This window comes from Chanodichthys erythropterus, chromosome 24 (genome assembly GCF_024489055.1).
Source record: "Chanodichthys erythropterus isolate Z2021 chromosome 24, ASM2448905v1, whole genome shotgun sequence".
Classification (NCBI taxonomy): domain Eukaryota; kingdom Metazoa; phylum Chordata; class Actinopteri; order Cypriniformes; family Xenocyprididae; genus Chanodichthys; species Chanodichthys erythropterus.
The window spans coordinates 7,238,583-7,518,689 of record NC_090244.1 but is presented as its reverse complement, the minus strand read 5'-3'; the positions used below and the strand labels follow the sequence as shown (position 1 = coordinate 7,518,689).

At 39.1% G+C, this 280,107-nt stretch overlaps 5 protein-coding genes across 6 annotated transcripts; all 5 read right to left on the bottom strand.

The window, feature by feature from the left end:
- Window positions 1-16,919: 16,919 nt before the first annotated feature.
- On the bottom strand, window positions 16,920-54,274 carry LOC137015603 (mucin-2-like). Its single transcript, XM_067380651.1, has 46 exons — window positions 53,992-54,274; window positions 53,107-53,211; window positions 51,438-51,699; window positions 51,226-51,340; window positions 47,871-47,961; window positions 47,585-47,706; window positions 47,243-47,462; window positions 46,600-46,725; window positions 46,049-46,163; window positions 45,435-45,573; window positions 45,187-45,300; window positions 44,958-45,024; window positions 44,721-44,858; window positions 44,460-44,624; window positions 43,621-43,715; window positions 43,384-43,510; window positions 42,357-42,612; window positions 42,218-42,270; window positions 41,999-42,099; window positions 41,761-41,912; window positions 40,825-40,963; window positions 40,608-40,712; window positions 40,050-40,223; window positions 39,687-39,926; window positions 39,432-39,588; window positions 39,025-39,183; window positions 34,767-38,251; window positions 33,200-34,665; window positions 31,869-33,116; window positions 31,005-31,744; window positions 30,790-30,935; window positions 30,368-30,542; window positions 29,563-29,810; window positions 29,281-29,464; window positions 28,954-29,164; window positions 28,693-28,868; window positions 28,462-28,531; window positions 28,124-28,224; window positions 27,975-28,006; window positions 26,308-26,485; window positions 26,112-26,216; window positions 21,281-21,321; window positions 21,057-21,179; window positions 20,875-20,973; window positions 17,117-17,378; window positions 16,920-17,024 (listed from the first exon to the last, which is right to left on the bottom strand). The coding sequence occupies exons 1-45, from the start codon at window positions 54,272-54,274 to the stop codon at window positions 17,202-17,204; spliced, it is 12,825 nt and encodes a 4,274-aa protein (XP_067236752.1). The 3' UTR covers window positions 16,920-17,024; window positions 17,117-17,201.
- Window positions 54,275-58,185: 3,911 nt separating this feature from the next.
- LOC137015346 (uncharacterized) lies at window positions 58,186-64,352 on the bottom strand. 2 transcript variants are annotated; one of them, XM_067380248.1, is made up of 4 exons: window positions 63,965-64,352; window positions 63,808-63,885; window positions 60,733-60,859; window positions 58,186-59,143 (listed from the first exon to the last, which is right to left on the bottom strand). In XM_067380248.1, the coding sequence occupies exons 1-4, from the start codon at window positions 64,073-64,075 to the stop codon at window positions 58,941-58,943; spliced, it is 519 nt and encodes a 172-aa protein (XP_067236349.1). In that variant the 5' UTR covers window positions 64,076-64,352; the 3' UTR covers window positions 58,186-58,940. The 2 variants fall into 2 exon arrangements, with proteins under 2 accessions (XP_067236349.1, XP_067236348.1); XM_067380247.1 differs by having other exon boundaries at window positions 60,733-64,352.
- A 23,336-nt stretch (window positions 64,353-87,688) lies between these two features.
- On the bottom strand, window positions 87,689-159,300 carry LOC137015602 (uncharacterized). The gene is made up of 58 exons (XM_067380650.1): window positions 159,207-159,300; window positions 159,030-159,116; window positions 158,271-158,532; window positions 158,059-158,173; window positions 150,135-150,219; window positions 149,840-149,964; window positions 147,349-147,568; window positions 146,985-147,104; window positions 144,233-144,350; window positions 143,937-144,075; window positions 143,649-143,759; window positions 143,495-143,561; window positions 143,234-143,371; window positions 140,746-140,910; window positions 140,523-140,617; window positions 140,302-140,428; window positions 137,512-137,767; window positions 137,344-137,396; window positions 136,901-137,001; window positions 135,257-135,408; window positions 117,802-117,940; window positions 117,500-117,604; window positions 116,843-117,022; window positions 116,442-116,681; window positions 115,633-115,789; window positions 115,288-115,413; window positions 114,962-115,094; window positions 114,340-114,694; window positions 113,593-114,084; window positions 112,651-113,337; window positions 111,598-112,395; window positions 110,647-111,342; window positions 109,543-110,391; window positions 108,694-108,868; window positions 106,510-106,757; window positions 106,220-106,403; window positions 105,021-105,234; window positions 104,735-104,910; window positions 104,501-104,570; window positions 101,565-101,665; window positions 100,619-100,650; window positions 100,328-100,514; window positions 100,149-100,237; window positions 99,830-99,949; window positions 99,566-99,664; window positions 99,366-99,485; window positions 98,129-98,227; window positions 97,923-98,042; window positions 96,681-96,779; window positions 96,461-96,580; window positions 95,874-95,972; window positions 95,664-95,783; window positions 95,357-95,455; window positions 95,132-95,251; window positions 94,162-94,201; window positions 93,891-94,008; window positions 92,146-92,323; window positions 87,689-87,838 (listed from the first exon to the last, which is right to left on the bottom strand). The coding sequence occupies exons 1-58, from the start codon at window positions 159,298-159,300 to the stop codon at window positions 87,689-87,691; spliced, it is 10,764 nt and encodes a 3,587-aa protein (XP_067236751.1).
- A 7,439-nt stretch (window positions 159,301-166,739) lies between these two features.
- LOC137015601 (mucin-5AC-like) lies at window positions 166,740-235,898 on the bottom strand. The gene is made up of 44 exons (XM_067380648.1): window positions 235,803-235,898; window positions 234,023-234,284; window positions 233,818-233,932; window positions 229,755-229,845; window positions 229,468-229,589; window positions 229,101-229,320; window positions 228,550-228,675; window positions 227,966-228,080; window positions 227,103-227,241; window positions 226,855-226,968; window positions 226,624-226,690; window positions 226,387-226,524; window positions 226,126-226,290; window positions 224,915-225,009; window positions 224,678-224,804; window positions 220,056-220,311; window positions 219,915-219,967; window positions 219,628-219,728; window positions 219,390-219,541; window positions 217,148-217,286; window positions 216,935-217,039; window positions 216,450-216,629; window positions 216,104-216,343; window positions 215,849-216,005; window positions 215,470-215,595; window positions 182,533-192,883; window positions 176,623-182,419; window positions 176,312-176,486; window positions 175,612-175,859; window positions 175,336-175,519; window positions 175,009-175,219; window positions 174,647-174,822; window positions 170,799-170,868; window positions 170,449-170,549; window positions 170,325-170,356; window positions 168,840-169,023; window positions 168,626-168,730; window positions 168,474-168,499; window positions 168,262-168,342; window positions 168,078-168,176; window positions 167,550-167,678; window positions 167,404-167,443; window positions 167,188-167,311; window positions 166,740-167,067 (listed from the first exon to the last, which is right to left on the bottom strand). The coding sequence occupies exons 1-44, from the start codon at window positions 235,873-235,875 to the stop codon at window positions 166,914-166,916; spliced, it is 21,765 nt and encodes a 7,254-aa protein (XP_067236749.1). The 5' UTR covers window positions 235,876-235,898; the 3' UTR covers window positions 166,740-166,913.
- A 16,660-nt stretch (window positions 235,899-252,558) lies between these two features.
- On the bottom strand, window positions 252,559-276,933 carry LOC137015345 (mucin-2-like). The gene is made up of 43 exons (XM_067380246.1): window positions 276,836-276,933; window positions 275,693-275,954; window positions 275,486-275,600; window positions 274,575-274,665; window positions 274,288-274,409; window positions 273,921-274,140; window positions 273,266-273,391; window positions 271,730-271,844; window positions 271,097-271,235; window positions 270,849-270,962; window positions 270,618-270,684; window positions 270,381-270,518; window positions 270,120-270,284; window positions 269,695-269,789; window positions 269,458-269,584; window positions 268,134-268,389; window positions 267,995-268,047; window positions 267,780-267,880; window positions 267,538-267,689; window positions 266,936-267,074; window positions 266,719-266,823; window positions 266,168-266,347; window positions 265,796-266,035; window positions 265,539-265,695; window positions 265,169-265,297; window positions 258,126-262,711; window positions 257,793-257,967; window positions 257,024-257,271; window positions 256,751-256,934; window positions 256,430-256,640; window positions 256,166-256,341; window positions 255,935-256,004; window positions 255,593-255,693; window positions 255,444-255,475; window positions 254,637-254,814; window positions 254,417-254,521; window positions 254,250-254,290; window positions 254,026-254,148; window positions 253,842-253,940; window positions 253,470-253,598; window positions 253,324-253,363; window positions 253,108-253,231; window positions 252,559-252,981 (listed from the first exon to the last, which is right to left on the bottom strand). The coding sequence occupies exons 1-43, from the start codon at window positions 276,906-276,908 to the stop codon at window positions 252,765-252,767; spliced, it is 10,320 nt and encodes a 3,439-aa protein (XP_067236347.1). The 5' UTR covers window positions 276,909-276,933; the 3' UTR covers window positions 252,559-252,764.
- Window positions 276,934-280,107: the final 3,174 nt, after the last annotated feature.

The window sequence follows — 280,107 nt, the reverse complement described above, 5'->3', positions numbered from 1 at the left end:
TTTATTACTCTCCCTCATGTCGTTCCACACCCGTAAGACCTTCGTTAATCTTCAGAACACAAATTAAGATATTTTTTGATGAAATCTGGGAGGTATATTATATACAGAAATTTAATTTTTGGGTAAACTAACCCTTTAAATTCAAATGAGTCATGATTTATAATTAAAATAATTAGGTCATGTTAAATATAGGCCTGCTTTTAAATCCTAAACATTAAGATATTTGGTTAAGGAATACATTTGATTGTAAAAAAAAAATTTTAACTTTTTTTTTTTTTTTTTTTTTTTTGTCTCCATAATCAGCATGTAATTCATTAACGTTTAAATGTTTCCAGAATGCCCAGTCCTCGATTCTTCTTGTAGCTTCCACCCTGACACACTATCAATGTCCTCTGAGACTGATGAAGGTGCTGGACCAAGCTCCAAGAAACCTCGTTTTGATGAAGCTTTTGAGGCAAAACAGGTGATTGTTAAAATTTTTAATTAACTTGCCAAATCATTTAGCAGTTATTTACATTTTTATATAATAAGAGCTTTATAGCACTTTAAAAATATTACAATATTTTTTTATATGTATATATTATAGTTTGTCAATAGCATTTTGGAGGACAAGGCAGGTGGACACGTGATTTTGGCTGAATATAAAGAACATGGGAAACATACAGACTCAATGCGGCGACTCTTGGTCAATATTGTAGTTGCATACATAACTGATAAAGAAGGGTAAGGCACAGTTTAATCTTCATAATTTATTACGTTTTTGTAATCGGACCATTTTTAGTGAGTAAATAATGTTTTAACTTCTCCCATACCTTTTTTTTTTTATTATTATTATTTTTATTATAAAGCCGTGTCCCTTCCAAAGAAACCAAAACCCGCTGTGCCTTGGGAATTGTAACACTCTTTCCAGCACTCAAGGATCCATACTCAAAAACTGAATATGTAAGTATTGAAACCTTTTGTCATTCTGCAAAAGTACCTAATAGAAGGTTTAAAGGGTTAGTTCACCCAAAAATTAAAATTATGTCATTAATGACTCACCCTCATGTCGTTCCAAACCTGTAAGACCTCTGTTCATCTTCGGAACACAGTTTAAGATATTTTAGATTTAGTCTGAGAGCTTTCTGTCCCTCCATTGAAAGTGTATGTACGGTATACTGTCCATGTCCAGAAAGGTAATAAAATCATCATCAAAGTAGTCCATGTGACATCAGTGGGTTGGTTAGAAGTTTTTGAAACATCGAAAATACATTTTCGTCCAAAAATAACAAAAACTGCGACTTTCAGCATTGTATTCTCTTCCGGGTCTGTTGTCAATCCGCGTTGTTCATGACTCCGCAGTGACGCTGCTGACATCAGCTGACGTGTTATCTGGTGCGCCCGAGCTTCGTTTACAGTCTGAGGGAGACGCACACTGTATTCAAGCTATTCTACATTGTTTATATTTTGGTATTGCTATATTTTTTAAAATGATGCGTAACTGTGCATGTTGCGGATGTCCTAATCACCAAAAACAACCACGGCGACGTAAAAGTGCATTACCAACGGCGACAGATGAAACGATTCAATGGAATCAATTCAGTGGAATCAATTCAATGGAAAGGATTCTGGAAGAGAATACAATGCTGAATAAAGTCGTAGTTTTTGTTATTTTTGGACCAAAATGTATTTTCGATGTTTCGATGATCTTAATCCCCTGCTATATATATAATATATATATATATATATATATATATACACACACACGCATGTGTTGGCTTGTATTTTTTAAACTCTGTATCATTAAAGTTATTTCATTTAAAAAGTGTAATGTTAATACAATTATACACAAATAAGCTAATTTAAAATAAGAAATGATTTTTAAAGCATTTTTGGCTTTGGTTTTTGGCCAAGAGCATCCAGAATTTTCATTTTGGTGTATCCATAATTATATTAAGTGCCATCATTATATTGTATTCTGTATCAATGAGTATTTGCTCATTGATGCCAAGTATAGATATTGCCTAATTTAGAAGTTCAGACTTTTAAAATGTTTGCATTCATTTTGTTTTAATCTAAAGGAACATTTCTATGATCCCAAGAGCAATCAAGGATACATATCCTGGCAACTAAAAACAGTTTCACGTCATAGCAAACCTCACAGCACAAGGAATGCCAGGTCAAGTGCAACATCTGATGATGAGGGCAGTGGAGGACCAACAGCTCATAGAGCCAACTGGAACCACTTGGAAAAGCAGCTGGAGGGTGACCAGTGCAAGGAAGCTATATCTTTTATGAATCATTGTACTGAAAAGGACCAGATTTTTGAGAAGATGAAATTAACGTTCAAGCACAGGCAGCAGCTTATTCATGATGCCATCAAGTCCAATACAGTGTTTTCGTTTTTTCCAAGATTTCTCGACACTAAAGGATTGGTAAGATACAGAAGATAGTATAATGTGAAGAGAAAATTATATCATGTGGGAAAGCATGGTGTCCTGGACTTGTATTGTTGTGTCATGTTTATTAATATTTTTTACAGGTACTTTAAGACTTTGACATCAAATTTGGAACTGAAACAGCTTCCAGACTTCTAGAACAATGGGACAGCCTAAAGCCCAAGGTCATTGCAGAGGCGAAAACACTTACTTCCAACTTGCATCTCAACAGCCTGCTTGCAGCTGCTCAGGCCAATAGACAAAACCAAGAATATGAATGGCAAGGTAAAGAATTTTGTTACTTGTGAAGATATATAATTTGGTCTGTTACATATAATTTACTTTGTTTATCTGCATGCCCTCTTTGTTCATTGCAGGGTGGGACAGTGACATGTGCTCTCTTTTACTCTTGGCTTTCCTTTTGCCACCTTCAGCTGGTAGTAGAAACAAATCCACAAAGATCAGCATCAGAGAGGCAATGAACTATATTGTGCAGTTTCACAAGGTTTGTGCTGAAACACTAGTGAGATGTTAATCTTGGGTTACTTGTTTCTAATTGTTCTTCCTTTATTGTTTCAGTCTTGCCGCAGTCTAACTGAACATGTTGAGAAGACTGAAGGCCTTCAGCCACATCTCCTTGCAGTTGGCTCAGCGAAGAACACCATCCATGATTTCTACATTGTGCTTGATGGACAACTCCTACCATGTCAGGCAAAGTCTTCCCTTGCTGCTTTTGACGAGCTTTTTAAGGCATATTTTGTCTTTAGCGTATCATACCCCCAGTGCTTAAATGCGATGTTTACATTCATTCAGACAACGATCTACAAGATTGGCTTTGGGACAGTTCGTGAAACCCCTAGGGTTAAGGACTTAAGAGCCAAACTTCTGAATTAGCTTAACTGTCTAGGATTAAAATGTTCCGCTGTTTTGTTTGCAAAGTGGTACATTTAACTGTAAATGACCTTGTTCGTCATTTGAAACTTATCCATGCTTACTATCCTGGGAAAAAATTGAATTTGAAATGTGCACAAAATTATTGTAAATATAGCTTCATGACTTATGCCGGATTTCGAAAACACTTCAGTGTTCATAGAAATGACTTTCTAGACCTAACAGAGACTGAAAATCAAATTCATGGAGATAATGAACTATCACATTTAAATGATCACAATGAACTGTTAGAGACATCACTCAGTGATAAATTTTGAGGATTTACCATACCGTGATACTATTCTTGAAAGGTACCCAAATGTGTCTGATGGTAAGATCACCGTGACTTCATGGTTAAAACATTCTGGAACCGAGTATCATCCTGACCTAATGGTTTGTTCTAGAATGGAAAATGACCTGCCTGTGTTCAGTAAAATTACTGAAATTATCCTGATGGATGACCAAAATGTTTTGGTCACTAAAAACTTTAAAATTGATGGATTTGTGGAGCATCTTCATGCCTACCGTTTGAGAGAACTGAATGTTTTTTGTCTGTCAAGAGTTGAGGACCTTCCTTTTATGTTTAACAATTTTTATTGGTTTTTTTCTTAAAACAAGTAGGATTTCAACAGCACATAGTGGATCATATATATACAAAAATGTAATGGCTGTATAATACAAGTATTAACCAAGATAACATAAACCCCACCACCCCAACCCACCCATCCCACCCAACCATCCCTATTGTCCCTACAGATCCAGATCTTCTCAAGAATGATTGTCCGTTGAAGTTATAGTCCAACTAATAATTATAAGAGGAGAATTTACAGGATAGCATAAGTTTGCAAAGTAAGTGGTCGCCTGACCAGCAATGGAAAGGGTGGAAGACATTAAATCATACTAATAAAAATAAAATATTACTAAGAGTAAGCATTCAATGTAAAAAAAAAAAAAAAAAGGGGGGGGGGTGCTGCCGCAAAACTATGATGATAATACATTAATCATTCTTATTTAATGGAGTTTGCAAGCTCTCATAGTACTCCAGAAAGGGGGTCCAGATCTTTCTGAATGTTTGGATAGAGCCTTTAAGGGTATATCTGATCTTCTCAAGTTTTAGAAAATGCATTACATCACAAACCCATCTTCCGAAGCTAGGGGGTGCTTGTTCCTTCCAAGAGAGTAGGATGAGACGCCTAGCAATCAAGGAAGTGAATGCTATAATTGGGCTGTTTTGGGGGAGAATTTCAGGGATAAACCCAAAGAGGGCAGTTACAGGGTTGGGGATAATGTTTTTTTGAAGCATAATATTGTAGGCGCCAAAAATATTGGTCCAGAACGCATTTAGTCTAGGGCAAGACCAGAACATATGTATACAATCTGCTGGCTGGCCTTTACAGCGAGGGCATGAGGGATCGACATTAGGAAAGATTTTCACCAACCTTGTCTTAGTCAAGTGTACTCTTAAAACTATTTTAAGTTGAATCACGTTGTGCCTGGCACAAGGAGAGGAGGTATGAATTGAGTCAAGCACAGCCTTCCAATGATCATTTGTAAATTCCTCCCCGAAATCGTTCTCCCACGAACTCCTGACATCTTGCAAAGAATGTGGGGAGACATTGCTGATACAGTTATAGAGAGTAGAGATTAGGCCTTTACGTGAAGGGGTAATGAGAGAATATGATCGATTGTATTGCTCGCTGGAAAGTCTGGAAAGGAGGATATATTTTTCTGGACAAAGTGTTTAATTTGGAGAAATCTAAAGAAGTGGAAAGGAGGTAAGTCAAATAATTGAGAGAGTTGGGCAAAAGACACAAACTTGCCATCTACATAGAGACTAGAGATAGAATTTATGCCCTTCGAGGCCCAAGTTCTAAAGGTCGAGTCTGTGAGAGAGGGGGGGAAACTATAATTATTCTTTATGGGGGAATACACCGACATTGTCTGCAACTTGAAGTGTCTTCTGAATTGAGACCAAATTCTAGAATGACAGACCACCGGGTTAGCACAAAATTGGCTTCGAGGTGGGGGGCGTGGGGCACAAAGCACGGCGCCCGGATCAAATGGGCTTGAGGCAATCTCCATCCGTATCCAGGCCCCATTCCCACTGTACCCCCCCGCTCCCAACCAATGCAGCATTGTCTTTATATTGCATGCCCAATAATAGTAAATAAAATTGGGTAAAGCTAGACCGGCCAACTTTTTAGGTTTTTGGAGGGCGCTTCTTTTGATTCTAGGCGGTTTGCCATTCCAAATAAAGGAGGATACATTACTCTCCAATAAACTGAAGAATGATTTTTTAATCAGAATGGGGATATTTTGGAAGAGGTACATAAATTTAGGGAATATAATCATTTTAATAAGATTAATTCGTCCTGCTAGGGACAGCGGGAGATTCATCCATCTAGCCATATCTTTTTTACATTTTTCAAACAAGATATTAAAATTTTTAGTGAAGAGGGAAGGAAAAGTTTGAGTAATCTCTACCCTGAGATACTTAAAGCCCTTGTTAACAATTCTAAATGGGAAATGTGATGCCGGTATTAAAGTGGCTGCATTGTTGAGAGGGAACATTTCACTTTTTTCAAAATTGATTTTATAGCCGGAGAGGTTTCCGAATTGAGTCAGAATGTTGAGAATGGAAGGAACAGAGCCCAGTGGGTCTGAGACATATAAGAGGATGTCATCTGCATAAAGGGATGTTTTGTGTAGAAGGCCCCAACGCTCTATGCCCCGGAAGTCCTCAGATTGTCTAAGAGCAATGGCCAGTGGCTCGATGGCAATGGCAAAAAGTAAAGGAGATAAACTGCAACCTTGACGTGTGCCTCTGCCTAGAGAGAAGTACTCTGATTGCTGTCCATTAGTAATTACTGTGGCAGAAGGGTGAAAGTAGAGGAGTTTTATCCAGGAGATAAAGAAGTCTCCAAATCCGAATTTCCTTAAAGTTGCAAACAAATATTGCCATTCAACCCGATCGAACGCTTTTTCAGCGTCAAGAGATATAACAAATTCCGGAGAGCGGGATGGGGGGGAATAAACAATATTTAGGAGTCTTCTGAAATTTGAACTAGAGTGCCTATTTAGAATGAAGCCAGTTTGGTCTTCTGTGGAATTACTGTTTACAATCTAGCCGCCAAAACCTTAGATAGAATTTTATAATCCACGTTCAACAGGGAGATTGGGCGATAGGAGGAGCATTGAAGTGGATCTTTTCCCCCTTTGGGTAGCAATGTAATTGCGGCTTGTCGCAGGGTAGGTGGGAGCTGCCCGGATGATAGAGATTCATTAAACATAGTCTGGAGCAGAGGGCATAGCATAGGTGCAAATTTTTTTATAAAATTCGGAGGAATACCCATCCGGACCAGGTGCTTTGTTGCTTTTAAGAGAGTTGATAGCTTTTAGAATCTCTATATTGGAGATTGCTCCTTCCAGTAGTGGTTTTTGTTCAGATGAAATAGAGGGAAAGTGAAGGTTTTCAAGGAACTGATTGAGCTGAGAAGGGTTACCCTCACATTCGGAGCTATATAACTTACTGTAATATTGTTTAAAAATATTATTAATTTCCAGGTAGTCTGTTCTGGTCTCCCCCGTTTGATCATAAATCTTGGGAATAAGGCGAGATGATTGGGCCTGGCGAGCTTGTTGGGCAAGTAGCCTGCCAGCCTTATCCCCGGATTCATAAAGTTTAGATCTCACTTTAGTAAGTAAATAAGATGCCTTATCTGTGGAGAGTAAATCATATTCTGTCTGTAATCGGAGTCTCTCTTTGAAAAGTGTTGGGGATGGAGAGGAGGAGTATTGATTATCAATCTCTGCAATAGCTCGTGAGATATCCTTGAATTTTGAGTCTCTTGTTTTTTTTGTCCTAGAAGAGTATTCAATTATTTGTCCTCGTAAATAGGCCTTGAGAGTTTCCCAAAAGGTAGAATGGGAGATGTCTGGGGAGGTATTAGTTTCAATAAAAAAGTTAATTTGGGAGGAAACATGATTTACAAATTGTTTATCAGCAATGAGGAGGGGGTTAAGCCTCCAATTACGGGATGGTCTAAGACAGTTAGGTAAGCCTATGTGAAATGAGACAGCACCATGGTCTGAGATGGTGATGCTATGATAAGAGACAGAGCTAACATATCCCAGCAGTCTATCATCTACAAGAAAGTAGTCAATACGAGTATAGGTGTGATGGACATTAGAGAAGAAGGAAAAGACTTTTTGATTATTAAATTTAAATCTCCAAATGTCCGAGACACCATTATGAGCTACAAAATCATTGATAATTTTCGTGGATTTAGTGAGGGGTTGAGCCTTGTTTGATGATCTGTCTAGTACAGTGTTGAGTACACAGTTAAAGTCACCCCCTATTATTAACTTATAGTTATTGTCACAGGGGATAGCGGAGAATAATTTGTTAAAAAAGTTGTAATCATCATAGTTAGGAGCGTACACATTAATCAAAATAACAAGATTGGTGAATAGTCTGCCTTTTACAATGACGAATCTTCCATTTTTATCAGCAATCACTTCTTCAGCTTGAAAGGGAATGTCCTTATGAACAAGGATTGCTGTCCCTCTGGCCTTAAAATTAAATTTGGAGTGGAACACTTGCCCAACCCAGCCCCTTTTAAGATAGTTGATATGGTCATTCTTAAGGTGGGTTTCCTGTAAAAAGGCTATGTCTGATTTTAGTTGTTGTAGGTAGGATGTTATTTTTTGCCTTTTCAACCAGGTATTCATCCCCTTGGTGTTTAGAGAAACAAAATGAATGGGCCGATTTTGGTTGGAACTAGTTTTGGATGTCCTCATTCACTAAATTATGGGGGTGTAAATAAAATGCGGCCGCATAAGCAGGGAAGGGGAACGAAAAAAAAAAGAAAAAAAAAAAAAAAAAAACATCTGGAAGGGGACAGGGAACACGAAAAGAACTCAAAGCTACCAGCTTAAAGAACACCAAACTTACACTAGAACTCTGTTTTACAAAGAAACAATGCAATTAAGACTATTACATATTCTAACATGTTTGTGCAAAGACGCTATGTGACAAATATAAACAATTAGAACAACTGACAGCAGTAGCCCTCAACATAAGTGAATATTTATGTGAGGTAGACAGAACAGCTATAGCATTTGGAGGAAAATGCAACGGGAGAACAGGGAACTGTCCAGGGACCTTCATTTCCGTATGCCAATGCTAGAGTTTGTGTCTGAGTGTGCGTGCAAACGCGCAGAAATGGGGCATATACGAACGCGAGCGCGGTTGTAGAGAAGCGCGTCCACCTCAGTAATCCATCATGTAAATCAGGGAATGGTTGATTTCCTGATTAGACAACGCAGAGTGATGAAAACACAAAGCTCTCCAGCATCAGGAAGTCCACCTTTAACTCAGAGTAATTCTAACGGCGTCAAAATGAGTGTTTCACAAAGTGGAGGAAGTAGAAGGAATACCTGGCCGATTATTTTGCAGAAAGGCTGAAACTTCTTCAGGGGAGGCGAAAGTTACTTTCTGACCGTTTTTGTCAGTGACTTGAAGTTTGGCAGGAAAAAACATCCGATATGCTAATCCAGCGTTTCTCAGCTGCGCTTTCACTGTATAGTACGCTGTTCTTTTCTTGGAAACCTCCGCGCTGTAGTCAGGGTAGATGTGTACCTCAGAGCCGCGAAAGGAGAGGGGCCCAGTCTCTCTAGCCAGTTTCAGGATGCGCTCTTTGTCCTGGTAACGATGAATCCGTGCAATGAAAGGGCGCGGTGGGTCATCCTGTTTCCTGCGAGAAAAGGCTACTCTGTGCGCCCTGTCAACGGATGGAGGTGAGGAAAAAGCTTCCTCGCCAAAAATTTCAGCCAGAAATACCTCCATGAAAGCTGTAGGCTGCGATCCCTCAACTTTTTCAGGTAAGCCGGTTACCCGGATATTATTGCGCCTCGATCTATTTTCAAGATCGTCTGTCTTAAGTTTGAGGGCCTCGTTATCTTTGGACAGAGTCGCGCAGGTCGCTTCCAGGGTCAGCAGTCTGGATTCCATGTCGTTAAGTGACGTTTCCATCTGTTGGATGGTCTGGTCATGCCTATCAATCGTTGCTCGGTCAGCAGAAAGTTGAACAGACAATTTGGATATAATGCGGTCCTCCATTGAGTTGAGGAGTTTTTCCATGTCAGCCAGGGTTAGCGGCGTGTTATTAGCAGCATGCGGTTCATTTTGATTAGCCTGCGAACCGGCAGCGTGATTATCATCAGATGAGCCCTCTGCGGGTTGGTTTTGCTTTTTGGTCGGTTTCCCCATGATTAATATGCATTCACACAGGCTTGCTCAAGTTAACTGTAATAATAATGCGTGTAATAGTCGAATTTAGAAAGGATTTCAACAGAGCTCTCCCAGCTTGCGACCTACCACAACATCGCCCAAACCGGAAGCCCGAGGACCTTCCTTTTTACAGACAATTTGACTTACAGGTATCATATGGTTTTGAGGAACCATATTTAGGGGCCAAGCCCCGAAGGGGCTGTAGCCCCTATTGTAATTGTACGTTTTCCCTTTTATAATTATTATTCTTCCTCCCGAATGGGAGTCTATGGCAGCCCTATCAACGGAACATGAGAAAATGATGAAATTTGGCACAGTTGTAGAGATGCTCATGAATAGTGATTGGACCAAATTTGGAGTCTCTAGAACCAACTCTATAGCGCCACCACCAGTTCAAAATTTCAACATTCTAACGGTTTTAACATTTGAACTGTTTGTCATAGAAAAATTAAATTTAGTTCATCTGATTCGTCTCTTCATGCTGATGCTATTCAACTTCTTACATTAAGTCTCCACCCATTACAGTAGCGGCCGTTTTTTTCGCTTCTCCTCCTTCAAAATTTGTCCAATTTTGTCCAATCTTTGATCAGATTATCTTTGGACTGAGCCGCACAGAAATGACTGAACAGATTTTTTTTATTCATCTTTGTTCAAAGGTTATGATGTCACGAAGTTAACGAGGTCGACCCGAAATTAGTATAGAGGCTGTATCTCGGCCAAACTTTGAGCAATCGAAACAAAAATTGGTACGCTTCATCAGAACCATGGTCTGAGGGTCTATGCCAAACTTGGGAACAGCGCCACCTACAGGTCATGAGATATGAAAAATGGCTATTTTGGCCAATAACTTTTGAACAGTTTGTCAGAAAATCAAGATCTTGGTGTCTATGGATTCCTTGGATCATGCCGAATCCGACGATACCGTCAATATTGGATGTATCACGTGTCCGCCATTTTGAATTTTGTCATAAATTGCGATATCTTTTAAACAATTTGACATATCTTCACAAAAATTGGTATGTATGACCTTTAGAAGGTCGTGAAGGTACCTGAGAAGTTTCAGCACAGCGCCACCTACTGTTCCACAGATGTAATGATTATTTCAAAAACGCTTATAACTTTTGAAAACACTTTCCAAAATGTGTATGCTTCATGTCATTTTATTCCCTGGCTTATGCCAATTCCGACAATGTATCATTTGCCATTTTCCTTAAATGTACCTGTCTGCCATATTGAAGTAAATGAAAAACAGTTTTTTCGCTACTCCTCCTACAAATTTTGGTCAATTTTGTCCAAAATCAGCTCAGATGATCTTTGGACCGAGCCGCACAGAAATGACTGAACAGATTTTTGATATTCACTACCATTTCCGAGATATTCATCTCTGAATGTGACCTTGCTTGTGTTTGTTGTCTTATGCTAGTTAGCTTAGCACAGTAATTGCTTAGCATGCTAAACTATTGCTATTCTTTCTAATGTGGTCTTCAGTCAACAGGTTAACCAAAACTTAGTTGGCATTAAATAACTTTGCATACTAATATGGTTAACATGCTATGAAGCTTTTTTTTTGTGAACTCTTTCTCACACTGAAACCTCTGCTTAGCATACTGATGAACTTGCATGGCTGGTTAGCTCAATGTGTTACGCCACGGATCCCGAATGCTCTGCATCGTGGGTTCGAAACTCAGTGTGACACATGCCCAGACCGCATGAGGTACTGTGGCAGGAAAAGATGCAGAACTTGTGTCTGTTCTAGGCATTCTGCCTAAAACTGGTCTAATCTGAAGCTATCACATGCAATTCCTTTATGTCCAAATTCGTAGTTATTCTTCTTCCCCCTGTATGGTAATCAATGAACCATAAGAAGGAAAATTATCAAATTTGGCATGCTTGTAGTGATAGTAATTAAAAGTAATTTGACCAACTTTGGAGTATCTAGGACTAAGTCTATAGCGCCACCACCAGTTCAAATATTCACTTTTGTAAAGGTTATAACTTTTGAACCCATTGTTCCAGAAAAATGAATGTCAATACAACTGATTCCTCTCTTCATACTGATCACATTCAATATCTTACATTAAGTCTCCACCCAGTACAGTAGTGGCCATTTTGAAAAGTACAGTATTCCGTTTTTTCGCTACTCCTCCTTCAAAATTTGTCCAATTTTGTCCAAACTTTGATCAAGTGATCTTTGGTCTGAGCCGCACAGAAATGACTGAACAGATTTTTTTATTCATCTTTGTTCAAAAGTTATGATGTCACGAAGTTAACAAGGTTGACCCAAAATTGCTATAGAGGCTGTATCTCGGCCAAACTTTGAGCAATCAAAACTAAAATTGGTACACTTGATCAAGACCATGATCTGAGGTTCCATGCCAAATTTGGGAACAGCGCCACCTACAGGTCATGAGATCTGAAAAATGGCTATTTTGGCCAATAACTTTTGAACACTTTATTAGATAATCAAGATCTTGGTGTCTATGGATTCCCTGTGCCATGCCGAATCCGAGGATATCGAATTCGTCAACATCGGATGAACCACGTGTCCGCCATTTTGAATTTTGTCATAAATTGCAATAACTTTTAAACAATTTGACATATCATCACAAAATTTGGTACATATGACCATCAAAGTGTCCTGAAGGTACATGAGAAGTTTCAGCACAGCGCCACCTAGTGTTCCACAGATATAATGATTTTTGCAAAATTGCTTATAACTTTTGAAAACATTATCCAAAATTTGTCTGCTTTATGTAATTTTATTCCCTGGCTTATGCCGATTCCGACAATGTGTCATTTGTCATTTTCCTTAAATGTACCTGTCTGCCATATTGAATTAAATCAAAAACAGTTTTTTCGCTACTCCTCCCACAAATTTTGGTCAATTTTGTCCAAAATCAGCTCAGATGATCTTTGGACCGAGCCGCACAGAAATGACTGAACGGATTTTTGATATTCGCTACCATTCCCAAGATATTCATCTCTGAATGTGACCTTGCTTGTGTTTGTTGTCTTATACTAGTTAGCTTAGCACAGTAATTGCTTAGCATGCTAAACTATTGCTATTCTTTCTAATGTGGTCTTCAGTCAACAGGTTAACCAAAACTTAGTTGGCATTAAATAACTTTGCATACTAATATGGTTAACATGCTATGAAGCTTTTTTTTTTGTGAACTCTTTCTCACACTGAAACCTCTGCTTAGCATACTGATGAACTTGCATGGCTGATTAGCTCAATGTGTTATGTCACGGATCCCGAATGCTCTGCATCGTGGGTTCGAAACTCAGTGTGACACATGCCCAGACCGCATGAGGTACTGTGGCAGGAAAAGATGCAGAACTTGTGTCTGTTCTAGGCATTCTGCCTAAAACTGGTCTAATCTGAAGCTATCACATGCAATTCCTTTATGTCCAAATTCGTAGTTATTCTTCTTCCCCCTGTATGGTAATCAATGAACCATAAGAAGGAAAATTATCAAATTTGGCATGCTTGTAGTGATAGTAATTAAAAGTAATTTGACCAACTTTGGAGTATCTAGGACTAAGTCTATAGCGCCACCACCAGTTCAAATATTCACTTTTGTAAAGGTTATAACTTTTGAACCCTTTGTTCCAGAAAAATGAATGTCAATACAACTGATTCCTCTCTTCATACTGATCACATTCAATATCTTACATTAAGACTCCACCCAGTACAGTAGTGGCCATTTTGAAAAGTACAGTATTCCATTTTTTCACTACTCCTCCTACAATTTTTGTCCAATTTTGTCCAAAATCAGCTCAGGTGATCTTTGGACCGAGCCGCACAGAAATGACTGAATGGATTTTTGATATTCGCTACCATTCCCAAGATATTCATCTCTGAATGTGACCTTGCTTGTGTTTGTTGTCTTATGCTAGTTAGCTTAGCATGCTAATTGCTTAGCATGCTAACCAGTTGTCATTCTCTTTAATGTGGCTCTTCAGCTATCAAGTTAACCATGAGCTTCATTAGCATTAAGTTAGCTTAGCATGCTAATATGGTTAGCATGCTAAGTAATGCTTTTTTGTAAATTCTTTCTTACACTAAAAGTTCTCTTCCACAGATTGTTGAATGTGCATCTTCAAGTAGCTCAATGTGTAAAGCCAGTTACCTGATGAGCTCTGCACCCCAAGATAGTGGGTTCGAATCCCAGGTGGAGCGGTTTTATGAAATAGTGTGTTTTGATTCCTTTACTGCCTCTTGGATTAGAAATAAATGCTTTTTGTTTCATGCTGTGTTCATTTTCATCTAAGCTTATGTACATAAGTTCTGAGTTCATTTTCGCCCGTAATTCTGAACCAGCTGTTTCATGTTTGTTCATTTTCTGCTGTTTTTCCTCTTCCTGCTCTGTATTGCGCTACAGCATGATGAGCTGCAGAATGATCTAAAGTAGTTATTAAATATAACATTCAGTGCAGTTTTATAAAAATTCTTCATTTTGAGTTCATTTTCACATGAACTAATGAACTTCGGCAGGCGTGCCAACATTCACCTGCACAGTGGCGCAATGAGTTGAGAAATGGACATTGGACCTGGAGGTTGTGGGTTCGAATCCCGTGTGGGGTGCCTTTATACAATTGTGTGTAATGAGTCATTTTGATACCTTTTTTATCCAAATAAGCATTGTACTAATCTTTATTCCTCTTGAATGAGATACAAGTGTTTTTAGTTCATTCCGTGTTCATTCTCTGAACTTCTATTAATATTCATTTCATTTCCACCTGTCCTTCTGAACGAGCTGTTTAGCATGTACATTCAATTTCTGCTGTTTTTGCTCTTCCTGCTCCGTATTGCGCTACTGCCCCTTCTGGGGCTTGGCCCCGAATTGCTGCTTGCAGCTATATTTGTACATTGTTCCAGTGCATTGTTTTGTGCATGAAGATCTGTAATCATCTTGAACTTTGTTGTGGAGCACAAAAGCTATAATTATTCGGTCAGTTGAACCGATACTTGACTGCTTATTGCTTTTCGGTATGTTCAAGCTTAGTGTATGAAAGAAAGTTTAAAGGATTAGTCCACTTTTAAATACACTTTTCCTGATTAAATTTACTCACCCCCATTTCATCCAAGATGTTCATGTCTTTCTCTCTTCAGTCGAAAAGAAATTAAGGTTTTTGAGGAAAACATTCCAGGATTTTTCTCCTTACAGTGGATTTCAATGGCTACCACCAGTTTGAAGTTCAAAATTACAGTTTCAGTGCAGCTTCAAGGGCTTTAAACGATACCACATGAGGAATAAGGGTCTTATCTAGCGAATCGATCGGTCATTTTAGAAAAAAATACAACTGTTTATGCTTTTTAAACAAAATATCGCCTTGAACGTACTTTCCGCTTCCACATTCTTCATAATGCTTACGCTGAATGTCCTACGCCTTCCCTATTCAAGTTACGGAAAAAAACGAAACTGGCGCCGCGTTCGTTCCGTAAGTAGAATAGGGAAGACGTAGGACATTCAGCGTAAGCGTTATGAAGAATGCGGAAGCGGAAAGTACGTTCAAGGTGATATTTTGTTTATAAATCGAAAATGACTGATCGATTCGCTAGATAAGACCCTTATTTCTCATCTGGTATCATTTAAAGCCCTTGAAGCTGCACTGAAAGTAATTTTGACCTTCAATCTGTTGGTAGCCATTGAAATCCACTGTAAGGAGAATAATCCTGGAATGTTTTCCTCAAAAACCTTAATTTCTTTTTGACTGACGAAAGAAAGACATGAACATCTTGGATGACATGGGGGTGAGTAAATTTATTAGGACAAGTGTATTTAAAAGTGGACTAATCCTTTAAGAATGTTTGTCAGGTAACCAAGTTTATGAGTTACATACATAATTTGTCAAGTCATTGTTTTTATATTGGATATTTTACAGTTTTATACAGTTTTATATGCACTTGTTTCTGATTTGTCAGAATAGCAAATTTTAAGAATGTTTGTCAGGTAACCAAGTTTATGATTTACATACATAATTTGCCATAAGTCATTGTTTTTATATTGGATATTTTACAGTTTTATACTGTTTTATATGCACTTGTTTCTGATTTGTCAGAATGGCAAAGTTTATGAAGTTATAAAAGATTTTATGAAATTATTTTTTTTGAATAAAAAAAGTTTCATGAATAAAAAAAGTTTTACAAGTTAATTTCATCATTGTTACTTGTATCACACACATTAATAATACAAAAAAAGTATTACTTAAAAAAATGACTCCCTCCATTTGGGAGTTAAAATAACACTTTTAAAAGTGTGAAATATGTACATTACTCCCAGAGTACATTTTAACACTCATGTAAGAGTTGTGACACTTCTGTTGGATTTACAAATAAACTCCTACAGTGTTAAAATGTACTCTGGGAGTAATGTACATATTTCACACTTTTAAAAGTGTTATTTTAACTCCCAAATGGAGGGAGTCATATATACATTTAAGGAGTGTTAAATTTGACTCAAATTGAGTGAAATGTACACTGGCTTTTTTGCTGCACTTTTTCTTGCAACTGTATATACTGTATACACACATTTATAAACATATTGGTATTTACACTTCTGATTAGATGCTAACTGCATTTCATTGTGACTTGTGCACTGTACAGTTATGCTACATCATGAAATGAACATTAAATGCTGTAAATGTAAATGTACAGTATCTGTCCAGCAATTAATAGGAATACATAAATATTCTCAGTGCAAGACTCAGTACGCATGAAATTATTTTTTAGATGCCTTTTTAATTTGAATGAATTTTAATTTTTTTATTTCAAGCAAGCAAAAGAGTTCACATTTAGCAAAGGAAAATTAAAAGCTCTATAGATAAAGAAATATTAAACAAAGCATGTGCAATTTAAATTAATTTCTGATCAAAGATACATGAGAGTAGTTTTTCAGAGAGTTCGGGTCAGTGATTCACTGCTGCTGCTCACGGAAGTCCGAAGCTGCGTTTTCTTTCGTCGTTTTCAGTGAGTGTTAGGCTCGCTCCCATTTCATGACAGTTAGTTCTGCTACAGGAGCACTCTTCAACATGGATGTATGTGTGGGTTATTATATCTCCATTTACGCAACCAAGATCCACTGTGCGATTACTTGAGCGTTTGGCCTGGCAACAGGTACATGATGACAACCCAGGTTCTGTGTACCTGTGTATGCGAGAAAACACATGTAAAGCATTTGAAATTGGTCTCTTATAAGGGTGTTTCAAGTAGTATACTGCCTATGTAGGTTTCGTAACAGAGTCTGCATGTACTCACTTGCTAAAACTGGTACAATCTCCACCACAAAATGTCAGGTCCATTTTCCTCTCTGATTGACAGTCATTGTGTTTTATGTAATCGTTAACGGTCTGTAATTGACATCCCTTGATTTGGTCCACACCTAAAAACACAGGCAATTGAACACATATGGGCACATTAATAGTCAACTCAAATCAACAAAAATATGCATTGTTTTCTTTTAAAAATACTCACAAACATAGCAGCAGCCATCAGCTGTCACCTGAACGGTGCCCTGGAGAGAGAATCACAAAAGCAGAATGGCATCAATGTGATTTAATCAGTAGAACATGTAAATGTGTGTTTGTGTGATATTTGAAATACTGTCAGGCTGGCAGTTGGAAATGTTGAAAGGAAGACACTGGACTGTGTGTTTGTCTGCAATGAACTGTCCATTAACTTTAGTGCATGTGACTTTGTCACAGCCCTGGTCTGGAATGGGGAAAGTGGCTCCTTCCTACGAACAAAAAGAGGTCAAACTCTGTTAAAGGACATTGCAAAAATTATAGATTTAGATTTTTACGGAATGGCGATATAAAACTTGCATTATAGTGCACAACTAATTAGGGCCCGAGCACCGATGGTGTGAGGACCCTATTGGAATTGCTCCGTTTATTAGGGCCCAGGCCAATGTAATGGCAAAGGCCCCTTTTGTTTTTTTAAGGAGAATTATTTTTTTTCGTCACCCGGGGATTTTTGGGAGTCTTAACGTGCTCAAAATCTCTTAAAATTCGGCACACACATTGGAATCTGCGGCCATTAGGAGGCCACAAAGGATGGGACCCGGGCATGGCAGGGGGGCTCGACAGCGCCTCCTTGAATGGTGTCCGAAAACTTGGTCCATATATCAAACACGTTTGCATGTATTAGTATGAAACTCGGTACACATATAGACCTCATCGGGCCGAACAACTTTCATGCTCTAAGTTAAACACCACCCCAACAGGAAGTCAGCTATTAAGGGTTGTTTGAAAAACGCATGCTCTGGAATTTGATATACTACTCCTAGACGATTATTCTGATCACCACCAAACTCGGTCAGCATGAAGTCAAGACACTGATGATTAAAAATTGCCAGCAGATTTTTGATATCTCAAACGGTTTGGCTGTGGCGAGGCAATGAATTTATGGCGAGAAAAGGGAAACAGGAAATGTGTTATAATGTCTGCATACATTGATTGACTTTTATGAAACTTCAGCTGTGTTTTAGTTGTAGGAGTTATAGCGCCACCAACTGGCAGCAAGAAGTGTGTTACTTTCAAAATGCATGTTATGTTTACCTGATTTGCTTCAAACCTCATCAGTGTAATGCCAATACACAGCAGATGTAGACATGTGACAGTATTTTTTATATTTTAAATATTGTTTCCATGGCAACATGTCAAACTTTAATAATATTCTTGAGTGTTTTTGAGGCTCTTAACATGCTTCAAATTGCATAAAACTCGACACACACATCAATATTGTCATCCAGTAGACATGGACAAAGCCATAGAAATGGGCGTGGTGGAGGGGCTCAGTAGCGCCACCTTTTGACAAAAGTGGGGGGGTTAGTTTTTCCTACAGTCACCAAACTCGGTACACATATTATTCTCATCAAGCTGGGCAATTTTCTAATTTACATTCATTAGCTCAAACAATGTTGCCTTGGCAACACATCAAACATTAATATTCATTTTGGATGCTTTTGAAACTCTTAGCATGCTTCAAATTGTTTGAAACTCCACACACACATCAGGATTGTTATCCAGTAGACATGGGCAAAGCTTTAGAAATGGGCAGGGAGGAGGGGCTCTATAGCGCTACCTTGTAGTGCAGTGAATTTGACATAGTCCTTTGATGTTTAACCGTTTAAATGCCTATTGCCCGCTGTGCACAGTTGACAAACAATGACTGCTCTGCCCCAAACTTCACATGTTTTATTAGAGTCCTGAGGGCTGTTTCATAAAAGATGCTAAGAAAAGCGAGGATTAAACTCCAAAACCTGACTTGAATTAACCGAACAAATGAGTTTGGGCTAAAACGGTTTCATAAAAGGTAATTGAAGTTCACGCAGTCCTGCTAATTCGATCCAGGTTCACCTAGTCAAGATAATTTTGCGTGCACGCTTTTCTTAAGCAGCCCTAGAGGTCGATAATGGATCAAATCGATCCACCTTAGGAAACGGCATACATTTTGTGCTATTTTATGCATTTGAGACATGGTGTTTTCCTCAGTGCATAACTTACTTTTCACAAATTTATTCTCCATCTGTAAATGTTAGAAAGTAATGCAAATATTTCCATTTTGCGGCTAAACTTCACAGTGAATGAGCGCTGTCGCGCACATGCGCGCTAAACAGACAGAACGCAATAGAAGTGCAATAATTCTGAAATATACATTTCGCTAAAATATTTGATGTTGGACATTAAATGTGCCTTATGTACACTTTTAAACCTACAAGTAAGTGTATTTTTATGATCGTAACTGTAATGGACTAATGTAATGGGGTAAATCAATATACTTTGGGTCAATTACTGAGTTTAGATTCATCTTACCAATTAAAATTTAGTCTGTGCATATTTATTTGAATTTTTTATTTTATGATTTTAATTTCTGCTCTTCTAATAATAAAGGTACTACAGCTGCCAAACAAAACCAGAGAGAAATGTATTCATATCTAATTAAATATTGGGTAGGCCTACAAAACATTTAGCCAGTAAGAAAAGAAAACCTGTAGGTTTTATATATATATATATATATATATATATATATATATATATATATATATATATATATATATATATATATATATATATATTATTATTATTATTATTATCAGTTACAGCACATTAATTCATCAATTTCTCCCGAAATTCATGTAAGTGGCTGGTGATCTGGGAGAAAATAGTACACTTTATAGTTACTTACACATTGTGTATCTGATATGAATAAAATATGTCGGCAAATTATATTTGAATTGATTATTATTGCTGCTTCCATAGACGTGTGTACTTTACAAATTCTAAATGTATCCCATATGTGAGACCGTTTAAAATTTTAATAGAGATGGGCACAAAAATGACCAAATTTCCTCTTGTTTGTCGCGCCCCACTTGTCATGTCTCTATTCCCCACACTTTGAGAAACACTGCTGTAAACGAAGCTCGGGCGCACCAGATAACACGTCAGCAACGTCTTACGTCAACAGCGTCTTACGTCAGCGGATTGACAACAGACCCGGAAGAGATGGAGGGACAGAAAGCTCTTGGACTAAATCTAAAATATCTTAAAGTGTGTTTCAAAGATGAATGGAGGTCTTACGGGTTTGGAACGACATGAGGGCGAGTCATTAATGACATAATTTTCATTTTTTGGGGTGAACTAACCCTTTAACGCCACGAAAGAAACAGGAAGTTGCTGTAACTCAGGCATACACTGTCCGATCTGCTCCAAACTTCACATGTTTGGATAGTCCTGGCCTGAAGACATCAACATGGCAATATTCAGTTACGGTCAAAGCGCCACCTGTTGGCTGCAGGAAGTGAGGCATTTCGAAATGACTTTGCCATAAATCTCCTTTATTCATTCGCTTACATGCATGTTGCCCACTGTTCACTGTTTTCCTAAGGCCAACAGGAGGCAGTGAGTCCGGGTGCGAGGGCCCTTTCATCGCTGCTTGCAGCTTTAATTTTATAATGCTTTTTGTCCAGCTTTGAGTTTTTTTTAACACTGATGATGACAATTAACTTCTGATGTATGGAAAAAAAGCAGCATTAACAGTTTCATTTTCTGTCCGAAGAAAAAAAAGAAAAAGGTTTTACATAAATGTTACATATTTTTTTTTACATTTATAATAGTTTTAAATTCTAATAATTATTCCTTTAATTTCCATTTAACTTGAATGTTTATTTAGGCCTTTTGTCCTTTTCACTCACATCTCAAGGCGAATGAGCTTTTGACATTTGAACTTACCGGCAGTATTTGATTGAAGCCATTGATGTTGACAAAGCAGTGAGTTTGCACACACTTTCCACAGCATTCAGTTAAGTTTGTATCAACATATTCATAACCCTGAGGAAAACCAACATCAAATGAAGTCAACAAAATTGTACTCATTCCTGAGACAAGCCAATCAAAAGCTTCAAACAACTTACAGGATCACATTCCTCATTGCACTGCACATGTCCACAGTTGATCTTGAACAGCTGCGTTTTAGGATCCATGTCCCATGTACAGTTACATTCCTGACAGTCAACGATGGGAATGTCGGTACCAGGCTGAAGGAAGTGAGGGGAGAGAAAATTGAGCGTGTACAACTTTCATTAATCATTATTTAATTAAAAAAAATATGTATTTCATTTTTTCATTTTAGTTTTACCTCATACTCAATGTTTTTGTGGACACACACTTTCTTTGGCTCTAAGGAGGCAAACAACAAAAGAACACAAAATTATATAGAATGATATTTAAGGTGATACATGTTGTGTTTGTTCGAATAACACAAATAAAAGTCAGGACAACGATGGGCAGTTCTTCTTTTAGATTTTTACTGTGCAATCACTGAATCACGAACTTTGTTAACACAGGTGTCTCTTTGGACAATTCACTGGCCAACCAAATGTCTAACCCCGAGTGGCCAACAGTGCTTATTCCTGGGTTTATGTATTTAACTCAATATACTACACTTCCTCCCCCCTTAGATAAGAAAATCTAAAAAAAAACATTTTCACCTGTAACAGAACATTCCACATACAAAAGAAATAAACTTATGCTACTTATGACTATAATGTCCCATTCAAAGTTTTTTCCCTTTTTTTCTTTTTCTTTTTCCACTCTGTCTCTTCTATAAATCAAGACGGGTTGGTGGCTTCCGTATACGGGTAGGGTAACGTTTCTCTTCACAGGTCGGAATTGGTGTTTGTGGTGCTTCACTGGAAGATACAGTGCCATCTTGAGGTGTTGTTGCATCACTTTCACTAGTAACATTATCAGTAGAGCTGAATGGAACACTGACAGAACCACTATCCAGAGAAACATTTGATCTTCTCAACTGATCAATGTGCCGTCTCCAGATGGTATCTGGTGCAATCTCAACTGTATATGAGAGTGGTCCTGTTCGTTCCTTGACCTTTGCAGGTGTCCATTTGTGATCTCCTCTGTAGTTCCTAGCTAGCACACTCTCACCAACTTCTAACTCTCTTCTTTCTCCTCCCCCTTGTGATTGTTTTATCTGTCTGTCATGTACGGTTCTCCTCAAATTGGGTTTCAGCAAGTCTAGCCTTGAACGTAAGGGTCTACCAAGGAACAACATGGCAGGTGTTCGATTTGTGGTGACATGAGTTGCATTTCGATATGCAAACAAGAAATTGTGAAGCTTCTGGCTTAGTGTGAGCTTCTCATGTGTCATGGCTCGCAGTGAATTCTTCAAGCTTTGCACAAATCTCTCAGCTAAGCCATTAGTAGCTGGGTGGTAGGGCGCTGAGGTCACATGCTTGATACCATTGTTCCTTAGGAAGATCTGGAACTCCTCAGATATAAACTGAGGACCATTGTCACTCACCAGCTGTTCTGGTACACCAGTCCTTGCGAAAAGTTCTCTCAGAACCATCACAGTTTGGGCGGCAGTTGTGGAGGTCATGCTGAACACTTCTGGCCACTTTGAACATGCATCAACAACAACCAGAAATGTAGTGCCCATGAAAGGACCCGCAAAATCAACATGGATCCTTTGCCACGGTAATGCAGGCCATTCCCAAGGATGTAGCAGGGCAGGTCTTGGCATCTTTTGCACATATTGACATCCTGAGCAGTGCATGGCGAGCTGCTCGATCTGCTGATCTATACCGGGCCACCATACAAAACTTCTTGCAAGTGACTTCATCTTTACCACTCCAAGATGTCCAACGTGGAGCTCCTCCAAGACTCGAGTTCGCAACTTAGGTGGTACAACAACCCTTAAACCCCACATGATGCAACCACCATCTAGAGTGAGTTCATCACGGCGCTGATAGAACTGTGTGAATCGAAGCTTCTGCTCTGCATTCCAGCCAGACAGTATAGCTGAATATACCTGGGACAATGCAGGATCTCTCCTGGTTTCTCTCCGAATCATTTCGTCTGTAACAGGAGAACTCTCAAGCTGAGCAATTGTAAAAACATCCAAAGGTGTGCTTACATTTTCTGTCTTTGAATCACACCCATCCAATGGTAGGCGTGATAGCCCGTCAGCGTTAGCATGTTTGTGCGTTCTTTTGAATTCAATCTGGTATCTATGTCCTCCCAGAAACAATGCCCACCTTTGCATCCGTGCTGCTGCTGTCAATGGAACTCCTTTCTGAGGACTGAAGATGGAAACCAGCGGCTGATGGTCTGTAACCAAGGTAAACTTGTTTCCATACAGATACTGATTGAATCGTTTCACACCCCATACCAGGCTCAAAGCTTCCCTGTCGATCTGTGCGTAGTTCTTCTCTGCAGCAGTAAGGGAGCGTGACGCAAAAGCTATGGGGCGCTCCGTTCCATCAGCCATCACATGTGACAACACCGCTCTGATTCCGTATGGTGAGGCATCACAGGCTAACCTTAATGGTTTGTGAGGGTCAAAATGAGTCAGAACTGTATCTGACATCACCAGTTTCTTTGCTTCCTGAAATGCTTGCATGCATTGCTTTGACCACATCCATTTTTTTCCTGCTTGCAACAAGGCATTTAAAGGATGGAAAACTGGCTAGATTTGGCAAAAATCTGTTGTAGTAATTGATAAATCCAAGAAATGACCTTAATTGCGAGACATCTTTCGGTTGTGGAGCTTCTGCAACAGCTTTTAGCTTGTCATGACACTTGTGCAGACCATTTGCATCGATTTTGTGCCCACAATATGTGATTGTTTCCTTGAAAAACTCACACTTATCACGTCTTGCACGCAGTCCATACTCTTCCAATCTCTTCAAGACTCGTGCTAAGTTCTCCAAGTGACTACTGTCACTATCACCTGTGACAATGATGTCATCGAGGTAGCATTGGGTACCAGGGCAACCCTGAAGTACCTGATCCATAGCCTTTTGCCATAAGGCCGGTGCTGAGGCGACACCGAAAACAAGCCTTTTATCGCGGTACAAGCCCTTGTGAGTATTAATAGTCAAGAACACTTTTGAGTCCTCCTCCATTTCCATTTGTAAATATGCTTCCGCCAAGTCTATTTTGCTAAAAAGCTGACCTCCTGAGAGTGTAGCAAAAATATCCTCTATTCTCGGTAATGGATATTGTTCTGCCTGCAATACAGGGTTGACAGAGACTTTAAAATCCCCGCACAATCTTACAGTTCCGTCTTTCTTCGCGACAGGAACAACAGGAGTGGCCCAGGGACTCCAGTCAACTTTTGAAAGTACAGCTTCCAACCGATCCAGTTCAGTTTCCAATTTCTGGCGAATAGCATAGGGAACAGGTGCTTTGTAAAACTTTGGAACAGCGTTCTCATCCAAGGTTATATTCCCCTTGATATTTTTCAGAGTTCCTATTCCCAATTGAAACACTGCTGAAGCCCCATCCAGCACTTTTTCCAGTTTCTCTTGCGTGCTAGGTGACGCAGGGACTGTGATTTGCAGACTTTTTATGGATTTCCAGTCCAACTGCAACTTTCTCAACCAGTCACGTCCCCAAAGTGCTGGTCCTTCTGTTCGTACTATGTACAGATCCAACTCTCTCTGTTGATTATTGTACTTTACAGTCACAGGCATCACTCCTAGGGGAATTATGGGCTCACCAGTATATGTTTTCAGTTTGACAGGCGATGGCTTTAACTTAGCCATCTTGAAATGTTTTTCAAACTCGCACTGTGACATCACTGAAACGGCGGAACCTGTGTCCAATTCCATTCTAACTGGCTGTCCATTCAATTGAGGTGTAAGCCAGATTGCTTGTTTCAAGTCACTTTTCAGGCTGTAGATTTCTAAATTCGCCAACCCTTTATCACTTTCTTCATCTGAGTTTTCAGCGACAACATGCACATTCCTACTTTTCTTTTTCGGAGTCTTGTACCGTCTCTCCTTATCACTGTATTGTACATCAGATCGACATGCTCTTTGTATGTGACCCATTTTATTGCACTTTCTGCATATTTCAGTTTTGAACCTGCACTGATTTGCTTTGTGTCTACCCCGATCACAACGGTAACACAGTTCAACTTTCTGCACTGTCTTAGGTTTACCTGCAGTGGCCAGCTTATTTACAGACACTTTTACTCCTGATCGCAGCTCGACTGCGTCTCTGGCAGCCGTTTCCATGGCGACAGCAATTTCAACGGCACGTTTGAATGTTAGATCTGCCTCAGAGAGCAATCTCTTCTGTATACTCTCTTGTGAAATGCCACAGACTAGACGATCTCTCAGCGCGTCATTCAGTCCATCCCCAAACTGACAGTGTTCTGACAACTTCTTTAATTCGGCGACATAAACCGCGATTGACTCTCCGTCGTTCTGATTCCGTTTATGAAATCTGAATCGTTCTGCAATGAGCAGCGGTTTTGGCGCTAGATGCTCTTGCATTACTTTCACAATGTTGTCAAAACTAAGATCGGCAGGCTTTGTGGGAGCAGTGAGGCTTCTTAGTAGTGCATAAGCTTTCCCTCCTATCGCACTCAACAACACTGACACCCTCTTGTCATTATCAATGTCATTAGCTTTGAAATACTGCTCGATTCGTTCACAGTACAAAGTCCAATCGTCCGTAGCATTGTCAAATGCATCAATCTTTCCAATATATCCTGCCATCTTTCTGCTTTCACTTACTATTTCGCGCTGAATCTACCCCTCAGTCTTCGTGAGTCTGGGTTCCTCTCTCTTTTTCGCTTTTCCCCCCGGGAAAAAAAACGCCCATCCGTAAAAAAAAACTAGGAGAAAACGCTTCCAAACGATCCGTAAAATCCTCGTCGCCAACTGTTGTGTTTGTTCGAATAACACAAATAAAAGTCAGGACAACGATGGGCAGTTCTTCTTTTAGATTTTTACTGTGCAATCACTGAATCACGAACTTTGTTAACACAGGTGTCTCTTTGGACAATTCACTGGCCAACCAAATGTCTAACCCCGAGTGGCCAACAGTGCTTATTCCTGGGTTTATGTATTTAACTCAATATACTACAATACAGACAGTATATGAAACGAAAACAGGCATACAAATGACACAAAATGAAGTGTGAACAATAGTGATACCGCATTTGATTTCTGGACAGCATTTTCCGTTAGGCACTTGCAGGACTGGCTCATATCCGACAGCACACTTTTTATCCAAAGGTGGGCACATGTTGACATCACAATCTACATCAAACAAAACAGAGTAGAGGAGACTTAGGTGATGCAAACCTAAAGCAAACCCCCTTTAAAAATACTGTAAATAAGCTTGTCTTACTGCAAACTTGTTTGCTGCAGCATGGGTCTGAAGGATTGGTGACATTGATGAGCACGAAGCCGGGCTCAGTGCAGCTCTCAGGAGTCACATCAGAACACTTCTTGGGCTTACAGATCACTGATTTCCTGGCCTTATCACAGATACACTCTTCACAGTTGTACTCGAAAACCTCATCGAACTGCCAAAACAAACAAAAGAAACTATAGAAACTATTGTAGCGTCTGGATCAATCAGCCACACAATTATTCGTTGTATTTAATGAATTACCCATAAACTCACTCTCACTATCAAAATTCTGTGAACCCATTCCCCTAAAACTGCAACCAGCATCCCAAATGTAGCTAACACACAAGCAGAACTAGGTGTCCTGTTACAGATACAGGGTACTTTTATGATCAGAAAGAATGTTAGTGACTAGTGACTCCTTCTTCCTGAGAAGGACAACTCTCTTAATCCTATGTATTCTCTAGGGAAAACTCCTTATTGGCTCAGACACCTCAAGAGGGTGTGACATTTTCACCCCTTATATTCACTGATCACAAGATCAAACCCTCTTCTCTTCTCTTCCTGCTCTTCTTCTTCTCTTTTACTGACAAATGCTGATGTTAAGATGATGCTGTAAGAAGCTAGAAGCTTCTGTGAAACCCCAAGCTTGTGCCAGGCTTCGGCCTAGAAACTTCCATTCACCAAAGATCCTCTGAATCCAACTGGTTCTTTCATCAAGACAATATCAGCAAAGACTCAACGGAAGCCTCCACAAATTGCATCAGGACAGTTTTAATTCAACTTGGAGAGACATGCAAGTATCAAACTTAGTCTCATTATCGGATACATTGAGTATCCTTACCCCTTTTAAAGAAGGGCCTGTTACTAAACTGATGGTTTGCTAAAGGTTGTTGATCTGCTGAAGGTCCAACAATGCTGTAACTTCTTGCTTCCTGTACTCTGCTTTAGCTCTCTCTCTCTCTCTTGGTAAACTGTATGCATGTATGTGTGTGAATGTTAGAGTAGTTAAGTGTTTAGTCTAGTTAATAAAGTCTTGTTCATGTCACGCGTAAAGTTGTTCGTGTTTTGCGCTCATATACCGGAGTCCCTATTCATGTCGATCCTGACTTACAGGCTCTTAGTAGTACTGTACAATAAAAAATGATATTTCCCATAACCTGGAAATGAACATTTCTTAGAATTAATAAACAATTAACGCTGTGTGTTCATTGGACAACAGGTTAATTGGTTGTAATATTAATTTTATTACATTAAGTTAATTATATTAACTTATCCAAATATTAATAATTAATTATAACAAGTTATGATTCATTATTCATATTTATTTTGAGCTAATTTGCTACACTATACATACAGTAAGCAGCAATTACATATAGCACAATTCACATAAAAAGCTTGACAGTAGTATATTGCTTTGTTTGTCTTTGGAACACAAATCAAGTTATTTTTTAAGAAATCCAAGGGTATCTGATCCACACATAGGCAGCAACGTCATTGCACCTTTTGAGGTACCCGTGGATTTCATCAAAAATATCTTAATTTGTGTTCCAAAGACAGACAAAGGTCTTAAAGGTTTGAGACAACATGAGAGAGAGTAATTAATGACAGAAATTTCATTTTTGGGCGAACTAACCCTTTAACAGTTTTAAATACTGCCGTACCTCGTGTGGTGTCCCAGAGGAGTCCAGGCATCCTTAAAACAAAACAGGAAAAATAAAACCAGAAAGATACAAAAAGGGGCTAAGACTTGCAGGATAATGCAGAAAGGCACACTCAATATGAATGCTTAAAGCACGCACACACTTCTTACCACATTTGTTCACACAGACTCCTGACTCCTTGTTGAAGAGCAACGTGCCCTCTGGACAGAAGCAGCCCTCTGTGGGCACTGTTATGTTTTTAAGTTCAGGTCTGCAATTAGAAGAGTATTTAAACTTTTTTTTTATTACACACATATCACCTGAGATTTATTCCAATGAACAGGAACAAATCCACATAACAGGCTTTATTAACTCTTAAACTGCATAATATAGCAGATTATTTTGAAGTACATATCTGCCATTATCCCATCACCTAATTTACAATACTGAACCAGAACTAAACATTCCACAATTATCTAAATTTAAAAATGTGGATAAATGGGCATACATATCATCACAGCTTGGTGGCTCAGCTGGACCACAAGGATTGAAAACTTTATCTGCTGGGCATTCAATATCTGTGGAAAAATAAACACAAATGCTACACTTAAATAGCTTCCAATAATATGGGGTCCAGAGATCAGAAAGAAAAAGAAATTTAAACCTGGAAATGTACAACAGAAAGTTTCAATAAAGAAACATTATGATATAAAATTAATAAAATGGTTATATAACTTACTGCAAAGGTTAGTGTAGTTCCTCCAGTGTATGCAGATCCCTAATTGAGAACAAGCCCTTGCGTAGCTCTGCAGACTGGTACACACCACGGCAGGGTTGCTCATATGACAACTATCATATTGACATCCTAAAAAGAAGTTTCCAGGGGACACATGGGAATGGCATGCTTCGAACAGCCTGAGGAAGATAGAAGTAGCAAATATCACTTTTAAAGCCTAGTGTATTCAAATTTTATAGTAAAAAAAAAAAAAAATCAACTCACTCGCTGCTGAGGAGGTTGCACTCAGGATGGGCCTGGCATGGCTCAGTTGTAGGTTTGATATCACCACCAATGGTAGGTAATGCAGTTGGTGGAGTGCACATTTCACCGTTCACACCACTGGCTGGCCAGTAATCCGCCATCACTGCACCGTCGTCCACCAAGATCCCTCCAGGAAGCATGCAGTCATCAGCCTGGTTGTTGTTGCATGTTCCTTAGTGAGAATTATTAGGAACAATTCAAATGGATAATGCACAAATACAAATCCGTCATATATCATCCACATTGTGATGTCACTATCCATACAAAAATGGGGGGTGGCTGACTTACCACAGTGACCTTGTGTGTTGTTTCTAAAATGCTGGAATGGCAGGTTGATGCTAAAGCCAGTGGCTCCAAATGTTATATCAACACCCAGCTGTGGAATACTCAGGAACAAGTCTAGGCCTGAGCTTATAACCCTCACACCATTGAAAGCATATGGCAGATTTAACTTAACATCATCCTTAATAACCTGTTAGGACAGGAGACAATGACAAAAAACACTTAGGATACTTACACTGTAATGCAGACAAAGCACACATGAATCATTCCAAAGCTAGAAAGTCTCACCTCTAGGTCTGCACCTCCGATGAAATTGTTATTCTTAAGTGTTATGACTTGTTTGTTGAAAGACACAATAATGGGTCTGGGACAGGATACATGCTCAATAGGGTCACAGTAGACATTGTCAATGTAGATCTTTAAATGGTACTGAGGCCTTATTTCTTCCATTAATATGTAAGTGCAGTTTCCTTGATAACTGTAGAAGAGTCCATCAAATGTGATGTAATGCGAGTCACCCCAGCCTTCACAAAAGCCTACAAAAAATAAAATGTATTATTATTATTATTTTACAAAAATATCTAAAACAAACAAACAAAAACATTCAATTATTTGAACTGAACAAGCTACTTGAATTTGGTTAATACTGTGTGTATTAACTGTTGAAAATATCACTTGATATTTTAAGAAGTAATAATGTCATTACAACCACTTTATCATTTAACCTGTGAAAGTGTGCCAATTTATTACAATTTATGTTATTGTACCGCGTCAAAGCAAATAAACTTAATGTGAACCAAGTAAATTACACAACTGCATTGTTTACACTTAAAATATTATTTTAAAAAGTTCTCTTTTAAAAGCATCGCCCTAATACTGGTTTCACAAACAAGGCTCAAACCTAGTCCCAGACTAAAATGCATGTTTGAACTGTTTTCAACTTAAACTTTTCCTAGATGTCCTAGGGGGAAAAAACACAATTTTCAAGGATACCATGGAAGCATAACAGTTTAAATCAATCACATTGGGCTTGATCATTGCTAATAATTTAAATGATTACAGAATCATAGATTGTGAAGACCAATTTACTCACAGTCACATGTGTAATATTGGCAGCAGTAGTGCTCATCATAAACAAGCACAGGTTTCTTGCCATTTTCACAGGTGATGTTCTGCAGTGGAGGACATTCAAATGGGATAATTTCAATGAAGTTGTCTTTAATGCACCTCGCCTTGGTACAGTTACACAAGATGCAGGTCTCGTTGGTCTGGTGATAATGAAAAATGTGCTAGAATTAGAAAGACTGATAATGCATAGAGTCTGTTTTCTATGTAGTCTACCTTTGTTTTCTTGGAATATTTAAATGACATATTATATATATATATATATATATATATATATATATATATATATATATATATATATATATATATATATATATATACTTTATTTATATACTTTATTTATATACATATTTTTAAACAGAAACTAAAATAAAGTATATTAAATTTTACATTTTTGTCCCATTCAGGACAGTCGTAGGGTGGAGTTGGTGTAGGAGTAGTTGGTGTAGGAGTAGTAGTTGGTGTAGGAGAAGTAGTTGGTGTAGGAGTAGTTGTTGGTGTGGTAGTTGTTGTTACAGATATTTGTGGTTTAGGCACTGATTTTGTTGTTGTTCCAGTTTAAGGAGTTATTTTTTCAGTTGTTGTTGTAGTAGTAGACGTTGTGCTAGTTGTCGGTGTAGTGGTAGGTGGCGGGGGAGGCACTGGTGTTGTCGTGGTAGACGTTGTGCTAGTTTTCGGTGTAGTGGTAGGTGGTGTGGGAGGCACTGGTGTTGTCGTAGTAGACGTTGTGCTAGTTGTTGGTGTAGTGGTAGGCACTGGTGTTGTCATGGTAACCGTTGTGCTAGTAGTCGGTGTAGTGGTAGGTGGCGGGGGAGGCACTGGTGTTGTCGTGGTAGACGTTGTGCTAGTTGTCGGTGTAGTGGTAGGTGGTGGGGGAGGTACTGGTGTTGTCGTGGTAGACGTTGTGCTAGTTGTCGGTGTAGTGGTAGGTGGTGGGGGAGGCACTGGTGTTGTCATGGTAGACGTTGTGCTAGTTGTCGGTGTAGTGGTAGGCACTGGTGTTGTCATGGTAACCGTTGTGCTAGTAGTCGGTGTAGTGGTAGGTGGTGGGGGAGGCACTGGTGTTGTCGTGGTAGATGTTGTGCTAGTTGTCGGTGTAGTGGTAGGTGGCGGTGGAGGCACTGGTGTTGTCGTGGTAGACGTTGTGCTAGTTGTCGGTGTAGTCGGTGTAGTGGTAGGTGGCGGGGGAGGTACTGGTGTTGTCGTGGTAGACGTTGTGCTAGTTGTCGGTGTAGTGGTAGGTGGCAGGGGAGGCACTGGTGTTGTCGTGGTAGACGTTGAGCTAGTAGTCGGTGTAGTGGTAGGTGGCGGGGGAGCTACTGGTGTTGTCGTGGTAGACGTTGTGCTAGTTGTCGGTGTAGTGGTAGGTGGCGGGAGTTGTTGTTACAGATATTTGTGGTTTAGGCACTGATTTTGTTGTTGTTCCAGTTTTAGGAGTTATTTTTTCAGTTGTTGTTGTAGTAGTAGACGTTGTGCTAGTTGTCGGTGTAGTGGTAGGTGGCGGGGGAGGCACTGGTGTTGTCGTGGTAGACGTTGTGCTAGTTTTCGGTGTAGTGGTAGGTGGTGTGGGAGGCACTGGTGTTGTCGTAGTAGACGTTGTGCTAGTTGTTGGTGTAGTGGTAGGCACTGGTGTTGTCATGGTAACCGTTGTGCTAGTAGTCGGTGTAGTGGTAGGTGGCGAGGGAGGCACTGGTGTTGTCGTGGTAGACGTTGTGCTAGTTGTCGGTGTAGTGGTAGGTGGTGGGGGAGGTACTGGTGTTGTCGTGGTAGACGTTGTGCTAGTTGTCAGTGTAGTGGTAGGTGGTGGGGGAGGCACTGGTGTTGTCATGGTAGACGTTGTGCTAGTTGTCGGTGTAGTGGTAGGCACTGGTGTTGTCATGGTAACCGTTGTGCTAGTAGTCGGTGTAGTGGTAGGTGGTGGGGGAGGCACTGGTGTTGTCGTGGTAGATGTTGTGCTAGTTGTCGGTGTAGTGGTAGGTGGCGGTGGAGGCACTGGTGTTGTCGTGGTAGACGTTGTGCTAGTTGTCGGTGTAGTGGTAGGTGGCGGTGGAGGCACTGGTGTTGTCGTGGTAGACGTGCTAGTTGTCGGTGTAGTGGTAGGTTGCGGGGGAGGCACTGGTGTTGTGGTAGACGTTGTGATAGTTGTCGGTGTAGTGGTAGGTGGCGGGGGAGGCACTGGTGTTGTCGTGGTAGACGTTGTGCTAGTTGTCGGTGTAGTGGTAGGTGGCAGCGGAGGCACTGGTGTTGTCGTGGTAGACGTTGAGCTAGTTGTCGGTGTAGTCGGTGTAGTGGTAGGTGGCAGGGGAGGCACTGGTGTTGTCGTGGTAGACGTTGTGCTAGTTGTCGGTGTAGTCTGTGTAGTGGTAGGTGGCGGGGGAGGTACTGGTGTTGTCGTGGTAGACGTTGTGCTAGTTGTCGGTGTAGTGGTAGGTGGCAGGGGAGGCACTGGTGTTGTCGTGGTAGACGTTGAGCTAGTAGTCGGTGTAGTGGTAGGTGGCGGGGGAGCTACTGGTGTTGTCGTGGTAGACGTTGTGCTAGTTGTCGGTGTAGTGGTAGGTGGCAGGGGAGGCACTGGTGTTGTCGTGGTAGACGTTGAGCTAGTAGTCGGTGTAGTGGTAGGTGGCAGGGGAGGCACTGGTGTTGTCGTGGTAGACGTTGTGCTAGTTGTCGTGTAGTCGGTGTAGTTGTCGGTGTAGTGGTAGGTGGCATGGGAGGCACTGGTGTTGTCGTGGTAGACATTATGCTAGTTGTCGGTGTAGTGGTAGGTGGTGGGGGAGGCACTGGTGTTGTCGTGGTAGACATTGTGCTAGTTGTCGGTGTAGTGGTAGGTGGTGTGGGAGGCACTGGTGTTGTCATGGTAGACGTTGTGCTAGTTGTCGGTGTAGTGGTAGGTGGTGTGGGAGGCACTGGTGTTGTCGTGGTAGACGTTGTGCTAGTTGTCGGTGTAGTGGTAGGTGGTGGGGGAGGCACTGGTGTTGTTGTGGTAGACGTTGTGCTAGTTGTTGGTGTAGTGGTAGGCACTGGTGTTGTCATGGTAGCCGTTGTGCTTGTAGTCGGTGTAGTGGTAGGTGGCGGGGGAGGCACTGGTGTTGTCGTGGTAGACGTTGTGCTAGTTGTCGATGTAGTGGTAGGTGGTGGGGGAGGCACTGGTGTTGTCGTGGTAGACGTTGTGCTAGTTGTCGGTGTAGTGGTAGGTGGTGGGGGAGGCACTGGTGTTGTCGTTGTGCTAGTAGTCGGTGTAGTGGTAGGTGGCGGGGGAGGCACTGGTGTTGTCGTGGTAGACGTTGTGCTAGTTGTCGGTGTAGTGGTAGGTGGCGGGGGAGGCACTGGTGTTGTCGTGGTAGACGTTGTGCTAGTTGTCGGTGTAGTGGTAGGTGGCGGGGGAGGCACTGGTGTTGTCGTGGTAGACGTTGTGCTAGTTGTCGGTAAAGTGGTAGGTGGCGGGGGAGGCACTGGTGTTGTCGTGGTAGACGTTGTGCTAGTTGTTGGTGTAGTGGTAGGTGGTGGGGGAGGCACTGGTGTTGTTGTGGTAGACGTTGTGCTAGTTGTCGGTGTAGTGGTAGGCACTGGTGTTGTCATGGTAGCCGTTGTGCTTGTAGTCGGTGTAGTGGTAGGTGGCGGGGGAGGCACTGGTGTTGTCGTGGTAGACGTTGTGCTAGTTGTCGATGTAGTGGTAGGTGGTGGGGGAGGCACTGGTGTTGTCGTGGTAGACGTTGTGCTAGTTGTCGGTGTAGTGGTAGGTGGTGGGGGAGGCACTGGTGTCGTTGTGCTAGTAGTCGGTGTAGTGGTAGGTGGCGGGGGAGGCACTGGTGTTGTCGTGGTAGACGTTGTGCTAGTTGTCGGTGTAGTGGTAGGTGGCGGGGGAGGCACTGGTGTTGTCGTGGTAGACGTTGTGCTAGTTGTCGGTGTAGTGGTAGGTGGCGGTGGAGGCACTGGTGTTGTCGTGGTAGACGTTGAGCTAGTAGTCGGTGTAGTGGTAGGTGGCGGGGGAGGTACTGGTGTTGTCGTGGTAGACGTTGTGCTAGTTGTCGGTGTAGTGGTAGGTGACAGGGGAGGCACTGGTGTTGTCGTGGTAGACGTTGTGCTAGTTGTCTGTGTAGTGGTAGGTGGTGTGGGAGGCACTGGTGTTGTCGTGGTAGACGTGCTAGTTGTCGGTGTAGTGGTAGGTTGCGGGGGAGGCACTGGTGTTGTGGTAGACGTTGTGATAGTTGTCGGTGTAGTGGTAGGTGGCGGGGGGGCACTGGTGTTGTCGTGGTAGACGTTGAGCTAGTAGTCGGTGTAGTGGTAGGTGGCGGGGGAGGTACTGGTGTTGTCGTGGTAGACGTTGTGCTAGTTGTCGGTGTAGTGGTAGGTGGCAGGGGAGGCACTGGTGTTGTCGTGGTAGACGTTGAGCTAGTAGTCGGTGTAGTGGTAGGTGGCAGGGGAGGCACTGGTGTTGTCGTGGTAGACGTTGTGCTAGTTGTCGGTGTAGTCGGTGTAGTGGTAGGTGGCGGGGGAGGTACTGGTGTTGTCGTGGTAGACGTTGTGCTAGTTGTCGGTGTAGTGGTAGGTGGCAGGGGAGGCACTGGTGTTGTCGTGGTAGACGTTGAGCTAGTAGTCGGTGTAGTGGTAGGTGGCGGGGGAGCTACTGGTGTTGTCGTGGTAGACGTTGTGCTAGTTGTCGGTGTAGTGGTAGGTGGCAGGGGAGGCACTGGTGTTGTCGTGGTAGACGTTGAGCTAGTAGTCGGTGTAGTGGTAGGTGGCAGGGGAGGCACTGGTGTTGTCGTGGTAGACGTTGTGCTAGTTGTCGGTGTAGTCGGTGTAGTTGTCGGTGTAGTGGTAGGTGGCATGGGAGGCACTGGTGTTGTCGTGGTAGACATTATGCTAGTTGTCGGTGTAGTGGTAGGTGGTGGGGGAGGCACTGGTGTTGTCGTGGTAGACATTGTGCTAGTTGTCGGTGTAGTGGTAGGTGGTGTGGGAGGCACTGGTGTTGTCATGGTAGACGTTGTGCTAGCTGTCGGTGTAATGGTAGGTGGTGTGGGAGGCACTGGTGTTGTCGTGGTAGACGTTGTGCTAGTTGTCGGTGTAGTGGTAGGTGGTGGGGGAGGCACTGGTGCTGTTGTGGTAGACGTTGTGCTAGTTGTCGGTGTAGTGATAGGCACTGGTGTTGTCATGGTAGCCGTTGTGCTTGTAGTCGGTGTAGTGGTAGGTGGCGGGGGAGGCACTGGTGTTGTCGTGGTAGACGTTGTGCTAGTTGTCGATGTAGTGGTAGGTGGTGGGGGAGGCACTGGTGTTGTCGTGGTAGACGTTGTGCTAGTTGTCGGTGTAGTGGTAGGTGGTGGGGGAGGCACTGGTGTTGTCGTTGTGCTAGTAGTCGGTGTAGTGGTAGGTGGCGGGGGAGGCACTGGTGTTGTCGTGGTAGACGGTGTGCTAGTTGTCGGTGTAGTGGTAGGTGGCGGGGGAGGCACTGGTGTTGTCGTGGTAGACGTTGTGCTAGTTGTCGGTGTAGTGGTAGGTGGCGGGGGAGGCACTGGTGTTGTCGTGGTAGACGTTGTGCTAGTTGTCGGTAAAGTGGTAGGTGGCGGGGGAGGCACTGGTGTTGTCGTGGTAAACGTTGAGCTAGTTGTCGGTGTAGTGGTAGGTGGCGGGGGAGGCACTGGTGTTGTCGTGGTAGACGTTGTGCTAGTTGTCGGTGTAGTGGTAGGTGGTGGGGGAGGCACTGGTGTTGTTGTGGTAGACGTTGTGCTAGTTGTCGGTGTAGTGGTAGGCACTGGTGTTGTCATGGTAGCCGTTGTGCTTGTAGTCGGTGTAGTGGTAGGTGGCGGGGGAGGCACTGGTGTTGTCGTGGTAGACGTTGTGCTAGTTGTCGATGTAGTGGTAGGTGGTGGGGGAGGCACTGGTGTTGTCGTGGTAGACGTTGTGCTAGTTGTCGATGTAGTGGTAGGTGGTGGGGGAGGCACTGGTGTTGTCGTGGTAGACGTTGTGCTAGTTGTCGGTGTAGTGGTAGGTGGTGGGGGAGGCACTGGTGTCGTTGTGCTAGTAGTCGGTGTAGTGGTAGGTGGCGGGGGAGGCACTGGTGTTGTCGTGGTAGACGTTGTGCTAGTTGTCGGTGTAGTGGTAGGTGGCGGGGGAGGCACTGGTGTTGTCGTGGTAGACGTTGTGCTAGTTGTCGGTAAAGTGGTAGGTGGCGGGGGAGGCACTGGTGTTGTCGTGGTAAACGTTGAGCTAGTTGTCAGTGTAGTGGTAGGTGGCGGGGGAGGCACTGGTGTTGTCGTGGTAGATGTTGAGCTAGTAGTCGGTGTAGTGGTAGGTGGCGGTGGAGGCACTGGTGTTGTCGTGGTAGACGTTGTGCTATTTGTCGGTGTAGTGGTAGGTGGCGGGGGAGGCACTGGTGTTGTCGTGGTAGACGTTGTGCTAGTTGTCGGTGTAGTGGTAGGTGGCGGGGGAGGCACTGGTGTTGTCGTGGTAGACGTTGTGCTAGTTGTCAGTGTAGTGGTAGGTGGCGGTGGAGGCACTGGTGTTGTCGTGGTAGACGTTGTGCTAGTTGTCGGTGTAGTGGTAGGTGGTGTGGGAGGCACTGGTGTTGTCGTGGTAGACGTTGTGCTAGTTGTCGGTGTAGTGGTAGGTGACGGGGGAGGAACTGGTGTTGTTGTGGTAGACGTTGTGCTAGTTGTTGGTGTAGTGGTAGGTGGTATGGGAGGCACTGGTGTTGTCGTGGTAGACGTTGTGCTAGTTGTCGGTGTAGTGGTAGGTGACGGGGGAGGAACTGGTGTTGTTGTGGTAGACGTTGTGCTAGTTGTTGGTGTAGTGGTAGGTGGTGGGGGAGGCACTGGTGTTGTAGTGGTAGACGTTGTGCTAGTTGTCGGTGTAGTGGTAGACACTGGTGTTGTCATGGTAGCCGTTGTGCTAGTAGTCGATGTAGTGGTAGGTGGTGGGGGAGGCACTGGTGTTGTCATGGTAGACGTTGTGCTAGTTGTCGGTGTAGTGGTAGGTGGCGGGGGAGGCACTGGTGTTGTCGTGGTAGACGTTGTAGGTGGCGGGGGAGGCACTGGCTGCGGGGGAGGCACTGGTGGCAGGGGAGGCACTGGTGGCCGGGGAGGAACTGGTGTTGTTGTGATAGACGTTGTGCTAGTTGTCGGTGTAGTGGTAGGTGGCGGAGGAGGCACTGGTGTTGTCGTTGTAGACGTTGTGCTAGTTGTCGGTGTAGTGGTAGGTGGCGGGGGAGGCACTGTTGTTGCCTTGGTAGACGTATTGCTAGTAGGCGGTGTAGTGGTAGGTGGCGGGGGAGGCACTGGTGTTGTCGTGGTAGACGTAGTGCTAGTTGTCGGTGTAGTGGTAGGTGGCGGGGGAGGCACTGGTGTTGTCGTGGTAGACGTTGTGCTAGTTGTCGGTGTAGTGGTAGGTGGCGGGGGAGGCACTGGTGTTGTCGTGGTAGACGTTGTGCTAGTTGTCGGTGTAGTGGTAGGTGGCGGGGGAGGCACTGGTGTTGTCGTGGTAGACGTTGTGCTAGTTGTCGGTGTAGTGGTAGGTGGCGGGGGAGGCACTGGTGTTGTCGTGGTAGACGTTGTGCTAGTTGTCGGTGTAGTGGTAGGTGGCGGGGGAGGCACTGGTGTTGTCGTGGTAGACGTTGTGCTAGTTGTCGGTGTAGTGGTAGGTGGCGGGGGAGGCACTGGTGTTGTCGTGGTAGACGTTGTGCTAGTTGTCGGTGTAGTAGTAGGTGGCGGGGGAGGCACTGGTGTTGTCGTGGTAGATGTTGTGCTAGTTGTCGGTGTAGTAGTAGGTGGCGGGGGAGGCACTGGTGTACATTTCGCCACACAGATCTGATTTTTCTCATCATAAATAGGCTTATCCTTTGGACATTCTGGATAACATCCTGTGAAAAAAAAAAAAAAGAAGTGTACTCCAGGATTAGACACTAATCATTCCACTGCCATTATCCTTAATGTATCTAACTAGAGAAAATCAGGTGAACTCTTTATCATGTAAGAGTACAGAGACAGGCACATTCTAAAACAATCACGATACACTGGGCCAGCTACCAACCTGCTAACCAATCTGATCACACTGCATATGTCGGAGGGAGTGGCTTCATAGAACTAGGAAGTCAAAAGAGCTGGTCATATGACAGTGGAAACAGAGGTGTAGAATAAAGGTAAAATATATGAAAAATACAGCGTTTTAAAAAAAACAAAGCATTAAGAGATGTTAAACTGTGCCCCCAAAACACAATCAAGCCTAGAAAAAAACACTGAACCACCCCTTTAAAATGAAAAATGCTGAATTTGGCTTACTGCACTAAAAATATGATAAAAAAGAACCAAATTTCCCTCAAACTCTTATTATAAACATTGCCTACTACCAAATTGTCCATAGAGAAATGCAATATTTGTCATTTTAATGCAATTAAGGAAACATCATACTATTTCTTAATATAAAACTTGCACTTCACATTTACAATCTGGGCTCATACATCTGTCTGCAGCTGTTCATTGATTAGATGTCGTCCAGTGAATTAAGTCTGTAGTGCCTTTTCTGTAAAATGCACTTTTTTTAGAGCTTCAAACAGGTGGTTTCCATTCACTGCCATTATAAATTATAAATCCAGGAACACTTAGTCTTCAGAAATGCAAAACAGTGTGTACTCACCTTCCAGGTTGGGTAAAGTGTTATTGCAGATACCATCAGGGTTGAGACAAGTTTTGTAGCAAGGTGTATGACAAGGACTGTAGTGCCATGTGAATGTGCATGGGCATGTGTCATGTTCTCCATGTTCTCCATGTTTATTGTAAAAGTCACAGTACACAGCTGACAGAGAAACATGAATGTAAGTATAAATTTGTACAAACAAACTAAATGAAATGCAATGTAACTACAGAATATTATTGCAAGAAAGCAAACACTTTAAGCATTGATGAAATTAAACAATCAGGTCATTTATCTCTTTTTTCCAGCACAATGGCTGAAGATACTGAATACACAGATTCAGAATCAGCATAAAAATCAAATTCAAATGTTACAGATTTAAAATGTGCAATAGAATTAAAGATGCTTACGGCAGATCTCAGGTGTTCTCCAAGCGACACAAACACCCGCGTCATTGCAGGCTTGAGCGTAAGCTGCCACAGCAGTACAGAAGCACTCACAATCTCCACCTGTGTCACATGAGCATGAATCCTTCACACAGTTTTCATAATATGGGTTTGGATCCATCTGTGGAAACATACATTTCCCACCTTAAATGATGGATTCTTGTATACCACATTACAGGAAACTTTAATTTACTGACTCAAAATGCTTTCCATCTGTACCTTGTTATGGCACTCTTTGAATGTAACGTCTTTTATGATGCTACATTGTATTTTTGCCCATGTCTCTCGATTGGGGGTCTCAAGGCATGGGTTAAAGCCTGGTTTTGCATCAGGGCAGGTGCTTTCCACTTTCCAGCTGTCCACAAACTCCAATACATTTGAAGTTGGCAAATTTCCCTGAGTCGTGAAGTCATCTTTTCCATTTCCATTGAAATTTCCACACAAGCCACAAACTTCTCCCTGTGAAAATATAACGAAGCAAAGAGATTGGGCTACAAATAAATTAGATTGAGGGACTGGATTGAAATGTCAGCGCAAAACATGAAAAACTGCAGAAGATCATGATTCATGACTTCAACTTACCATGTGCTGAGGTTGCAGAATGATGCGGACGGTGGTTTTGCAATCCCACAAAATTGTCAGTCCGATGTCAGCATCAATGACAAGGTACATCCCGATGTTTCTCTCATTGTACTTTGGACCACTTTCAGTATCATTGGCTTTTACAGTCCCATCAGAAAGCAGCAGCCAAGTCCTCTGTGTGTGAGTGTGCGAGAGAAGTTGTTAGAAAGAAAAAAACTAGAGTTGAAAACTAAAAGAAAAAACTAAAATGATACTGCATGACAAATAATATTAAAGAGTAATGAAACCCAAACCCAATTTCAGCACAGGTCAGTTCTCAATGCAAATATTGCATCCAGTGACTGATAATCATTCGATATTTCTTTCAAATGTTGAAGAAAATAGGGAAAAAATGGCCTTTATTGGCCTTTTAAATGAAAAAATGATGAGCACTATCATTGTGTTATACCATATGTAGCAGTGTTTACATGCTATTTCACATATTTTCACAAGTATTTCATGACCCTTTAGAAACATTTTTATTTTACTGTGAATGAGTTTGAGACCTTCAAAACTTACCCCCAAAAGTATCCTTACAGCCTTTGAACATGTAGTTCCTGTTGTTCCACAAGGCATATTCTCGGTGATCACGTGAAAATTGCCAGTTTTATTTCCACAATTGTTCTGTAAAATAAGAGAGCATGACATTTTTCCTCTGGAAGGAAGAGGTTTATTTGTAACTTAATTTTCATGAAATATCTAATCAAATGCTGTTGTGTCCACCCACAGCTCATACCTGAGCAGCAATATAACTGCAGTCTCCCCTGAAGCCAAATCTTTGCTGATCAAAAGTTATATAATGTCCACTGCCGTATATGGTGCATATGCCTGGACACTTATAATCTGTACATTTCCATTTTCCCCATCTGCAAGTGCTGTAAATATACAGGTAGACTTAAATTTTAAAAACTGTCATTCTACAGTATAAAAATACATATATATTATAAAAAGCTAATTAGTGTATTTACTCATTGTTCAGATTTTTTTTATAGCAATTTAACTTCAATGTGGCAATGGTAATAGCTGTTTTTTTTACACAGGGTTATTATTGGTAAAGCTGCAGTCCGTGATTTTTGGCCCACTAGCGGTTAATAAACAGAACTGCACACGTCTTGCAGAAGAACATTGTAGCCGGAGCTACTTTTCTTTGTGTATGTCTATGGCGAGTCACGCAGTTACTGTGATACTCTGCAGCAGGTCCTACCAGTCTGGTCTGAAATAGTCCGAATATAAACACTTATTATAAGTGTACCATAATGATTCAGGGTAAGACAAAAACAGGGTTTGGAAAATGGATTTATGTTGTACATTTTCATTATATAATTTTTGTAAATTTTGAACACAAAAAAAAAGTTGCGGACAGCAGCTTTAACTAAAAAAATAAATATAAATAGAAAATATATATGAAAAAATTATTTCAGCTAGTTGCAACATTTCTAATTTTGAATAGTTTAAATTAGGGCTAACTTAATAGTACTAAAATAATTAAAATTGAAATAAAATTGAATAAAAACTATATAGATAAATGAAAACTACTAAAATGCAAAAAACACAACCCCAAATATGACTTAATTATTGAAAATTGAAAATATATAAAAAGAAAACTAATTCAAAATATTATTAAAATACAATAGTATATCAATGATATTAAAATAACACTGGCTTTGCTCACCATTTATTGCAATCTATGGTTATGTTAGATCCTGGTGCATAAAACTGTCCATCATGTTTACATGAGCAGTTATCCGGTTTAACGCAGTGTCCTGTGCCATCATCCAATAGACCTAAAGGACACTGGCAGCCGGATTGACAGTCCACTGAGAACTGGGAAGAAGGGAAGAAAACACAAAAATTAGACCACCGGCAAAATCAAGCTATAGACTTTGGGAAAGAAAAAACTATGGACTCACACAGTCAACTTCCTGTTGCAAACAAGTCTGTGCACACTCCAATCCATGTTCATCTGGGCCTGCTGTACTGCAGTTGAAGAAAACCTTTGGAGAAGAACATCCTGCAAAAGATATCAGACGCAGATGCTCCACCATTCATATACTTTTTATACAGCCATATTTAAAAACCAAAAGCATTCTGATTTAACCTATGCAGTAGATGAAAGTAATTTTTCATACCCAGAATTTGGGGTTTCCAGGAACGACAGTGGAACTTTCCATTCATGCAAACGCTGGAGAGAGAAATAAGATCAAACTGTCTAATAAATTCATAGTTTGTATAACTAATGCACTATTATTAATATTATCGTCCACTTACCAGTGTTCATCCCTAATGGTGAGAGACTTGCCGGGATGGATTTTCTGTCCGTTGTGGTAACATGGACATTTTTCCATAGGTACACACAGTTCATTCTCATCCTGGTAGAGTCCTTCTGGACATGCGCATCCATCAACGGGCACAAAGTCAACGCTGCAGCTTTGGCGCTCAGAGGCGAGAGAAAGACAGGTACGCTGGCAGCTCTGCAGCTGATAGGAGTAGTTCTGCGAGGCCGGGCAGTTCTCTGTATACTTCTCTGTGGGGATAAGTTTGAAAAGAATGTGTTGTAAAAGTGCATGGAGAAAAATGACAAGCATTCTTCTAATCTTCTAGCCTAAATAGGGGGTTATAATTAGGGGTTTTCAATCTTTTTGATGCCAAGGATGCCCTTCCTAAACTAAAGTTTATATATTGTGAGAAAAATGGTGAGCATTATAGTATTAAGCCATGTTGTTTTTAAAATTAAATAATCAGCTTTCATATTATCATTGTATTAAAACTAAACCAAATAAATTATTATGAAAATAGTATCTGGAATATATTTACTTTACTTTTAATGTTAGATGTAAAAATAATATATTAATTTTATCCTAATTTCATATGCTTTAAAGCAGTTTTACAGAGAATAGTGCCAAAATTATTTGCATTTCTTTGCTAGTGTGGAAAACTAGTGTTGTCAATGAAAGGGCAGTTAACACTGCACCGACAGAAACTGAACCAACGGCGTCATAACGATTCGATTGGCGAAAACAAGAGCCGACAAACGGCAAATACATCTGACAAAACTCGGTGAAAGTGTCTGTTGCCGTCTGTTGCTGCATTTCAATGTGAATTGGCCTTAATTAAATTACAATAATCACACTGTCTTTAGAAAGCAGAATGACAGCAATATAAAATGTTTTTACTTTTTAAATACACTTTTGACTTTTTTATACTGTTTTCCACAAACCCCCCTTGTGATGACCTGGTTTGAAAACTCTTTGCCAATCCATCTGTCTGCCAAATTAACAGCTTTCATCCTTCTTACCACACACAATTTCTCTCCAGCCTTGGAGGAATATTCCTTTAGCCGCACAGGCCCGGGCGTATGAGGAGAACACCGTACACAGACAGTCCTCGCTCTTCTCACAGGTACAGCTGGAGTATTTGCATCTCTGAAAGCACATAAACTTGTTGTGTCACTGCTTATTGTGGGAGGTTGAGTAACATTCATTACAATATGGAAAATTTTACAGTTCTCAAGGTTTCCTGTTTCAGATCTTACTTTGTAGTAGCTGTCTGGATTGACAGTGGTGTGACATTTAGCAAAGAGGCTCTCCTTGTCCTTCATCCTGGAACACCAGTGCTCGGCAAAGTGCTCTAAAGGCATAATAAAATATGGTATTTTATACAAAACTTTTACTTAAAGGTTTACTACAGAGGATCTTTTTGTCGACTGAGAAACCAAAGACTGTTAGTGAGTTTTTGAAATGAGCGCATGTGTAAGAACAACCCCCCTCCTTCACAGCTCATTTCGAGGGAACGCCTCCCAAAACTCGTGCACGAGTATTGGAACACGAGTGTTTGTTTACCACTGCCATTCGCTGTGTCGTGTTAGTGGATACATTATGTCGGATTGCATGCGGCACCTGTGGAGTGTGGAAAGTTACTGGAGTGCGCAGCCGCGCTTGTCTCACAAGGAACGTAATGACAGTGATTGAAAATCCAGAGGGCCAATCCGTGCAGATCTCTCACAAGGAACGTCATGGCAGTAATTGACAAGCCAGAAGGCCAATCGTTTCCACAATGATCAAAACATCATGAAACAAAACATCCTCTTTAGCACCTTTAACAAAATGCATATATATTATCTGAAAAAAGTTGCACCTTTGTTATGTAGCAATACTTGCAGATACAACAGTTTTGGAAGTGTGTACATTACATATATATATATATATATATATATATATATAGTATACTCATATACAGTATGTATAAGTAAATGAACAGTGGTGCTCCTTTGCACCTTCAAACCCTTCCATACATGTATAAAACATTACAAACATTAAATTGAAAACTGTCCAATCTGACTTCATACTGATTTTGGATGTTGAAGTCTCTCACCGCTGTCACTGCTGTAGGAACAGGGGTCATCCATCCTCTCAGTGCGGTCGGGACAGTTGGAAAGGGCCTTCCAGGCATTAGCGAAGGAAGCCGCTGTACCCTCCACCACTCCCTGAGGAGTCTTCAGGTGATCAGACAGCACTTTATTAAAATTTCCACAGAGACCTGTACAAGCACACAAATGGCACATCATTGGCCATCATGATGGATTCACTTCTTAATTCAGATGTTTTTTCTTGCTTTTAAAGACAGAGGTCTCACCACAAGTCTTGCCCTGGAAGCTTTGGTCCACAGTGATGTACACCTGCATAAGAGGCACCAGCTGTACCTGCACCTGCAGCCCAAAGGAGGTCTGAAGCATGATGTGAAACGATGACAGCATGAACACTGTGAAGTCAGCTGGAGAAAAGAGTCAAAGAGTTTGAAAAACATTTCATATATCTCTAGCACACAAGGTTTAAAGCACAGAAACAAAATAAAGAGCTTCTTCTTCCTCACCTGTCATGTAAGGAAGTGAAACTTCTGCATTGTGTTGTACCGTCCCATCAGCTTTAATAATCAGAGGCTGAAGAAGAAAGCACAGCATCATAGTTTTATTTTGCAAAAGCTACATTTCTGTTTAAATTAATAATTCAATATTCAACTAAAATGACCTGTTTGCTATAAAAGCCAAATATATGTCTTTTGTGTTGTTGTAGTTGTTGAGGAAGTAGAGCATTATACACACATTTTTCTTGTCCTTGTCAAACAGCACCACAACAGATTTCAAACAGGTGTCCGTTTCATGAGTAAAACAAGGAACAATCTGACCCAATATGATGAACTTGGACTCAGCACAGTCCTACAAAAACACAAATGCAAAAGTTAACATTTATAAGGATTTCACATATTTCTAATGGATACAAGTAAAACAAATCCAAGCTCATATGTCTTAGCAACTACTAAAGATCTAATTAGTAACTAAAACATGCTTACTTTTGAGAGCTCATAGATGCACTCTCCATGGAAAGTGAAATCTTTCCCATCGTAGGTGGTGAAGTGAGATCCTTCCTCTACTGCGCACAGGCCAGGGCCGGGGATACTCACACAGATCCACTTTCCCTCCTCACATATACTGAATTACACAATACAATTACAAACAAACACAGTAAACAACAGGTTAGTCAGGCATATGCATTTAATATTATTAATAACAAATGTATATTTTTTTTCAGTAACACTTTTTTCACTATTAACTAGTTGCTTATTAGCATGCATGTTACTAGGATATTGGCTGTTCATTAGTACTTATAAAGCACATATTAATGCCTTATTCTGCATGGCCATATTCTACATCCCTTAATCCTACCCAATACCTAAACATAACAACTACCTTACTAACTATTAATAAGCAGTAATTAGGAGTTTATTGAGGCAAAGGTCATAGTTACTAGTTAGTTAATAGTGACAACTGGACCCTAATCTAAAGGGTGGCCTGTTTTTCTTCTATAGGAGTAGTAAAATTCATGAGATACAGTATATAAAAGATCCCAGAATGGACTGAACAAAAAACAGTAGTGTTACACACATTTTACTATTATGTTAATTACCATTCTTCCTCATCTTTGCGAAGAACCTCTCCTGTGTTGTAGACACGGTCATGCTTGCACTGACACTTTTCTGCTGGGATGCAGCCCGTGTTTGAGATGTCATCAAACACAGTTCCTGTAACAAAGACATTGCATTAATATCAAATTTATTAAGAAAAAACACATAAATTACCAATCAAAAGTTTCAGGTTCAGGAAGATTTTTTAAATTTTTCTAAAAGAAGTTTCTTGTGCTTACCAACTTTATTTAATCAAAAATACAGTAAAAACAGTAGTATTATGAAATTACTCCAGTCTTCAGTGTCACATGCTGATTTGTTGCTCAAGAAACATTTCTTATTATAAATGCTTAAAACAGTTGTGATGCATTATTTTCAGGATTCTTTGATAAATAGAAAGTTCAAAAGAACAGCATTTAATCTAAAAAGAAATATATTTTATATAATTGAAGGCATCTTTGTTGAATAAAAGTAAAAAAATCTCCACAAATTGACCCCAAACTTTTGAACGGCATTAATAAATACTGTGTATTTTTATTATATAAGTACTGACCTGGTGGGCAGAAGCAGCCATCGATGTTGTGTTCCTCACACAGTGTGTTTGTGTTTCTGTGTAAGCATGTGTCCATACAGGGGGAGCCGCTTTCAGAATGTACCATATTGTAGGGGCATGTGACAGCTGCATGGGAATACATGTCATACAGAGACTTACTCCCAGTTTCACAGACAAGACTAAGGTGAAAAACTTGCACTGACATATCTTAAAATATGTTAGAGCCTTTGTTTTGTCTCAAGATGCACATCAGTGATGTTTTTTTTCTAAGGCACATTTATAAAAGCTACTTAAATGTCCTAATAGGATAAATCCTATTTTAATCTAAGCCCTGTCTGGGAAACTGGGCCTAAGATTTATATATATAAAAAAAAAAAAAAAAAAAAAAAAAAACACTTTAGAAAGAAGCCAAAAAACATTTTTATTTATAACGAAAAAAATCAGAACTTTTATTCTATTTTTTCCATCTTTGGATGTGTATGTATTCTTTTTTAAATATTAATGTGAAGAGGAAAATTGCCTGGATCTCTCTTACTGTAGCTGTGTAAACATAATTAATGAATTATATACAAATGGATACAAAGCAAAGAAAAAGCTCAAGATAGAACAATCCTGTAATTTCTACCACTATAGTATTTCTTACCACAGAATTTTGCTGTTCTCCAGGTCGGTGGAGTTCCTCCAGCATGCCAACACTGACGTGAATATTCAGACAAAGTCGCACAGAGTGCGGTGGTGTCTTCGTCTTCAGGTTCACGTGAACAGATATCAGTTGTACAGGCCTTGATATATGGCTTGGTGTTCAAAACCAAGTTACAAGAAGACCACTTTTCATCCTCTAAAAGGTCTGCACAATCTGCCCGCTATTGTGAAAAGGACATGGGACATCTTGAACCTCAAAAACCCATATTAACAATACTGGAAATCTGAGTTATTGTTGTGATTAATAGTTTAATTTGGAATGAACAACTTTTCTGTAACTTACATATTTTTCACATTTGTCCACCACATTTTGCTCATCAATGTTTTCAAAAGGATCTTCGCAGTCATGTGTTGGGTTGGGAACTCTGTGCTTATTTCCAAACTCAGTATAGCCAACCTTCCGTCCTGTATTAAATAAGATACAGACACACTTGATCTTCTCTGATATTCTTAAACCTCTTGGATATTTATCAGATTACAAAAACATGAGGATTAATCATTACTGTCCATAACTGACAATAATGACTAAATTCAGTAAAGTAAGAAATTAGTATGTAAAAGTAACTTACCGGATTCAATGAACTCACTATAAACTGGAACTCCATTAAAATCACCACATAGTCCACAAGTGCGATTGGAATATTTGGAGTCCAGTTCCACCTAACACAGAACCAAACAAAACTTCTTTGTTAGATCATTTGACTTTGTATTTTTGGCCGTTTGACATTAAGTCAGTTCTTATTATAATTGATCAAAACAAGGACAAAAATGGAATATAGAATAGACATCACTTGTATTCAGTCTTGTGGGAAAAGGCCAGTGGAGGCTATTGGAACCAGTAACATGGTATAATGATGGCCTTTGGTAATAATATGGTACTAAATTATTACCATATACATATACCAATGGTATTTTCACAGTACTCCTTTTTGTCAGTAAACACCAGTGAATATCACCTGCAGATTGAAATTCACTGTTTTGAATAACCATTGCATGTTCATAAGAATACAATTGCAGATATTTCAATGTGTATCAGAAAATTGCTATTTCACTTCATGTTGCACTGTTTGCACAATATGCTAAATCATTACTGGTTATTTTCTTGAAAGGTGTGCTACTGGTTTCCTGCGGCATAAACTAGTTTCACCTCAGTTAAACACTGTCATGTTGTGTAATAAATTATTGGCTATTTTTATTTATTAGAATGGTATATTCTGCTCTAATTCAATCGACCCTTCGCAAAAACCTGCCCCCCTTAGTTACTGTTGCTTTGTCTGACAAGCCATGGCAGTAGCCCTTCACTGCAGAACACTCGAGATCCAAGGGGCGGAGTCGGGTAGGTTAAGGTGTATGGAAAGTGGGAAGAGTTGGATGTAGAACCAGGGGGTGGAGATGGGTAGGTTAAGAGCCAGGGGACGGAGTCGGGTAGGTTTAGGCCTATGAAAGTGGGAGTAGTTGGATCTAGCCACACACAGTGAAAAAAGACACTGACAACACGTCAACAAACAAGACAGAGCAGGTTACTTGTGATATTAAACAAAGTCCCAGCTTTCAAACTGTGTAGTTTGCGAAGTAAGAAATTCGAACAATAAAAAACGTTTTGTGGCTCTTTAATGTGTCGTGACAGATTGTAGCGCCTCAGCTCAAGAGGGTCATGAACCGATCATCTCTTCCTACAAGTTAATTTATAGCATCAAATAAACATGAATGAACATGAGAATGAATGTTGTTTCAAACACGGAAAGACATCAGTAGGCTACACACCATTTTTCAAGTTCAAGTCCACCAAGGTTATGCTGCATTCATGCCACCTCGTATTTACTGGAATCTTGAAATGTCAACATGTGACGTTATATTCGGAGCTGTCCTTTTGGTCCTTGGACTGGGAATTGTGCGTTTCCATGGCACCACTATCAAAGCCGAATCTACAGCGGCCATGTGGTACATCTGGGAGCTTTCAGAAAACTCCCAGCTTACAAGCTGTAATTATGAGTTCTACAAGGATGTGAATGCTTTTTACAAGCTAGAATCTCATAACTACAGGAATTACGAGGCCCCGTGAATGCACCTTTAATCTTCTAACTCCTGACTGCTTTAGGTGCATTCACTCGGCCTCGTAATTCCTGTAGTTAGGAGATTCTAGCTTGTAAAAAACGTTCACGTCCTCGTAGAGGTCATAATTATAGCTTGTAAGCTGTGAGTTTTCTGAAAGCTCCCAGATGTACCACATGGCCGCTGTACCACCTGACTGCTGTAGATTCATTTAGGCATGGATAGTGGTGCCATGGAAACGCACAATTCCCAGTCCAAGGACCAAAAGGACGTGAACAGCTCCGAATATAACATCACGTGTTGTCATTTCAATATTCCGGTAAATAGAGGGTATGCACGTGACGTCACCGTCGACCGTTATGGCTGCGGTCACGTCCACTGAGTGGCACAAAGACTGAGTGGCAGCATTGGTTTTTAGCGTGAATGCCGCGAAAAACACACAAAACACTTCCAAAACGGGAAAGAGCTTTGTGATTGACTGTACAAATAGCTTTTACACAAAACCGAGGTATATTTTTAAAGGCTGCTGAAAGCTAAAGAAAAAAGAAGCACATGGATCACTGCAATTCACAGAAACAACTGGACTCCAGGCAGAGAAACATGGATTTGCAGTTATCATTTTGTGTCAAATTGTTGGATTTTGGGGTAAAATCATACCCTATATATTGTATTGTTATATATTGTGTTGACAACTCATCAATTAAATAATTACTATCTTATATTCTGCATAATCTGGAGTTTTTAAATAAACACTGACAAAAACTATACAAATTTCAGGGCTGGACAATATGACGATAGGCTATATATAACATTGATAAGTGATTACTCAGATTTAAACCTTATTTAAAATGTTATTCTGCATAATTGTGTGTTTTTAAATAAACAACATTGCCAAAAACTATACTATAAAACTATATATGTTTTAGGGCTAGACAATATGATGATATAACATTGATATAAGTGATTACGTGGATTTAAACCTACCTATATTGTAGTTATATAAAATTTTCACAGGCAGATTTACTTTGTATTTCCCCGCCATCAAAATCAGAAACGCGGAAACACGACTCCAGGCTGCATGTCAATATCCATAGATTAGGTTTATTTGACAAGTTGTAAGGAACACATTCAATTCCAACCTTTAGTGTAATTCGTTTGTTTGACTCGCGTTTTCGCAGTTTCCTCTATTAAATCCAGTCATGCAGCAGGTTTTGCCACTCAGTCCAGCTGAGGGAGCGCATTTTCGGCGAGAAAGTGACCTCGATCATGGTGACATCAAACCAAACTTATTTTCAACAAATCATCAACATCTAAACCTCCAGTAATTCTCAATAACAACTTCTGCAGATGTATGTCAGAAATAAAGTCAATCTGGTTAGTAATAAGTGAAGCTGGTAATGCTCTTTGTTGAGATGTTTAATCAGATCTTCATAGATTTAATGTATTTTATCTTCAGTTGCTTTCATCGAAGGCTGTGGCTGAAGTTGATCCTTCGGTGATTCTGCTCGTTATCACCTAATTATCTCATTAACTCCAGCATGTTTCTGTGTTACATTTAACAGTCTGTAGTGTGCACACTGAGCAGTGTTCATTTCATATGGGCTAACCCATGTGGGGCCTCCATGAAAACTGTGGACAAAAATGTCTGGGCCCCAGTTAAACAGCCCAGGTGACACCCATCTGGGCCCCACCATGCTGTGCTAACTGGGGTGGAGTCTGAAGTACATGTCTGGTCATTTGCATGTAGTGGATCTGCAGAAGCTACCATGTCTACATTTATTGTTCTGCACAATGGGCAACTGCCGTAATTATTAAATATTGATACTAGTCCGTGCATTTAAAAAAAAAAATCACAGGAATAAAATGACTCACCATGACTGCATCTTCTTTGTTCCACGAGACAGTGATGCCCGTTTTGGAACTGACCCTGGTGTAGATTGTGTTCTCTTCCACAAGGATCCCTCCTATATACACGGGCAGCGTTTTACTAAATAAAAGAAATAATTCAAATCATGTTTGCACCTATTTTGTGTTTGCTTTGGGAGGAAAAAAGAAGCACAAAAAGCAGTTCCACAGAATCTTACTTTTCTTTAATGACCACGACATGTTTCTCGGTCAACTCAACAGTGATGTCATTGATACTAACTGACACCCTGCTGATATTTGGGCCATTGTCGAATCCTGTTCTCTTCACATGAACCGAGAACTGGGGAATGAGGCTTTGGCAGTCAGACACCAGGTTATACTCGCACATGCCTGGGAACTGATAAATGTCCCCATCGAATGTCTTGAAGTGGAAGTTTCCCCACATGCTGCAGATGTTGTTGACATGGTTACTGGGGGAGACTGGTAAAAATAAAGAGAGAGAGAGAGAGAGAGAAAGAGAGAGAGAGAGAGAGAGAGAGAGAGAGAGAGAGAGAGAGAGAGAGAGAGAGAGAGAGAGAGAGAGAGAGAGAGAGAGAGAGAGAGAGAGAGAGAGAGAGAGAGAGAGAGAGAGAGAGAGAGAGAGAGAGAGAGAGAGAGAGAGAGAGAGAGAGAAATTGCAAAGACTTACTCCTGGATTCACCTACGGTGATGTTATGTGTCCAGCATGGTTTTGCTTAATCTTTTGTTTAATCCTTTGATATGCTTTATCAAGTTTATATAATGTCCACTTCAAGTGTGATTTTGATCAAAACAAAGACAGAGTTTGTGAAATTTTAAAGTTTGAAATGAGAAGACTTTTTTTAGGCTTTTGATGTTAATGATATTTACATAACTGTCTGTGGTGCAACTAATCCCCACCACTTTTAAAAACAAAATGTTTTCTATTAATTTAACATGTAGGTTCATTTAGAAATACATAAAGGACCAATTCATCTGTGAATAATTTTGTTTCTTTGTGAATCAACGTGATTAGTACATCTCATATCATCTATAAACACAATGCCATATTCACCTGCTGTAGTTGTTGGCCATGCTGCTGTTGTTGTAAAGTCCATAGGATCTTCTGTACCGCCATAATCTTCCATAAAGTCTTTAAGCAAAGAAAAACAGATACAGTCATATTGTGTAGCTAATATTATGAGCATTTCTTGCGGTAACAGATCAATTTTATTTTTTCTAACCTGCTTGTATGGACTGCAGCCCCATCAGCAGGACGACCCATCTCAGCATCCACATCTGGGACATCCTCACAGACCCCATGGAGACAACAAGCATCCTCAAGAGCTAATGTGAGCTGTCTTTCAGAACTTGTCCTTTTATAGTAAATTGTAGTTTACTTTGGAAGAATGTAATTGATGATATAAGGTGGAACCCGGCACACGCACTAAACTATCTCAAATAAACAAGGAAATGTTGATATTGGGGATGCAGCTATTTTCTAGAGAAGTTACACAGTATAATGTACAGTAAACTTTACGCTTATCTAAGATCTATACTTTTTTTTAACATGAACTATTGCTGGGTCTGTTAGCACGATACGTCTATTTGCATGTAATGTACATTTAAGACATTATTTATTATGAAAGCATTATTATTTAAGGTGTTATTTTGTTTATTTTTGTTCCACCAGTGAAAATAGTACAGAACAAAGTCAAAGCAGGACAAATCATTGTGCGTTTTCAACACTGTAAGCTCAGACAAGTGTGATATAAACAGTGAAAAGTTCTAATGCTGTTAGACTGTTGGAATGCCAAATGATCAAAACTAGCAGATAAATAATTTCAGCATACCTCCATGCTTACCGTAAGGACTCCCATTGCTACTTACCTGTCTCCTGTGTCTCTGACCTCCCTCCTGTGTTCCAAGGCTGTGTGTGAGTGTCGTCCGCCATCCTTGTCCACGAACTGCTACCGCTATTCTCCAGCATCCAACCTGCAAACCACAAAGGACAGTATTACCATTCATTCCAGCATCATTCACTTATACAACCACTGCCTACTCACCTGTTGTCACTGTTACCTTTGCTTGTGTCCAATAAACATCCTAAACTGTGATCTTCTGTCTCCGTCTGGTACATATTATAACAACATGTCACTCAGCAAAAGTATTTAAGTTGTCAGTTGTTAGTTAATTTAACTTAAACTAATTTGTTAATACAGTAGGTTGCCTTGTTTTTTAAAGTTATATCATTTTTTAAATTCTTTTTTTTTTTACAGTATACAACAACAACCTTGTATGACCCCAAAACAGTTTGTAAACTTTTCCATTGGTGCACAAATAAATGAATATCATTTTCTGCCTTAAGAAATATCATTTGGTTCCACTTTAACACAGGATTAATTCCATTCTCCACTTACTGCAGGCCTTCCATGGTTGTTAGATTATTTGATAAGCTTCCACCGAAAGTCAATATTCAAGATATTTCAACAGATTGCAACTTAAGATGTAAGCCTGGAACAACCAGCTGATCCACTATTGCTTATTGATGCAACGTATTTTAGTTAATCATAGGTAAAGTCCATATCCTGTTTCATGCCTTGTTAAGGCATTACATTTCTCACGAAACAAGATCTGACCTTCACCAATCAGTCAGGGTCCGTCAACAAATATCAACATGATCTTTCATGTCTTATTAAACACACACATAAAGATAAAGAGAAAAAGTGATGGTGGAAAAAGTAAGTGAAACAGTGCTTTAATAACTGCTTGAACCTTTGGCAGCAATAACCTCAAGCAAGTGCTTCCTGTAGCTGTGAATTAGACCTGCACAATGTCCAGGAGTAATTTTGGACCATTCTTCCTTACAGAACTGCTTCAGCTCTCCCATATTCTTAGGATGTCTGGTCTGAATGGCTCTCTTTAGGTCATTCCACAGCATCTCTATTGGGTTGAGGTCCAGGCTTTGACTGGGCCACTCCAAAAGGTGGATTTTATGTCTCCGCTGCCATTCTGTAGTAGATTTACTTCGATGTTTAGGGTCATTATCCTGCTGCATCAACCAGCTTCATGAGCTTTAGCTTGCAGACAACCACCTTGAGATTATCCTGTAGGATATCCTTATAAACTTGGGAATTCATTTTCCCCTCCACAATGGCAAGCAGTCCAGGTCCAGAGGCAGCAAAGCAGCCCCAAATCATGATGCTCCCTCCAACATACTTCACTGTTGGGATGATGTTTTCATGTTGGTACAAAGTTTTCTTTTTATGCCATACATAGCACTGTCTGTTCTGCCCAAACAATTCTATTTTTGTTTCACCTGTCCACAAGACATTTTCCCAGTAGTGTTGTCCCAGCCAGCACAGCATGGTGGGGCCCAGATGGGTGTCACCTGGGCTGTTTAACTGGGGCCCAGACATTTTTGTCCACGGTTTCCATGGAGGCCCCACATGGGTTAGCCCAGATGAAATGAACACTGCTCAGTGTGCACACTACAGGCTGTTAAATGTAACACAGAAACATGCTGGAGTTAATGAGATAATTAGGTGATAACAAGCAGAATCACCGAAGGACAGAGAAACAAACAAGCAAAAAAGTTTTTTGAAAGTTGTCCTTATCACAAAAAAATATATATTTTAGACACATACAGACATCAAGAATCAGCATATGAATCTCAACAACTGTGACAAGCAACATATTCTAATAAACAGATCAACTCTGAACATTAGAAAACAAGCTACTAAAAGAAACTACTAAAGAAAATTACTAAGACAATTCAGCTCATAATTTATTCATGCAGCAATGCATGATGGGAGGCATGGATGAATTTTGATTGGTGGCACCCAGAATGCATTGCAACATGCTTTATTATTCTCACCACTGTCGAAATTCCCAGACTGATTCTTGATGTCTGTGTGTTTAAATGCAACTTTTTTTTTAAATCAGAATTTAAAAAAAATATTTTTGTATTGTAAAAGTTGATCTTCTGCTGTAGGATCACAATGCTGCTGTAAGCAATAATGTAACTAAGATTGGGCTCTAAATGAGTTCAGTGATTCAGATCAAATAATGATTATGTGAACACATAACCAACACCACCTGATCATCTTTTAACTGTGCTTTAGTGATGTGTCGTTCTTGAACGATTCGTTCATTTTGAACAAATCTTTAATGTGACTCGGGAAGAACGAGTCGTCTCGGGGGGTGATTCGTTCAGTCGCGCATGTGCAATATTCTACAGGTGATTCAATTGATTAGTTCATTTCATGAGTCTTTCAGGTTTTGAGTCGTTCCTTAATCACGTGACAGACCCATACGCTACCAATGCATTCTGAGCCGGAAAGAGAATTGATTAGTTCTTTTTATGAGTCTTTCGGGTTTTTGAGTCGTTCCTTAATCACGTGACAGACCCATACACTATACTGTGTGACCCAAGCACATTATATTTATTAGTAAATAACGTTAACTATCCAGTTTTGTTTGAGTTTGTGTTACAACTGTTAAAGCTAAAGTTATCATAACCTTGATGTTTTAAACTTACATTAATAATTCAAATTCAAAATGTTATTTGCTTTTAATTTATGTTATTATGTCCTTTTTGAGCAATCTTCTTATACATATATTAGACCAATATGTCAAGTCTGACTAGGAAAAGCAATTATTATAACAGCAAACTCAAAATTGGAGTAAAAATAAACCAACTAGGCTATAAATACTTAGGCCTGGATTATTATATTATTATATAGCCTAGTGTTTATTTACAGATAGACAGTCAAAAAGATAAATTAATCAATATTTTATTTATAACAGGGCTTTATTTATTTATAATAACACACCACAGATCCTCAGTAACAAAAACAGTGACAGAAATGTCAGAAATAGCGTATGGGTCTGTCACGTGTTTAAGGAACGACTCAAAACCCGAATGACTCATGAAATGAACTAATCAATTCTCTTTCCGGCTCAGAATGCATTGGCTTAGCATGGGACTGCCTGTCACGTCATTAAGGAATGACTTAAACCCGAAGACTTGTCAGACAAGAGGTGAGGTGAGCTTAATCAGCTTGTCATAAACTGAAGACCCAGGTAAAGAATGAATTAATCATTTCTGAATCTTGTAGTTTTGTATTGTTTGTAGTGGGATCAACGTTTGCATAAGTAGTAGATGTGTTGGGGAAGTAACACGTAACATTTTAATTACACTTTGCTAAAATTAACAAAATTACTTGAAAAAAGATTCGTTCATTTTGTTGAACGAGACTCAAAAGTCTGAGTCAGTAAAATGATCCGAACTTCCCATCACTACAAAATGATGACAATTATATTCTTATTATCAAACAGCTGACAACAGCTAAACACATTTTCTCTTGCCTTTATGGCAAATAGTAAGAGCAGCCAGAGAAACACTAACACTAAAACAGTCAACAAACTTATTTTCAACAACTCATCAACATCTAAACCTCTGGTAATTCTCAATAACAACTTTTGTAGATGTATGTCAGAAATAAAGTCAGTCTGGTTAGTAATAAGTGAAGCTGGTAATGCTGTTTGTGGAGATGTTTAATGAGATCTTGAGAGATTGAACCTCTTAACTGTCATGATCCCACTGGCGGGACGCCTCTCAGCCAGCACACCCATGTAGGGCCCACATGGTTTAGCCCAGATCAAATGAACATTGTTCAGAGTGCACACAACAGGCTGTTAAATGTAACATTGAATCAGTGTTGGATTTAATGAGATAATTAAGTAATTAATTGAGTGATGATTGAGAATTAATGAAGATAGCTGCTGTTAACAAGAAGAATGAATGAAAGAAAGAAACAACAAGAACAAAAAAAATCGAAACACTAGAACTACAACTGACTTCAGCCGCAGCCTTAGATGAAATCAACTGAAGATAAAAGAAGACATTAAATCTCTCCAGATCTCAGCAGAGGATTAAACAACCCCATATACAGAAGCTCTTATTGAGAATTAAGAGAGAGTTTTTTTTATCTTACCATCATGGTGATCAGAGTTTACTTTAGTTGAGAAGTTTGACTTGTTTTTATAATGTCAGGGTTTCTCTGGCTGCTGTAACTGAATGAGTTATGGCAAGAAAAACAAGAGAAAACACAATCTGATGCTGTGTCTGCTTCATGATAAGAATATAACCACTGTGCAGTGGCTTGATTCATTGATCTTATAACTGAGTTTTATATGAGCAATATCTTACTAACTGTGTTTTAATGTGATTCATGTAAAGATCCCGCACAGTTTTAATCAGAAAATCTGAATGAGTTTTAAAATAGATGGTACACTAAGCACTTTGAACTACGGTGAAATTTACTCACAAACAGACATCAAGAATCAGCGTATGAATCTCAACAATGGTGACATGCTTAATGCTGCAATGCATTCTGGGGTCCATGGATGAGTTTTGCATGATGCACTCAGAATGCATTGTGGCATGAAGCATGTCACCATTGTTGAGATTCATACGCTGATTGTAGATCTCTGTGTGTGAGGAAGTTTTGCTGGAGTTTTAAAGTGTTTAGTGTACAATTTTTAAAATTCATTCAGCTTTTCTGACTAAAACAGTTTTATCATTGCATTTCTAGAAGAGTCAACACAAACTTAACTTTTTATTCATGTAAAGCTCAGACATTAGATGAGTGAAATAAGCCACTACATGACAGTTATGTTCTTATCATCAAGATCATTGTTGCCATAACAAACAGCTAAAACAGACACAGTAAAACTAACATTAAAAAAGTTAAGAGTCAAACTGCCTAACTAAAGCAACGACTGACCTTGATCACGGTGACATCAAACAAAACTATTATTTTCAACAAATCTTCAACATCTAAACCTCTGGTAATTCTCAATAAGAGCTTCTGTAGATGTATGTCAGAAATAAAGTCAATCTGGTTTAATAGCCTAATTGTTATCAACTTTGTTGGCCTTAAAACGTCTTAAGATGCTGTTACGTCCCTCGTTAATTAGATGTAGTTTGTCTAGGAATATTATCAGACATAACAAAACAGTGGCAATGTGTGTATAATGGCAGTAACAGGATGGCAAAAAGAAAAGGGACAGACAAACCAGCAATTTCGTTGCTAAGGTTTAATTTCAGTAAATATAAGTGAAGTAATATAATAATAATAATAATAATAATAAAGTAGATATTTACAATATATACAACGTAACAAGAATAAACAAACAGCAAAAGATCTGGAGGAGAGGAAGGAGTGAGAGAGTGGAGCTTAAATCAAAGAACTAAGTATAACAAAACAAAACTAACTAAAGTTAAAGGGCTAAACTAACTAACAAACGAAAATGCAGAAAGAAACATCTTCAACGTTCAAAACGCTATAACTAAACCACGCTGTCTAACCAAACAAAACATACAGAAATAGCACCACTCGTTAAGGCTAGTGTGTCTAATACATATTTCTTCTGCGTGTGTAAATGTAGGTCGCGACCTGCTTACCTGACTCGCAACCTCTCCAGCCAGGCTACATAGCTTTAAAACAGAATATGAGATGAAGGTTTCACGGGTCAGCTTTGAACCGGAACATGAGATGAAGGTTCCGCGAATACAGCGGTCATAAACAATCGGCATCCTAGATAAAGCATGTATCGAACACACGAGCACAAACGAACATAAGCACTCCCAACACAAGAGAAACTGACCCAACTGCAAGGTAATAACAGCAGTAAAGTCGCAAACACTGATCAGTCTCTCAAACTGGTCTCTCGAACGAGAAAACCATCCTCACAGAGAATGTCCTATCTCCCCAACCCAGAGTCTGTTTTCGAGCTGCCGCCATTGAAGTTTTAAGCTGCTCACAAGCCGCTCCGTAACCCACGATTGGTAGCGCGATCCCTGACGTCAGACCCTTACGCCAGCAGATTGACAGACGGATCGTCCAATCAGAAGTCACACCTGAAATGGAGTACAGACACGCACATATATGCAGCGACATGAAAAAAAACAATTACATAGCGCAGCGTACGTAACACTCTCCCCTTAAAAACTTAACATAAAGCAGCTTCATACTCTAGATAAAGTATCAGCAATGATATTTTCTGAACCCTTTTTATGCTTTATGATCAAGTTATAATTCTGCACAATCAACGACCAACGCATAAGACGTTGATTGTGATTGTACATTCTACACAAAAACACCAAGGGATTGTGATCCGTGTACACAATAACAGGCAGAACAGATGAACCAACGTAAACCTCAAAAAACTGTAAGGCCAGGATCAAACCTAAAGCTTCCTTCTCAATGGTAGAATAATTTCGCTGATGTCGGTTGAATTTTCGAGAGAAGTAACAAATTGGATGCTCAAAACCAACGTCATCTTCCTGGAGAAGAACAGCTCCCATGCCTACAGCACTAGCATCCACTTCCAATTTAAAAGTACGTGTAAAATCTGGGGCAGCGAGAACAGGTGCACTAGTCAGCAACAACTTTGCACTGTCAAAAGCATGCTGACACGCATCACTCCAAATAAAAGCATTTGATGGGCTTAGCAAACTGGTCAAAGGATGTACTACAGTTGAGAAATTTCGGCAGAAACTTCTGTAGTAACCAGCCATTCCTAAAAACCGACGTAACTCTCGTCTTGTCGTTGGAACGGGAAAGTCAGCAATAGCAGATACTTTGGCACTAACAGGACGGACTTGACCTTGACCTACTTCTTTGCCCAAGTAAGTAATCGTTGCTTTACCAAATTCACACTTGGCCAAGTTAATTGTCAAGGAAGCGTCAGCTAACCTTTTAAAAACTGTCCGAAGAACAGTCAAATGCGCAGACCAATCAGACGAATAGATAACTAAATCATCTAAATATGCATTACAGTTCTGAATTCCTGACAGTACAATGTTTACGAGGCGCTGAAATGTGGCGGGAGCATTTCGCAGCCCGAACGCCATAACCCGGTACTGTAGGAAGTTATCCGGAGTAACGAAAGCTGAAATTTCCGCAGCTCGAGCGGTCAATGGCACTTGCCAATACCCTTTCAGCAAATCTAATTTCGTCACGAACTTAGCAGAACCCAAGTTATCTATACAGTCTTCCATCCTAGGAAGAGGATAGCTATCTGGTACAGTCACAGAATTTACTTTTCGATAATCTGTGCAAAACCGAAATGTGCCATCAGATTTCGGTACAAGAAGGCAAGGTGAACTCCACGGACTGTAGCTAGGTTCAGCCAAGTTGTTTTTTAACAAGTAATCCACCTCAGACTTCATCACAGAACGCTTGATATTGTTCACTCTATAAGCATGTTGTTTAATAGAAGAACTGCACGTCACTTGGATATCATGCTGTAACACATTAGTTCGAGTCGGAACATCACCAAACAGCATAGGAAAATCTCGAATTAGTCTCATAATATCCTGTTTCTGTGACCCAAGCAAATTATCAAGGTTTTCTGGCAAGCTTTTTAAAACTTCAGAATTTGAAAGTCTACCACACATTGACAAATCATTACGAAGTGTAACACCATCGTCAGTATAACACTCACCAGGAGATGGCAGCAGAACCTCATCATTCACTGCAGTGGAGTCAGGCACAGCAATAGCAGCAACGGCTAAAACCTCCGTAGGAACAGCGACTGGCTTTTCTTGTTCCTCCAAAAATTTCTCAGGTACCTTACGAGAACAATATGATTTCAACATGTTAATATGACATGTTCGAAACTTTCGTTTGCGATCAGGCGTGTGTATCACAAAATCAGTCTCGCTCAATCTCTTAGATACCCTGTACGGACCAGAAAAACGGGCGGTCAAAACTGAACCAGGTACTGGTAACAGTACTAAAACTTCGTCACCGGGTTGAATCTCACGCACAACAGCTTTCTTATCGTACCGTTTCTTCATGCCCTCCTGAGCAATTGACAACGATTTTTGTGCAAATGAACACGCATTATGCAATCGTTCCCGAAATCGGCTGACATAATCCAGCACATTTTGTTCGGTTGGCTTTTTGTCATTTAACATCCTGTCCTTCACGACTTTTAGCGGACCTCGAACTGTGTGACCAAAAACTAAGTCTGCAGGACTAAATCCCAGAGATTCTTGAGTTGCCTCACGAACTGCAAATAGTACAAGTGGTACTCCCTCATCCCATTCTTTCCCAGAGCTTAGACAATACTTTCTCAACATCGACTTTAACGTCTGATGGAAACGTTCGATCGCACCCTGACTTTCAGGATGGTAGGCGCTCGAAATTCGGTGCGTGATGCCCAAGGTTTTCAACACTTGTCTAAAAACATTAGAAAGGAAATTCGTCCCCTGATCTGTCTGCACGACTTTTGGCAACCCAAAGGTGGAGAAGAATTTAAGCAAAGCTTTAATAACAACAGGTGCAGTTATTTTTCTCAATGGAACAGCTTCTGGAAAACGTGTCGCAGAACACATAATGGTTAACAAAAATTGATTTCCTGCCTTGGATTTCGGCAACGGACCAACACAATCCAAAATTATGTGTTCGAACGGTCCGCAAATGACAGGAATCGGAACTAACGGAGCTGGTGGAATCTTTTGATTCGGCTTACCCATCACCTGACATTCATGACAAGTACGGCAATGCTGAGATACATCTCTCTTCAAGCCAGGCCAAAAGAAATGTTGGAGGATGCGGTTATAGGTTTTTGTCACGCCTAAATGACCTGCTAACTCGTGATCATGTGCCAAACTCAACACTTGTTTGCGGTAGGCAGTAGGCAAAACGATCTGGCACACAACCTCCCACTCATTCTCCCCATCTGAATTAGGACGCCATTTCCTTAACAGTAGCCCATTTTCAATCACGTATTTTACAAAACTGGTTTTATCAGAGTCTGTACTTTCAGCAGCAGAAAAACATTTAGTCAGTGACACGTCTTCTCGCTGTGCGATCTTAATCCGTTCATGAGAAAACGGTTCAACTAACAATTCAGACTCAGCGGAATATTTATCATGCTGAACATCATCCGCGCCCTTCTGATCTGACCCTGAACTTTCTTCAGTGAACACCGGTGACATAAAAGTGTCAGACAGAACAATGTCATCTCCAATTCTGCGTTTTTGCGCACGAGTAACCACGCTAGCAGCAAATACATCTGGAAAATGATCAGCGATGTCATCCGCATGGATAAAACAGTCAGGTTTATCAATAACTTCTGGCACAGGTGACACTTTACCTCCTGCCAAATCATTTCCAAGAATGAATGCCACACCTTTGACAGGAAAGGAAGAACGTATACCCACCCTAACGAAACCTGAAACCAAGTCACTCTGTAAGTGTATCTGATGCAATGGTACCCTAATTACGCCCATTTCAATCCCTTGCACTAGTACACTTGACCCACAAGATGTCTGTTCCGACAACGGAAGTACATCAGATATTACAAATGATTGAATTGCTCCCGTATCCCTCAAAATCTGTACCTCTTTCTGCTCCTCAGGTTTACCATTTACGGAGATTAACCCCTTCATCAAGAATGGCTTAAACCCTGCATCAATTTCATCCTTCTCTAGAACAGTTTCAGACCCAGCCTTCACAAAATTAACAGGTTTTACCTGTCCTTGCTGGTTTTTACGTTTAAGCATCAGGCAATCAGAAATAACATGCCCTACCTTGTGACAATAGAAACATTCTCGTGTTTCTTTATTCTGTGGGGAACTACTTTTACTACGGGTATTCGAATTTTGAGTTGAAGCCGAATTCAGTGCTTTCTCTGGCCGACCTGAAACAAACACACTCTTATGCGTTAACACATACTCATCCGCAAGAATCGCGGCTTGTGACAATGACGTAACTTTTTGTTCATTCAGGTATGTGACTACTCGTTCCGACAAACAATTCTTAAAATCTTCTAAAAGCATTAGTTCTCTCAACGAACTTAAATCTTGCACATTGTTAGTAGACAACCATTTATCAAAAAGAACTCCCTTCTCCCGGGCGAATTCCACAAATGTTTGCTGAGCTACCTTCTTATGGTTCCTAAAGCGTTGCCGATACGCTTCAGGTACCAACTCATATGCACGAAGTACAGCATTTTTTACGACATCATATCGCAAGCTTTCCTCTAAAGATAGCACAGAGCAAACTTCCTGTGCTTTTCCAACGAGTCGACACTGTAGTAACAGACACCAAACCTCTTTCGGCCAATGAAGTGCAGCAGCTACTCGCTCGAAAGCAGCAAAGTACGTGTCCACTTCGGATTCTCTAAAGTGAGGCACCAAAGCGATTTGCTTACTAATATCGAATGTCGTGGTCGAATCACTCACAGAATTTGCCGAATTTACTGACGCAACAACAGGGCTAACAGGATTAAGCCGCGCAGTTCGGTCAGAGACAGCCTTCGCTGATTCTAACTCGAGCTGTCGCAATTTCACCTGCGTCTCTGCCTCAATTTCCATTTTACGGATCTCTAAGCGTAACTTCATTTCAGCTTGGCGCGTCTCAGCTCGCTCCTGCACTTCCATCTGGAGTCGGGCTATGCGAACCTTAAGTCGCGCGTCACCCCCAGACTCTACGGAAGACGGAGACAGTGGGTAGAAGGGCGGTAAGACAGCCTTGGGCTCGGCCTCCGCCTCCACCTCAGCATTCTCACCTGTTGCCTCCTCCAAATTCCCCACGCTAGGCGTACGCTTTTCCACAGCCGAAGTGTCAGCTCGCTCACTTTCCGCATCTGGAAATAGAAACACTTTTAATTCGACCAAACGTTTCAAAATCTCATTCTTAATAATACGCTTTAGAGACTGCCTCACCACAGGAATGCGATAGTGGTCAGCTATCTGCAGCAACTCATCTTTTCTACATCGCTCAAACACTTGCAAAGTTGGATTAGCAACAAATGATTGCAAGTCAAAAGTACTCATTGTGTCCAATTATCACTATACCACTTCACAATGCACCAAACAATGCCCTTTTCATTGCCATTTCCTGCACCATACAAAAACACACACATACAACTATCCTCCGAGATATTGAAAACAATATAAAAACTTGAGATCCCTTCCCCAAAAAGAGAAAGGGATCCCGGACGAGCCCCCAAATATGTTACGTCCCTCGTTAATTAGATGTAGTTTGTCTAGGAATATTATCAGACATAACAAAACAGTGGCAATGTGTGTATAATGGCAGTAACAGGATGGCAAAAAGGGACAGACAAACCAGCAATTTCGTTGCTAAGGTTTAATTTCAGTAAATATAAGTGAAGTAATATAATAATAATAATAATAATAATAAAGTAGATATTTACAATATATACAACGTAACAAGAATAAACAAACAGCAAAAGATCTGGAGGAGAGGAAGGAGTGAGAGAGTGGAGCTTAAATCAAAGAACTAAGTATAACAAAACAAAACTAACTAAAGTTAAAGGGCTAAACTAACTAACAAACGAAAATGCAGAAAGAAACATCTTCAACGTTCAAAACGCTATAACTAAACCACGCTGTCTAACCAAACAAAACATACAGAAATAGCACCACTCGTTAAGGCTAGTGTGTCTAATACATATTTCTTCTGCGTGTGTAAATGTAGGTCGCGACCTGCTTACCTGACTCGCAACCTCTCCAGCCAGGCTACATAGCTTTAAAACAGAATATGAGATGAAGGTTTCACGGGTCAGCTTTGAACCGGAACATGAGATGAAGGTTCCGCGAATACAGCGGTCATAAACAATCGGCATCCTAGATAAAGCATGTATCGAACACACGAGCACAAACGAACATAAGCACTCCCAACACAAGAGAAACTGACCCAACTGCAAGGTAATAACAGCAGTAAAGTCGCAAACACTGATCAGTCTCTCAAACTGGTCTCTCGAACGAGAAAACCATCCTCACAGAGAATGTCCTATCTCCCCAACCCAGAGTCTGTTTTCGAGCTGCCGCCATTGAAGTTTTAAGCTGCTCACAAGCCGCTCCGTAACCCACGATTGGTAGCGCGATCCCTGACGTCAGACCCTTACGCCAGCAGATTGACAGACGGATCGTCCAATCAGAAGTCACACCTGAAATGGAGTACAGACACGCACATATATGCAGCGACATGAAAAAAAACAATTACATAGCGCAGCGTACGTAACAGATGCATATATGTACATCAAGGAAATCAAAATTTTCTCAGGGGAGCATGCCCCCAAACCCCCCTAGCAAATTTTGTGACCTCGGTAAATATAAAACCCTGTGTACGGCCCTGGACCACATTGTCTCTTATTTTTCTTCGCAAACCAAACGTATTTTCAACAAATCATCAATATCTAAACCTCTGGTAATTCTCAATAAGAGCGTGTGAAATAAAGTCAGTCTGGTTAGTAATAAGTGAAGCTGGTAATGCTGTTTGTGGAGATGTTTAATCAGATCTTGAGAGATTTAATGTCTTTTATCTTCAGTTGATTTCATTGAAGGCTGTGGCTGAAGTTGTAGTTCTTGTTGTTCCTCTGTCCTTCGGTGATTCTGCTTGTTATCACCTAATTATCTCATTAACTCCAGCATGTTTCTGTGTTACATTTAACAGCCTGTAGTGTGCACACTGAGCAGTGTTCATTTCATCTGGGCTAACCCATGTGGGGCCTCCATGGAAACCGTGGACAAAAATGTCTGGGCCCCAGTTAGACATCCCAGGTGACACCCATCTGGGCCCCACCATGCTGTGCTGGCTGGGGTTGTAGTTGATATTTGGATCACTTCCAGTATCAGTGGGTTTTACAGTCCCATCAGAAAGCAGAAGCCAAGTCCTCTGTGTGTGAGTGGGCAGGATAAGTTAGAAAGGAAAACTAAAATGATACTGCATAATAGTTAATATTAAAGTCATGAAACACCCATTTCAGCACAGGCCAGTTCTGAAAACATCTCAAAACAAATACTAAAGAAAAATGGGGAAAAATCAATTACTGGTCTTTTAAATGAAAAATTGTGCACTCTCATTATACCATATGTAACAGTGTTTACATGCTGTACAGCTTGCTTTAGTTTTCACGACCCTTTAGAAACATCTTTTATTTTACTCTGAATGAGCTTGAGACGTACACCTATAGCCTTACCCCACAAAGTATCCCTACAGCTTTTGAACATGTAAGTAGAGTATCATATACACTGTGTCAGAATGATGATTTATGGGGTGAGTTTGATTTATAGTTAGATATATTGGTAAATTTATGGTGGTTGTATCTCAGCCCCAGATTTGGCATTTTTATGACACTTTGGTGAATCCTGGGTATCTGGCTCCTTTCAGTCTGTTGGGAACTGATGGTTGCCATGTTTTTCCTTTGATTGTGGGGTGGAAGTCACCCCAGCAAATTTCACACCTCAGTGTTAAAATCAGTGCTGTTTGGGGTCAATGGGGTATATGTTAATTGAGTCAGAATATCTGAGTCAAGACATTAAGGATGTATTACCCCTACACCACACTGGCTATATTTATTTAAAATTACATGTCTGGGCATGTTCTTTTTTAGAACAACTGTGTGTGTGTGTGTGTGTGTGTGTGTGTGCGTGTTGGCACCATAGGATGATCAGTAATACCAAAACTATAGATTAATGTTAGCTCCTAAGACAAAGAATCAGAAATATTCATAAGTCAAAGAGTCCTCATTACCCACACACCCCAGAATAGGTGTTGTTTGGGAGATGTTCTTTCTGGAGCATCTGTATCTGTGTTTCCAAACTCACCGATATGATCTATGTTAAAAAGACAAAAGAATGAAAAACATTTATTTAACTCACAGTGAAGGTGATTCTGAGTCAACCCGGTGGGGGGATCCTCTGTGTTTGTGTTAATGGTTTTACGACATTGCTTAGATGTCTTCATCAAAACCTTTCTGGTGATTCACTGGGCTCTCACACAAAAATATCTGATTTAGTGCTGATTTAGTCTACATAACATTATTCAATTCAATTCACATTTATTTGTATAGTGCTTTTCACAATATGCATTGTTTCAAAGCAGCTTTACAGGGAGTGCATGTCAACGTTTCAATAATCTGGTATCAGAGTGTGCAAGTTGTGCAATTTCAGAAATGTATATACAAATCACCCAGTTAGCTAACAATTTATTAATTTAAACAATGTATTAAATTATGGCAGAAACAATGTGCTCACTGAAGTTATGAGAATATGTTAACAAATAATTCGGATATATAGAAAAATTTTGCATGTTGATCCAGAGTTTGGGGTCCCTGCAGGGGGTTGGGGTCATATCTCCACAGGGGTTGAGGCATCTGAAGTCTTCTTCAGATCTGAATGTGTCTTTACTTTTGATACATTTGAAATGTTTTAGTTTTAATAGTTAGTGTGTGTGTGTGCGCGTCTGTGTGTATGTGTGTTGCAAAAGAACAAATACATACAAATACAGTAAAATAAGACACACAATTTTAAACGTTTAAATATTTATACATTTGTTTGCCCCAAAAGCAAGACATGTTGTCTATTTTCTTTAAACTTTTTACTTTTATTTTATTCTTTAATTTCTTTTAAAACAGTCTGATGACCAGCATTTTTATAACTAATGTAGCTGAGTGGTTTCCTCACACGAGCAAAAACTAATCTAGGTGTTATCTTTGTGAGGGCAGAACACAAAAGTTTGTGTTGAGTGATCAAGATTCATACTAAAAGAAAACTGTGAGTATGCTTAAACATGTAATTATACAATATTCTCAATTATACAACATTTTCAATAGGAATATTATGTTTTCATGTTGTCAAGTTTAGCTTGTTTGTTTTTTACTATCACTTTTTTAACTTCAACATACAACACAAAATTAAAGAGATGAGTGTAGAATGTTTCAACTATTACCATCGTCTTTGAGCCCAAATAAACAGGTGTTTTTCTCTATATATGTGTGTGTGTGTGTGTGTGTGTGTGTGTGTGTGTGTGTGTGTGTGTGTGTGTGCATGCATATGTGCGTGTGTTGCAAAAGAACAAATACACATTTACTTCAAATTTCTGAGTTAAATAAGATATAAGTGATTTTAATCATTTAAACATTTATACATCTGTTTGCCATAGAAAGCAAGGCATGTTTAAACAAAACTTTTACTTTATTTTATTCTTTAATTTCTTTTAAAACAGTCTGATGACCAGCATTTTTATTGCTAATGTAGCCAAGTGGTTTCCTCACACGAGTAAAAACTCTTTGAATTTGTTTGTGACAAATACATAATTCCCACTTAGAAAACTTTTTTAAATGTATGGATGAACCTTTTTTCTTTTGACAAAACTACATTTAAAATTATTTACCTGAGGTGTTTAACAACCACAAGGGAATCATGTTGATCATTAAGTTTTAAGCATATAGTACAAACTTGCAAGGCTCAAGAAAACTCTTCTAGGTGTGATCTTTTTGAGGTCGGAACACAAAACTTTGTGTTGGGTGATCCAGACAAAGCTTTATACTAAAAGAAAATACTATGGAAGTCATTTTCAAAAAACTGAAAGTATGCTTCAACATGTAATTATATAACCAATTATACAACATTTTCAACAGGGATATTATGGTTTCATGTTGCTTTTAAAGTTTAGTTTGTTTGTTTGTTTTTTACTAACACTTTTTTAACTTCAACATCCAGCACAAAATAAAGAAAGTAGCTTAGTGCCATGAATCCTGTCAAGTTCCGGACTACAGTTCCCATCATCCTCTTTGCCAGTCATCATCAGTCACATGCACACACTCCTGTCCAATCACCAGTTGCCACATCCACCTGCAGCACATTACATGGACTATAAAACACTCACACACACACTACCTTGTTGCTAGGTCTTGTTTTCCCAAGTGTTGCAATTCCAAGCGTTACTTCCTGTCTGTCCAGTGTTACCGTTCCTGCCTGTCTCCTGTTTGTTGACCCGTTGCTGCCTGTCCTGACCATTGCCTGCACCCTTACTACGATTCTGCCTGTTCCTTGTTGTTCCCGTTTACTCCCGTTTGACCCTGCCTGTATGACTACGCTCACTGTAAATAAAGCTTTGCATTTGGATCCCTACCTGAGTCCCGCCTTCGTTACACTTAGTATGTTTCAGCTATTTCCATTTTCTATGACCCTCAAATAAACAGGTAATGGAATGTTCAATGAAAGTGACAATATACAGTTAGATATATTTCTGTGTGTGTAAATAGTTGTGCTAAAATCTATGTGTGTATTTTTACACATGGACATATTTTATTAGGGCTATGTCACACCGCTGTGATGCAAAGTTCCACACTTCTGCAAAAGCTATAGATAATTTTCAAACATAATCTTTATATAGAATTATGTGTATCCAAAACACCAAAAAAGAGGAAATCAGTTGTGAAAATTTGTAAATGTAGTTTTGCAAATTTTTATTACTCTCCTAGTTTTAGTCATCTTGTTCAGATAGCAGATGACACTGTTCACATTATATTTGTTAGACTGTGTTTTGTTTTTTGCTGTCAACATTCAGAATAGGAATTAAAATGAAGAATTTAAGTGATAATCTTTCTGCTTGAGAGTATTTGATTAAATTGATGTTTCTTTTAGTGCAACTTTCCAGCTATCTATGATATGGGATCACATGAAGCATTAACACGAAAAGTAAGTCTTGCTGTTTCACACTTAAGTACACTAACACTTACACTAAGCAACGCCCTGAAAGCTGCACATTCATTAAAGTTTGAGGTTGTTCAACAGCTTTTCACACTCTGGTAAAACTCAAAGATAAAATTAAAAAATATATGCACAAATCACCATGTAAATTCAAGTGTCAAATCACTAAGAAAAGGGTACAACATACAAGAGAACAACCATTTATAATAAATACAGAAAACACAAAAAGCCATTCGTGAGCAATTTCTAAGGTTGTTACAAGTTTGTAAATCTGGTTTTGTAAATGACGTTTTTATTATTCCACTAAATTTAGTCATCTTGTGCAGATAGCAGATGACACTATTCGCATTGTATTGGTTGGGATGTGTTTTTGTTTTAGGTGAAGACAAACCAGTGTAAGTGCTTTTCCTCACATGGGAAAGCATGTGTGATGAAACTTTTTAAATATATGACTGAACTTTCTTATTTGACAAACCAGCATTTCAAATTATTTTCCTAAGTTGTTTAATGTCTGCAGAATAATTTCTTTCAACATCCCGCTTGAGGTGAAAGATTATAGTATGTTTTTAACTATTATCACCATCTTCTCTGGCTCAAATAAAGCTACTGTATGCGCTAAAAATCTTTGTACATTTTTGCTCTTCTGTCAGGTTTGTTAGAGGGACTATGCTGCAAACACATTAAGAACCATAAAGTTACATGTCCTTGTAAAGGCTATATATAAAATCAAACAATCTTTATACAGGTATTATATTTGCATAAAAGTACATTCAAGAGACTAATTTACTATGAACATGTGTAAGGCATATAGGAAAAAAACAATTAGCTATAAAGAATACAGAAATCCTCTCTCCTGGTCTATTGTGAAAGTTTATGTTGTTGTGTAAATGACATTTTTCCACTAGTCGATGATGTTGTTTACATTTTGTTTCTTTGTTTTTGTATGTTTGTACAGTTTGTAAAGACTACTCTCAGAATGTGGTCAAACATGTTCACAGGAGTTAATGAAAACATTATCGAATACATCATAAAGAGAATTAAATGGCTTCTTCTAGTTCTTCGACATGACACTGCTTAAAACTAAACCAATGATATTTCTTTTAGGTCATCTTTCTGGTCTGTCTACGATGTGGGGTCACAAGACACAACGCCCCAACATGAAAAGTGAGTCTTGCTGTTTTTCTCTTATACAGCTATTACACTTCAAACTTTTCTAACTATTACACTTAAAGCTGTCAGTTTCATGGCACAGTCATAGATACACAGTTCTTTTGTGTTTGTCTTTAAGTAAATTAATTACACTTGATAAGTAGTAGTTTTAAGTGAAGGGTGGGATAATTCAAGCCCCTTTTTATTCTGTCAACACCAATAATTTGACACCAGTGTTTTTTGGTGTCTGTCCTTTAGATCTGATCCAGAAAACAGACATTGTGTTTTTTGTCTATACCATTTGTTATTCTTTTTATGGAAACGTGATAAGCAGTTTTTGTCCTCAGCACCAAAATACTAAAATGTTCTAACATATCGTAAATGTTAATAGTTATAACTAGTGAAAATGCAAGTGAACTGTTTTTACTGAGATAATTTACAGTTATATGTGAAAGAAACTCAGTCTCAGTCATTGGATTCTTCTTTCTATTTAACATTGTTATTGTACCGCATGTTTAACAATGCTGGTGTTCTCGGCCTCATCCAACTTCACACAAGTCACAAGGTTTTTCCCAGCAGTCAACTGACTCTGAAACCAGCTCAAATATTAGGATGTAACAGTTTGGAGACATTTGTGTTTATTATGCTTCTTCGATTTGTTTGCACTTTTCCTGAAACACACAGCTTTCGAAATTGTTTACCAATTTTTAATATCAATATTTTCAGCGTATTGCTGTGTGCTTGTATTGTTTGTGTGTGTGTGTGTGTGTGTGTGTGTGTGTGTGTGTGTGTGTGTGTGTGTGTGTGTGTGTGTGTGTGTGTGTGTGTGTGTGTGTCTGCTTTCCTTACACATGGCAAAACAATAATGTAATTGACCAGTGTTTCAACAATTTTGCCGATGATAGTATCAACAGCATTGTTTGAACACAGTGAGACACAAACATCTGTAACAATTGTACACATACAGAGAATCACAGTAACTCCTAACTCTTCAGTACATCCAGACATCACATCCAGAACTTTTTTGGGTCTGATCCCCCAAAGTGTGAGTCGAAGAAGCGTCAGGCTCAGACAGACAGGAATGTTGAAATTGATTTTGGCGGTCCATGTGACAATCAGACAATGTTCCCTCAAATTTTGCTCAAAGAGATGTTTGCAGTAGCACAGCAGTCCATGTTGGTACAGTTGTCTATAGGTTGCAGCACCAGCTCCCTCACGCAGATCGGTTAGGAAACCCAGTTTTTTTGCGATAACTGAGCTCTCTGTAGAACTTATCAGGACAGCCGATTGGGGACCGCCCTTGCCCCCTGTTGTGCAGGGTGTATGGGGGTTTGTAATCAGGAAGTCATAAATAATGATATAAAATTTACGACACAATGTGCAACAGAAATAGCAAAATGTAAAAGTCCTGCATACATCACCAGAGAGAAGTTTACTCACTCATTCAATCTACTTATGATATTTTGATTAAAAAACGAAATAAAATGATCAAAACAAAACAAGCGCTTATGAATTGTTCACAATAAGATCCATAACATGTAGATAGGAAGGAATTTCATTCTATGGCAACTTTAAGTTAACATCTATACTGAAGATAATGGTAAGATGTTCAGTTTAAGACTTTTAGTAACATTGTCATATTAAATTGTTTTGAGAAAAATTAAAATGCACCGTACATATTGAATATAACACTACATATTGGTAATTTTAGTGTTTTTCAAAATATACAAACACTTTTAAACAGTATTCTGCAATCTGAATAAACCATTATTATTTCTATAACATAGAGATTCTTAGAAGTCAGGGACATTAGATCCGATCACAGTTTTATTAAACAAAAACAAACATATAGCAATGAACACAGAGATTGGGACATCTATATGAAACTGATCCGTTTCAACAGAACTTCTTGTCGGTGTTACAGACATCACAGATGTTTCAAGAGTTTTTGGAGTAGCCGTTGTAATGCTAGAGCTGTAGAATGTCTCTGTGTTTTAGTTACTTTATCTTAAACCGTATTTAAATGGCAAATTCAGGAGATAGGGCCTGTAGGTGAAACATCCAATACTTAGGTGTTTTACAAGATAACATATTTCAGAGTTCCTTGTGCTATATTCAGTATCCACATACCGCCCCAAAAAATCTATTTCAGCGCTATTTAAAAACTCGGATGACGAAGACGAAGATTTAAACCATTATTTTATTAAGTCATGCAAATTCATGGGGAACGTACATGGACAAACAAGCTAAGAACACCTAGAGTTCACAAACATTACACCAGATTCAAGGAAAAAAATTGTTTTTCAAAGTTGTTTTGCCATGTGTAAGGAAAGCAGACACACACACACACACACACACACACACACACAAACAATACAAGCACACAGCAATACGCTGAAAATATTGATATTAAAAATTGGTAAACAATTTCGAAAGCTGTGTGTTTCAGGAAAAGTGCAAACAAATCGAAGAAGCATAATAAACACAAATGTCTCCAAACTGTTGCATCCTAATATTTGAGCTGGTTTCAGAGTCAGTTGACTGCTGGGAAAAACCTTGCGACTTGTGTGAAGTTGGATGAGGCCGAGAACACCAGCATTGTTAAACATGCGGTACAATAACAATGTTAAATAGAAAGAAGAATCCAACTGACTGAGACTGAGTTTCTTTCACATATAAACTGTAAATTATCTCAGTAAAAACAGTTCACTTGCATTTTCACTAGTTATAACTATTAACATTTACGATATGTTAGAACATTTTAGTATTTTGGTGCTGAGGACAAAAACTGCTTATCACGTCTTCATAAAAAGAATAACAAATGGTATAGACAAAAAACACAATGTCTGTTTTCTGGATCAGATCTAAAGGACAGACACCAAAAAACACTGGTGTCAAATTATTGGTGTTGACAGAATAAAAAGGGGCTTGAATTATCCCACCCTTCACTTAAAACTACTACTTATCAAGTGTAATTAATTTACTTAAAGACAAACACAAAAGAACTGTGTATCTATGACTGTGCCATGAAACTGACAGCTTTAAGTGTAATAGTTAGAAAAGTTTGAAGTGTAATAGCTGTATAAGAGAAAAACAGCAAGACTCACTTTTCATGTTGGGGCGTTGTGTCTTGTGACCCCACATTGTAGACAGACCAGAAAGATGACCTAAAAGAAATATCATTGGTTTAGTTTTAAGCAGTGTCATGTCGAAGAACTAGAAGAAGCCGTTTAATTCTCTTTATGATGTATTCGATAATGTTTTCATTAACTCCTGTGAACATGTTTGACCACATTCTGAGAGTAGTCTTTACAAACTGTACAAACATACAAAAACAAAGAAACAAAATTTAAACAACATCATCGACTAGTGGAAAAATGTCATTTACAAAACAACATAAACTTTCACAATAGACCAGGAGAGAGGATTTCTGTATTCTTTATAGCTAATTGTTTTTTTCCTATATGCCTTACACAAGTTCATAGTAAATTAGTCTCTTGAATGTACTTTTATGCAAATATAATACCTGTATAAAGATTGTTTGATTTTATATATAGCCTTTACAAGGACATGTAACTTTATGGTTCTTAATGTGTTTGCAGCATAGTCCCTCTAACAAACCTGACAGAAGAGCAAAAATGTACAAAGATTTTTAGCGCATACAGTAGCTTTATTTGAGCCAGAGAAGATGGTGATAATAGTTGAAAACATACTATAATCTTTCACCTCAAGCGGGATGTTGAAAGAAATTATTCTGCAGACATTAAAGAACTTAGGAAAATAATTTGAAATGCTGGTTTGTCAAATAAGAAAGTTCAGTCATATATTTAAAAAGTTTCATCACACATGCTTTCCCATGTGAGGAAAAGCACTTACACTGGTTTGTCTTCACCTAAAACAAAAACACATCCCAACCAATACAATGCGAATAGTGTCATCTGCTATCTGCACAAGATGACTAAATTTAGTGGAATAATAAAAACGTCATTTACAAAACCAGATTTACAAACTTGTAACAACCTTAGAAATTGCTCACGAATGGCTTTTTGTGTTTTCTGTATTTATTATAAATGGTTGTTCTCTTGTATGTTGTACCCTTTTCTTAGTGATTTGACACTTGAATTTACATGGTGATTTGTGCATATATTTTTTTAATTTTATCTTTGAGTTTTACCAGAGTGTGAAAAGCTGTTGAACAACCTCAAACTTTAATGAATGTGCAGCTTTCAGGGCGTTGCTTAGTGTAAGTGTTAGTGTACTTAAGTGTGAAACAGCAAGACTTACTTTTCGTGTTAATGCTTCATGTGATCCCATATCATAGATAGCTGGAAAGTTGCACTAAAAGAAACATCAATTTAATCAAATACTCTCAAGCAGAAAGATTATCACTTAAATTCTTCATTTTAATTCCTATTCTGAATGTTGACAGCAAAAAACAAAACACAGTCTAACAAATATAATGTGAACAGTGTCATCTGCTATCTGAACAAGATGACTAAAACTAGGAGAGTAATAAAAATTTGCAAAACTACATTTACAAATTTTCACAACTGATTTCCTCTTTTTTGGTGTTTTGGATACACATAATTCTATATAAAGATTATGTTTGAAAATTATCTATAGCTTTTGCAGAAGTGTGGAACTTTGCATCACAGCGGTGTGACATAGCCCTAATAAAATATGTCCATGTGTAAAAATACACACATAGATTTTAGCACAACTATTTACACACACAGAAATATATCTAACTGTATATTGTCACTTTCATTGAACATTCCATTACCTGTTTATTTGAGGGTCATAGAAAATGGAAATAGCTGAAACATACTAAGTGTAACGAAGGCGGGACTCAGGTAGGGATCCAAATGCAAAGCTTTATTTACAGTGAGCGAAGTCATACAGGCAGGGTCAAACGGGAGTAAACGGGAACAACAAGGAACAGGCAGAATCGTAGTCAGGGTGCAGGCAATGGTCAGGACAGGCAGCAACGGGTCAACAAACAGGAGACAGGCAGGAACGGTAACACTGGACAGACAGGAAGTAACGCTTGGAATTGCAACACTTGGGAAAACAAGACCTAGCAACAAGGTAGTGTGTGTGTGAGTGTTTTATAGTCCATGTAATGTGCTGCAGGTGGATGTGGCAACTGGTGATTGGACAGGAGTGTGTGCATGTGACTGATGATGACTGGCAAAGAGGATGATGGGAACTGTAGTCCGGAACTAGACAGGATTCATGACACTAAGCTACTTTCTTTATTTTGTGCTGGATGTTGAAGTTAAAAAATTGTTAGTAAAAAACAAACAAACAAACTAAACTTTAAAAGCAACATGAAACCATAATATCCCTGTTGAAAATGTTGTATAATTGGTTATATAATTACATGTTGAAGCATACTTTCAGTTTTTTGAAAATGACTTCCATAGTATTTTCTTTTAGTATAAAGCTTTGTCTGGATCACCCAACACAAAGTTTTGTGTTCCGACCTCAAAAAGATCACACCTAGAAGAGTTTTCTTGAGCCTTGCAAGTTTGTACTATATGCTTAAAACTTAATGATCAACATGATTCCCTTGTGGTTGTTAAACACCTCAGGTAAATAATTTTAAATGTAGTTTTGTCAAAAGAAAAAAGGTTCATCCATACATTTAAAAAAGTTTTCTAAGTGGGAATTATGTATTTGTCACAAACAAATTCAAAGAGTTTTTACTCATGTGAGGAAACCAGTCGGCTACATTAGCAATAAAAATGCTGGTCATCAGACTGTTTTAAAAGAAATTAAAGAATAAAATAAAGTAAAAGTTTTGTTTAAACATGCCTTGCTTTCTATGGCAAACAGATGTATAAATGTTTAAATGATTAAAATCACTTATATCTTATTTAACTCAGAAATTTGAAGTAAATGTGTATTTGTTCTTTTGCAACACACGCACATATGCATGCACACACACACACACACACACACACACACACACACACACACACACACACACACACATATATAGAGAAAAACACCTGTTTATTTGGGCTCAAAGACGATGGTAATAGTTGAAACATTCTACACTCATCTCTTTAATTTTGTGTTGTATGTTGAAGTTAAAAAAATTGATAGTAAAAAACAAACAAACTAAACTTGACAACATGAAAACATAATATTCCTATTGAAAATGTTGTATAATTGAGAATATTGTATAATTACATGTTTAAGCATACTCACAGTTTTCTTTTAATGAATCTTGATCACTCAACACAAACTTTTGTGTTCTGCCCTCGCAAAGATAACACCTAGATTAGTTTTTGCTCGTGTGAGGAAACCACTCAGCTACATTAGTTATAAAAATGCTGGTCATCAGACTGTTTTAAAAGAAATTAAAGAATAAAATAAAAGTAAAAAGTTTAAAGAAAATAGACAACATGTCTTGCTTTTGGGGCAAACAAATGTATAAATATTTAAACGTTTAAAATTGTGTGTCTTATTTTACTGTATTTGTATGTATTTGTTCTTTTGCAACACACATACACACAGACGCGCACACACACACACTAACTATTAAAACTAAAACATTTCAAATGTATCAAAAGTAAAGACACATTCAGATCTGAAGAAGACTTCAGATGCCTCAACCCCTGTGGAGATATGACCCCAACCCCCTGCAGGGACCCCAAACTCTGGATCAACATGCAAAATTTTTCTATATATCCGAATTATTTGTTAACATATTCTCATAACTTCAGTGAGCACATTGTTTCTGCCATAATTTAATACATTGTTTAAATTAATAAATTGTTAGCTAACTGGGTGATTTGTATATACATTTCTGAAATTGCACAACTTGCACACTCTGATACCAGATTATTGAAACGTTGACATGCACTCCCTGTAAAGCTGCTTTGAAACAATGCATATTGTGAAAAGCACTATACAAATAAATGTGAATTGAATTGAATAATGTTATGTAGACTAAATCAGCACTAAATCAGATATTTTTGTGTGAGAGCCCAGTGAATCACCAGAAAGGTTTTGATGAAGACATCTAAGCAATGTCGTAAAACCATTAACACAAACACAGAGGATCCCCCCACCGGGTTGACTCAGAATCACCTTCACTGTGAGTTAAATAAATGTTTTTCATTCTTTTGTCTTTTTAACATAGATCATATCGGTGAGTTTGGAAACACAGATACAGATGCTCCAGAAAGAACATCTCCCAAACAACACCTATTCTGGGGTGTGTAGGTAATGAGGACTCTTTGACTTATGAATATTTCTGATTCTTTGTCTTAGGAACTAACATTAATCTATAGTTTTGGTATTACTGATCATCCTATGGTGCCAACACGCACACACACACACACACACACACACACACACAGTTGTTCTAAAAAAGAACATGCCCAGACATGTAATTTTAAATAAATATAGCCAGTGTGGTGTAGGGGTAATACATCCTTAATGTCTTGACTCAGATATTCTGACTCAATTAACATATACCCCATTGACCCCAAACAGCACTGATTTTAACACTGAGGTGTGAAATTTGCTGGGGTGACTTCCACCCCACAATCAAAGGAAAAACATGGCAACCATCAGTTCCCAACAGACTGAAAGGAGCCAGATACCCAGGATTCACCAAAGTGTCATAAAAATGCCAAATCTGGGGCTGAGATACAACCACCATAAATTTACCAATATATCTAACTATAAATCCAACTCACTCTATATCTCATTGACACTCTTGACCTGCCAATCAGGGGACAACAGCCATAAATTCAGCCATAAAAAACAACCATTGACAACCACTGACCTGCCAATCAAGGCTCACAGCCCTCATAAAACATATTTGACATCCACTGTCCAGTCAGCTTGACTGACAACACACAGAAATTTGGGTCATAAATTAGGGCCATAAATCATCATTCTGACACAGTGTATATGATACTCTACTCATGTAGTTCCTGTTGTTCCACAAGGCATATTCTTGGTGATCACGTGAAAATTGAGATGTCCTGAATGTTCCCTGAAGGTCCCACAAATAACGTCCCCCAACCCTTAAAAGAACTCCACATTGTGACCGTCTCTGAACGTACTAGGAACGTTACTAGATGACAGGTTACCCCGCTAAAAATGTTACATTCTCAGAACATCCCCACTGGTATTAAGGACGTTGTCTAGTAACGTTTCCAGAACCAAAATGGAACGTCCCCCTAAAATCATATATGGATACTTGAACTGCAGCACTTTCATTACCAAAAGAGGATGTTTTAAGAACGTCCCAAATGTTCTGTAACGGTTCTGAATTTTTGTCACTTTTAGAGAAATTTTAGGCAACATTGTTCAAGGTCACAAGAATGTCGCCTTCTATGTTGGTGTTTTATAGAAAATAATAAAGTTTGAAGTCACCGTTATGGAGGTGAGCATTTGCTTTAGATGGGCTCTTTATTCTTTATGCTAAAGTTAGTTTTTTTCTGGTTTATTTAATTGTTTTTTCAAAGCATTCATTTTACAGCAAAAATTGCAAAAGAACTGATCAGATGAAATTAGGTTGAGGTTTTTTAAATTCATTATACAGTCAGTTTTGAGCAGTGTCTTTTAAACTCACACAGACATCATAAATCAGTGTATGAACCACAACAATGGTGACAATAAATTGAAGAAAAAAAAAAAGTGATTTTATTAGCTTGTATTGTGATGTTCAGAGTTTATCTGAAAATTTTGTCAGCATTGTTGAGGATCATATGCAGAATCTTGATATCTGTGTGAATAATCTCTACAAAGTGATGAAAACCTTCAAATTATCAAAGCAGGACAGGATTTTGTGTTATCATACAATAATCATCATGAAACAAATACAATATTCAGATATCAGTAGATAATATGATGAAATCATTAACAATGAGCAACCAAAAATGTTTTGTAACAAATGCTTTAGAAACACACAGTTACAATAATTAAAGAACTATTAAAGTTGAAATGTAAAGGGTCAGGGCCCTCATTTATCAATGGTGCGTACGGACAGATTTGTGCGTAGTGAGTGCGAAAGAACAGTTTCACGCAAAGTGTGGGATTCACCAACTTGTACTTAAACGTAGAAATGTGTGTAAATATAAGCACACCTCTGAGCATGCTTACGCAGATAATCTAGTGGTAGAACAGTGACACTACACACAAAAATCATTTAAGAGTGTCACAGTATGCATTAAGCAATCCACATGTCCTGTGTTTCCTTTATTTATAAAACACTCAATTTATCAATTGTCTAGTTTTACACACAGTGCGTAATTGGTGTCACTGTAAAACAAAAACAAACAAAAAAAATTATGGTTAAGTAAATAATACAGAAAAACAAAAACAAAAAACCCAAAACAAAACAAATGCAAGTTATTTAGTAGTACTCAATTTAAGCTTGTAGAAATTACAGTGAAAACATCAACATTATAAAATTAAGTAAAACTACTAAACTTTTTTGATACTGGTGTTCCCATCATCTACTGGGCCTTGAATAATTAATGAGGTAAATTTTTTGCTGTTTTCCAGCTGTTTTTACACTGTTTTATCATTGCTTTTGTGGTTAGGTTTAGTAACTTAACATTTTGTAACATTTGGAGCTCATTTTCTACTCAAAATGCCACAATCACGCTCAAAAATGTTCCATCGAATGTTACCGTCATTGTGTGTTGTGTACCAAGTATTGAGGTCTCTGTGTTCAACAACAGCATTACTTTTAATATGTAGATATGATGTCTATACAATATCTTTCGTATTATCTGTTTAGATGTTTCTAAGTAAAAGCATACATATCAACAGCATGGTTTTGTTCAGTGTTCTATTTTGTGTGAAATGTATTGCAAGAGAGTTTTAAACTAAATAGAAATTGCTCAACTTTTTACTGATAAAGGTAAAGTTACTTATAATTTTACTTATCTTAGCTAAGTAGAGTAACTTAAACCCATATTTGAAATTTACTTAAATAGTTTATGTGTGCAAAAACTTAAGTAAAAATTAACTTTATCTTTATTTTATATTGCATTATTGGAAGACTTTGCAAACAATGCGCTCCAGAGAGCACATTTTCCAAGATCATGCTGATCAGCTTGGCAAGAGCTCTCTTTGCTATTATTGCGGTGTGGAAAAAACACAATCACGTGACTTTTTAAGGGAAGTTTTGTCACCATATATGGTTCATTGGAGGCGTTTCCGAATGCTAATGACCGTGAACGTGAACGAGCATGGCACTTACGCACATGTGGGATTTATCAACAATGATTGCCTACTCATGTGCGTAAGAACTGCGTGCGCACGTTTGATAAATGCGGATTTTCTTGTACTTAGGCACATTCTAAATTTCATTCGTTGGACAAAATATAGAACCTTTTCTACGCACTGTTGATAAATGAGGGCCCAGGAGCCCAACTAAAGCAAACGCTTACTTCCAGAGGTGGAAAGTCCAGGGGTCAGAAAGTAAAAGTCCTGCCATATTTTTATTCCACCCACTGAAGCATTAATGAGATAAATAAGTGTTTAATTGAGTGATGATTGACAATTATTGAAGACACCTGATGATAACAAGCAGAATCACTAAAGGAGAAAATCACAAAATCACCATCACAGAGGTCAGGGTTTGCTTTAGTTGAGCTCTTGACCCTTCACTCTTTAATATTCGAATTTGTTTGCCTGCTGTAATTGAGTTATAACAGCCAGACAAGCAAATAGAAAAGCTGATCAGGTGGTGTTGGTTATGTTTTCAGATAATCATTATTGGATCTGAACTCATTTAGAACCCAATCTCTGAGTTAGATTTACATTATTGAGTAGCCTACAGCAGAAGATCAGCTTTATCAATATAATCTGAAGGATATCTTAAAAGTTGTTCTGATCAAAAAAAAAAAAAACTTCTTTTAGGCACACACAGACATCAAGTATCAGTGTATGAATCTCAACAACGGTGACAAGCAACATATTCTGATCAACAGATCAACTCTGAACATTAGAAAACAAGCTTCTGAAAAGTCACAGAAAAACAGAAAAAATAAAATAAAATAGTGAGAATAAAGAAAATTACTAAGACAATTCAGCTCATAATTTATTCATGCAGCAATGCATGATGGGAACCATGGATACATTTTGATTGGTGGCTCCCAGAATGCACTGCAACATGCTTTATTATCCTCACCACTGTTGAGATTCACAGGCTGATTCTTGATCTATGTGTGTTTAAATAAGCCTTTTTTTCTTTAGAACAAATTTTGATAAACCTTTGGATTATTTCAAAAAAACTAAAACTTCTGCTGTAGAAACACAGTGCTGCTGTAATCAATAATGTAAATCTATCTCTGAGTTTGGGCTCTAAATGAGCTCAGTGATTCAGATCAAATAATGATTATGTGAAAACATAACCAACACCACCTGATAATCTCTTAACTTTGCTCATCTGGTTGGTTTTAATGCAGTTACAACAGCTCAAACAAATTCTAATTTTAAAAAGTCAAGGGTCAAGAGCTCAACTAAAGCAAACCCTCACCTCGATGATGGTAACTTAAAAACTGTGATTTTCTCCTTTAGTGATTCTGCTTGTTATCATCAGGTGTCTTCAATAATGGTCAATCATCACTCAATTATTCACTTAATTATCTCATTACCCCTGGACTTTCCACCTCTGCTTACTTCCATAACAGTGACATTTATAAGCTTTGTTAAAACATCAACACCTCATTAAGAAGATTTGTATGAAAGAAACAAAGTCAGAGTGGTTTGTAATGTGAAGATGCTGATGTCTAGAGAGATCTGTTAGTGTTTAATGTTGTTTCTGTTATCTGAGTTTTGTGAGGTCACCATTGTGCTGGAGAGTAGAGCTTGTGCTTCAGTCAGTGATGATTCAGACACACTGATGATCTGTTGCATGTTGCTTTATTTAAAGGCAGTAACTGTGTAGTTGCAGATGTAGTGATACAGCAGTTCCCTTTCGATATTTCACTCGTACTGCGTATAGGGGAAAAGTCTCTCTTTTTCCCCGCTGCTGAAGCCTTTTCAATAATGCAGTGTAACTGCACTGTCATTGGTTCACTCATAGACAAGTTGTTGAACCAATGGCGGCGCGGCTCAGCTGCGCAGCCTATGGGAAGAGTGCGCGCACACATTCCCGCCAAAAGGGGTGGGGTAATGTGCTATATAAGCGAGCAAATCGCCATAGGCTATCAGTCTGCTCGCCGGGAAAGAAGCTCGCGCCCTCACCGACTGCCGCCTTCGCGCCGTCGACGAGCCGCCGCCTCCCGCTTCCTGCTACCGGCCGCTTCCCAGCTGGTCTCCTGCCGCCATCCGGCGTGCCCTCCTAGCGTCCTCCCGCGGTTATAGTAACCACTCTCGAGCATCTTTCCAGCGGTTTTCACCGCTTCGAGCACCGGCCCTCGCCGTTAGAGCCTCCCAATCGGCGTTTTCACGGCGCACGGCATTTCTAAATGTGGTATGTGCAGAGCCCCTCTGCACGAAGGAGATGGGCACGACGATTGCGTGGGATGTCTGGGCAAGTCCCACGCGGATAATGCGCTCGTCGGCGGCTCATGCTCGCACTGGCAGTGCATGAGTCTCGCGTCTCTGCGCTCTCAGGCCGCCTTCTTCAAGCAAGAAGACCCCGCCGCTCGCGCCCTCCCATCCCCCTCTCCTGTGAGGAAGAGACCGCAGGGCAAAGCAGTTCAGCGCACGGAGATGGGCGAGCCCACGTCGGCTCAGCACCCGCGTGCCTCGCCCTCTCCCAGCAGAGAGCAATCCCCCGTCTTGTTCTGCCGCCTTGACCCCGTCCCTCAGCAGATGCGAGCGACCTCATCTCATTTGGTGGATCTGACGAAGAGCCCCTCTTAGACTCTGTGTCCATGGCAGCCTCTGAGCCAGAAGCCTGGGTTGGCGAGTCGGATGACTTGGAGCCCATCGACCATGGTACAGGCATGGACGCCGAGCTCTTCCGTGTCCTGTCCAAGGCCGTTGAAGACCTCGACCTCGACTGGGCCCCCCTACAGGAGCCATCGCGGAGCCGCCTGGATGAGTGGTTCCTCCCAGGTCGTCGTCAGGCCCCTTGCCAGCGCTCCGCTCCCTTCTTCCCAGAAGTCCACGAGGAGCTCACGAAGTCATGGCGCGCCCCTTACTCGGCCCGCCTGCATACTTCGCACCGCTCAGCCCTCACCTCTGTGGACGGCTCGGAAGAAAAGGACTACGAACATCTGCCGCCCCTGGATGAAGCAGTGGCCGCTCACCTCTGTCCTCCCGCGGCTGTGGGATGGAAGACGAAGAGAGCCCTCCCGTCCAAGCCCTGCAGGACGACCTCCGCCCTGGCAGGAAGGGCCTACGCCTCAGCGGGCCAGGCCGCTTCAGCACTACACTCCATGGCCATCTTCCAAGTGTTTCAGGCCAAACTCCTCCGCTCATTGGACGAGTCCGGCATTGATGCCCCTGCTTTTCGGGACCTCTGCAGCGCCACGGATTTAGCCCTGCGGGCCACGAATGCCACGGCCCAGGCAATTGGCAGATCCATGGCCAGCCTCATTGTGCTGGAGCGCCACCTGTGGCTTAACCTGATGGAAATAAAAGATCAGGACAAGACGGCCTTCTTGGATGCCCCCGTCTCCCCGTCAGGACTCTTTCATTCATTTCTGGGCACGGGAATAACACAACCTGCTGTCACAGGGCCCACAAGTATTGTGCCCTCCCCGACCGCCATTTTCACGGCGACCCTATTTTTAAATATTTCACAAAAGAGCAAATTTCCTCTTCCACCCCTTTCGGTGTCCGGCCCGCCCTCGCTCGGGCCATCACCCGATGTAATCCTCCCTCTTGCCACACAGGCCGAGGCTTGGAAAGCCATCCCCGGGGTGTCAAGCTGGATTCTAAAAGTCGTAATCCAGGGCTACTCGCTCCAGTTCGCCAGAAGACCTCCTCGATTTGGAGGGGTCATTCAGACCTTGGTACAAGCGGACAACGTTCACGTCCTCCGCTTGTACCAAGGTCTGAATGACCCCTCCATATTTCACAAAAGAGCAAATTTCCTCTTCCACCCCTTTCGGTGTCCGGCCCGCCCTCGCTCGGGCCATCACACGATGTAATCCTCCCTCTTGCCACACAGGCCGAGGCTTGGAAAGCCATCCCCGGGGTGTCAAGCTGGATTCTAAAAGTCGTAATCCAGGGCTACTCGCTCCAGTTCGCCAGAAGACCTCCGCGATTTGGAGGGGTCATTCAGACCTTGGTACAAGCGGACAACGTTCACGTCCTCCGCTTGTACCAAGGTCTGAATGACCCCTCCATATTTCACAAAAGAGCAAATTTCCTATTCCACCCCTTTCAGTTTCCGGCCCGCCCTCGCTCGGGCCGTCACCCGATGTAACCCTCCCTCTTGCCACACGGGCTGAGGCTTGGAAAGCCATCCCCGGGGTGTCAAGCTGGATTCTAAAAGTCGTAATCCAGGGCTACTCGCTCCAATTCGCCAGAAGACCTCCGCGATTTGGAGGGGTCATTCAGACCTTGGTACAAGCAGACAACGTTCACGTCCTCCGAGCCGAGGTCTTAACTCTACTCAGGAAAGGGGCTATAGAAACAGTTCCCTTTCCAAAGAGCGAGTCGGGCTTTTACAGCCGCTACTTTCTAGTACCAAAGAAAGACGGCGGTCTCAGGCCCATTTTGGGCCTCAGGTTGTTGAACCTTTCTCTTATGAAGCGAAAGAAAAGTCCTGACGCTGAAACAGATCCTCGCACAGATTTGCCACGAGGATTGGTTTTGCTAGCTGGATCTGAAAGACGCTTACTTTCACATCCAGATAGCCCCCCATCACAGGCGATTCTTGAGATTCGCATTCGAGGGTGTGGCTTATCAGTACACGGTCCTCCCCTTCGGGCTCTCCCTGGCCCCCCGCACTTTCACGAAGTGCAAGAATGCGGCTCTTTCCCCTCTGAGACAGATGGGAATACGAGTTTTGAATTACCTCGACGACTGGCTCATCCTGGCCAGCTCACGTTCGGAACTAGAACACCACAGATCCGTGCTCCTCAGCCACTTACAGTGCCTGGGTCTCAGGGTCAACCTAGCCAAGAGCTCACTGCTCCCCACTCAACGAATTTCGTTCCTGGGTGCAGTCTTCGACTCGGTCCGCATGACGGCCGTAGTCTCACCAGAGCGCGCTCTGGCCATTCAGCAGCTCGTGACTTCCAGCAAGAACAAGGCTTACCTCCCTCTGAAGCTCTTCCAGAGGTTGCTAGGCCTGTTTAATGGCTCTGAAACCTTGGATGAACCCTACTTGGTTCACTCTAGGAGTACCCCTACAGGCGGTAACACGGAGGACGGTTCTCTCGACAGACGCATCCAACTCAGGTTGGGGCACCCTGTGGACACACAAATTATTGGCAGTGATACGAGCCTTCCAAGCCTTCTATTCTCGTCTGACGGGTCGCCATGTCGTAGTCCAGTCGGACAGTATGACAGTGGTCTCATATATAAATCCTCAGGGGGGTTCTATCGTCCAGCCGCTTATGCGCTCTGGCGAAGAGCCTTCTGGAATGGGCTTCCCCAAGAGTTTGTTTGCTCAAAGCGACTCATATACCTGGGAAAAGCAATCTGGGAGCAGACATGCTGTCTCGGAACAACATCCCCTCGGACGGGTGGATGCTCCACCCCCAGACTATTCAATCCATATGGGAGTTCTTCGGGAAAGCAGAGGTGGACCTCTTTGCCTCAGGAGACAACTCTCATTGCCCAACTTATTTTTCAAAGAAGGACGACGCATTGGCCCACATCTGGCCCAATACCCTTCTATATGCCTTTCCTCCGATTGCCCTGACGGATCAGAGAGGATGGACACAATGTTCTGTTAGTGGCCCCACTTTGGAGGAGCCAGATTTGGACCTCAGAGCTGTTTCGGCTTTCCACGAAAGCCCCATGGCCAATCCCCCTGAGACGGGACCTCCTCTCTCAGGCGAACAGAACAATCTGGCACCCACAGCCAGAGCTTTGGGCTCTACATCTGTGGATCCTCGACGGCAGCCGTCTGACCTCCCCAGGAATGTGCTAGATACCATTTCGCAGGCAAGAGCCCCGTCCACGAGATGTCTCTATGCCCAGAAGTGGTCGGTCTTTGTTGACTGGTGTTCTACACGCAGCATAGACCCGGAGGAATGCAAAGTATCTTCCATACTAACTTTCCTCCAAGAACGTCTGGACTCGGGGCGAGCCCCTTCCACGCTCAAGGTTTACGTAGCAGCCACTCGCCCATTGCTGGACAATCAGTAGGGCGGAACGACTTGATTATTAAGTTTCTGAGGGGTTCTAGGCGATTGCATTCTCCTCGTCCCCTCACCATTCCCCCCTGGGATCTCTCTTTGGTCCTTAGAGCTCTTAAAGGTCCTCCCTTTGAGCCATTACGTCTAGCAGGCCTCAAGCCCTTAACGTTTAAAACCGCCCTGCTACTTGCATTGGCGTCGGTTAAACGTGTTGGCGATCTGCAGGCACTCTCTGTGAGCCCTGCATGCCTCGAATTCGGGCCCAAAGATTCTACGGTCATGCTTAAACCAAGGGTTGGCTACGTTCCCAAGGTGCTCTCTACGCCGTTCAGAGCACAAGTGATCTCACTCTCGCTCCAGAGCTAGAATCACTATGCCCCGTTAGGGCTTTGTGCGTCTACATCGAGCGGTCACAGCCCTTCCGGCAATCTGATCAGCTATTCGTTTGTTTTGGTGGCCGCACCAAAGGGTCTCCGGTCTCAAAACAGCGTCTATCACGATAGATCATTGATGCCATAGCCCTTTCTTACTCCTCTGCAGGTGCTACTTGCCCTATCGGAGTTAGAGCCCATACCACTAGAGGCATGGCTTCATCATGGGCCTGGTCCAGTGGAGTCTCTATCAAAGACATTTGTGAGGCAGCCGGCTGGTCCTCGCCGTCCACTTTTGTCAGATTCTACCAGTTGGACGTTCCAACCTTACATGCTCGGGTCCTTTCAGTGTAAATTCGCGGCCCTTAATATTCCGCTTTTTGCACATCACAAACTCGGGAGTTCTCTCCTCCGTAGTGTAACAGGGTACGACGGCTTCGGCCTTCACTTGTCCTCGGCCCCTTCTGGTGCCTGTTCAAGTTCTGTCGTTCCCCAGCCGTGGCACGGCGCGGTTGAATTCATTCCCCCATACGCAGTACGAGTGAAATATCGAAAGGGAATGTACTCGGTTACTAACGTAACCTTGGTTCCCTGAGATAAGGAACGAGTACTGCGTTACTTGCCGTGCCACGAGGCTGCAGCTTAGGTCGTCGCTTCAGTCGATATGGCCTGATGGCCTATGGCGATTCGCTCGCTTATATAGCACATTACCCTGCCCCTTTTGGTGGGAATGTGTGCGCGCTCTCTTCCCATAGGCCGCGCAGCTGAGCCGCGCCGCCATTGGTTCAACAACTTGTCTATGTGTGAACCAATGACGGTGCAGTTACGCCTGTTTCACACATAATCCATCTGCAGTGCGTGTGCGGTCCGTATGCAGTGCGTATGTGTTGCTGAAGCAGGAAGCGGCCATTGTGCTTTCACACAGCACACGTTTGCAGTGCGTAATGTTATATTCATTACGTTTATATATTGACAGTTGCTGGAGTAGTTTAGTACACGTAAACATGACACAAAGATTTGAAAACTTAATGTCGACACCAACAGCCGACGAAACTGCTTCCCATGCCTTTTCCTTCGCATTCAAATCTTTGTACAATAAATTCTGCGGGTCATACAGAATTTTATGTTTTTCCACCACATCGATGAGACGAGTGTCATCCATGTCACCTTGTTTTTGAATAGGTTGGTTTAGATCCGCCTGTCACGTCATTGCCTGCTGGGATGCGAGTTTCCCTCCAACGATGGGGAAAAACATATCTTGATCGCATTATGCAAGTAAACACTGTTCATTTTTTAAAAATAAAATAATTGTTTTGAAATGATACAGCTGAACTGTGAAATTGAAATGTTTCCTTTTGGCATGAATATAGCTTATTGCTGGCATGGCGTTAAATCTTTGAAAAAAAAAAATCTTTATGTAATGTACTAAATGTACAAAGTAGTTTAAATGTGCATAATTTCCTTTTTTTTTTTTTACAATTTCAGGTCAATCCATGGTCATTTTGCCCACACACAATCTGCACTTCTGCACTTGCAGCACAGCAAAAATAGACTCGGTACGTAAACGATCGCTGCACTGCTGCAGACGTACCGCTCCTGGAACGCAATGTTGGACCGCAACCGCATGCAGTGTGAACGCTCTAATCCGTTAACATGGGTGCGTAAAAAAATACACAACGCATACGCACTGCAGACAGATTATGTGTGAAACAGGCGTTACACTGCGGTATTGAAAAGGCTTCAGTAGCGGGGAAAAAGGGAGACTTTTCCCCCATACGCAGTACTCGTTCCATATCTCAGGGAACCGAGGTTATGTTAGCTCATGCATGTGCTGTTGCTGCAAAAGATTTCTGTTGTACAGAAAAGGTTTCATAGTAATAGCCCAGGAATTATTAATTTATTAATTTTACAAGACATTTAAGAAAAATTTGTTTTTGTTTGAACAGTCACTTTTGTTAGTCAGTTTGGCTCTAATTTTCAATTAAATTTTTTGACAAGAGCAGCAGGGACGTTCTGAGAACATTTCCAAATAAAATATGGTTTCCTAAATGTTCCCCAAACCTTAAAAAAAACTTACACACACCGTCTCTGAATGTACTGGGAACGTTGCTAGACAACGTCCTTAACACCAGTGGGGAATGACTTCTGAGAATGTTCTGGGAATGTAAAATTTCTAGCGGGGTATGTACCTAAACTTGTTACAAGGTTACGTGGCCATGAACATTTAATTTACATAATTTAAATTTAATAACATACCGTACATAGTAACGAATGTTTTTCCACTCAACGATGTTAGTGGAGATTGCAGACAAAAGCCCAAATCTGAAGTAAATCGGTGCTCGTTCATGTGAGTGACGATCGCTATAAGAAACACATTAAAGTAGCGCCTGTATGTATTTGTAGGACGTCAGTTAATGGTCATTATTATTCACAAATATTTAACCACTTAGCCTAATCAAAATCTGGTATTCTATAATATGCTTAAGATAATTGTTTCAAAAGCACTGATGTCAACAGAAATGTGCAAAAAATAACTTGAGGGAAATCTGTCCCTTTCAGTAGGTTGACAACAGTGACCTCTAATGGTAAGATGTAGGTAATGTAGGTTTTCACAAATATGAAACAATTTACTGGATATTACATTTAAGTAGGGCCAGTGGTGGGTAGTCGAGGGGTCAGAGAGTAAAAGTCCTGCCATATTTTTATTCCACCCACTGAAGAATTAATGAGATAAATAAGTGATTAATTGAGTGATGATTGACCATTATTGAAGACATCTGATGATAACAAGCAGAATCACCAAAGGAGAAAATCACTATTTTTAAGTTACCATCATCGAGGTCAGGGTTTGTTTTAGTTGAGCTCTTGACCCTTGACTTTTAAATATTAGATTTACGTTACACAAGCAAATCTAAACAGTGATCAGGTTAGAAAATGATTATGTGTTTTCACATAATCATTATTTGATCTGAGCTCATTTAGAGCCCAATCTTAATTAGACTTACATTATTGATTACAGCAGCACTGTGATTCTACACCAGAAGACCAACTCTTAAAATACAAAAATAAATATATTTTTAAAAGTTCTGATTTAAAAAGGAAAAGTTTTATTTAAACACACAGACATCAAGAATCAGTCTGTGAATCTCAACAGTGGTGAGAATAATAAAGCATGATGCAATGCATTCTGGGTGCCACCAATCAAAATTCATCCATGCCTCCCATCATGCATTGCTGCATGAATAAATTATGAGCTGAATTGTCTTAGTAATTTCCTTTATTCTCACTATTTAAATTTTGCTGTTTTTCTGTGACTTTTTAGTAGGTTGTTTTCTGATGTTCAGAGTTGATCTGTTGATCAGAATATGTTGCTTGTCACCGTCAATGAGATTCACAGGCTGATTCTTGATGTCTGTGTGTGCCTAAAATCAGCCTTTTTTTTTTTTAATTGTTTTCAATAATGGTCAATCATCACTCAAATAAACACTTATTTATCTCATTAATGCTTCAGTGGGTGGAATAAAAATATGCCAGGACTTTTACTCTCTGACCACTGGACTTCCCACCTCTGAGTAGGGCTATTGGTTATAATGTTAAATAACATAAAATTATAAATTAAGATACAGATAAAAAGAAAAGGAAATTACTTGAACTCTGATGCTTTGTACTATCAATGTATGCAAGCTGGTAATTTTCCCAAAAAAAATAAAAAATAAATAAAAATCCACAAGACTGTAAATGATGCTCTTTATTATGCTTTATTTTGATTTTGATTCATTTTATTGGAAGGAAAAATACAACATTATATCATGCATTACCAAAAAGAATAGTTTTTTTTTTTTTTTTTTTTTTAGATTATGCTTAGAAATAACTACACCCTTCAATCAAACCAAAAAAAACATGAGGTGCAATATGTGCCAAAATAATTTTAGCCATTAATGCACTACAACAATCAGCTTAAATCATTGTCATTTTGGTTCTATATTTTAAAATAGTTGCTTTCTTGTAACAGATCAGCAGGTCAAGTGGGATCTTTTTTTATCCACAGGTGGTCTACACTGTAATTTTAATAAAAGACTGAAATCAATGGTAAGAACCTGTTAATTGATTATCTAATGGGCCAGTTAATTTTACAGTAAAATACTGTTATAGATCTTATCATTTACAGTGAAAAACTGTAAACAATTCCCTGAGTGACACTAAATAAAATAATTGACATAATTTTTTCTTTTGTTAGTTTTTGTTATTAATTATGTACTTTTTATGTTGTATCTTATGTTGTTTAATGTTTCTTGCATTATTTTCGTGTCACACGTGTTGGTGTTTTGTATTTGTGTGCACCTTCTAGAATCTAGATATTAGTATTTACCTCAGCTTGTGTAAAAGTGACTTGTGATTAACTCTAATTCATCATTTGCCTCTTTTACCAACTGTATTATTACAGTTGTTATATAGATTTTACTTTAGATGGAATATTAACATTATATAATTAAATGTGTAGATTTTTACCCAAAGTCCAGTCCCCTAAACTTAAAATTCTTTACGATATTTTTTATGGTTCTTTTATCCCATTAAGTGTTACGAGATTTATTTCCGTAAATTGTCCATGTACATTTTTTCCAGTCTCTTCTTCACACTTGGTAGGTGTGCATTTGCAGGTCTCTATGTACGTGTAGTGATGAAGGATCTCGCTGCCATTGGCACACTTCAGCATCACCTCTTTACGGCTGACACTCTCCTCCCGGCAGCAAGAACAGCTGTGCATCATGATGTCATTTTCCATTGAATACCTGTGCAGATTTCCAAGAAAACACCGGTCAGATGACTGTAGCACAGCAGGATGTGAGTTTATCCTTATATACAGTATCCACAGAAATTTGGATGCTTTAACAAACTTTAAAAATGCATTAATTTCCTCAAATACTAAAATTAGAAAATAGCAAGCAAAATGGCTAACAAATGATAACAAATGAGTTAAATTCACTTTTCTGAGCCATGTCTGGAGACCTTTCAGAAACCAGTTTCAATTTGATTTGTTTTTGTGGATTTTGTTGTTGTTGTTTTGGCAACTATTATATTATAATACGATTTATAAATGGTTAGTTCCTGATATAACACGGCTATGACCGCTTCACTCAACGGTTCTGTGTATCACTACACAACACTCTTAGCAACGTAAACTGTTTCAATTGATGTCGTTCATTGGAGCTTACTGTATTATGTAGAAGAGTATTGTGAGAAAGAGATCGAGTGTATTACCTGCATTCAAATTTAGCTTTTTCCTTCAGGTCAGTCCTATGTTCATAATAAAAAATCTGTTTATATATCCAAGGTATTATCTTGTCCTTTTAACAGTTAAGGGGTTTTCCCGTGACTGACAGCGCTGATCAAAGGATTTGTCAGTTTCGTCTTGTTCTAGCCTGACTTCGTCATACTCATATTCTAGGCAGAATGTGAGTCTGATACTGCTCCATTGCACTTGAATTATGGGGCGTGTCTTAACCGAACCAGTAAAAAAAAAATCTCTGCACTCAATTGGATAGACGCAGAGCAATGCAGTAAGTGACGTATGTTGAACTTGTTCTTAAACTTTTGCAGAATCCCGTTGGAAGGATGGCAAGCACATCTTTCCCATCGACAAATGCCTTGATTGCGGTTCTTTGTTCGTCTTTTAAAATTAATGCGCTGTCGATTTCTTTTATTACAGACGTGATAGCGGAACCTAAACATCTTACTTCTCCAACTGCAGTCATCGTTGCCGAAAACCAATTCAACCCAAGCGCTCTTTGATGACGAAGGTGGTTACGTAACTGCAGATAGCCTGTCCATCATCGATTAAAACCTGTCCTAGCAATTTGATTGGCTCGGCCTTCTGGGAGCCGAGCATAATTACTCCACAATGGATCGAGTCCAGACCGAACTTCCCGTCCAAAAAATGTTGTGGGCGGGGTTCGGGCTGGCACCCAGGCTAGTCTTGTTCCGTGTTCACAACAATTCAGTCTTTTCAATGTAAAAATCTTTGCTACTGACTGACACACTCATAAAGACAGTCTTTGCTGCCATCTAATGGTGTAATAATGTAACTTCTGTTGCTGTTCATGGTCAGGGACAATTTTTTCTGGCGGAAGGAACGCTTTTGTGAAAGTTTTTCTCCTTAATTAAACTAAACCACACAAATCAAAAATAGTTTTAGACTGTATTTACACACGTCCTAAATTTTGGTAACCCGGCTGCAATCCTCATATAAAATGAATGATAAATAAATTAGTTTTACTCTGTAACACAGACTTTTTTGGTTCTTCTGAGAATTTGATAGGAAAAACATGTGTGTGATCAACAGGTGTGTAATGCTCTCACATTGATCCATCGTCACAGTGGCCAGCACAGAAAGTAACTTCTACATCCTCGATGGAAGTGCATTCATCGACATACAGACGGGTGACGTTCTTCGCATGAACACAGTTGCTGAGTTCACCTGAGAGATGATACAGGCAGACATGTATTTTATGCTGTGCCTAGTATATTATTTTTAATTTATGTAACATCTTTTAAATGTTCTGCATAAATACAATAGGGTGGATAAAACTATTTTTGTCAAAATGTTTTGTACAAGGAAACAATATCTTACAGATCTCGCAGCATCCGTCTTTGTCATATCGCACTGTTTCCTACAAGGACATAAATATAGAAAGGAAACATTGTTTAGAAATTTTGTAAAGTATGGTCAAATCTTAAAAACTATGGAAGCATGATTCTTTTTTTCTCATAAGTCTGAGATTACATCAGTCAATTCTGTCTTTCTTTTTCACAACACTGAGGGGAAAAAAGTCAAAATTGCTAGATGTAATCTCAGACTTATGAGAAAAAAGTCAGAATTGCGAGATATAAACTTTCTCACAATTCTGAGTTTACATCTCGCAATTCTTTTTTTCTCAGAACTGTCAGAATTTTGAGATATAAACTCAAAATTACAACAAAAAAGTCTGAATTGTGAGATAAAAAGTCTGAATTACCTTTTTTTGTGGTGGAAACAAGCTTCCATAGTTTTTTGTTTTGCCACAGAATTTTCTTTGATTTATTTCACTTTACGTTTTATGTTCTTAAAACATTACATGAAAGACAGAAAATCATAGCGGACCACAATCCAAACCAATGCTTATACATACAGTTTCTAGTGGTGCATAGATCAAAAAAATAATTTGTTTTCCAGATGCCAAAAAAAGTGCAAAAGGTGTTCGTTGGATCCTTTTGTGACTTCATTCTCGTGTGCGGATCTTTCATTCTTCTTAAAACATTACAAGAAATTCTCTAACTCAAGGTTTAAATGGTTAACACTGCCATTTTTATTATTTTTTTTTAATTTTGTCCCATTTCGTCATCAGAAAGTCATTCAGGGTGAGTGACTTTTACAAAAGGAGCTATTTATATTGCAGCAATATTGGAACAATATGAAAATGAGTAAATGAGGACTATTTGAAGGTATTTCTTTGGCTCTGATCATTTTTTTTTTTTTGACCTCAAAAAGTTAAGAAAAAAATGTGTCAAAAGCAGAACTTGGGTGTAATGTGCACTCCTTGAGTTACAGATATTCTACTTACAGGCTTACAGTCATCTCGGTTAAAGGGAGGGCATTGTTTATAGCTCTCTTTTGTCATAAACATGCCATTCCTGTTCAGACAGGTTGTATTCATACATTTGAACTTGTACTCATTTCCATCCTAAACAAAAAGACAGACAGACACCATGAGGATTGAATAACAGAACAGATTCACTGTCTGTCAAACTCAAAGAATGAAGAAGTTTGAAAATGTTTTTAAATGTACCTTGAGAACATGTCTGGTGTTGTCTGGTGCATCATAAATGCAGGCCACTTGTGTGCATGTTCCACAGCACTCTCCTTCTTTTTTCACATATTCAAAACCCTTGTAGAGGAAAAAAAAAGTTTATATAGTAGTAGTTTTAATAATACACTTGCACCTTTTACTTCCTTTTTTTTTTTAATTTTAAGCAATACTTAAAATAAAAAAAATAAAATTAGCACTGGATGTGAGCACACAATGATGCATTAGGGTTGTACAAACGTATGAAATAAACCAAAGAAAATACATTCATACTAGAAATTCTACTCACAGGCCCACAGTCGAGTGAACTCAAGTAAGGACATTGTATTTTGTTCTTCTCAGTCACAAATAAGCCATTAAATTCATGACAGGTAACAGTTTCACATGTGTAACTCTGGACTTCTCCATCCTAACAAAAGACAGACAGAATCCATTAAGTCAGAAGAATAGAGCAGATTCCTTGTCTGATGAACTGAACAAATGATGTTTTCAAATGTACCTTGAGAGTCTGTCTGGTTTTGTCTGGTGCATCATAAATGCAGGCCACTTGTCTACATGATCCACAGCACTCTCCTTCTTTTATCACATATTCAAACCCCTTGGAGTGAAAAACAAGTTTATACACTGCGATTTGCAATTTAACGTCTCAAAGGCCTTTAGATTAGACGGACCAAATATGATGTTTATCTGATAAAATCTCTACGAGTAGTTCGTTAAAGTAAAACATCTGGAAATGGCAAAAACCGCAAAAAATTTGCAGAGAAAGTTCGAAATATCTCACTTCCTGTTGGGTTTTCAGATTGGGCTGTTATACATGTGTCTACCTAATTTCATACCTGTATGTGTAACGTAGTGCGAAGGGCGCATAATTGAAAATTTGTAGGTGCCGCTATCGAGCCATTTTGTCACACCTAATTCTGAAACCCATATCTGATGCATGTAAAAAGCTTCAATCATGTTTAAGCACACAAAAATGTAATTCATTGAGGAGAAGAAGAAGAATTGACAAAGCAATTACAATAGGGTCCTCACACCATCTGTGCTCGGGCCCTAACAAGCAAAGTTGAAGCTAGAGATTCTACTCACAGGCCCACAGTCTTGTGAACTCAAGTAAGCGCATTCTTTTTTGGTCTTCTCACTGATGAACAAGCCATTAATTTGATGGCAGGACACAGTTTCACATGTGTAACTCTTGACTTCTCCAACCTAACAAAAGACAGACAGACACCATGAGGATTGAACAGAGCAGATTGTTTTTTATGAACTGAAATGATGAAGAAAAGGTTGGGGATGTTTTCATATGTACCTTGAGAGTCTGTGTGGTGTTGTCTGGTGCATCATAAATACAGGCTATTTGTGTACATGTTCCACAGCACTCTCCTTCTTTTTTCACATATTTAAACCCCTTGGAGTGAAAGACAAGTTGATCATTTTATTAATCAGGTGGAAGATGGATGAACTGGTCACGTGCTACATTGCAACCGATCAACAATGACGTAATGTCACTATCTGAGAACATGATGCTGCATTGGTGTTGTAAAAACTTCCTTAATGAATGTGTACATTAAGTTAAGAAACAGTGTAATATCTCAAAAAGCAACAGCTACTGAAAATACAAACTGTAAAAAAAAAGTGTCTGACGTGTGTATTTAAAGGGTTAGTTCACCCAAAAAATTAAAATTCTGTCATTTATTACTCACCCTCATGTCGTACCACATCCGAAAGACCTTTGTTCTTCTTCAGAACACAAATTAAGATATTCTGATGAAGTCTGAGAGGTTTCTGTCTCTCCATAGAGATCCAACACAACTATCACTCCAAGATTCAGAAAGGTAGGAAAAAGTCATCATAAAGTACTCCATGTGACTCCAGTGGCTTAAGTGAAGTTCCTAAACGCAATTTAGGGAGGAGCGAGCCCATCTAATCTTCCAATCAACAGCCAGAGTATAGCTGCTGCTTACCTCTCTTCAGTCTCAGCTGTTTCAGCATCCCTCCAACTCCCCAAACTCCACCTTCATCTCAGGTACCTTTCCCTATGTAATCATATCCTATATTTATTCACTGGGGGGGTGTATCAGAGCTCAAGTTGAAGCTTCTTTATCGAGCCCCTCCTCAGTGGACAGCAAGCCAAATTAACTAACCTAATACCCTAAAGATTATATGGGCAAATTAACTCGTTAAACTTAATTTAATGTGCTTTGTTTGCACAAAAAAACAATTTAACACTTTACTTACAGAAATATCGATCTGTAACGTGCGTTTAATGCATGTTGCGTGAACACGCTTTGGATAATATTATTTTGTAAATAACTTGGTAAGTTTTTTTGCACAAACAAAGCACTCACGTCGCTTCATAAAATTAAGTTTAAGCCACTGGAGTCACATAGAGTACTTTATTGATGTCTTTTTCCTACCTTTCTGGACGTTGTTTGTGTTCTGAAGATGAATGAAGGTCTTACGGATGTGGAACAACACAAGGGTGAGTAATAAATTACAGAATTTTCATTTTTTGGTGAACTAAACCTTTAAAGCTAGAAAATCTACTCACAGCCCCACAGTCTTGTGAACTCAAGTAAGCACATTCTGTGTTGGTTTTCTTAGTCTCGAACGAGTCCTTAATTTGATGGCAGGTAACAGTTTCACATTTGTACTTGACGTCCTCACCATTCTACAAAAAGACAGACACATGAGGATTAATTCAGATTCTTTGTCTGATGAACTGAAAGAATGTAGAAAAGTTTGAGAATGTTTTACCTTGAGAACATGTCTGGTGTTGTCTGGTGCATCATAAATACAGGCCACTTGAGTACATGTTTCACAGCATTCGCTCTCTTTTTTCATATATTCAAATCCCTTGAAATGAAAAACAAGTTTATACAGTAGTTTCAATAATCCAGTGGCACATTTATTGTACAACACATTTATTAACAACTTTGAAAGAGTTAAAGGTGCAAGTTAAAGAGAATTTCGAAAGAGTTAAATGTGCAATGTGTAAATTTTAGCTGCATCTGGCGGTGAGGTTGCGAACTGCAACTAACGGCGCCCACCCCTCCCTTTCGGAGAAGCTACAGTGGCGTCTGGCCGATACAAGACAAAGATGTCGTCTGAGACAACAGAGAGTAGCCCGTGTGAAGCAATGAGGTTTCTTCTTACTTCTAACAAAAGAATGGTCTCTGCTTCTAATAAACCAGACAACGACTACTACTACTACTTTGTGCGTATTCAATGTAGTTACGATGCAAACTGCCTCTAAAAACACCAACAAAAAGAACAACAACAACATAGTGATGAAACGCGCTCTGTAGAGTGTTTGTCCATTTAGGGCTGCTGTAGAAACATGATGGAGCATACTTGACATGGAGGGGGATGTATGACACAGAAATGGCTCATTCTGAGCTAATAAAAACATAACGGTTTATTATATAAGGTCTTTATGCACCACTGAAAACATAGTTATGTATATTATATTGCATTTATGTCAATAGATCCTCACAAATTTTACACATTGCACCTTTAAGGAAAAAATATATTCATACAGTATACAGTACTGTGTATGTGAGTCTTAGGCAAATTAAATGGCCTAAATCCATTGAATGCACATTCAAGGAATGTTCTTAATCTAATTGTTATTTCCTACCTGCACACTAAAGCAAAACATAAATAACAAAGTATAAGTATCAAATGTGACTTGCACAGTACTATACAGTCAAACCAAAATGTATTCAGACACCTTGAACATTTCATTCATTATTACAGTTTAGTCACTATAGTTTAAAAAATGGCAATAAAATATGACAAGATCTCAGAGTTAAAATTTGACAGAAAAAAATGTATCTTAATTATGTCAGATAACACTTAAGCAAAACATGGTTAGGTCAAAGTGTCTGAAATATTTTTTTTTTTAATAAATTTTACTGGTAGTCCACTGTATGAAGAATCAGCCATTCAAGAACAGGTTTGGTGTGGAGTTGAAGCTAGAAATTCTACTTACAGGCCCACAGTTATGTGAACTCAAGTAAGGACATTCTCTTATGGTCTTCTCAGTCACAAACACCCCATTCAATTTACGACAGGTAACATTTTCGCATTTGTAACTCTGAGCTTCTCCATCCTATCAAAAGACAAGCAGACTTCATTTAGACTGATGAACAGAGCAGATTATTTGCAGATGAAAAGATGTTTCAAATGTACCTTGAGAGTCTGTCTGGTGTTGTCTGGTGTATCATAAATACAGGCCACTTGTGTACATGTTCCACAGCACTCTCCATCTTTTTTCACATATGCAAACCCCTTGGAGTGAACAGCAAGTATTCATTAATTCATTAACCAAACAGAAGCTGGATGAACTTAATACATAATGCTGCTGTACAAACTCCTCAATGATTGAAGAAATGTGCACAGATATAGACAATGTGTAGTACATAAAAAGAGTATGACATGTGGAGTTGTACTTACAGGCTCACATTCATGTGAACTCAAATAAGGACATTTTGTGATGGTTTTCTCAGTCACAAACAAGCCATTAATTTGATGGCAGGTAACAGTTTCACATTTGTACTTGTACTCCCCTCCATCCTACAAAAAGACAGACAGACAACATAAAGATTGAGAAACAGAGCAAGTTCTTTGTCTACTGAACATCTTGGTTACATATGTAACCCTCGTTCCCTGAAGGAGGGAATGGAGACGTTACGTCAGAACTGAATTGACAAATTGGGGTCCCAATTCATTGATTGTGACTGACTGTGAACTGAAAAGATTTTTTTAAATGTACCTTGATAGTATGTGTGGTGTTGTCTGATGCAACATAAGTACAGGACTCTTTTGTGCATGATCCATCTTTGCACATGTTGACTGCACAATCTAATTTATGGAACAGAGTGAGAGGAGACTTTTAAAAAATGGCACTTCAATCCTAAAACAAACCCCATTAAACAAAAAAAAGAAACGCACCAATCTCTCTGCAAACTTGTTTGCTGCAACATGGGTCAGCGGGATCAGTCTCATTGAACAGCATGAAGCCGGGCCCAGTGCAGTTCTTAGGTGTTACATCAGGACACTTCTTGGGTTTACAGATCACTGATTGACTGGCCTTATCACAGACACAGTCTTCACAGTTGTGCATAAAATGCTTATCAAACTGCAACAAAAACAAACAAACAAAATAAGTATAACTAGGATACTTCTTCAACACATAGTACAACACAATTGATTATTGATGAACAGTTTTAAACCTTGCTGTACCTCACGTGGAGTCCCAGAGGAGTCCACACATCCTACAAGGTAAGACCAAAATCAGAAACATTCTCAAAAATATATTATATACATGGCATACATGTTGATGTGAGGTATATGTTTTCTGTACATCTTTTTTTTTTCCTCAGGGCCTTGATAGGCACCACGGTTGCAGCTAAAACCATCCAAGTCCCAGACCGATACAAGACCCCCAAAACAGAACACTAGAGTTCTTAAGGCCCATTTCCAAACCAAGATCTACCAAGATCAAATTACTTGCTAGCCCAAGTAACATACTGTCAATTCTACTGGACTTAGAGATAATATTGTATTTATCACAGCATGCATTTCAGATACTCAACAATTATGGAAATTACTGTTATTTACAATGTTTCCAAATATGAAAGAAATGAATACTGGCAAAGATATCGTACCGGTCTGGGTAATTATTATCTTTTGTATGCCTTAATAAGTGAAGTATTAAGACCAAGGGCCTAAACAGTGAAAATTAACATGAGACCGCAATCCCATAAAAGAATCAATGGAAATTTCTGTGGGCAATCTCTTGACAATGTGCAAATAAAAGAACACGGACACAGCCTGTTCAATTCCATAATGATCAACGCAATCTACCAAGATCAGCACAAATTAGCAATAATAACATAGTAATAATAAATTAAAAATAATAATAAAGGAAAAATAACGTAGCTTGGTAATCATTTTGATCGGATAGTGTCTTCCGCTAGAAATTAACACAAGTGGAAAAAATTCTCTTCCTTCTACCACTCACTCTTTCTGTTCTCTGCGGCAACTATCACAGTCATGTCAACTGCAAAATGGTTTAAGACATGCTTTTTTGATCATTAAGGCCCCAAATACCAGTAAATTGACTAGCATAAACCTTAGTAAATCGACTTTAACTCTGATAGATACACAAACTATAAAGGCTTCTCACCACATTTTGACACACATAATCCTGACTCCATGTTAAAGAGTGTTGTGTTCTCACGGCAGAAGCAGCCTTCTGTGGGCACTGAAATTGAGCTCTGTGCAGGTCTGAAATGCAAATATTATTTAAACTTTTTAGTTTATTACACACATTACATTTACATCACAGTTAACACTGCATCCTAGGCAATTTCTATACTGTAAACCAAAGTATCTAATTTACATTTTCAGCTAATTTGTTTTTAGGATGATATCACATGACCTATTAAATGTGTCAGTGCTTTTAAGCACGGATCTAAACAGGTGTTATATAAGTTTTCTCGCTCAGACGTAAGAACAAGGACAAAGAAAAGTTAGTAAAGTAGTTGTTAAGTTTTGGTATTGGTATTGGGTAGGATTAAGGGATTAGTTCACTTTCAAATGAAAATCAGCCCAAGCTTTACTCACCCTCAAGCCATCCTAGGTGTATATGACTTTCTTCTTTCTGATTAACATAATTGCAGAAATATTAATAAAATATCCTTACGCATCCAAGCTTTATAATGGCAGTGATATGGATCAATGATTATGAGCTGAAGAAAGTGTATGAAGAAAATCCATCCATCACAAATATGTGCTCCACACAGCTCCGTAGGGTTAATAAAGGCCTTCCAAAGCAAAGCGATGCATTTGTGTAAAAAAGAAATCCATATTTAACAAATTATGATATATCTCACTTATTAAAATATCTCACTTCCACACAAGCTGCTTTCTGTATTCAACGTATGCAGAAAGTGTAAATCTCTTGTAGTTCACAAAGCTTAACACCCCTGGAGCACACATATTTATGATGGATGGATGTGGATGGAGACACTTTCTTCAGCTCATACTCATTGATCCCTGTCACTTCCATTATACAGCTCGGAAGAAATCATATAATCCTAGGATGGCTTGAGGGTGAGTAAAGCTTGGGCTAATTTTCATTTCAAAGTGAACTAATCCTTTAAGGGATGTAGAATATGGTCATGCAGAATAAGGCATTAATATGTGCTTTATAAGTACTAATAAACAGCCAATATCCAAGTATCATGCATGCTAATAAGCAACTAGTTAATAATGACAACTGGACTCTAAAATAAAGTATTACCATAAATAAATAAATAATGAATTTGTGGGTTAGACATAATTATTTGAAATATGAAAACTGTAGGGTTTTCAATTGTTTCCACATGGTTTCTGCAGGTTTTATGAAGAAAAATGTAAGACTTTTTAAGACCTTTTTAACACTAAGAAAATTTAAGGAATAAATTGAAGGGAACACAATATGTCAAAAGGTTCTCTAAATGTAAATGACTAAGAAGAAGCACAATAAGTTTTATTAGCAACACAGTAAAGTCTGAAAATACAACTTCCAACAGATATCCATTACTTCAATTAATTTTACAAAAAAGAAGCTTTAATGTCTCTGCTACCAAACCACTAGAATTTGGAATTAACTTTTACTGTACCTTCTGATCATACTGCAAAAAAATGTTTTTCCTCTGTATTTGTGTCTTGTTTTACAGTGCAACTGTCTGAAGACTCTTAAATCAAGATGTGTTTACTTTAGATGCAAAATTACATAAAATGTGCTGATTATAATCAACTTACTTCAAAGGGAAGTTTTCGTAACTCATTGACAGATTCAGATATTTGTTGTTTTAAGCACAAACTTAATTTTGTTTTTAGTTTTTTAAAGGGTTAGTTCACCCAAAAATGAAAATAATGTCATTAATTACCCTCATGTCGTTCTACACCCGCAAGACCTTTGTTCATCTTCGGAACACAAATTAGTGCTCTCAAGATCCATAAAGGTACTAAACACATCTTTAAAACAGTTCATGTGACTACAGTGGTTCATTCTTAATATTATAAAGCAACGAGAATACTTTTTGTGCGCCAAAAAAATAAATAACGACTTTTCAATATCTAGTGAAGGCCGATTTCAAAACACTGCTTCAGAGCTTTACGAAGGTTTTGTTTCAAATCAGTGATTTGGATCGCGTATTAAACTGCTAAACTGCTAAAATCACGTGACTTTGGTGCTCCAAACCACTGCTTCGATTCGTAAATCTTCATGAAGCAGTGTTTTGAAATCAGCCATCACTAGATATTGTTGAAAAGTCATTATTTTGTTTTTTTTTTTGCAAAAAAACTCTATAATATTAAGGTTGAACCACTGTAGTCACATGAACTGTTTTAAATATATTTTTAGTAATTTATGGATCTTGAGAGGTTCAGTGACATTGCTGGTAATGAAGGCCTCACTGAGAAATCGGATTTCATCAAAAATATCTTAATTTGTGTTCCGAAGATGAACGGTGAACGATGAAAGGTCTTACGGGTGTAGAAATAGGGTGAGTAATAAATTACATTATTGTCATTTTTGGGTGAACTAACCCTTTAAGACTTCATTTTGCATTTGCATCCTGATTTAAAAATGTTTAGATATTTGTGTTGGAAAATTATTTTTTTGTAATGTATGCAATATTAATGCAATAACTTTATTTACTTAAGAATTTCTGCTTTGATTTAAGACCTTTTGAAGGCCTTAATTTGTGTAAGGATGAATTAAGACTCTTTAAGACCTTTTCAAGGCACCCCAGAAACCCTGTTCCACATATACAGCAATGCATTTAAAAAATGAGATAAGTGTGAACATGGTCCAGAATGGAATTGAAAATCAACAGGAAAAAAATCAGATTTAGATCAAATTCAACTGTAGTGTGACACTAGCCCTTTGAAGAAAAAAAAAAATTCCATACCAAAATGATATAAATAAATGGGGCTCAGCATAGACGGCTGCATAGATAGTACTGTCAATTTAAATGAGTAGATTTAAATGAATAGACTGAAAATGACTTAAAAAATGGATAGACATTGCGCCACTGAATTATTTCAAAATAAAAGTAAAAAATTACATACCCGCCTCTACAAGTTGGTGGTTCGGCTGGACCACAAGGCATGAATATTTTATCTCCTGGACATGTAATATCTGAGGAAGAAAAGTTAAAACAATCTCTTCATTCAAATCTTTACAGGTCCTACAGAAAGTAGGTCCATTATTATTCTTTTATACAATGGATAAATCCTTTTTTATATAAAAAAGGATTTTTATACAGATTAAAATAATTTAATTTGTTTTATTAATGAACTTACTGCAAAGGCTAGTGTAGTTTCTCCAGTGAATGCAAACCCCAACCTGAGAGCAAGCCCTTGCATAGCTTTGCAGACTGGCACATGCTACTGCAGCATTGCTCATATGACAAGTATCATACCGACATGCTAAAAAGAAGTTTTTAGGGGGAATATAGGGATGGCATGCTTCGAACAACCTGAGCAAGTTCAAAATAAAGAACAGATAAAAAGGTCAAATGTCACTTTGGAAGCAATCACACAAAGTTTGTTTAACTTTTTTTAATTACACCAAGTAGACTGAACTCACTTGCTCTTGAGAATGTCACAGTCAGGATTGATATGGCCCTGGCATGTTGGTTTTGGTGGGGGTATAGGTGTTGGTGTTGGTGTTGGACTTGGTTTAGTGCAGTTTTTGCCATCCACACCACTGGCTGTCCAGTGATCTGCCATCACTGCACAATCATTGACCAAGATCCCTCCAGGCAGCATGCAGTCATCAGTCTGGTTGTTGTTGCATGTTCCTTGTTGCAATGATTTAGATGAATTAGGATTTATAATACAAAAAAATTAACCCTTTCATACTAATTTCTAATTAATTAGTGTTCTGTCATGACAACCATCAGGAGACTGGTATGGTAATAGAGATTGGCATGGTAATAGATATGGCAATGTTAATGTATTTGGTCTAGGTGGAATAGATCTGATGTACTGCTGCTGCAGAGCAAGTACTGAGACTTGCTACTGCCAGTACATTCACAGACATTGCTGTGAGCATGTGAGACATGATGCTGCTACTTCACATGTAACATACATGAAATAACCCCCCAACAAAGCAGGATACGAGAAAAGTGCAGAGCACTCTTCAACACACATTTAAACAGGTTGTAATTAAATCTGTTGTGCAACAGCTGCAAGAAGACTATTGTTATAAATTTGTAAAGCAACTTTCCACCCTACACAGTTGCACAGGGTAATCTGAGAAACATAAGATATAACGCTGCAAGCTGATACAGATAAGAACCCAGCAACCACCTGAGCAAGTATCATCAATAAGTAATTTGATAATGATTACATTACCCTTAAACTCTTATTTGATAAATGAAAATCCATTAGGCGATAATTAATGACAGGAGCATGCTCTGATGCTGCATCAACATGTTAAGAATAGCTAATGAAAATATAACCTTTGAAATAAAAGAATGTGTCATTATTTTTTATGCAACTAAATATGTAATCCTATTGAATGTGAAAGCTTATTTTACTTTAACCTGCTCATCCATACTCATCCTGTGCAGCCATCTGGGGTTTCATGCCAGAACTAGATAATTATTGTTTTAACAAACATTTTACATTTTCCTGAGCTTTCACAGATAATGAAATATTCTCAGAACTTCCTTTTATTTATCTATTCTGTCCTACAAATTCTGATTGTATTGCTAAATTTAACATGATGTGACCTCCTTAACCTTTTTTTTTTTTTTTTTTTTTTTAAATGAGCTGACTTACCACAGTGTCCTTGTGTGTTCTTTCTAAAATGCTGGAATGGCAGGTTGATGCTAAAGCCAGTGATTCCAAATGTTACAACGACTTTTAGCTCAGGAATCTCCAAGATCATTTCCAGGCTTGAGCTTATAACCCTCACACCATTATAAGTATATGGTAGTGTTAGCTTATCATTGTTCTTCAGAGCCTTAAAAAAAAAAAAAACAATCACAAAGAAAACCAACACATTTATAATACAGTGCAGAGCAAACACATACACAACAATCTTTTAGTAATTCTACTGTAGGTCTCACCTCTAGATCCGCACCTCCCATGAACCTGTGATTCCTAAGTTTTATGACTTGATTGTTGTAAGACACAATAATGGATCTGGGACAGGATACAGGCTCCTTGATATCACAGTATACATTGTCAATGTAGATCTTCAAATTGTATTTAGGGCTAATTTCCTCCATTAATATATAAGTGCAGTTCCCTTGATAAGTGTAGTAAAGTCCATCAAATGTGATGTAATGAGGGTCACCCCAGCCTTCACAGTAGCCTACAATTAGGAGAGGTTGAACAATAATAAGGTTATGGACCAAAGCTAGTAAGTCTTCCTTTTATTCTTCTTACAAATTATTCCAGTAGTCCTCTGACCCATCTCATTCTAGCTCTACCATCAGTTCAATATAATTTTGATATAATGCCAGATATCCTAGCCAGAAACCATGGATGAACAGATTGCGCTCTCTTCAAGAGCTTAAAGAGAGTGAATACATGCAAGTCTGCTGTAATTCCTGGATGTGTACTGAGAACATGTGCACACCAACTGGCTGGAGTGTTCACAGGCATTTTCAGTCTGTCTCTCTCCCTGTCTATATTTCCTGCATGCTTTTAAATGTCAACCTTTGTTCAAGTACACCAAGAACTCAGAATTGACATTTCTGAATGACATATTGTGATGACACAATAGTGGTTGGTCTTATCACTCATGGCAAAGAGACAGAAAGGAGTACACGCCCCTATTACCATCAATGGCAACAAAGTGGAGATGGTCAGCTCTTTTAAGTTCTTGGGCATGTACATCACCGAGGACTTGACGTGGACAACACACACACAGAAGAATGTAAAGAAGGCACAGCAGCGCCACTTCTTCCTCAGGCGATTGAAGAAATTCGGCATGAGATGCACGCATCCTCAGGGCCTTTAACAACTGCACTATTGAAAGTGTCCTAATTTGATGTATTATAGCCTGGTTTAGGAATTGCACTACACTCAATTGTAGAGCCCTGCAGAGGGTAGTTGCTGAGTTTAACATGTTCCTGGGTCAACATTTTTGTTGATCCTGGAACAACATTCAAATCAACCAATCAGATTTGAGGGACAAGTTTACAGATTATATCAAGTTTAGGCATAATATCATGAATTGGTGCTTCTACATCAGTGTTATTCATCTATAATTTCCCTCTGATTTTTGGGATAACTTATGGGTAGGGTTAGGTTTAGGGGTAGGAATAGGGTTAAGACTAAATTTTCAGACTAGAATGTTGTTCCAGGATCAAAGAAATATGTTGACCCAGGAACGCATCTAACTCAGCAATATCAGGACGTGCGGGTAGTACGAACCACATATGAATGAGGCCTGAAACTGATCTGTGAAAATCGGAATCCGTGCATGTTTTTTCCTGCTTACACGGTCATTGCTCATATCTGGAAAAAATCTAAATTGGGCCACTTGAACCATGCAGTGTAAATGGGGCCATAATGTTTTCTATGCTTTCATTATGGAAATGGTACCGTAGTGTTAAGGCCTGGGCTAGTAGACTCAAAGATAGTTTCTTTCCCTAGGCCATTAGGGCACTGAATAATATATCTGCATAGTCTTATCCCCATCACTGTACTGCTTCATCTTGTCCTAATGCCAGTTGGTATCATCATAAGGCTGTATGAATGGCATAAATTCTGTTTACTGAATTTTGGATACCGTTTACATTGCATCCCTCTGATTGTATTTTTGTGTAGTGTATTTTTGGCATGTATTTATTTATTTGTGTGTGTGTGTGTGTGTGTGTGTGTGTGTGTGTGTGTGTGTGTGTGTGTAATTGTAGTTAATTATGTTACATTTCTTGTGGTGCATTGCTGCTAGGATCTATGCACAAAGATTTTCACTCCTTGTACACAATGATGTGACAAGCAGTAAAGTAAAGTAAGGTAGTAAGTCTAGCCCTAAATGTCATCAGTTGAGTTTGATTAGAGTAAGAATTAAATTCAGAATGGTAGTTCTTTAACATAGGACTAAGCAGACCATTTTTATAAGGAGTGGTGAACAGTATATGCTTTGGTGGCATCCTCTTCACCTTTTGCATTGTGTACTTAAAGAATGTAAAATTCTACATCCACAGTGAGAGAGGAAAGAGGGTGTTAATATAATTTTTATTTGACTCATGATGACAACATAGAAGTTTCAAGGAACTTGAGACTGACAGTTTACTTACAATCACAGGCGTATTGCTGGCAGCAGTGGTGCTCATCATAGACCAGCACTCTTTGCTGGTTATTTTTACATGTGATGTTCTGCAGCGGAGGACACTGCGAAGGCATAATCTCAATGACGTCTCCCTTTATGCACTTTGCCATTGTGCAGTCAGACATGCGGAAGGTCTCGTTAGTCTGGAAACATTGCAGAAAATACTAGAGTTAGAGAGACTGATGAAAAGTAAATGCTATTAATTTGTTGTTTCCTTGGCCTATTTCAAAACTGCCATGAAGAACATGCATACAAATGGATTTTAGCAGAAATATCCCATTTTGTACTTGAGACATAAAATTAAAAATAAAAAAATGATGCAATTACACCACTTTTGCATAATCAAAAACTGAATTAAAGTATATGTTAAATATATATTTTACAGTTTTGTTCCATTTAGGGCAGCCAGGTGGTGGAATAGGTGTTGGACATGGCTCTGTAATGTTCTGAATCGCACAGGTTTTGGAACAGATCACTGTCAGACAATTCCTTGAGCCATTGTCCTTCTTATCCAATATTGTCTCTCCTATATATAAAAAGAAAGTAATCAAAACACCTCTACACCAGAATTGCTGAAGAATTTCAAGGAAATTGTAGAAAACATCAAAGCTTTAACGATTCAAAGTACAGTTACTAACCAGGCTTATACTGTTTTCCTTGAACATTACAAAGACAAGTTGTAAATGGTGTAGATGTTTTATTGGCAATTTGCCCATGTGAAGTGGTAGTTGTGGTATTTCCAGTGACAATAATAAATGGTGTTGAAGCAGTTGTTGTGCCAGTAGTTGTATTAGTAGTAGATGGTATTTCTGTTAACGTAGATGGTGTAGGAGTAGATGTAGTAGTGGAGGTGGTTGTAAATGTCGAAGTAGGTGTTGTCACAGTAGTTGTACTTGTTGTACTTGTAGAAGGTATTTCTGTTGATGTAGGAGTAGTTGTCGTAGTTGAGGTGGTTGTAAATGTCGAAGTAGGTGTTGTCACAGTAGTTGTACTTGTTGTAGAAGGTATTTCTGTTGATGTAGTAGTAGTTGGAATAGTTGAGGTGGTTGTAAATGTTGAAGTAGATGTTGTCACAGTAGTTGTACTTGTTGTAGAAGGTATTTCTGTTGATGTAGTAGTAGTTGGAATAGTTGAGGTGGTTGTAAATGTTGAAGTAGGTGTTGTCACAGTAGTTGTACTTGTTGTAGAAGGTATTTCTGTTGATGTAGGAGTAGTTGTCGTAGTTGAGGTGGTTGTAAATGTCGAAGTAGGTGTTGTCACAGTAGTTGTACTTGTTGTAGAAGGTATTTCTGTTGATGTAGTAGTAGTTGGAATAGTTGAGGTGGTTGTAAATGTTGAAGTAGATGTTGTCACAGTAGTTGTACTTGTTGTAGAAGGTATTTCTGTTGATGTAGTAGTAGTTGGAATAGTTGAGGTGGTTGTAAATGTTGAAGTAGGTGTTGTCACAGTAGTTGTACTTGTTGTAGAAGGTATTTCTGTTGATGTAGTAGTAGTTGGAATAGTTGAGGTGGTTGTAAATGTTGAAGTAGGTGTTGTCACAGTAGTTGTACTTGTTGTAGATGGTATTTCTGTTGATGTTGTAGTAGTTGGAATAGTTGAGGTGGTTGTAAATGTTGAAGTAGGTGTTGTCACGGTAGTTGTAGTAGTTGTAGTGCCACAACAGACCCTAATTTTGTAGTCTAAGCATTTGTATGGGCGCTGAGTCTGTTCTTCCTGTTTGCACATCAAACCACTGGAAACATTGCACTGAACAACTTGTTTGGATGCTTTAATAAAATCATCAAATGACACATTGTACTCTGCCACATTTCTACAGTCAATTTCTTTTGGGTTTTCACAGATCACTTTTCCACTGTTTCTGATGTTTTTGTATGTCTCATTGTCAGTCGCTCCTCCTGATTCAGAATTAAACCACTCAGACCACACACATATCTCTGGCTTCGTATGTGTAGATGTAATAGTTGAGGTGGTTGTAAATGTCGAAGTAGGTGTTGTCACAGTAGTTGTACTTGCTGTACTTGTTGTACTTGTTGTAGAAGGTATTTCCGTTGATGTAGTAGTAGTTGGAATAGTTGAGGTGGTTGTAAATGTCGAAGTAGGTGTTGTCACAGTAGTTGTACTTGTTGTAGAAGGTATTTCTGTTGATGTAGTAGTAGTTGGAATAGTTGAGGTGGTTGTAAATGTTGAAGTAGGTGTTGTCACAGTAGTTGTACTTGTTGTAGAAGGTATTTCTGTTGATGTAGTAGTAGTTGGAATAGTTGAGGTGGTTGTAAATGTCGAAGTAGGTGTTGTCACAGTAGTTGTACTTGTTGTAGAAGGTATTTCTGTTGATGTAGTAGTAGTTGGAATAGTTGAGGTGGTTGTAAATGTCGAAGTAGGTGTTGTCACAGTAGTTGTACTTGTTGTACTTGTTGTAGAAGGTATTTCTGTTGATGTAGTAGTAGTTGGAATAGTTGAGGTGGTTGTAAATGTTGAAGTAGGTGTTGTCACAGTAGTTGTACTTGTTGTAGATGGTATTTCTGTTGATGTAGTAGTAGTTGGAATAGTTGAGGTGGTTGTAAATGTTGAAGTAGGTGTTGTCACAGTAGTTGTAGTAGTTGTAGTGCCACAACAGACCCTAATTTTGTAGTCTAAGCATTTGTATGGGCGCTGAGTCTGTTCTTCCTGTTTGCACATCAAACCACTGGAAACATTGCACTGAACAACTTGTTTGGATGCTTTAATAAAATCATCAAATGACACATTGTACTCTGCCACATTTCTACAGTCAATTTCTTTTGGGTTTTCACAGATCACTTTTCCACTGTTTCTGATGTTTTTGTATGTCTCATTGTCAGTCGCTCCTCCTGATTCAGAATTAAACCACTCAGACCACACACATATCTCTGGCTTCGTATGTGTAGATGTAATAGTTGAGGTGGTTGTAAATGTCGAAGTAGGTGTTGTCACAGTAGTTGTACTTGCTGTACTTGTTGTACTTGTTGTAGAAGGTATTTCCGTTGATGTAGTAGTAGTTGGAATAGTTGAGGTGGTTGTAAATGTCGAAGTAGGTGTTGTCACAGTAGTTGTACTTGTTGTAGAAGGTATTTCTGTTGATGTAGTAGTAGTTGGAATAGTTGAGGTGGTTGTAAATGTCGAAGTAGGTGTTGTCACAGTAGTTGTACTTGTTGTAGAAGGTATTTCTGTTGATGTAGTAGTAGTTGGAATAGTTGAGGTGGTTGTAAATGTCGAAGTAGGTGTTGTCACAGTAGTTGTACTTGTTGTACTTGTTGTAGAAGGTATTTCTGTTGATGTAGTAGTAGTTGGAATAGTTGAGGTGGTTGTAAATGTCGAAGTAGGTGTTGTCACAGTAGTTGTACTTGTTGTAGAAGGTATTTCTGTTGATGTAGTAGTAGTTGGAATAGTTGAGGTGGTTGTAAATGTCGAAGTAGGTGTTGTCACAGTAGTTGTACTTGTTGTACTTGTTGTAGAAGGTATTTCTGTTGATGTAGTAGTAGTTGGAATAGTTGAGGTGGTTGTAAATGTTGAAGTAGGTGTTGTCACAGTAGTTGTACTTGTTGTAGATGGTATTTCTGTTGATGTAGTAGTAGTTGGAATAGTTGAGGTGGTTGTAAATGTTGAAGTAGGTGTTGTCACAGTAGTTGTAGTAGTTGTAGTGCCACAACAGACCCTAATTTTGTAGTCTAAGCATTTGTATGGGCGCTGAGTCTGTTCTTCCTGTTTGCACATCAAACCACTGGAAACATTGCACTGAACAACTTGTTTGGATGCTTTAATAAAATCATCAAATGACACATTGTACTCTGCCACATTTCTACAGTCAATTTCTTTTGGGTTTTCACAGATCACTTTTCCACTGTTTCTGATGTTTTTGTATGTCTCATTGTCAGTCGCTCCTCCTGATTCAGAATTAAACCACTCAGACCACACACATATCTCTGGCTTCGTATGTGTAGATGTAATAGTTGAGGTGGTTGTAAATGTCGAAGTAGGTGTTGTCACAGTAGTTGTACTTGTTGTACTTGTTGTAGAAGGTATTTCCGTTGATGTAGTAGTAGTTGGAATAGTTGAGGTGGTTGTAAATGTCGAAGTAGGTGTTGTCACAGTAGTTGTACTTGTTGTGCTTGTTGTAGAAGGTATTTCCGTTGATGTAGTAGTAGTTGGAATAGTGGAGGTGGTTGTAAATGTCGAAGTAGGTGTTGTCACAGTAGTTGTACTTGTTGTAGATGGTATTTCTGTTGATGTAGTAGTAGTTGGAATAGTGGAGGTGGTTGTAAATGTCGAAGTAGGTGTTGTCACAGTAGTTGTACTTGTTGTAGAAGGTATTTCTGTTGATGTAGTAGTAGTTGGAATAGTGGAGGTGGTTGTAAATGTCGAAGTAGGTGTTGTCACAGTAGTTGTACTTGTTGTAGATGGTATTTCTGTTGATGTAGTAGTAGTTGGAATAGTGGAGGTGGTTGTAAATGTCGAAGTAGGTGTTGTCACAGTAGTTGTACTTGTTGTAGAAGGTATTTCTGTTGATGTAGTAGTAGTTGGAATAGTTGAGGTGGTTGTAAATGTTGAAGTAGGTGTTGTCACAGTAGTTGTAGTAGTTGTAGTACCACAACAGACCCTAATTTTGTAGTCTAAGCATTTGTATGGGCGCTGAGTCTGTTCTTCCTGTTTGCACATCAAACCACTGGAAACATTGCACTGAACAACTTGTTTGGATGCTTTAATAAAATCATCAAATGACACATTGTACTCTGCCACATTTCTACAGTCAATTTCTTTTGGGTTTTCACAGATCACTTTTCCACTGTTTCTGATGTTTTTGTATGTCTCATTGTCACTCGCTCCTCCTGATTCAGAATTAAACCACTCAGACCACACACATATCTCTGGCTTCGTATGTGTAGATGTAATAGTTGAGGTGGTTGTAAATGTCGAAGTAGGTGTTGTCACAGTAGTTGTACTTGTTGTACTTGTTGTAGAAGGTATTTCTGTTGATGTAGTAGTAGTTGGAATAGTTGAGGTGGTTGTAAATGTCGAAGTAGGTGTTGTCACAGTAGTTGTACTTGTTGTAGAAGGTATTTCTGTTGATGTAGTAGTAGTTGGAATAGTTGAGGTGGTTGTAAATGTCGAAGTAGGTGTTGTCACAGTAGTTGTACTTGTTGTAGAAGGTATTTCTGTTGATGTAGTAGTAGTTGGAATAGTGGAGGTGGTTGTAAATGTCGAAGTAGGTGTTGTCACAGTAGTTGTACTTGTTGTAGAAGGTATTTCTGTTGATATAGTAGTAGTTGGAATAGTTGAGGTGGTTGTAAATGTTGAAGTAGGTGTTGTCACAGTAGTTGTAGTAGTTGTAGTGCCACAACAGACCCTAATTTTGTAGTCTAAGCATTTGTATGGGCGCTGAGTCTGTTCTTCCTGTTTGCACATCAAACCACTGGAAACATTGCACTGAACAACTTGTTTGGATGCTTTAATAAAATCATCAAATGACACATTGTACTCTGCCACATTTCTACAGTCAATTTCTTTTGGGTTTTCACAGATCACTTTTCCACTGTTTCTGATGTTTTTGTATGTCTCATTGTCAGTCGCTCCTCCTGATTCAGAATTAAACCACTCAGACCACACACATATCTTTGGCTTCGTATGTGTAGATGTAATAGTTGAGGTGGTTGTAAATGTCGAAGTAGGTGTTGTCACAGTAGTTGTACTTGTTGTAGAAGGTATTTCTGTTGATGTAGTAGTAGTTGGAATAGTGGAGGTGGTTGTAAATGTCGAAGTAGGTGTTGTCACAGTAGTTGTACTTGTTGTAGAAGGTATTTCTGTTGATGTAGTAGTAGTTGGAATAGTGGAGGTGGTTGTAAATGTCGAAGTAGGTGTTGTCACAGTAGTTGTACTTGTTGTACTTGTTGTAGAAGGTATTTCTGTTGATGTAGTAGTTGTCGTAGTTGAGGTGGTTGTAAATGTTGAAGTACAATCTGTAAGATGCAAAATAACATTTTCAGTTATGAAATGCATAAGCAAAAGATAATTTAATACATTTTCAAACTACAAAAGTTTTTCCTGTGTTCTAGGTTTTGCTTACCAGGTCTTTGAGAACATTGCATATAGCCATTTTCATTACAGATGCTGTCAAAGGAATAAAATATATTAGGTCATTTGAATAAGAATAACAGGTGGAGGTACCACCCACATATTTATATGCTTTATATAATATGTCAGGACTACATCAAGGTCCATACCACTCATGACAGGTCTCAATAATCTTGTCTCCAAACTTGTACAAAAATCCATTTACATAGCATCCACATTCCTTCACACAGACCTGATTTTTCTCATCAAAAATAGGTTTGTCCATTGGACATTCTGGATAACATCCTGCACAAAACAAATTCTTCAAATGCTGCACATAATTTTGCTATTTGTAGGGTTATGAACATTTCTAATTGGAAAGAAATTATGGCTCCTTAACTAAATGATCATTAAAAAAAAAAATAAATGTAATGCATGATTATATAAGAACAAGAACCATCCAGTGTGTACTATGTATACGCAATCTTCAAAAACTCACCTTCCAGTTTGGGTAAAGTACTATTGCAGATACCCTCAAGGTTGGAACAAGTTTTGTAGCAAGGTGTAAATGGACTGTAATGCCATGTGCATTCTTTATGTTTATTGTAGTAGTCACAGTACACAGCTGACAGGGAAAATTGACATAGAAATGAACGTACTCACAGAGTAAATGAAATGCAGTACATCTGCAGTAAGCAAAAACACTTTAAGCATTGATCAGATTGATTTGAATAGTCTCTCTCTGTGAAAGCAGCATGACTGAAGAATCAGATTCTGCATGAAAATCACATAAAAAAATTACAGATTTAAGATGTACAATAGAGATGCTTTTAAAGATGCTTACGGCAGAACTCAGGTGTTCTCCAATCAACATAAACCCCCGCCTCATTGCAGGCTTGAGCGTAAGCTGCCACAGCTGTACAGAGGCACTCACAATCTCCACCTGTGTCACATGCACACGAATCCTTCACACAGTTCTCATAATATGGTTTTGGATCCACCTGTGGGAACAAGCATTTACATATGTCATGGTGGATTCTTGTTTACAACATTACAGGAAACTTTAATTTATCAACTCATAACTAGGGGCTGCACTATTTATCACACGATACGAAAAATAACATTGAAATTGCGCTTAAATGCAATTTTTAGAGCGATTATGACATAGTAAAGGCTGCGATTATTTTTTTATGCACAGCTTGTCAATGACGTATGGCTCCAAATGCTAATCCATCTGCACTGAAAGCACTGTGAGCGAACAACAAGCAAGACGTGTCAAACATCTTTTCAGACATGAGAAGCATTTATTAACATTTTGTTCAACAAAAGACAACATTTAATAACATGTTTTTACTCCAAACTCACTTCATAACAACAGCTGAGCATCCTTCTGTGAGATGATGTGGCAGTTGTGTGTTTATTAGTCATGTTTAATCAAAGCGTTTCAATCTTCTGTTTATTCAGTTACAGCGATATGATGTGTGTTATCTTCTTCTGCTGCAGGGCATATTTGGAGTTTCTGATTACAGAGCCATACGGCTCTGATAAGCTGCGCATAAATTAATCGCAGCCTTTGCCAAATCGCGTGTGACAAAATTTGCGATAAAACGCGATATATCGTGCAGCCTTACTCAAAAGGCTTTCAAACTGTACCTTGTTAGAGCAATTTCTGAACTTATCTTCCACTATAATGCTACATTCTCTTTTTGCCCAAGCCACACGATTAGGGGTCTCAAAGCATGGATCAAAGTCTGGTGCAGAATCAGGGCATCTGCTTAACACTTTCCAGCTGTCGACAAACTCCATTAGATTTGTGGTTTGCAAACTGCCTTGAGTGGTGAAGTCATCTTTCCCATTCCCATTGAAATTTCCACATAGACCACATACCTCTCCCTGTGAAAATACAAAGATCACTCTACTAAAACTGAGCAGTAAGCTTATCTCTGGAGTTCAGTCACCTTAATTAATGTCATCTCTGTTATAATAACTGCAAACAGAACATTAATACAGGTTGTTTTTGCAGTATGAATTCTGGATTATTCCAGATCACTCACCATATGCTGAGGTTGCAGAATGATGTGGACGGTGGTTTTGCGGTCCCACAAAACTGTCAGTCCAATGTCAGTATCAATAACAAGGTACATCCCAATTTTTCTCTGTATATAGTTGATCTGTGGTCCACTAGTAGTATAAGAGACTTTTACAGTCCTATCAGAAAGCTCTAGCACAGTTTTCTGTAAGTATGCAAGAGGAATCAGAAAAAATCAGAATGAAATTAATGATATTGTGTTATATACTAAATGCATCAAGTCATATCACCTTTGTTTTTATAGTGATATATAGAATATAAAGTTTTGAAGCAGCTTCACAGTAACAAACAGGAAAGATGCATACATGATGCAAACATCAAATATATGACACATTCAAATTCTGCTGTAAAGCAGCTGTAAGAAAATAATAGTGTCATTATTCAGCTTAATTCAGTCAAATGCTGATTCAGTGTAGTTCAGTAAATGTGTAAAGTTCATTAATTATAAAACAAGTTCTATTCAGCTATATAAGCAGCTCTACTGAAGGCAATAGTGTCATTCAGTTCAAGACAGTTCAAAGTTTAATTCTTGTAAATCCTTTATTTTAACACTGAATGCATTGTATTTAAAACTATTGAATGCAAGTTTGTTCTGCTAAATATCATAGAGACCTAATCTTACCCCCAAAATGATGACAACAGCCTTTGAGCATGTTGTCCCTGTTGTTCCACAAGGAATATTCTCTGTGATTACATGAAATTTTTCTGTCTTATTTCCACATTTGTCCTTAAAAACAAGAGGATGTTACTTTACAGACAACAGCAATACCAAAAAAAGCATGTTACGCCACCCACTGAATAAAGTGGTTATTTGTAATTACAAAAACTTAATGCAGAAGTTTCACTAATGATAGCAGGCCGTGAGTCACACGGCTACGATAAAGATGCACAGATAATAAAACAATAAAAGTACTTGTCTGGTACCTGTGCAGCTATATAACTGCAGTCTCCCCTGAAGCCAAATCTTTGCTGGTCGAAAGTTTTATAATGTCCACTTCCGTATATTGTGCAGACGCCTGGACACTTATTTTCTGTACATATCCATGTACCCCGTTTACAAGTGCTGTAAACAGAGAAATATATCAAGTGGACTTTAATCTATGTGTTTACACAATGTTTTAGGTTCTAAAAAGCGAACTAGTTTATGTCTTCATTCAGGATTACATGCATTTGGTAGATGATTTGTATGCTTTTATCCAAAGCAAGCTACATTTAAATTTAGGTATACATTTTATTAGGGGTTCAAGCACGTAGTGCTGAAACCCTATTGTAATTGTTAGGATTATTAGGGGTTCAAGCACGTAGTGCTGAAACCCTATTGTTATTGTGCTGATTAGGGGTTCAAGCACGAAGTGCTGAAACCCTATTGTAATTGTTAGGATTTTTATTATTATTCTTTTTCTTCTGCCGTAAAACGCATCGTGCAGACCAAACCGTAAGGCCTAGAGACTTGAAACTTTGTCAAATGATAGTACAAAAATCGAGGAGAGGTTGACAAAGTATGACCCAAATCAGCCAATAGGTGGCGCTACAGCGATCAAATGCGCAAAATGGCTCATAACTCCTAAACCGTAAGTCACAGGCTCAAGTGTCTTATATCATTGGAAAGCTGAGACCTTGACGAACAAAACGTATATCTCCGATTTCATTTCCGCCTGGAAAATTTTTCCGCCATTTTGAATTTTGTCAAAAAACTACTTTTGCGAACTAGTCCTAGGTTTTTCATCCGATCGGAACCAAACCAGTGCAGAAATGTTCTCTGGAGTCTAAAGATCAATAATTATCGAGAGAATTTTGAAATTTTGATTCACAGTTGCTAAGAGGCACCAAAACATGTACACGCCAAATTTTAAGTCAATCGGACTAACGGTTGCATAGTTACAGCTGTTTTACTAAAATGGCTATAACTCGAGAAGGAAATGACATATTTGCACCAAACTCGGAGGACATGTGTAGGGGCTCAATCTTTGGTCAGGATAAAAAAATCGCGTCGACTGGACACTAGGTGGCGCTATAACTTGAAAAAAAACATAAAAACAGCTGTAACTAAGCAACCGTTAGTCCGATTGACTTGAAATTTGGCATGCAGTGTCTTGGTCCAAGGGGGCACGAGGGTCTATGAGGACATTGGCGTATCTCAAAAAACATGGCCGCCATCGGCCAATGAAGTTTGAGCACCTATTAGACAAGGTTAACAGAGGTCGATCGGAACGAAACTCGATGGGCATGTTCGACTCATGGTCCTAAAGGTCTGTAAGAATTTTGAAAGAAATCGGCCACAAGTTGGCGCTAACGAGTTTTACACCTCAGTAATCACGTGGTGTGTCACAAAACCACACAACATGCATATCATTTGATAGATCTCCTCATGATGAACAAATTTGCCTCAAGAACCAATGCTGTCAATCAAATCGTTCATTAATTATCCACAAATATGTGAAAAACCTACTTTTGCGAACTAGTCCTAGGTTTTTTGCCCGAATGGAACGAAACCAGTGTAGGACAATTCTATGGACTCTCTAGATCAATAATTATCAAAAAAAAGTTGAATTTTACCATTTCGATTGCTATCATAGGGTCATTTATAAAATGGGCTTGGCAAAATGTACTCAAAAGCCTATAATTCCTAAACCAAAACTCAGAACTTCACGAAATTAAGTGAGCACATGCAGCATATGACTCTAAATAAGCATGCCAACTTTTATGGAGATCGACCCATAGGTGGCGCTATAACTGTAAAAGCTTTAAAATACATATATTTTCAATGGTAAATTGCCTGTTTTGGCTGAAAATAGTCAATTCCTTATATGATTTAGGTGTTTACATGCTTGCTAAATAAAACTTAAATATCTTTTAAACTTTAAAGTATCTTTTTATGCATATCTGCTTAAAGGTCTTAAATGCTTGAACCCCGGTAAATGCTGCTTGCAGCTTTAATTTTTATTATTATTATTATTTTTTTTTTTTCTTCTGCCGTAAAACGCATCGTGCAGCCCAAACCGTAAGGCCTAGAGACTTGAAACTTTGTCAGATGATAGTACAAAAATCGAGGAGAGGTTGACAAAGTATGACCTAAATCGGCCAATAGGTGGCGCTACAGCGATCAAATGCGCAAAATGGCTCATAACTCCTAAACCGTTTGTCGTAGATTAAAAGAATTACATATTTGGAATCCTTGCGTCAAGGCGGTGACAAGCGTAGAAGATCAGATTTGCTCTCCGAAGTCCCGTTTTCCCGCCATTTTGAATTTTGTCCAAAACCTACTTTTCAAACTAGTCCTAGGTTTTTTGCCCGATCGGAACCAAACCAGTGCAGAAATGTTCTCTGGAGTGTGAATATCTATAATTATCAAAAAAAAGTTGAAATTTTGATTCACGGTCACGAAGGGGCGCCAAAACGTACGTTAAGGGCGGAGCCACTTTTACTAAAATGGCTATAACTAGAGAACGAAATGAGATATTTGCACCAAACTCGGTACACATGTGTATGGGCTCATTCTTTGGTCACGATAAAAAAATCTCGTCGATTGGGCATTAGGTGGCGCTATAACTTGAAAAAAACATAAACACGTCTGTAACTAAGCAACCGTTAGTCCAATCGACTTGAAATTTGGCATGCAGTGTCTTGGTCCAAGGGGGCATGATGGTCTATGAGGACATTGGCGTATCTCAAAAAACATGGCCGCCATCGGCCAATGAAGTTTGAGCACCTATTAGACCAGGTTAACGGAGCCCGATCGGAACGAAACTCGGTGTGCATGATCGAATCGTGCTCATGGACGTCTGTACCAATTTTGAAAGAAATCGGCCACTAGTTGGCGCTAACGAGTTTTACGACTCTGTAATCACATGGTGTTTCATAAATCCACACAATATGCATATCATTTGATAGATCTACTCATGCTGAACAATTTTGCCTCAAGAACCAATTCTGTCAATCAAACCGTTCATTAATTATTCATGAATATTTTAAAAACCTACTTTTGCAAACTAGTCCTAGGTTTTTCGCCTAATCGGAATAAAACCAGTGTAGGACAATTCTCTGGACTCTCTAGATCAATAATTATTAAAAAAAAGTTGAACTTTATCCTTTGGGTCGCTATAACGGGGTCATTTAGAAAGTGGGCGTGGCTAAATATACCCAAAAGCCTATAAAACCTAAACGAAAACTCAGAACTTCACGAAAATTGGTGAACGCATGCAGAGTATGACTATACAGAAGCACACCAATTTTTATGGAGATCGGACCATAGGTGGCGCTATAACTGTTAGAAAACTTTAAAAAACTTGTGTTTTTAATGCTTTTGGATGAAATTGTATATAACTCTGGATGTGATCGACTTATTTCAACGGGAGATATATCTTTAGACTCCTGAATCCTTGCCGAGTTCAACGATATCAGACTTGCCAGGTTTCGGAAAACGGTTTGTGCCACGTTGTGATTTAGCGCTTAAAAAACGTTTGCGAATATCTTCGAAACCGTTTGTCCGATCGTCACGAAACCACCGTAGAAAACACGGAACCTAAGTTGGTTTACTATACGTTAAAGCCCAAATGTCAAAATTTTGATAGGAAGTGGCAAAAAAATCCAATCAAAGTCTTTCATGGGTCAATTTTTATGCGCTCATATATATAAGTGTCTATAACGTCAAAACGAAATGAGATAATTTCACCAAATTTGGCACACATATGTATGGATACACTCCAAGGACATCCCCCAAAAATGGTGGAGATCGGGCAATAGGTGGCGCTATAACTGTCAAAAAACCTTTAAAACTATATATTTCTATAATGAATTGCCTGACACTGTCATTTTGTGCCACCAGATGGCAGCAGAAGGCCACTAATATAATTCAAGGTTTCAAGAATTCAATGTTTTGTCATTTAAAATCCCTTTAAACCAGGGGTGCCCAATCCTGTTCCTGGACATCTACCTACCTGCACATTTTAGCTCCAACCCTGATAAAACACACCTGAATCAGTTAATTAAGATCTTCAGGAGCACTTCATAATTACAGACAGGTGTGTTGAGCTGGGCTAGAGCTGAATTGTAGGAAGGTAGATCTCCAGGAACAGGATTGGGCACCCCTACTTTAAACTATATAAATCCTTATAATAACATTACAAATCACATTTTTTAAGGTTTACCACTTCATTTGTTCATCTGACTTATGTCTTTGCAGTAAGACAACATTACAATTACATTGTGACCTGAAAATTATATTTTTTTGTTTATGTGTGTGTGTGTATGTGTGTAAAGCATGCTTCGTATGTATAAGGTATTACTGTTTAAACCTTTTCTTTCTGTGTTTGTTTTAGCATATATGATTTCAGTGGTACATGCTTGCTAAATAAGACAAATCCTGCCTTAAACTGCCTTAAATGCTTGAACCCCGATAAAATGCTGCATGCAGCTTTAATTAGGGGTTCAAGCACGAAGTGCTGAAACCCTATTGTAATTGTTAGGATTTTTAGGGGTTCAAGCACGAAGTGCTGAAACCCTATTGTAATTGTTAGGATTTTTATTATTATTAGGGGTTCAAGCACGAAGTGCTGAAACCCTATTGTAATTGTTAGGATTTTTATTATTATTAGGGGTTCAAGCACGAAGTGCTGAAACCCTATTGTAATTGTTAGGATTTTTATTATTATTATTATTATTATTATTATTATTATTATTCTGCCGTAAAACTGATTGTGCAGCCTAAACCGTAAGTGCTAGAGACTTGAAACTTTGTCAAATGATAGTACAAAAATCGAGGAGAGGTTGACAAAGTATGACCCAAATCGGCCAATAGGTGGCGCTACAGCGATCAAATGTGCGAAATGGCTCATAACTCCTAAACCGTTTATCGTAGATTAATAAAATTACATATTTGGAATCCTTGGGTCAAGGCGGTTAAAAGCATAGAAAAAAAGATTCGCGCTGCGAGGTCCCGTTTTCCCGCCATTTTGAATTTTGTCCAAAACCTACTTTTGCGAACTAGTCCTAGGTTTTTTGCCCGATCAGAACCAAACCAGTGCAGAAATGTTCTCTGTAGTGTGATTATCAATAATTATTAAAAAAAAGTTGAAATTTTCATTCACGGTCACTAAAGGGCGCCAAAACGTACGATGTGGGCGGAGCCACTTTTACTAAAATGGCTATAACTCGAGAACGAAATTAGATATTTGCACCAAACTTGGTACACCTGTATACGGGCTAAATTTTTGGTCACGATAAAAAAATCGCGACGATTGGCCACTAGGTGGCGCTATAACGCGAAAAAAAACATGAAAACAGCTGTAACTATGCAACCGTTAGTCCGATTGACTTAAAATTTGGCGTGTAGTGTCTTGGTCCAAGTGGGCATGATTGTCTATGAGAACATTGGCGTATCTCAAAAAACATGGCCGCCATCGGCCAATGAAATTTGAGCACCTATTAGACAAGGTTAACGGAGCCCGATCGGAACGAAACTCGGTGTGCATGATCGAATCGTGCTCATGGACGTCTGTACCAATTTTGAAAGAAATCGGCCACTAGTTGGCGCTAACGAGTTTTACGACTCTGTAATCACATGGTGTTTCATAAATCCACACAATATGCATATCATTTGATAGATCTACTCATGCTGAACAATTTTGCCTCAAGAACCAATTCTGTCAATCAAACCGTTCATTAATTATTCATGAATATTTTAAAAACCTACTTTTGCAAACTAGTCCTAGGTTTTTCGCCTAATCGGAATAAAACCAGTGTAGGACAATTCTCTGGACTCTCTAGATCAATAATTATTAAAAAAAAGTTGAACTTTATCCTTTGGGTCGCTATAACGGGGTCATTTAGAAAGTGGGCGTGGCTAAATATACCCAAAAGCCTATAAAACCTAAACGAAAACTCAGAACTTCACGAAAATTGGTGAACGCATGCAGAGTATGACTATACAGAAGCACACCAATTTTTATGGAGATCGGACCATAGGTGGCGCTATAACTGTTAGAAAACTTTAAAAAACTTGTGTTTTTAATGCTTTTGGATGAAATTGTATATAACTCTGGATGTGATCGACTTATTTCAACGGGAGATATATCTTTAGACTCCTGAATCCTTGCCGAGTTCAACGATATCAGACTTGCCAGGTTTCGGAAAACGGTTTGTGCCACGTTGTGATTTAGCGCTTAAAAAACGTTTGCGAATATCTTCGAAACCGTTTGTCCGATCGTCACGAAACCACCGTAGAAAACACGGAACCTAAGTTGGTTTACTATACGTTAAAGCCCAAATGTCAAAATTTTGATAGGAAGTGGCAAAAAAATCCAATCAAAGTCTTTCATGGGTCAATTTTTATGCGCTCATATATATAAGTGTCTATAACGTCAAAACGAAATGAGATAATTTCACCAAATTTGGCACACATATGTATGGATACACTCCAAGGACATCCCCCAAAAATGGTGGAGATCGGGCAATAGGTGGCGCTATAACTGTCAAAAAACCTTTAAAACTATATATTTCTATAATGAATTGCCTGACACTGTCATTTTGTGCCACCAGATGGCAGCAGAAGGCCACTAATATAATTCAAGGTTTCAAGAATTCAATGTTTTGTCATTTAAAATCCCTTTAAACCAGGGGTGCCCAATCCTGTTCCTGGACATCTACCTACCTGCACATTTTAGCTCCAACCCTGATAAAACACACCTGAATCAGTTAATTAAGATCTTCAGGAGCACTTCATAATTACAGACAGGTGTGTTGAGCTGGGCTAGAGCTGAATTGTAGGAAGGTAGATCTCCAGGAACAGGATTGGGCACCCCTACTTTAAACTATATAAATCCTTATAATAACATTACAAATCACATTTTTTAAGGTTTACCACTTCATTTGTTCATCTGACTTATGTCTTTGCAGTAAGACAACATTACAATTACATTGTGACCTGAAAATTATATTTTTTTGTTTATGTGTGTGTGTGTATGTGTGTAAAGCATGCTTCGTATGTATAAGGTATTACTGTTTAAACCTTTTCTTTCTGTGTTTGTTTTAGCATATATGATTTCAGTGGTACATGCTTGCTAAATAAGACAAATCCTGCCTTAAACTGCCTTAAATGCTTGAACCCCGATAAAATGCTGCATGCAGCTTTAATTATTATTATTTTTCTTCCGCCGTAAAACGCATCGTGCAGCCCAAACCGTAAATGCTAGAGACTTGAAATTTGGCCAGATCGTAGAGCTCAATTTGGGGAGAACCTATCAAAGTCTCATGCCAATTGGCCAAACGGGGGCGCTACAGCGCAAAAAAACTAAATTTTCAGACATTTTTGGCCATAGCTCGTAAACCGCTTGACGTAGACTCAAAAACTGTACATCGTTGCATTCCTTGGGTTAGTACGAACAAAATTGTTTTGCGCCTTTTTTTGCTCTACGACGCACCGTTTTTCCGTAAAATTGACCTATAGCCCAAACCTACTTTTGCGAACTAGGATTTTCAACCGATCGGAACCAAACCACTGCAGAAATATTCTCTGGACACTGATTATCAATAATTATCAAAAAAAAGTTGAAATTTCGAATTTTGCACGAAACAGTACGCCAAAAACATCTATCCTAACTTTAGCCAAATGCTATTTTTAGTTATAACTCTTGAATGGAATGGAATATCTTCACCAAACTTGGTACATATATGTATAAGCTCAGTCTTTGGTCAAATAAAAACAATTGCGCACTTCTGCCACTTGGGGGCGCTATAAGACACAAAAAAACACATAAATGGCCATAACTAGGCAACCGTTGGTCCGATTGACTTGAAATTTGGCATGCAGTGTCTTGGTCCAAGGGGCCATGATGGTCTATGAGGACATTGGCGTATCTCAGAAAACATGGCCGCCATCAGCCAATGAAGTTTGAGCACCTATTAGACCAGGTTAACGGAGGCCGATCGGAACGAAACTCGATGGGCATGTTCGACTCATGGTCCTAAAGGTCTGTAAGAATTTTGAAAGAAATCGGCCACAAGTTGGCGCTAACGAGTTTTACGCCTCGGTAATCACGTGGTGTTTCATAAAACCACATAATATGCATATCATTTGATAGACCTCTTCATGCTGAACAACTTTGCCTCAAGAATCAATGCTGTCAATCAAATCGTTCATTAATTATTCGCAAATATGTGGAAAACCTACTTTTGCGAACTAGTCCTAGGTTTTTCGCCCGATCGGAACGAAACCAGTGTAGGACAATTCTATGGACTCTCTAGCTCAATAATTATCAAAAAAAAGTTGAACTTTGTCCTTTGGTTTGCTATAACTGGGTCATTTAGAAAATGGTCGTGGTTAAATATACCCAAAAGCCTATAAAACAAAAACAAAAACTCATAACTTCACGAAAATAGGTGGGCACATGCAGCATATGACTCTAAAGAAGCATGCTAATTTTCGTGTAAATCGGACAATAGGTGGCGTTATAATTGTGAAAAAACTTTAAAAAACATATGTTTTTAAAGGTTTTAGATGGAAATATATATAACTTTGGATATATGTGACTTATTTTCATGGGAGTCACGTCTTTAGACTCCTGAATCCTTGCCGAGTCCTACGATACCAAACATGCTAGGTTTCGCCTTACGGTTTGTGTAGCGTTGTGATTTAGCGCTTAAAAAACATTTGGCTATATCTTCGAAACCGCTAGTCTGATCGAGACGAAACGAGCGTAGAAAACACGAAACCTAAGTTGGTTTACTGTATGTTGTAGCCCAAATGTCAAAATTTTGATAGGAAGTGGCAAAAAAATCCAATCAAAGTCTTTCATGGGTCATTTTTTATGCTCTCTGATATATAAGTGTCTATAACTTCAAAATGAAATGAGATATTTTCACCAAATTTGGCACACATATGTATGGACACATTCTGAGGACACCCCGCAAAAATGGTGGGAATCAGGCAATAGATGGCGCTGTAACTGTCAAAAAACCTTTATAAACCATGTTTTTCCTTGCTAAATTGCCTGAATTTGCTCTAAATTGTCTTTTCTGATTATGATCTAAATGTTTACATGCTTGCTAAATAAAATATAATACCTTTGTATGTGCTTAAAGGCCTTAAATGCTTGAACCCCGGTAAATGCTGCTTGCAGCTTTAATTATATATATTTTTTTCATTATACATTCACCAATAATCGATCCCATGACCTGCTAGCATCTACTGATAAAGTTACAGCAATGCCCAGGCTCCAGGAGTAAATTAGAGATGCACCGATCGATCGGCCAGGGATCGGAATCGGCCGTTTACCTCATGATCCGTTTTGTTACCAGCGGCACAGGCAATAACGTCAGCTGCGCATTCTCGCTCTCTTCTCTGTCACGGTGAAGTGACACCCGCGCGGGCGCCTCCTCTCTCTCACTCATCATTCGCTCCGGTTAAAGGTGATTTTTCCGTTGACTGAGAATCCAAAGACTGTTACTGAGTTTTTGAAATGAGCGCATGCAAAGGAACGCCTCCCAAAACTCGTGCATGAGTATTGGAACACGAGTGTTTACCATCATTATTCGCTGTGTCGTGTTAGTGGATTCATTATGTCGGACTCACCGCAGGTAACTCATAATCTGCAGTTGTTATTCCTGTCTCCTGACAAAAGCGGGTGTGCCTCATACGTCCTGAAAAGTGAAGCTGCGGGCTCTTTGATCGCCCCCTGGAGGCTGAATGCAGTACAGGTCATAAACCACGCCCGCTCAATGCAGACGAATGAGATTTAAAGTCCGCGTGAATCGGAAGTTGCAAACGACTTTTCTCCAGTGCTGTGACGTATTTCCAAGTGAAACGGAATATTGAATCGAGGGCAGAGTTTTATTTTAGCGCTCTTCCTCTCCATCTCTCGCTCATAGCAGACTAACGGTCGGAGGAAAGTGGTTTAAGTGTTTACAACCCAAGCCGTCAAACTGATGTCATCTGAGAAGGGGCACCGTTGCAGAGGGGAGGAGCATTTTCAGATTTTGATTAAATATTACGAAGCCAAACAATTTTTTTTTGTGGATTGACTTTCACAGATGAATTGTTCACCACAAAACTAGCAATTTGAGCTAACAAAATAAATAAGGTCAATTTTGATTTCATGTGTACTTTAAGTTAAAACATAAAAATAAATTATGCTTCAAATAAAATTTTCTGAAAGATGGTTCTGGTCATTTAAGGTAGTTGTTATCATGCTGATTTATATTCAATTGTTCGTTTTTGTGATAAGTTTGATTTTAGCTAGCAATTTGGTGCTATAGACACGAGGTGTGTCATCGTGATTCACAGTTGATTGACAGCTCGTCTGAGGACTGTCTGGGCTTCGAGGGGAGAGTGAAGATAAATAAATAACTATTAATTTTCAGTTTCTGTGTTATTTCACACCTACAAATTGAGCTGTTCAGCAGTAAACTGTACTAACTGACCTACAGGATCTGACGGATATCTGAAATTTTCTCGGTAAGGTTAAATGTGGGCTTCATAAGCTAATTAATAAACGTTATTAGTCAAGATAACATGCCTAACGTTAGCCATGACGGAAAAAAGCAGGTGATCGTTAACTGGCAGTTACTAATTATTTTTATGGGTATAAAATAAGTAGCAGGATAAAACTAAAGATGGCCTACTTTAATTAATTATAGAGCACTGTCTACAGCAATTTATCTCCTGTAACGTTAGTTTAAACATTTTATTTAAAATGGCAGGACCGTTTCTGACATTTTAGAGTTGTTTCTAGTGACATATTATATTGAGTTTATCTACTGAATTTGCCGTTTCAAAAATATTATCACTTATTACGTATAATTTATATAGCCTATTTAAAATACATCAATGATGAAGCAGCCGTCTGGGCGGAAGTTTGATACCGCGACTCCACCTCCGGGATCCACTGACGTTTCCTTCTGCGCATGCCCAGGTTCCAAACTGATGTTTTTGCATAACGTGTCAGCCAGGGCCGGCTCTAGCCCTTTGGTTGCCCTAGGCGAGATTGCCCTAGCCCCCCTCCCCCCAAAGGACAAATACTATATACCAACTACAAGCATAGATAAATGCAACATAAAGTTACAAATTAAATATGAGTTCTAACTGTAGTATTAATTTTCGTGTACAGAAATGTAATAGTTAAATATAAAATGAAACTGTTCACTGTGTAAATTTAATGTAATATAGATTAATCTTTGTTAAAGCTGTGTTTTGTTGTTTGACATGACAGACAACCGCAGGTATTTTTAGGTTGCTGTCACTTTAAGAGTAAGACTCCATGCACGCGCACATCCAATATACACATCCGATTCCGAATTCTCACCTCGTTCAATTAAGACATAACCAAATGTGTTTTCGAGAATACTTTATTATTTTATTATTTTGACTGACATAATGCGTGTATGTGACCATCCAAGTGCATTGAGGACGCGAAAGAGAAATTAATTTAGGGTTTAAGAGCTATCTGGAACGCGCCTCTCTCTCTCTTTCTAGCTCTCTGTGCGCGCGAGCCTTGTATGCGCGTCTGCGCGTACCGATAACACCTGCGTGCGATACCGAATTAAATCCTCTTTTTCCTCTTCTAGCGCTGGAATAGTTTTATATGTGTGAAATAGCAAAACAAAACACGTTCAAATTATAACCTGTTCACTCTATTGCGGTGAAACTTGCAAATGATTCGTGAATCACATGCGTCCAGAACCGGGGCTTGATCCGAACGGATCACGGATCAACAACAATCCGTTTAACCGCTAGTTCAAGGTGATGATGCACAATACTAAGCACATTTATTTCATTTAACACCTTAATGGCTGAGATGAGAAGATTTACCTCTATACTCGGTTTTCCTTTTATCTTTCTCCGTTTTCGTCCCTGTGCACCGGAGGGTTTATTAGACCGCTTCATTTTCTTCATCAACTGCGCACCTAACGTAACGTAACGGCGACCCTAGAGGGCGCCCGCGCCCCCAACATATTTGTCGCTCTAGGCAACCGCCTAGTTCACCTATAGCAATCGCCGGCCCTGGTGTCAGCGCCCATCGGCGTCCCTTATGGCTTCAGTTCAATACAATGGAAGGAAGCGGCGTCACATCGTCCATCTTTTTTACAGGCTGCGTCTGAAAACTGGAAAATGCTGCCTTCTGAGGACACATTTCAAGGTAGGAAGGCATCAAGGCACGTCCGAATCCAATGTTAGCCTCACTTCCTGTTTCCTGAGATACCTTCATCTGATCGATTTTTGAAGGAAGCATAGATGTATCCTTAGCTGCCTTTGATATCCCACAATCCTGTGCTTTCCATTCTGTGACAGTTGAGCTAGAAAAATAAAGATGGCGTCCGAAAGTTGCATTTGCTGCTCAGTTTGTGTATAAATGTACGATTTTGACCAACATATTTCAATTTTGACATCATTTCTATCGAGAAATTACTATTGTAATAATTAAATATTTGTTTAGTTCTCACCAGAGCTCGCGCTATATTGCTGTAGATCATTAAACTGTTACGCTGCCTCAGAAGTCTGTTCGAAATCAGTTTTGTGAGGTACCTTCATGTACAAACGCTGGCGTACAAGTCATTCTCTTATAAGACAGCGAGGCAGCAAGACAGCTACCTAGGTTTTCGGACGCAGCCACAGTCTATGGTGGAAAGTTACTGGAGCGCGCAGCCGCGCTTGTCTCTCACAAGGAACGTCACAGCAGTGATTGACAAGCCAAAGGCAGGGTTCCTACACATTTTCCATTTCAAAATTCCATACTTTTCCAGACTCAAATTTCCAGATCTCCTTCCAAACGATTTTCTGCCATTAGCCTCGGTCTCCTTTTCTATGTTTTCTCTGCTTCATGTTTTAGTAGGGGTCTGACAGTATTTTAGTGATTTTTAAATCAGTGTTTGATTGTTGAAATAAAGTTTTGTATTTAGTATTCACGTCTAGGCCCTTCTCTTCTTAAAACTACGTTCCTGTGTGACTTCTGTTGCGGATTAATCTACAAGTACTTATATATTCCCTGTTTAAAAGGGGTAGTGACACATTTACTTCATAGACATCCTTCTCTGATTTATCCATTCTGTTCTGTTGTTGGTATTTCTATAGAGTAGCCTACGAGTACGAGTAACCTACACAAGCGCAGTATCAGTTTCCATAATATTTTAGAAATGCACAAGTTTATAAACATCTGCAAAGTAAAAAGAGGTGTAAAAGGTGATGTGTTGGGGGGTCTCCCCCAGGAGATGATTTTTGTGATTTTAACATGTAAATGAAGCATTCTGGTGCACTCTGACAACAACATAAATGGGAAAACCAACATTTGCTTTAAGTAAAAAAAATACAAAAAAATAAAAATTATAATAAATTATTGACATTAGGGCTGAGAATTGACACAAATTTCACAATTGAATGTGATTCTGATTCAGAAGCTTGCTTGATTTTGATTTTGAAAATTTTGATTTTGAAAATTTTTGAAAATTTGATTTTGATTTGATTACCTTCGATTCAATATTGATTCATTTGGGGCCTATCAGGTCAAGTACATGGCAAATTTCCTCAAAGAAAAAAAAATTCTCTCAACTAATGCTGTAAATTATACAAGGAACCACAGCTGGTACATCATTATAATATTAGGTTAAAACTGATTTGCAAGCTACTTTCATATAGGCTAAATTACACATAAGGAAGTTTATATAAATTTTTAATGACAATTATTTTTCTACTCATTTTTTTAATTTAGGCCTAAACATTTAAATGGTGGCTGTCATGAAACAGATTTATACATTTAATATCGAAGCGCATGTTAATGAGGCCTTTCAGTCAGGTAGGCTGTGAAAAAAACCTTCTGTGATGTCTCAAGCTCATTATGATATATGAAACATACAGAAAAATATTATTACAACATAAAGTAATGGTTTTATATTATACTTTAAAATATAATGTATTTCTGTGATGCAAAGAGTCTGAATATAGGCTTTTAGTTTAAAACCATGCACATTTGGAGAAATATTGGATTCTCATATGCTTATGTCAATTTTCTATACAGAGGAGTTATATTAATTTAATATTCATTGTCATTACTATGAGCGCTGGTGTTTTCAATTCATCCTTGAAGTCGGAGGGCGCTCTGTGCATTTTAGTCCACAAATTCATCTAAAAGAAGAAGAGGCTATTCCATGAATGGAGTTTCCAATTCATACTGCAGCCGGAGGGCTCTAAAGAAACAAAAACTCACCTAAAATTCATCTATAGAAGAAAAGAAAACAGGAACTAACTGCATGTCTTCTAGAGATCGCTAACCATGACTTTTACATCCAGACAAACACTTTTCAAGACAATAAATACACGATTGAGACGATGAATGCATGTATTGCCTCTGAATTTGCGTCTGAATAGCGCTGGCTCTGTGGGCGTGGCCGCATTAGCAGATAATGAGCTGAATCACGGACTTCTGACATTGCTCTCTTTTCATGCAGATTACATAAACACAGAAGGTTTGTTTTCGATTTGACTTACATGATTTAAAACCTGACATCTTATCGTTTTTTTAGACATAAGTGTAATTTTTTTGTCATTAGTATTCACTAAGTTACAGTTCATTTTCTGAGAACTATCAGATTGGAGTTCGTTCAGAGGTAGAGGAGAGATCACGCATCATGTTAGTTTTCTTTATTTTACAAAAAGCACAACATTCTGTTTTTACTCTGAGTGTACACAAATGAAAGAAGATATTCCACAGATTAAAATGGTGTATAACTCTTAATTGTATGTGCAACATTGACGGAGTATTTTGAGTCTCTTTCACACTGATAAGAAAAAAACCATGTGTTATCGCCGGCGATACCGTCAGACCTCAGAGTGTTAAGTACAAATACAATGAATATGCAATAGCCTATAGTGCATATATTTAGCAAAATGCTCCTCTTGAAGTTCATTTTTGTAGCTGAATGAGTTTTTGGCCATTGAACGGCTTTTCTGAGGTAGGCTAAATGTGATATTTTTACATGCTGTTTTATTGATGCCTTTCTGCAGTTGAAACAATGACTGATCAATTGCATGTGATACAGATTTCAGTAAGTTGTACTTTATCTTTCAACATACCTTCGGATGTTCAATCATGTTTATTTTGTGCTGTAACTAGTAAAGCAGAAGAGATGGTCGGTTCACGTGTGTTACAGCGATCTCTCACTCCACAGAGCACCAAGAAAGATCACGACTCACTCCAGTCTATGGGAAAGTAGCCCATTTTCGATTCTTCTGAGAATCCTGAGACACACACTCGCCCTGAAAAAACCTCTTCGGATCTACACGATTCATATAAATTATGTATTTTGATTCAAAAGAGCTAATTTTGCTGTAAAGTGTCTATGCTGCAGGTATAATAAATTAGAAAACTGAACAGAGACAATAGTCTGGAAACACAAATATTTTTCCATACTCTGATTTCTTTTTTCCATACTTTTCCAGACCTGGAAATTACTCAAATCAAATTCCATACTTTTCCATACTTTTCCAAACCGCTTAGGAACCCTTCGGAGGGCCAATGGTTTACGCGATGATCGCTGTAAAGTCTATGGGTTTTTTTAATGGGTTTTTGCTAAATCGCCTGAAATAAGGTCTATGGTTAACAAAGCCTCTAAATACTATCACGTTTTGATCTATGACATAAAACACACCAGTTATAACCCACTTGTGATTTTTTTAAACTTTTAATGTGTCTTAAAATCGGCGGTTGCTAACAAATTGCTAAAAGGGACTACTTCCTTTGGCGGGGACTTTAGACGTCATCATTAAAAACAGGACATTTGGACAGCGTTTCTCATAAAAAAAGTGGATAAGTATTCATAAAAGCACAGATCATAATCAGCGAGCATGTTTTTAAATAAAGTTGTTTTTTAAATACAGTTTGAGGACGCTTGGTGGTTGATCATGGTGTGCTGTAGCCTGTTTATAGCCTACTGTTAGCCTTTTATATCTGACGACTTTATTTAGGCTTCAAAATCTATAAATGTTGTGTTAACTTGTAAAGATTATCTTGATAGACAAAACGTGTAAGTGTCATTACCCTTTGTTAAACACAGAGCTTATTTTCTGCAATTTTCCAAAAGTCTATGGGAAAAATGCATAGGCTTTCGATCGAGCGAACCTGTGCGCCGATAACTTCCGGGATGGCCTACAAAAACATGTCATCCCTGGGGCATTCTTTTGCGTGTAATTTAAGGGTGCTTTCACATTAGCACTTTTGGTGCGCACCCGGGTTCGATTGACGTCAGAGTTCGGTACGTTTGGATGATGTGAACACGGTCTTCTGAACTCGGGTGCGCACCCGCGAACCGTACCCGAGTCTGCTTAAAAAGGGTGGTCTGGGGTGCGGTTCAAGTGAACTCCGGTACGGTTCGCTTGTGATATGAATGCAAACGTACCAAATTGCGGAAGTGAACCGCTATTAATGCCGTATTATTTGATAAAAATGTGAGTTTGTGTGTGTTTCACTCACTTTCCCGATGAGCGTGAGTCACGTGCTGCAAACAGAGAGCTGTAGCGTAGCTTTTCTCATTTCTGCTCGCCTTCAGCATTGTACATTCGCGGCAGATAGACGCAAGAGCCGTTATGAACAAAACCAACGGTTCAAAAACAAAAATATAAAAGTGAGGAGAGCAATGTTATGCATTTCGCTGCCTTCTCCTGTGCCATCGTTACTAAGCAACGTAGTAAACAGCTGCTGGTTTGATGACGCAAACGAACCGCGGGTCGGACCCAAATAATATAATGTGAACACAGTCCAGTGGGCAATCGAACTCGGGTTCGGTCCAGGCAATCGAACCAAGTGTGAAAGCACCCTTAGTCATTCCGCAGGTTTCGCACTCACACCAAAAGCGCGACCACTGACAGAAGTCAAACAGTCACAACACTGAATGTGTTATTTTACATTTGATTAGCCTACTTTATTTTCTGTAGTATTTCTTACCTGAATAGAAAACCAATTAACCTGAAAAACTTAGTTTGATAGCTCTCTTTATTCTATTACATTTATTTTATTACTGACTTTTACTTGTGTGTTTTTTTTTTATGAAAATAAAACTTTGCATTGAAGAAAAGTATTTTGTTTCTATATGTTGTCAATTATAGATCTTAGAAAGAAAATCGGAATCGGCAAAAATGGGTATCGGCAGATCACAAAAAATCGGAAATTAGAATCTGCCAAGAAAATTGCCATCGGTGCATCTCTAGAGTAAATGCATGTGGCCACAATTATAACAAGGAAAAACAAATGTACAATAATAAAGGAGAGGGGCAAATGTAGAATTTTGTGAATAATAGACTTTAAAATTTCAGCAAATTTCTGCACATGTAGATTCTGTGTGGTCCTAGTATTAAATGTAACTTTACAAAAAGCTATGCAAAATGCTGTTGTTTACGCACCATGTGTTGCAATCTACAGTTATCTCAGTCCCTGGTGCATGAAGCACTCCATCGTGAGGACACGGACATTCATGAGGTGTAACACATTTTCCTTCACCATCATCCAGTAGGCCTTTAGGACACTGGCATCCTGATTCACATTCCTGTGAGAACTGTGGTTGTGAAGAGGGAGAAAAAGAGAGAAAAAAAAAAAAAAACACAAATAGGGTAACACTTTAGAATACTGTTCCATCATTAATTAATAACTACACAGGAACAAGTGAGTAACACTATTAACATCCTAGTAACTACTATTAACTAACGAGAAACTCTGATTAACAAAACATTAAGTAATACTGTAGCACTCAATTGAATGTGGTATTTCACTATTAGCTAATCAGTAACTACTTTTTTTTCATACTTCTTAGAGGACTACTAAGAACTACTATATACAGGTTCATATTTAATGTGAATAATGCATAATGTATTATTAATTCTAAAGTGAAGGTCATGGTAACCCACTAGTAATGACTCAAAACTTACCAAATTCTTCAGAAGGAATTATAATTATTTGGATACATAACAATAACAATGCTTTTTATTATTATTATTCACTGAGTGAATAAGTTTCACACACCAGCAACTCCAGAAAGAAACTGAGATTAGCTAAAATAGCAAAAGGATAATTTCTTACGATTCCTTACAGAAAACTGTTGCCAGGTAGAATAGGTAAACCCAGCCTGATCTGACGGCGATTTGATTTCGCCCGGCAACTCAGTCTGGACACCTGTGCATTCATTTCTACTGCTTCTGTTACACTTTTGTGGAAACCAATCACAGACTGGTTTATCCACCTTGCTCGCTATTGGCGGGTATAACACGATGATGTCTACCCGTCTCTCGCACGACCGTCAATCCAATTCCTTTTAACTTCTCGATGATGCTGAATGACTTCTTTAGTTTAGCAAACAAATCGCTCGAGTGGGTGTAAATACCACTCACTCATACCACATTAGTTTAATTAACTTGTCATGCTGTCATCTTGCTTTTATGACATGCTGTTGCATTTGTGATACATACTGTGTTGCAATAACATGGCCTCACAGCCTTTGATGCGTGTTCTCAGGGGCAGGGTTTACGTAAATTTTAGTGTTAGTGATGTCACTAACCCGGGAAGAAACTTGTTGTAGTCCCTACCAGCTGTTTGTTGTAGTCCTTAAACAGAGAATTCTTTAAAAGACAGTATCTCGCTTTGCTTTGAAATTTGAGCGTCTTAACTTTTCAGATGTTGTTTATTCTCTAACAACAACATTACACACTAACTAAAGTTAAAAAAGTGAAATCATAATCATAATCAATCACCCCTTTAATATCATGTGGAAACTGGAGCGTATTAGCATCAGTGGTTTGCCCACTCGATCGAGAGTTACTGTCATTGCCATAGTTATTACAGCCTATGTTTGGTAAGCAATAGGTAATAGGTAAGCAAAGTTTATTTTTTATTAATACTTCAGTGTCATTTCTTGAGTATTTGTGTGTGTGAGCGCTTTATATTTTGAGGAGGGGTGCTAGTTCAGGTGAAAAGTTGTTCCACCCTTGAAAATGGCATTAGCAGGATGAAGGGATACACTTTGAGAAGAAAAGAGAAGAGAGAACTAGACTCACACAATCAACTTCCTTTTGCATACAAGTCTGTGCACATGCCAATCCATGTTCATCTTGGCGTGCTGTACTGCAGTTGAAGAAAACCTTTGGAGTAGGACACTCTGCAAAAGACAATCAGATACAGAAAAAAAGAGTTTTATATTGTAAACCACAGTTGGAGACCTAAGAAACAGAACCTTACGTGGTTTTGAGCAGTGTTACAACTGTTAATACTATTTTTGGTTATCTAAACAAGTTACTTTCTCTGTGCATCTGATAGGATATTCCATTCTGTATAACCATAATTATGGATGTTATGGCCATGCCCATGTACACCAACAGCAAACTCATTCAAAGTATATTCTAGGTTCAATACAAGTTAAGCTTAATCTACAACACTTGTCCTTTAACCTGTTTAATGTTCAGGGTGTAAAAGAGAGGTATCTAAATGTATTTATTCTTACCCAGAATTTGGGTTTTCCAAGACTGACAGTGCAATGTTCCATTCACGCAAACACTGGAGAGAAAGTATCAGATTGCCTTAGGTTTAAAATTTACAGATTCGAACGAGTACATTTCAAGACTTTTAATTCTTTACAACTACTGCATAAGTAATAGTATCATTCACTTACCAGTGTTCATTATTAATGTTGATAGACGTGCCAGGTTGGACTGTCTCTCCTTTGTAATCACATGGACATTTTTCAATAGGTACACACAGTCCTTTCTTATCCTGGTAGAATCCATCTGGACATGCGCATCCATCAACGGGCACAAAGTGAACGCTGCAGCTTTGGCGCTCAGAGGCGAGAGAAAGACAGGTACGCTGGCAGCTCTGCAGCTGATAGGAGTAGCTCTGCGAGGCTGGGCAGTTATTTGTATACTTCTCTGTGGGGATAAGTTTGAAAGGAAGGTGTTGTAAAAGTGTATTTTGTACAGACCTGTACTCTATAAAATGAAAACGGCTGAGCTCTTTCAAAATGACAACCTCAAATCATCTAACCTAAAAGACTTTGGTGGGAGTGGACGATAGGAGGGTGAGTAAATGATGATGGATTCATTTTTGACAGTACTAAATGCTTGTGGCAGTTTTGTCAAAGTCCCTTTAAGTGTTATTCTATAGTCTATAGTTATTCTATAGTATATTTGGTTTTATCATCTGCCAGTTTACTGGAGTCTGAGGCTGATTTGGGGCTTGGAGAAGTTTTGACATGCCCTGACATTTGTGCTTTTTTCAGTTGTTCATAAACATATAAATGACAAAAGTGTCATTACACTGTATTCAGCACAAACTAGGCTACAATAATATGTGAGGAACATGTATGTACATGTTTGTGTTTTTGAAGGAATAACATTTATGCGTGGTTATTGAAAAAACAAAAAACTTAAGTCACTGAAATAAGGCCAAAAAAAGTATAGAAAATTTGTGTTCACAAGACTTTTGGGTATTGGAGGTTGTAGACTAGAGTTTTTGCTTCAAAATTATGTAAAAATTATGCTGCCTATTCCTTCATATAAAACAATATATTGATTTAGTTTTTGCAAGACACTTTTTGCCAAGAAACACAGTATGCGAGGAGGCGTGAATCACCACTGAAAATGGGCCATTCTCACCTTAGAAGACAAAAGAATTGGATAGTAATGAGCTGAAATGACTTGCATATTAATGAGGCATTTCAGTCAGGTAGGCTGTGAAAAAAACCTTCTGTGATGTCTCAAGCTCATCATGATATATTAAACATACAGAAAAATATTATTACAATATAAAGTAATGGTTTTATATTATACTTTAAAATATAATGTATTTCTGTGATGCAAAGAGTCTGAATATAGGCTTTTAGTTTAAAACCATGCACATTTGGAGAAATATTGGATTCTCATATGCTTATGTCAATTTTCTATACAGAGGAGTTATATTAATTTAATATTCATTGTCATTACTATAAGCGCTGGTGTTTTCAATTCATCCTTGAAGTCGGAGGGCGCTCTGTGCATTTTTAGTCCACAAATTCATCTAAAAGAAGAAGAGGCTATTCCATGTATGGAGTTTCCAATTCATACTGCAGCCGGAGGGCGCTAAAGAAACAAAAACTCACCTAAAATTCATCTATAGAAGAAAAGAAAACAGGAACTAACTGCATGTCTTCTAGAGCTCCCTAACCATGACTTTTACATCCAGATAAACACTTTTCAAGACAATAAATACACGATTGAGACGATGAATGCATGTACTGCCTCTGAATTTGCGTCTGAATAGCGCTGGCTCCGTGGGCGTGGCCGCATTAGCGGATAATGAGTTGAATCACGGATTTCTGACATGGCTCTCTTTTCATACAGATTACATAAACACAGAAGGTTTGTTTTCGATTTGACTTACATGATTTAAAACCTGACATCTTAACGTTTTTTTAGACATAAGTTTAATTTTTCTGTGATTAGTATTCACTAAGTTACAGTTCATTTTCTGAGAATTATCAGATTGGAGTTCGTTCAGAGGGAGAGGAGAGATCACGCATCATGTTAGTTTTCTTTATTTTACAAAAAGCACAACATTTTGTTTTTACTTTGAGTGTATATAAATAAAAGAAGATAGTCTATAGTTTCAATTGATATATTACTTATGTCTCTATGACAAGAAATGACGGAGTATTTTAAGTCTGTTTTGCTGCAATGTGAAAAAAAAACTGCAAAACGCGCCGGCGCGTTTTTAGACCTCAGAGTGATTTAAATGCTCAAGCTCTTCAAAGGAGACCTATTATGCAAAATTCCCTTTTATATTGTTTTTTAACATAATTATGTATCAGCAGTGTGTGTACATAACCTCCCTGTTGTGGTAAAAATCCATCTATACTCCATTTGTTATTTTCCCCATAAATCTCAAAATGAGCAAGGAATGTACTCCAATTTGATGTCACATTGGAACAAGTGCCCTATTAGCTTAGCTCAGAAAACAATTTATCAGAACTGATATAGCTCTAAAACACACGCAAATAGTAAACTTTGATAATGAAGAATTGCATGTTTTTGCTTCAATTCAAAAATAGGCTTTACAACATGGTATAATAAATGATCTGTGAGGTATTTTAAATTGAAACCACAGACACCAGTGACATCTTGTGAAAAGGGGCATGATAGGTTCCCTTTAAAGCAGGATGGATTCAAATTGGCTGTCAAAGTTTTTTCATTCATAAGCTGGAATAAAATTGTCCTGAAAGTGATTCTAATGTTTTTGTTCCTCTATGTGTGCTTTTTTTTTTTTTTTTTTTTTTTTTTTTTTAATGGTTTTCAAAACTATATCATTATCATTATCGTTCACTACCGTTACCATTCATGGTTTAGTCACACCTAAATCCAAAAAATCTTTCAGCTTAAATGATTCACATCTATATGTCTACCAAAACATATGCTTTCATCCTTCTTACTGCACACAATATCTCTCCAGCCTTGGAGGAATATTCCTTTAGCCGCACAGGCCCGGGCGTATGAGGAGAACACCGCACACAGACAGTCCTCACTCCTCTTACAGGTACAACTGGAGTATTTGCATCTCTGAAAGCACATAAACATGTTGTGTCACTTCTTATTGTGGGAGGTTAGGTAACATTCATTACAATTTTTGAAAATTGCCTGTTTCAGATCATACTTTGTAGTAGCTGTCTGGATTGACAGTGGTGTGACATTTGGCAAAGAGACTCTCCTTGTCCTTCATCATGGAACACCAGTGCTCGGCAAATTGCTCTAAAGGCATCATAACATATGGTTACAAGCAAAACTGTATATGCAAACATTTTCTGTATAGGTTAATACACAATACAAAAATTAGATATTGTAAATAGTCTGCCTTCTGTGCAAAAAATGTCTCTCACCGATATCCCTGCTGTAGGAACAGGGGTCTTCTAACCTCTCTTCATGGTCAGGGCAGTTGGACTGGGCCTTCCAGGCATTTGCAAAGGAATCCGCTGTACCCTCCACCAGGCCCTGAGGGGTCTTCAGGTCATCAGACAGCACTTTGTTAAAATTTCCACAGAGACCTGCACAAATAAATGAACACCACAAATAAAAAACATATAGGGTCACATGCACATGATATCATTGGAAATCAGGTTTGATTCTCAAACTGCCGTTCATATAAAATCATACAGGTGCAGCTTTAACCGTCTGCATGAATGAGTAACTGAAGTCAAGCTTCGATAGTTATGAGTATGGTAACAGCAGGGCTCGATTTGTGGGTGGATCCCCCTTGTTGAAAAAATGACAAAAAGCATCCCCTTTATAAAGCCACCCCCCTTACCATCCCACCACAATGTTATGTATTATGTAAAACTTATCATGTAAACCAAATTTTTAAATTTTCTGTATGATAATTAACAAACTATAAATAACAGCGATTGACTCGGTATTGTACCACCAGAGCTCTGATTCAAGCAAGCTTTCATCATTCAAGCGCATATTTTAAGAGAAAAGAAGGTATTATAATACTTTGTTTAGTGTTTTAAGAACATTCCCCTGACACATTAGAATGAATAACGAACATTGCTTAAGGGATCATTGTCAAGGTGATAATGCACACATGTATGTGTGTTTATTTATTTTATTTAATTAAAAAAAACGATGGGCTCTGTTCATACTCCGCTGCAACCATCCATTCAAGACTAGACTAGGAGCCAAGTCTCCTGTGCCCCCACTGGTTCCAGCCAGCTCCAAGTCTCCCATGTCTCCAGATTTCACATCCAGCCTCCCTCTCCCACCTCCTCTTCCAATAACAGCAAGTTCCATCAGCCCCTTGGATTCTCCTCTGGCTAAACTCTATGGTGTGGAATTGCTTCTGGTATTCCGGTCTACAGATCCACCTAGTAAAGAGGATTTTGGCCCGTCAGCCTGTTGGCTCCACCTTGGTTCCTCCCTCCTTCGGCTCCATCTGGGACTATCGTCCTTACGGCTCCACCGGGCTGCCTCGCCCCTCCGCCTCTGCCATGGCAGACGCTGCTCTGCCTGCACCATGGACTTACGGGCCTTCAGCTACACTTCGTCTCTCCACCCCTTTAGCTCCGTTGAGCTCCACTTTGGTCCTCCGTCATACTGGCTCCATCTAAATCCACTGACACCCTAGCTCCACCTCGATCACTTACCCTTTTGCTAGTTCAGAGCTAGTGCTGTTAACAGTTCGGAGTTGGTTCAACTTACGAGCCTTCCGGTTTGCCTTTCCATGGGCTAGAGAGCCAGCACAGAGCCAAGTCTTACGTCACTGTATATGTCTCAGCTTCTCGCAGAGTGATCGGCGCATGACATCAAAGCACCGTGAGAACGATCCAAAAGCACAAGGAGTCGTTTGCTCTGCAAAGGCTCCCGCGATGTCACCTGCAGATCAGTCCACACTGCTCCGATACATCTCGAACAAGCCTTCCATAAACAATGGCGGATGTTTTGCTACAACTGTTGCTCATGACTGCGAATCTACATTGGCATCCAAAAACGGCTCGCCGTCATTTGTATATAGACGGAGATTACAATCGAAGCTGCTATTTCAAAAATGGTGGTTACAAGTTTCTTGTTGGTCACGGTAACCCCGCCCCCAGCTCCTGATGCAAGCAGTTATTACTTCTAGCCCAGCAATGTTTTGGTGCTACTTACAAACCACTTTTCCTGGTTCGGAGCTGGTGCTTTGGGTGTCGAAAGACAAAGAACTGATTTGAAACTAGGCTCTGGCTCCGAAACCAGCATTTAAACTGCCTTGGTGGAAAAGGGTAACGGTGGCTCTGCCTCAGCCTCCAGGACCATCGTATCATCTGATCTCACTGGCTCTCCATCTTTGCCTTGGGAAGGTAAGGAAGGTAGGATGGTGTCTGTGTGTTTGGCTTGCCGTCTGCTACTCTCTTGTTTGTTCATTTTATGACGACAGTCGCTCCTGGACATTCAAACCTTATTTATGGACATTTATAAGCCAGACGTCAAATGCGTTTTTAACCATTCACACAGGAATTTTCCAACAGACATTCTGGAGTGTATATGCCCGTGGTCTCTTAACATATCCTGTAGAGAGAGCAGGAGGAAATGCAGGAAACGGGGAGCATCCATCCATCCATCATAAATATAATCTATGTCCTCCTGCACTTTCTCCAGGATATGTTAAGAGACCACCGGGGGGTTGGCTATCCAAACACGGCCCCGGTCACTATAACACTTGGTAGAGCCAGGATATTTTTTTATATATCTTCGATTGTGTTCATCTGAAAGATGATATACACTAAGGATGGCTTGAGGGTAAGAAAATCATGGGATCATTTTCATTTTTGGTGAACTATCCCTTTAATTCAGATGATAAACTTCATATGTTCTTTTTTTTTAATCTCTCACCACAAGTCTTGTCCTGGAAGTTTCGGTCCACAGTGATGTACACCTGCATAAGAGGCACCAGCTGTACCTGCACCTGCAGCCCAAAGTAGGTCTGAAGTATGATGTAAAACGATGACGGCTTGAACACTGTGAAGTCAGCTGGAGAAAAAAGACAAAGAGTTTGAAAAATGCCTCACAAAAATATCAGCCTTCACAAACAATCATTCCTTTTCACGTTTCAGCAGGTTTTAAAACAAAATAAATACAGAGCTTCTCTCTCACCCGCCATGTAAGGAAGTGAAACCTTTGCATTGTGTTGTACTGAGCCGTCATAGTTAATCACCAGACGCTAATGAAAAAAAGACATATTGACACATCGAGTAATGTGTTGACTGTAGAAACTTACAAGCAGGAAAAAAAGAGGGAATGTACTCACATTGTTCTTGTCATTGTAAAATAGCACTTCTATAGATTTCAAACAGGTGCCAGTAAGAGTAAAACAAGGATATATCTGAACCAATATGATGAACTTTGTCTCTTCACAGTCCTATAAAAACATAAATAGAGTTTTATAGAGAATTGTTTATTATTAAGAATTTCACATATTGTTTGTAAATAAAAACGTCATGACATGAAAGAATACAAACAAAATAATTCTAAATTCCGAATGTAGATGTCTTAGCAGTTACAAAAAGTGAAGTTAGTGTGTACAAAACATGCTTACTTTTGAGAGCACATAGATGCACTCTCCATGGAAAGTGAATTCTTTCCCATCGTAGGTGGTGAAGTGAGATCCTTCCTCTACTGCGCACAGGCCAGGGCCGGGAATACTCACACAGATCCAGTTTCCCTCCTTACATATACTGTAATACACAATAAAATTAAAAACAGACAATAAACAACCACCTTCAGGAGAACTGATACAATGTAGTAATACAAATGTTTGGTGTACAGTTTATAGTGCTTTTTTTGCAATTAAAGACATTTAGAAGGAGAAAAGAGTAAAATGTGTTTTATTACCATTCCTCCTCCTTATTGCGAAGAACCTTTCCTGGCTTGTAGTTGATGTCATTGTGTGTGCACTGACATTGCTCCACAGGGATGCAGCCCATGTTTGTGATATCATCAAATACAGTTCCTATAACACATTTCATATTTACCCAAATACATACAGTGCACATTTTTCCTCATTTGTTTATACACAAAAGCAGTGATATATGCTCGTAATGATGATTGTCAAGACTGAATGTTTAGGCACCTCCCGAACCTACGTTTGGAACTACATGTAAAATAAAAAAGGGTTCCGCTTCGACAGAAAAACATTTTCATGACGTCATAGTATGCAATCAAGCCAAGGAATCAGAGAAAAAAATAATTTTGTTTCTAGCGCTTATGGTTCAAAAGTTATTATCATAAACACGACTGAAACTTTGAACAGGTGGTGGCTCTAGAGGGATTGAGTTAAGCCACACTTACCCAGCTAACCAAAATAGTGACTGTTACGTAACTGCAACATAATTTGGTGACCAAACTTTTGTCGTGGTGACGTAATTAGTTACATTGTGGCAACCGGAAAAGTGAAATTCCCGGATATGTTGCCACAACGTAACTTTGTGACGTTGCCAGTTAGTAATTTCTGTATCAATAGTTGTGTGTTTAATCAGTTGAGTAATGCCCAAGCTAATTTAAAGGCTATCCCAACAGCTGTGAACTATGAATGCAGACTCAAAATGAATTCAATTCGAGCTAAAACATTCTAAGACTAAGCTCAACACACAAAGACTGTTTCCTTCGACTGAAGCAGATTTAAATACTTTTACACGGAATTTAAACACAGACTTTAAACACCGACCCCAGATAACATGTAGTAATCGGCCCGAGCTCGGCTGCCCCGTGGTGCCTGTGTCTCAGAATCGGCATCGGCGCATGTTAACCGGGCCGATTGTGGCCCACAGCTCGCTCTGGGACATGTATATTTGTTACGGCTGTAAAGCACTGGGCCGATTTCTGTTCACCATAACTGGCCCAACTCTGGCTATAGAGATCTGTGCCACTTCTGGCAATGACTCGGCTTATATTAGTCACATATGGTTACATAAGCAATAATTAACTTAAAATTGACTTCGTTTTCTGGTAGTATCTGATATAAATTAATGTTACACTTCTAATGTAGCGAATTTGTCAAAAACAACATATCTGCGGAAAAACCTAATATAATAAAAGTGCCATATAAGACAGAACAGAAAGACATTCTCTAATATGTATATTATCAAATTGATTTATAAGTAATGTAGCAACTCATTCTTTTATATGCTTTTATGTATTTTAAATGCGCTCCACTGCGTACTCAGGTGATTTATTCATCTTTACGCGCGCGGCAGTGGGAGGGGTCTCATACCTGTGGTAGTGGGTGATATGATATATGCCTTGTTTGTGCGGTTTGGAGCAGACGCAAATAAAACAATGGATTATTTACTAAGAGATATTAATGTTTGAGGTAATTTCGACAACATTCTGGTAAGCATCGACGCACATTTACATTTATAGCATTTTACTTAGCACACGCTTATAAAGGAACTTGTTAACTTCATGTGACTGCTGCGAACGTGGCTTTCTTGGCTTGTCTGAAAACTTTCGGTATGCCACCTGCAGCTAATAAATATTTTTCATCTTTGATCTAAGCATTGTTATGTGGATCTCGATTGTTTATGCTGCACTAAACTTTGATGAGCAACACTCCGATCTGCAAACAAAGAGCTGAGGAAGAGGATGATGACGGTCCTGCATTCACGAGAAGAAAGAGCAGGTTTGTTTGTTTGTTTTTAATTTCCACGCTCATATTGTCAGGGTTCTGTCACTTCGCGCTCTGACAACAGAAGTAATGTCTAGCACTCATTGAAGTATAAGCTCTAGACAGCACTGCTGTTGTCAGAGCTCGATCAGACCTCACTAAACGAATGCTGAACGCAGTTGGAAATAATGGTGTATTAGAGGTAAAAAATTATATAAATACTGTTCGGTTTCTTGCACAAACCGATCGTTTCGTGTCTTAGGACATCAATGTGTCGTCACGAGCCACAGGGTTTAATTTGGATTTGTCTATGGAAGTTTTATTTACTCTTATAAAAGAAGTTCCCACATTATACGGCTGACAGACGGCAACGGTTGGAGTTAAAAATCATCATTTGTGTTCTACTGAACAAACAAAGTCACCTACATCTTGGATGCCCTGGGGGTAAGCAGATAAACATCAAATTTTCATTTTTGGGTGAACTATCCCTTTAAGTGTGTTCCCAGCTTTAGAGACTCCAAATTTGCTCTGTTGACAGTTCAGACTGTCCTCTATCTGTGTGCCAAATTTCCTAACTTTCCCGCAATCGGTTTTATGGGCTGCAATAGACTTCCAGAATGGAAGAAACAGCAGAATAATAATAAGAAGAATGCCAACGGATACAATAGCTGCCTACGCACTTTGCCCCAAATAAAACTGTTAAAATAAAACTGCTGGGTTGCAAAAAAAAAAAAAAAAAAAATCCTTGATGTCTTGAAGCACAGGTTTTTTTTTTTTTTTTTTGGTCAAGAAAGTTGGAGATTTTTAATTTGAAGATTGTGTTTTGAAAAAAAGTTTAGACACGTTTGAAGAAATGTGTCTCTGTGATCGTACTGTAAAATCATCATTTATTCTATGAGGTTCTTAAATCAACCACATTAAATAAAATATTGTATATGGTGGTACTAAGAGTAAATTAAATATTGTGAATTAGGTACTGACCTGGTGGGCAGAAGCAGCCATCAGTGTTGTGTTTCTCACACAGTGTGACTTTGTGTGAGCATGTGTCCATACAGGGGGAGCCGCTTTCAGAATGTACCATATTGTAGGGGCATGTGACAGCTGCATGGGAATACATGTCATACAGAGACTGATTACTCTGATTTATTACCATTTTGATTGATGTAATTTGTGTTTTATGAAGGAAATGTATGTGACAATACAGCTGACAGTATTAATCTGTAATGTGCAAATATTAATAATTATTAATATTAATAAATAATATAAAAGTAGAAGGAATCAAAGCAAAGAAAAAGCTAAAGAGAAAAGAATCATGTGAAGTCCACCGGAGATAAATGGTTATTACCGCAGAAGTCAGCTGTTCTCCAGTTCGGTGGATTTCTCCCAGCATGCGTACATTGACGTGAATATTCAGACAAAGTTGCACAGAGCGAGGAGTTGTCGGTGTCTTCAGGTTCATGCAAGCACATATCAAGCATACAGACACTGATATACGGCTCAGGGTTCAAAATCTCATTACAGGAGAACCACTCTTCATCCTCCAAAAGATCTGTACAATCTGCCTTCTGTTGTGATAAAGACAAAGAGTATTTTTAACCTCTAGCCTCAGAGATCCACATTAAATATAAATATCATTATTTGAAGCATAGTGATTGGATGAAGCCAATAGGGCATGCATTAGGAATTCATTAAAGGGTCATGAAACCCTAAACCAAAATTTCTGAGATTTTAACAGAGGTATGTGTGTTGAACACCATTGAAGACAATGTTAGCATCTGTTAGATTTAATAGTGGGGGGGAAATGGTTACATTTTAGTTTTTATACGCTATTTTCATCTTCCGGGTTTAAAATCTTCATCCTGTCCACGTCACAGGCTGTGACGTGGCAGAGCACGATAGTGCTTTGATGACTCATCGGTGTTTCATAATTATTAACGAGACTGAGTTTTTTATCCAATGAGAAGACACTATCTTAATTATTCATGACACCACGTGGATCTTTCCAATGACGAGGACGGTTAACGGTCTAAACAGTGAGAGAGACTGACTGACTGACGGTGCGTGTCCGTTGGCGCGGAGCGAGCGGGTAAGCGCGAGTGTTTTCGGTTCATTCCTATGGAAGTTGAGCCGCGCGTAAGTTAAATGTGACTGGTCGCTTGCTCTGCTCCAGTCGACACGCAGCCTGACTGACTGAGCGTGTTGCAGGTTCGGCACGTAGATCTATGCTATGTACGCAAGGTTTTTTTTTAAGCGTTTTTTTTTTTTTTCAAATATATGCATGTATAGTGTGTATATAAACAACTATATATTTTATAATGACTGTAATTACACATGTACATTAATATGTTTTAAATAGAATTACGATTACTGTACACTGTTAGCCCGGATAAGTTGAATTTACTTAAAAAATTTGAGGAAACTGGTTGCCCTAAAAAAATTAAGTAATGATTAAGTAATGTGAACTTAATAATTCAAGTTCATTTAACTTAAAATGTTTTGTAATATTAATTACTTTGTAGTTATTACAACTAGTATATTTAAGTTCAATGTACTAAGCAAGTTAACTTGCCACCAATCAAAATTCATCCATGCCTCCCATCATGCATTGCTGCATGAATAAATTATGAGCTGAATTGTCTTAGTAATTTTCTTTATTCTCACTATTTAAATTTTGCTGTTTTTCTGTGACTTTTTAGCAGCTTGTTTTGTAATGTTCAGAGTTGATCTGTTTATCAGAACATGTTGCTTGTCACCGTCGTTGAGATTCACAGGCTGATTCTTGATGTCTGTATGTGCCTAAAATATAATTTTTTTTTTTTTTGTGATAAGAACAACTTAAAAAAAAAAAAAAAATTGTATTATAAAAGTTGATCCTCCACTGTAGACTCACAGTGCTTCTGTAATCAATAATGTAAATCTAACTCAGAGATTGGACCCTAAATGAGTTCAGTGATTAAGATCAAATAATGATTATGTGAAAACATAACCAACATCACCTGATCATCTTTTAACTTGGCTTGTCTGGTTTGTTTTATTGCAGTTAAAACTGACCAAACAAAATCTAATATTAAAAAGTTAAGGGTCAAGAGCTCAACTAAAACAAACCCTGACCCTCGATGATGGTAACTTAAAAATTGTGATTTTCTCCTTTGGTGAAAAACTATAAAAAGGTAAATGTTAGGAAAAAAATGTCTGTAGAACAGCCAAAACTAATGTTCCAACTGCTCATCAACAGCTCCTTCAATTCACACACACCACAACAAAATGGCGTCATTACCTGCCACAAACCAGTGTGAAGGAGGCGTGGTCAGGAGAAAAACTTCATAATTTAAGTGCATTTAACTTACATTTATTAACACATTCAAATACACCCACAAATTAGTAGAATTTACTTATATTTTATAAGTAATGCAACCAAACTTAAATATTTTAAGTATATTGTAATTATATTTTTAAGTAAATATAAAATCCGGGCTAAGAGTGTAGGATATATGTAGCAGGGCATTCAGTAACTCTTGAAAAGACAAAAATAAAGTGTCAGTGTATTTCATTAGATTTTAACTTTTCTTTTCTTTTTTTTTTTTAAATGTAGTATTTCCTAACGTTTTACCACTGATTTTTAGTGACAGTCGATATGCATGGGCTACTGGCGATGAGAGTTTCCCCCCTCTCCTCTCCTCTCCCCTCCCCTCTTCTCACAGCCACCATTTAAGTTGCATTTTTCAAAAAGATTGTGAGCTAGACTTGAGCGGAAAGAGGGGGGTTTCATGACCCTTTAAGCATTAAGCAATCCCACCTAAATCTATTAAACCCATAGATATAGTTTTGCGACTTACATGATTGTCACAATTGTTAAACCAGTCTGTCTCGTCACGTTCTTCAGAAGGATCTTTGCAATCATTTGGGGTATAAACTCTGTGCTTATTCCCAAACTCAATGAAGCCAACATTTCGTTTGAATCCTGATCCTGTATTGAATAAGATAAGGCATAGATGAGTTTTCTAATACAAACACTTGATCTTCTTGGAGAGCTATGAAATTAGCAATAAATGAGGAAAAAATTATGTGCTGTCTGTAATTAAGAAATAATGACAAAATAAGACAAAGGTTCGGTGAATTACCACAACTCACCTGATTCAGTAAACTCATCAGGAACTCCATTGAAATCACCACACAATCCACAGGTTTGATCTGAATATTTAGAGTACAACTCCACCTAAATCATTGCCATAAAGAAAGACTGATTTCAACAAATGACCCCTGCATCATGGTTAGTCTTAATATGATTTGTATCCTCATTTTCTTATCACAGGGACTTGCAGTTTTTCAACTTTATTTCTGGTTAAACCGTATACCTGAAAAGGTAGAATTTTGATAAGTTACAAAAAAGTTGTTGTAAAATTGAATGGTCACAGTTATGTTGTTTTGAAATATGTGGCAAAGCAAATAAAATGCAAAAACTGCATTACTTCTGAAAAAAGTTTATTTTATTTATCTTCTCAGAAAAGTTATAATTTTGAAAATTTTGTTGAAAAGAAAATAAATAGAAAAAAAAATTTATTTAGCAAGAAAACTGACAAAATGTTATTATTTTTTTTTCAAATGAGAAATAAAAGCCCAATGTGACAAATATCAAAAATTTATCATAAACACCCAATGTCACATATATGTAACATAACAGATCTTTGACAAGGAGTGGTTGTATTTAAAAAACAACTGCAGAAACATGTTTTAAGTGGTCCATTTAGTCTGTTTTATATGCCCCATAATTTTCCTATAAGGGGAAATTGGTCCGGGTTCTTACATAGCACTAGAACTTTTATGAACACAGTGAACATTATCATATGTCACAGTTTACTTGCTATCCTCACTTTTTCTGTCTTTCCTTCACTTTTGAATGAATTAGCTATAAATGGCCCTGAACATTTTACTTTCAATTTCGATTTAACGGCAACTGGGGATTCTGCATCAATTGCTTCAATGGACAACAGCAAAACAAAATCTCTCGTATATTAAACCAGGGGCGTAGGAGCCATTATACACGTCCCCCCCACATTTCAAAATCTATGTTTTGTTCTGTCGTATCTATAGCTTGTTGCCCCATTAAAAAGCTGCACAATACATTTAAAATAAGCGTTTTTTAATGTTACATTAATATAAATACATATAATTATTTACATATAAATCTAATTTCATAATACAAATAGTAATTTTAAACTTTTTATTAACATCTGGATTTATAAAATTACTGTGCAAAGTTTTTAGGCTAGAATATTTTTTGCTGCTGAATTATATACTCGCCTAGTTTACTTATTTATTTATTGGTCAGCTTATGAATATATTTTTATTCAATTGTTATTTTTCTCTATAATGAGATGTTGTGTTTAGTGCATTCTGGATTGGGGCATGCCCCCAGACCCCCTAGAAGAACCGATGTCCATATATAAATCCGGGGAATTTCCCCCGAACCCCCCTGGCATTTACATTTACACTTAAATAATTAACATATTACCAAATTGAAAGGGGGAAAAATGCGACAATATGAGTGTCGGTTCATTTTTGAGAAGTACACAGAAAGGAAACCGAGACGGCAGAAAATTTCTTTGTTTATTTTACGAGCAATGTTTTGTTTTTATGTACAAAAATAATAGACCTATTTAACCCTTCACAGATTCTAATGGTGTTACATATATTTTACCATAAATGTCTGAGTATTTTAATTTTTTCCGCTTTTATAAGAAAATTCAAGTGAATGCGTCAGCGCCTCACGCACACGCAACATCAGTTTTAGTAACTTGACATCACAGTTAACTTTCAAAATAACATACATTCCACCAAATATATAAAAAGTTATACTGCTCATTTTAAGTAATCTGTGTAGGCTACAATAAAAGCGTTTAAATAATAAATAAATATAGTTTAGCCTCCAAATCGTGAATATTGAAACATTTGGATTTGTGTCAAATTAGAGAGGTAGCCTAGGTTATAACACCGGTTTCTGTTTCAGTTCAGCTTTAAATTAATTTGTTTTGGCTTAACATTTAATATATTATTTTTGTCATAACTAAAATAGCTATGTAGTGGTTAATCTGTGCTTTTCACGGCAGAGGACTGTTATTTTGTTGAACGAACTGATTAACCAATCGGCTGAAAGGGGCGTGTAATGACCGCCCACATGTGTAAAATGAGTTTTGAAGTCATGGGCTGTTTCTCAATTCCAAGAACGCAGAGAACGGACTTGCGTTCTCGTGGAGTCCGGTCTTGCCAGGCGACCTTGAAAGAACGATCTCGGAAGGACGCGAGGACAGAGAACGCATCATATGAGAATTGAGATGTGCTGCGATCTTGTTGCTCAACTGACCAACTGACCGTCCCAGCATATTATAAGTGGCTAATGCACAGTAAATACAACATAACATCACAAACAAATGTCATAACCTGTTCAAAAAAAAAATATTTCATATAATTATAGACATTGTTTTCATATAATTATCTTTTTATTTCACCGCATGTATTTATGAAAATGAGTAGCCTTTGGCTGTTATGCTTTGTCAATGTTAAGATTATTTTTTATATGTCAATAAAAATACTGCAGGCTTTCTTCAGGTTATCATTTTATTAAAATTAAGCAAAACAAACGGTTTACTTTCACGAGCTGTCACGTATTTGCGAGCTTGTAGCTGGAATCTCACGAGAACTTCAAAGCTTACAGGCTTCCGTACGTCGACCGCCGCAGCGTCTTCTGGGATTTTTAACGGTTCGATTACCTCAAGTTTGCATTCGATGCATCCTCGATATCAAGAACACATCCGGGTACTTTCATGCGTCCTCCGTTCTTGCGTTCTTGAGTATTTGAGTAACCCCCCCCCCCCCCAATATTCAAATCCATTAGTTACAACCCCCCCAATATTTCAACATGAAAATCACAGTAGATCTATACTAACATATGTATAATTCATTTATTTTGTAACAATTTTGTTTCTAATCGAATATGAGTTTGTCATAATAAATTACCATAATAAAATGCAAAAAAGTACTGTGTTATTCCATTGAACCGATTGGTAACGGCCAACCAATAAGAGTCGCACTTTCACCAAAACAACGCAAGTGGCTAGTGTATGAATGGAGAGCACGGGTAGCACCAAAAAAATGAAGAGAACCGTTGCCCAGCCGACTATATTAAACTTCTGTTCAAAGAGGGACGTTAAAAAGAATAAAGCATGTACTGAGAAGGAGGTATGAAAACATTGTAATAGCTAGGTACACTCCACATATATTTTAGCTATCTAATCCATTGCAATTTAGCCATAACTATCTGTGTAACTGTAACCAGTTACCAAAACAGCCGTCTGTTTTGTTAATTCATTTTTCAATAGTTATCAGTGACAAAAGTATTCACATCGATGTTTGTTTTCTTCCTTAATTAATCTGACTTTTGAAAGAATTGGCTTGAACGAACGATTTAAGTAGCTCACTCATTAAAACGTTGAATCGCTACCACCTACTGGTGGTTTCAATATTTAACATAATTTCTTTCTTTTTAGAATCACTCCGTTATGTTAGAATTTGATGAATGGTTATAGACAAATTCCATAAAGTTATGATAGATAGATAGATAGATAGATAGATAGATAGATAGATAGATAGATAGATAGATAGATAGATAGATAGATAGATAGATAGATAGATAGATAGATAGATAGATAGAGAGAGAGATAGAGAGATAGATAAGACATAAATTATCCAATAACGCTACACATAAAACAGATTACTCCCCCCCCCATGTTGAAACCAAATCTATGCCTTTGGTTGGACGTGATCTTTATGTTATGAAGATGAGCGACTTTTCCATTGAATTGAAAGACTTTCCTGCTATCGAGGAGGTAGATATAGAGAATGTGAAGCTGCCGTCACGCTGCGTTCAGTTCTAGTCTGGGTTTGTTTATATTGCGCTGCCTTTCTGCTAGTGACGTTAGTGCAGTATTTTTATTTTCTGTCGTGGTTGTGAAAAAATTTCGCCATTGTAGGTAATTTATGCTGAATCGAAAATTGCAAAAGGAGCTCACATCATCGTTCAAAGAAAAAACTGGACGGTGTAATACAATTGTTGCCTTTTATAGCCTGCGTGTAAAAACACACTAAGGGAAGAAACAAGTTGAGGTGACAGGAAGATACCGTCCCATTGAGCAAATTACGTCCAGAAGACGTCTTTTTGAGGTCTTGTCTCAGGTTAAAAAAACGTCCACTGAGGGGCCAGAATGAACGTTTTTATGACGTCTTTTTTTGACGTCTTCTGGACATCCGATATAGACGAACATGCAGAATCACCAAATGGAGAAAAATCACAATTTTTAAGCCATCATCGTGGAGATGAGTGTTTGCTTTAGTTGGGCTCTTGACCCTTAACTTCTTAATAATAGCTTTTTTTGTGCTGTTTTAACTGAGTCAAAACAGCAAGACAAGCAAAGAGAAATGATCAGGTGTTGATTATGTTTTCACTTAATCATTATTTGATCTGAATCACTGAACTCTTTTAGAGCTCATTCTCTGAGTTAGATTTACATTATTGATTACAGCAGCTCTGTGATTCTACAGCAGAAGATCAGCTTTATCAATATAATATGAAATATTTCACATGATTAAAAAAAAAAAATCTTCCTATTAGGCACACACAGACATCAAGAATCAACCTGTGAATCTCAACAACGGTGACAAGCAACATATTCTGATCAACAGATCAACTCTGAACATTAGAAAACAAGCTACTAAAAAGTCACATAAAAACAGAAAAATTTAAATAGTGAGAATAAAGAAAATTACTAAGACAATTCAGCTCATAATTTATTCATTAAGCAATGCATGATGGGAGCCATGGGTGAATTTTGATTGGTGGCTCCCAGAATGCACTGCAACATGCTTATTGATGGTCACCACTGTTGAGATTCACAGGCTGATTCTTGATGTCTGTGTGTGCCTATGAGAAAGATTTTTTATTTTTTTTTTGTTCAGCACACCTTTTATGAAATCATGTGAATCATATTGTAAAAGCTGATCTTCTGCTGTAGAACCACAGTGCTGCTGTAATCTATAATGCAAATCTAACTCAGAGATTGAGCTCTAAATGAGTTCAGTGATTCAGGTCAAATAATGATTATGTGAAAACATAATCAACACCTGATCATTTCTCTTTGCTTATCTGGCTGTTATGACTCAGTTAAAACAGCCCAAACAAATTTTAAATAATAAGTCAAGGGACAAGAGCCCAACTAAAGCAAACACTCATCTCCACGATGGTGGCTTAAAAATTGTGATTTTTCTCCTTTGGTGATTCTGCGTATTCGTCTCTATCGGATGTCCAGAAGACATCAAAAAAAGACGTCATAAAAACTTTCATTCTGGCCCCTCAGTGGACGTCTTTTCAACCTGAGACCTCAAAAAGACGTCTTCTGGACGTAATTTGCTCAGTGGGTTGCTAAAACGGACTACTTCCTTTGGCGGGGACTTTAGACGTCATTATTAAAAACGGGACATTTGGACAGCATTTCTCATGAAAAAGTGGATAAGTATTCATACACAGCGCAGATCATAATCAGTGAGCATGTTTTTAAAGTTGTTTTCTAAAAAAAACTCTGAGGACGCTTGGTGGTGACGACGTTGATCCGCGACCATGGTGTGCTGTAGTCCGTTTATAGCCTACTGTTAGCCTTTTATATCTGACGACTTTATTTAGGCTTGAAAATCTATAAATGTTGTGTTAACTTGTAAAGATTATCTTGATAAACAAAATGTGTAAGTGTCATAACCCTTTGTTATACACAGAGCTTATTTTCTGCGATTTTCCAAAAGTCTATAGGAAAAATTAATAGGCTTTCAGTTGAGGGAACCCGTGCGCCGCTAACTTCCGGGTTGGCCTACAAAAACGCGTCATCCCTGGGGCATTCTTTTCTCTATATAGAAAAATCAGTCCCTCCCTGCCCTCCAGACTCATTCGTGCTGCTGTAGCGTCATGTGCAAACAACCTATTAGGCTATTTTTACTTATTAGAACAGCATGATTAAACAATTCTTACATTTTTTTTATTAAATTCATTTTAATTTTTGTTTTTTGGTGCATCAATGTTGCGCTGTAGAGTTAAAGCTTGCTCGCACAGGCAATTTAGCCGATTTAATTTGATTTGCCGACATTTGAAATGCATATCTATTCGCAGTGTGGCCTTTGTGCAGTTATTTTATATATATATATATATATATATATATATATATATATATATATATATATATATATATATATATATATATGCTAATAATAGTATAGTTTGGCTTACTTAAAATCAGCCTAGTAGCTTATTTCATATTTTAGCTTTTCATTGTTTTAACAAATTTTTCTGACTTGGCAAGATCAGACATTTGAATATGAATATACAAGGTCCAAGAAAATGGAACACTAATCACCATTAATAAATTACAGTAGCCTACTAAACAATATAATTTCTTACAGTGGCATGGTTAGAGACAACTTTATAAAGTGAATTCACAGTAAAACAAGTGATGTTAGCATCATTTTGCTGTTGATTAACAGTAGAAATTCGTAAGAAAATGACCCAGCATGCATAAATTTCACAGTAAATTTCTGACTACAGTAATTTGTAAAATAATACTTTTTATTTCTGTAAATTCACAAATGCAAATGCATAAATGTAACATTCCTGACATATTGTTTAAAAACTGTTGAAGTCTCCCCGAGGTTAAAACACTGATTGAGCGATAAAATGAGACTTGATACATTATGTTAAGTTGTACTGTATCTTTCAACATACCTTCTGATGTTAATTAATGTTTATGTTGTGCTTTAACTAGAAGTAAAGAAGAAGAGATGATTGTGGTTGCTAATATAGAATTACATTTCGGTAACACTTTACAATAAGGTTCAATAGTTAAACATTAGTTAATGTATTAACTAACATGAAATAACCAAGAACAATACTTTTGTTACTGTATTTACTAATCTTTGTTAACATTAGTTAATGAAAATACAGTTGTTTATTGTTTGTTCATGTTAGTTCACAGTGCATTAACTAATGTTAACAAGATTTTAATAATGTATTAGTAAATGTTGAAATTAACATTAACAAAAATTAATAAATGCTGTATAAGTGCAGTTTATTATTAGTTCATGTTAACAAATGTAGTTAACTAATGTTAAATAATAAACCTTATTGTAAAGTGTTACCAAAATTTCTTAAGTGCATTATCTTATTTTAACCATGGAAAGGAAAAGGGTATTACAGAAGCATCCTAACTCGACAAAAAAAATCCTTAAAACTGTCTTAAAATCAGACAACCCCACTGGTGTCCTAACTTCAAAATTATTTAAAAGCCAACTGTAAAAATCAAATAACAATAGCCCTGTCTGAATATAGCATCACATTTATTAATGACACAGGATGAAGAACAGCATTGTTTGATAGTGGAAAGACTTTTTAAACACCCAAATGATGTGCTGCACTTTGACAACAAATCACTGATAAATAATGACAGACTCCCATGAAATATAGTGATAGGCTTTGCCTTCTCTACCAAGCTTAACAAATTGTATCTTTCTGCAGCACTTAATTAAAAGCACACCTATTTTTTTACCTAGCGTTTACTTCACAGCGGCTGCTTGCGTGTCTTTGTTTGCTTGGTAACAGACCTGAGAGTTGATTACCCAACTCGATAGAGCAGTTTAAGATTTCCTAACAACAGATAAGATGAGATTTTGTAAGATAGGATAAGAATCCTAAATCACGTTAAAATTTGCTTCTGTAATACCAATTTGTGAAAAATCCTAAATTAACTTGATGTCAAGACTTAAGATTAAGTCAAGACAGAAAGTTTCTGTAACCCCTGGGGCACCCTGGAATTGGAAGTACATGTCTGGTCATTTGCATGTGGAAATGCAGCAGCTACCATGTCTACCTTTCTTGTTCTGCACAAGTTGGCAATTGTTTCTGTAATTATTAAATATTGATACTAGTCCATGTATTTTAAAAATTCACAGGAATAAAATGACTTACCATGACTGCATCTTCTTTGTTCCACGAGACAGTGATGCCCGTTTTGGAACTGACACTGGTGTAGATTGTGTTCTCTTCCACAAGGATCCCTCCTATATGCGCGGGCAGCGTTATGCTAAATCAAAGAAATAATTAAAATAATTTTTGCACCTATTTTGTGTTTGCTATGGGAGGAAAAAAACAGCAGAAAAAGCAGTTCCCCAGAATCTTACTTTTCTCCATTGACCACGACCTGGTTCTTGGTCAACTCAACAGTGATGTCATCAATGGTAATCGACACCCTGCTGATCTTTGGGTCATTGGTGAGTCCTGTTCTCTTCACCTTAACTGAGAACTGGTGCCTGAGGCTTTGGCAGTCAGACACCAGGTTATACTCGCACGTGCCTGGGAACTGATAAACGTCCCCATCGAATGTCTTGAAGTGGAAGTTTCCCCACATGCTACAGATGTTGTTGACATGGTTACTGGGATAGACTGGTAAAAAGAGAGAGAGAGAGAGAGAGAGAGAGAGAGAGAGAGAGAGAAATTGCAAAGACTTACTCCTGGATTCACCTATAGTGATGTTATGTGTCCAGCATGGTTTTGCTTAATCTTTTGTTTAATCCTTTGATATGCTTTATCAAGTTTATATAATGTCCACTTCAAGTGTGATTTTGATCAAAACAAAGACAGAGTTTGTGAAATTTTAGAGTTTGAAATGAGAAGACTTTTTTAGGCTTTTAATGTTAATTTTATTTACATAACTGTGTCTGTGGTGCAACTAGCCCCCCCCCCCCCCCCCCCACACACACACACACACACTTTTAAAAACAAAATGTTGTCTATTAATTTAACGTGTAGGTTCATTTAGAAATACATAAAGCACCAATTTTACTTACTCTGTGAACAATTTTGTTACTTTATAGTTTCTTTGTGAATCAGTGAATCAATAGTACATTTCATATCATCCATAAACATAATGCCATATTCACCTGATGTAGTTGTTGTAGTTGTTGGCCATGCTGCTGTTGTTGTAAAGTACATAGGATCTTCTGTACCGCCATAATCTACCATGAAGTCTTTAAGCAAAGAAAAACAGATACAGTCATATTGTGTAGCTAATATTAAGAGCATTTCTTGTAGTAACAGATCAATTTTATATTTCTAACCTGCTTGTATCAACTGCAGCCCCACCAGCAGGACGACCCATCTCAGCATCCACATCTGCGATATCCTCACAGTCCCAATGGAGTCAAGAAGCATCTTCAAGAGCTAATGTGAGCTGTCTTTCAGAACTTGTCCTTTTATAGTAAATTGTACTTTACTTTGGAAGAATGTAATTGATGATATAAGGTGGAACCCAGCATATGCATCAAACTCCATCATCTCAAATAAACAAGGATGTAAATGTTGATATTGGGGATGCAGCTATTTTCTAGAGAAGTTACACAGTATAATGAACAGTAAACTTTACGCTTATCTAAGATCTTTTTTAACATGAACTATTGCTGTTTCTGGGTTAGCATGATAAGTCTATTTGCATGTTATGTACATTTAAGGCATTATTTATTATGAAAGCATTATTATTTAAGGTGTTATTTTGTCTATTTTTTTTCCACCAGTAAAAATAGTACAGAACAATGTCAAAGCAGGACAAATTGTTGTTTTCAACACTGTAAGCTCAGACAAGTGTGATATAAACAGTGAAAATGCTAATGCCTAATGCTGTTAGACTGTTGAAATGCCAAATGACCCATCAAATATGAGGACCAAAACTAGCAGATAAATAATGTCAGCATACATCTGTGTACGTGAAATTTTGCACTGTAAAAAAAAAAAAAAAAAAAAAAAAAAACAAAAAGAAGGTCTTATTACAAATGATGGGAAAAATATTATTGCATCTGCTGGATACAATCTTGAATTTGTAAATTCAGTAAACCGCCTGTCACTCAGCAAAAGTATTTACGTTGTCAGTTGTTAGTTAATTTAACTTAATCTGTTAGTACATAAGGTTGCCATATTTTTTAAAGTTATATCAACTTTTTTTTTTTTTTTACAGTATACAACAACAACCTTGCATGACCCAAAAACAGTTTGAACACTTTTCCATTGGTGCACTAATAAATGAACATAATTTTCTGCCTTTAGAAATATAATTTGGTTTCACTTTAACACAGGATTAAATCCATTCACCACATACTGCAGGCATTCCATGGTTGTTAGATCATTTGATAAGCTTCCACTGAAAGTCAAGATATATCAATATTAAGATCTAAGCCTGGAACAACCAGCTGATCCACTATTGCTTATTAATGCAATGTGTTTTACACTGTAAAATGTTTATTGTCAAATTAACAGTAACTTACTGGCAACAATTATCCAGTAGTTGCTGTATTTAATACCACAGTAAAATTACCGTAAAAATAACTACAGTAGTTTTAATCATACTGTAAAATAAAGTATATCATTAAGTATAATGCTGTGCTTTATTTTACAGTATGCCCAAAACTACTGAAGTTATTTTCACAGTTAATTTTTATTTATTCTAATTTAACTGTTATATATTCAATAACACAAATTATTGCTTCACATCAACTTTATTTAGGTTTCATCTTTTACATTTAATACAGAACTTCAATACAGAAATTTACCAGCATATTAATTTCACTAATTAACAAAATACAATTAAAGTCATACCACTAAAATCACATTAACACATTGTGCCAGTGGAAAATAAATGTTGGAAATATAAAAATAAAGTCTGAAGAGTTAAAGTATTTAATTAGTAGCAGTATACAACAATAACCAGTAAATACATATCATCTTACATCTTAAAACTACATGCCATAAAGAAGTTATTGCGACGACTCTTCCCCCCGTCTCACGATGGTTCAGTCCGTCTGCCAGCGCCAACAACATTCATACAAAACAAAAAAAGCGATTACATGTATTTTCAAGTTGACCTACAATTTTCATGAATGCTTTTCGTCTTCACAACGACTCTTCCCGCCTGTCTCATGTTAGTTCAGCCGGTCTCTGCAAGCGCTGCTGCGGGAGGAAAGAGCTACTTAGTGCGGCTTAACAGGGAAATGAGCACCCGCTTCGATGTTCTTACGAATATTTATAAACTATAAACTCAAACATATTTATACCTTGCAAACAATATTGGTACAAAACAAAAAAACAAAAAAACAAAAACGGTGATAGCATGCGTTTTAAAGCTGACCTACTAATTTAATGTAGTAGGCTTTTTGTCTTCTCAACAACTCTTCCCGCCTGTCTCGCGATGGTCCAGCCGGTCTGCCAGCGCCGCTGCGTGAGGAAAATTCTAGTTATTGCGGCTTAAATGGGAAATGCTTATCCGCTCTGATGTTCATACATATATGTATTAACTCAAACGTATTTATACTTTGCAAATAACATTTGTATAAAACAAATAAGGCAACTACATGTGTTTTAAAGTATACCCACCTACCAATTTCACATAGGCTACTCCGTCCTTGGACTTTAATCTTCACCACGCTGCAGGAGGAACATGCCAGAAAATGAACGCTTACTCATGTATTTTTATGGAAACGTATTAACTAAAACATAGCTTTATATCTTGGATATAACATCAGAATAAAACAAAGTGAAAAAAAGAGAAAAGTTAACTGTGGCGACCAGGGCGGGCGAGAGCCGTGAGGGAACGGCGCGAGGCTGGTGCCGCAAGTGATAACAAGCATCACCTGGGAGGCGCACCGGCCTTGAGTCTCTTACGGAGGAGCTCCGGGAGCATAAAAGGAGCGATGACCGTGGAGGACCGAGAGAGGACCAGGCCTGGACTTTATTTTATGTTTTATTATGTTTGTGTGGCCGGCAGACGTCCGCGAGGGTCTGCCGGCATTACTTTCGTTTTGTTCTTTGTTTATTTTATTTTGTTTATTTTGTTTAATTAAAGTTTTGTTGAACGTTCGCCGGTTCCCGCCTCCTTCTTCCCACAACTACTAACCGTGTTACATTGGTGCCGAAACCCGGGAGGAAGGAGGGACATGCTGTCGGAGAGCCCTCGCTGCTGAGGGGGATCGCGGTGCTGCGGAGTTCGGGCAGCGCGGGAATGAAGACCGCGAGAGGCTGCCCGAGGCGGTGGTGCTGGAGCATAGTGAAAGGTGGGACGGAGACCCGGATGCCGTGCTCCTGGGACGAGGTGGGGTGGCTGCCGTCCTGGAGGGAGCGGAGGAGTCGCCGCCGTCCGCCGTAGGCCGGAGCCTGCTGCCGTCCGCCATGAAGGGGAGGAGCAGGGGACGGGGGACTCGCTGCCGGCTGCCCTCAGCCGGAGGAGCCCTGGCGGCCGAGGATCGGGCCGTCCACCAAGCGTCCAGTGCCATCGCATGTGGCACCGCGAGGAAGAGCCTCTTGGCAGGCTGAGGACCGAGCAGCAGTGTGTCGGGGAACCGGACCAAGAATTTTTTTTCTCTTTTTCCTCTCTCCCCTCTCTCGTCCTGTCGCTCCCCTTGCTTCCGTCTCCTTTCTCTCGTCTCGTCTGTCTTTACCCCCAAGTGCTGCGGCCACCGAGACAGGCCCCGGGGGGGAGTAGAGCGCAGTCTCGGAGGTACCCCCTGGCCTGCGAGGGGCAATGGGGGTATGTGGCGACCAGGGCGGGCGCGAGCCGTGAGGGAACGGCGCGAGGCCCGTGACGCAAGTGATAACAAGCATCACCTGGGAGGCGCACCGGCCTTGAGTCTCTCACGGAGGAGCTCCGGGAGCATAAAAGGAGTGACTACCGTGGAGGACGAGAGAGGACCAGGCCTGGACTTTATTTTATGTTTTATTATGTTTGTGTGGCCGGCAGACGTCCGCGAGGGTCTGCCGGCATTACTTTCGTTTTGTTCTTTGTTTATTTTGAATTAAAGTTTTGTTGAACGTTCGCCGGTTCCCGCCTCCTTCTTCCCACAACAACTAACCGTGTTACATTAACCTACCATACTGTTGTGGGCTTTCAACTTCATGATGAGTCTGTCATGCATGAGTAGCCTACTGTATTTAGATATACAGTAGGCTAATATTTTCCCAGAATGCATTGAAAATCTACAGTAACATACTGTACACAGCTTATACAGTTGGAAACTGTTAAGAATACAGTAACAGGCTGTGAAAACGACAAAATCTACAGTAATATGCTGTACTCAGATTCTACAGTAGGGAACTATTGAAAGCAAAGTATAATACTGTGAAAACAATGGAAATCGTTTACAGTGTAGGCCACGTTCACACGGCAGCAAAATATGGTTATCAGCCCTGTATTTCAGTCCTTAATACAGTTACGTTCACACACAGTACAGTTATTTACGGGTGTGACAACCACATTTTATAACCAAACTCACACACGTAAATTTTCAGGACTCACAACCGCATTCTCAGAATATTCCTGCTGTGTGAACAGAACCGCACTAGACAACTAGTTGTCTGTTACGTCATACAGTGCGAGAGATCCGCTCTGCTAAGGTGTTTTGTGTGTGGTTTTGCTTTCGGTAACAGAGATATGAGCTGTGTGTCGTCTGAATGTGTTAGATCCAGTCACTGCTCTCCACCGGAGCGGCTTCTGTCGGTTTTGTGTTTCTTTTCCAATTTCAAATGCTGTGTCAAGTGCGAGACATCTGAAAGGACGTAATGCATGTGCAATGGTTAAAGACTCCGGCTAGCACAGTGTTTACATGCTGCTGTTGGTTAATGAAGTTTTGATGGATGAACTCGTGGTTTAATTAGTCTCTTGTCATGTCAAAAGTGATAATACTTTTCAGTTTTATGGATGTAGCCATCTTTAATATTACATTGGTCACTGTCGTTATGGATACTACTAGTAAGAGAATATGGGCTTGACACTCGTTGCATGTTCATACAGACAGTATTCCAGACGCTACTGTAAGTTTCTGCATGAACGAGACATTTCGAGACTGACACCTGTAAGTAAATGCAGTTGTCTGTCACGTCATACAGCGCGAGAGGTGTTTTGTGTGTGGTTTCAGTAACTTACAGCGAAAGATGTATGAGCTGTGCGTCATCGTAAGGTGTTAGATCCAGTCACTGTTCTCCACCAGAGTGGCTCCAGTCAGTTTTGTGTTTCTTTTCCAAATTCAAATGCCGTGTCATGCACGAGAAAAGTGTTCCTCTGGCTCAATTTACCCCAGTTTAGGGGTAAGTTGAGCCGAGTCAGTAGTTGGGTGTAAACTGACCATATAACTGAATCTGAATCAACCCCATGTGAAATTTTAAATACAATGTGCCTATTTTAAAAACTAATTTAATAATCAAATTTCCTTTTACAAATACTCTTTTTAAAAATATTTTACAAATATTTATTTTTTTAAAGCTAAATTAAACAACATAAAACCAACCAAATTAAGTTGAAATTTCAGTATCTTTAATTGTTTGCATTTCTGAAACAATATGTTGAACACCAAAGTTGTAACCTTCCCATAAAGAGACTAAACAGAGTTTGTTGAGTTAAATTAAATAAAAAAATAAATAAGAATGAATAAATGTCACTGAAACTAATAAACATTTTAGTCAAAAGGTTCTTGACATGGTAGTTTTTCTGCAATGTCGACCATGTTAGGCCTTTAGAGACTACAGGTGGAAAGATATGTATGATTAAACATCCTCTGGTTTGTATAAGAGAAGGATTTGGTGTACTTGTACAATGTTCCTATCAAATAAACTTGAAAATAATAAATAAAGATAAAATAAACCAGTTGCATAACATTATTCAATGAAATGGCACCATACTTCAAATTTAACTTAAATTCAGTGCCTTATGGTGGGGTAAGTTAAAACGCTGGCTCAATTTGCCCCACAGCATTTGGCTCACTTTTCCCCATAGCTGCCATAAGTTAGTTAGCTTACCAATTCAGAATAATATTTAGCTAAATGACTTGCATGGTTTTATATGTTGCTAAATAACCAATATGCATCATAAATTGTTTTAGACCTGGACAAATTTGCCAAATTTGCTTTGATGAAACAGCCATTATATCTGTTATGCTAAATTTTTACTTTGACAAGCCAAAAACTGTTTTTAAAGTAAATAAGTGACTTCCACTCCTCCCATGTGCTGGCAGAAATGATGGGTGGTCTAAAATATATGGTCACATGACAAAAAAATGGTATTGTTGCCAAGATACATGGGATGGGTCAACTTACCCACTGGCTCATCTTACCCCACTCCCCTACTGTGTGAACGTGGCCTTAGTTAATCATCGGTAAAGTCCATATCCTGTTTCATGCCTTGTTAAGACATTAAAATTCTCATGAAGTGAGATCTGATCTTCAGCAATCAGTCACGATCAGTCAACAAATATCAACATTGAACACACCTATTAAACATACAAAGTGATGGTGGAAAAAGTAATTGAAACAGTGCTTTAATAACTGCTTGAACCACTTTTGGCAGCAATAACCTCAAGCAAGTGCTTCCTGTAGCTGTGAATTAGACCTTCACAATATCCTGGAGTAATTTTGGACCATTCTTCCTTACAGAACTTCGGCTCACCCATATTCTTAGGATGTCTGGTGTGAATTGCTCTCTTGAGGTCATTCCACAGCATCTCTATTGGATTGTGGTCCAGGCTTTGACTGGGCCACTCCAAAAGGTGGATTTTATGTCTCCACAGCCATTCTTTAGTAGATTTATTTAGATCCATTATCCATACAACCATCTTGAGTGTTGAGTGTCAAGGTGGTCTTTGGTAAACTTTAGGCATGCTACAATGTGTTTTTTGGAGAGCATTGGCTTCCTTCATGGTGTCCTTCCATGGATACCATGCCTATTAAATGTTTTACATATGGCTGACTCATTAACAGAGATGTTAACAAGCTTCAATGAATCCAAGCTTCAAAGTCTTTAGCTTTTCTTTTACCCCTTATTTAGCATTCTGCTTGGGGCCTTTGGAGTGATCTTGGCTGGGTGCCCACTTCTATGGAGAGTAACCTACAATATCGTCTCCATTTATAGACAGATTGTCTAACTGTGGACTGATGAATACATCCTTGAGATTCCAGCGACATGCATATCAACAACTCTTGATCGTAGGTCTTCCGAGATCTGTTTTTGCAAGGCATAGCTCACATCAGCTAATTCTGCTTGTGAATAGCAAACTGACACTTTGGGTGTTTATACAAGTCAGTTTAGCTCTAAACCACACCTTTATTCTTGTTTCATTGATTGGACTCCTGGTTCACTAACACCTGACTCCAACTGGCATTTAGTGACACCAGAGGCCTAGTGTTTCACTTTGTCCACCAGCACTTTGTATGTTTAATGAGTGTGCTCAAAAAAACTGTTTGTGTTGATTTTTGTGGCTTTCGTGAAAATCTAATCAAATTTCATGACCAATTCATACAGAAAATAGTTCATCTTTCTTGCAACTGTATATACTGTATGCACACATTTATAAACATATTGGTATTTACACTTCTGATTAGATGCTAACTGCATTTCATTGTGTCTTGTGCACTGTATTTATGCTACATCATGAAATGAACATTAAATGCTGTAAATGTACAGTATATGTCCAGTTTGCAATTAATAGGAATACATAAATATTCTCAGTGCAAGACTCAGTACGCATGAATTTAGTTTTAAGATGCCTTTTTAATTGCTTTTTTTTTTTATTTCAAGCAAGCAAAAGAGTTCACATTTAACAATGAAAAATGAAAAGATCTATAGATAGTTTAACAAATGTTAAAGAAAGCATGTGCAATTTAAATTAATTTCTGATCAAAGATACTTGAGTAGTTTTTCAGAGAGTTTGGGTCAACGATTCACTGCTGCTGCTCACGGAAGTCCGAAGCTGCGTTTTCTTTCGTCGTTTTCAGTGAGTGTTAGGCTCGCTCCCATTTTAATGACAGTTAGTTCTGCTACAGGAGCACTCTTCAACATGGACGTATGTGTGGGTTATTATATCTCCATTTACGCAACCAAGATCCACTGTGCGATTACTTGTGCGTTTGGCCTGGCAACAGCTATATGATGACAACCCAGGTTCTGTGTACCTGTGTATGCGAGAAAGAGAGGAAAACACATGTAAAGCATTTGAAATTGGTCTCTTATAAGGGTGTTTCAGGTAGTATACTGCCTATGTAGGTTTCGTAACAGAGTCTGCATGTTCTCACTTGCTAAAACTGGTACAATCTCCACCGCAAAATGTCAGGTCCATTTTCCTCTCTGATTGACAGTCATTGTGATTTATGTAATTGCGACTGGTCTTTACTTGACATCCCTTGATTTTGTCCACACCTAAAAACACAGGTAATTGAACACATATGGGCACATTAATAGTCAACTCAAATCAACAAAAATATGCATTGTTTTCTTTTAAAAATACTCACAAACATAGCAGCAGCCATCGGGTGACAGCTGAACGGTGCCCTAGAAAGAGATTCACAAAAGCAGAATGGCATCAATGTGATTTAATCACCATGATTGGTCAGTATAACATGTAAATGTGTGTTTGTGTGATATTTGAAATACTGACAGGCTGGCAGTTGGAAATGTTGAAAGGAGGACACTGGACTGTGTGTTTGTCGGCGATGAACTGTCCATTAACTTTGGTGCACGTGATTTTGTCACAGCCCTGGTCTGGAATGGGGAAAGTGGCTCCTTCCTACGAACAAAAAGAGGTCAAATTCTGTTAAAGGACATTGCAAAAATGTTAGATTTAGATTTTCAGGGAATAATGGTCTCACACACATTCAGAAAACTTGCAATATGGTGGCACAACTAATTTTATATTACTTTTTTTGTCCAGTTTTTTTTAACCCTAATGATGACAATTCACTTCCATTGCATGGGAAAAAGCAGCATTAACAGTTTCATTTTGTGTCCAAAAGAAAAAAAAAAGGTTTTGACATGAAGATAGGTTACATTTTTTTTTACATTTATAATAATTTTGAATTCTAATAACTATTTCTCTAATTTCCATTTAACATGAATATTTATTTAGGCCGTTTTGTCCTTTTCAGTCACACCTCAAGGCGAATGAGCTTTTGACATTTGATCTTACCTGCAGTATTTGATTGAAGCCATTGATGTTGATGATGCAGTGAGTTTGCACACACTTTCCACAGCATTCAGTTAAGTTTGTATCAACATATTCATAACCCTGAGGAAAGCCAACATCAAATGAAGTCAACGAAATTGTACTTGTTCCTGAGACAAGCCAATCAAAAGCTTGTCAAACAACTTACAGGATCACATTGCTCATTGATCTTGAAATCACATCTTGATCTACACTCCTGACAGTCAATGATGGGGATGTTGGTAATAGGCTGAGGGAAGTGAAGGGAGAGAGAGATGAACATGTAAAACTTTGATTAATCATTATTTATTCAAACTAAAAATATATATCACAGTTTTATTTATTTTTTTAATAGTAATATTACAGTCATTTTAGTTTTACCTCATACTCACACACTTTCTTTGGCTCTAAGGAGGCAAACAACAAAAGAACACAAAATTATATAGAATGATATTTAAGGTGATACAGACAGTATATGAAATGAAAACAGGCATATGAATGACACCAAAATGAAGTGTGAAAAATAGTGATACCGCATTTGATTTCTGGACAGCATTTTCCATTATGCACTTGCAGGACTGGCTCATATCCGACTGTACACTTTTTATCCAAAGGTGGGCACATGTTGACATCACAATCTACATAAAAAAATAAATAAATAAATAAAAAAAACAGAGTAAAGTAGACTTAGGTGATTCAAACCTAAAGCAAACCCCTTTAAAAATACTGGAAATAAGCTTGTCTTACTGCAAACTTGTTTGCTGCAGCATGGGTCTGAAGGATTGGTGACATTGACCAGCATGAAGCCGGGCTCACTGCAGTTCTCAGGAGTCACATCAGGACAAAGCAACTTCTTGGGCTTACAGATAACTGATTTGCTGGCCTTATCACAGATACACTCTTCACAGTTGTACTCAAAAACCTCATCGAACTGCCAAAACAAACAAACAAAATGAAAAGTAAATACACAAAACTGACAGACTTTGTATACTGGTTAGAAACTATACATGCAGTAGGCAGCAATTACAAATAGCAAACTCACATAAAGAGCTTGACATTAGTATATTGCAAAGATAAAATATAACTCTAGTAAGCATAAAAATACACAAAAATATTGCTATGAATATATTGATACTTTTCGGTACTAAATGAATAATAAGAATGAATTCTAATAATTCTCTCACGCCACCAGGTGTGCCGTTGGCATGGGGGACAGGGGGGTCAGGACCCCGTAGTTTTGAAAAGACAAAAAAAAAATCGACCTGCGCACTTTTGATAAGGGCTGCTTCAATCAGTCACAGTATATAATCTTTTAGCTTAGGATATTTTCTTTCAATTTAGACCATTTTCACATATCTGTGAGCTTTGGTTCGTAAATAATCAACTGTTTTGTCACAGATGTGAACAGGAAATGCGCTCTCGAACGGAGAAACACGCGATCTCCAAGCAATCGATCACAGAGTGCTAACGTTTTAGGACAGGTCAATGGTATATAAATCGTGGCCGAACATTAGCATTTGTCAATCAAGCCAAACCGTCCATTTAGAAACCAAGAAATTTGACACTTTAAGGTAAGGAGGCTGATCTCTCAGGTTGATTTGTAGTTTATGGACTGTTTTGATTTCGGTAATTACATCTAGAAAGTTAAAAGCATTGATGGCATCTATAAAAAAGACATCTAAAAGCAAAACTAAAGTTATTGCCTCGACCGGCGACACAGTGGGGAGGACGCACGAGAGGGGACCTGCGTGTTTAATTGGTATGTGTATACTGTAATACTGCATTTACAAAGCTTATCAGTGGCATGCATTTTGATCGCGAAAGTGAAAGTGCCCCTTCCAATATGGCTAGGAACTATACTCTCATTCCGGCATAATAATCAAGGAATTTTGCCACCGTACCATGGGTACAGCAGGCGCAATGATATTACGCAGTGGCTGTGACCCCCTGCTTGCACAGGGAGCGTGCCTTCAACCATGGAGACATTTGATTGAGAGGCGCTGCGTAATATCATTGCACCTTCTGCACTCTTTGGTCATTTTTGAGCAAGATGCTAATGGTCTAATCAGATTCAATGAACTATGCTAAGCTATGCTAAAAGTGGTACCGGCAGACATGGAGATCGGCTGAATGGATTTGAAAACGGTAAAATTCAACTGTTTAACTCTAGAGGAGTTGGAAAATTTGCCTATTTTCAAAAAAAGTGGAGTGTTCCTTTAAACACTGCTGTACCTCACGTGGTGTCCTAGAGGAGTCCAGGCATCCTAAACACAAAAACGGAAAAATAAATTCAGATAAAACCTACAAAAAACATCTAAGACTTGCAGGATAATGCAGAAAGGCACACACTTCTTACCGCATTTGTTAACACAGACTCCGGTCTCCTTGTTAAAGAGCAACGTGCCCTCAGGACAAAAGCAGCCCTCTGTGGGCACTGTTATGGTTTTCTGTTCAGGTCTGCAATTAGAAGAATAATTAAACTTTTTTTTTATTACACACATATCACCTGAGATTCATTCCAAAAATCATTTAGAAACAAATCTGCATAACAGGCTTTATTAACTCTTAAACCGCATAATATAGCAGATTATTTTGAAGTACATATCTGCCATTTTCCCATCCCTTACTTTACAATACTAAATGAGAACTAAACATTAATTTCCACAATTGTCTAAATTATTTAAAAATGTGGATAAATGGGCATACATATCATCACAGCTTGGTGGCTCAGCTGGACCACAAGGACTGAAGACTTTATCTGCTGGGCATTCAATATCTGTGGAAAAAACACAAACGCTACACTTAAATACTCTATAGCTTCCAATAATATGAGGTCCAGAGATCAGAAAGAAAAAGAAATTTAAACCTGGAAAGGTACAACAGAAAGTTTCAATAAAGAAACATTATGATAGAAAATTAATAAAACAGTAGGGGTGTGACGAGATCTCGTGTTACGAGATCTCGCGAGACTAATATGTGACGAGGCGAAAAGTAGTCTCGTGATGTTGCCATGACAGAGTGTTAGGATGATTAGGAAAGAATATGCCACCACTACATTTACATTACCTCCACTGTCGTTTTGCTTTGTATTTAAATAAAAAAAAACATTTAATTCAGTTGGATAACGGTCGCCGCTGCTCCATATTTACAGAGTTACGCGCGATCGTGAAAGTTAAAGTAAACACAAGCGCGCATTCAAACGCGATTTCAATACCCCGCATTTTGAAAGCGGCTCCCTGATAAATGCAAATATCTCTCTGTATGAAAACTATTTTAGGCTGGGCAGTGTAGTTGTAACCATCTCTTAGCTCTGTATCAAAGAAAAAGTGGGTCTTATTTGCACTTTGAATACTGAGAGAGTGCTATTATGATTGCACTTATTGTAAAGTGTTACCATAAAAATGAATAACAGTTTTCTCTTAATCTTATTAAGCACAAACAGTAAGGTTTCATTTCTTAACATTAGTTAATGAACTGTGAACTATCATGAACTAACAATGAATGATTATTTTATTAACTAACATAAACAAAGATTAATAAATACTGTAGAATATTGCTCATTGTTAGTTTATGTTGGTTATTAATGTTAATAAATGAGACCTTATTGTAAACTGTTACCATGTTTATTTATACCGTTTTTATTTCTATGGTCAGTTTGTGGAAAGGAGTTCAATTAGGAAGTCAAAAATTGACCCACTCTAGCGAAATGAGTCGGAAGTCGCAACATTCTATTTTAAGATATGGGCCAATAATGTGGAAAAACAATGAAAAAATAAAAAAAAATTTTAAAGCTAATTTCAAAGAACAGACTCAAAAATAATCTCCCAAAGTTTCGTAGTCCAGATAATTGAGTAAAAGTATTTAAATGCCTATTAAATTTGACATGGTTTTACTAAATTCGCTGGAAATGATCTTCTCAACTCCTCTCATCACTTATGAGTATTTCCCGGTATCCCCTGAAACGTCATTATCTCTGCTCTACAAATGTGGTGTTACACGTTGTATAGAAACAATCAAACAGCTTAGAAATGTAAACAAACTGACCTAAATGCTGATTTTTAATGGGAAGCCCCGTTTCAACTGACAGGCACGCGATCGGTCCAGCCATCCTCCTGTGAGACTAGCGCGCCTTATAAAATAAAACTCACATTTTTGTCTTTTATCAGCTGTATCTCAGCAAGAAAATGCCCAAATGTAATGTAATTTATATTTTCTTAACATTTAACATGTTTTCTAACAAATGATTCCTACCTTTTGACTCTCCTTGCTAGAGGTTTGGAGTTATGAGTCTTTACTTTTGTGTGTGTCACTCAGAGAAAAAAAAAATCTAAAAAACCCTTCAGGTCTTAAAGGGTTAATCCCAATAAGTATATACTTTCAAATAATTTGAGCTTCAGCCTGGTTTAGAATTTATATATATATATAAATGTCTTTGGTCAAATTAAGCAGTAAAATTAATAGTTTATCCCTTTAAATGCAATGGATTTTGAAAGATATCAACAAAAAACGGGCAAAATGTTGCTAAATGTCGATAGATAACAACATACGCCAATTAGAATATTCATCATGTCATTGTTGCATTCGCATTCTGCCAAGTGTCAGCCCTTTACATTTGTTTGCTTCTCTGCTGCTACACTTTTGCTCACATCATATATTTTATCACAGCCAAATTCCCAATAAAATTGGGATTAAAAATTATATTTTTTCTGTTTTTGTTGTCAGATAATATGAAATGGTGACTGAAATGCGGCCCATTAAGATTACATAGGGCTCGACATTAAGCCTCGTCATGTGGACAAGAGTAAATCAGTCACTTGTACGAGTAAAACAGTAGCTTGTCTGGAATTTTTTTTTTTTTTGTGGTAGAAATATAAATTTGTTCTGAAGCAATATCCTTTAAGAATATTACAGCTTTGGCATAGGTAAATCTGCATATTTTTGATTGATTACAACTGCATTAATTAATGTTATGGGATTGTTTTAAATACTTTTTGAAAATACAAATATGAAATGTTGGAGTGGAAATTATATTTTAAAAATGAAACTAAACCACCAGTAGGTGGCGTCAAGTAACCATCTTATTGAGTGGGTCATTGATTCATTCATTCAAACGATTCATTCCAGTGGCTGATTCATTCAAGAATGAGGCAGTTGTTTATGAATTGGTCATTTAATCTTTGACTCAACCGATTCGTTCAAAACGCTGAATCATCCAGTAATGAAAACAAAGCTGAGTGTTGCGCTTTGCTGTGATCTTTGTTTGAAACTATTTTTGCTGCTAAAATAGAACAAAAACAGTTAATGTTCCTTCTAAAATGTAAGTGGCTTAATATTAACTACTTGTTAACTGAAAAGTTGTATGAAATCAGAGTCAAATTTTTAATAGTGATGGTAGCCTGTAAATAGCATTCTTTGTTGTGTGGTTTTGCTTACCAGTATCAAGTTATAAAAACTCCACTTTTTGAATTTTCACCGCAGTATGTTTAACTAAGTTTCTTTTTGTGTGTGCTACGCTCATGTTTCCATTTCTCCTCGAGATGCTGCGTGAGCCTCAACAGCGCAACCTTGTTATCGTCGCTAATGATAACTAAATGTAATAAAACCAGTCACCCGTGTTTTGGTGATTCCCAAGTTGCTGTTTTTTTTTTTTTTTTTTTTTTGGGGTATGTACGTTTTAATCAGGTCCTTGTGCAGTCGAGCAAGTAAAGTTCGAGCCCTGACATGTTAATCGAGACGTTGTCTGACAAAATCACCATGTACACGTAAAATGATCACTCAAGTTAGAAGCAATAGTATCTATTTTATTTGTTCTCAGAGCGCACATCCTCAACGCTGAACCAGAGAGGCTGAACAGCTGCCGCAGGAAAGCAAGATCTCGCGGCAGTACCTGGGAGTCTCAGTAGTTGGATCAGGTTAACAAGTCGCTATATTCGTCACAACGAGCTTCTTAGAAAAAAGTCGCAAAAGGTCCTGAAAAGTCGCTAAGTTGGCAAAGTTTTTTGTTTTTTTTTTGTGATTAACAACTCTTATTGATTCTGAAAGCCTTGTGTCTACAGGTCCCAGCCCGCTGCTGTCCAAACCGGCGTTATGGCAATTTCGCACCGGCCAGAGACAATGACCAAACTGGTTCTGTGTGCGTATCACACCAATGTATATGATTTGCGACGGCAAATCAAAGTTATTAATTATTTAGGCTTTATTCAAAATAAACTGGTAGTATTCTTTTTCTTCAAAACTATGTAAAAATGTAATGCCTGTAGAAATGAAATTTATTGCTTTTCAATGCCATTTAAGGCTTTAATTTTCCCAAAATCCATTTAATGACTTGCGGATACTATGGATACCCTGTTACAAGATGATTAGTTAAAACATTTCAAATACACCTGCAGAATATTTTTTCTAGTCATGTATTTCACCATTGAGGATTTCTTAAAAATAGTGTGTACAAATCTTGTCTCGTCTCGTCTCGTCTCGTGAACTCAATCTCGGGTCTCGTCTCGTCTCGTGAGATACCTGTCTTGTCACACCCCTATAAAACTGTTTTTATAACTTACTGCAAAGGTTAGTGTAGTTCCTCCAGTGTATGCAGATCCCTAATTGAGAACAAGCCCTTGCGTAGCTCTGCAGACTGGTACACACCATGGCAGGGTTGCTCATATGACAACTATCATATTGACATCCTAAAAAGAATTTTTTGGGGGACACATGGGAACGGCACGCTTCGAACAACCTGAGGAAGATAGAAGTAGCAAATATCACATTCAGAGCCTAGTGTATTAAAATTTATAGTAAAAAAAATTGGGTGGGTGGGAGTTGCTTATCGGGGTAAAAATGTTGATTCTGTACAGATGTATGAGTGTGAAAAGTGTCAGAATCAATAAGAGTCGTTAATCACAAAAAAAAAAGAAAAACTCACTCGCTGCTGAGGAGGTTGCACTCAGGATGGGCCTGGCATGGCTTAGTTGTAGGTTTGATATCACCACCAATGGTAGGTAATGCAGTTGGTGGAGTGCACACTTCACCGTTCACACCACTGGCTGGCCAGTAATCCGCCATCACTGCACAGTCGTCCACCAAGATCCCTCCAGGAAGCATGCAGTCATCAGCCTGGTTGTTGTTGCATGTTCCTTAGTGAGAATTATTTGGAACAATTCAGATGGATAATGCACAAATATAAATCCTTCATATATCATCCACATTGTGATGTCACCATCCATACAAAAATGGGGGGTGGCTGACTTACCACAGTGACCTTGTGTGTTGTTTCCAAAATGCTGGAATGGCAGGTTGATGCTAAAGCCAGTGGCTCCAAATGTTATATCAACACCCAGCTGTGGAATACTCAGGAACAAGTCTAGGCCTGAGCTTATAACCCTCACACCATTGAAAGCATATGGCAGATTTAACTTAACATCATCCTTAATAACCTGTTAGGACAGGAGACAAGAAAAACATAGGATACTTACACTGTAATGCAGACAAAGCACACATTAATCATTGCAAACCTAGAAAGTTTCACCTCTAGGTCTGCACCTCCGATGAGATTGTGATTCTTAAGCGTTATGACTTGTTTGTTGTAAGACACAATAATGGATCTGGGACAGGATACATGCTCAATAGGGTCACAATAGACGTTGTCAATGTAGATCTTTAAATGGTATTGAGGCCTTATTTCCTCCATTAATATGTAAGTGCAGTTTCCTTGATAACTGTAGAAGAGTCCATCAAATGTGTTGTAATGCGGGTCACCCCAGCCTTCACAAAAGCCTACGAAAAAAGTGTTTACAAAATTAAAAAAAAAATTTAACTGAACAAGCTACTTGAATTTGGTCAATACTGTGTGTATTAACTGTTGAAATTATGACTTGACGTTTTAAGAATTAATAATGTCATTACAACCACTTAATCATTTTAACCTGTGACAGAGGCTATTACAATTTGTTTTATTTACTTGTACCACATCAAAGCAAAGAAACTTAGCTAGACCCAAGTAAATCACACATAATAACTGCATTGTTTACATTTAAAAATATTATTTTAAAATGTTTTCTTCTTTTAAAACAAGTGTTCTAAGGAGAAAAAAACAACAACAATTTTCAGGGAAACCATGAAAGCATAACAGTTAAAATCAAGCACATTGGGCTTGAAATGAGATCATTGCTAATAATTTAAATGATTACAAAATCAAATATAAAGAATGTGAAGACTAGTTTACTCACAGTCACATGTGTAATATTGGCAGCAGTAGTGTTCATCATGGACAAGCACAGGTTTTTTGCCATTTTCACATGTGATGTTCTGCAGTGGAGGACATTCAAATGGGATAATTTCAATGACGTTGTCTTCAATGCACCTCGCCATGGTGCAGTTACACAAGATGAAGGTCTCATTGGTCTGGTGATAATGAAAAATGTGCTAGAATTAGAAAAACTGATAAATATAAAATTACAATGCAGTCTATACTGTTTTCTTGGAATGTAAATGGCATCATGGATACACCACATATATTTAAACAAAAATTAAATTGTACGTTTTTGTCCCATTCAGGACAGTCGTAGCGCGGAGTTGGTGTAGGAGTAGGTGTTGGAGTAGATGTAGTAGTTGTCTTCATAGTAGATTCTGTTGTAGTAGACTTTGTGGTAGTTGTTGATGTAGGTGTAGATGATGTAGTAAGTTCTGGTGTTGTTTTAGTAGACTTTGTGGAAGTTGTTGGTTTAGAGGCAGATGAAGTGGTAGGTTCTGGTGTTGTTTTAGTAGACTTTTTGGTAGTTGTCTGTGTAGGGGTAGATGATGTGGTAGGTTCTGGTGTTGTTTTAGTAGACTTTGTGGTAGTCATCGGTGTAGGGGTAGATGATGTGGTAGGTTCTGGTGTTGTTTTAGTAGACTTTGTGGAAGTTGTTGGTGTAGGGGTAGATAATGTGATGGATTCTGGTGTTTTAATAGATTTTGTGGTAGTTGTTGGTGTAGGGGTAGATGATGCTGTAGGTTTTGTTGGTGTTGTAAATTTTGTAGTAGTCATCAGTGTAGGGGTAGATGATGTGGTAGGTTCTGGTGTTGTTTTAGTAGACTTTGTGGAAATTGTTGGTGTACGAATAGGTGATGCTGTAGGTGTTGCATGTGTTGTAGATTTTGTAGTAGTCATCATTGTAGGGGTAGATGATGCGGTAGGTTCTGGTGTTGATGTGGTAGGTTCTGGTGTTGTTTTAGTAGACTTTGTGGTAGTTGTTGGTGTAGGGGTAGATGATGCTGTAGGTTTCGTTGGTGTTGTAGATTTTGTAGTAATCGTCGGTGTAGAGCTAGATGATGTAGTAGGTTCTGGTGTTGTTTTAGTAGACTTTGTGGTAGTTGTTAGTGTAGGGGTAGATGATGTGGCAGTTTCAGTTGTTGTTTTAGTAGACTTTGTGGAAGTTGATGGTATAGGGATTGAAAATGCTGTAGGTTTTGTTGGTGTTGTAGATTTTGTAGTAATCGTCGGTGTAGGGGTAGAGGATGTGGTAGGTTCTGCTGTTGTTTTAGTAGACTTTGTGGTAGTTGTTGGTGTAGGGGTAGATGATGCTGTAGGTTTTGTTGGTGTTGTAGATTTTGTAGTAATCGTCGGTGTAGGGCTAGATGATGTAGTAGGTTCTGGTGTCATCAGTGTAGGGGTAGATGATGTGGTAGGTTCTGGTGTTGTTTTAGTAGACTTTGTGGACATTGTTGGTGTAGGGGTAGATGATGTGGTGGATTCTGGTGTTTTAGTAGACTTTGTGGTAGTTTTTGGTGTAGGGGTAGATGATGCTGTAGGTTTTGTTGGTGTTGTAGATTTTGTAGTAATCTTTGGTGTAGGGCTAGATGATGTAGTAGGTTCTGGTGTCATCAGTGTAGGGCTAGATGATGTGGTAGGTTCTGGTGTCATTTTAGTAGACTTTGTGGAAATTGTTGGTGTACGGATTGGTGATGCTGTAGGTGTTGCATGTGTTGTAGATTTTGAAGTAGTCATCAGTGTAGGGGTAGATGATGCGGTAGGTTCTGGTGTCATCGGTGTTGGGCTAGATGATGGGGTAGGTTCTGCTGTTGTTTTAGTAGACTTTGTGGTAGTTGTTGGTGTAGGGGTAGATGATGCTGTAGGTTTTGTTGGTGTTGTAGATTTTGTAGTAATCGTCTGTGTAGGGCTAGATGATGTAGTAGGTTCTGGTGTCATCAGTGTAGGGCTAGATGATGTGGTAGGTTCTGGTGTCATTTTAGTAGACTTTGTGGAAATTGTTGGTGTACGGATAGGTGATGCTGTAGGTGTTGCATGTGTTGTAGATTTTGTAGTAGTCATCAGTGTAGGGGTAGATGATGCGGTAGGTTCTGGTGTCATCAGTGTTGGGCTAGATGATGTGGTAGGTTCTGCTGTTGTTTTAGTAGACTTTGTGGTAGTTTTTGGTGTAGGGGTAGATGATGCTGTAGGTTTTGTTGGTGTTGTAGATTTTGTAGTAATCGTTGGTGTAGGGCTAGATGATGTAGTAGGTTCTGGTGTCATCAGTGTAGGGCTAGATGATGTGGTAGGTTCTGGTGTCATTTTAGTAGACTTTTTGGAAATTGTTGGTGTACGGATAGGTGATGCTGTAGGTGTTGCATGTGTTGTAGATTTTGTAGTAGTCATCAGTGTAGGGGTAGATGATGCTGTAGGTTTTGTTGGTGTTGTAGATTTTGTAGTAATCGTCGGTGTAGGGCTAGATGATGTAATAGGTTCTGGTGTTGTTTTAGTAGACTTTGTGGTAGTTGTTGGTGTAGGGGTAGATGATGCTGTAGGTTTTGTTGGTGTTGTAGATTTTGTAGTAATCGTTGGTGTAGGGGTAGATGATGTAGTAGGTTCTGGTGTCATCAGTGTAGGGGTAGATGATGTGGTAGGTTCTGGAGTTGTTTTAGTAGACTTTGTGGACATTGTTGGTGTAGGGGTAGATGATGTGGTGGATTCTGGTGTTTTAGTAGACTTTGTGGTAGTTTTTGGTGTAGGGGTAGATGATGCTGTAGGTTTTGTTGGTGTTGTAGATTTTGTAGTAATCGTTGGTGTAGGGCTAGATGATGTAGTAGGTTCTGGTGTCATCAGTGTAGGGCTAGATGATGTGGTAGGTTCTGGTGTCATTTTAGTAGACTTTGTGGAAATTGTTGGTGTACGGATAGGTGATGCTGTAGGTGCTGCATGTGTTGTAGATTTTGAAGTAGTCATCAGTGTAGGGGTAGATGATGCGGTAGGTTCTGGTGTCATCGGTGTTGGGCTAGATGATGTGGTAGGTTCTGCTGTTGTTTTAGTAGACTTTGTGGTAGTTGTTGGTGTAGGGGTAGATGATGCTGTAGGTTTTGTTGGTGTTGTAGATTTTGTAGTAATCGTCTGTGTAGGGGTAGATGATGTAGTAGGCTCTGGTGTTGTTTTAGTAGACTTTGTGGTAGTTGTTGTTGTAGGGGTAGATGATGTGGCAGTTTCAGTTGTTGTTTTAGTAGACTTTGTGGAAGTTGATGGTGTAGGGGTAGAAGATGCTGTAGGTTTTGTTGGTGTTGTAGATTTTGTAGTAATCGTCGGTGTAGGGGTAGAGGATGTGGTAGGTTCTGCTGTTGTTTTAGTAGACTTTGTGGTAGTTGTTGGTGTAGGGGTAGATGATGCTGTAGGTTTTGTTGGTGTTGTAGATTTTGTAGTAATCGCTGGTGTAGGGCTAGATGATGTAGTAGGTTCTGGTGTCATCAGTGTAGGGGTAGATGATGCGGTAGGTTCTGGTGTCATCGGTGTTGGGCTAGATGATGTGGTAGGTTCTGCTGTTGTTTTAGTAGACTTTGTGGTAGTTGTTGGTGTAGGGGTAGATGATGCTGTAGGTTTTGTTGGTGTTGTAGATTTTGTAGTAATCGTCTGTGTAGGGGTAGATGTTGTAGTAGGCTCTGGTGTTGTTTTAGTAGACTTTGTGGTAGTTGTTGTTGTAGGGGTAGATGATGATGTAGTAGGTTCTGGTGTCATCAGTGTAGGGCTAGATGATGTGGTAGGTTCTGGTGTCATTTTAGTAGACTTTTTGGAAATTGTTGGTGTACGGATAGGTGATGCTGTAGGTGTTGCATGTGTTGTAGATTTTGTAGTAGTCATCAGTGTAGGGGTAGATGATGCGGTAGGTTCTGGTGTCATCAGTGTAGGGGTAGAGGATGTGGTAGGTTCTGCTGTTGTTTTAGTAGACTTTGTGGTAGTTGTTAGTGTAGGGGTAGATGATGCTGTAGGTTTTGTTGGTGTTGTAGATTTTGTAGTAAATATCAGTGTAGGGGTAGATGATGTAGTAGGTTCTGGTGTTGTTTTCGTAGACTTTGTGGTAGTTGTTGGTGTAGGAATAGATGATGCTGTAGGTTTTGTTGGTGTTGTAGATTTTGTAGTAATCGTTGGTGTAGGGCTAGATGATGTAGTAGGTTCTGGTGTCATCAGTGTAGGGGTAGATGATGTGGTAGGTTCTGGTGTTGTTTTAGTAGACTTTGTGGAAATTGTTGGTGTACGGATAGGTGATGCTGTAGGTGTTGCATGTGTTGTAGATTTTGTAGTAGTCATCATAGTAGGGGTAGATGATGCGGTAGGTTCTGGTGTTGATGTGGTAGGTTCTGGTGTTGTTTTAGTAGACTTTGTGGTAGTTGTTGGTGTAGGGGTAGATGATGCTGTAGGTTTTGTTGGTGTTGTAGATTTTGTAGTAATCGTCGGTGTAGGGCTAGATGATGTAATAGGTTCTGGTGTTGTTTTAGTAGACTTTGTGGTAGTTGTTGGTGTAGGGGTAGATGACGTGGCAGTTTCAGTTGTTGTTTTAGTAGACTTTGTGGAAGTTGATGGTGTAGGGGTAGAAGATAATGTAGGTTTTGTTGGTGTTGTAGATTTTGTAATAGTCGGTGTAGGGGTAGAGGATGTGGTAGGTTCTGCTGTTGTTTTAGTAGACTTTGTGGTAGTTGTTGGTGTAGGGGTAGATGATGCTGTAGGTTTTGTTGGTGTTGTAGATTTTGTTGTAATCGCTGGTGTAGGGCTAGATGATGTAGTAGGTTCTGGAGTCATCAGTGTAGGGGTAGATGATGCGGTAGGTTCTGGTGTCATCGGTGTTGGGCTAGATGATGTGGTAGGTTCTGCTGTTGTTTTAGTAGACTTTGTGGTAGTTGTTGGTGTAGGGGTAGATGATGCTGTAGGTTTTGTTGGTGTTGTAGATTTTGTAGTAATCGTCGGTGTAGGGGTAGAGGATGTGGTAGGTTCTGCTGTTGTTTTAGTAGACTTTGTGGTAGTTTTTGGTGTAGGGGTAGATGATGCTGTAGGTTTTGTTGATGTTGTAGATTTTGTAGTAATCGTTGGTGTAGGGCTAGATGATGTAGTAGGTTCTGGTGTCATCAGTGTAGGGCTAGATGATGTGGTAGGTTCTGGTGTCATTTTAGTAGACTTTGTGGAAATTGTTGGTGTACGGATAGGTGATGCTGTAGGTGTTGCATGTGTTGTAGATTTTGTAGTAGTCATCAGTGTAGGGGTAGATGATGCGGTAGGTTCTGGTGTCATCAGTGTAGGGGTAGATGATGTGGTAGGTTCTGCTTTTGTTTTAGTAGACTTTGTGGTAGTTGTTGGTGTAGGGGTAGATGATGCTGTAGATTTTGTTGGTGTTGTAGATTTTGTAGTAGTCGTCTGTGTAGGGGTAGATGATGTAGTAGGCTCTGGTGTTGTTTTAGTAGACTTTGTGGTAGTTGTTGGTGTAGGGGTAGATGATGTGGCAGTTTCAGTTGTTGTTTTAGTAGACTTTGTGGAAGTTGATGGTGTAGGGGTAGAAGATGCTGTAGGTTTTGTTGGTGTTGTAGATTTTGTAGTAATCGTCGGTGTAGGGGTAGAGGATGTGGTAGGTTCTGCTGTTGTTTTAGTAGACTTTGTGGTAGTTGTTAGTGTAGGGGTAGATGATGCTGTAGGTTTTGTTGGTCTTGTAGATTTTGTAGTAAATATCAGTGTAGGGGCAGATGATGTAGTAGGTTCTGGTGTTGTTTTAGTAGACTTTGTGGTAGTTGTTGGTGTAGGAATAGATGATGCTGTAGGTTTTGTTGGTGTTGTAGATTTTGTAGTAATCGTTGGTGTAGGGCTAGATGATGTAGTAGGTTCTGGTGTCATCAGTGTAGGGGTAGATGATGTGGTAGGTTCTGGTGTTGTTTTAGTAGACTTTGTGGAAATTGTTGGTGTACGGACAGGTGATGCTGTAGGTGTTGCATGTGTTGTAGATTTTGTAGTAGTCATCATAGTAGGGGTAGATGATGCGGTAGGTTCTGGTGTTGATGTGGTAGGTTCTGGTGTTGTTTTAGTAGACTTTGTGGTAGTTGACTTGATGTTACTTCAGGAGAAGTATATATTATTAAAGTTGTTATCGTCACAGGGGTAGATTTTGTAGTAATCGTCGGTGTAGGGCTAGATGATTTAATAGGTTCTGGTGTTGTTTTAGTAGACTTTGTGGTAGTTGTTGGTGTAGGGGTAGATGATGTGGCAGTTTCAGTTGTTGTTTTAGTAGACTTTGTGGAAGTTGATGGTGTAGGGGTAGAAGATGCTGTAGGTTTTGTTGGTGTTGTAGATTTTGTAATAGTCATCGGTGTATGGCTAGATGATGTGGTAGGTTCTGGTGTTGTTTTAGTAGACTTTGTGGTAATTGTTGGTGTAGGAGTAGATGATGTGGTAGGTTCTGGTGTTGTTTTAGTAGACTTTGCGGTAATTGTCGGTGTAGGAGTAGATGATGTGGTATGTTCTGTAGTTGTTTTAGTGGACTTTGTGGTAGTTGTTGACGTAGGGGTAGATGATGTGGTAGGTTCTGGTGTTGTTTTAGTAGACTTTGTGGTGATTGTTGGTGTAGGAGAAGATGATGTGGTAGATTTTGGTGTTGTTTTAGTAGACTTTGTGGTAGTTGTTGGTGTAGTGGTAGATGATGTGGCAATTTCAGGTGTTGTTTTAGTAGACTTTGTGGAAGTTGATGGTGTAGGGGTAGATGATGCTGTAGGTTTTGTAGGTATTGTAGATTTTGTAGTAGTTGTCGGTATAGGTGATGTGGTAGGTTCTGGTGTTGATTTGGTAGGATTTGATGTTGTGTTTATTTGATGGCGAGTCACTTTACTTGATGTTACTTCAGGAGAAGTATATATTATTAAAGTTGTTATCGTTACAGGGGTAGATGATGTGGTAGGTTGTGGTGTTGATGTTGTAGGTTCTGGTGTTGTTTTAGTAGACTTTGTGGCAGTTGTTGGTGTAGGAGAAGATGATGTGGTAGATTCTGGTGTTGTTTTAGTAGACTTTGTGGAAGTTGGTGTAGGGGTAGATGATGCTGTAGGTTTTGTAGGTGTTGTAGATTTTGTAGTAGTCATCAGTGTAGGGGTAGATGTGGTAGATTTTGGTGTTGTTTTAGAAGACTTTGTGGTAGTTGTTGGTGTAGTGGTAGATGATGTGGCAATTTCAGGTGTTGTTTTAGTAGACTTTGTGGAAGTTGATGGTGTAGGGGTAGATGATGCTGTAGGTTTTGTAGGTATTGTAGATTTTGTAGTAGTTGTCGGTATAGGTGATGTGGTAGGTTCTGGTGTTGATTTGGTAGGATTTGATGTTGTGTTTATTTGATGGCGAGTCACTTTACTTGATGTTACTTCAGGAGAAGTATATATTATTAAAGTTGTTATCGTTACAGGGGTAGATGATGTGGTAGGTTGTGGTGTTGATGTTGTAGGTTCTGGTGTTGTTTTAGTAGACTTTGTGGCAGTTGTTGGTGTAGGAGAAGATGATGTGGTAGATTCTGGTGTTGTTGTAGTAGACTTTGTGGAAGTTGGTGTAGGGGTAGATGATGCTGTAGGTTTTGTAGGTGTTGTAGATTTTGTAGTAGTCATCAGTGTAGGGGTAGATGATGTGGTAGGTTCTGGTGTTGTTTTAGTAGACTTTGCGGTAGTTGTTGGTGTAAGGGTAGATGATGTGGCAGTTTCAGTTGTTGTTTTAGTAGACTTTGTGGATGTTGATGGTGTAGGGCTAGATGATGCTGTAGGTTTTGTTGGTGTTGTAGATTTTGTAGTAGTCGTCGGTGTATGGGTAGATGATGTGGTAGGTTCTGTTGTCGTTTTAGTAGACTTTGTGGTAATTGTTGGTGTAGGAGTAGATGATGTGGTAGGTTCTGGTGTTGATGTTGTAGGTTCTGGTGTCGTTTTAGTAGACTTTGTGGTAACTGTTGGTGTAGGAGAAGATGATGTGGTAGATTCTGGTGTTGTTTTAGTTGACTTTGTGGTAGTTGTTGGTGTATGGATAGGTGATGCTGTAGGTTCTGTTGTTGTTTTAGTAGACTTTGTGGAAATTGTTGGTGTATGGATAGGTGATGCTGTAGGTATTGCATGTGTTGTAGATTTTGTAGTAGCCATCAGTGTATGGGTAGATGATGCAGTAGGTTCTGGTGTTGATGTGGTAGGTTCTGGTGTTGTTTTAGTAGACTTTGTGGTAGTTGTCGGTGTAGGAGTAGATGATGTGGTAGTTTCTGGTGTTGTTTTAGTAGACTTTGTGGAAATTGTCTGAGTAGGCGTAGATGATGTGGTAGGTTCTGGTGTTGTTTTAGTAGACTTTGTGGAAGTTGTTGGTGTAGGGGTAGATGATGCTGTAGGTTTTCTTGGTGTTGTAGATTTTGTATTAATCATCGGAGTAGGGGTAGAGGATGTGGTAAGTTCTGTTGTTGTTTTAGTAGACTTTGTGGAAATTGCTGGTGTATGGATAGGTGATGCTGTAGGTATTGCATGTGTTGTAGATTTTGTAGTAGCCATCAGTGTATGGGTAGATAATGCAGTAGGTTCTGGTGTTGATGTGGTAGGTTCTGGTGTTGTTTTAGTAGACTTTGTGGTAGTTGTCGGTGTAGGAGTAGATGCTGTGGTAGTTTCTGGTGTTGTTTTAGTAGACTTTGTGGAAATTGTTTGAGTAGGCGTAGATGATGTGGTAGGTTCTGGTGTTGTTTTAGTAGACTTTGCGGTATTTGTTGGTGTAAGGGTAGATGATGTGGCAGTTTCAGTTGTTGTTTTAGTAGACTTTGTGGATGTTGATGGTGTAGGGCTAGATGATGCTGTAGGTTTTGTTGGTGTTGTAGATTTTGTAGTAGTCGTCGGTGTATGGGTAGATGATGTGGTAGGTTCTGTTGTCGTTTTAGTAGACTTTGTGGTAATTGTTGGTGTAGGAGTAGATGATGTGGTAGGTTCTGGTGTTGATGTTGTAGGTTCTGGTGTCGTTTTAGTAGACTTTGTGGTAACTGTTGGTGTAGGAGAAGATGATGTGGTAGATTCTGGTGTTGTTTTAGTTGACTTTGTGGTAGTTGTTGGTGTATGGATAGGTGATGCTGTAGGTTCTGTTGTTGTTTTAGTAGACTTTGTGGAAATTGTTGGTGTATGGATAGGTGATGCTGTAGGTATTGCATGTGTTGTAGATTTTGTAGTAGCCATCAGTGTATGGGTAGATAATGCAGTAGGTTCTGGTGTTGATGTGGTAGGTTCTGGTGTTGTTTTAGTAGACTTTGTGGTAGTTGTCGGTGTAGGAGTAGATGATGTGGTAGTTTCTGGTGTTGTTTTAGTAGACTTTGTGGAAATTGTTTGAGTAGGCGTGGATGATGTGGTAGGTTCTGGTGTTGTTTTAGTAGACTTTGTGGAAGTTGTTGGTGTAGGGGTAGATGATGCTGTAGGTTTTCTTGGTGTTGTAGATTTTGTATTAATCATCGGAGTAGGGGTAGAGGATGTGGTAAGTTCTGTTGTTGTTTTAGTAGACTTTGTGGAAATTGCTGGTGTATGGATAGGTGATGCTGTGGGTGTTGCATGTGTTGTAGATTTTGTAGTAGTCATCAGTGTAGGGGTAGATGATGCAGTAGGTTTTGGTTTTGATGTGGTATGTTCTGGTGTTGTTTTAGTAGACTCTGTGGTAATAGTTGGTGTAGGAGAAGATGATGTGGTAGATTCTGGTGTTGTTTTAGTAGACTTTGTGGAAGTTGTTGGTGTAGGGGTAGATGATGCTGTAGGTTTTGTAGGTGTTGTAGATTTTGTAGTAGTCATCAGTGTAGGGGTAGATGATGTGGTAGGTTCTGGTGTTGTTTTAGTAGACTTTGCGGTAGTTGTTGGTGTAAGGGTAGATGATGTGGCATTTTCAGTTGTTGTTTTAGTAGACTTTGTGGATGTTGATGGTGTAGGGCTAGATGATGCTGTAGATTTTGTAGTAGTCGTCGGTGTATGGGTAGATGATGTGGTAGGTTCTGTTGTCGTTTTAGTAGACTTTGTGGTAATTGTTGGTGTAGGAGTAGATGATGTGGTAGGTTCTGGTGTTGTAGATTTTGTAGTAGTTGTCGGTTCTGGTGTTGTTTTAGTAGAGTTTGTGATAGTTGTCGGTGTAGGAGTAGATGATGTGGTATTGTCTGGAGTTGTTTTAGTAGACTTTGTGGAAGTTGATCGTGTAGGGATAGAAGATGCTGTAGGTTTTGTTGGTGTTGTAGATTTTGTTTTAGTCGTCGGTTCTGGTGTTGTTTTAGTAGAGTTTGTGGAAGTTGATCGTGTAGGGGTAGAAGATGCTGTAGGTTTTGTTGGTGTTGTAGATTTTGTAGTAATCGTCGGTGAAAGGGTAGAGGATGTGGTAGGTTCTGTTGTTGTTTTAGTAGACTTTGTGGAAATTGTTGGTGTACGGATAGGTGATGCTGTAGGTGTTGCATGTGTTGTAGATTTTGTAGTAGTCATCAGTGTAGGGGTAGATGATGTGGTAGGTTCTGGTGTTGTTTTAGTAGACTTTGCGGTAGTTGCTGGTGTAGGGGTAGATGATGTGGCAGTTTCAGTTGTTATTTTAGTAGACTTTGTGGATGTTGATGGTGTAGGGCTAGATGATGCTGTAGGTTTTGTTGGTGTTGTAGATTTTGTAGTAGTCGTCGGTGTATGGGTAGATGATGTGGTAGGTTCTGTTGTCGTTTTAGTAGACTTTGTGGTAATTGTTGGTGTAGGAGTAGTTGATGTGGTAGGTTCTGGTGTTGTTTTAGTAGACTTTGTGGTAGTTGTTGGTGTAGGGGTAGATGATGCTGTAGGTTCTGGTGTTTTAGTAGACTTTGTGGTAGTTGTCGGTGTAGGAGTAGATGATGTGGTATATTCTGGAGTTGTTTTAGTAGACTTTGTGGTAGTTGTCGGTGTAGGGGTAGATGATGTGGTATATTCTGGAGTTGTTTTAGTAGACTTTGTGGTAGTTGTTGGTGTAGGGGTAGATGATGTGGTAGGTTCTGGTGTTGTTTTAGTAGACTTTGTGGTAATTGTTGGTGTAGGAGTAGATGATGTGGTAGTTTCTGGTGTTGTTTTAGTAGACTTTGTTGAAGTTGTTTGTGTAGGGGTAGATGATGTGGTAGGTTCTGGTGTTGTTTTAGTAGACTTTGTGGTAGTTGGTGTAGGGGTAGTTGATGCTGTAGGTTTTGTTGGTGTTGTAGATTTTGTAGTACTTGTCAGTGTAGGGGTAGATGATGTGGTAGGCTTTGGTATTGTAATAGGTGATGAGGTAAATACTGTTGTTGTTGATGGTGTTGGCCATGTACAATCGAAGCAGCAGTAAACCCTTATTTCATAGTCAACACATTTATAGGGTCGGGCATTCTGTTTTCCTTTCTTACACACCAATCCATATGAAACATTGCACTGGGCAACTTGTTTTGAATGATGAATATAATCTTCAAAGCTCATGTCAGGTTGGCCCACAGCCCTACATTCAATATCTTCGGGCTTTTCACAGATCCGTTTTCCACTTCCTGCAATATTTTCAAAAGTCTCCAAGTCATCCCCACCTCCTAATGCAGGATTATATACATTAAACCATTCAGACCACACACATTTAATACATGATGACGGTGATGGTGTAGGGGTAGATGATGTGGTAGGTTCTGGTGTTGTTTTAGTAGACTTTGTGGTAGTTGTTGGTGTAGGGGTAGATGATGCTGTAGGTTCTGGTGTTTTAGTAGACTTTGTGGTAATTGTTGGTGTAGGAGAAGATGATGTGGTAGATTCTGGTGTTGTTTTAGTAGACTTTGTGGTAGCTGTTGGTGTAGGGGTAGATGATGCTGTAGGTTCTGTTGTTGTTTTAGAAGACTTTGTGGAAATTGTTGGTGTATGGATAGGTGATGCTGTAGGTGTTGCATGTGTTATAGATTTTGTAGTAGTCATCAGTGTAGGGGTAGATGATGTGGTAGGTTCTGGTGTTGTTTTAGTAGACTTTGCGGTAGTTGCTGGTGTAGGGGTAGATGATGTGGCAGTTTCAGTTGTTGTTTTAGTAGACTTTGTGGATGTTGTTGGTGTAGGGGTAGATGATGCTGTAGGTTCTGGTGTTTTAGTAGACTTTGTGGTAGTTGTCGGTGTAGGAGTAGATGATGTGGTATATTCTGGAGTTGTTTTAGTAGACTTTGTGGTAGTTGTTGGTGTAGGGGTAGATGATGTGGTATATTCTGGAGTTGTTTTAGTAGACTTTGTGGTAGTTGTTGATGTAGGGGTAGATGATGCTGTAGGTTCTGTTGTTGTTTTAGTAGACTTTGTGGAAATTGTTGGTGTATGGATAGGTGATTCTGTAGGTATTGCATGTGTTGTAGATTTTGTAGTAGTCATCAGTGTATGGGTAGATGATGCGGTAGGTTCTGGTGTTGTTTTAGTAGACTTTGTTGTAGTTGTCGGTGTAGGCGTAGATGATGTGGTAGGTTCTGGTGTTGTTTTAGTAGACTTTGTGGAAGTTGTTGGTGTAGGGGTAGATGATGCTGTAGGTTTTGTTGGTGTTGTAGATTTTGTAGTAATCGTCGGTGTAAGGGTAGAGGATGTGGTAGGTTCTGTTGTTGTTTTAGTAGACTTTGTGGAAATTGTTGGTGTACGGATAGGTGATGCTGTAGGTGTTGCATGTGTTGTAGATTTTGTAGTAGTCATCAGTGTAGGGGTAGATGATGTGGTAGGTTCTGGTGTTGTTTTAGTAGACTTTGCGGTAGTTGCTGGTGTAGGGGTAGATGATGTGGCAGTTTCAGTTGTTATTTTAGTAGACTTTGTGGATGTTGATGGTGTAGGGCTAGATGATGCTGTAGGTTTTGTTGGTGTTATAGATTTTGTAGTAGTCGTCGGTGTATGGGTAGATGATGTGGTAGGTTCTGGTGTTGTTTTAGTAGACTTTGTGGTAGTTGTTGGTGTAGGGGTAGATGATGTGGTAGGTTCTGGTGTTGTTTTAGTAGACTTTGTGGTAATTGTTGGTGTAGGAGTAGATGATGTGGTAGTTTCTGGTGTTGTTTTAGTAGACTTTGTTGAAGTTGTTTGTGTAGGGGTAGATGATGTGGTAGGTTCTGGTGTTGTTTTAGTAGACTTTGTGGTAGTTGGTGTAGGGGTAGTTGATGCTGTAGGTTTTGTTGGTGTTGTAGATTTTGTAGTAGTTGTCGGTGTAGGGGTAGATGATGTGGTAGGCTTTGGTATTGTAATAGGTGATGAGGTAAATACTGTTGTTGTTGATGGTGTTGGCCATGTACAATCGAAGCAGCAGTAAACCCTTATTTCATAGTCAACACATTTATAGGGTCGGGCATTCTGTTTTCCTTTCTTACACACCAATCCATATGAAACATTGCACTGGGCAACTTGTTTTGAATGATGAATATAATCTTCAAAGCTCATGTCAGGTTGGCCCACAGCCCTACATTCAATATCTTCGGGCTTTTCACAGATCCGTTTTCCACTTCCTGCAATATTTTCAAAAGTCTCCAAGTCATCCCCACCTCCTAATGCAGGATTATATACATTAAACCATTCAGACCACACACATTTAATACATGATGACGGTGATGGTGTAGGGGTAGATGATGTGGTAGGTTCTGGTGTTGTTTTAGTAGACTTTGTGGTAGTTGTTGATGTAGGGGTAGATGATGTGGTAGGTTCTGGTGTTGTTTTAGTAGACTTTGTGGTAATTGTTGGTGTAGGAGAAGATGATGTGGTAGATTCTGGTGTTGTTTTAGTAGACTTTGTGGTAGTTGTTGGTGTAGGGGTAGATGATGCTGTAGGTTCTGTTGTTGTTTTAGTAGACTTTGTGGAAATTGTTGGTGTATGGATAGGTGATGCTGTAGGTGTTGCATGTGTTGTAGATTTTGTAGTAGCCATCAGTGTATGGGTAGATGATGCAGTAGGTTCTGGTGTTGATGTGGTAGGTTCTGGTGTTGTTTTAGTAGACTTTGTGGTAGTTGTCGGTGTAGGAGTAGATGATGTGGTAGGTTCTGGTGTTGTTTTAGTAGACTTTGTGGAAGTTGTTGGTGTAGGGGTAGATGATGCTGTAGGTTTTGTTGGTGTTGTAGATTTTGTAGTAATCGTCGGTGTAGGGGTAGAGGATGTGGTAGGTTCTGTTGTTGTTTTAGGAGACTTTGTGGAAATTGTTGGTGTAGGAGTAGATGATGTGGTAGTTTCTGGTGTTGTTTTAGTAGAATTTGTGGAAATTGTCTGAGTAGTCGTAGATGATGTGGTAGTTTCTGGTGTTGTTTTAGTAGACTTTGTGGAAATTGTCTGAGTAGGCGTAGATGATGTGGTAGGTTCTGGTGTTGTTTTAGTAGATTTTGTAGTAATCGTCGGTGTAGGGGTAGAGGATGTGGTAGGTTCTGTTGTTGTTTTAGTAGACTTTGTGGAAATTGTTGGTGTACGGATAGGTGATGCTGTAGGTGTTGCACGTGTTGTAGATTTTGTAGTAGTCATCAGTGTAGGGGTAGATGATGCAGTAGGTTCTGGTGTTGATGTGGTATGTTCTGGTGTTGTTTTAGTAGACTTTGTGGTAGTTGTTGATGTAGGGGTAGATGATGTGGTAGGTTCTGGTGTTGTTTTAGTAGACTTTGTGGTAGTTGTTTGTGTAGGAGTAGATGATGTGGTAGGTTCTGGTGTTGTTTTAGTAGACTTTGTGGTAGTTGATGGTGTAGGGGTAGTTGATGCTGTAGGTTTTGTTGGTGTTGTAGATTTTGTAGTAGTTGTCGGTGTAGTGGTAGATGATGTGGTAGGCTTTGGTATTGTAATAGGTGATGTCGTAAATACTGTTGTTGTTGATGGTGTTGGCGGTGTACAATCGAAGCAGCAGTAAACCCTTATTTCATAGTCAACACATTTATAGGGTCGGGCATTCTGTTTTCCTTTCTTACACACCAATCCATATGAAACATTGCACTGGGCAACTTGTTTTGAATGATGAATATAATCTTCAAAGCTCATGTCAGGTTGGCCCACAGCCCTACATTCAATATCTTCTGGCTTTTCACAGATCCGTTTTCCACTTCCTGCAATATTTTCAAAAGTCTCCAAGTCATCCCCACCTCCTAATGCAGGATTATATACATTAAACCATTCAGACCACACACATTTAATACATGATGACGGTGATGGTGTAGGGGTAGATGATGTGGTAGGTTCTGGTGTTGTTTTAGTAGACTTTGTGGTAATTGTTGGTGTAGGAGAAGATGATGTGGTAGATTCTGGTGTTGTTTTAGTAGACTTTGTGGTAGTTGTTGGTGTAGGGGTAGATGATGCTGTAGGTTCTGTTGTTGTTTTAGTAGACTTTGTGGAAATTGTTGGTGTATGGATAGGTGATGCTGTAGGTGTTGCATGTGTTGTAGATTTTGTAGTAGCCATCAGTGTAGGGGTAGATGATGCAGTAGGTTCTGGTGTTGATGTGGTAGGTTCTGGTGTTGTTTTAGTAGACTTTGTGGTAGTTGTCGGTGTAGGAGTAGATGATGTGGTAGTTTCTGGTGTTGTTTTAGTAGACTTTGTGGAAATTGTCTGAGTAGGCGTAGATGATGTGGTAGGTTCTGGTGTTGTTTTAGTAGACTTTGTGGAAATTGTCTGAGTAGGCGTAGATGATGTGGTAGGTTCTGGTGTTGTTTTAGTAGATTTTGTAGTAATCGTCGGTGTAGGGCTAGAGGATGTGGTAGGTTCTGTTGTTGTTTTAGTAGACTTTGTGGAAATTGTTGGTGTACGGATAGGTGATGCTGTAGGTGTTGCACGTGTTGTAGATTTTGTAGTAGTCATCAGTGTAGGGGTAGATGATGCAGTAGGTTCTGGTGTTGATGTGGTATGTTCTGGTGTTGTTTTAGTAGACTTTGTGGTAGTTGTTGATGTAGGGGTAGATGATGTGGTAGGTTCTGGTGTTGTTTTAGTAGACTTTGTGGTAGTTGATGGTGTAGGGGTAGTTGATGCTGTAGGTTTTGTTGGTGTTGTAGATTTTGTAGTAGTTGTCGGTGTAGTGGTAGATGATGTGGTAGGCTTTGGTAATGTAATAGGTGATGTCGTAAATACTGTTGTTGTTGATGGTGTTGGCGGTGTACAATCGAAGCAGCAGTAAACCCTTATTTCATAGTCAACACATTTATAGGGTCGGGCATTCTGTTTTCCTTTCTTACACACCAATCCATATGAAACATTGCACTGGGCAACTTGTTTTGAATGATGAATATAATCTTCAAAGCTCATGTCAGGTTGGCCCACAGCCCTACATTCAATATCTTCGGGCTTTTCACAGATCCGTTTTCCACTTCCTGCAATATTTTCAAAAGTCTCCAAGTCATCCCAACCTCCTAATGCAGGATTATATACATTAAACCATTCAGACCACACACATTTAATACATGGTGACGGTGATGGTGTAGGGGTAGATGATGTGGTAGGTTCTGGTGTTGTTTTAGTAGACTTTGTGGTAGTTGTCGGTGTAGGGGTAGATGTAGTAGGTTCTGGTGGTAGTATACATTTCTCCACACATATCTGTTTTTTTTCATCATAAATAGGCTTATCTTCTGGGCATTCTGGATAACATCCTGAAAATAAAAAGAAATCATGAAAATTTTAGAAATTTTAGAAATTAGAAAGTAATCATTCCACTGTCATTATCCTAAATGTATCTAACTAGACAAAATCAGGTGAACTCTTTATCATATAAGAGTACACCGACAGGCAAAATTTAAAATGTTTAACATGGAAAATGCTCCATTTGGCTTACTGCACTAAAAATATGATATAAAAAGAACCAAATTTCCCTCAAACACTGCTTGCTATAAACATTGCCTACTACCAAGTTGACCATAGAGAAATGCAATATTTGTCAATTTTAATGCTATTAAGGAAACATCATACTATTGCTTAATATAAAACTTGCACTTCACATTTACATTCTGGGCTCATCCATCTGCCTGCATCTGTTCATCAGTTAGATGTCTACCAGTACATTAAGTCTGTAGTGCCTTTTCTGTAAAATGGTTTTCTATTGAAAAGATTGTAACCCCTTAACTGTCACTCCCATTTTAGGGGAACAGACCCCAACTTAAATTGTTTTAAAGTGTCCCTATTATGGATTTGTGAAATTTGGATTTTTGAAAATTACCTTTTATGTGTAACATAGCTATAAGTTATGGTGGCGCATTGCTGCCACATTCATATTATTTTTCTACTCAATTATGTCGTTCAAACGACATCTTTTCTCGTTCAAAAGACATTATGTCGTTGAAACGACATCTTATGTCGTTCAAACGACATATGTCATTCAAACAACATCTTTTCTCGTTCAAACGACATATGTCGTTCAAACGACATATTATGTCATTCAAACGGCATCTTTTCTCGTTCAAACGACATATTTAAGTCGTTAAAATGACATATCTCATTAAAACCACATATTTTGTACGTGACTTGTACGAAAAATACCTTTATCTAATCTATAATAGAGACTTCATATAGCCTATCAGTGCCTTTATCACACTTCTGCACTCAAAAAGCAGAAACAATTATAGTGTAAAATACCTTTTGTTGCAGATGGCAGTGCAGAGTAATGAACACAAAATTATTGTTTTATTGGCGTATATGCAGTTTCTAATAGCCTAATAAAGCACAATTTTGTCATTTAGCATTCCTTATTTTCTGGAAAATAACTCGCAACGGATTGTCACATGCACCAAGTCAGAATTAAGTTTTTGAGAGAAAAAAATCTCAGATAGGCCTAATTCTCATTGGTGTTTCAGTCGCATTTTATTCAAAAATAATGTAGCTAAAATAGCCTACCGGTAAACAGGCCTGGCGCTACGGATAGGCTATACAACAATAATGCTATTGTCATAGACCTATTTATCAAAATAAAACTGATAAATGAAAGTGGAGACAGTACCTCATAAAAGGTTTACATTTCCAACATTTGTGTCATTATTCTTAAGAGTAGCCTTATGTAAATTATCTTTGCAGCTGTAGGTTTATTGGCCTCAATGAGTCTGAGACTTCCGGTCAGAGATTGTGTCTCAGACGGCATTAAATAATTTGTGAATATTTGTAAATATTCGTGGCTTAAACAGCTGTAAAAATGACTGTAGGGGCTACTGCAGTTCTGTGGATGTTTTGCCTAGGCAAGGTTATTAGCCTATACTAAAAAAAACTAAAACTATTACAAATATTTATGCTAATTGAAATAAACCTGAAATATGAGAAAATATTAGTTGAAAATTATATTTTCAATATAATTTCGTTTCCCCCCCCGACCTTCAACCGATGTGATCCTTTCATTAACCTACAAGATTATGTTAAATTATAATTAAACGATGAAGAATAGAATACCATTAGAATATCATTAAATTGAAAAGATTTGTAGTGCGAAGGGAACTAAAATATCCTACGTAGTGTTGCCCCCATATGGGATTGAAATGCCCCTATGCCGGTAAAAACTAAATTTTTACAAAAAATTTGCTAAACGTGTATTTTAGGCTATTTCCACAACAAATCCTTTAAATTGTTCTATACAATATATATAATTATAAAATAAACAAATTATATTGCCATTCATTAGCTAACCTTTTTTTAAGCGAAACAACAACAGCCTAAAATTGCTAAATTTTGTTATAATATTCAAGTTATTCATTTCAATACCATAGGGGGGCACCACTACGTAGGCTATTTTAGTTCCCCTCACGCTACAAATCTTTTCAATTTAATGGTATTCAGAAAAACAGATGAATGAAAAAGAATGACAAAGAATGAAAAATATATAAACGTCAAGCCAAAACGAATTAATTTAAAGCTAAACTGAAATAGAAACCAATTTGGCATAAATCCAAATGTTTCCATGCACTATGTATTTGGATGCAAAATAGCCTATAGCCTATTTATTATTGAAACGCTCTGATTATACACAGACTATTTAAAATGAGCTGTAGTGATTTTTACTTTGTCCATCAAAGGACACAAAGTAAAATAGGGATTGGTACTCAAGTCACCGCTGACGTTGTGATTTTTGGACACACGTCTCTTAAGGTGTTGTTATGAGTACATCACCACTTCCCCCCTTTCCCTAGTTCAGGGCACCAGTCAGGGTCTTTCACTCCCAACAGGGGCTTTCATTCATTTAGAATTAACACTCTGAGGTCTAAAAACGCGCCGGCGCGTTTTGCAGTTTTTTTTTCACATTGCAGCAAAACAGACTTAAAATACTCCGTCATTTTTTATCATAGAGACATAAGTAATATATCAATTGAAACTATAGAATGTCTTCTTTTTTTTGTGTACACTCACAATCAAAATAAAACTTTGTGCTTTTTAAAAATAAATAAAATATACAGGGTGTGCTGTCCTGCCATCTCCGTCTCTGCAAACATCGTTCTAAAACTTCACTAAAAGTAACTAAAATAGATGGCTTATACATGCTACATGGACATGAGAGATATGTCTTTGCAAAGCTTTAAGTGTCTACTTTTAAACGAAACAAATAAATTCTAAAAAAAATATTCTCCCTTTATGTAATCAGTATAAAAGTAAAGAGAGGTACTGTTTCTCCTGTCTTACCTAATTATCTTTAATGTGTGCCCGCCCACGCGCAGAGCGCTCTATTCATAAGATAATGCGCTGAGGCGATTTATGCAAACTGTAAACGCCCCTAACAGCGTCTTAAAAAGCATCAAGTTTCATCAGATTCATTCGCTTTCCTGCGCGTTTGGAAGATGGCACGCTACTCAGGTGAGCAGGCTCTTCAGATGGTCCTGGACAGTGAGGAAGAGTTCACTTTTTCCTCGGAAGAAGAACACGACTCTGACGATGAACGTCTGCATTTTGAAGAGCGACTTGATCCAGCTGAAGATACAGTTTCTGAGTAAGTGATTTAGTTTTACTTAAATTATTTGACGTGTTTTTTCTATATAAGCGTACATATATATTTGCCTTATATTTACATCTAGGCCTATCTATATAACTCTATATAACTTTATCTCATAAAAATGCTTATAAATAGAATGCTTTTCTGTTGATATACTTAAATTATTTGACGTGTTTTTTTTATATAAGCGTACATATATATTTGCCTTATATTTACATCTATCTATATAACTTTATCTCATAAAAATGCTTATAAATAGAATGCTTTTCTGTTGATATTCGACTTGTTATTAATATGCATAGATACGTTGGATACACGCGTTAGATCGATTAACTGCATGCAGTTGAATAGCATATTATGATAGACGTGAATGTGCTAAAATATGCTTGGTTGTGAAATGCGCGAACGTGTTGCTATTCACTAAATGTGCTAACTGATATAGCAGACTGTAACGTTTACACATTCGCACACTTTGTCCGGTAATGGCCAATTGACAGACATATACAGCATGCTTGTATACCTGTTAATTTCCTGTCAGTTATGCATAGCTAATGGTATGAGAGTAGTATCTTATATGCTAATAATAACAGTTTTTTTGTTTTGTTTTAGAAATGTGGATCCATCACTCTTGCATTCACCTGCAATTCCCACTAAGAGGGCACGCAGCAACACAGGCGATAATGAGAAAGAGTAAGATCATATGATGCGGTGACATCTCTTCTGGACTGTAAAGTTTTAGGCTCTGGGTACCATCTGTACATGGACAATTTCTACACAAGTCCTAAGCTCCTGAGAGACTTGTTTGCCATGAAGTTTGGTGGCTGTGGGACATACAGAGACAACAGGAAGGACTGCCCTCGTAATGCAGCTAATTCACTCTCCAAGAAATCTGCCAGAGGATCCATCAGGTGGATTCGGGATGGAGCTCTTGTATTTGTCAAGTGGATGGACACACGAGAGGTATCTGTCTGTTCTACCATACATGCTGCTTATAGTGGAGACACTGTGCAGAGGAGGGTGAAATCACAAGGAACATGGAGGACAAAGACAATTCCATGTCCTGCACCTGTGACTGCATACAACCAACACATGGGGGGTGTCGACCTGTCTGATCAGCTGATACAATACTACACAACACAGCACAAAACAATGAAGTGGTACAGAAAGATCTTTCTACACTTCCTGGACATTGCTGCCACAAACGCTTTCATCATACACAAAGACCTTTACGGTAACATGACCCATAAAGAGTTCATAGAACAGCTGATTGCAGAGCTCTTTGGTATGTCGTCACAGAAAGCAGCTCCAAAACGGACCAAAAGTGACCATGTACCGGTTCCAGGAGCAGAGCTGACATCAGATGCAAGGAACAATGCCACCGCTGGTCGTCGGAACTGCATGCTTTGCAAAGTACAGCTTGGTAAAAGGCAAGACACACCTTGGAAATGCCAGGCATGTGACATTTACTTGTGTCTTCAGTTGAAAAGGAACTGTTTTCAAAAATGGCACACAGATGTGTGACTGTTCAGATTCTCTGTTCACCACCTCTCACTGACCATTGGGCTGCAAAGATTATCTATATGTGATCAAGCAGGTTATGTATAGGGTGTAAAAGTGGGCTTTTTTTATAAACCTTACCTTTATTTGCCTGTACACAAAATGTGCCTTTGACCCTAGTTTATATGTGGATTATATTGTTAACTTTATTTTAAATAAAAAAGAAAAAAAACAATGATATGTCTTGTCTTTGCATTTTCTTAGTTGAGCTGACTGAATGGCTCATTATGCGGCTCATTAGGGGCAGGGTCTTAATCTCCCCAGGTGTAAATCACTTCATTATTCATGAAGAGTCACACCTCTTCGCATATGGCCTACCTAAACAAAAAGTGTCTTAGAAATTTAAAATCAATACAGTGTTTTATGTGTCAGAGTAGGGAGGATCATTTCCACATCATTTTGAAGCAAAAACTCTACACTAAAATATACAATTCTCAAAAGTCTTGTGAAAAAACATTTAGTATGCATTTTGAGGTATTGTTTCAGTTACTTTTTTTTTTTGTTTTTTCAATAACCACGCATAAACATTATTCCTTTAAAAACACAAACATGTACATACATGTTCCTCACATATTATGGTAGCCTAGTTTGTGCTGAATACAGTGTAATGACACTTTTGTCATTAATATGTTTATAACCAACTGATAAAAGCACAAATGTCAGGGCATGTCAAAACTTCTCCAGGGCCCAAAATCAGCCTCAGACTCCAGAGGGTTAATGTAAAGTGGTCAGTTGATTTATCTGAAAGATTGGTGATATTGCAAACTTGTAGAGCCTTTTCTGTATTATCAGCACATGGAAGACACGTGTAATAAAATACATTTTATTAACAAAAAGATAAACAAGAATAACTAACACAACTACTAAATGTATACTATGAATGATAAAGGAATAAAGTGCATAAGATGAATAGAATACAAGTGATTAAGTTGGGTGTGGCTATGGAAGAGTCACGTTATCTTATGGAAAGATAAACTGTTTCTCTGAAAATAATACGGTGGAGAACCTTATTATGCACCAAACAAATAAACGAAAGATTATTTGTTATTAAATAACATCAGCTATATTACATCTAATGGAAATTAGGAAATTATATACTAATAATATACAACAATGCCGAGGTCTCTGGAAAGAGGTTTGGTTAAGTGATATTTACGTTCCACTTGGTCGAGTCCGATGACGATGACGTCTTCCACTGGTTGTGCTGGGTGACAATGCAGTGGGGAGAGGAGCCAGAATCTGTTTCAACAGTCTTGAACACGAAGCTCTGTGGGATGCTGATCTCCTGGAGCACCAAAGGGTCCTAAAATCTGGAACACGCAGATGAGGTCCTGGTGTAGGTGCAGAAGGTATTTAACAATCTGGAACACGCAGACAAAGGTCCCTTGAAGTGAAGGTTTGCTCTCCTGAGCTTAACCTTTTGCAGATGTCGTTACTGTCTCGCTGGACGGAAACTCTGAATGTAGCGTTTGTTGATGTCTTTTTCCTCACAAGCTAGAGGCTCAGAACGTGGTCATCTCTGTTGCTGCCTTACAAGCTGTAGGCTCAGATCACGGGATCTGTTGTTGTCTCTTCTGGATGGACCAGAGGCTCAGAACGGTATATCTGTTATGTCTTCTCCTTTCGCAGGGCAGACTCAGAACGGTATATCTGTTGTGTCTATCCTCGTGCAGGACAGACTCAGAACGGTGTATCTGTTGTGTCTCAGCTTCGCAAGCCGGGACTCAGAACAATATCTGTTATGTCTTTCCCTGTTTGAAGGGCAGACTCAGAACGCAATATCTGTTACGTCTTCCCCCTTTCAAGGGCAGACTCAGAACAAGGAGTGTCGGTAGAAAGGGTACCTTTATCCCTTTCTGATGAGGAGGAGATTGCATTTTGGCGCTTCTCCATTCGAGTGCTGTGATTGGCTGCTGGCATCAGAGGGGACACACGGAGTGTGGCCCACCCTTCTCTCCCCTGTGGAACTCATTTGCATAAAGCACAAAGTTGGAAGTCTTTACATTGTCTTTAAAGTTTACCAATGCATTTCTCACTTTCCAAACCACCACCAGAATACCTTTGGCAATATTCTAAACAAATAGAGACTAAACATGATGGAAAAAGATTGAACTGTCATTCAATTGTACATTAACAGCTGTATTTGTATCAGATGTTGCACTACAAATGGCTGTCACTGAGAATACTTATTTCTGTGAAGTGTGAAATGAATGTGTAGTTTGCATCAGTTCTAAGGTTTTCAAACATAGTTTTGAATGGATTTGGATGGATCTTTGTGATCTCTCTTTGTTTCACCCATTTCTGCTAAGGTCCCAAGGAATTTTTATGGCAGTCTCTGGCCAACCTTAGGAAGTAGTTTTTAGATGGTTGAAGGGCAATAACTGCCTGTGGACCAATGAGAAGCCTTGTCCTTCCCAAGCTTGGTACAAGAGGTCTTCTTCTTACCCTCTAAGAGAGGTCTGGATGTTGTCCTTCCATCTTTATCTGATGGCATAGGACAGTTGTTTGTGTTAGGCTACCAAGATCCAATCAAAATGTAGCAAACCTTTGTCCGCTGTTATGGACAGAGAGGGGCCCGGCCATAAACTGGGCCCTAGAATGTGCTGTTCACTACAGAGCAGTGTAACTTTTTCTATATTTGGTTAACTGCATTTTATTTTAACAATAAAAAGGCTGCGATGTCAAGTAGCTACTAAAACTGAGCCCTGTGTCGGCGCGTGAGGCGCCGGCGCGTTCACTTTAATTTTCCTATAAAAGCGGAAACAATTAAAATACTCAGACATTTATGGTCATAAGAGTAACACCATTCGAATCTGTGAAGGTATAACTATTATTTTTGTACACTCACAATAACATTGCTTGAAAAATAAAGACAAGCAATTCCTTTCCGTGAACTTGCTTCTTAAAAATGAATCAAAACTCTGTCGCAGTTTTTTTTCTTTCATTTTCATATGTTAATTATTTAGGTTTAATATATTTTGTGTATGCCTAGCTATATATGAATAGTAGGGGTGTGACGAGACAGGTATCTCACGAGACAAGACGAAACTCGAGATTGAGTTCATGAGACGAGACGAGACGAGACAAGATTTTACACACTATTTTTAAGAAATCCTCAATGGCAAAATACATGACTAGAAAAAATATTCTGCAGGTGTATTTGAAATGTTTTAACTAATCATCTTGTAATGAATGTAATTTCAGTTCTATTTTCTGAGTATGAATTATTATATGCAGTAAAAGACAACAATACTCAAGTACTGTAAAAGGTTTTGCCACTAACTCAACTGACTGGCTTCTCTTCTGTATGATTTCAGTCTCTTCAGACCTTACTGTACATGATTTATGAGCTTCTACAACTTTTGACTTCCTAACTGAACTCTGAACTGATCATAGAAATAAAGACGGTATAAATAAAAATGGTAACAGTTTACAATAAGGTCTCATTTATTAACATTAATGTATTAACCAACATAAACTAACAATGAGCAATATATTTGCTACAGTATTTATTAATCTTTGTTTATGTTAGTTAATAAAATAATCATTAATTGTTAGTTCATGATAGTTCACAGTGCATTAACTAATGTTAACAAATGAAACCTTGCTTTTTGTGCTTAATAAGATTAAGAGAAAACTGTTATTAATTTTTATGGTAACACTTTACAATAAGTGCAACCATAATCGCACTCTCTCAATATTCATAGTGCAAATAAGACCCACTGTTTCTTTGATACAGAGCTAAGAGATGGTTACAACTACACTGCACAGCCTTAAATAGTTTTCATATTGAGAGATATTTGTATTTATCAGGGAGCCGCTTTCAAAATGCGGGGTATTGAAATCGCGTTTGAATGCGCACTTGTGCTTACTTTAACTTTCACGATCGCGCGTAACTATGGAGCAGCGGCGACCGTTATCCAACTGAATTAAATGTTTTATTTAAATACAAAGCAAAACGACAGTGGAGGTAATGTAAACGTAGCGGTGGCATATTCTTTCCTAATCATCCTAACACTCTGTCATGGCAACATCACAAGACTACTTTTCGCCTCAACAAGAAATCTCGTCACACCCCTAATGAATAGGCTATTTATTCCTTTTATAAGATTTCATCTTGTTTTTCTCCATTCACAGAAGCGCTGCATGTGATGCAATGAATCCTCATATTTTGTTGTTTCATCTATGTGCATATAACCTAGGCTAAAACTAAACCCATTGGATTTTTTTTTTCTTCATTCTAATTTCGTTTAATTATAATTTAACATAATCTTGTCTGTTAATGAGAGGATCGCATCGGTTGAAGGTCAGGGGGGAAAAACATCCTTGTCTAGGCAAAACATCCACAGAACTGCAGTAGCCCCTACAGTCATTTTTACAGCTGTTTAAGCCACGAATATTTACAAATATTCACAAATTATTTAATGCCGTCTGAGACACAATCTCTGACCGGGAGTCTCAGACTCATTGAGGCCAATAAACCTACAGCTGCAAACATAATTTACATAAGGCTACTCTTAAGAATAATGACACAAATGTTGGAAATGTAGACCTTTTATGAGGTATTGTCTCCACTTTAATTTTTCAGTTTTATTTTGATAAATAGGTCTATGACAATAGCATTATTGTTGTATAGCCTATCCGTAGCGCCAGGCCTGTTTACCGGTAGGCTATTTTAGCTACATTATTTTTGAATAAAATGCGACTGAAACACCAATGAGAATTAGGCCTATCTGAGATTTTTTTTCTCTCAAAAACTTAATTCTGACTTGGTGCATGTGACAATCCGTTGCAAGTTATTTTCCAGAAAATAAGGAATGCTAAATGATAAAATTGTGCTTTATTAGGCTATTAGAAACTGCATATACGCCAATAAAACAATAATTTTGTGTTCATTACTCTGCACTGCCATTTGCAAGGAAAGGTATTTTACACTATAATTGTTTCTGCTTTTCAAGTGCGGAAGTGTGATAAAGGCACTGATAGGCTATATAAATTCCCTATTATAGATCAGATAAAAGGTATTATATATATAAAACCACAAAATATGTGGTTTTAATAATATGTCATTTTAACGACATAAATATGTAATTTGAATGAGAAAAGATATTGTTTGAAAGAGAAAAGATGTCGTTTGAACGACATAAATGTCATTTGAACGAGAAAAGATGTCGTTTGAATTAAATAATATGTCGTTTGAATGAAAAAAGATGTAGTTTGAACGAGAAAAGGTGTCGTTTGAAAGACATAAATGTGTCGTTTGAACGAGAAAAGATGTAATTTGAACGACATAATATTAGGGATGGGACGAAATATCGTTTGACAAAATATCGCGATACAAAACGTGACGAAACGCATCGAGGTCGAAAAAAATGGATCGCAAAATAAAGATAGATGGCACTGCTGCATGATTTGCGTAGTATATAAATAATTTAGTGTATTATATTTGTGTGTATGTATATGGAGCAGACATGGTGGCAGGGTAAAAAAACTAAATGAAAAAAATATAACTGTTATATATATCCGGGAAACGGTGCGGTACGTCGTAACGTCAAGACAGCGCATGTTGCAATAAGAACACTGCAGCGAGCTAACAAATATTATTAGCATTAGCACCAACTGCCTTGCCCCCAAACAGCCGACCATGGAGTCAAATGAGGTCGAAATTGAGGACGCTCCGCCTGGATACAAGTCATATGTCTGGCAGTATTTTGGCTTTCTCATTAAAAAAGACAAAGACGGCAATAGAGTAACTGACAAGACTAAGACTGTGTGTAAGCTATGCCATGCTGTCATTCCGTACACCACATCCAACACATCAAACATGAACCACCACCTTCAACGTCACCATAAAAATGTGAAGACGGCCCCGGAGAAAACGAGCCTACCGAAGGGACAGCTGACCATGAAACAAGCTCTGACACCAACTCTACCTCCGTCAAGTCCGCGTGCAAAACAGATAACCAGGCTCATTGGCGAATTCATAGCGGACTATATGGCTCCATTTAACATGGTAGAGAACAGAAAATTCATCCAAATGTTCAATGTGCTGGAGCCCAAGTTTAAGATGCCATGTCGAGGACATTTTTCAGAGAAGGTAATCCCAGAAATTTACAATGAAACCAAACAAAGCGTGAAAGAGTATCTAAAAAATGCCGACTGTGTCGCCCTGACTACCGACAGCTGGACCTCCCGTGCAACACAGAGTTATATAACCATCACGGCAGAAGTCATCAACGAGAAATGGGAGAGAAAAAGCTTTGTGTTGCAAACTTGTGAGCTAGGTGAAAGTCATACTGGTGTTAACATAGCTCACGTGTTGAGAAATGCACTGAGTGAGTGGGAGCTAACGAGGCCACAAACAACCATTGCTTGTGTCACAGACAACGCGAGCAACATGGACATTGCTGTGAGAGAGAGCGGTCTCCACCCTCACATCAAGTGCTTAGCGCATGTTGTGAATCTGGCCAGTAAGCGAGGCTTGGCTGTATCCCGCGTCGCGCGCCTTCTTGGTCGTGTGCGAAGAATAACTACATTCTTTCACAAGAGCACCACGGCCACCGCCGTCCTGACCAACAAGCAAACCCAGTTAGAGCTGCCTCGGCATAAACTTATCACCGATGTCCAAACCAGGTGGAATAGCACATACGACATGCTGGCGCGCTACCTGGAGCAACAAGCTGCTGTCTCAGCTGCACTGAGCTGCCCAGGAATCCGAAGGAATGCGAGAGAAATTGACACTCTGGATAACAGTGATATATCAGATGTCGAGGACATAGTGAAACTGCTTAAGCCACTGAAGACAGCCACAACAGTTGTCTGTGATGAAAAAGAGCCCACTGTTTCACTGATAATCCCATTGAAGTTCATGATCGAGCAAAGCATGTCACCAGACGAAAATGACACACAGACCATCGCCAACATGAAAAGCGCCATTCTACTCGACATCTCGGACCGGTACTCGGGGGACTGTAATGACATGCTGCAGGAGTGCACTGCGCTTGACCCACGATTCCGAAGCATGTCCCATCTGAATGATGAACAACGCGAGTCCGTCTATGCCCGAATACGTGAAAAAGCTTCAGCACTTCATGAGCAGCGCAACCAGGTAGGCTAAATTTTATTGAAAAAAAGAGGTGCCCTGTATGTGTAGGCCAGAGCCCGAAAACTTATTTCTCATATTGTTTTTTTTATTAGTCGATGAGAGAGAGAGAGTCTGTGTGTGTGTGTCTGTGAGAGAGGGAGGGAGTGAAGGATTGAAAGACAGAAATGTTTAAGCTAGTTTTATTTTATTTTTTTCAGACCAGTGACATAGATGAAAGAGCCACTAGGGCCAGTGCTTCAATATCAGGTGCAGCAGCAGAGCAGGCCAGGGTCATGGTTGAGGCAGCACAGGGAGCAGAGCAGAGCCAGGAAGAGCCAGTGGAGGGAGAAAGGCAGACACAGGACGTGACACAGCCTCCCCCACCAAAAAAGACAGCGTTAGAAGATCTCCTTTGGAGCTCCTACACTACTGTTGTTGAGACAGTGCAGTCCAGCAGAGGGATTGAAATGGAGATACTCTCCTACAGAAATGGGATTCCTATCCCACTCAACAGTAGTCCACTTGAGTGGTGGAAAGTTAATGCATATGCTTACCCCATACTTGCCCCCCTGGCCAAAGCCTACCTTTGCATTCCTGCTACGTCAGTGCCCAGTGAGCGTGTCTTTTCCACAGCAGGAGACATTGTGTCTGCTCAAAGATCACTGATTACACCAGAACATGATGATATGTTAGTTTTTTTGAAGAAGAACCAGTCCTGAGATAACTTAACCTAGGATTAGAGCAGCACTAAGGGAGTGTTCTTGTTTGTGTTTGGCCAGTTAGGCCTTGTGTTTCCCTGTGTGCAGCTGAAACAAAAATAAATAAAGTTGTTGTTATACAGTAATATTTTCTTCTTTTTTTTTCTTTTTGGATATCGTATCGTGACGTATCGTATCGTGACCCTGGCATATCGAGGTGCATCGTATCGTGAGTTTAAGTGTATCGTCCCATCCCTACATAATATGTATTTGAATTACATAATTGGGTGGAAAAAATAATATGTGGCAGCAATGTGCCACCGATCTAAGTAAATGAAAACATCCTGCAAAGTTTTAACACTCTGGAGTCTGAGGTATCACCAGCAATACCGCCTCAGTTTTTTTCTTACCAGTGTGAAAGAGGCTAAAAATACTCTGTCAATGTTGCACATACAATTAAGAGTTACACCATTTTAATCTGTGGAATATCTTCTTTTATGTGTCTACACTCAGAGTAAAAACAAAATGTTTTGCTTTTTGTAAAATAAAGAAAACAAACATGTTACACGATCTCATCTCCCTCTGAACGAAATCCAATCTGATAGTTCCCTTTCGATACTCTCACTCATACTGCATATGGGGAAAAGCTCCTTTTTCCTCCTTGCTGAAGCCTTTTACAATAGCGCAGTGAAAACTGCACGTCTATTGGCTCAAAGGAATGAAACTCTTTGAGCCAATGACGGCGCGGCGTAGTCGCGCGAGCCAATGGCGAAATAGCGCGCCAACAAGCCCGCCAAAACGGGTATGGCTTATGGCTATATAAGCCAGCGTTTCGCCGTTGGATTCAGTTCTCTCTCCTTCAGCGACGATCTACGCTTCGCTGGATCCGCTGAACGAGCTCTCTATGCCGTGGAAGAGGCCCTGCAGAGGACAGCTGAATCCGCTGCCTGCTCCCGCCGGCGCCGCCGAAGACTGCTGCCCAGAGCGCTGCTCTCGCCGCCCGCCGCGAGCTTCCGATTTCGCTTTCAGCGAGTCTCCTGCTGCCATCCGGCGAGCGTTTTTCAACGCACCAACGCGGTTCACCGCCGCTGCTTCAGAGCTTCCGTTCGCGGTCTATACCGCTCTAAAAGAGCCCCCCCAAGCGCCGTTTTTACGGCGGCGGCGGCGTCCCAGTATGTCGCGCGCCGACTTTGGCACCTGCAGAGCCCCTCTGCAGGACGACGACGGCCATGGTGAGTGCGTCGGATGTCTGGGCAGGCCCCACGCTGACGCCGCGCTCACCAAGACTTCATGCCCTCACTGCGAGTGCATGACTCTCGCTTCTCTCTGCGCTCGGATCACTTTCTTCTCTGAAAGCGCTTCCACCTCCCGCGCCTTCCCTTCTTCTTCTTCCCGCGAGCCGGCAAGGAAAAGACAGCGAGGCAGAGGAGTTCAGCGCTCGGAGATGGGAGAGCTTACGCCGGCCCAGCGCCCGCCGATCTCTCCCTCTTCTGTGAGAGAGCTGTCCCCCATCCTCTTCGCACGCCCAGAGCAGCGTCCCTCAGCAGAAGCGAGTGACCTCATCTCCTACGGCGGCTCGGAGGATGAGCAGCCCGACGACTCCATGTCGCTCGCGGCATCTGAAGCGGAGGAGTGGGTCGGCGACGAAGAGCCTGCCCCCCTGCCGTCACTAGAGCCCATTAACTCCAGGCCTGGATCGGACGCCGAGCTCATCCGTATCCTTTCCAAGGCCGTCGAGGAGCTCGACTTGGAATGGGCCACACCTGAAGAGCCGACTCGCAGCAGGCTGGACGAGTGGTTTCTGCCGGGGCCCCGCCAGACCCATCGCCAGCGATCTGCGCCCTTCTTCACTGAGGTCCACTCAGAGCTCACGAAGTCCTGGCGCGCCCCTTACTCCGACCGCCTTCGCACTTCTTCACCCGCGGCTCTCACCTCGGTTGACGGCTCCCGTGAGAAGGGCTACGAGCAGATGCCGCCGCTCGACGAAGCCGTGGCCGCTCACCTCTGCCCGCCCGCTGCCTTGGGCTGGAAGAGCAAGAGGGCCCTTCCCTCTAAGCCCTGCCGACCTCCACCATTGCCGGCTGAGCGCACTCCTCCGCAGGGCAAGCGGCTTCAGCGCTCCACTCAATGGCCATCCTCCAGGTCTTCCAGGCCAAACTCCTCCGCTCCCTGGACGAGTCTGGAATCGACGCGCCGGCCTTCCGTGACCTCCGCAGCGCCACCGACCTGGCCCTGCGCGCCACGAAGACCACGGTCCAGGCCATAGGCAGGTCCATGACCAACCTGGTTGTGTTGGAGCGCCATCTCTGGCTCAACCTCACAGAGATCAAAGACGCAGACAAGATGGCCTTCTTGGATGCCCCTGTCTCGCCCTCAGGTCTCTTCGGGTCAGCCGTGGAGGGGTTCACCGAGCGCTTCTCGGTCGCGCAGAAATCGTCCCAGGCAATGCGACATTTCTTGCCGAAGTGCTCCAGCTCTTCTTCTGCTGCAAGTCGGTCCAAACCTGCGCCGACCCAGCCTCAGAGCAAGCCTGCCCCTTCCGCATCACAGCCAGCGCCACCCAAGGAGCAGCGCCTACGGGCCGGCCCAGCGAAACGCTCCATGCTCCCGAGACGCCAGGGTCCCTGCCCTGAGATAGTGCTGGACCCAACGCCTCCGGCGTCTTCCTGATCACGCAGGAAGAAAGAGGATGGGGTTAGGTCTCGCCACAGCCGGACCGCCCCAAAAGCTCTCTCGCTTACATTCCCTAACACCTCGCTTAGCTCCGGGTGCTGGAATTCATCGGGTTATGTCCCCTGGGCCCACAATGACTGCGGCCACACAAACCGGCGTTCTAATGGCGAGTCGTGCTTCTACAGCCGCTACTTTGTTGTCCCCAAGAAAGATGGCAGTCTCAGACCCATCTTAGACTTAAGACTTCTGAACCTCTCCCTCATGAGACGGACGTTCAGAATGTTGACATTGAAGCAGATCCTCGCGCAAATACGCCCCGGGGACTGGTTCTTCTCACTGGACCTGAAGGATGCGTACTTCCACATCCAAATAGCCCCTCGCCACATGCCTTTCTTGAGATTCGCCTTCGAGGGTGTGGCTTATCAATACAAGGTCCTGCCCTTCGGGCTGTCTCTAGCTCCCTGCACGTTTACCAAGTGCATGGACTTGGCGCTTCTCTTCTGGCCCAGTCTCGTACCGAGCTAGAATACCACAGATCCGTGCTCCTCAGCCACCTTCAGTGCCTGGGACTAAGGGTCAAATTTGCCAAGAGCTCACTGCTCCCCAGCCAGCGTATCACGTTCCTGGGCGCAGTCTTTGACTCAGTCCACATGAGGGCTGTAGTCTCTCCAGAGCGCGCTCTGGCGATTCAAAAGCTCTCGGCATCAGTCAGGAACAATGCCCGTTACCCTCTGAAGACTTTCCAGAGGATGTTAGGGCTGATGGCTTCCGCCTCCCCAGTACTGCAACTCGGCCTCCTACGAATGCGGCCTCTGCAACACTGGCTGAAACTCAGGGTTCCAATACATGCTTGGCGGCACGGCCGCTTCCTTATCAGGGTCAATCAAGCCTGCGTTACAGCCCTGAGACCTTGGGCGAACCCCAGCTGGTTCAAGCATGGAGTCCCCCTTCAGGCGGTAACAAGAAGGAAGGTGCTTTCGACGGACGCCTCCAACACGGGTTGGGGCGCCGTTTTCGAGGGCAGACCAGCCTTCGGCTCGTGGACTCACGAGCAGAGCCATCTGCACATCAACTGCCTCGAGATGCTGGCAGTAGAGCATGCCCTGAACTCTTTTCAGGCGTTCCTGAAAGGACGCCACTTCCTAGTCCAGTTGGACAGCATGATGGTCGTGTCGTATATAAACCACCAAGGAGGCCTTTCGTCCAGCCGCTTACCACTTACCGTTCCCTCTTGGGACCTTTCCACTGTCCTTGCAGCCCTCAAGGGTCCGCCCTTCGAGCCACTGCAGTCAGCTGACCTTCGGCCCTTAACGCTTAAAACCGCTCTGCTACTTGCGCTTAACCGATGCTAGCGCATCGGCGACCTGCAGGCCCTCTCTGTGAGCCCTGCATGCCTTGAGTTCGGGCCCAACGACTCCAAAGTCGTTCTAAAACCCAGACATGGTTATGTCCCCAAGGTGCTCTCGACCCCGTTCAGATTCCAGGTTATTTCCCTCTCAGCGCTACCTCCTTCCACGGACGAGCGAGAGGTGCATTTACTCTGCCCTGTCAGGGCATTGAGAATCTATACTGAGCAGTCTCAGCCATTCAGGCAGTCAGACCAGCTCTTCATCTGCTTTGGCGGCGGCACCAAAGGGTCTCCGGTCTCAAAGCAACGTCTCTCGCATTGGATAGTCGACGCAATTGCTCTATGCTACTCCTCTAAGGGCCTGGACTGCCCCATAAGAGTAAGAGCCCACTCCACTAGAGGCATGGCCTCATCCTGGGCATGGTCTAGTGGCATTTCTCTTAAAGACATCTGTGAGGCGGCCAGCTGGTCCTCGCCGTCCACTTTTGTCAGATTTTATAACTTGGACATCCTGACCTTACATGCTCGGGTCCTCTCAGTGTGAAAAGACGGCCTCCCTGAGCACTGTCATCACACACTCTCAGGGCCCTCCCGGCCCCTGTGTCCAGGGTTTGACGGCTTTCAGCCCTTCGCATATCCTCTGGGCCCCTCGGCGCTCAAGTTATGTTTTGTCGTTCCCTGTCGCGGCACGGCGTGATTGTATTCGTTCCCCATACGCAGTATGAGTCAGAGTATCAAAAGGGAACGTACTCGGTTACGTATGTAACCTCGGTTCCCTGAGATACAGGAACGAGTACTGCGTATTATGCCGTGCCCTGACACTGCGGCTCAGTATCGTCACTTCAGTAGCGCTAAAACTGAATCCAACGGCGAAACGCTGGCTTATATAGCCATAAGCCACGCCCGCTTTGTCGCGCTTATTGGCGCGCTATTTCGCCATTGGCTCGCGCGACTACACCGCACCGTCATTGGCTCAAAGAGTTTCATTCCTTTGAGCCAATAGACGTGCAGTTTTCACTGCGCTATTGTAAAAGGCTTCAGCAAGGAGGAAAAAGGAGTTTTTCCCCATACGCAGTACTCGTTCCCGTATCTCAGGGAACCGAGGTTACGTACGTAACAGAGTATGTTCTCAGAAAATGAAGTGTAACTTAGTGAATACTAATCACAAAAAATATATATACTTATGTCTAAAGAAACATTGAAGTCAAATAGAAAACAAAAATTCTCTGTTTATGTAATCTGTATGAAAAGAGACACATGTCAGATGCCCGTGATTCAGCTCATTATCCGCTAATGTGGCCACGTCCACAGAGTGCTTCAAGACGTAATCACACAGAGTCGTTCCCAAAGCTTCAATGCAGCGTCTCGTTCCCTTATTCAGGGAACCAGGGTTACAGACGTAACCTGAGACATTTTTTTTGTCCAGAGTGGACATTATTCCTGTTATCAGCATGATCACAGAGGGTTTTTCACAGCCTACCTGACTGAAAGAGCTCATTAATATGCAAGTCCTTATGCGGATCTTTTGTATTCTCAGGTGTGAATTACAGCATTATTCATGATGATTCACGCCTTCACGCATACTGTGTTTCTTGACAAAAAGTGTCTTAGAAAATTTAAATCTCTCTATTGTTTTATATGAACGAGTAGGCAGGATAATTTTTACACCATTTTGAAGCAAAAACTCTAGTCTACAACCTCCAATACCCAGAAGTCTTGTGAACACAGGTTTTTTGTTTTTTCAATAACCATGCATAAACGTTTTTCCTTCAAAAACACAAACATGTACATACATGTTCCTCACATATTATTGTAGCCTAGTTTATGCTGAATACAGTGTAATGACACTTTTGTCATTAATATGTTTATGAACAACTGAAAAAAGCACAAATGTCAGGGCATGTCAAAACTTCTCCAGGGCCCCAAAAATCCTCAGACCCCTGAGGGTTAAATCTGAAAGTGCACTGTAGGAACTGTGGACGAACCAGACAAATAAATCATTCAGATGATTCTTTCAAAACATATTTCTAATTCAGAATCAAGGTTCCAGCTCCATCTCGTCTACAGAGAGAACCAATGCTGATTATTTTTATGACACACTATGCTTCCTGATAGCAGGAGAAGTGACAAACCAAAGGGTCACCCAAGAAGATTAAGATTATTTGATCACCAGAGCAAAGAAACAGAGAGACAATGCAGACCCTTTTGTTTCCTTACTTCACAGAAAAACCAAAGAGACTGTTCTACAAATAAAACTGCATCAAAATTGTTCCAACAATTTTAATGGACTTATCAAACATATTTTAACTACATACATTTTGCATTATGTGTCCACAAGTACTACCTGTAAAAAGTTATGCTTTAGAACACTCACAATTCATGTAAATGTGTTAACTCTTGACTGAATGAATGAAAGTATGCCTTATTTGGACTTAATTTGATTCTTTCCCCTTTTCCTATATCCTGACTTGAATGAAATCTGTTTAAAATGTATTGTATTCCATTTAATAGAAATTATGTTAAAATGGCACTCTCTGCTGAAGCAGAAACGGGATGTAACACCTATATTTTATTGGGGGCAGAGAAAAGCTCTTTTGAAACAGGACAATATCTGATTGGCCAAAACTCCTCAGAAGTGTGACAAACAACTAAACAGAACTAACCTAACTAGTTCACTATCTTGCAATATGACAATTTACTTTTAAAGAAGTCAAGACAAGTACCAAGAACAATGGAGTAACCAGAAGAACAGACAAGCCGCTCATTCAAGCCATCCAACCTTCACTCACTTTTCTTTTCTTTTCTTTTACTTAATTTTTCTTTACCGCTGAAAGTCTCGTGTCCTAAGTTTCGTGCAAAGTTCAACCAACGACTTTTGCCGCTTCAACTCCAGCAACAAAGAGACTTCCTTTCATTTTTCCACACGGACCTGACCCTGGACAAATCATCGACTTGGGAAACCCTTCTCTGCACGACGAGGGAAATTCACATTTAAAGTCAACGCAAGCAAGTACCTCCAGATGAAAACTAAACTGGTGCATTTAAATGAATTATTCATGGTTCGTTTGGGTCTTTGAAATGCATTGATAGAAATTCTGTTAATCATATCGCTCTCTCTCTCTCTCTCTCTCTCTCTCTCTCTCTCTCAAAACTCTTTCTCTCTCATTTCCTTCTTACTGCAACGCATATGAATGTATGTGTGTGTGTGTGTGTGTTTGTGTTAGAATAAATAAAATCTCTTGTAGATTTTTAAAAGAAAGTGTCTTGTATTATGTGCTTCTATAATTTAATGTCTTAAACTGCGATCTTAAGTTACCGTGCTTTAATCAGTGTTTTCACGATTGTTGGATATTTTTATCTGCTAGAAGAGCTTATTACGGCTTGAGCAAATGAACGCTGGACGAATCAGTTGCTCGGTCATAAACTTACAACTCTTTATAATTCCCTAATAAATTATTTCATTTGAGCTAATATTACTTCCTAGGGTGGTTTCCCTACAGCACCGTATATTAAGTTATTGTCTCTCAAAAGTAAGAGTTGACTCTGAATCAATTAAGCGTGTCGTTTGTAAAACAAATCTTAAGCCATTTCATTGTCCAAAAAAACTTGTACACAGAATCTTTCAGACTACAATCTGCATTTAGAAGGATTTACTGTTACTCCATCCTCGACAGTAAAAGACCTGTGTGTTATATTAGACAGCAACTTGTATATTGCATATTTCATATGTTACAAAAACAGCTGTCACAGACACGCCAGGCTCTGCACCCAGCCAATCACATCGCACAGAGTACTGATCACATGCACCTGACACTCACAACCATTCCAATCAGCAGCACTATAAAAGACACTCACAGTCACTCAGTCATTGTCTGGTCTTGTTAATGCATACTAACCTGAATGCTTACCTTACAGACTACTTACCTGTCTCCAGTGTGTCTCCTAGATCCTCTGTGTTCTCCAGTCCTCTGTGAGTGTCTCTGTGTAGCATCTGCTCCACATCTGTCTGCCTTCATAGAACCTGGAGTGAAGATCAAGTCAAGTATCACTTTCTTAATATATCGTCTGTCTAGAACTTTGTCCACTTGCACTCACCTGCTCACTGCTCTGGTTGTTTCAATAAACACCGTAAACTGTACCTGTGTCTCCAACCTCCTCTGTCTGTAACAACAGCCTTCTTCCACCAAAGAAACATTGCTAAGATACGGAATATGTTATCTCTTTCTGTTGCAGAAAAGTTAGTTCATGCTTTCATGACGTCTCGACTAGATTACTGTAATGCATTATTAGCTGATCAGATCAATTGCACATGACTGACCAGATCAATTGCACATGACTATCTTTGTTTAATGTTATGAACAGCAGCTACACTAATTATTCTCCATCTGCTTTTCTGTTTTACCTCGCAACACCCGTCCCGAGGTGACTAGAGAGGACATCAGCTTCAGTTTGGATCCAGCCTCTTAAGACTTCAGATGACCAAAGCCTATTTTTTTTTACCTTGCATGCTTTTAAACCTGTTGTTGGGGACTTCCAAAACAAAAATAGGAACCTTTCAAATGCCATAATAGGGGCACTTTAAATTATGAATACTTTTGAGCACAACTTAAGTTATAAAGGAGACACTTGGCAGATTATTTTAGAAGTGAAAGAAAAAATATGACAGTGAAATAAAAAAAATAAAAAAACAGCTATTGAAGTTTTAGTTTAGGAAAATGTAAAATGTAAAAATATGATTTCTTATAATTTATATAAAATGTTTTACAAAACTGTTTTACTGTAAGACTGCTGGAAAATCAAAGCCAAAATCTAAAATCTAATCAAATTGTGTTTCAAATTTTAGATTGATATCTCAAAAAGTCTTCAGTAAATTTTGTTTGGGTGCAGTACCAAACTTGTCCACTAGATACAATCCAGGCTCCATTGGTGACCACATAAGGACTCATCCATTTCCATATAGCCTATGGTTTGAGTGACCTGAACCATTTATTTCCATAATGTTCATAAAATTTATTAAACTATTCAGAAGTAGTATAGGCAGAATGGCGGTATTTGGTTTGAATTCAACCTTTAACAAACACATAAAACACATGCAAAAAGAACAAGATTTTTCATTTTCATTGCTATTTCAAAATAAATGTCTAAACATTGTTGTTGTAAATGAATAAATTACTGTTCCTCCGTCTGCCTTTCATATTCAACATATTCAAGAATACGGAAGTTGATTATGGAAAGTGGTCTGGCGGAACCAAGTTATTTTACTTTATAACATGTTAAATATGGATATTTTTCCTTACACAAATGCATTACTTCACTTCAGACCCCCAATAACCCGCAGAGCCATGTGGAGTACATTTATGATGGATGGTTGCACTTTTTTAGAGCTTCACACAGGCAGTTTCCATGCACTGTGATTATAAAGCTTTGGAGCATCATCAGGGTGATTATTAATATAACTCAGGTTGTATTTGTCTGAAAGAAGAAAAGCATGAAAAGCACCTATGATGGCTAGAGGGTGAGTAAATGAAATAATCCTTTAACAGTGCCTGTAATGGGCTGCTATACAGAAAAAAAAGCTTAACCTACAAACATTTTCTTTCCCTGTAGATTGCGGAGTTGTCTTGCAAGTAGAATGTATTTTTAAAAAATGATGTGTGAAAGAAATTTTGTTCTCCTTGGTCATTACTGTGTATGAAAACACATTTTCAAGTGTTTTACAATATTCTCCCAGAGAATGAAAGATTAGGCCAACAGGATTGGTATAATTAAGTTTACTGTGAAAAAGTTTGAAAAATAATCATCATAAAAAATAAAATAAAAAAAAAAATAAAAAAAATTAACTCGAAATGTAGAGGAATGTGGGGGGATGGAGTCCAGGAACACTCAGACTTCAAAAATGCAAAACAGTGTGTACTCACCTTCCAGGTGTAAAATGTTATTGCAGATACCATCAGGGTTGAGACAGGTTTTGTAGCAAGGTGTATGACACGGACTGTAGTGCCATGTGCATTCTCCTGGTTTATTGTAATAGTCACAGTACACAGCTGAGAGAGAAACATGAATATAAATATGAACACAAAAAGTATTAATACAAATTAACTAAATGAAATGCAATGAAGTACTACAGTACACTGTTGAAAGAAAGAAAACACTTAAGCATTGATTAAATTAGACAATCAATCTATTCACCTCTTTTTCTCCAGCACAATGGCTGAAGATACTGAATTTAGAATATGCACGAAAATCACATTCAAAGGTTACAGATTTAAAATGTGCAATAGAATTAAAGATGCTTACGGCAGATCTCAGGTGTTCTCCAATCGACACAAACACCTGCCTCATTGCAGGCTAGAGCATAAGCTGCCACAGCTGCACAGAAGCACTCACAATCTCCACCTGTGTCACATGAGCATGAATCCTTCACACAGTTTTCATAATATGGGTTTGGATCTACCTGTGGAAAAATGTGTTTCCCACCTTAAATGTTGGATTCTTGTATACCACTTTACAGCAAGCTTCAATTCATTGACTCAAAATGCTTTCCATCTGTACCTTGTTATGGCAGTCTTTGAATGTATCTTCTTTTATGATGCTACATTGTATTTTTGCCCATGTCTCTCGATTGGGGGTCTCAAGGCATGGGTTAAAGTCTGGTTTTGCATCAGGGCAGGTGCTTAACACTTTCCAGCTATCCACAAACTCCAATACATTTATTGTTGGCAAATTTCCCTGTGTCGTGAAGTCATCTTTTCCATTTCCATTGAAATTTCCACACAAGCCACAAATCTCTCCCTGTGAAAATATAATGAAGCACAGAGGTTAAGCTACAAATAAATGAAACTGAGGGACTATTGTAAATTGTCTGGAAATGTCAGTGAAATTCATGACTTCAACTTACCATGTGTTGAGGTTGCAGAATGATGCGGACGGTGGTTTTGCGGTCCCACAAAATTGTCAGTCCAATGTCAGCATCAATGACAAGGTACATCCCGATGTTTCTCTCATTGTACTTGATCTTTGGACCACTTCCAGTATCAGTGGGTTTTATAGTCCCGTCAGAAAGCAGCAGCCAAGTCCTCTGTGTGTGAGTGTGCGAGAGAAGTTGTTAGAAAGAAAAAACTAAAATGATACTGCATGATAGATAATATTAAAAGAGTCTTGAAACACCCATTTCAGCACAGGTCAGTTCTGAAAACAAACATTGCATCCAGTGACTGACATTCAATATTTGAATATTTGATTCCAATATTTCTTTCAAATGTTGAAGAAAATAGTGGGAAAATCATTTACATGCTGTACAGCTTGCTTTAGTATTTCACAACCCTTTAGAAACATCTTTTATTTTGCTCTGAATGAGCTTGAGATGAACACCTTTAGCCTTACCCCCAAAAGTATCCCTACAGCCTTTGAACATGTAGTTCCTGTTGTTCCACAAGGCATATTCTCGGTGATCACGTGAAAATTGCCAGTTTTATTTCCACAATTATTCTGTAAAATAAAAGAGCATGACCTTTTGCCTCTGGAAGAGGTTTATTAGTAACTTTATTTTCATGAAATATCTAATCAAATGCTGTTGTGTCCACCCATAGCTCATACCTGAGCAGCAATATAACTGCAGTCTCCCCTGAAGCCAAATCTTTGCTGATCAAAAGTTTTATAATGTCCACTGCCATATATGGTGCATATGCCTGGACACTTATAATGTGTGCATTTCCATTTTCCCCGTCGACAAGTGCTGTAAATATAGAGGTAGACTTAAATTTTAAAAACTGTCATTCTACAGGATAATACTATAGATCATAAACACAGGGTTTTTTACACAGGGTTACTGAAATAAAAAATAATAAAAACTATCTAGATAAATAAAAACGTCTCAGTTACGTATGTAACCCTTGTTACATACGTCAGAGACTTACGTCAGAAGTGAACCGACGAATTGGGATATCGCAAGAGAGACCTATCACCTTCAAGTGTAAACTAAACGAGCCAATGGACAATGGCGTGCAAGCTTTGCGTCACACTCACCGCCCCCCGCGAGCAGGTATAAATGCTGAAAGCGGAGCGCTCACACTTTGATTTTCGTTGAGGAGATGAGCATGTAATCCGCACTCAGTGGACACACAGGAACTCCATTCCCTCCTTCAGGGAACGAGGGTTACATATGTAACCGAGACGTTCCCTTTCAGTCTGTCACGTTCGACGTACGTCAGAACTGAACCGACAAATTGGGACCCCTAATAAAAAGCCACAGTTACTGTCCCCTTCCAGAGGCAACGCAGCCGAGTCTTTATCTCCAGATGACTCTTGCTCACCTTCTGATGCCACGATCGACATCTGGTCATCTGCCGGCGCACCAAAGGAAACGGCTGTTCGCTCACGAGAGGGACCACCACGATCCTCCGGTAGCACCACTGGCTGCAGTGTAGTGGAGAGGTTAGGGGCCCACGGAGAAGATCTCTGCAGGGAAGCCCTAACCGTAATCCTCAGATCACCCTTCTTACACGCCGTGGCGCCACTCTCCTGGCGTGAACCAGAAAAAACAGCAGCCCGGGGCATAGGGGAGGGGACCCCTGCTCCCTGAGAACCAAAGAACGAGAGTCTGGATCTCAACACTGAGAAGGTAATATTCTCGCAGTGAGAAATTTAACCATCCACAAAAGATGCTTCAGCATGCTGAATGCCCATTCATGTAATGCAGTGATTGTGACCATCAGCAGGGGCCAGGGAACATCCGCATCCAGTCCCAGCTAGCACAGCATGGTGGGGCCCAGATGGGTGTCACCTGGGCTGCCTAACTTGGGCACAGACATTTTTGTCCACAGTTTCCGTGGAGGCCCCACATGGGTTAGCCAAGATGAAATGAACACTGCTCAGTGTGCACACTACAGACTGTTAAATGTAACAGAGAAACATGCTGGAGTTAATGAGATAATTAGGTGATAACGAGCAGAATCACCGAAGGACAGAGGAACAACAAGAACTACAACTTCAGCCACAGCCTTCAATGAAATCAACTGAAGATAAAAGACATTAAATCTCTCAAGATCTGATTAAACATCTCCACAAACAGCATTACCAGCATAACCCATGTGGGGCCTCCATGGAAACCGTGGACAAAAATATCTGGGCCCCAGTTAGGCAGCCCAGGTGACACCCATCTGGGCCCCACCATGCTGTGCTGGCTGGGGTAATGCATGGACGGAATGACATCTTTAAAAAGACACAGTGTCCATCTGTTAAGCTCTTTTAGAAAGGAAAACGGTCTTTGTACAGGTGCTGAAGCACACAGGGGATCAGCCGCGGTGCAATTGTAGGTTCACACTGGTCACCTACAATCAGCACACACAGAGAAAATTGGCCAAAATCGCAGACCTGACCAGCAACAATCAAAGCTTGCTATGAAAAAGCAGTGTGAGAGCTGTGTAAAAGCTTGCGGCCGACGCTGTAAAGTGCCGTTTCACCAACACTCTCCAACAAAGGCTCAGAAAGACTTTTTGGAGCAACAGAAACACAAATGCTTGGCTCCGAAGCGAAAGACAAAGTGTGAGTGCTCCGCTTCTGCATTTATACCAGCTCACAGGGGAGCTTGACACAAAGCTTCCACGCCAATGTTCATTGGCTCATTTAGTTTACACTCAAAGGTGATAGGGCACTCTTGTGATATCCCAATTCGTCGGTTCACTTCTGACACTGACTGAACGGAACAACTAAATGCCAAAAACACACAAATCCAAAAATTGCTGAAAATGGAAAATATATAAAAAGAAAACTAAGTCAAAATATTATTAAAAATATAATAGTATATTAATGATGCTAAGGTAACACTGGTTTTACACACCATTTATTGCAATCTATGGTTATCTCAGTTCCTGTTGCATAAAACTGTCCATCATGTTTACATGGGCAGTTATCTGGTTTAACGCAGTGTCCTCTGCCATCATCCAATAGACCTAAAGGACACTGGCAGCCGGATTGACAGTCCACCGAGAACTGGGAAGAAGGGAAGAAAACATAAAAATAAGATCACCAGCAAAATCAAGCTATAGACTTTGGGAAAGAAAAAACTATGGACTCACACAGTCAACTTCCTGTTGCAAACAAGTCTGTGCACACTCCAATCCATGTTCATCTGGGCCTGCTGTACTGCAGTTGAAGAAAACCTTTGGAGAAGAACATCCTGCAAAAGATATCAGATGCAGATGTTCCACTATTCATGTACTTTTTATATAATCATATTTAAAGACCATTTACAACAGATTTTAACGAATTTTGCAGGTAAGGGTGTGCTATTGGTGCTTTACTGATATGTTCACCAAAAGCATACTTATTGAGCTATGCAGCAGATTAAAGTAATTTTTCATACCCAGAATTTGGGTTTTCCAGGAACGACAGTGGATCTTTCCATTCCTGCAATCACTGGAGAGAGAAATAAAATCAAATTGTCTAATAAATTCATAGTTTGCATAACTAATGCACTAATGTAAATAAATGACCATCCGCTTACCAGTGTTCATCCCTAATGGTGACAGACTTGCCGGGATGGATTTTCACTCCGTTGTGGTAACATGGGCATTTTTCCATAGGTACACATAGTTCATTCTCATCATGGTAGTGTCCTTCTGGACATGCGCATCCATCAACGGGCACAAAGTCAACGCTGCAGCTTTGGCGCTCAGAGGCGAGAGAAAGACAGGTACGCTGGCAGCTCTGCAGCTGATAGGAGTAGTTCTGCGAGGCCGGGCAGTTCTCTGTATACTTCTCTGTAGGGATAAGTTTGAAAAGAATGTGTTGTAAAAGGGCATGGAGAAAAATGGCAAGCATTCTTCTAATCTTCTAGCCTAAATAAGGGGTTTTCAAACTTTTTGATGCCAAGGACATCCAAATGTGATAATCCCACTTGTGAAGGATGCCCTTTCTAAATACTATATATATATATAGAATGCCCTTGTAAATCCCTTGCAAGCAATCACAGAAGTGAATCTTTGACCCATAGACATCACCAGACTCTTGGTTTCACACTTCATGCTTTCATGCTTTTCCAGGCCTTTAATGCAGCCATTTTCAAAGGTTGCTTGTTTTAGGGAGTTTCTGCCTTTAGTCTTATCTTCATCTGGTGAAATGCTTATTCAATAGGATTTAAATCTGGAGACTGACTTGGAATGTCCTGAAAAAGATAGATACAACTGACAAGATTCAGCAACTTACAATGACCAGGTCAGCTGAGAAAATTGACAGCAGTTGATAGACAAATGACAAGGGCTATGAAAAAACTCTAAAATAACTGTCAGTAAAATCACCAGCAACCTCCAGAAAGTGCTGTTCTCAGGAGACGTCACTAACAGAATTACAGAGGATACACAGCAAGATCAAATATCTGACCAGTACCAAAAATAGGAAAGCCAAGTAGAATTTGCAAAAACACACAGAGATGAGCCAGTAGAGTTTTAGAACATAGTTTTATGGACAGATGAGACAAATATTAACCTTTATCAAAGTGGGAAAGTAAAAAGTGTGGAGAAAAAAGAAACTGCAAATGATCCAAGGCATACAACCTCATCTGGAAAGCATGGTGGAGGTAGTATCATGTCATGGGCATGCATGTCTACCTCTGGAACAGGTTCACTCATCTTTATTGATGACTTATTCAATGATGACAGCATAAGAATGAATTCAGAAGTGTACAAAAGAATCTTGCCTAACAGTGTTTAAGAAAATGCCACAAGACTCATTGTAAAGTGCTTCATATGGCAACAGGACAATGACCCAAAACACTAGTACTGCCAACTTAATCAAGATTATCATGGTAAAGAAAATTTTGGGTTTTAGATTGGCCAAGTCAGTTTCCAGATTTAAATCCCATTTAACATGCATTTCACTAGCTGAAGAGGAGACTAAAGGCAGAAACGGAAAATGGCTATATTAAAGGCCTGGAATAGCATTTCAAAGTGTGAAACCAAGAGTCCAGTGATGTCTATGGGTCACAGACTCGCTCCTGTAATTGCTTTTAAGGGATCTACATTTAAATATTAACTTTTACATATTTACATTTGCTTTGAGTTAAACTGTCCCAATACTTATGCCCACATTAGGAAGAGGGATGAAACTTTATCCCCCAGTTTCACAGACAAGGCTTAAGCTAGTCCAAGACTAAAATGCATGTTTGAGCTATTTTAACTGAAAGTAACTTGTACTGACAGATCTTAAAATACGTCAGTGCCATTTTTTGTCTCAAGATACACATCAGTAATGTTTTTTTCTATTGTACGTTTATAAAAGCTACTTCAATATCCTAATTGAACTAAGGCCTAATCCTGTCTTAGGCTAAGCCCTGTCTGTGAAACCAGGCCTAAAAGTGCTGTACTTCTTAATTGGTAAAACATTTTGTAGTGTGAAAAATTAGTAATTAGTGTTGTCAACTAAAGGGCAGTTATTAACACTGCACTGACAGAAGCTGAATGGTGTCAATCACCATATGAGAGACGTTCAACGATCTAACAAATGGCTTTCAACATAATTCAATCGGTGAAAACAAGAGCCGACCAATGCGAACACATCTGACAAAACTCAACGAAAGTGTCTGTTACCATCTGTCTCCATGTAGAAGGCAACATTCTCAGAACCTTGCACAACATTCCCTAAAGTTCTCAAAAAGGTGACGAAAATTCCGAACCTTTACAGAACATTCGGGACGTTCCTAAAACGTCCTCTTTTGGTAATGAAAGTGCTGCAGTTCAAGTTTCCTTATATGACTTTAGGGGGGCGTTCCATTTTGGTTATTTTATGGTCAAAAAAGAACATTAAAAAGAGGACATTTGGGACATTAACAGAACATTCCCACACGGTCCTCTATTGGTCATTTAATAACGTTCCCAATATGAGTGTAGGGGGATGTTCTATTTTGGTTATTTTATGGTCATGCAAGAACATTACAAAGAGGACATTTGGGAAGTTAACAGAACGTCCTATAGTAATAGTCCCCTAAACATTCCCAGAACATCCTAAATGTTCCCTGAAGGTCCATCAACTAACATTGTCTAGTAATGTTCCAAGAACGTTCAGAAACTGTCGCGATGTGGAGTTCTTTTAAGGTTTGGGGAACGTTATTTGGTGGACCTTCAGGGAACATTCAGGACGTTCTAGGAATGTTTAGGGACTATTAGTATAGGACGTTCTGTTAACTTCCCAAATGTCCTCTTTGTAACGTTCTTGCACAACCATAAAATAACCAAAATAGAACGTCCCCCTAAACCCATATAAGGAACGTTACAGTTAATGTCCCAAATGACAAACAGTTAATGTCCCAAATATCCTCATTGTCACGTTCTTATGTGACCATAAAATTTACCAAATTGGAATGTCCCCTTAAAATCATATAAGGAACCCTAAACTGCAGCACTTTCATTACCAAAAGAGGATGATTTATGTCCCAAATGCTCACTTTTAGGCAAAGTTGCACAAGGTCACAAGAACATCGCCTTCTATGTGTGTGTTTTATAGAAAATAATAAAGTTTGAAATCACCGTTATGGAGGTGAGCATTTGCTTTAGATGGGCTCTTGATTCTTGCCATTATTAATATTAGATTTTTTTTGGCTATTTTAACTGTGTTTTCAAGACATGTTTGTTATAGTAAAGAAATGCAAGAGAATTTCTGATCAGATGATTTGGGTTGTTTGGTGTATTATATGCTAGTTTTGCATTAATTAATGGTTAGGGTTTTTTTTTTTTAAAGTTCATTATACAGAGTTTTGATCAGTGTATAAAAGACTCACACAGACATCATGAATCAGTGTATGATCCTCAATAATGGTGACAATAAACAAAAATCTTTTTTGTGACTTTAGTAGTAGTGTTTTGTGATGCTCAGAGTTAATCTGTTTATCTGAAAATTTTGTCACCATTGTTGAGGATCATATGCAGAATCTTGATGTCTGTGTGAATCTACACAATGCTGTCTGAATAATTTCTGCACAATGACAATAAATTAAAAATGTCAATGCAGGACAGGGTTTCATGCATTATCATAGGACTGCAACATTAAAGAAAATACAATATTCAGAGATCAGTGAATAAGATCACTGTATGATGTTCATCAACAATGAGCAACCAAACCCATTTGATCAGATTTTTTTTTTTGTTTGTAACAAATGCTTTAGAAACAATTACAGTTACAACAATTGGAGAAAAAATAAAGTTTAAACATCAAGGGTAAGGAGTCCAACTAAAGGAAGTGCTTACCTCCGTAACAGTGACATTTATACATTTTCATAAAACATCAACACCTCATTAAGAAGATTTGTATGAAAGAAACAAAGTCAGAGTGGTTTGTGATCAGTGAAGATGCTGAGATCTAGAGAGATCTGTTAGTGTTTAATGTTGTTTCTGTTATCTGCGTTTTGTGAGGTCACCATTGTGCTTGAGAGTAGTGCCAGTGCTTCAGTCAGTGATGATCCAGAAACACTGATGTTCTGCTGCATGTTACTTTATTTAAAGACAGTAACTGTGTAGTTGCTGATGCAGTGATACAGCAGTTAGATTAGCTCATAGCTCATGCATGTGCTGTTGTCAGCTAATGATTTACTGCAAGAGATTTGCATTTTAAAGAAAAGGTTTCATAATATTAATCCAGGAATTACCTAAAAAGAGCTTTTTTGTTAGACATTTAAGAAAAATTAGTTTTTGTTTGAACAGCTACTTCTGTTAGTCAATTTTTTGACAAGGGCAGCAGGGAGGTTCTGAGAACATTTCCAAATAAAGTATGGTTCCCTAAACGTTCAGAGAACGTCTTGAATGTTCTGTGAAGGTCCACCAAATAACGTCCCCCAACTGGGAACGTTACTAGACAACGTCCTTAACACCAGTGGGGAGGTTCTGAGAATGCTCTGGGAATGTAAAATTTCTAGCAGGGTCGGTGCATCTCAATGTGAATTGGCCTTAAATAAATCACAATAATCACACTTTCTTTAAAAAGCAGAATGACAGCAATATAAAATTGTTTTACTTTTTAAATACACTTTTGACATTTTTTATACTGCAGTTTTCCACAAACCCCCCTTGTGACAACCTGGTTTGAAAACTCCTTGCCCATCCATCTGTCTGCCAAATTAACAGCTTTCATCCTTCTTACCACACACAATTTCTCGCCAGCCTTGGAGGAATATTCCTTTAGCCGCACAGGCCCGGGTGTATGAGGAGAACACTGTACACAGACAGTCCTCGCTCTTCTCACAGGTACAGCTGGAGTATTTGCATCTCTGAAAGCACATAAACTTGTTGTGTCACTGCTTATTGTGGGATGTTGGGTAACATTCATTAAAACATGGAAAATGTTACAGTTCTCAAGGTTTCCTGTTTCAGATCTTACTTTGTAGTAGCTGTCTGGATTGACAGTGCTGTGACATTTAGCAAAGAGGCTCTCCTTGTCCTTCATCCTGGAACACCAGTGCTCGGCAAAGTGCTCTAAAGGCATCATAAAATATGGTATTTTATACAAAACTCTTACTTAAAGGTGCTATAGAATTGGAAATTGAATTTACCTTGGCATAGTTGAATAACAAGAGTTCAGTATATGGAAATGACATACAGTGAGTCTCAAACATCATTGTTTCCTCCTTCTTATGTAAATCTCATTTGTTTAAAAGACCTCCGAAGAACAGGCGAATCTCAACATAACACCGACTGTTACGTAACAGTCGGGATCATTAATATGTACGCCCCCAATATTTGCATATGCCAGCTCATGTTCAAGGCATTAGACAAGGGCAGCCAGTAATAACGTCTGGATCTGTGCACAGCTGAATCATCAGACTAGGTAAGCAAGCAAGGACAATATCGAAAAATGGCAGATGGAGCGATAATAACTGACATGATCCATGATATCATGATATTTTAAGTGATATTTGTAAATTGTCTTTCTAAATGTTTCGTTAGCATGTTGCTAATGTACTGTTAAATGTGGTTAAAGTTACCATCATTTATTACTATATTCATGGAGACAAGAGCCGTCGCTATTTTAATTTTTAAACACTTGCAGTCTGTATAATTCATAAACACAACTTCATTCTTTATAAATCTCTCCAACAGTGTATAATGTTAGCTTTAGCCACAAAGCACTATCAAACTCATTCAGAATCAAATGTAAACATCCAAATAAATACTATACTTACATGATCTGATGCATGCATGCAGCATGCATGACGAACATTTTGTAAAGATCCATTTTAAGGGTTATATTAGCTATGTGAGCATTTAAATGGGAAGCAGCCTGAATCGGCGCATATTTAATGATGCCCCAAAATAGGCAGTTACAAAATTAATAAAAATAAATCTATGGGGTATTTTGAGCTGAAACTTCACAGACACATTCAGTGGACACCTTAGACTTATATTACATCTTGTGAAAAAGCATTCTATGGCACCTTTAACAACAAATTGCATATATGTAATAAGTAAATGAACAGTGGTGCTCCTGTGCACCTTCAAACCCTTCCATACATGTATAAAACTTTACAAACATGAAATTGAAAACTGTCCAATCTGACTTCATACTGATTTTGGATGCAAAAAGTCTCTCACCGACGTCACTGCTGTAGGAACAGGGGTCATCCATCCTCTCAGTGCGGTCGGGACAGTTGGAAAGGGCCTTCCAGGCATTAGCGAAGGAAGCCGCTGTACCCTCCACCACTCCCTGAGGAGTCTTCAGGTCATCAGACAGCACTTTATTAAAATTTCCACAGAGACCTGTACAAGCACACAAATGGCACATCATTGGCCATCATGATGGATTCACTTCTTAATTCAGATGTTTTTTCTTGCTTTTAAAGACAGAGGTCTCACCACAAGTCTTGCCCTGGAAGCTTTGGTCCACAGTGATGTACACCTGCATAAGAGGCACCAGCTGTACCTGCACCTGCAGCCCAAAGGAGGTCTGAAGCATGATGTGAAACGATGACGGCATGAACACTGTGAAGTCAGCTGGAGAAAAGAGTCAAAGAGTTTGCAAAACATTTCATATATCTCTAGCACACAAGGTTTAAAGCACAGAAACAAACTAAAGAGCTTCTTCTTCCTCACCTGTCATGTAAGGAAGTGAAACTTCTGCATTTTGTTGTACCGTCCCATCAGCTTTAATAATCAGAGGCTGAAGAAGAAAGCACACCATCATAGTTTTATTTTGCACAAGCTACATTTCTGTTTAAATTAACCATTCAGTATTCAACTAAAATGACCTGTTTGCTATAAAAGCCAAATATACAAGTCTTTTGTGTTGTTGTCGTTGTTGAGGAAGTAGAGCATTATACACACATTTTTCTTGTCCTTGTCAAACAGCACCACAACAGATTTCAAACAGGTGTCCGTTTCATGAGTAAAACAAGGAACAATCTGACCCAATATGATGAACTTGGACTCATCACAGTCCTACAAAAACACAAATGCAAAAGTTAACATTTATAAGGATTTCACATATTCCTAATGGATACAAGCAAAACAAATCCAAGCTCATATGTCTTAGCAACTACAGAAGATCTAATTAGTAACTAAAACATGCTTACTTTTGAGAGCTCATAGTTGCAGTCTCCATGGAAAGTGAATTCTTTCCCATCGTAGGTGGTGAAGTGAGATCCTTCCTCTACTGCGCACAGGCCAGGGCCGGGAATACTCACACAGATCCATTTTCCCTCCTCACATATACTGAATTACACAATACAATTACAAACAAAGACAGTAAACAACAAGCTTCAGATGCCAACATGGTAAACCACACTTTTGTTGTTTTATTTTATATTTTTATACACTTTTCCTATTCATCCAATGTCATCATAATTTAGCATTTAGTAAGGCATATGCATTTAAAGGGATAATTCACCCAAAAATGGTACACCATGCCGTACTACATTATGTCTTCCTACACTATAACGCGGAGTACGTCATGGCATCGTGTACTACGTACACTTTTTAGATGTACATCGAATGTGTATGGCTGTCACGGCGGAAGCTGGTTATTTTACTTTATAAAGTTTTAAATAAGGATATTTGTCTTACACAAACAAATTGATTCACTTCAGAAGGCCTTTATTAACCCCCTGGAGTCATATGGATTAATTTTTTTGTCTTGAAAATCTGGGAAGCCATTCACAACCAATATAAACCTTGGAGGTATAAGGATATTTTTAAATATATCTCTGACTGTGTTTGTCTGAAAGAAGATCATATACACCTAGGATGGCTCGAGGTAAATCATGGGAAAGGCCTGCTTTTCATTTTTAGGTGAACTACCCTTTTATTACTAATAGCAAATTAATAATTTTCTTCTATACGAGTAGTAAAATGCTTGAGATATATAAAGGGTCACGGAATGCACTGGGCTAAAAAAAAACAGTAGTGTTACACACATTTTACTATTATGTTTAATTACCATTCTTCCTCATCTTTGCGAAGAACCTCTCCTGTGTTGTAGACACGGTCATGCTTGCACTGACACTTTTCTGCTGAGATGCAGCCCGTGTTTGAGATGTCATCAAAAACAGTTCCTGTAACAAAGACACTGCATTAATATCAACTTTATGTGGTTCTTCATTAAGAAAAATGCAAATAAATAAATAAATAAATACATTACCATTCAAAAGTTTGGGGTTCAGAAATATTTTTTTGAATGTTTTTGAAAAGTCACTTTGAAAGTCACTACTCTTACTAATAAAAAATATAGTAAAAAAGCAATATTGAAAAATTACTCCTGTCTTTAGTGTCACATGATCCTATAGAATTCATTCTAATGTGCTAACTTTCTGCTCAAGAAACATTTCTTATAATTATCAATGCTGAAAACAGTTGTGTGCCTTCATATTTCTATATAAATAGAATGTTTAAAAGAACAGCATTTATTCTAAATAGAACAATGCCTTTATTGTCACTTTTGTTCAGTATTAATGCATCCTTGTTGAATAAAAGTAAAAACTTTCTAATCCCAAACTTTTGATATTTTATGTATAAACTACTGACCTGGTAGGCAAAAGCAGCCATCGATGTTGTGTTCCTCACACAGTGTGTTTGTGTTTCTGTGTAAGCATGTGTCCATACAGGGGGAGCCGCTTTCAGAATGTACCATATTGTAGGGGCATGTGACAGCTGCATGGGAATACAAATCATACAGAGATTTACACCATGTCTGGATGTGACATTTCTCGCATTGTGTTGCAACAGCTCGAGGCCGTCTACACAGGATGCGTCAAAGCGACCATTTTGCAGTCCATTTGTTCTTCATGTCAGAAGTAGCGTGTACACTTGAAGTATGTCAGAAATAAAGCGGGGCATCAGGTTAATGTCTGGAATTTGTCATGTCGCTTCATGTCACATCCAGTGTAGACAGCATCACTGATTGTAATGGGTTCGATTTGCTTTCATCGTGTCGCATCTGGTGACTTTTTATTTTTAAAATGACAATTAAATTAAATTAAATTAAACAATAAACAATTAAAGGATACAAAGCAAAGAAAAAGCTCAAGGTAGAACAATTCTGTAGTTTCTACCAGAACTATCATGGTATTTCTTACCACAGAATTTTGCTGTTCTCCAGGTCGGTGGAGTTCCTCCAGCATGCGAACACTGACGTGAATATTCAGACAAAGTCGCACAGAGTGCGGTGGTGTCTTCGTCTTCAGGTTCACGTGAACAGATATCAATTGTACAGGCCTTGATATATGGCTTGGTGTTCAAAACCAAGTTACAAGAAGACCACTTTTCATCCTCCAAAAGGTCTGCACAATCTGCCTGCTGTTGTGAAAAGGACATGGGACATCTTGAACCTCAAAAAGTCCATATTAACAATATTGGAATTCTGAGTTGCTGTTGTGACAATTAATAGTTTTGATTAATAGTTTAATAGTTTCATTTGGAATGAACAACTTTTCTGTAACTTACATATTTTTCACATTTGTCCACCACATTTTGCTCATCAATGTTTTCAAAAGGATCTTCGCAGTCATGTGTTGGGTTGGGAACTCTGTGCTTATTTCCAAACTCAGTATAGCCAACCTTCCGTCCTGTATTAAATAAGATACAGACACACTTGATCTTCTCTGATATTCTTAAACCCTTTTGGATATTTATCAGATTACAAAAACATGAGGATTAATCATTACTGTTCATAACTGACAATAATGACTAAATTCAGTAAAGTAAGAAATTAGTATGTAAAAGTAACTTACCGGATTCAATGAACTCACTATAAACTGGAACTCCATTAAAATCACCACATAGTCCACAAGTGCGATTGGAATATTTGGAGTCCAGTTCCACCTAACACAGAACCAAACAAAACTTCTTGGTTAGATATTTTGACTTTGTATTTTTGGCCAATTGACATTAAGTTAGTTCTAATGATAACTGATCAAAGCAAGGACAAAACTGGAATATGGAATAGACATCACTTGTATTCTTGAGGGAAAAGGCCAGTGCAAGCCATTGGAACCAGTAACATGGTATAATGATGTCCTCAGGTAATATGGTACTAAATTATTACCATATACATATACCATTGGTATTTTCACAGTACACTTTTTTTGTCAGTAAACACCAGTGAATATCATCTGCAGACTGAAATTCACTGTTTTGAATAACTATTGCATGTTCATAAGGATACAATTGCAGATATTTCAATGTGTAACAGAAAACTGCCTTATATAGTGTTTCACTTCAAATGTTGCAGTTTGCACAATATGCTAAATCATTTACTGGTTACTTCCTTGAAAAGTCTGCTACTGGTTTCCTGTGGCATAAACTAGTTTCACCTCAGTTAAACACTGTCATGTTGTGTAATAAATTCTTCTCCCCAAACTACTCAAAAAAGTGTTTTACGAATACATGAATATAAACATGAAACATGATTATAAACATCACATGTAATGCCTCACAAACCACACGTACGCTCCATTTACATTTTGTCTATTTCAGAATGCAAAAAAAAAATTATCTTTTTTTTCGATAAAAAGTTCTATCAATCATGTATGTCGCTGTTTTAAATATTGGCCATTTTCCACAAAATCCCACCTATTTGAGTGCTTGTCCAATCATCATACAGAGAAGCATGGCGCTCAGGTGGAACAATATGATGACTGACATATCATTGTCAGAATTAGGTTATTTTTTCCAATCCGAGAAAGCAGCAGTGTACACCGAATCTTCATATGCTGTTTGATTAATTTACAGCGAAACAAATTATACTTTTACCAAGCTTAGAATGCTAGTTTCCGATCTGAAGTGAGTTTGAGGATATAAACCATGATCCACAAATTAGTGGAAAGAAACAGGCTGTAGTCCGAAATTGCCCCTATACCCTTAACTAGGGCACTATTTGAGGGGACAGCAATTTGTAGTGGAAACCATAAGCTGAATCCCAAATGGCACCCTAAACCCTCACGGTCTTCCTCTGAGTCTTCACTTTCGTGACGTAATGCTGCTTTGACTGCTGTGTAAAGTCCTCTGCATAGCTTGCTGCAAAGGGGACACTAGCGAGCACCCTCCTGAAACTTAAAATGATGAATGGCGGGACACCCTACGGTCTCGTGGACTTAACAGACACCAAAGTCCCTTTCGAGGAAAGTCTGTTCACTCTGTGATCATATTTGCAATGCCTCCGGGCAACTATTTCGGGCATCCAAGACCAAGTCCTATCTATTTGAATGGGGGAATCCTTAAATCTCAAAAACTGCTAGGCAAACTCACAATTAAATAACATATTTCAAATCAGCAACAAAATCTGACATGAACTGTCCCATAAATGTTGTTTCTTATGCTCAAATAGCAATGCGCATGTGCAGTCCTAATCGCAAATCTCAGGTTTCTGTGGAAACCGGGGCTTCTAACTGCAGTTTCATTTACGCAATCAGCGATTGACCCTTTTAGAAGGTGGGAGGTATTCCGCCATATTGCGCGTTGCAATTTCTCCCATTCATAACTAATAGGAGTGAATTGTCTTTCTATATCTATAGAAGGTATACACGTGACGTCACCGTCGACCGTTACGACTGCGGTCACGCCCACTAAAGCCGAGTTCAGACTGCACGATTTTCAAAGTACTGTCTGGCACGCAAACTATCACAACCAAACACGCGAGATGTGACTAGGAGACAACGCGTGCAAGACCGGAGTTTTCACGTGAGTCTAGGATTAATATTAAAAATGGTTGCCCGCAAGAAGCTTGCAATACGACTTGCCTGTGCGCTGATTTGCGAAAACAAGAAAAACAAGAAAAAGAAAAGAAGAATATGGAGGAGGAAATGGTTGGGGAGAAGCGAGGAACAAGGATTGTGTGTTCTGCAACGAGAGTGGTCTATAACTCCTCCCCGAACTCCCCACTGCTCTGTATCTGGATCTCTCATTGGCTGTCGGCCATCGCCAATGTAGTTTTCAGTCAGAACACTTTTCACACAGCAGGATTTTGAATCGCCGACAGGTCAAGATATTTAGCATGCCAAATATCTCACGGGCATCAGCGACTCGTCTGCGATTCTCTCAAATCGCGTCTTTGCTCATTCACACTGCGTGATTGTCACTCGCGTGAACGAACACTGATTTGCCTGTGATTTCAGGCATTTGTCGGCGATTTCTCAAAACCTGTCGGCGAGCCAAAATTGGGGCTAAAATCGTGCAGTCTGAACTCTGCTTAAGTGGCAAAAGACTGAGCGGCAGCATTGGTTTTCAGTGTGAATGATGGGAAAAAAACACAAAACACTTCCAAAAAAGAACTTTGTGATCGCCTCTACAAATAGCTTTGACACAAACTCTGAGGTATATATTTAAAAACTGCAGAAAGCAACAGAAAAAAGAAGCAAATGGATCACTGCAATTCACAGAAACAACTCGACTCCAGGCAGAGAAACATGGATTTGCAGTTATCATTGTTTCAAATTGTTGGATTTTGAGGTAAAATCATACCGTATATTGTATTGTTATATATTATGTTGACAACTCATCAATTAAATATTTTCCATCTTATATTCTGCATAATAGTGTGTTTTTAAATAAACAACACTGACAAAAACTATATAAAACTATATATGTTTTAAGGCTGGACAATATTACGATATAACATTGATATAAGTGATTACGCAGATTTAAACCTACCTATAATGTAGTTATATTAAATATTCACAGGCAGATTTGCTTTATGTATTCCCCCGCCGTCGATATCAGGCACATATGTCAGGAAACACGATTCCTGGCTGCATGTCAATATCCATGGATTAGGTTTATTTGACAAGTTGTAAGGAACACTTTCGAGCCCAACCTTTAGTAATCGTTTGTTTTACTCGCGTTTTCGCAGTTTCCCCTATTAAATCCAGTAATGCAGCAGGTTCTTTTGCCACTCAGTCCAGCTGAGGGAGCGCGTTTTCGGCGGGAAAGTGACGTCGTTGCACGCTCTATAGTCTTTGCGGACACGCGCACGCAGCATCCATTGTAAGTCCACAAGACCGAAGGTGTATAGAAGTGTGCCATTTGGGATTCAGCCACTGTGGACGTTTTTCAATCCCATACAGCACCGCAATAATGAGTGTACAATTGATGTACGCCCAACGGCTAGAGAATACCCATAATGCACTGTGAGAGTCGCGTGACTTGAATGAATTCCGGCGTCTTGAAGATGGAGCCAGCATACATTTTTCAAACTGCTGGCTACAGAGTGATATTCATCAGGTATAAATTCCATTTTAATTATTAAATTGTTTAATTACGGTTTATGCATGCAGAGTTCAAGATTAATCTTTTCATCTTACTACTTACTGGGGCTACCAGTTTGCTAAAATGTTAAACAGCAACCACAAACTATATGCACAAGCGGCAGCCCTTGCGATGCACTCAATGTCCGAATTCACTGTCATATGAGCCGGTTCTTTTTAGTGTATCAAAAACATACAGCATTAACAGTGCAGTCTGACTCACTATCAAATGACTCATATGAGTCGGTTCTTTTTACTGAATCAATAACATACAGCACAGTGTAGTCTAACTCACTATCAAATGACTCATGTGAGTCGGTTCTTTTTAGTGAATCAAAAATATACAGCAGCAGTGTTTGATTCGATAACTGATTACTTGTATTGTATGTAGGCTATATGAGCCATTTTTATTCATCAATCATACAAAATAGACTTTTTGAAGCAAGATTAGTGTAGTTAGGTTTGTGAAACTTAAATCAGACTGATATGATATCCACATGAAAATCTATAGTTAAATTTTTTTTTGAAATCATAACGAGCCACATAGCCTCACCATAACTGCGTCCTCTTTGTTCCACGTGACAGTGATGCCCATTTTGGAATAGAGCTTAGTGTAAATTGTGTTTTCTTCCACAAGGATCCCTGAGACATGCACAGGCAGTGTTACGCTGAATAAGAGAAAAGATTAAAATGAAAAATTGTCCGATCAAAACTTTTCTTTGGGAGCAAATTAGCACTTCAGTTCTGCAGAATCTTACTTTTGTCCATTGATCACAACCTGGTTCTCGGTAAACTCAACGGCAATGTCATTGATACTAACTGACACCCTGCTGATCTTTGGGTTATTGGTGTGTTCAGTTCTCTTCACATGAACCAAGAACTCACGAATGAGGCTTTGGCAGTCAGACGCCAGGTTATACTCGCACATGCCTGGGAACTGATAAACGTCCCCATCGAATGTCTTGAAGTGGAAGTTTCCCCACATGCTGCAGATGTTGTTGACATGGTTACTTGGAGAGACTGCAAAAAAAAAAAAAAAAAAAAAAAATGCAATTCAAAGAAATGTGAGTTTTTAATATTGAGATAAATTAGTGCATTTTGGGAAATGTAATTTTTCTACCACAGCCTATAAAATGAATTAATTTATTAAATATAATTATGAAATTATGTAAGTGGCATTTCAAACGTTGATCATTTATATAGTATGTATAAACGTATATATGCTTCTATGCTTACAGCACTTACATGGCTTTATTTCCATTTTAATGTCCTTAAACTCTAATTTGAATTACAATTATGCTTTCTGTTTGCATACTCAATTAAAATTCAGGAATTTAAATGACATTCCTGGTTTGTTAACTTTTACATTTATGCTTAAAAAAAAAAAAAGAGTAATCCATAAAATTACGCAAACATTTTTCATAACTGACTCTGTAGTAACTTCTAAAGCAAGTCATCAATGGAGCTGATAGTATCAGGTTCATGTGATGAAACTATGATGTTCAAAAGTGTTATAAGGTGGTTGGTTCTTGTTTTTGTTTTATTTTTATTTTATTTTTTTTCAGACACTGATGCTGTTTCCAACTACAACATCATGCTATTTGACAAAACCATTTCAGCTTTAATTATTATTATTTGATAAAGTTATTTAGCACCAATAATGCCATGGTAAAAGTCACAGTGCTCAGGAAACAACGTATATTGTGCTTCTCAAATTTTTGCATCAGAATTTTATGACATTGTTTTTGTGAATTGTGAGGACATTCCATAGGCATTTTATACTGCACAAACCATATTTTCTATCACCCTACACCAGCCCAACACCTAAACCTACACCATCACAGAAAAATGCACATTTTACTTTTTCAAAAAAACTCATTCTGTATGATTTATAGGCCTTTTGAAAAATGGGGACATGGTGTAATGTCCTCATAAGTCACCCTCTCCTTGAAATACCTATGTCATACCCATGTCATTATACAATTAATTTGTGTCCTGATATGTCACAAAAATGCACACGCACACACACATTTCAGATATTGGATCTTGAGTATAAAAGCTCCTAAATGGTATATTGGCTGTCAATATTATTTAGTCAAATAAAAAAAATAAATAAATAAATAAAGATGACAATTAGGAGGACACCAAATGATAACTAAAAATTATTTAATTTAAGTATCAAGTCATTTCTGATTGTTGTTTAGTTGCAGTAACATAATTATATTCATACGGAAAGGATTTAGACCAAAATAATTAAAACAATTTTACATCAATTTCAAATAACTTAAAATAAAATAGAATGAAATGAGACATCCCCTTCAAGAACCATTTCAAGTACCGGAGGTTTTAACTAAAAGTTAACTTTTACCCTTCATTGAATGAACCTGAATTAATTAAATAATTTATGTTTGTTGCAGTAAAATATATACAATGGGAAAGGTTTTAGACAAATATTATATTATTAAAAATAATAACCATTAAAATAAAATAAAATAAAAAAATAAAATAAAATGATACACCATCCTCAAGAACTCTTACCGTTCTTTGAATCCACCTGAATGCCGATAAGCGCCAAAAGCAGTATGCAGTATTTAGATGTTCTCCACTCCATGGTGGGAGGTGAGAGAGGTCTACAGGTAGAGCTTCAGTACTGATGGATTTCTTTGCATACCCCCTTTTATATCATTTCTCATTCACCTTTCTCACCCCACCCTACAGGGAGGGTCTGCCAGCCTTCGTATGAAACAGAAAAATGCTGACCTGGTATTACAAAAGTCCAGTGATGGTGTGTGTGTGTGTGTGTGTGTGTGTGTGTGTGTGTGTGTGTGTGTGTGTGTGTGTGTGTGTGTGTGTGTGTGTGTGTGTGTGTGTGTGTGTGTGTGTGTGTGTGTGTGTGAGGGCGGCAGTTCCTCTGCCTTTCTGAATGATGTTTGATGAAACATTTGGTAAAATGTATTTAATGAATTCTATATTTATGGCAGGGTGTGAATAATGTACAGCTTCTGTTTACATGTATGAAGAGGATTAGTAAAAATAGCATTCACTACTAAAACTGCGAAATATAAAGTACCTGATTGATAAACAATTTAGCAGCTGATTTGGGGAATGAAATGAAGACTAATGGTTAAAGGGGTCATATAATGCTACTTTTACAAGATGTAAAATAAGTCTCTGATGTCCCCAGACTGTGTAGGTGAAGTTTTATTTTTTTCAAAATACTGCTGTTTTTTCGAGTCATCCGTGAACTGTCTTTTCGAGAGATTGATTTCCTCCTGCTTAAGTGAACTTGTTAGTGTGCAAGAATATGTTTTTGAACTGCGCTCATTTTCTACGGAGTGATTTCTTTTTGATGAAATGTTTTTTGACTGAATGTACAAGTCACCCATGAACTGTCTTATAGAGCGAGAGACATGGATTTCCTTCTGCGAGTTGCTTAAAGCTGAGGTCCGTAACTTTTTTGGTTAAAAATGATCCAAAATCATCTTAGCTCGATCCACAACGGAAATTGAAGCACGCCGCAGTTCGTCTTTGCGTCATTACGTCACGTCCATAAACAGTAAAAAGTAGTCCAGGCATGCCGGTTTTATCATGTGAGGATGCTGCTTGTAGTGGATTATTTATAGTCTGTTCTCACAGCAGCTGAAATAATTAAACATCATTCTGACACTGACAATCATCAGTGACAATTGGAGATTCACCTGTAGTCAAAAAGCAAAAGACTTTCGACTGTCGAGTGGCCACAGGAATTGAAATCTACAGGTAACACTAATATACACTAAATGCACATAGCGTGTGTCTCAATCAGCTCCCTAGTTCAGTAGTCAGGGCACTGATCAGGGATTCGGCCACATTTATTTACATGATATACTGATTCATGACCTAGGGAGCTAATTGAAATGCAGGGATAGTCACGCAATGCTAACAATGTAGTTGTCACGTAGTGTCACGCAATGTAGTTAACATTAACAATTTGAGAACAGTATAACAGTAATAATAATTTGCACGGTTTGGCATGATCCAAGCTAAGCGATCGTTAGATTTAATTGCAGCGCGATTTATTGTAGGCCTAATGCTTTTTTCCTCAGTTGGTCAGAACAAAAGTGGCAGACATGTTACTTGCTTGTTCAGCTGATATTTTCCAGTGAAAATTTTTATATTGGTCATACTTTCAAGACGTAGAATCTGTGATCCTGAAGTACAGCATCCACACTGGTGTAGTGAGTGATTGACAGCAAACATTAGATTCATCCGTGCTGAGCCATGCCGATGCACAACCCACGTAACGATAACTATTCCGCATATGACTGCAATCGCATGTTTCAAACAGAGATGGCGACAAAGAGGAAAAATGGCGGCCCAGCTAACAGAATGTTTCCATAACTTTATGTAAAAGTTTTGTAAATGTTAGAAAAAAAACATTTCTAAAATAATGTTTCTGGAACATTTTTATAATGTTTTCATAGTTAAAATACATTCTCATAACATTGAGAGGAAACATTCTTAGAACAACATTCTTACCATGTTATTTGTACTTGACTGATGTTCTCATAATGTTGAACAAAAACATTCTCATAACAATGCTCTTGTAACGTCTTTATCATGTTATTTGTACTTGACTGATGTTCTCATAACAGCGTTCTTGAAACTTCTATTTCACATTATTTGTACTTGACTGATGTTCTTGTAATTTTGAGTGTGAACGTTCTTATAACAACGTTATGACTCAGTTAAAACAGCCCAAACAAATTATAATATAATAAGTCAAGGGACAAGAGCCCAACTAAAGCAAACACTCATCTCCACGATGGTGGCTTAAAAATTGATTTTTCTCCTTTGGTGAGTCTGCTTGTTCGTCTATATCGGATGACCAGAAGACGTCAAAAAAAGACGTCATAAAAACTTTCATTCTGGCCCCTCAGTGGACGTCTTTTCAACCTGAGACAAGACCTCAAAAAGACGTCTTCTGGACATCTATTTCTCGTTATTTGTACTTGACTGATGTTCTCGTAATGTTGAGCAAAAACGTTCTCATATCAACGTTCTTGAAACGTCTTTATCAAGTTATTTTGTACTTGACTGTTGTTCTCATAATGTTGAGCAAAAACGTTCTCATAACGACGTTCTTGACATGTCTATTTCACGTTATTTGTACTTGACTGATGTTCTCGTAATGTTGAGTGAAAACGTTCTAAGGATAACATTCTGAGAACATGCTTTTAATGTTATTATTATTTGCTGAATGTTTTCATAATGTTATCATAATACATCATTATGAGTTAAAGTTTATAAAAACCGTCCTAACATTGTAATCTGTACTTAATGAATCTCATTATATAGAGAAAACGTTGTGAGAACAACATTCAAGGAACATCCATACAATGTTATTATTACTAAAAACATTTTCATAACATTGAGAGAAAACGTAATTAGAACAACATTGCCGTAGCGTCTTTATGATGTTATTAATATTTGCTAAATGTTTTTGAAGTTCAATGTTTTGAACATTCTTATGTGACCATAAAATTACCCAAATTGGAATGTCCCCCTAAAGTCATATAAGGAACCTTGAACTGTAGCACTTTAATTAACAAAAGAGGATGTTTATGTCACAAATGTTCTGTAAAATGTCAGAATTTTTGTCACTTTTAGAGAACTTTTAGGCAAAGTTGCACAAGGTCACGAGAACATCGCCTTCTACGTGTGTTTTATAGAAAATGATAAAGTTTGAAGTCACCGTTATAGAGGTGAGCGTTTGCTTTAGATGGGCTCTTGATTTTTGACGTATAACATGAGTTTTTCTCTGGCTGCTTTAACTGTGTTATCAAGAGATGTTAGTTATAGCAATAAATGTAAGAGAAATTGTGATCAGATGAATTGGGTTGTTTAGTGCTGGTGATTCAATCATCATAGAGTGTCCTGATTCACTGATCATCACTAAAGCCTTAAACTGTGAATGTATTAACCGTTAGTTTTATTAATGTTTTTTATATGTAATTCTTTACACAGACAAGAGTTTTGAGCAGGGTTTCTTTTTTGTTTACTTTAACACAGACATCATGAATCAGCGTGTGATCCTCAACGATGGTGACACCAAACAAAAATCTTTTTTGTGACTTTAGTAGCTTGTTTTGTGATGTTCAGAGTTAATCTGTTTATCTGAAAATTTTGTCACCATTGTTGAGGATCATACGCAGAATCTTGATGTCTGTGTGAATCTACATGATGCTCTCTGAATAATTTCTGCCCTATAATGAAAGCTTCCAAAATATCAAAACAGGATTTTATACATTATCATTGGACTACAACAACATGAAAGAAAATACAATATTCAGAGACCAGTCATTTGAAAGTCAGCAGCAAAGACATTGGTTAATAATTGATATTAAATACATAAAGTATATATTTGTGTAATTTAATAGTTTATTATTACAGGTTTGCAAAAATTTTGAGCTTGCATTTCACTGTTTTTATTCATTTTGAGGAATACTGAATGTTTTTGTGCAAGTGAGATGAGTAAATGCATGTTCACATTTAGTCTAAAACTACAATAACCATCATGCTAACACAGTGCACACAACACCCTCTGCACTTTATTTCTCTCAATATGGGAACAGGAGAGCTGTCAGTCAATAAATGTGAAAAGTAACTTGCGTTACTTAGTAACTTAGATATTTTGTTGTAAATTGAAAAAGTAATGTGTTACTTTACTAGTTACTTGAAAAAGTAATCTGATTACGTAACTCATGTTACTTGTAATGCACTACCCCCAACACTGATCGTCGCTACAGACTGCTACAAGAGTTTGTTACACACACACAAACACTTTACTGATTCTGATTGAACCGAACTGAGTGTTAAAATGAAATGAGAGTATCAATTTGAACCGTGTCCGTGCAAGCTGAATCAAAAGGAAATTGAATCATTAACTGATTCATAAGAGTCGTTTGAGGGAAGTCACAAGTGTTTTCTTTGTGAAACAAGTTAAGTGAAACAAGTTATTTGAAGTGAGTCATCAAGAGTTTGTGACCTGTCCAGTGTTTAAAAATCAGTTTGGAAACTGGTATTGAAAATAATTTTGTGAAACTTTTATATTTGAAGTGTTTTACAGAAGTTGTTTGAGATTAACCTCTTAGAACGTTTACAACTATTGAAAAGAATTTCCAGGAAACATGTTTTGTTTCTTTATTTTCATTTTATTATTTAATTCTATTAAAGCAAAACACAAAGACAAAAATACAGTTTCCTAAGGAAAGAAAGAATAAATTAATTATAGATAAAAGCAATATGATTGAAGGTTTATTTATTTATGTTTTTGTACTTACCTTAGAGTAGGGGCGTCTCACTTACACTGTAAGGTTTAGGAGGGTGGGAATTTGAGTTATCACTTTATATCACGTCTATACTTCAGAAAGCCACTGGGTTGACACTTACTGACCTGAAGCCCACACTATCTATTCCTGTAGTATATATTACAACAGTCTAAGATAAAACATATTTGAGACTCAAAGCACCAGAGTGGGGACCAAGATCCTTTCACTCTTAAGTCATCCAGGGTAACGTTTTCATTTCCCCTACGGAGCGAGACATAGAGTTTCGTTACACATGTTAAAGCGGAACTCAGTAAGATTTGCGAAGCTCCGCCTACAGGTTCCTTCAGTGAATCACACTGTTGTAAATACTCTAAGCGCAGCTCTGGACTACAATAATTACAACGCTCACAAGCACAGTAGTTTTGCAAATACAGTACAAGAAATCTTGATGGAGGTGGGTAATTTTTGCAATTGTCTTATAAAGTCATAATATATACATTGTTTTTGAATTACCATAAAGCATTTTGTCACTCTCGCGTGAACGTGAACATGAACATGAACATGAGCATGAGACAAGATTGTGTCGGGTCGATATAGCTCAACTTGCAAGTGCTGTTTTCTGGCGTAGACGTGCCAGAGGGGGTAGTGCACGCCTCAAACACACCACTACAAGTCAATTAACCATCGTAAGGACTTAGAAAACTATTTATGAAGGTAAAAAAAGTTAGCTCCCTTTCGATACTTCACTCGTACTGCGTATGGGGAAAGGTCTCCTTTTTCCCCATTACTGAAGCCTTTTTCAATAACACAGTGTAACTGCATCTTCATTGGTTCACTCATAGACAAGTTGTTGAACCAATGACGGCGCGGCATAGCTGCGCGGCCTATGGCGACAGAGCGCGCGAATATTCCCGCCGAAATGGGTGGGTGGGGTTTGGGGCTATATAAGCGGGCATTTCGCCATAGGATTTCAGTTATCTCTCCTTCAGCAACAACTTCACATCGCTCCTCGCTGATCTCCGGCTGAAGCCTTCGCCGCCTGGAAGAAGCTCGCCTGGAAAGATGCTCTTGCCGCCGTCGAAGAGGCTCCCGCAGCGGACTGCTGAGCTTGCCAATGAAGAAGCGCCGGCGCCCTCGTTGACTGCCGTCTCGAGCCGCCTGCCAGCCCGTCTCCTGCCGCCATCCGGCACGCCTAAAAGAGCGATTTTCCCGCGGTTTATTGCAGCTCTAAAAGAGCTTTCCAACAGCGGTTTTCACCGCTCTAGTGGCCCTCGCCGCTCTAAAAGAGCCCCTCAAATGCCGTTTTCACGGCGGCAGCGTTGTTACAAATGCCGCGCCACTCGTGTGGCACATGTAATATGACGACAACGGACACGGTGAGTGTGTCGGCTGCCTGGGCAGACCCCATGCTGAGGCCACGCTCGCCGGGACCTCGTGTTCTCACTGTGAGAACATGAGTCTCGCCTCTCTGCGCTCGCGGATCGCCTTCTTCAGTGAAGGCGATCTCGCCGCTCGCGCCCTCCCGTCTTCAGTAGAGGTTCTGAAGAGAAGGGTTACGAGCATCTACCGCCCCTGGACGAAGCAGTGGCAGCTCACCTCTGTCCCCCCACGGCTGTGGGTTGGAAAACTAAGAGGGCCCTTCCATCCAAGCCCTGCAGGACCACTTCTGCCCTGGCTGGCAGAGCAAATACGTCTGCGGGCCAGGCTGCCTCAGCGCTGCACACCATGGCTATTCTCCAGGTGTTTCAAGCTAAGCTCCTCCGTTCTCTGCAATGAGTCCGGCTTCGATGCACCTGCCTCCCGTGAACTCCGCAGCGCCACTGACTTAGCCCTGCATGCCACAAAGGCCACAGCTCAGGCCATTGGACGATCCATGGCCAGCCTGGTCGTGCTTGAGCGCCATTTGTGGCTCAACCTGACCGAGATTAAGGAGATGGACAAGACAGTCTTTCTGGATGCCCTGGTCTCTTCGGGCCAGCAGTAGAGGGCTTTTCGGAGCGTTTTACTGCAGCACTAAAGTCGTCCCAGGCTATGCGACACTTCCTGCATAAACACTATAGCTCCGCGTCTGCTTCCAGCCGCCCCAAGTCTGCGCCGGCTCAGCAGAACAAACCTGCCCCCTCTACCTCTCAGGCAGCACCACCCAAGGAATAGGGGTGTGCTCAAAATATCGATTCTTAGATACATACCGATATAATAAAAAAAGATACAGTATCGACATTCTAGCCCTTAGTATCGATACTCCGCCCATTTACGGCTCGCCCTCCAACTCTACCCGGCCCACAACTGATATCAAAAATAAAACATAATCCGGCCCGCTAAATTATTATTATTATTATTATTCTCTAGTTGCTACCTGTCTGATATGCAACGAAAAAGTCGCGGTTTTATGAGGGCATTCACAAATCGCGTCACATAAACGGCCGCGCCGCATTGCTTTCGCTTCAGTGGCGTCTGTTGTTGCTATGCAACCATGAGCCGCGCTCTCAACCGCGTCGCTTCTATTATGAGCGCGCTCGCCTAAATTACAGTAAAAGCACTCGACTTTACGTCACGAGCGCCGATGTAAAAATTAAACGTTACCTATGCTCAAACAGCATCTTGGACAAATGAGTCTCAGCTGTGTGAGCACAAGCTCTGGTGTCTGTCAAGAAACATAAGAGAGTACAAATGTACTCAGGGATTGTATTTGTTCTGTACAGTGTTGTTCAGTGCAAGATTTTAATGTCACAGCTAACATAAACTAAGGGAAAATATTTCCACTAAATGTTAAAAACTAATAATGTATGTAACAATGAGAGATTTGTATTTTTTGGCAAAATAAAGTTGATATATAGCTCCAGTTTTTTGTTTACTTCTGACCCCTCCACGCCACAAGTGTTGCTGGTTTTGTTCCTAAAACCATTTTTTTTTTTTTTTTTTTTTTTTTTTTTTTTATTCCATGCACCTTGTTGGATGTGAGAAGTTGCACCAGACAATTGCAATTAATAGTATTACATTAGTAGTATTATATTACTATATTAGTAGAATTATGTTAGTAATAGTATTATATAATTATATTACACTGTGTAACAATGAGAGAGACACTGCTGTTTACATTTAGTATGGTAAATAAAATATTTATAGTATAGGTATAAAAATATTTTAGTAATGAAATTTGAAGTAAATGAGAAATAATGCAAAGGAAAGTAAATTTTCTGAAATGTTGCTCTTTCTTGCGCTTGAATGTTAAAATGGCCCTCCTATGAGGTGTCAATCACAGAAACGGCCCCTCGCCAATTTGAGTTTGAGACCCCTGCTCTAAAGGCAGATGTTTGGACACATTTTGGTTTTAAAGCAAAGGAAGGAAACCAAGGGATCAATAAAACAAATGGAATCTGCAAGCATTGCCAGGCTTCTATACGCTACACCGGTAATTCATTTTTTTCAATTCAAGATTTTAAAAATCCATCCTGTTATGAGGTAGATTAGATTTGTCGTTGTGCCAAATGTTAAAGCAAGATGAAGCATTTAAGTGATTTCATAGTGAAATATGTAATGGCAGTACATGGTGTCACAAAAAAGAATTATAAGAAGATTTAATAAGAAGAATAATAATAAGAAGATTTTGTGCTTGTGTGAGCTCAGACTGTACCCTTGGAAAGTTAAATGTTGACTTGTGGTAATTTCCAGATTAATACAATTTGTGTACAATTAATCAGAGCACTTAAAGTTGCAAATATTTAAGCTAAATGCACTTTGTTATAATGCACTTTTGTCTTCAATAAAAATTCTGTTTGTTGAGTAAATGTGTTCAGCATTAACTAACTGGCTCTGGCCCATGTATTTTTATTGAATCGTATTACATTGTATCAAATCGTATCGAGACAGCTCTGTATCGAGGTACGTATCGAATCGTGACCTGTGTATCGAGGTATGTATCGTATCGCCAGGTTCTCCAAGGTATACAGCCCTACCAAGGAACAGCGCCATCGTAAGCGCTCCTCCTTCCCGAGGCAACGTCAGGGACCCAGGCCTAAGATTAGGCTGGACCCGACGCCTCCTAAGCCCTCCTGATTTTTCAGGAAGGAAGAGGATGGGGCAAAGTCTCGATTGGCGGCCCGTCACCCGATACCATTCAGCCCCTTGTCACACGGGCCGAGGCCTGGCGGGCCATCCCCGGAGTGTCAAGCTGGGTTCTGGGAACCATAAGTCGAGGCTACTCGCTTCAGTTCGCCCGAAGGCCCCCGCGCTTCAGCGGGGTGCTTTAGATTTCAGTCAACACGGACGATGTTCATGTCCTCCAAGCCGAAGTCACGTCTCTTCTGAGGAAAGGAGCTATAGAAATAGTCTCCCCCTCAGAGAGCAATTCGGGGTTCTACAGCCGTTATTTTCTAGTTCCCAAAAAAGATGGCGGTCTCAGACCCATCTTAGATCTCAGACGAGTGGATGCTCCACCCCCAGACGGTTCTCATGATCTGGGAGTTCTTCGGAAAGGCGGTGGTAGACCTCTTTGCTTCAGAAGGCAACTCTCACTGCCCAATTTATTTCTCAAAGGAGCCATTTATTTCTCAAAGCCCATGTCTGGCCCAGCACCCTCCTTTACGCTTTTCCTCCGATCGCTCTGATCCCACAGGTCATCAGACGAATCAGGGAAGACCAGCACAGAGTCCTCCTGGTGGCCCCGCTCTGGAGGAGCCAAGTTTGGTCCTCAGAGCTGTTCAGGCTTTCCACGAAGGCTCCGTGGCCGATCCCCCTGAGACGGGACCTCCTCTCTCAGGCGAATAGGACGATTTGGCATCCCCAGCCAGAACTCTGGGCTCTGCACCTCTGGTCCCTCGACGGGAGCCTGCTAACCTCCCCGGGGATGTGCTGAATACCATTTCTCAGGCGAGAGGTCCGTCCACGAGACGCCTCTACACCCACAACCTTTGTTGACTGGTGTTCTACACGCAGCATAGACCCAGTGGAGTGTGACGTTTCACAGATACTGTCTTTTCTCCAGGAGCATTTGGATCTGGGTCGCACCCCTTCAACGCTCAAAGTTTACGTAGCAGCCATTGCAGCGTTTCACGCTCCTATCGCTGGCCAGTCAGTGGGACGAAACAACCTCATGGTGCGTTTCTTGAGAGGTTCTAGGCGATTAAATCCTCCTCGTCCTCTCACTGTTCCCACCTGGGACCTCTCTTTGGTCCTCGGAGCTCTTAAAGGGCCTCCCTTTGAGCCACTGCGTTCAGCTGACCTCAGGCCCTTGATGCTCAAAACCACTCTGCTACTTGCACTAGCATCAGTTAAGCGAGTTGGTGACTTGCAGGCCCTCTCCGTGAGCCCTGCATGCCTTGAGTTCGGGCCCAACAACTCCAAAGTCGTTTTGAAACCTAGGCATGGCTACGTCCCTAAGGTGCTCTTGACTTCATTCAGAGCACAGGTTATTTCCCTCTTAGCGCTTCCTCCCTCGTCGGACGAGCGAGAGCTGGAACTACTCTGCCCTGTCAGGGCATTAAGGACCTACGTTGATCGATCACAGCCTTTTCGGCAATCTGATCAGCTGTTTATCTGCTTTGGTGGCCGCACCAAAGGGTCTTCGGTCTCAAAGCAACGTCTTTCGCATTGGATAGTCGACTTTGTTACTCCTCTATGGGCCTCGACTGCACCATATGAGTTAGAGCTCACTCTACTAGAGGAATGGCTTCCTCTTGGGCCTGGTCTAGTGGAGTTTCTATTAAAGACATCTGTGAGGCAGCCGGCTGGTCCTCGCCGTCCACTTTTGTCAGATTTTATCATTTGGACGTTCCGACCTTACAAGCTCGGGTCCTCTCGGTATGATCCAGCGGCCTCTATCGAGCTCCGCTTCATGCCACTCTGGGAGTTAACTCCCTTTTTGTAGTGTAATGAGGTTTTGACGGCTCCGGCCTTCTCACTTGTCCTCTGGTTCCCTCACGGTGCCCAAGACAAGTCCAGTCGTTCCCTGCCGTGGCGCGGCGCGGCGCGGCGCGGTTGAATTCGTTTCCCAATACGCAGTACGAGTGAAGTATCAAAAGAGAACGTACTCGGTTACTAACGTAACCTCGGTTCCCTGAGATACGGAACAAGTACTGCGTTACATGCCGTGCCACGAGGCTGCGGCTTCAGTGTCGTCGCTTCAGTCAAATGACCTGAAATCCTATGGCGAAACGCCCGCTTATATAGCCCTAAACCCCGCCCATTTCAGCAGGAATATTCGCGTGCTCTGTCGCCATAGGCCGCGCAGCTATGCCGCGCCGTCATTGGTTCAACAACTTGTCTATGAGTGAACCAATGACGATGCAGTTACACTGCGTTATTGAAAAAGGCTTCGGTAACAGGGAAAAAGGAGACCTTTCCCCATACGCAGTACTCGTTCCGTATCTCATGGAACCGAGGTTACATTAGTAACCGAGTACGTTAGTTCTGCTTTAAATTTGTCACGTTTTGAGGGTGAGCAAAAAACTCTGTTTTTGTGTGTCCCTTTAAATGCAAATGAGCTGCTTCTCCCAAGAAGAGGGCGGAGTTTCAAGAGCTCCTGTTTGTGCCTATTACATCACACAGACTCACTGAAAATGTCAGAAACTATTCAGCTTTTTATGTCGGACAATGATGGAGAGACTGAAGAAATAGTGACAACTTGTCAAGTGCAAGAGGACATTTCTGAACGGTTAGTTCAGTTAGTGAATTTATGTAGCTGATGTAGAGTTAACTATCTTAAAATCATTGATTAGCATATTCTGTCATGATAATCTATAAATGGCTTGTGTGGGAAATGTTGTAAGATCCTACAGAGCCAGAGAATATATGCTGCATGAAGATAGAACAGGTATAGATTAGTTTAATTATGGTTATAATTATAACTTGTCATGTTGTCATCTTGCTTTTATGACATGCTATTGCATTTTTGTTACTTACTGTATTGCAATAACATGGCCTCACACCATTTGTTGTGTGTTCTCGGGTGCAGGGTAAATTTCAGGGTTAGTGTAGCATCTGAATAGATCAAACACACAATTGCTCAATAAACTCTTCCAACCCTTCACCCATGCAGGCCCCGTAATGCGCTAGATATTGTTGAATAAAGTCGTTATTTTGTTTTTTTGGCACACAAAAAGTATTCTCATCGCTTCATAACATTAAGGTTGAACCACTGTAGTCACATGAACTGTTTTAAATATGTCTTTAGTATCTTTCTGGGCATTTGAAAGTGTTAATTTTCTTGCTGGCAATGCAGGTCTCACTGAGCCATCGGATTTTATCAGAAATATCTTGATTTGTGTTCTGAAGATGAACAAAGGTCTTACAGGTATGGAACGACATGAGGATGAGTAATTAATGACAGAATTTCCTTTAAATAGAAGTATTATGTAGGTCTGTGGAAATTTTAATATCAGATTAGAATTTTATATAGTTTAAATAATATACATCCATACATACTGTGTCAAGGCCAAATAAGGACCTCAGATAAACCTTCAGGGCCATACTCTTGGATGGTAGGTTAAGTTGTATGTTTAATCACCAATTGGCATATATGTATGTATTTTAATGCCAAATGTATTTATTACAGATTGTTGATAAGGACAACAAATATAAATTCATTGATGGGAGTGATGTAGTGAAACTACAGCTAACTGGATGAGGTAATACCAATACCACTTTAATTTGTCTTTTCTTTTTAATTTCTAAGAAAATTGTGCTCTTGTATAAACCAAGCGTTCTATGGTTGTTTTCAGTGCAATTTAGTTTATTCCTCTCAGGTTTATTAAGATTTCTTCAGATGAAAGTGAAAAGAACCTGAGTGCATTTCAACATGGCGATCAAATCTACTTCAGAGTGTGTCAGAGACTGAAGGTGGGCGAGAAACTACGTGTGTGGTACAGCAACGAGTACATGAGGCGACTGCAGAGTGTGTCTCGGGACAGCACTGATCGCAATCTAGACACAGGTGAGACACCTCTTGCTGGTGCTTGAGAAAAAAAATGTTAAGCCAAGACGGAGGGGCATAAACTTTCTGTAGAAGTTAAATACGTCTGAGCAGATCACAGTTTAACTCTTCTGGTTCTTCTCTTTGTTCCTGTTGATACTACGGATTGCGTCACGTGAGACCCCACCCGGCCCCTGAGCTGGGTTGGTAGGCCTCACTCACTTCAAGACATGCAGATCACACTGCCATGCACAACTTTCTTGACTAAAAAGAGTCAAATTAACAGTGCAAAGTTTGTCATTTTCTTCATTCAACGCAGAAGATATCGATCACAACTTCCACGCCAGCGGACTGAATGATCAAGGATTTCTCCTGAGCCTGCAGATCTGGACAGCTAAGGCTTGTTTGAACACTAAACGGCAATTTAGTATTACGATTTTGAACCCCTTTGTTAACAAAGGTGCTTTAGTATTGAAACTGATGGTTTGTCCAGCAATTGTTAATTTACTCTTTCTATTGCTTCATTCCCCTGTTATGATATGGTTCAAATTCATTTTCACTCTCTCATTGCATGAATGATATGTTTGTGTTTGTTAGTTTAGTTATGTGTTTATGATTTAGTTCAATAAAACTTTTGTGCACACTTCATCAACTGCGAGTTGATTCTGGTCTGTTTATAAAAACCAATGTCCCTGATAACGATTCGATCACAGCTACATGATAAGAAAGCAATATTTTTCTGTGGCCATGGAAATATATCCTTTTTGAAAAGTTGATAGACGATCAATACTGAGTGTTCGCTGGCTGAACAGATTAATTTATTGTAATATTAATTTAACTACATTAAGTTACTTTGATTAACTGATTCAAATATTTATAATTAATTATAATGAGTTATGATTAATTATTCATATTTATTTTGAGCTAATTTGCTACCATTAGTCATGTCACTAACCCAGGAAGAAGCTTGTTGTAGTCCCTACCAGCCATTTCTTGTAATGCTTAAACAGAGAATTCTTTAAAATAAATGATTTCGTTTTGCTTGGAACTTTGAGCGGATGTTGTTTATGCTCCAACAGCAACATTACACACTAACTAAAGTTAAAAAAAGTGAAATCTTAACCAACCACCCCTTTAAACATAGGCTAGGATAGCCTACATTAGCTATGTTGAAGAATAAGTAAAATAATATATAAATATTTAGCAAAATTACTCTAGTTGCATCTCCCTCCAAGCATACGCAGACACAAGTGGTTCTCTTGCTACTGGTTTAATTAAAGACTTTTTCATCCACCATGAAAACTAAACACAACAGTATAAATTACATAATACAAAATCACAGTTGCTTTACACAAAATGAAAGTGTGCTCAAAGTGTGGACAACAGATATAATGAAATTTTACAGACACAAAATACAGACAAATAAAACAACATACCTCGTTGACTGCATGCTGCAAGGAAGGGAAATAGTCTTTGAATGTTCTTTATGACTGTTCAAGCCCTTTTTGGCGAGAATAAACTTTTATTGGAGCGCTTTGACTATAACTGAATATTGCCACGTAGATGTTTTTAGGCCAGGACTATTATCAATGTGAAGTTTAAGGGCAGACTAGACATTGTATGCCTGAGTTTCGTGGCGTTAATTGCATACTTTAGCACTTAGCCAAGTGTTTCCAAATGTGTTTCTGGGAGTGAGTTACAGGGCAAAGCATGCCATTTCCTGTTGCCAGCAGATGGTGCTTTGACTAACTGAATATTGACATATTGATGTCTTCAGGCCATGACTCTTCTCAAACGTGAAGTTTGGGGCAGATCAGACACTGTATGCCTGAGTTACAACAGCTTCCTCTTTCATGGAGAAACATCAGACTTTGTCAGGCCACCATGGACACGCCCTTCAGCGAAAACTCAAGATCTTTGACATTTAAAATTGCTAAGGCCTTAAGATTAGACAGACCAAATATGATGTTGATCTGATTAATTCTCTACAAGGAGTTAATCACAGTGTAAAACATGTAATTAGGCTGTAACTTCAAGAAAATGTTATACCCCTTAATCTGTCTCAAGCAAAGTAACAACCTTCCGTACAGATTTTTCAAGGAACATAGTTTTAGTTGTGGTTTTCCCGTTTTTGTCAAATGTGGTTTCACTAAGTAGTAACCTTAGTTTTCTCACTCTACCATCTGACCCTGGGTAGACTTCGGTGATTCTGGCCAGCTTTCATTTGTTGCGTGGTGCCAGATCATCTTGTAAGAGGGCAATGTCATTGACCTTTGAGTTCCTTCTGTTCTTGTGCCACTTTTGTCTTGGCTGTAAATTCAAAAGGTATTCTTTCTTCCACTGAGTCCAGAATTAATTTGACAAATACTGTACTCAGCGCCACCTCTTTCGAAAGATAAAGATCTTCTCTTGTAAATTGTTCAGGTGGGGGCAAAATGATTGTGGACTTCATTTTAAGGATATGGTTTGGAGTTAAAGGTTCAGGTCCAGATGGGTCATTCAGATGTTCAGTGGTGAGTGGTCTGCTTTTAATCAACTAGTATGATGGCCATAACCTCACACAGGAATGTCCTTAAAGAGGTACTGTCGAGACTTTGTGCTGACTTGTCAAGAATAGCAGTAAGAACACTTCTTATGGTTCTTATTTGTCTCACAGATTCTGCCCATATTACTTGCTGCTGGAAGGTTCATAAGAAATTCACATCCTAGAGCCTTCACTCTTTCTTGATCCATTCCTTTCTTGAGTTCTGCAAACTCTCTCCTTGCTCCAACAAAATTGGTTTCTTGATCGCATCTCAATTGACAAACATTTCCTCTTATGGCAATGAATGCTCTTGAAGCATTGATAAATGAGTCAGTTGTCATATCAATTATTTCTATGTATGTATGGCTCTTGAATATGGTAAAAGACCATATCTCTTGAGATCCATCCTTCCTTCTTTTGTATATATTGGACCAAAACAGTCAATACCAGCATAAGTGAATGGTGGAGTTGATTCAGTTCGGTCATTGTCATTCCATGTCCTTGATGATGTACCCTTTTGTGAAAGTACTTTAATAAGTAAAGCTAATATGTGGTTGTTCTTTGAGAGTATTGTCGGATGCTTTACATACGTGTGTAACGTGGCTTGACTTAGGCGTCCTCCAACCCTTAGGATACCTTCTTCATCCAGAAATGGATTTAACTTGTACAGCCTACTGTCTTTGCTCTTGGTGATTTCTTTTTTTAGCTTCAAACTCTTTATCTCATCTGAGAATGATTCCTTTTCAACCAGCTTTATAACAAGTTCTGCTTCTTTCCTTTCTTCTAGGCTTGTGCTTTCGTTGGTTCTTTGCTTTATACCTTTGAATTCTTTGATTTTGCGTTTCAGTCTAGCAACTGCCTTAACTACCCTTGACCAATCAGAGAATTTATGTAGGTGATCCAATAATGATCTGCTCTCTTTTCCCTTAGTGTTACACACAAGAGCCTTGCATAGTTCAGGATCATCTTTCTTAATTTCTCCCACATTGCATTCTCTGTGAGGTAGCTCCTTTTGCCAAAGAAACTTTGGTCCTGTGAGCAAATTTGAGGTCTTAAGTTGCTCTGCTGTCAAACCTCGAGAAGCATGATCGGCTAGATTGTCCTCAGAGGCAACATAAGCCTGTATATGATTCTCTGTATATGATTGGCTATGAACATGTGAAACCATCTGGCATCATTGTTTATGTAGCCAAGACACTTTGTATGTTTAATGAGTGTGCTCAAAAAGACTTTTGTTTGTGTTTTATCAGCTTAAAAATATTGTTTGTGTTGATTATTGGCTTTGGTGAAAATGTAATCAAATTTCATGACCAATTTATGCAAAAAAACAAAATAGTTCACTTTTTCTTGCAACTGCATATACTGTATGCACACATTTATAAACATATTGGTATTTGCACTTCTGATTAGATGCTAACTGCATTTCATTGTGTCTTGTGCACTGTATGCTACATCATGAAATAAACATTAAATGCTGTAAATGTAAATGTACAGTATATGTCCAGTTTGCAATTAATAGGAATACATAAATATTCTCAGTGCAAGACTCAGTACGCATGAATTTAGTTTTAAGATGCCTTTTTAATTGTTTTTTTTTTTATTTCAAGCAAGCAAAAGAGTTCACATTTAACAAAGAAAAATTAAAAGCTCTATAGGTAAAGAAATGTTAAACAAAGCATGTGCAATTTAAATTAATTTCTGATCAAAGATACTTGAGTAGTTTCTCAGAGTTTGGGTCAATGATTCACTGCTGCTGCTCACGGAAGTCCGAAGCTGCGTTTCCTTTCATCGTTTTCAGTGAGTGTTAGGCTCGCTCCGATTGCATGACAGTTAGTTCTGCTACAGGAGCACTCTTCAACATGGATGTATGTGTGGGTTATTATATCTCCATTTACACAACCAAGATTCACTGTGCGATTACTTGAGCGTTTGGCCTGGCAACAGCTACATGATGACAACCCAGGTTCTGTGTACCTGTGTATGCGAGAAAGAGAGGAAAACACATGTAAATTTTCATCATTTTAAATTGGTCTCTAATAAGGGTGTTTCAGGTAGTATACTGCCTATGTAGGTTTAGTAACAGAGTCTGCATGTTCTCACTTGCTAAAACTGGTACAATCTCCACCACAAAATGTCAGGTCCATTTTCCTCTCTGATTGACAGTCATTGTGATTTATGTAATCATGAGCGGTCTGTACTTGACATCCCTTGATTTTGTCCACACCTAAAAACACAGGCAATTGAACACACATGGACACATTAATAGTCAACTCAAATCAACAAAAATATGCATTGTTTTCTTTTAAAAATACTCACAAACATAGCAGCAGCCATCAGCTGTCACCTGAACGGTGCCCTGGAGAGAGAATCACAAAAGCAGAATGGCATCAATGTGATTTAATCACCATGATTGGTCAGTATAACATGTAAATGTGTGTTTGTGTGATATTTGAAATACTGACAGGCTGGCAGTTGGAAATGTTGAAAGGAGGACACTGGACTGTGTGTTTGTCAGCGATGAACTGTCCATTAACTTTAGTGCATGTGACTTTGTCACAGCCCTGGTTTGGAATGGGCAAAGTGGCTCCTTCCTACGAACAAAAAGAGGTCAAATTCTGTTAAAGGAGAAGCATTAAACAAGCAGCATTAACAGTTTAATTTTGTGTCTGAAGAAAAAAAAAAAGGTTTTACATAAATGTTACATTCTTCTTTTTTTTTTTTTTTTTACATTTATAAAAGTTTTAAATTCTAATAACTATTCCTTTAATTTCCATGCCTTTTGTCCTTTTTCAGACACACCTCAAGGCGAATGAGCTTTTGACATTTGAACTTACCGGAAGTATTTGATTGAATCCATTGATGTTGACGATGCAGTGAGTTTGCACACACTTTCCACAGCATTCGTCCAAGCTTGTTTCAACATATTTATAACCCTGGGGAAAACCAACATCAAATGAAGTCAACGAAATTGGCTTGTCTCAGGAATGAGTACAATCAAAAGCTTATCAAACAACTTACACGATCACATTCCTCATTGCACTGCACAAATCCACATTTGATCTTGAACAGCTGCGTTTTAGGATCCACGTCCCATGTACAGCTACATTCCTGACAGTCAACGACTGGGATGTCGGTACCAGGCTGAGGGAAGTGAGCGGAGAGAAAATTGAGCGTGTAAAATTTTCATTAATCATTATTTAATCAAACAAAAATCATATTTCAGTTTTTCATTTTAGTTTTACCTCATACTCAATGTTTTTGTGGACACACACTTTCTTTGGCTCTAAGGAAGCAAACAACAAAAGAACACAACATTATATAGAATGATATTTAAGGTGATAAAGACAGTATATGAGATGAAAACAGGCATATGAATGACACTAAAATGAAGCGTGAACAATAGTGATACCGCATTTGATTTCTGGACAGCATTTTCCGTTAGGCACTTCCAGGACTGGCTCATATCCGACTGTACACTTTTTATCCAAAGGTGGGCACATGTTGACATCACAATCTACATTAAAAAAAAAAAAAAAAAAAAAAAAAAACAGATTAGAGGGGACTTAGGTGATTCAAACCTAAAGTAAAAGCAGACCCCTTTAAAAATACTGTAAATAAGCTTGTCTTACTGCAAACTTGTTTGCTGCAGCATGGGTCTGAAGGATTGGTGACATTGACGAGCACGAAGCCGGGCTCAATGCAACTCTCAGGAGTCACATCAGAACACTTCTTGGGCTTACAAACCACTGATTTGCTGGCTTTATCACAGATACACTCTTCGCAGTTGTACTCGAAAACCTCATCGAACTGCCAAAACAAACAAAATAAACTATACATGCAGTAGGCAGCAATTACAAATAGCACAATTCACATAAATAGCTTGAAATATATAAAAAAATATTTTAAAAAAGAGCTTAAAATATATCTCAATAAAAATACACAAGAATATTGGTACATATATACCTTTATTTAATTTTTTTTTTTTTTTCGGTAGTGAATGAATAAGGATGAATTCTAATAATTCAGTTCTCTCGTGCGATCTTGGATTACATTTTTTTTTTACAAAGCTTGTTGCAATGCATTCTGTAGTTTAATAACTATGAAATGAAATACTAATATTGAATGAACAGTTTAATTAAAGGGTAAGTTTACCCACAAATTAAATTTCTGTCATTAAGTACTCACCCTTATGTGGTCCCAGTCCTTCGTCTGTCTTCGGAACACAAATCAAGATATTTTTTAAGAAATCCAAGGGTATCTGATCTATCATTGCACCTTTTGAGGTACCCTTGGAGTTTATCAAAAATATCTTAATTTGTGTTCCGAAGACAGATGAAGGTCTTAAAGGTTTGGGACAACATGAGGGCAAGTAGTTAATGGCAGAAATTTCATTTTTGGGTGAACTAACCCTTTAACAGTTTTAAATACTGCTGTACCTCGCGTGGTGTCCCAGAGGAGTCCAGGCATCCTAAAAACAAAACAAGAAAAATAAAATCAGAAAGATACAAAAAGGGGCTAAGACTTGCAGGATAATGCAGAAAGGCACACTCAATTTGAATGCCTAAAGCACGCACACACTTCTTACCGCATTTGTTCACACAGACTCCTGTCTCCTTGTTGAAGAGCAATGTGCCCTCAGGACAGAAGCAGCCCTCTGTGGGCACTATGATGGTGTTCTGTTCAGGTCTGCAATTAGTAGAGTATTTAAACTTTTTTTTATTACACACATATCACCTGAGATTTATTCCATTTAGGAACAAATCCGCATAACAGGCTTAATTAACTCTTAAACCGCATAATATAGCAGATTATTTTGAAGTAGATATCTGCCATTTTCCCATCCCTTAATTTACTATACTGAACCAGAACTAAACTTTAATTTCCACAATTGCCTAAATTATTTAAAAATGTGGATAAATGGGCATACATATCATCACAGCTTGGTGGCTCAGCTGGACCACAAGGATTGAAGACTTTATCTGCTGGGCATTCAATATCTGTGGAAAAAACACAAATGCTACACTTAAATACTCTATAGCTTCCAATAATAAGCTTCCAGAGATCAGAAAGAAAAAGAAATTTGAACCTGGAAAGGTACAACAGAAAGTTTCGATAAAGGAACATTATGATATAAAATTAATAAGTTAATAAAACTTACTGCAAAGGTTAGTGTAGTTCCTCCAGTGTATGCAGATCCCTAGTTGAGAACAAGCCCTTGCGTAGCTCTGCAGACTGGTACACACCACGGCAGGGTTGCTCATATGACAACTATCATATTGACATCCTAAAAAGAATTTTTCGGGGGACACATGGGAATGGCATGCTTCGAACAGCCTGAGGAAGATAGAAGTGACAAATATCACTTTCAAAGCCTAGTGTATTCAAATTTTATAGTAAAAAAAAAAAAAAAAAATCAACTCACTCGCTGCTGAGGAGGTTGCACTCAGGATGGGCCTGGCATGGCTCAGTTGTAGGTTTGATATCACCACCAACGGTAGGTAATGCAGTTGGTGGAGTGCACATTTCACCGTTCACACCACTGGCTGGCCAGTAATCCGCCATCACTGCACAGTCGTCCACCAAGATCCCTCCAGGAAGCATGCAGTCATCAGCCTGGTTGTTGTTGCACGTTCCTTAGTGAGAATTATTAGGAACAGTTCAGATGGATAATGCACAAATACAAATCCTTCATATATCATCCACATTGTGATGTCCATACAAAAATGGGGGGTGGCTGACTTACCACAGTGACCTTGTGTGTTGTTTCCAAAATGCTGGAATGGCAGGTTGATGCTAAAGCCAGTGGCTCCAAATGTTATATCAACACCCAGCTGTGGAATACTCAGGAACAAGTCTAGGCCTGAGCTTATAACCCTCACACCATTGAAAGCATATGGCAGATTTAACTTAACATCATCCTTAATAACCTGTTAGGACAGGAGACAAGAAAAACATAGGATACTTACACTGTAATGCAGACAAAGCACACAATCATTCCAAAGCTAGAAAGTCTCACCTCTAGGTCTGCACCTCCGATGAGATTGTGATTCTTAAGCGTTATGACTTGTTTGTTGTAAGACACAATAATGGACCTGGGACAGGATACATGCTCAATAGGGTCACAGTAGACGTTGTCAATGTAGATCTTTAAATTGTAATGAGGCCTTATTTCCTCCATTAATATGTAAGTGCAGTTTCCTTGATAACTGTAGAAGAGTCCATCAAATGTGATGTAATGCGGGTCACCCCAGCCTTCACAAAAGCCTACAAAAGTAATAATGTCATTACAACCACTTAATCATTTAACCTGTGACAGAGGCAGGAAAGTGCCAATTTATTAGAATTTATGTTATTTACTTGTACCACGTCAAAGCAAATAAACTTCATGTGAATCAAGTAAATTACACATAACTGCATTGTTTACACTTAAAATATTATTTTAAAAAGTTCTCTTTTAAAAACCTAACCCTAATACTGGTTTCACAAACAAGGCTCAAACCTAGTCTCAGACTAAAATGCATGTTTGAACTGTTTTAACTTAAAGCAACTTGCAGTCACATATCTTAACATATGTCAGTGCCATTTTTTTGTCTCACACCAGTAATGTTTTTTTTTTTTTTTTTTTAATAAGGCACATTTATAAAAGGTACTTAAATATCCTGACTGATCTAATTTTCAAGGATACCATGGAAGCATAACAATTTAAATCAAGCACAATGGGCTTGATCATTGCTAATAATTTAAATGATTACAGAATCATAGATTGTGAAGACCAATTTACTCACAGTCACATGTGTAATATTGGCAGCAGTAGTGCTCATCATAAACAAGCACAGGATTCTTGCCATTTTCACAGGTGATGTTCTGCAGTGGAGGACATTCAAATGGGATAATTTCAATGACGTTGTCTTCAATGCACCTTGCCATGGTGCAGTTACACAAGATGAAGGTCTCGTTGGTCTGGTGATAATGAAAAATGTGCTAGAATTAGAAAGACTGATAATGCAAAATTGAATTAGAGTCTGTTTTCTATGTACTCTCTCTCTCTCTATATATATAATATGTATGTACAAAATGTATTAAATAAATGTATAAAAATAAAGTATAGTAAATTGTACATTTTTGTCCCATTCAGGACAGTCGTAGCGTGGAGTTGGTGTAGGAGTAGGTGTAGTAGTTATCTTCGTAGTAGCCTTTGTGGTAGTTGTTGTTATGATAATTTGTGGTGAAGTCACTGGTTTTGTTGTTTTTCCAGTATTAGGAGTTATTTTTGTTGTATTAGATGTCAGTGTGGGAGGTACTGGTGTTGTAGTAGATGGAGTGGGAGGTACTGGTGTTGTAGTAGACGTTGTGCTAGTTGTCGGTGTGGGAGGTACTGGTGTTGTAGTAGATGGTGTGGGAGGTACAGGTGTTGTAGTAGATGGTGTGGGAGGTACTGGTGTTGTAGTAGACGTTGTGGTAGTTGTCGGTGTGGGAGGTACTGGTGTTGTAGTAGATGTTGTGGTAGTTGTCGGTGTGGGAGTAGGTGGTGTGGGAGGTACTGGTGTTGTAGTAGATGGTGTGGGAGGTATTGGTGTTGTAGTAGACGTTGTGCTAGTTGTTGGTGTTGGGGTAGGTGGTGTGGGAGGTACTGGTGTTGTAGTAGATGGTGTGGGAGGTACTGGTGTTGTAGTAGATGTTGTGGTAGTTGTCGGTGTGGGAGTAGGTGGTGTGGGAGGTACTGGTGTTGTAGTAGATGGTGTGGGAGGTACTAGTGTTGTAGTAGACGTTGTGCTAGTTGTTGGTGTTGGGGTAGGTGGTGTGGGAGGTACTGGTGTTGTAGTATATGGTGTGGGAGGTACTGGTGTTGTAGTAGATGTTGTGGTAGTTGTCGGTGTGGGAGGTACTGGTGTTGTAGTAGATGGTGTGGGAGGTACTGGTGTTGTAGTAGACGTTGTGGTAGTTGTCGGTGTGGGGGTAGGTGGTGTGGGAGGTACTGGTGTTGTAGTAGATGGCGTGGGAGGTACTGGTGTTGTAGTAGACGTTGTGGTAGTTGTCGGCGTGGGAGGTACTGGTGTTGTAGTTGATGGTGTGGGAGGTACTGGTGTTGTAGTAGATGTTGTGGTAGTTGTCGGTGTGGGGGTAGGTGGTGTGGGAGGTAATGGTGTTATAGTAGATGGTGTGGGAGGTACTGGTGTTGTAGTAGACGTGGTAGTTGTTGGTGTGGGGGTAGGTGGTGTGGGAGGTACTGGTGTTGTAGTAGATGGTGTGGGAGGTACTGGTGTTGTAGTAGACGTTGTGGTAGTTGTCGGTGTGGGGGTAGGTGGTGTGGGAGGTACTGGTGTTGTAGTAGACGTTGTGGTAGTTGTTGGTGTGGGGGTAGGTGGTGTGGGAGGCACTGGTGTTGTAGTAGACGTTGTGCTAGTTGTTGGTGTGGGGGTAGGTGGTGTGGGAGGCACTGGTGTTGTAGTAGATGGTGTGGGAGGTACTGGTGTTGTAGTAGACGTTGTGGTAGTTGTCGGTGTGGGGGTAGGTGGTGTGGGAGGTACTGGTGTTGTAGTAGATGGTGTGGGAGGTACTGGTGTTGTAGTAGATGTTGTGGTAGTTGTCGGTGTGGGGGTAGGTGGTGTGGGAGGTACTGGTGTTGTAGTAGATGGTGTGGGAGGTACCGGTGTTGTAGTAGACATTGTGGTAGTTATTGGTGTGGGGGTAGGTGGTGTGGGAGGTACTGATGTTGTAGTAGATGGTGTGGGAGGTACTGGTGTTGTAGTAGACGTTGTGGTAGTTGTCGGTGTGGGGGTAGGTGGTGTGGGAGGTACTGGTGTTGTAGTAGATGGTGTGGGAGGTACTGGTGTTGTAGTAGACGTGGTAGTTGTTGGTGTGGGGGTAGGTGGTGTGGGAGGTACTGGTGTTGTAGTAGATGGTGTGGGAGGTACTGGTGTTGTAGTAGACGTGGTAGTTGTTGGTGTGGGGGTAGGTGGTGTGGGAGGTACAGGTGTTGTAGTAGACGTTGTGGTAGTTGTCGGTGTGGGAGGTACTGGTGTTGTAGTAGATGGTGTGGGAGGTACTGGTGTTGTAGTAGACATTGTGGTAGTTATTGGTGTGGGGGTAGGTGGTGTGGGAGGTACTGATGTTGTAGTAGATGGCGTGGGAGGTACCGGTGTTGTAGTAGACGTTGTGGTAGTTGTCGGTGTGGGGGTAGGTGGTGTGGGAGGTACTGGTGTTGTAGTAGATGGTGTGGGAGGTACTGGTGTTGTAGTAGACGTTGTGCTAGTTGTTGGTGTGGGGGTAGGTGGTGTGGGAGGCACTGGTGTTGTAGTAGATGGTGTGGGAGGTACTGGTGTTGTAGTAGACGTTGTGGTAGTTGTCGGTGTGGGGGTAGGTGGTGTGGGAGGTACTGGTGTTGTAGTAGATGGTGTGGGAGGTACTGGTGTTGTAGTAGACGTGGTAGTTGTTGGTGTGGGGGTAGGTGGTGTGGGAGGTACTGGTGTTGTAGTAGATGGTGTGGGAGGTACTGGTGTTGTAGTAGACGTGGTAGTTGTTGGTGTGGGGGTAGGTGGTGTGGGAGGTACAGGTGTTGTAGTAGACGTTGTGGTAGTTGTCGGTGTGGGAGGTACTGGTGTTGTAGTAGATGGTGTGGGAGGTACTGGTGTTGTAGTAGACATTGTGCTAGTTGTTGGTGTGGGGGTAGGTGGTGTGGGAGGTACTGGTGTTGTAGTAGACGCTGTGGTAGTTGTCGGTGTGGGAGGTACTGGTGTTGTAGTAGATGGTGTGGGAGGTACTGGTGTTGTAGTAGACGTTGTGGTAGTTGTCGGTGTGGGAGGTACTGGTGTTGTAGTAGATGGTGTGGGAGGTACTGGTGTTGTAGTAGACATTGTGCTAGTTGTTGGTGTGGGGGTAGGTGGTGTGGGAGGCACTGGTGTTGTAGTTGATGGTGTGGGAGGTACTGGTGTTGTAGTAGACGTTGTGGTAGTTGTCGGTGTGGGGGTAGGTGGTGTGGGAGGTACTGGTGTTGTAGTAGATGGTGTGGGAGGTACTGGTGTTGTAGTAGACGTTGTGGTAGTTGTCGGTGTGGGGGTAGGTGGTGTGGGAGGTACTGGTGTTGTAGTAGATGGTGTGGGAGGTACTGGTGTTGTAGTAGACGTGGTAGTTGTTGGTGTGGGGGTAGGTGGTGTGGGAGGTACAGGTGTTGTAGTAGACGCTGTGGTAGTTGTCGGTGTGGGGGTAGGTGGTGTGGGAGGTACTGGTGTTGTAGTTGACGTTGTGGTAGTTGTCGGTGTGGGAGGTACTGGTGTTGTAGTAGATGGTGTGGGAGGTACTGGTGTTGTAGTAGACGTTGTGCTAGTTGTCGGTGTGGGGGTAGGTGGTGTGGGAGGTACTGGTGTTGTAGTAGATGGTGTGGGAGGTATTGGTGTTGTAGTAGACGTTGTGGTAGTTGTCGGTGTTGGGGTAGGTGGTGTGGGAGGTACTGGTGTTGTAGTAGACGTTGTGGTAGTTGTCGGTGTGGGGGTAGGTGGTGTGGGAGGTACTGGTGTTGTAGTAGATGCTGTGGTAGTTGTCGGTGTGGGGGTAGATGGTGTGGGAGGTACTGCTGTTGTAGTAGATGGTGTGGGAGGTACTGGTGTTGTAGTAGACGTTGCAGTAGATGGTGTGGGAGGCGTTGTACAATCAAAACAGCATTTAACCCGTATTTCATAGTCAAAACATTTATAGGGTTTGTGTTTCTGTTGTTCCTTCTTACACACCAATCCATATGAAACATTGCACTGGGCATCTTGTTTTGAATAATGAATATAATCTTCAAAGCTCATGTCAGGTTGGCCCACAGCCCTACATTCAATATCTTCTGGCTGTTCACAGATCTGTTTTCCACTTCCTGCAATATTTTCATAAGTCTCCAAGTCATGCCCTCCTAATGTAGGATTATATACATTGAACCATTCAGACCACTCACATATAATACATGGTGACATCGATGAAAATGTGGTTGTTGTGGGGGTAGGTGGTGTGGGAGGTACTGGTGTTGTAGTAGATGGTGTGGGAGGTACTGGTGTTGTAGTAGATGGTGTGGGAGGTACTGGTGTTGTAGTAGATGGTGTGGGAGGTACTGGTGTTGTAGTAGACATTGTGGTAGTTGTCGGTGTGGGGGTAGGTGGTGTGGGAGGTACTGGTGTTGTAGTAGATGTTGTGGTAGTTGTCGGTGTGGGAGGTACTGGTGTTGTAGTAGATGGTGTGGGAGGTACTGGTGTTGTAGTAGATGGTGTGGGTGGTACTGGTGTTGTAGTAGATGGTGTGGGAGGTACTGGTGTTGTAGTAGACGTGGTAGTTGTCGGTGTGGGGGGTACTGGTGTTGTAGTAGATGTTGTGGTAGTTGTCGGTGTGGGAGTAGGTGGTGTGGGAGGTACTGGTGTTGTAGTAGATGGTGTGGGAGGTACAGGTGTTGTAGTAGACGTTGTGCTAGTTGTTGGTGTGGGGGTAGGTGGTGTGGGAGGTACTGGTGTTGTAGTAGATGGTGTGGGAGGTACTGGTGTTGTAGTAGACGCTGTGGTAGTTGTCGGTGTGGGGGTAGGTGGTGTGGGAGGTACTGGTGTTGTAGTAGACATTGTGGTAGTTGTCGGTGTAGAGGTAGGTGGTGTGGGAGGTGCTGGTGTTGTACATTCCTCCACACAGATCTGATTTTGCTCATCATAAATAGGCTTATCCTCTGGACATTTTGGATAACATCCTGGGGGAAAAATTTAAATCATGAAAAAAAAAGTATCCTCCGGGATTAGAAACTAATCATTTCACTACCATTGTCCATAATGTATCTAACTAGATGAAATCTGGTGAACACTTTTTCTTAGAACAGGCACATTCTAAAATGTTTAACGTGAAAGATGCTGAATTTTGCTTACTGTACTAAAAATAAGATAAAAAAGAACCATATTTCCCTCAAACACTGCTTGTTATAAACATTGCCTACTACCAAATTGTCCATAGAGAAATGCAATATTTCGTAATATAAAACTTGCACTTCACATTTACGTTTTGGGCTCGTCCATTTGTCTCAGTAGGTGGTTTCCATACACTGCCATTATAGAGCTTTGTAGCATTAGGGTGATTATTAATATAACTCAGATTGTATTTGTCTGAAAGAAGTAAGTCGTACACACCTAGGATGGCTAAATGGTGAGTAAATGAACTAATACATGAAATAAATGAACTTTAACATTGCCTGTAATGGGCTGCTATTGTCTTGCAAGTAGAATGTGTTTAAAAAAAAAGAGGTATGAAACGCCACCTTTTTCGTTTTTCATTTTTTTCAAACAAAACGAAAAACAAGAATTTGGCCGCAGTTCAGAGCTGCAGAAAAATAGTCCTTCGCTGCGATGGATTTAACGCATTTATTGCAACTATATAATCACTTTTTAAATTTACATTTAATCTTAATCTCTATCTCTTGATCTCTTGATCTCTATCTCTCAAACAGCCAGACTAACGAATGACTTGAGACACAAATCGAGGCAGAGCCTATAGACAAGGCTTTCTTCTGTGTGTCCTATTATTCTGCTGCTCTGATCTGCGGAAGAACGGATGACGGCACAGTTTAATGTTTGGTTGACCAATCAGCAAAAAGGGGCGTTTCATTCCCGCCCACGTTGAGATCAAATATTCAAGTTGTTTATTCATTTTCTACCCCTGAATGAAAAATCAAGCCAAATTCTTGTTTTTCGTTTTGTTTGAAAAAAAAAATGAAAAAGGTGCCATTTTTAATTTTCTGATTTCATTATTAAATAAAAAAATGCATAACTATTGTACTGAAGCGCAGAGCAGAGCAGAATCGATTCAAGGGTCAAGTCAAATCATCTTCATTTATATAACGCTTTTTACAATACAGATTGTTTCAAAGCAGCTTTACAGTGATAATAAGAAAATTAGTAGACAGAGTTTGTTTTGGCTTTACAGCAGCTCTAGGATAAAGTTTATTGAGCAAAAGTTTTTGATTGAATCACTTTCAAAACATCATTAATTATTAACATAGGGGACGCTTAAATGACACCTTTTTAACTGAAAACAGAACAGAAACTTTGAATGTGCTCTTGCCGTTCATTTACGTGTTTAAGGGTAGACTATGAATTAACACTTTGAACAATAAAGCCAGAGATGAATATATATTTTTATATTTATTGCCATCTATTACTGTCATAAATTAATTAGTCAAATAAGCCTACCTTTTTAAAATAGCTATAGCTATCTTATTAAATATAGGCATGCGCAGCGGCTTCTCGAGCTCCCGGTTTAACTAGTATTTTGTCGGCTTCACTGGCTACAGTAAGGAATATTGAGTGTATGTGTGCAAGGAGGTTTGTGAGGTATAACTGAATTTAAGATTTTAAATTAAAAGTTGGCATGCCTATATTTAATAAGATAGCTATAGCTATTTTAAAAAGGTAGCCTTATTTGACCAATTAATTTATGACGGTAATAGATGGCAATAAATATAAAAATATATATTGACATCCTCTGTCCAGTCAGCTTGACTGATAACACACAGAAATTTGGGTCATAAATCAGGGTAATAAATCATCATTCTGACATAAGGTTTATGATACTCTACTAATGCTCAAAGTCAACACTCAGAGGCTGTGTTCTAAATCACACCATATACCCTCATTCACTATTCCCTACATTAGTTCACTGATATAGTCCACTTGACAGAGTTAATTAAAAGAAGTGAGTGAATTCAGACACTTTATGAACACCTGATAAGCAGAATCACTGAAGGACAGAGAAAAAAAATATTAGCAGTGTGAACTTTGTTTATGCAATGTATTATAGAGTCGTGAGTTTGGGGGTTGGGAGCGCAAACATTTAAAGGGGGTATGCACAGAAACGGCGCATATCTAATTATGCCCCAAAATAGGCAGATAAAAAATTGAATAATAAAAAATCTATGGGGTATTTTGAGCTGATACGTCACAGACACCTTAGACTTATATTACATCTTGTGAAAAAGGGTTCTAGGGCACCTTTAAGTATACTGTGAAAAGGTTTGATAAATAATCATCCAAAAAAAAAAAAAAAAAAGCATTCTTAACTTGTTACCAGGGCTGGAAATGTGGGGGAAAAGGGAGGGGGGGAGGGAATGTGGAGTCCGGGAACACTTAGTCTTCAAAAATACAAAACAGTGTGTACTCACCTTCTAGGTTGGGTAAAGTGGTATTGCAGATACCATCAGGGTTGAGACAGGTTTTGTAGCAAGGTGTATGACACGGACTGTAGTGCCATGTGCATTCTCCATGTTCATTGTAGAAGTCACAGTACACAGCTGACAGAGAAACATGAATATATGTATAAATGTGTACAAACGAACTGAATGAAATGCATTGTAACTACAGTATATTATTGAAAGAAAGAAAACACTTTAAGCATTGATCAAATTAGACAATCAATTCATTCATCTCTTTTTCTCCAGCACAATGGCTGAAGATACTGAATTTAGAATATGCACGAAAATCACATTCAAAGGTTAGAGATTTAAAATGTGCAATAGAATTAAAGATGCTTACGGCAGATCTCAGGTGTTCTCCAAGCGACACAAACACCCGCGTCATTGCAGGCTTGAGCGTAAGCTGCCACAGCAGTACAGAAGCACTCACAATCTCCACCTGTGTCACATGAGCATGTGTCCCTCACACAGTTTTCATAATATGGGTTTGGATCCACCTGTGGAAACATGCATTTCCCACCTTAAATGTTGGATTCTTGTATACCACGTTACAGGAAACTTTTCAATTTATTGACACAAAATGCTTTCCATCTGTACCTTGTTATGGCAGTCTTTGAATGTATCTTCTTTTATGATGCTACATTGTATTTTTGCCCATGTCTCTCGATTGGGGGTCTCAAGGCATGGGTTAAAGTCTGGTTTTGCATCAGGGCAGGTGCTTAATACTTTCCAGCTATCCACAAACTCCAATACATTTGTAGTTGGCAAATTTCCCTGAGTCGTGAAGTCATCTTTTCCATTTCCATTGAAATTTCCACACAAGCCACAAACGTCTCCCTGTGAAAATTTAACAAAGCAAAGAGGTTGGGCTACAAATAAATTAAATTGAGGGACTATTGAAAATTGTATGGAAATGTTAGCACAAAAAACATGAAAAACTGCTGATCATGATTCATGACTTCAACTTACCATGTGTTGAGGTTGCAGAATGATGCGGACGGTGGTTTTGCGGTCCCAAAAAATTGTCAGTCCGATGTCAGCATCAATGACAAGGTACATCCCGACGTTTCTCTCATTGTACTTGATCTCTGGACCACTTCCAGTATCAGTGGGTTTTACAGTCCCATCAGAAAGCAGCAGCCAAGTCCTCTGTGTGTGAGTGTGCGAGAGAAGTTGTTAGAAAGAAAACTTAAAATTGAAAACTAAAAGAAAAAACTAAAATTAGACTGCAAGACAGATAATATTAAAGTCAAACCCAATTTCAGCAAAGGTCAGTTCTCAATACAAATTTTGCATCCGGTGACTGATAATCATTCGATATTTCTTTCAAAAGTTGAAGAAAATACGGAAAAAATCCTTTACTGGTCTTTTAAATGAAAAAATTATGAGCACTATCATTGTCTTATATCATATGTAACAGTGTTTACATGCTGTACAGCTTGCTTTAGTATTTCACGACCCTTTAGAAACATCTTTTATTTTACTCTGAATGAGCTCGAGACGTACACCTATAGCCTTACCCCCAAAAGTATCCCTACAGCCTTTGAACATGTAGTTCCTGTTGTTCCACAAGGCATATTCTCGGTGATCACGTGAAAATTGCCAGTTTTATTTCCACAATTATTCTGTAAAATAAAAGAGCATGACATTTTTCCTCTGGAAGGAAGAGGTTTATTTAGAACTTTATTTTCATGAAATATCTAATCAAATGCTGTTGTGTCCACCCATAGCTCATACCTGAGCAGCAATATAACTGCAGTCTCCCCTGAAGCCAAATCTTTGCTGATCAAAAGTTATATAATGTCCACTGCCGTATATGGTGCATATGCCTGGACACTTATAATGTGTGCATTTCCATTTTCCCCGTCGACAAGTGCTGTAAATATAGAGGTAGACTTAAATTTTAAAAACTGTCATTCTACAGTATAATAATATATATCATAAAAAGCGAATTAGTGTATTTAGTCATTGTTCAGATTTTTTTATAGCAATTTAACTTCAATGTGGCAATGCTAATAGCTTTTTTTTTTTTACACAGGGTTATTATTGTTAACCAAAAAAATAAATAGAAAATAGAAAATATATATGAAAAAATTATTTTAGCTAATATATATATAATATAATAATAGTACTAAACTAACTAAAATTGAAATAAAATTGAATAAAAACTATATAGATAAATTAAAACTACTAAAATGCAAAAAAACAACACCAGATATGACTAAATTGGTGAAAATTGAAAATATATAAAAAGAAAACTAATTCAAAATATTATTAAAAATATAATAGTATATCAATTATATTAAAATAACACTGGCTATAACACTGGCTTTGCTCACCATTTATTGCAATCTTTGGTTATCTCAGATCCTGGTGCATAAAACTGTCCATCATGTTTACATGGGCAGTTATCTGGTTTAACGCAGTGTCCTCTGCCATCATCCAATAGACCTAAAGGACACTGGCAGCCGGATTGACAGTCCACCGAGAACTGGGAAGAAGGAAAAAAAAAAAACATAAAAATTAGACCACCAGCAAAATCAAGCTATAGACTTTGGGAAAGAAAAAACTATGGACTCACACAGTCAACTTCCTGTTGCATACAAGTCTGTGCACACTCCAATCCATGTTCATCTGGGCCTGCTGTACTGCAGTTGAAGAAAACTTTTGGAGAGGAACATCCTGCAAAAGATATCAGACGCAGATGCTCCACCATTCATGTACTTTTTATATAGCCATATTTACCAAAAGCATTCTGATTTAACCTATGCAGTAGATGAAAGCAATTTTTCATACCCAGAATTCGGGTTTTCCAGGAACGACAGTGGAACTTTCCATTCATGCAAACACTGGAAAGAGAAATAAGATCAAACTGTCTAATAAATTCATAGTTTGTATAACTAATGCACTAATATTAATATTATCATCCACTTACCAGTGTTCATCCCTAATGGTGACAGACTTGCCGGGATGAATTTTTTGTCCATTGTGATAACATGGACATTTTTCCATAGGTACACACAGTTCATTCTCATCCTGGTAGAGTCCTTCTGGACATGCGCATCCATCAACGGGCACAAAGTCAACGCTGCAGCTTTGGCGCTCAGAGGCGAGAGAAAGACAGGTATGCTGGCAGCTCTGCAGCTGATAGGAGTAGCTCTGCGAGGCCGGGCAGTTCTCTGTATACTTCTCTGTGGGGATAAGTTTGAAAAGAATGTGTTGTAAAAGTGCATGGAGAAAAATGGCAAGCATTCTTCTAATCTTCTAGTATAAATAAGGGGTTTTCAAACTTTTTGATGCCAAAGATGCCCTTCCTAAATTATAAAGTTTATAAATAGTGAGAAAAATGGTGAGCATTATATTATATTGCCATGTTGTTTTCAAAATTAAATAATCAACTTTCATATCATCATTGTATTAAAACTAAACCAAATAAATTATTATAAAAATAGTATCTGGAATATATTTACTTTACTTTTAATGTGAAAAACTAGTGTTGTCAAGTAAAGGGCAGTTAACTGACAGAAGCTGATTCAATCGGTGAAAACAAGAGCCGACCAATGGCAAACACATCTGACAAAACTCAACGAAAATGTCTGTTGCTCTCTGTTGGTGCATCTCAATGTGAATTGGCCTTAAATAAATCACAATAATCACACTGTCTTTAGAAAGCAGAATGACAGAATTATAAAATGTTTTTACTTTTTAAATGCACTTTTGTATGGAAGCCTGTTTCCACCGCTAAAAAAAAAAAAAAAAAAAGATGAATTGCGACTTTTTATCTCAGAATTCTGACTTTTTAACTCGCAATTGAGATATAAAGTCACAATTGCGTGATAAAAAGTCAGAATTCTGAGATATAAAGTCACAATTGCGTGATAAAATGACTTTATATCTCAGAATTCTGACTTTTTATCACGCAATTGCGACTTTATATCTCAGAATTCTGACTTTATATCATGCAATTGCGACTTTATATCTCAGAATTCAGACTTTATAACTCGCAATTGTGAGATATAAGCACGCAATTGCAAGTTAAAAAATCAGAATTCTGAGATAAAAAGTCGCAATTCATCTTTTTTTTTTTTATTGGCTTTTTTTCTTTTTTTGTGCCGTTTTTTTTTTTTTTTTTAGTGGCGGAAACGGGCTTCCATACTTTTGACATTTGAAAATTGAAAATTTCCACAGACCCCCTTGTGACAACCTGGTTTGAAAACCATCCATCTGTCTGCCAAATTAACAGCTTTCATCCTTCTTACCACACACAATTTCTCGCCAGCCTTGGAGGAATATTCCTTTAGCCGCACAGGCCCGGGCGTATGAGGAGAACACCGTACACAGACAGTCCTCGCTCTTCTCACAGGTACAGCTGGAGTATTTGCATCTCTGAAAGCACATAAACATGTTGTGTCACTGCTTATTGTGGGAGATTGGGTAACATTCAATAAAATATGGAAAATTTTACAGTACTCATGGTTTCCTCTTTCAGATCTTACTTTGTAGTAGCTGTCTGGATTGACAGTGCTGTGACATTTAGCAAAGAGGCTCTCCTTGTCCTTCATCTTGGAACACCAGTGTTCAGCAAAGTGCTCTAAAGTCATCATAAAATACAGTATTTTATACAAAACTTTTACCCAACAACAAAATGCATATATATGAACTTAAAAGTTGCACCTATGTTATGTGGCAATACTTGAAGATACAACAGTATATATATATATATATATATATATATATATATATATATATATATATATATATATATATATATATATATATATACAGTATGTATAAGTAAATGAACAGTGGTGCTCCTGTGCACCTTCAAACCCTTCCATACATGAATAAAACATTGCAAACATGAAATTGAAAACTGTCCAATCTGACTTCATACTGGTTTTGGATGCAAAAAGTCTCTCACCGCTGTCACTGCTGTAGGAACAGGGGTCATCCATCCTCTCAGTGCGGTCGGGACAGTTGGAAAGGGCCTTCCAGGCATTAGCGAAGGAAGCCGCTGTACCCTCCACCACTCCCTGAGGAGTCTTCAGGTCATCAGACAGCACTTTATTAAAATTTCCACAGAGACCTGTACAAGCACACAAATGGCACATCATTGGCCATCATGATGGATTCACTTCTTAATTCAGATGTTTTTTCTTGCTTTGAAAGACAGAGGTCTCACCACAAGTCTTGCCCTGGAAGCTTTGGTCCACAGTGATGTACACCTGCATAAGAGGCACCAGCTGTACCTGCACCTGCAGCCCAAAGGAGGTCTGAAGCATGATGTGAAACGATGACGGCATGAACACTGTGAAGTCAGCTGGAGAAAAGAGTCAAAGAGTTTGCAAAACATTTCATATATCTCTAGCACACAAGGTTTAAAGCACAGAAACAAACTAACGAGCCTCTTCTTCATCACCTGTCATGTAAGGAAGTGAAACTTCTGCATTGTGTTGTACCGTCCCATCAGCTTTAATAATCAGAGGCTGAAGAAGAAAGCACACCATCATAGTTTTATTTTGCACAAGCTACATTTCTGTTTAAATTAACCATTCAGTATTCAACTAAAAACACCTGTTTGCTATAAAAGCCAAATATACAAATCGTTTGTGTTGTTGTAGTTGTTGAGGAAGTAGAGCATTATACACACATTTTTCTTGTCGTTGTCAAACAGCACCACAACAGATTTCAAACAGGTGTCCATTTCATGAGTAAAACAAGGAACAATCTGACCCAATATGATGAACTTGGACTCATCACAGTCCTACAAAAACACAAATGCAAAAGTTAACATTTATAAGGATTTCACATATTCCTAATGGATACAAGCAAAACAAATCCAAGCTCATATGTCTTAGCAACTACAGAAGATCTAATTAGTAACTAAAACATGCTTACTTTTGAGAGCACATAGATGCACTCTCCATGGAAAGTGAAATCTTTCCCATCGTAGGTGGTGAAGTGAGATCCTTCCTCTACTGCGCACAGGCCAGGGCCGGGAATACTCACACAGATCCATTTTCCCTCCTCACATATACTGAATTACACAATACAATTACAAACAAACACAGTAAACAACAGGTTAGTCAGGCATATGCATTTAATATTATTAATAACAAATATAAATTTTTTTCAGTAACACTTTTTTCACTATTAACTAGTTGCTTATTAGCATGCATGTTACTAGGATATTGGCTGTTCATTAGTACTTATAAAGCACATATTAATGCCTTATTCTGCATGGCCATATTCTACATCCCTTAATCCTACCCGATACCTAAACATAACAACTACCTTACTAACTATTAATAAGCAGTAATTAGGAGTTCTAAGCAAAGGTCATAGTTAATCGTTAGTTAATAGTGACAACTGGACCCTAATCTAAAGGGTGGCCTGTTTTTCTTCTATAGGAGTAGTAAAATTCATGAGATACAGTATATAAAAGGTCCCAGAAAGGACTGAACAAAAAAGCAGTAGTGTTACACACATTTTACTCAGGTATCATATTCCTATTACATATTGTTTAATTACCATTCTTCCTCATCTTTGCGAAGAACCTCTCCTGTGTTGTAGACACGGTCATGCTTGCACTGACACTTTTCTGCTGGGATGCAGCCCGTGTTTGAGATGTCATCAAACACAGTTCCTGTAACAAAGACATTGCATTAATATCAAATTTATTAAGAAAAAACACATAAATTACCATTCAAAAGTTTTGGGTTCAGAAAGATTTTTTAAATGTTTTTGAAAGAATTTTTTTGTGCTCACCAAGGCTAATTTATTTAAAGGTGCCCTAGATTCAAAAATTAAATTTATATTGGCATAGTTGAATAACAAGAGTTCAGTACATGGAAAAGACATACAGTGAGTCTCAAACTCCATTGTTTCCTCCTTATATAAATCTCATTTGTTTAAAAGACCTCCGAAGAACAGGCGAATCTCAACATAACACCGACTGTTACGTAACAGCCCCCAATATTTGCATATGCCAGCCCATGTTCCCAGCATTATGAAAGGGATTACACATCTGGATCTGTGCACAGCCGAATCATCAGACTAGGTAAGCAAGCAAGGACAATAGCGAAAGATGGCAGATGGAGCAATAATAACTGACATGATTCATGATAACTTGATATTTTTAGTGATATTTGTAAATTGTTTTTCTTAATGTTTCGTTAGCATGTTGCTAATGTACTTTTAAATGTGGTTAAAGTTACCATCGTTTCTTACTGTATTCACGGAGACAAGAGCCGTTGCATTTTCATTTTTAAACACTTGCAGTCTGTATAATTTATAAACATAACTTCATTCTTTATAAATCTCTCCAACAGTGTAGCATTAGCCGTTAGCCGCAGAGCACTATCAAACTCATTCATAGCCAAATGTAAACATCCAAATAAACACTGTACTTATGCGATTAGACATGGTGCATGACAAACACTTTGTAAAGATCCATTTTGAGGGTTATATTAGCTGTTTGAATTTTTTTTACGTTGTTTAAGGCAAGCGCAAGCTGTGTGGGCGGGGAGCGACAGCATTTAAAGGGGCCACAGCCTAAATCAGCTCATATTTAATGATGCCCCAAAATAGGCAGTTAAAAAAATGAAAAAAAAAAATCTATGGGGTATTTTGAGCTGAAACTTCAAAGACACATTCAGGGGACACCTTAGACTTATATTACATCTTTTAAAAAAATTCTAGGGCACCTTTAATCAAAAATACAGTAAAAACAGTAATATTATGAAATTACTCCAGTCTTCAGTGTCACATGATCATTCAGAAATCATTCTAATACGCTGATTTGCTGCTCAAGAAACATTTCTTATTATAAATGCTTAAAACAGTTGTGCTGCTTCATCTTTTTATATAAACCGTGATATATTTTTTTTCAGGATTCTTTGCTAAATAGAAAGTTCAAAAGAACAGCATTTAATCGAAAAATAAATGTATTTTATATAATTGAATGCATCTTTGTTGAATAAAAGTTTAAAAAATCACCACAAATTGACCCCAAACTTTTGAACCGCATTAATAAATACTGTGTATTTTTATTATATAAGTACTGACCTGGTGGGCAGAAGCAGCCATCGATGTTGTGTTCCTCACACAGTGTGTTTGTGTTTCTGTGTAAGCATGTGTCCATACAGGGGGAGCCGCTTTCAGAATGTACCATATTGTAGGGGCATGTGACAGCTGCATGGGAATACAAATCATAGAGACTTACTCCCGGTTTCACAGACAAGACTTAAGCTAGTCCCAGACTAAAAGGCATGTTTGAGCTGTTTTAACTGAAAACAACTTGCACTGACATATCTTAAAATATGTTAGAGCCTTTGTTTTGTCTCAAGATGCACAACAGTAATGTTTTTTTTTCTAAGGCATGTTTATAAAAGCTACTTAAATGTCCTAATTGAACTAAGGATAAATCCTAGTTTAATCTAAGCCCTGTCTGGGAAACTGGGCCTAAGATTAAAAAAAAAAAAAAAAAAAAAAACTTTAGAAAGAAGCCAAAAAACATTTTTATAACAAAAAAAACTTTTAGTCTATTTTTTCCATCTTTGGATGTGTCTGTATTATTTTTTAAATATTAATTTGAAGAGGAAAATTGCCTGGATCTCTCTGTGTAAACATAATTAATGAACTATATACAAAAGGATACAAAGCAAAGAAAAAGCTCAAGATAGAACAATCCTGTAATTTCTACCACTATAGTATTTCTTACCACAGAATTTTGCTGTTCTCCAGGTCGGTGGAGTTCCTCCAGCATGCGAACACTGACGTGAATATTCAGACAAAGTCGCACAGAGTGCGGTGGTGTCTTCGTCTTCAGGTTCACGCGAACAGATATCAATTGTACAGGCCTTGATATATGGCTTGGTGTTCAAAACCAAGTTACAAGAAGACCACTTTTCATCCTCCAAAAGGTCTGCACAATCTGCCTGCTGTTGTGAAAAGGACATGGGACATCTTGAACCTCAAAAAGTCCATATTAACAATATTGGAATTCTGAGTTGCTGTTGTGACAATTAATAGTTTTGATTAATAGTTTAATAGTTTCATTTGGAATGAACAACTTTTCTGTAACTTACATATTTTTCACATTTGTCCACCACATTTTGCTCATCAATGTTTTCAAAAGGATCTTCGCAGTCATGTGTTGGGTTGGGAACTCTGTGCTTATTTCCAAACTCAGTATAGCCAACCTTCCGTCCTGTATTAAATAAGATACAGACACACTTGATCTTCTCTGATATTCTTAAACCCTTTTGGATATTTATCAGATTACAAAAACATGAGGATTAATCATTACTGTTCATAACTGACAATAATGACTAAATTCAGTAAAGTAAGAAATTAGTATGTAAAAGTAACTTACCGGATTCAATGAACTCACTATAAACTGGAACTCCATTAAAATCACCACATAGTCCACAAGTGCGATTGGAATATTTGGAGTCCAGTTCCACCTAACACAGAACCAAACAAAACTTCTTGGTTAGATATTTTGACTTTGTATTTTTGGCCATTTTACATTAAGTCATTTCTAATGGTAATTGATCAAAGCAAGGACAAAACTGGAATATGGAATAGACATCACTTGTATTCTTGAGGGAAAAGGCCAGTGCAAGCCATTGGAACCAGTAACATGGTATAATGATGTCCTCAGGTAATATGGTACTAAATTATTACCATATACATATACCATTGGTATTTTCACAGTACACTTTTTTGTCAGTAAACACCAGTGAATATCATCTGCAGACTGAAATTCACTGTTTTGAATAACCATTGCATGTTCATAAGGATACAATTGCAGGTATTTCAATGTGTAAAAGAAAATTGCTGTTTCACTTCACGTTGCACAATATGCTAAATCATTTACTGGTTAATTCCTTGAAAAGTCTGCTACTGGTTTCCGAGGTGTAAACTAGTTTCACCTCAGTTAAACACTGTCATATGTTGTTTAATAAATTCTGCTCCCCAAAATACTCAAAAAAGTGCTTTATGAATACAATTTATTAAAGCAAAAGCTGTATTTTTAGAATATTTAAGCATGAAACATGATTATAAACATCAAATGTGATGCCTCACAAACCACACGTATAACCACACTGATTCAATAATAGATTACCCATATTGTAATGAATCAATCGTTCAAAATAAACTCAAGTTACAGTTTTGAAGCAAGTTTAGTGTAGTTAGGTTTGTGAAACTTAAATCAGATTGATATCCATATGAAAATATATAGTTAAATAGTTAAACTCATAACAAGCCACATAGCCTCACCATAACTGCGTCCTCTTTGTTCCACGTGACAGTGATGCCCATTTTGGAATAGAGCTTAGTGTAAATTGTGTTTTCTTCCACAAGGATCCCTGAGACATGCACAGGCAGTGTTACGCTGAATAAGAGAAAAGATTCAAATGAAAAATTGACTGATCAGAAAACTTTTCTTTGGGAGCAAATTAGCACTTCAGTTCTGCAGAATCTTACTTTTGTCCATTGATCACAACCTGGTTCTCGGTAAACTCAACGGCAATGTCATTGATACTAACTGACACCCTGCTGATCTTTGGGTTATTGGTGTGTTCAGTTCTCTTCACATGAACCGAAAACTGGCGAATGAGGCTTTGGCAGTCAGACACCAGGTTATACTCGCACACGCCTGGGAACTGATAAACGTCCCCATCGAATGTCTTGAAGTGGAAGTTTCCCCACATGCTGCAGATGTTGTTGACATGGTTACTTGGAGAGACTGCAAAAAAAAAAAAAAGATTTGCAATTCAAAGAAATGTGAGTTTTTAATATTGAGATAAAGAGAAATGATGTAAGTGGCATTACAGACGTTACAAAATTACAATCAAGCTAAACTTCGAGTTATCATGAAGAAAAGTAAATTAACTTTTTGACATTTTTCACAACTGACAACATTTAGTAACTTCTAAAGCAAGTCATCAATGGAGCTGATAGTATCAGGTTCAAATGATGAAACTATGAAGTGTTTTCAGGTGGTTGGTTCCTGTTTTTTTTTTTCCAGATGACGCAGATGGTGTCTTCAACCACAACATCATGCTATATAGATATCTATAGATATTTTACCACCAATGCCATGGTCAAAATCACAATCCTCTGGAAACATGATTTAAAAAAAAAAAAAAAAAAAAAAAGTATATTGTGCATCTGAAATTTTTGTGCAAAATATTTATTTTTAAACACATTTAGGATATTGGATCTTGAGTATATAAGCTTCCAAATAGTATATTAGTTGTCAATACTACTTAATTCATTAAAATGAAGAAGTGTTATTAAGGGGACACCAATTATTTCATTTGTTTATTTAAGTCATTTCTGATTGTTGTTTAGTTACAGTAACTATTGAATTCATACAAATAAAATAAAATGAAATGAGATTTATTGGAGGTTTTAACGCTAATGGTTAGCTCTTAACTTTATTTGAATGAACTTGAATGAATTAAATAATTTCTGATTGTTGTTTAGTTGCAGTAACATAAATATATACATTTAAACCATTTTTTATATTATAAAAAAATAATAAAAAATAAATAAAATAATAAACTAAACTAAACTAAAATAAAATAAAATAAGGAGACACTGCCAAAAATAGTTAACTCTTACCGTTCTTTGAATCCACCTGAATGCCGATAAGCGCCAGAAGCAGTATGCAGTATGTAGATGTTCTCCACTCCATGGTGGGAGGTGAGAGAGGTCTACAGGTAGAGCTTCAGTACTGATGGATTTCTTTGCATACCCCCTTTTATATCATTTCTCATTCACCTTTCTCACCCCACCCTACAGGGAGGGTCTGCCAGCCTTCGTATGTGACGCTGACCTGGTATTACAAAGGTCCAGTGATGGCATGTATGTGTGTGTGTGTGTGTGAGGGCGGCAGTTCCTCTGAACAATGTTTGATGAAAGGTTTGTAAAAAAATATTTAATTAATTTTATATTTACGGCAGGGTGTGAATAATTGACAGTTTCTGTTTACATGTATGAGGAGGATTAGTAAAAATAACATTCACTACTAAAATCTGCAAAATAAATATACAGCACATGATGAATTTAGCCAGTTTGGTGAATGAATTGAAGACTGATGGTTAAAACAGCGTCTTGTGTAAATAATTATAAGCCTTTAGTGTCCTGAGTTTCTTTGTAGACATATGAGTAGGAAACGATCATAAATGTGTCAAATGAATCAAATTTTCCATCAAGCTGCTTCTTGACAAGGTGCAGCCAAATGCCATAACATTTCAAGTGACCACGTATGATTGCGTGTGAGGTTTGAACATCCTGTCTGTGATGCAGATAATTGACGTTGAGCATCTTTGCAGGTACACAGGTGTGTCTCTAGCTCCTGAATGCCACCTGTGCCTTCATGATTTAAAACAAACTGACCATTAACCATCTGGCAGTGTTTATATCCTGATTCTTTTTTTCCTTATGAGAAATGTGATGTCATCCATAACTATATTTTTCAGGCATGTTTGACCTTGTGGACATTTAGAAAAATGATTAGTTTGTTCAGAAATTAAACATTTGTCATAAAAATCTTTACAGTATTTATAGTAGAATAAAATAAAGGAATCTTCTCTCCAAAAACTGCTGGGTTAAATATGGACAAAACCAGGGATTGGGTTATTTTTACCCAGCCATTTTTTTTCAACCAATTTTGGATTTATTTTTTTAGCCAGCAATATATTAATATAGTAAAAGGCATGTTTTTGCTCACACACAAATAGGGGCAAATTTGTAGGGTATTTTAAGCTGAAACTTGACCAGACCAGAGACTTATATTACATCATGTGAAAGAGGGCATTATGGGTGCCCTTTAACCCAACCTGCTGGGTTTGTCCATATTTTACCCAGCTTGGGTTTTTTTTAACCCAGCATTTTTTAGAGTGTTATTGAGGGGGATATAAGTAATTTAAAAAGTTTAAGTTCTTATATTTTATAGTTGAAGTAAAAATTGCAGTATAAAATTCATACGAACAAGATTAGACAAATGTAATTTTTATTTCTTCAAATATGGGCATGTTTGCACAGAGCTCTACAGGGGCACGAGGGAAAAAATATTTAAAAAAATGGGTAATTTCAATGCTTTTGCATTTACTCACAAATCCTTTGCGTTCCCCAGAGAAACTTTGTGTTTCTGTGCAAAACTGTTTTGTTCTTTACAATTAATAATAGTCTATTAGATGAAAGCTGACAATGACTGAAACAAACACAGGGCTATAAATACACATCAGGCACACACTAGAGACAAAATGAGATGAACTTGGAACAGTGAAAAACTAAGGCTGGCCATACACTTGATTTTAAGCCCAATTTGCACCCCCGAATCATCCTAGGCCTGATTCGAGGCTTGATTCGATAGCCAATGAGAGTGAGCAATGAGAGTCACCTACCGGATGTTACATGCTTCTTTAGCTGAAACTTGGCAGCCAAAAACATGCCACAAAAGTGGAGTATTGAGAAAGAAGATCACCCATATTCTTTTTTATTTTTATTTTGTTTTTCACTAAAAAGTAACGTGTGGTAGGAAAGCCTGCTGACATGTTGTTTGTCCTCCATTTGTTTTTCTTCACAAGTAATAAGGCTTTTATTTTATTTTTATAAACATTGATGAGCGAGCATACACAGAAGCTCAACCATACATGACTCTTGCAAAAGCAAGAACTTCTTTGGTTGTTGCGGAAGTTCAAACATGCTGCGTAACACACAAGAATGAACCTCATTGGTTCTCACATGTCAAGCAAACATGCTTGAGCTTCCGTTTACCTCAACTGATGTGTGAGTTGATGAATGTGAATAAAAGCCTAAATTCAATCTGTTCATCATACTCTATAAAGTGATCAAGTCTCTTCGGAAAATTGGGACTAAACCGCTCAATTCACATGGATTAGTTTTAAGGTCTCTTTATGAACTAAGCGTCAAAGTTTCAGTCATGTAGCTGAAAGAAAGCTCTCAGATTTCATCAAAAATATCTTAATTTGTGTTCTGAAGATGAACGAAAGTCTTACGGGTTTGGAATGACATGAGGATGAGTAATTAATGACAGAATTTTAAATTTTTGGGTGAACTAACCCTTTAAAGTTAGTAAAAAGTTCCAAGACAATTTTTATGTTATATTCACAAAACAAAAAGAAAAACACTGAAATCTGTTATTTCTGATAGATGTTTTTAATATATTAATATAAGATCATTCCTGTTTAAATGAAAAAAAGAAAAGAAAAAGAAACAAGACCAAGTTCCCTGAGAATGGAATATTGCAAAAAAAAAAAAAATAATAATAAAAAAATTGCAGTATATTTTATTCTAATAATGTAATCATGGCAGGCGGGAATTATGTGTAAATTCTACAGTAAATATAATAAAAACAAAGTAATTTACATTTTCAAGCTCAAATGGATGTGCATTTGTATACATCCATATGATTACATTTGACACACTGATATAATGATATAAAACACTTTTTTATCTATCTTTATTATTATTATTTAATTTGAATGCAATTTAAATTAAAGAAAGGTTTATTGACAAAGCCCTTCATTTATTACTATCCACAGTGAATAATCATTAGGGTGGCAAGCCATCAGACAGCAAGTAAATTCAGGCACTCCTTTGTAAATCATTGTTCAATCAACAGCAAATATCATAATTTTCTAATACTGAGAGCTGCTCAAGCATTCAAACAACTTCTCTCAGTAGCGCAAAAGTTCCTCCAAAGGCAAACATCAGGTTTTTGATGTGCACGTAAAGCAAGATGATAGCTCCACCTTTTTCTGGTACTGCAAACGCAAGTGTTGACAGTCTAGAAGAAACAGCTGCTCTTCAGAAATACCCTTATGAAACAGGGCACATTGTTGGCAAAGGGAGGGAACAAACATATA

Coding starts and splice junctions, on each gene's coding strand:
- LOC137015603 (XM_067380651.1), bottom strand. CDS start 54,274: ATGCAGCAGGATAATGACCCTAAACATCGAAGTAAATCTACTACAGAA. Junction 41,913..41,998: donor TGCAACAGGAAGTTGACTGT/GTGAGTCCATAG, acceptor CCTTCTTCCCAG/TTCTCAGTGGACTGTCAATC. Junction 34,666..34,766: donor CGTCTACCACGACAACACCA/GTGCCTCCCCTG, acceptor ACCGACTACTAG/CTCAACGTCTACCACGACAA.
- LOC137015346 (XM_067380247.1), bottom strand. CDS start 64,075: ATGAGTACTTTTGACTTGCAATCATTTGTTGCTAATCCAACTTTGCAA. Junction 59,144..60,732: donor GGTTCTGCTGCCATCTCCTG/GTGAGTGTTATA, acceptor ACTCCATTTCAG/GTGTGACTTCTGATTGGACG.
- LOC137015602 (XM_067380650.1), bottom strand. CDS start 159,300: ATGCTTCTTGACTCCATTGGGACTGTGAGGATATCGCAGATGTGGATG. Junction 105,235..106,219: donor GAACACACAAGGACACTGTG/GTAAGTCAGCTC, acceptor CATTGCAACAAG/GAACATGCAACAACAACCAG. Junction 100,651..101,564: donor ATTATGTGTGTCAAAATGTG/GTGAGAAGCCTT, acceptor CTTACCTTGTAG/GATGTGTGGACTCCTCTGGG.
- LOC137015601 (XM_067380648.1), bottom strand. CDS start 235,875: ATGGAGTGGAGAACATCTAAATACTGCATACTGCTTTTGGCGCTTATC. Junction 229,590..229,754: donor TAGTGAGTTCATTGAATCCG/GTAAGTTACTTT, acceptor TATTTAATACAG/GACGGAAGGTTGGCTATACT. Junction 170,869..174,646: donor GAACTACACTAACCTTTGCA/GTAAGTTATAAA, acceptor TTTTTTCCACAG/ATATTGAATGCCCAGCAGAT.
- LOC137015345 (XM_067380246.1), bottom strand. CDS start 276,908: ATGGAGTGGAGAACATCTACATACTGCATACTGCTTCTGGCGCTTATC. Junction 267,075..267,537: donor ACCAAAGATTGCAATAAATG/GTGAGCAAAGCC, acceptor CTATATTTACAG/CACTTGTCGACGGGGAAAAT. Junction 253,599..253,841: donor GATTCAATCAAATACTTCCG/GTAAGTTCAAAT, acceptor TTTTGTTCGTAG/GAAGGAGCCACTTTGCCCAT.